Source organism: Hibiscus syriacus, unplaced genomic scaffold, assembly GCF_006381635.1.
Source record: "Hibiscus syriacus cultivar Baekdansim isolate YM2019G1 unplaced genomic scaffold, ASM638163v2 tig00110557_pilon, whole genome shotgun sequence".
NCBI classification, from domain to species: domain Eukaryota; kingdom Viridiplantae; phylum Streptophyta; class Magnoliopsida; order Malvales; family Malvaceae; genus Hibiscus; species Hibiscus syriacus.
The window spans coordinates 408,501-693,306 of NW_024062780.1; the positions used below are offsets into that span (position 1 = coordinate 408,501).

Sequence of the window (284,806 nt, forward strand, 5' to 3'; positions counted from 1 at the left end):
GCCCAGTCTAAATTGAAGGAGCCTCCATATCCAAAGGGATATGATTCCAATGCCATATGTGGTTATCATATTGGGAGACCGGGACATACAACAGAAGATTGTGATGCCTTGAAAAGTAAAGTTAGAGGCCTTATTCACGCAGGATTGTTGAGTTTCAAACGAGGCAAATTCATGTTCCCTAAAGGTCCAGACGCCACCAAAGTACATGGGAATATGAAAATAAAGGATAACATGAACCCAACTACAACGGTTCAACTTTATAAGCCAGTTGCGAAAACTAATGTTCGCTCAATAAAGACTCATTTCATTGATGACCGGAAGTTAAGAAGTAGTGATCCTGATTTTGATCTCGCTCCTATCACGTATGCAGATTTATACAATAAGTTGTTAGAAGCACGAGAAGTGACCCCGCAATACGTGAAGCCTTTGCAATCTCCATACGAATGGTATGATTTCAATGTCAACTATAAATATAAATATCACGCAGGAGCTGACATTATATCGATACATGTGCTTCCTTTAAGCGTCGAATTTATTGCCTGCTAGAGCATGAAGTATTAGAATTCAAGAAGGATAGTCAATCGGGTTCAGTTGTAGAACGTCTAATCGAGGTGAAGTCTAGAGACTCCAAGGACAAAAGCATCAGTTGAAATATGAAGCCCAAAGATGGTTTTCAAAGAATCAGTCAAATATTTCAAAGTGTTGGTTTAGACAATACTACATAAGAGTTGGTAAAAAAGTCTCTAAATTGAAGAGTGACGTCGAACAATGAAAAATGAATCGTAAAACGCACGAAATACGAGCTCATGATCTGCATATTGCAGAAAATGAATGTAAAGTAGTCTTACAAGAGTTGGGAATATGGCAAACAAAGAATGAAATGTTGAGAACAGTGAAAAGAAGAAATCCCACTAAAGGGACTGAAGTTTTTGCCATGTTTTAATTGTTCAAATCGATTCCTGCAGGTAAAAAAGACAAATTACAAGAAGAAAAATAAAAATTAAGTTTATGTTCGGTGAATTATACTCAAAGCTAAAAGAATCAAAAACAGAAATTTAAGATGCAACGTATTATATACTCAGCAAAGAAAATAGTACTAAAAGAAAAAGGGAAAATAAAGAGAAAATCAACCTGGGATAGTCTATAGATCGCTAAAAAAATTCTATAGGAGTCTGTTTAAGAATTTGGCAAATTTATAAGAGAAATGTTTTAAATGATTTGAGAATATTTCAACTAAAAAAAATTCGATAAATTGCAATAGATATTATTTTATATATTTGATTATCTAAATCTTTATTTAGAAGAGAAAAATACAAATTTTAGAAAATAATATTAGAATAGTTATTCTTATTTCAAAAGTACTTTCATGTCTTCTCTTCAACATAACTAGTGGAAATGCATACACAAAGAAGCTAAAGTTGAAGCAAGCAGCCAGTAGCATTGCCTCACTTTGTGCCCATTGTCCATTGCAAGAACTTCTCGACGCTGTCAAGCCCGCACCGCTCTTTCACAACCGGCATGATGGCCGGAACCTCCAACTGGAATGCTGTTGAATTCGAGTCGTCTACGCCATTCCAGCCATTCCAAAAACCAAGTTGCTTTCTGGCTTCAACTATGGCTGCCCTTGTAGCACAGTGAACCGAAACCGCCAGAAGTAACGGAGGCTCACCGGATGCTGCAGAACAAGAATCAACGAATGTTGTTGATTACCAAAGTTTTAAAAAGATGTAACTTTGACGGGAATTTTAAAAGCTTGCCTTTTGAAGAAAGCACATGTTTCTGGAGATGTCTGCTGTTGAGGATTTCGACATTGAATTGTTTGGGAATGGTGTCCAGTGTAGGGACTTTATAACTCCATGTTCCATTTGCGGTCACTAATCCATTCGAGTTTGTGGGATATTCTTCAAACATAAAGAATCCAATTCCTTGAACATAAGCTCCTTCGATCTGCAAAACACGTTTGTTTCCTATGTTAATCCAACTTGGCTGAGTACTAAGTACGTGTTCGATATGAATATGTTCAATTTTCCTTCTTCGTTAATTTTCATATATTTAGAGTCTGTATCATATTGTATGATGTCTAAATATGTTAAAGATTAAATACGGAAACCAAATAGAAAAGTTCAGACTGTAAACACAGGCTAACCTGCCCTAAATCCACCGCAGGATTCAAACTTTGGCCACAGTCATAAATGATATCTGAGCGCAAAATTGTGGTTTCCCCAGTTAAAAGGTTTACTTCAACCTGCAGTGCCACATCTTCAACATTAGTAAATATGAAGTCAATTAGTACACTCTGTTATGCAGAAGATGAATATGGTTCATGTCAAATTGCGAGTTTCGGATAAGAATACTCATATGATATGAGTTCAGAGAAGCAGACTCGGGTATAAAAGGTGTACTTGCCTCACTCACAGCTGCACCATAGTTTAGGTAATTCATAGAAGCAGGCTCGGGTATAAAAAGTGTACTTGCAGATAAGTTCACAGAAGTTTGATATGCCTGCATTGCATGTTAGAAGAAAATGGTGAAACAAAATGGTTACCATAGGTAGTATTCTAAAAATCGGACAGAGAATTGAAGCTGTAGGGGCTCCGGTTTCCCGCTCGATGATTGGTTCAACTGGAGAGAAGATTTCATCCAGAGAGTGGAAAAAGAAATGAATTCTCAGTTCATACCTGAAGAATCAATGTCTCCCATTCAAGAGTTCCCATTTGTTCCATCAACTTTTCCTTAAGGGAAGTAAGTCTCTCAACCAAGATGTTGCAGCAAAGTCTAACTGCTTCACAGCTCGATTCCGATGTGGTGCTGCCACCAGTGATACCCCCTTGAATCAAACTCAAAGTATCGGATTGAATGACTCTTACTTTCTCCAAAAGCTCTTCAGTGCCACCACGTTTGATCAAACCAAGACCATATGCAGCCACTTGTTTCACTTTTGTCCATAGACCCTGACCCATATCAATCCCTCCAACTTCAACAACAATGGATCCATCTCTTAAGATGCTTACTTTCCCAGGGGCTGTCTTCAAACTCACTTCTTGCAACACCGGCACACGTGAAATCCCTCGTTTCCTCCATTTACTAGATCTGTTGAAATCCTGTATCATTTCAGTCCTCTGGTAAAAGCTTGAAGATGTGGCCAACTTATCCCATATTGCTGGTAAAGTATACTCCATCGGTTCACCTGCAGCACTCTTGTAAAAGAATTGGAGGCTGTTATATGTATGGAGATTGATACTTCGGACGGTGTCAACTTCAACAGAAAGAGTGGATGCTACATGTTCGATTATGGTTTCGGCAATGAAAGCTGCCTGAAGCTCACCAGGGGCCCTCATTGTAGTTCTGTTAGGTAGATTTGTTTTGCATATTTTTATATCAAAATTCAAAGCGCCCCAGTCATATTTTTTGAGTGACCCAACTATGGTACCTGGAATAACTATACTCGCATCTGGAAATGCCCCCGCATCAACTAATACATCGAGTTTAAGGGCTGTAATCTTCCCACTATCTTTGAAACCTACAGTGTATGTTATTTTCATCGGATGCCTTCCTCCTGCCATTATCATATCAGCCTTGCGATTCACATATGTCCGAACCGGACGCTGTAATTTGTAAGCTGCAACTGCACAGGCTGTAGCAACCTATATGAAGGCATAAAATTTCAAAGATACATATAATAGACCAGAGATCAGATATGGTAACTATAAATTATATAAACCATAAAAAAGAGATGTTAATCAAAAGCTTAAAGAGTTTCATTAAAGAAAATATGAAAGGCTTTTTAGCCGGTAAAGGAGGACTAATGAATTTTAAAGATAGTAAATGATACTCACAGAGGCTGCTTTCAAGAACTTTCCACCGAAACTTCCTCCAAGCCTTCTTGTAATCACACGAATGTTATTCGCAGGAAGACCGAGACATTGAGCTATTGTTTCTTGTGTAATTTCAGGGATTTGAGTGGAACTGTACACCACCATGTTGCTATCTTCATCCGGCACAGCAAGAGCAGTGTTTGTCTCCATATAGAAATGGTATTGTGACCCAAGTTTGATCTACATGAAACAATTCAAAAAGAAATATTTAGTGACTCTGTAAAGTGATCAGTCTGTGTAATCGGTAGCATCATCATGTATAAGAAAAACGATGCAGAATCCAGATTATATTGAAAGAGGAAGCATAATTAGTAATGAAGTCCTAAAGTTACCTCGGCGGAGAGAATTTGGCAATCTGCTTCAGCCATTCCTTTCGAAAAATCACCAACCTGTTCAGGGTCAAAGAAAGGAGGGAACTGAAAAAAGCTGCCTCTCTCGACAGCCTCTTCAACAGATAATATTGGTGGATTTAGATTCTCCTTGTCATAATCAATCATTGCAAGGTTTGCTGCCAGGTCCGCATTTTTCTGTGTATCTGCAACCTGAAGGAATCGTTTCAATGATAAGTTCTTAAAAGTGAAAATGCCATTCTTGTAATGGGATTACGCATTAAAAGCCTATATGGCAAAAAATAATTAGCATTGCACTACACCAACAATAATGAAATCAATGGTTTACCACTAAGGCAATCCGATCTCCTGCAAATTGAGCAAACTCATCTGCATATAGAGGATCTTCACCAAATATGGATGTACAACCTAAATTCTTCCCTGGAATATCTTTGACAGAAATAAGTGCAGTGACTCCGACCGGTGGTGATCTGGGCTTAAATGATATGCTCTTTATCCGTGCTAGTGGCTCTGTGCTATAAATAAATGCTCCATACAGGCAATTTTGCGGAGCCGGAATGTCATCCACGAAAACAGCCTCACCTACATGGTTATCTGAGTGAGAATGCAGTTTGGTTGTATAGACAAAACTAAAATTAAAAATTTTTAGCACTTTAATAATGGCTATAAGGCTATGAGAAAGTGAGTAAGATATGACAAACCAGAAGCTTGGATGGTGGCTCCGACTTTGGTAACTGGCTTTCCAACTGGAGGGTAATCGTGACCGGACTGAATGTTCTGCTTTGAAGAAGACAACAATGTTTGAAATTTGGTTCCATTTAACCCGTCACTGTTCTCTTTTATTTTGGAATTATAGTCCTTTAACATAGAACTATTATCTCCATTGCACAAACCATCTGAAATTTGATCAGGGGTGTTAACTAATGGGCTCAGGAACTCAAAGAGAAACCCAACAGCCAAACTTGACTTGTAAGCAGCATGAGAGATGCCATCTTTTGGTATTACTGTGGTTTCAAGTAATTTAATAGCCTCATACAGGAGACCAACACTTAGAACCTTTCCAATCAGAAGTTCCTCAACGTTCCTCGCTCTAATGGGATGCTTGGACGCATAAGCACCGAAAGATAACCGACATGTATTTAAGGTAGCACCAGTAGAATTTCTAGAAAGTGAAACTTCAGCCAAGAAAGCAGCATTCAAATAGGGCAGTGCATTTCCAAGAGGACGTGGTGCAGCACGATAAGTTTCGAATAGGAACTTAGTATCAGTTTCAGATGAAATATCCTTTGTTAACTCCCTGCTCGGAATCTTAATGCTTAAGAGAATGGCTCGTGATTCCAAAGGAGGCCCTCCAAGGAACTCTTCAAGTGTAAGCTTTTCAAATTTCTGACCTATCATTATATTCACTATTGCATCCACAGGAAGTAGTATGGTAGCAATATCTGATGGAAACTGTTTCCTTTGAGCCATCATCAAGTTTCCTCCCACACTACCCGAATTCCTTACGAACCCTGATGCTATCTTCTCCATATGGTCAGCAATTTTCTTAAACACAGTTTTACTTTCTAGGGGAAAACCGCCGACGTTTTCTTGCTTGAGCACTTCGATGGCCTTCGAAATAGTCACAGCTGCTCCTATTTCAATCCCTGTCTGGTCTTTCACGATGATGGAGAGCTCAGGAATATGCTTTAAATCAACATAGTTATCATAGTGTTCTAGTTCCTTGTAATATCCCATTCCTGTGTTACCAACAACAATCTTCATTGGGGTTTCATTTTCAGTCTCATTCTTTTGCAATATGCTTTGAAGTTTCTCAATACTAGTAGGACTATACCAATGATATCCTTTAGCAGCCAGATCTGCACCTGCCTTGATTTCCATCTTGAGAAACTCCGGAAACTTGGGACTCGACGAATTACGATCGTAAGCGGGTAATCTACTCATCTTCTCTTCATCACTTTCTCCTTTTTTCCAGAAAGAATTATATCCCAAGTCTTCCATATCAACATCAGCAGCAAAACTTTTACAAGCATCAGCAATAGGGCGATAACCGGTACATCGACAAAGGTTGCCTGCAATGGCCTTTTCTGCTTCAGTAACTGTCAGCTTGGAAAATCCGGGACGGGGTTCGGATCTTTTACTCTTTTCAGCATTGACAAGAGCTGAAAAAACGGAAACACACATTCCGGGAGTACAAAAACCACATTGAGAAGCATGGAATCCGGCGAATCTTTCCTGAATAGGGTGGAAGCCATCCTTGCTATTCCCAATTCCCTCAGCTGTCGTAATTGAGCATCCATTTAGACCGCAAAGTAGTGTGAGGCATGAACTGACAGTCGAATCCTCGACCTGGTCGAGCACCGGATCATACTTGGACAGTAGGACAATGCAGGCGCCACATCCGCCTGTTACACAGGAGAGAAAAAAAGGGGCCAACAATTGAATATAATTTAACACTGATGGATACAAACAGATGGTGACATAAACAAACATATCCATTAATCTAAACTTCAGTACATTAAATAAACTTATTTAAATATATATATATATAACATTTTATATTTTAAAAAAATATTTTTTAAATTTTTAAATGATGAGATGATATAATATAAGAATGTTACATTAACCTCCAAATTAAACTCAAATTTTGATTAGTATTACTAAGATGAATTTGATAAAATCACCAAATGTATAAAATTAACTACTAAATGCTCAATTCATGGCATATAGTCAAATGGTCACGTGGGATAGACTCGATGAATTCATTAAATTTATAGGATGAGTTGTTAAGTGTTTTTAATGAGTTTATAAATCATTTTTTGGATGGGCATTCGATTAAATCGAGTCAAAAAAAAATTGAGTTAGTTGAGTTGATAAATTCTATTTTATAACTCACTTTACTTTAAAAATAATTGAGTTGAGTTTCTCGAGTTTCAATTTAAATTTAATTGTAAATATTTATATTGTTATGATATCAATTGATTTTAGGATAAACTAAGTATTTAGTACCCAAACTACCAGTTTTGGTCTATTTTAATACCTAAATTTTCTTTCAAAACTATGCCCAACGTTTAGTTTTCATTTCATTTTAGTACCACACCGTTAAAAAACTTAACATTTTTAGTAGCTAAACCATCAGTTTTGATCTAATTTTTGTACCTCAACTTTAAAAAAAAATCAAAACTTACGTTAATTTTGAATTGGTGTACTAAAATGAAACAAAAAATAAAGCTTTTAACAATGAAGTTCTAAAATGAAATAAAAACAAAACTTTAAGTATGGTTTAAAAAAATAAAAGTTTAGGTATTAAAACGAACTAAATTTATAGTTTAAGTATTAAACTTATAATTAATAAAAAATATTAAACGCATAATTTACCTTAGATTTTAATTTAAATAACTTTTTATAATCATATATATGATATAAATATATATTTCTTTATTTTTTTTATATATGATATGAATATATCAAGCATAATTAAGGTACCCATCTCAAACTTGCAAAATAATCCAATAATTATTTAAAAAAAACAATGCTAACAGAGTACTAATTCCCTTGTTCAAATAAACGAATTCAAAAGTAGTGTGTTAATATTAAGAGACAACATCTATTTTAAATTATACTAATTCAAATAAAATTTATAAAATAGTGGATCACTATAATATAATAATCGTATTATTCTAATATTTTTATTATTTTTTTATTTTACGATATCATTTTCACTTACATATATAACTTTTAAATTTAGAAAAAGAAAATTTACTCCCGTTATAGAATTATAACACCTTAGTAGTAATAAAAAATTCATATAAAAATCTTGAAATAAATTATCAAATTTTATAGAAAAGTTATTTTCTTAATTTAAAAAAATAATTAAATTTCTTTAAAACGTTAACGTTTACACGTGAAATAATATATTAACAAGTATGGATCATCGTATCAGTACTTTAACGATTAATAATAAACTTTATCGATTAAAGAATCATATTAATTAATTTTAAATTTTAAAGACTTAATTAAATGTATAAATAATCTAGCTGATCTAAGAACTAGGCCTGTAAACGAACTGAACGCACACGAACGGATGTATGTTTATGTTCGTTCATTTAATAAATAAACGAACATAAACGAACACGAACATAAATGAATAAAAAAATTTGTTAATGTCCGTTCATTAAGGAATATAGATTGTTCATGTTCGTTCATTTAAATGATAAACGAATATAAACGAACACAAACGAACGAACATATTAAATGAACATAAACGAACAACACAAACACAAAAAACAAACTTATTCGAACACAACAAACGAATGTAAAAAAAGTAAACAACAAGAATAACAACTTAAAATTCTTTAATATAACCTACAACTTTAGAGTTACTTTGTTCGAATATGAAAAAAAAAATACATAAATCATAAATAAGCTATATGAACATAATAAAGTCTTAAAGTTAATTTGTTCAACAAAACAATCTTCTTGAAATACAAACAACTTTAATAATCTTCGTAACATATTCAACTTGTCATCTGTTCGAACATAAATGAATGAACATAAATGAACGAACATAAACGAACATATAATCGAACGTTCACGAACGAACCCTTTGTTCGTGTTCGTTTATTTAATTAGACGAAGGCAAAATCTTGTTCATGTTCGTTCATTTAATAAATAAACGAACATAAACGAACTTCCCGCCGCACGGCTCATGAACAGTTCGCTGAACGTTCAGTTCATTTACAGGCCTACTAAGAACCATTACCATTAGATGGGTTTGGTCCTCTATCAAATGCGAGGGAGTACAGGTCTCTTTGCATAAACTTATATGGTTTCTCCTTCATGTGCCAAAGCATGCAATTGTTTGTTGGATGGCTATATTGGACATGTAACCTACAAAAGACAGACTCTTGTTTGAGGTTTGAGTTGGAGAGTCTCTGTGATATTTGTGGTTGTGAACAAGAGAACAAGGAGCACTTGTTTTTCGAATGCTTGTTTTCAGGGGACATCTGGAGTGTGATCCTTGACTGGTGTAATTTGTCTAGAGGAGTGATGTGCTTGGAGAGGGAGCTAGACTGAGCGGTTTACTATCTTAAGGGTAAATCTCTGATCACTTGTATCCATAAGATAGTTTGGGGACTCACATATACTATGTTTGGGAGGAAGGAACTATAGATTATCAGGGGTGTAAAAAGGGATAAAGGGGAGATCTTGGATATTATATCCGTGAATTAGTGAAAATTAAGCTTAGTAGAAGGTCCACCAATAGATTAGACTCTGTAAATAGGAGGCTCTGTGTTTGGTTCGTATAGTTAATAAGAACTTGACACTCTTTAAACTATGTACGGTAGATTCCAGAGATTTGAATCCTATAAAAACAGTAGCAATCAATGTAAAAGAGTTCAAGAAAATCAAATGAATTACCTTCACCGCAGCCGAGCTTGACGCTCTTGAAGGGAGTTTGAGAACGCAAGAACTCGAGCAAAGTAGTGGAAGGATCGATATCGGACTCGGAGAGCTCGAACTTTACTCCATTAACGGCGAAAACCAAGCTCTGCTTTCTTGTTTCTTCCGAAGCTACCTCCCCCATTTCTCTCAAGAAGACAGTGCTTCTGTGATTGGATTCTCCAACTACTAAGACAATGTAAGTAATCAATAAAGTATTTATAAAAATAAAATAGCAGCCTCCGCCGCTCGGGGATGATGTCAATTCTCCAATAATATGCGTAGCCTCTTACGCATTCTCTCTCTAAAGTAACGAGGGGGAACTGTACGAAGGAATCAAATTTCTTATAATATAAACAACTAATTTAGCGATCTCGGAGAAAATTTTATTCTTTCCTAAAGCAATATGTTCAAAATCTATGAACAGTACGTGCATTATTAATGGTTAATAAATATTTTAAGTAAATATTATTTTTTAAAATTATTCTAGACTATTTAAAAATATTATAATATGAAAATACATATCATTATAAGTTTTATTTAAACTTACTTTTATAATATTGTACTATTTTTAAATAAAATAACCTAAACCACTTCTTTAAAAATAACCTTTATTTCTTTTGTTTTTGCAAGAAAAATACATTTTCTATAAAATACCATTAGTTTTAAAATAACATAATTATGATAAAAAAATATTAGTAATTGATGACATTAATAATATATAATTATAATCAAATAATTGGACATAAGGTAGTATTCCTTGATGCTAGATGACGCAATGGCTTAACATAGAGGAAAAGTCAAGCTCAACTACTGAGGTTGTGGAAAATACCGAAAGTCATGTTTGGTGAGTAATAATTTGACAAGTAAAACTAAAAACAAATAAAAAAATCGTTTATAAAATAGTTTTAGGCTTAATTAGAAAAAAATATACTTACTTTACAAAAATAATATCTAATTTTTTCTCCTATTCATTTAGGTATCTAATATTATAAATATTACTATTTTAGTTTTAGATACTTTGATCTTAGAAGTTAAAAAATATCATTAAATGACATGTGCCCTTTTGATAATTTTAAACTTTTATTTTTTAAATAATTTTTTTATTATTTTATAGAAAATACCCCATAATTCATAAAAAAATCTAATTCTCAAATCTCAAAACCGTCCATACCAAAGCATCAACTCACCACCAGTCGGCCTCTGCTTTTGTTACTACAGTCGACCGCCTACCCACTTATTGTCGGACATTCCCATATCGTAGTCCAAATCCCGAAGTTCATAAATCAAAACCCTAAATTTCAATATCCAAATTCTTAAATACTAATTAGATTATAATATCATATCTCGTCGGTGGTGTTGCTATTTTCGTTGCGTGAATCCGTCGGGTGATGGAGGCTGCTAATCAGTTTGCAATATGCAATTGCAGATTGCATTTTGCAAATCCACGAAAAACGTTGGTGGGGGCCATTAGATGGGTGGGTGATGGTGGCCGACGGGTGAGCGAGTCGACAGTGATGACGGCAAACGGCTCGCCGATTCGTGGGGGCTGCGTGAGACTTTATAAGTTTTGATGTATTTTCTGAAAAAATAAGAAAAAAATAAGATTTTTTAAATTTATTTTAAAAAAAATTAAAGAAAATTAAAAATTAGGTCATGTATATGTAGACACCAATTTTCTTAAAAAATAGAATTAGCAAGAGTTCATCTCTTAAGATGACTCTTCCACCACCATATCTTTTAAAGCAACAACCACACCAACAAAGGTGTAACAACCGAGCAAGGAGTCTAGTTGCATTAGGATTCTATTGTTTATTAGTTTTTTTTCCACTATAAATACATGTAATCATTTCCATTTGTAAGATACGATTATCATACGGGATTACGCACACACAAAAAATACCCAAAGCAAATATGCAATAAGCCCTAAAGATTCGCTTGTAATTTTCAACAGAGAAATAAAAGATGTATTTTTACCTATATTGTTTCGATTCTCGCTTGCATGTGGCTTGTTTCACTTCTTCTCTTCCGTTTTTACTTTGAAAAGGCCGATGAACAAAAGGGAACCGAGATCTTTTCTCTTAGATCTAAGCTTCCCCGAGGCTTATTTTGAAAAACCAATTTGATTTTCGAATAAAGGAGGGGAATAGCTTTTTAAAAATCTATATTAGACCCTTTATTTATTATATAGATATTTTATTCATTTATTTTTATTATTCATGTTATTATTATACGTATATATATATATATATATATATATATTTTAAATTATTTTCATTTGATTTTTTTACTATATTTTATTATTATATATATATATATCTTTAATATTTTACTTATAAGTCTATTATTACTATATATATTGTAATTATCTTTATTTAGTTATATATTTTTTATACTTTTAATAGTTTATTTATATACCTATTATTAATATATATATATTCTTAATTATTTTTATTTGATTATTTCTTTATTTACGTAATATATCTTATAACTTTATATATATATATATATATATATATATATATATATATATTATTTTTTATTATTTTCATTTTTTATTCATTATTATATTATTTTTTTTAAAAATCTTGTGTCTTTATCATTATTATTATTAAACATTATATTATATACTACTAACTTAGATGACCTATTTTTTTGTTTTATTTCTAACTAAAGTCTCTCCCACTTTACTCATTTTGTCTTATTTCTGACTAAAGCCCCACACTTTCAGTGAAGTGAGAGGGTAACTTTTCTATTTTTAAATATTTGTTGTATATATATATAGCTTGTTTATTTTATTAATACTTTGATGTATATATATATATATATATTTTCCTTTTTCAAATATTACTATATATAATTATTACTTTACTATTTTTTTCCTTATCTTATTTATTTATTTTATTTTATTCCTTTTATTTTATTCTCTTTATCTTATTTGTTTTCTTTACCTTGTTTATCTAACACATTTATCGATTTTTTAAGGATATTTTCAAATCAATCTAAGGTAAGTAATCAGGATCAAATTTTACCTTTTTATTTAAAATTACAATTTTCTTAATTTAAGATAACTGAAAATTATGTGATATCGAAAAGGCGGTTCAAGGGTGTTAATCCTTCCTTGACCGTAACCGACTCTCGAACTCAACACGTTTCTGGTACAACGCAGATCAGGTAAAATGGTGTTCAACCCACCTAAATTCGTTTTAAAGTGGTCGGTGGCGACTCCCAATCCATTTTCCTAAGTCGAAGCCCAATTTCGGGGCCCAACCGAAAGACGATTGCGACAGCTTGGCGACTCCACTGGGGACACAGGTAAGTGAGTCAGGCTAAGGTAATTTCAGTTGTCTTTTTAACGAAAAGGGTAAGTTTAAATTTTAAGGTAACATTTCGATCCTTATTGCTTACTTTTGATTATATTTTTCTGAGTAAATAGTTGATTGATCGTTTTCTAATGATTTCAGCTTCCCGGACTTTTTTCATCTAAAGGCTTTATACCCGAGCTCCGAACCCGCTTTAAGTGGGGGTGAAAGCGACGCATTCGTGTGAATTTATTCACCGCATATGCCTAGTAAGTAGCCTTCGGGATTCATATACCTTATGTCTTCGTGTGAATTTATTCTCCGCATAGACATGAGGGAATGTGTTCTCTCGAGTTTAACTTAGTCCACACAAGCCTGTGATGGGTTTAAGACTAAGGGTCTGGTAAGCCCAAGGGGGCGCCAGCAAGGAGAACTCAGGTACCGTTTTTATAATCTAAACCGGGAGACTTTGAAGAAATAGAGCCTACCCCAAAACCACATTCCAAAACCTAGGACATTTCTTTCCTAACCATGTTTTTTCCTTATGTTTTTTTTCTTACCATTTTTTTATTTGTATTCATTTCTATTTATTTTTATTTTACCAACTGTTTCCCTTTGTATTTGTTTTTTAGCATTTGCATCATAACAAGAAGTTATTGATCCCTAAAAGGTGTTTATTACACATAATAATCTGAATTAATGGATAAATGTGTTGTAATAAAAGAGATTAAAAACCCCGAGGCACGACTATGGTCCGAGAAGACTCAGAAGGAAAAGGGAGACAGTCTTTCAAGGAAGCTATGTGTTATAACTGGTTAGCTACGCCTCTATCAGCCTAAAGCAGAACGACGTGCAAGAGCTTCGGGACATCTGGGGCAGTTGGAAGAATGATCAGAAACAGAAGTTCAGCCAACGGTACGGTGACATTGCATTGTTGCTTCAAATTAAGACTGATGAGCCCTTGATTAGAGCCTTGGTTCAGTTCTGGAACCCGGGATACAGTTGCTTCACTTTTAATCAGGAGGATATGATGCCCACTATTGAAGAGTACACTACACTATTGCACTGTGAAAATATCAGACTGGAGCGAGCTTATATTAAACACATCAAAAGTCAGCCTTTCAAGAGTGCAATAGCCAAGGTTGCTGGGGTTGACGAAATATGGGTAACAGACCGAGCTCAATGTAAAGGCAGTGGGGAAGGAATTGCCTGACTTCATATCAAGCAACTGATAAAGGACCATCCCGATGAGTGGAAGGCAATAGACCTGTTTGCACTGGGTCTGTATGGCCTGATTATATTCTCAAAGACTTTGGAGTACATTGACGCAGCCGTGGTGGAACTGTTTGAGCAACTTTCGAAACGAGTCAACCCAGCACCGACCATCATAGCCGAGACCTTTCGGTCTCTCAACCATTGCCGAAGAGCTGGCAGAGGTAGATTCATTGGGTGTGTTCAGCTCCTTCAAGTCTGGATTCACAGTCACTTCTGAAAGACTAATGGGGTTGCCTACCGCCGATTTAGCACTACGTATTCACCTTTGAGAGAGTTCATCACCATGAAATGGCATGAAGGCGCTTCAAAAGAGAAGTGGGTGAAAGTCTTCACTCATCTCCAAGATCAGGATATTACCTGAAGAGCCCCCTGGTTGTTCCTCAGTGACGTTCTCTTTCGATGTGGGGACTCCGATACTATGACCTTACTTGGACTTTGGGGTGCAGTTGGGTATGCTCCGTTGTTAGCACTTAGACAGTATGAGGCACGTCAGTTTGTCCCAGCAATATGCGGACTAGCCAGATCAGAGTTTGAGTATCACAGTGACAACTATAAGAAGATGATCAAGGAAGCAGTCGATTCATGGAAGAAAGTATTCCGGATGGATGTTGTAGCTGCCATAAACATGCTTACTCCGGACTATGTAAAGTGACGAAGATTGAGAAAAAATGACAATATATCGGTGCCAGACTGTGAGGACACTCGAACCTTGGAAGAACATCTCAGGCCCGTCTTTTCTGAACTTGAGATAGCCAAGACAGAGTTTGAAGCTGTGAATAACGAGCTGAAGCAGAGGGTAAAGGAGCTTGAAGCTGAGCGCTATCAGTGGAATCTAGATGTCTACTCTCAGAAAGATCGAGCAGACAAACTTGAAAAAGAACATAAAAAAGTATGTTTTGAGCTCGAAGACTTGAGAAATGTGTATCAAGATAAAGTCAAGGATAACTCCAAGTTGAAAGTGGCTTCTGAATACTGGAAAGACGAAGCTCATAGCCTGAAAAGAAAGTTCGAAGGGCATGAAGAGAGAGCTTGGAAGGAACAAATGAAGACTGCCCAGAGGCGCTTAGCAGACAGTCAGCATCAAAACCAATGCTTGAGAATCCAGATGGTTGATCTGGAGAAACAACATGAGAGAGATGACAAAACAATAGCTGAGTTAGAAGCTATTGTAGATGGGTTCAATAAGAAAGTGAGCGAGCTTTAGATAGTACTCTTCGATGGTGGTTTACAGTGGTGTTTCCGTTGGGAGTAAACACAACAAAGGGTGAAGGACAGAGACGCAGTCATCCGAGACTTCCTGGATCAAGTACAGAAGGCAGCTCGTCATCTACACGGCCTGGCAAGGGAAGCTGAAATGGTCCGACAAGGCATACAACTAGTGATAGATGAAGACAGAAGACTTGTTAACCTACTAGAAGTTGTTCGGGGTCTAGAGGATTTAGTCCGAATGTACCTTTGATCGTTTTTATGTCTCTTACAAGATAAAACATTTTTGTCTAAGTAAATATTATTTATAATAATGGACACTTTTCTGGATCAATGCCACGAACATTTCATGCATTCTTACATTTTGCATTTTTGCCTTTTTGCATCTTCATCTACATTTTTAAGCATTTTCACAAACATGAAATTAAGTCATGAAGGACTCGATGAAGTGGATTTAACCACATGAAAGCAAGATTGTAACATTAAAGAGCCTGATCAGCTGATGGTAGGACAAAGCCGGCCAGGATGATCTAAGAAAAAAATCCCCATATCCTAAGGACTACGATGTTGAAGATGTTAGTTGTTACCACATAAGAAGCCCCAAACATTCCTCTGAGAACTATAAGGCGCTGAAGCGCAAGATCCAAAACCTGATGGATTCAAGGGCATAAACGGTCGAAGAAGGAGCCATGACATATACCATTTGCACTTAGAGGATTGTTTTGTTTAAACACGTCTCTAATCTTTCATTGTTTGCTTAATCTTTTAAAGGATTGAATTTATGCTACTTTCTAAGGTGGAGCAATTGAACAAATTCTAATCTTTAGTTCTTCGAATATTAAATAAATTAAGGATTCTTTTAATTCTTCAAGAATTATAGATTTTTGACATATGGAAATGTTAGACCTTTCTTATCCTGTCTCAAACCCCAAAACAAAATACCTTGATTCTTTACCCAAAATAACTCATAGTCATTACCAAAAAGACCAAATTTTGACATTACCTCCCTTTGAAATTCTTGAACATTACCTTTATCTTTTTGATACACCCACACATTTCTTTGAGTCAATAAGATCACACCATTGTCTTTTTAGACTCAAAATTGACATTTTTACACCATTAAAGCCCACATCATCGAGTTGTTCATTTGAACATGAGCATTCTTCTAAGACATAACTTGGGACATCTCGCAGGGAGCTTGAACATTAAGACATCTGGGGGAAAAAAGAAGAAGAATTCATCCGAAATAATTCTATCATGCATTAATTACACTGTTTTCATGTAAATAGAATTAATCCTGAAAATCTATCCCCCTAGGGATACCTCTTCTGTGAGGACTTCCATGTATGAAATGATGAACGAATTTCTTGCTTTATCCCTTCACAACAAGAGAAAAAATATATCCCTTGTGTCCCCTTTTGAGCCTATAGTATTTTTCTTCTGATTCAACCCTAACCAAGGATCACCCTCCACACTGGGGGGCAAAGTGGAAGAAATATGCTCACATGAGTGAAGACATCAATCCAAAGGAAATACCAAAAGGTGGGCCAAATACCAAGTGCGAAGATTCAATCAAGAACAAAAAAGAAAAGAAGTAAAAATCAAAATGAAAATGGACAAAAAGCACATGCAAAGATTCCCTAAAGACAAATGGCACATCAAGCTTCAAACTAAGAGATTGATCAAGTACAATCATTCTTGAATCACTGAATCACTTCACTCGAAGATCATAGAGCATCAGGAGAAAGAGACATTTTGAGCAAGACAAGATCGAGGGCATCAGAATGAATTGATCATTGGTTCAATACCCTGAAACACTTATTTGGGCCTATTTATCCTTTTCTTTCATAACCATGAGCCCTGGCCTACATTACGTGCCTTAAAAGTCCCTTCTAATCATACAAGGATTTGTAAACAGAATAGACTATCTTCAGATTTCATCACACCCATCAGGATTAATTTGCAAAAAAACAATGTAATTAATGCATGGTAGAGAAAAATGATAAATGAGGGTTCGAGACGTAAATCTTGAATAACGTCTTGAAATCAAAGGAGGGTTCGAGTTAAAAACTTGAAAAGGCGACTCGAATATAAAAATTGTGCAACTGAGGCAATCACACAAATTCCTTGATAAGGCATCGCACAATCCGAGTGTGACAACGAAGGTTGGGAGTTAGAGAACACTTCTAGCAGAGAAACATGCAAGCTACCCCATCAATCCTTTGAGCATAAGATGCCAAACCTTTGACCAAACACGATAATCTGAGACTTTTTTATCCGTTCCTTACTTAACCATTTCCCAAAGATAGCTTTGATCTTGACACTTGTCAAATAGCTATAATTTATTGAAGGATTAACATTATAATTAATTCTTTGATATCCGATGAACTCTAGTTTTATGATTCGTCTCAATTGTAAAACTGTGAAAGTGACAATATTTTCAAAACTTTTGGTTAAACATTTTTCGAAACTCTTTTAATTAATATTTTCATAACTTTGAAAATAAAAGAGAAAGAAAAACATTTTTTTCAAACAATACAGTCTCTCTAGAGTGGATCTTGGTAAATGACATGTGACTCTTAGACACAAAGCTCGTGCTCAGAATCAATGCTGAAGCAAGAAATGAGGAACATTTGGGGTATCTTTGAAGATTCAACATCAAATATTGGGGTATTTTTGGATATTAGGGCATCTTTGGGGATTCAACATCCTAATGCGAATTATCAGACCTTCTGAAGGTATTTCCTCCACATGCAGGAACAAGCAGGCAAAAATGAGGCTCTATCCAAGAGATAAATGACATTAATTCATGTTGTATGCATCTTAGACATACTTGAGAGCATCACATTTATCATTTTTAGCATACATAATTTTTGCAGCTTTAGAGTCAAGTTTCAACTTCAATGCGAAAGATACCTGATTCAAAAGAGTTTGTAAAAATCGATAGTGGTTGCTTAACTCAGTAGCAAGGAGCTACACCTCAACTAATTTGATATATTGAAAGATCGACAGATCTTAGAATCAACTTCAGACGAGTTCGAGAGCTAATTCAAAACCGATCCAGTTCGTATTTTCAAGTTGGATTTCAACTTCACGACGAAGGATATCCAATTCCTGGCTCAACTTCACGGCGAATGGGCCACCCACGGTTTCAACTTCATGACGAAGGGAATCGTGCTCACCATTGTCTCTCTTGAGACAGGTTCCCTTGAAACAAACTTTGTCTCTCTTGAGACAATTTCACTTGGAAAAAAACCTTTGAAATTGTTTCTCTTGAAACACAAAAACCTTTGAAACATAAACATTGAAAACATTTTCCTTGAAATGAATTTTGTCTCTCTTGAGACAGTTTCCCTTGAAACAAAATCTTTGAATATGTTTTCATTGGAACTAATTTCATCTCCTCGTGAGATAATTTCTTTTGGAAGTAAGTTTTGTCTCTCTTGAGACAGTTTTTCTTAAAACAAAATTTTGTCTCCCTTGAGACCGTTTCTCATGAAACAACAGATATCTTTGAGATCATTTCCCTTGAAACGAATTATGTCTCTTTCGAGAGAATTTCTCTTGAAGCATCATTTGAACCGTTACACTCAGCTCATGCACATACTTGGGATGGTCGAAAGCATTTCTGAAATCAAAAAAATAGAATGTGCACATCAGATTTGAACATTTGAAGAATTCAAGATCAGGGATTAGAACTTGAAGATTTCAGAACTAAGATTTCAGAAAAGTAACCGGAGATCGAGATTTCTCTCATGAGCCCAAAAATAACATATGTTGCATATGCATTTTAGGCATACCTAAGAGCATTGCATCCATTTCATCACATATATGCATAACTTTTTCAGGTTTTAGCTAGAGTCAATTTCAACTTCGCAGCGAAGGATATTGAGCTCAAAGCTACACAATCAACTCGAGAGTAGATTTCAACTTCGCGACGGAGAATATCTAGCTCGAAGCCAAACTTCACAATACTTGGATTTCAACTTCACGACGAATGCTATTCAAGTCAAGGCTCAACTTCACGACGAAAGGGTCATCCACGATTTTAACTCCACAACGGAGGATATAGCGCCACCCGAGACAACACAAGTTTAACTTCACAACGAAGGGACGGATGGTTGTCAACAAACAACTTCCCAATTTCAGAGCCAATTTCAACTTCACAGCGAAGGATATTGGACTCAAGACAACACAAGTTCAACTTCACAACGAAGGGACGGCTGGTTGTCAACAAACCACTTTTTAGTTTCATTCAGAGCCAATTTCAACTTCACAGCGAAGGATATTAGACCCGGGATAACACAAGTTCAATTTCACAACGAAGGGACGGCTGGTTGTCAATAAATAATTTCCCAATTTTAGAGTCAATTTCAACTTCACAGCGAAGGATTTTGGACTCAAGACAACACAAGTTCAACTTCACAACGAAGGGACGGCTGGTTGTCAACAAAACAATTTCCCAGTTTCAGAGCCAATTTCAACTTCACAGCGAAGAATATTGAACTCAAGACAACACAAGTTCAACTTCACAACGAAGGAACGGTTGGTTGTCAACAAACCACTTTTCAATTTCAAAGCCAATTTCAACTTCACAACGAAGGATATTGGACTCAAGACAACACAAGTTCAACTTCACAACGAAGAGACGGCTGGTTGTCAACAAACAATTTTAACTTCACAGCGAAGGATATTGGACTCAAGACGACACAAGTTCAAATTCACAACGAAGGGACGGCTGGTTGTCAATAAATAATTTCTCAATTTCAGAGCCAATTTCAACTTCAAAGCGAAGGATATTGAACTCGAGATAACACAAGCTCAACTTCACAGGAAAGGGCCGACCGGCTGTCAACAAACAATTTCCCAGTTCCGGAGCCAATTTCAGCTTCACGACGGAGGATATTTGACTCGGAATAATACTACCCACTTCGATTTCAACTTCACGACGAAGGGGAATCGTGCACACAAGCAGCATCCATCTCTAGATTGGATTTCAACTTCACGACGAAAGATATCCAACTCAAAGAAGAGTCATCTATCATCAAAGACCTTTGAGTTCGATCACATTCAGCTCAGAGGTAAATCAAATTTACAGCATAGCTCAAGGCAAGAAGGGCTATCTGCCAGCGAAAATTATCGAGTTTGATTCCATTCAGCTCGATGACACCTCAATCACACTATTGTCCGACTACAATCGAGGTTTTCAAGCCGAGAAGAAGATCTGGGTTAGCTGTGCCTTAGTAGCAAGAAGCATTTTTTCCGTCAGCATAGCTTAAGTCGAGAAAAACTATCTGTCAACGAAGACTTTTCTAGTTCGGTTTTATTCAGCTCGAGAGCATATCAACCACATTGTGGAGTCAAAGGATTACTTTCCATTCGAATTTTTAGCCAAGGTCTTTAAACCGAGAAGAAGACCAAAGTGGACTACAACGAGAAGCCACATTCTGATTCAAATCATTTCAAGATGGACTCAACTTCGCGACGGAGGAGCCATCCGCAACTCAATTCGACAGGGAGTTATTCTTCAACTCCACTGAACGAAAATTTGTGTCTTTTTATCTTTGTCCTATTTTTCGTTCAATGAAAAAAGACAAAGAGGGGTAGCTGTAGACACCAATTTTCTTAAAATATAGAACTAGCAAGAGTTCATCTCCTAAGAGGACTCTTCCACCACCATATCTTTTAAAGCAACAAACACACCAACAAAGGTGCAACAACCGAGCAAGAAGTCTAGTTGCATTAGGATTCTATTGTTTGTTAGTTTTTTTCCACTATAAATACATGTAATCCTTCCCATTTGTAAGACACGATTATCATACGGGATTACGCACACACAAAAAATACCCAAAGCAAATATGCAATTACCCCAAAGATTCGCTTGTAATTTTTAATAGAGAAATAAAAGAGGTATTTTTACCTATATTGCTTCGATTCTCGCTTGCATGTGGCTTGTTTCACTTCTTCTCTTCCGTTTTTACTTTGAAAGGGCCGATGAACACAAGGGAACCGAGATCTTTTCTCTTAGATCTACGCTTCCCCAAGGCTTATTTTGAAAAACCGGTTTGATTTTCGGTTAAAGGAGGGGAAGAGCTTTTTAAAAATCTATATTAGTCCCTTTATTTATTATATGAATATTTTATTCATTTATTTTTATTATTCATGTTATTATTATACGTATATATATATATTTTAAATTATTTTTATTTGATTTTTTACTATATTTTATTATATATATATATATATTTCTTTAATATTTTACTTATAAGTCTATTATTACTATATATATTGTAATTATCTTTATCTAATTATATATATTTTTATACTTTTAATAGTTTATTTATATACCTATTATTAATATATATACATTCTTAATTATTTTTATTTGATTATTTCTTTATTTACGTAATATATCTTATAACTCTATATATATATATTATTTTTTATTATTTTCGTTTTTTATTCATTATTATATTATTTTTTTTAAAATCTTGTGTCTTTATCATTATTATTATTAAACATTATATTATATACTACTAACTTAGAGGGCCTATTTTTTTATTTTATTTCTAACTAAAGTCTCTCCCACTTTCCTCTTTTTGTCTTATTTATGACTAAAGCCTCTCACTTTCAGTGAAGTGAGAGGGTAGTTTTTCTATTTTTAAATATTTGTTATATATATATATATAGCTTATTTATTTTATTAATACTTTGATGTATATAATATATATATATATATATTTTTTCTTTTTTCAAATATTACTATATATAATTATTACTTTACTATTTTTTTCCTTATCTTATTTATTTATTTTATTTTTTCCTTTTATTTTATTCTCTTTATCTTATTTGTTTTCTTTACCTTGTTTATCTAACACATTTCTCAATTTTTTAAGGATATTTTCAAATCAATTTAAGGTAAGTAATCAGGATCAAATTTTACCTTTTTATTTAAAATTACAATTTTCTTAATTTAAGACAACTGAAAATTATGTGGTACCGAAAGGGCGGTTCAAGGGTGCTAATCCTTCCTTGACCGTAACCGACTCCCGAACTCGACACGTTTCTGGTACAACGCAGATCAGGTAAAATGGTATCCGACCCACCTAAATTCGTTTTAAAGTGGTCGGTGGCGACTCCCAATCCATTTTCCTAAGTCGAAGCCCAATTTCGGGGCCTAACCGAAAGACGGTTGCGACATTATCAAATATAGATTGGTTGATTGATTTTTAAAATAAAATAAAATATTCAAAATATTAACATGGGGTTTTCAACGGTAGTAACATCTAATGTATCTAAAGTGATAATATTTGTAACGTTAGACACCTGAATAAAAAAATAAAAATAGACACCACACTGAGAAAAACAGTATAATTTAAGCACTTATTTTCTAATTAAGCCATAAATTTATTATAAACGTTTTAATTTTTCATAAAAGTTAATTACATCACATATACTCAAAGTATGACAATTATTTTAAAATGGTCCCTAAATTCTAAATGTTCCAATTTCATCCATAAAATATGATTATTATTCTAAATTAGTCCTCAAACTTTTAAAAATTTCAATTTCATCCCAAGCTATATGTATATACTAATAATATCAATTGTTAAGAAAACAGATAGGTCAAGTTATATTATTATATGTTTGAAAAAAAATTAGGTTAAATTATGATTGAAATTAATTATATACATGGATAAACTATGGATGAAATTAGAATATTCAAAAGTTTAAGAACTAATTTAGAATGAGAATAATAATTTGAAGATGAAATTATAATATTAAAAATTTTAAGGACCAATTTAAAATGAAGGTTATAATTTGAGGATATATGCTACGAATTTGAACTCTAAATAAAATATCATTTTAATTGTTAGAACAAAAAGATTATCGATAACTTTTTTTGTAAAAAACATAAATGTTAAACTTTTATATTAAAAAATTTTGATTTTATTTTATGCTTTTATTATAATGTCATTAAGGCTTTTGTGTCATTCTACTAATTATATTAGGTCATTGATATGCATGTTTGATTTTTTTTCCAAGTAGAAATGTTTGCAATTGTTGCCGTTGTTATTACTCTTTGATTTATAGAAACGTTTGATATGCATGTTTGATTTTCGAGCACCAACAATTGCAGCAGAGTGATTGAATGTTCATTATCAAATGGTTGGGATTATTTAAAACATATATTATTTTATAACTACCTTACCTTAAAAAAAGAATGATGGAGTTGTCGTTCTTTAATCAATGAACTTATTGCGGACGGTGTGTAATAATCTTGGTTATGTCGTCTTTTATGATCATTTTTTTAGTTTTTTATATTTCTAAATTTTAATGACATTTTATTTGTTGTATTTATTAAAAAATAATTGATTTTTTTAAAGTTTTAACACATTTTAATATTAAATTTGATGATATCTCTTTAATTAATATTTATTTGATTGTTTTATTAATTTAGTTCTGATTTAAATCTAAGTTGATTCCTTAATCATCTAAATAGGTCACGTTTAGGTTATGATAAATTTAAGTTGTCAATGTACGGTTATCATTATATTTATTTTTATGTTAATATTGATGATGTTTATCATTCACAACTAGTTATTAAGTTTTTTCATATCTTAATTTTTTTAAATTATTTAATTACATTTTTAATATTTTAATATAACCCATTTTATATTACCTAGTAGTTGATCTATGTTTAAAATTAGATATCTTAGAAGGAAATATAATTGTTGTCCAAATGATTATACTTTTATACATAAAAAATATACATTTAAAACAATGAGTAAATTAAGCCCGATATTTCTGTCAAAATATAGCTTATATATAACAAATTTATTAATTGATTTGTTTAAATTAAATATTATAGAAAATCTTTAGCGTTACTTAAAAATCTTAATATTTCATCGTCAAATTAACTAATAGTTAATATATTTACATTATCTTTTGTATTAAATCATATTTAGATTCAATTTTGATTCTTCTTTTATTCTAGAAAAATAAGATTCGACCATGATTAGAGATTCAGCAATAAAACCACTTACAGCCGGATGGTTCCGACAAAGCAGGGTCCCGATTCAACAATAGTTTTAGGATAAAATATGTGAGAGATTATTAAAATATATTTGAATACTTTTTAATTATTAAATTTTAAAAATTATAAAATAATTATTTATTTTTTATTCAATTATCGAAAGAGTATATATATATAATAGAAAGATCAAAAGAGATATTAATAATTAAATTAACATGCTATATTATCCTTTAGCAACAGTTACAATTGCGATAATTACTTTAACCGATAGAAAATTGTAACAATTATTTTATAGTTTTTAAAAATTTAATAATTAAAAGATTATTTAAACATAATTTAACGAGATATAGGGTACTTACCATAGTTTTAATAAAGCGAGGTCCCAAGCCTAAGCCGGACCAAATTCTTTGTACAAAAGCTCCTCCAGTCTGCAAAAGATATTTTTGGAGTCTTGAAGTACACAAATCCCATTTAACCAATGAAATTTTTCACAGTATATTGTAAAAAAAATTAGTTAGAGATTTTCAGAGAATCATATTTCCATACACACACGTATAAATTTCTTAAAACACTAGTATTTTTAACATGGTTTCAAGCTAAGCTTAAAGAGAACTTTAAAGTAGTATAATATTCAAGCTAACCTGACTTCTAAATCGATATCAAGATTAAGGTTGTAAATGAAATGAGAGAGATCATAATTATTCGAGATTCACTCGATCAAAGCTCGATAAATAATCGATTCGAATTAATTATATAATTCGATTTAACTTTTCTCAGAAAATAGTTATAAAAAAAACAGAAGTTAGCGTACCTGTGTTCCTCCTCTGTCCACGGAGTTGCTTTCTTCTTCTCATTTTCTTTTGAAGTGGAAGATATCTGATTTTCGGAATTGCAACTAGACGATAAGGCAGATGAATCATCAGCATAATTAGGAACTTCAACTCGACCGGCATCGATTTATAAACATCGTGCAAAACATATCAAAATGCACTTTCACTTCGCCGGCTGACTTTCGAGGAATCCTCTCGGCAATCTTCTTCCACCGATCTGAGGTTTCTTCCCGGAAGATAACCAACGCATCCTCAAACAGCTCATCCTCCAAACGAGTCCACTGAGTTGTAGAATCCCGTCTCGACGAGCTAGTTAAGAAAGGATTAGAGTTATTTTGATTTTGCGGAACCATATTCTTTTGAGGGTCTAGATGAACTTTCTTGAAGTTTTTACTTTATAGGTACAAATGAACTTTCTTGAAGCTTTTATTTTGCAATGCAAATTAAAACAAGACGGTTATGACCTGAACTTGGGAGGGTTTAGGGATTTTGGATTTTCTTTAGTTTCTAACGAGAATTCTCAGTCAACACGACTTTGTTATAAGGGTAATTACGCTTAACAGACTTAATATACGATTAAAGAAATATTTTATTAAAAATATTAATATTTTTTTAATATTTTTGATAAAACGTTGGCTAAAATATTTTTTTATTCTTAATAATATATATATTTTTTAATTACGTATGTACATTCTGGTGTAAACAAAACTAACCTTGTTAAAATTGTTATAGTCTTTACTTTTAGTATCAGTTTGATCATTAAAATTGAAATTAAAAAAATATATAAATAAGAATCTATATATCAACCAAAGTAGTTAAATGAAATGTTATTTTTACGGAAAAATAAAAAATTAATATTTTAAAATATCTTAATTTTTTTTAAAATCTCAAAAATAATCTCAATTTCTTAAAATTTATTATTTTATTCTCCTTTGCTCTAACCGCCGATTATCTTCGGATACCCATACATCGACAAATGATCACCCATACATCCCCGATCACCTATTGACCGATCATAATTTTTGCTATCATCTCAAAACCCAAAATTTTCAAATTCCTACACTTCAATGCCAAAAATCCCAAATTACTTAAACTTTTTAGTCAATTGTGATAATCGACCGTTTAGCAGGCTATGACACCCAGTTGTTTGGTCATTTGGTCAACCGTTTAGCCATGCAAAAGTGAGAAGCAAGCATGTGAGGGAGAGGGGAGACGCATTTTGGGAAGTGTTTTTTTAATTATTTTTTTAAATAAAAATTTTAAAATTCTATAAATGTGACACATGTCACTTGAGTTTTAACAATTATTATAGTTGAGAAACCTAAAATGATAATGTTTGTAATGTTAGAAACATGATGTAGAAAACGCAGCATAGTGGGTACTTGTTTTCTAATTAAGCCTTTATTATATTCTAAATTTATTATTGAAATTTATTTTTAATCAATAAAAGTATTTTAAAAATTTCAGATATTAATATGGATAAATAAATTTAAGGATTAATGTTGGACAGAAGAATTCGGTGTTAAGAGAGATGATTAATTTGTATAAAAACAAATTCAGGCACCAATGTAGAAAAATAGTGAGATTTAGGGATTAAATAAAATTTTATCCCAATACAAAACACAAAAGGAGGAGAAAAAAATCAGACCTTTAACCATTCCGAAGCAGCAAAGAACCTGGACTTTGCCTTTTGCAGGAGGTGACCAACTATTTTATGCCAACCAAAGCATAGATGAAACCCTTAACCAGTTAACAAAATCAAGAGAACAAGGAAAAGGAATAACTATTTTCAAAGAAAACAAAAAAGAAATTAATCAGTTCTGCATCTGGAATGTTTCTGTTCCGTGTATATAAAACCAGCAAGTCTCGTAATTCATCACCAACGTATTGATCAAAAGATTGTAAACCAAAAGCCATGGATTCCAAGCTCCAGCCTATTTACGAAGATTTCGAGGTTCACGCTGAATGGCTTCATGAAGCTGCAGACGACACATTGATTGCTTATTTACCAGGTTCGTTCTTGATCCTATTTTTGATATTTTAGACTAAAGCAATGGATTCAGTTCCAGGCATTAATCAACCTAGTAATAATCTATTTTCATCTCTAAAAATTCTAAATTCTCATATATTTTAGATGTTCTTTTTATATTTTCGATTCTTAATCTGTTCCCGCTGTTAAAATTTTATGCATGTGATTCATGCAACAGGGTTCAGGAAGGAGCAGCTTACAGTTCAAGTAACAAGTAGGGGGGACCTGAGGCTGTCTGGAAAAAGACCAGTTGGTGACAACAAATTCAGCCGTTTTACCAAGGAAGTCCCCGTTCCATCAAATTGTGACCAGAACAAAATCAGAGCAAATTACAAGGATGGTATACTTTACATTAAGATCCCGAAACTGATCGCCCCGGTCGACGGGAAGCCGGAAAACTCAAAACCATCGGCCGAAAACCCGATTCCAGACTCCGATCTAAGGGCTGCAGAGGTTCCAGAGAAACAAAACAACAGTCTAGAACAAGGAGTTCAGAAAAGTCCTCCCAAGGCCAAGGAGGCCGACAAAGTTCCAGAGCAAACACCACGTAAACAGAAGGAAATCGAAGATAACAGCAAAAGCAAGGCATCTAATGAACCTGATCATCCCGGGCTGATGGAGAAGGACATAAATGGTTCGGATCAAGAGGAAAATAGTAGTTCAATAAGCGAAAAGCCTGCTGATTCAGGCCGATATGCTCTTAAGAAAACTGATATATATTGGCAGCTAGGGATCCATCATGAACGAGTTATTGGGGGGTTAGCCAAGGGGATGAAGAATCCAAGGAAAGTTATGAACATGGTTTTGGCTGTTCTATTGATCGCGGCGCTTGCTGTTTACGTTAGGAATGCGGTCATGTCTACGAGGAACTACTAGAACTAACCCTTGTGAGAAGTTAATATCGAATGCAGTTTCTAATTTATGATTGTATTGGAGATTCAATAAGACATGTTTCTTTATGAATTTATTTTTTCTACCTTAATTTTATATAAATTAGATTAATTTTTCAAAACATATCGTGATATGACGGTAAAATAATAAGGGTAAATTATACAAATGCTCCTTTGACTATAGGTTACTGTTTTACTAAGTCACTCGACTATTAAAAATTACAAAATAATATAATGACTATAAGACATTGTTTTGTTGAGTCCCCGATTATTAAAAGTTACAAAATGATTACCGACTATTCATTGTGTTCCAAGCTCGTCATTTTCTATAAAAAAATTTGATGCAATTTGAGCTAGACATTGATATGTTGATTGTGATATGATATAATATGATCTCAGAATATCAAATGAATATCATATCTCAATTGGTAGGATACCATCTAGATCAAATTGTTATCATTTTTTTAATAGAAAATGACAAGTTTAGAATACAACGAATAGTCGAATGTCCATTTTGTAACTTTTAATAGTCGAGAGACTCAACAAAGCAACATCCTATAATCAGGAGATCATTTAGTAACTTTTAATAGTCAGGGGACTCTATAAAACAACACAATATAATTAGAGAATTATTTGTGTATTTTACCCAAATAATAATTATAATAATAATATTCTTAAAAAATTTAAAAATATGATTGTAGTATTCAATTGCACATACAATCACTTTGATGGTTTGTAGTCTTTCATGTAATAATTATATCAGAATGTACTTTTAAAATAAAAATGTAATCTGATATTTATATCGTACAATCACTTTGATGATATATAGTCTCTCATGTAACAGTCATATGATAAGAACTCGTTACATCACTTTTATATCACATAAAGTATAAAGCCGCCGAGCCTGAACGTGTACGTTGACTAAAGATTTTTTTAGCAAATTATGTATTTAGTCACCCACTATTGTCAATATTTTGATATGGTCACTAACCTATTTTTTTAAATCATGTCTAAAATTACATTTTTATTTCATTTTGATCACTCATTGTTACAAATAAGTAGAATTATTGACATGACAATTTCTAGCTTTTAATAATTACATAGAATTACCTTATGAAAATACGTCAGCATCATCGTTAATTTTTTTAACCGTTTGTGACCAAAATAAAATTAAAATGCAACTTTAGGTATAATTTTAAAAAATTAGGTCACTAAAATGAAACTGCATGAATAGTTGGATGAGTAATTACTTAGCTTATCTAAGATTTTTATTGATATCAAATTTATAAAAAAATGTAAAGTTTTAAATTTTGAAAAATATCTATTTTATAATTATTAGTCATGTTACATTTTATTATTTTAGGTAGTTGAATAAAGTTTTAAACATTTTAATTTATAAAAATAAATATATTTCAAATATTTTTTTATATAAAAACAACATAATATCTTTAAGATCAAATAACAAATATTTTGTTCAGTTCTTAATTAAATAAAAAAATTAAGTTAACTATAAAACATATCCAAATATAGGATGCCTTTGTTTTGAAAGGAGATATATTGTTTAATGAATATAGTATTAATAGAATTCAAAAATGGAAAATAGAAGTATAAGCGAGAAAATGCGTGCGGATTAGAGTATCAGATGCCTTAATTTGTGTCGGTCCCTTTATATTTGCTCTTTCATCCCCCTTTTTTAATTTTCATCACTTAAAGATTTTATTCAACCTCGCAGCTCACACGCTCGAGAACGCCTTCTTTCATCGAAACAAACAACGCTGAAATAGAGAAGACCATGGCCGATCAGCTTACGGACGACCAGATCTCTGAGTTCAAGGAGGCCTTTAGCCTCTTTGACAAGGATGGCGATGGTCCTTTCTCTCTCTCTCTCTCTCTCTCTCTCTATTATCTTCTTGATTTTTTCGTTTTCCTTAAGTACGGTTTAATAACTTCGATTCAGCTCTTTCTCGCAGATCTAAGAATTGCTTTAGTTTGATACTTAGCTTCAGCTTTAGTTTTTTTTTCTTTATTTAATTTTGCCACCGTTTCCTTTTTGTGATTTGATTGATGTGACGGATCTAGGGTTCCGATTTATGAATTTTAAGATTTTTTATCGAATGTTTTGACACTTGATATTTTTTTATCGATTTCAATGTCACTTCCGTTCTTTTTTCTTTTATCTGTCGGCTCATTGATTTCGATTGTTTGATCTGTTAGAGTTAGATGTTTATATGTTCAAACATGACCTGCCTATATCGTCATTTTATACTGTGATTTGTTGTATAATTTATGTATAAGATTAAGATTGACATTCTGCTGATTTGATCTGATCTATTTATTTAATCTTGATTTAGTTTCTCATTTTCTGTGTGATATTTTATTATGAGTAGTGAAGCTTCCTTAGTTTTCAATTCACTTTCTTTGAACTTGCATTTTCTACCTATATTGAAACATGGGATCATTAGCGGTCTACAGAGATGCCTATCGGTCATAAAATCATTGACATAATTGTTTCATCAAGGAAATAAGCTTTTATGTTTGTACTAAGTTTGCATGACAGTTAAAAATCTAGAATCTAAATGTGTACGGCATTGCCATGTCCCAGAAGTTCGACACTCGTGGCTTGTTTGGTTGGTTAGTTTTGTGATCTTTATTGCTCAAGCTCAACATAATATTATGTTTGGTGCTTTTACTTGAAGGATACCGGATAGTTGATCACCAGAATACATAAATGGAATCTTATTTCTTACTTCTTTGTGTAATTACATTGTTTGATATTATTAAACGATCCATGGGTTGATTGCTGAAGCTTGTACATTTAAAAATTATCAGACACTAGATTGTTGTTGCTCAATAAATTTGACTGATTCACTGCTGCCTACATCCCAGTGAACTATCATAATCAATTGTTCTTATTTGAATGAAAATCATCAGCTATCTTTTAACTTAAAATATTATGGTGTCTTTTTTTGTCTTCTTAGATTCGGTTTAATGTTTGCCTTCTTTTTTTTCCCGGCCAGCTGTATTTACTAGTGTTGCTTGTTTCTCAACCAATGTTATACGCTTATTTGTTGCATATATTTGTATCCTTGATGCAGGTTGCATTACTACCAAAGAGCTGGGGACTGTGATGCGATCACTTGGCCAGAATCCTACCGAGGCGGAACTTCAAGATATGATTAATGAAGTTGATGCCGATGGAAATGGGACCATTGATTTTCCCGAATTCCTTAACCTGATGGCAAGGAAGATGAAGGATACTGATTCTGAGGAGGAGCTTAAAGAGGCTTTCAGGGTGTTTGACAAGGACCAGAATGGTTTCATATCTGCTGCTGAGCTTCGCCATGTTATGACAAATCTCGGTGAGAAGCTTACAGACGAGGAAGTTGATGAGATGATCCGTGAAGCTGATGTTGACGGTGATGGGCAGATCAACTACGAAGAGTTCGTCAAAGTTATGATGGCCAAGTAAGGACCTCTACAATCATAATCAAGATCCAATAATGGGTTAAAAGAAAGGGATCAGGGCAGATAAGTTTGCTAAGATTCCTTTTAATATCAATAGGACATCTATGTTTCCAGTTACTTAGCTTTTGTTGGTTTGCTGTCTGTTTCTTTGTTTGTATTATTTCGTGGACTGGACCTTAATATCCTACTTGTTTGCTCAGGGTTTTTCTTTTTTGTCCATTAATGTCTGGGTTGCGTCTTATTTATCTTTAATAATTTGGTGTTTTCTTTCTATTCTCGTTGCCATGAAACCTAAAACCATTTGGAAAGATTCGTTGTTATTGCTTATTGTTGGAATTTTGAAGAGCAAGAAGGTTAAGGTCCCGACTGCTAGGGTTGGCCAAATTTCAATTGAGTTATCTTCAACTTTTAAATAAATTTAAATTCTTCGATTTTATCCTTTACAAAATTGATTTATTCGGCCCAAGCCATTTTAATTTATATACTAATTTCTTTGATTTTATTCCGGTCTTTCCAATACAAGGTTACTAGTTTCGCCCTCCGAAGGAAAAGCCATGTTCTCTTCTCTAGGCTTTCATTTAATGCTTCAAATTTCAAAAATTTGTTAAACATTTAATCTTCACACTGGCATTTGATTTCATTCGCCATTGTAATTTTTTCACCCACAAAAGACGGACGAGGTAATCTAGCCTTTACTATGGCGGTATAGTTAAATTTTTATCATCTATTATACATCCATCACAACACATTCATATTTTTATACTAACACGTAAATTTCAAATATTTTAAACGAGTAAGAGGAAATGAACATAAAAATATTAGGGAATATGTAGCGAATTACTTTTCAACACCGTAATTTCACAAACATGTGTTAATTTAGATGAAATTATGGATAAAAAGGGGGGTGAAAATAATGATGAGAGGAAGTATCTGAAATTGACGGAAGTAAAGTGAAAATACAAAAATAAATTAAAACCAAAAGGTAAAATCTTGTACCGACAGCGATACGTACCAATCTATATCCACATCAAAATGGGTACTTTGTGGTTGATTGTATATTTTCAAAATTAAAATGTTTAGTTTGCATGCCATAAAAATAATTATCCGTACGATGTTTTCATATTTACAAATATTTTAGTAATTGTTTTATATTATTTTGGATTAACATAAACTTTTTAAGTTAATTGAGGTTTTCATAACTAAGAAAGAAGAAAATTATTATATTTAAATTCGTTAAAAGATCATATAGTATAACTTTTATTTACAAATAAAACAATTATGCGACTAAAAATGATGATTGATTGATTTTTTTTAATTTTTGACAGATGGAATGAATGGTACGAAGAGAATTCGCAACATTATCACCATCATCATCATCGTGATAAAAGTCGAAGAAAAAGGAAATTCAGACTGTTTAGAGCTATGAAGGGACATAAGAAGAAAGAAGACAAGGCTCGTGAATGCGTTTTGTTATAATTTTTTTTTATCTTTTCTTTCTTGGTCTAAATTTAAAATTCATTTTGGTTGATTTTAATTTTTGAAAAGAAAAAGAGAGTTCGATTCTTGTATTTTTATTTTCTTAATGCGAAGCTTGTTCCTATACTAATATCTATCATCAGAGGACAACAATGTATACTGGTTTAAGTTGATAGTTTACTATTATTTTATCGTTGTATTTCTATATATGAATTGAGAATATTTTTTTGATAAATATTGTTTACTATTCTTTCATATAGTCTAAATCCCATATAACTTCTTTATTTTCATAATCTTCAAACTTCTAAATATAATAAATAATATACATGTTTTTCTAATAAAAATATTTTTTTACATATGATATATGAAATAATAATCTACGTTTCTATTATGTGCTGATTGAAACATTGTTTACTTTTATTTTTATTTCAATGAGGTGAATAATTTAGATTTAACGCAACAAATTAATACATATGAGTTTTAAAATAAATTTATAGATTTAAATTTGGATATTACACAAATCAGACAGATGAAACAAAAATTCTAATTAGATAATACGCAAAGAATTCAGAATTCAAATAATGGACCACTAGAAATGTAGATCAACTTCATATGGGATGTTTGGTGCAATGACAAGCGTGATCTTCCTCGAATCGCCGGCTGGTGTCGGCTTTTCTTATTCACTCCGACTACAACAATGCTGGCGGTACCACCACCGCGGTCGACACCTACACTTTTCTCGCCAACCGGTTAGTGAGGTTTACTGGGTATAAAAGAGGGATACTTTCATCGCCAGGGAGAACTATGCCGGTCATTGCTTCCCTCAGTTGGCTTCCATAATTCTCTACAACAATGAACACACGAATCAAACTATCACAAACCTCAAAGGAACCGCTGTTTCCATCAATGCATCTTCAGTAATGTTTCGGGTCTGAGATGAGCAGATAAAACATTAACGAGAAGGGCGAAGAGAGGAAAGATATTGGTTGTTGGCATATAGGTCAAATTTGTGCAATGCACCCAAAAAATGGACTATTGTTGTTTCCAAATGTTGTAGCAAATCACTCATCATTCCAAATGTTGACAGTATCAACTTTGCTCATTTGTTTCTAGCATCAAATATGTGACCTACAAGAAACAACTATTCAGAGGTGTATCTAGATGCTTTTAAACTGGTGGCCTGATGAATCCATTCCTTTTCTAAGGTCATTGTCCGAAAAGATAAGTCACATGATAAACATAGCCAGGTATGGGTTTTTTTTTGGCATAATACCCCAATCAGGCAAATTATTTGGCTCAATAAGCCAATATGATTTTTATTTTGAGATCTACAGCATTTTCTACAGTGAAGGACAAACTCGTTATGTCGAGATGAAAGTTTGTTTGAAATTATATTTTACTGGTCCCATGTATGTGGATCCCATGTGAGTCAGCATTTTAATTTTCTAACCGGAAGAGGTAACGAATTCGCTTGAATTTTAAAAAACTATCCGTTAGATAACGGGCAGAGTTTGAAATTAAAAAAAATAACTAAAACTCGTCACTTCGGCATGTCCGTTTATTCAAATATAATTTTAAAAAAACATTTAAAAAAATAATATTAAAAAAAACTTAAATAAATGCGAAACAATTTTATTACAAAATAATATAATGCATAATAAAATTTATTTAGAATCGAATGATAATAACGCGAGACTCATCGAATACGTCGGGTTCATCCGCCTTGATCGTCTTCGTCTTCATCTTCAATTCGTTTCTTGAAGAAGAGGTGTAATGAACATCACTCCACTTTGAGATGCACCTTCGAAATACGGTAATGAGCTTATGGTATTTGACATCATCATTGTTATCATTGACTAAACTTGGGTATATTGTTGACTATATGTAAAATGATCCCATTAACCCTCATATGTTTCATCAGTCGAAGATGTTTGAGTGCTTTTCATTGCATCCCATGAACCTCCAACTCAATTCGACAAAGTCTCCATTAAAGGGTGATATAGAGGATAAAAAACCAAAATTGGTCTGAGATGCAAAAAAATCGACAAAAGCAGAAGACGAAGATGATGACTTCTTGGCCTTTCCTTTGTACCCATACTTCCCTCTCTTCCAAAGATAATAAATATTGTTTCTTGTTTGTTTCTTAATTCTGTAGGTAGAGAGAAATGTTTAGACCAAGGTCGACAGGTGTAATCTCGTAATGCATAGTGACCGATAAATGATGCTAATTCTATTGCTCAACGTAGACAACATGCTCCCTTAACCAATTTTGTTTATGCTTCTCAGCATATCAATTTTATAGAGCGTGTTCATATCAAATATTTATGTAGGAATCAATTTATGAGGCTCAAACCGTCGTAACACTCCATCTACGACGTGAATCCAACAATCGTAGAATGTAGCAGAGGCGTAATGACGGACCACGATTCCGATCCTTCAAAAAAGCATTGCGACAATATCCATCGTCATAATACGAGATACAAGAAAAATGTAAATATTAATAATAAAAGTTAATATAAATATTTTTAAAAAAATAATTAGTATAAATAATTTAAAATATTAATTAAATTTTAATAATCCCAAAATTTTAATATTTATTACGTGTCGACCTACGATATAAATTCTCATTCGTATAGGCTTTTTAGTTACACCCGACAATTTGGTCATGATAATTTTATATCACCATCTAAATAATATAAAAAAATTAAAAATAATAATAAAAAATTACCTTACAATGAGAGAAAGCTCAACCGGGACTGATGTAACTGACGTCGAAAATGAGAACCGATACCATGCCCGCGATTGTAGCAGGACTAGACAACTCACTACATCCGCTTTTGATCCCCTTCGACGATTAGGGTTTTTTCAATCGATCGGTTCGATTAACTGATTGAACCAAATTTCAAAATTTCATAAACCAAAATTTTTTCGCTTTAACCATTAACCGAACTATTTTTTTTTTGAAAATAACTAACTAAACTAATCAAAGTTCGATTAATTGATCGATTAACTGAATTAACCAAACTTTTAAATAATATATATTATATATTTAATATTTTCAACTAATTCGATTAATTCGATCAAATAATTTGATTAAAACCAAAATTTAAACTCTCCTAAAGCTATTAATATATAAATAATATATTAAAAATTTAAAAATTTAGTGTAATTCAATTAGTTAATCGGTTTTGAATCGAATTAACCGATAATCAAATTTTGAAAAAATCATTAACTATTAATCGACCAAATCTAAAATTAGTCGAACGATTAATCGATTTTTTTTGTTTTGATCGGTTTAATCGGTTAACAGAAATTTTGAACACCCCATCCGATGATTGTAGTCTTGCAAAATTCTCGGTATAAGAAAGCCATAATCATCGAACCCCAACTAGTGTTCATCACTCAGTAAAATTTCCCAAAATCGAAAGATACTTAATGTACGTCAAATTGTCAGATTTATTCGGTAATAATATCCCTCCAATTAATTAGAATAGATACATTCGGGCGACAAAAAATACTTCAACTTCGATGAAGTCTCCATCACTTAAAATTCGATCTCCAACCAAGTGATCCATACCCGGTATCCATTTAAGACCTCTGATGGTGACATCTTTTTTAAAACTTGGTAAACAATTCCAAATCGATCGCCTCACTACCGCTGCACCATTTATCGAAACATCGAGTTGGTAAGCGACATCTACCAACGTAATCGTCACTTTACCACTCAAAAAAATGAAAAGTTTACATCTCTGGCCTCCGCTTTCAATTAGATCCGTAACTATTATCAAGTTCGCCTTAAAATCAAGTAGAAATTTCGTTAGATACAGGTCGAATTGTTGCAAATATATAATAATCCGTTGAGCAAATCTCTCGAAATCATTCCTCGTTAACTAACGTTTTTTTATTCTTAACCGAGTTCGAGGAAAAGAATCTGGACATCATTAAAACGTAACATTTCTTCGCTGGTAGACATTTTTCGAAAATTTTCATGATATTTGAATTTCTCTCAATTTTTTGTTTGATAAAACACAGTAAAAAAGTTAAACCAACCCTCTATTTGTAACTTAAAAATCAGCAACTATAAAGACTAATTTTCAAAAATCCCACCAAGCTCATCGCCTCAAGGTGACAAATCCCGTTAAAATTAAACCCACATAAATTCCACATACTTTGGTCCCTTTTGTTATCAGTCTGACCAACTTTGATACCTTATGTTATCGGCTAGTCCGATTTAAATCCCTATACTATTACTTTTGTTTAACACCCTTTTATTTTAAGGTCCTTTTGTTGAAATCACTAACATGGTTAAAGCACTAAATTGAATGGACCGATAATATTAGGGATAGAAATCGGACTGATTGATAACGTTAGGGACTTAAATCGAACGGACCGATGGCGTTAGTGACCATTTTCCTTTAATTTTTTCGGTGACCAAAATCAGTCAGACCAAAAATATAGGGGACTATCAGCATAGTTTACCCAATCATAAAATATTATCGAAAACTGCTGTTTTAAATGGATCATCGCAAACATACTCATATTCTAATCAAAGCGCACGACAACAAATTAAGTTCCTTATTTTATTCTATTATAATAATAAACTAAATCCAAAATCTGGAGTTGTTACGGCTCAATTTCATAGGGAATGAAAGGATATGCAATGCCGGTATTAAGATGTCAGATAGGATATATAAAGGGATTATTTTATATATAAACCATTTTTAACTCTATCTATAAAATAAAAAATTTCATCATTAGTATATAAAATAATTACACAAATATACATATTTAATAACAAGTACTAAATGACTAATAAATAAGATAAATGTAAAGAAAATTCTCATATCATAAGATTTAAATTTGTATTTATACACCCTGCAAGTACTAAATGACTAATATTTTATTCATTTTCACTCTTTTTAATATTAAGTATAATAATAATTTTATATAATATTTTATCATAAATGGTTATGAACATTTATTATAATAAAAATATCAATTTAAAATTTTAAAATATTAATAAAATAATTTAATAACTATTAGTTATAATAACGGAAATTTTAAATAAAAAATATATATGTCAAATAAAAGAATTTATGAGGCTCGTATATGCAAAAATAAATATTAAAGGGATAGATAGAAAAAGAAGTGACGAAAAGAGGAGGAAAGATAAAAGATATCGAGCATTAGATTTTAGGTAGGAAAGATAAAAAATAATTTAATAAATGATTTTTTTTCTTTGGTTTTTTAAATAAAAACGCCACGGATCAGACCTGACAGACAACAAACCATGAAACATCATTAAGTTGTCAACCAATAATAGAATGAAATTGGCCGTACTAATAATGAAAACAAACATGGGAAAAGACTACTAAAATATGCTGCTTTCGGTTTCAGGGATTAAAAAACAAAACAGAAAACTCCATTCTTTTTAACTACATCAGAGGACTATTAAGCAGTCCATGCCAGGATGAATTGAACCCGTTCCAGTTTCCTCTTCCGGAATCGAAGTCGGCCATGGAAAGCTCTTGCTTCGTAGGTGTAACTGTGCTTGCAGTACTCATTTCATCATTATTGTACGGTACCATAAGTTCCCCGTTAAACTTAAACCCCATGTTGTCATTTCCAAACTCGTAGTAAAAGTTGTGGATGTTGTTCTGGTTTCCAAGGAAACTGCTTGTGAGTGCATCAACAATGGCGGGATTGGTGTTAATGCTAGGGTTTCCGAGATCATCACCGAACCCTAACGGGAAACTAGGCTGGTTTTGGAGCCTAGCAAAGGCAAGGCTTAGGTCATTGGTATCGTAATTCAAAGGAGGGAGATGGGTTGTAGTTGTTGTGATGAGTGGGTTGTTGGTAGGTGTTAACGGTTGATCTTGGCTCCTCTTCGATGATGATCTTTTGTTCTTCCTGCACCCACCTCCCACTGGAACATTTCTCAATGTGCCCCCTTTGGTCCAGTACCTCCTGCATGACTTGCAGAAATACCTTGGCTGAGAAAGGCTGTAGTTGTTGTAATAGCAGAATTTGGTGTTGGTGGATTCACATCTAGGGCACTTCACTGCTTCTTCATGTTGTGGTCTTGCCTTTCTCTCTTGGTGTCCGTCTGAGCTAACCGATATGTTTTCAACTGAAGAGTTAACCATCTCCTATAAAGCAAAAACATTAATGGAATATATTAGACCAAATTATTCAAAGAAATAAAATGTTGGTTTAAAATAAATCATAATACATAATACCTGGTGTTGTGTGGTTGAAGAATCCATTTATGCAACCCAGAAAAGAATGCAAATACCCAACCCAGGTAAGAAATTAAATTCCAACTATGGTGGTTGTTGTAACAAGAAGAGAACAAGTAGCAGTGCAGTCTGCAGAGGGGAAAAGAGGTAAAGTAAGCCGAGTATGAAAGAAAGGAGAAGAAGAGAGCTGAGTTTTGTGTTTGGTAACAACTCAAAGCAAAACAAAGGTGAATGTATATGTAAAGCGAAAGGTGGCCCCTCAACTACACCTCCCGATGAGAGTGAAAATGAGTTAAGAAATGATCAATTAAATTCGTCTTTTTATTAATCTATCACAGAACTGTCATGATGATTTTTTCCGTACGATATGATGATACGATTCTCCAACGTAGGGTATTTATTATTTTATTATTTTTTAATATTATTTTATATTCCATAATTGAGTCATCAAACAAAATTAACAGATTGATTCAAGTGATAGTAAATTTTAAATTTAAATTATTGTATATATAGAAAATCTATATTGATTTATTCATCCATTAAAATGATGGGTACCATATGTATTAACTAAAAAGAAACCTTAACCGTGAAGGAAAAAAAAAACTGGCTAAGATACTCCATGTCTCCAATACCCTTCAGGGCCTGTCCTTGTGGGACCCTTCTCGCGTGGATTCGACCATGCTTTGGGGCCCATCTGATTCAAGGCTACTCACACTCCACTACCGTCATTGGATAATCGCGTGTATGTGTATCACATTTTAATTAGAGAAAATAAGACCAAAAATGCCTTATAATATACGATTTTAATCAATTTTTTTTTGGATTTACGAAAGTAACCAACAAATTTGCAACGCGAACTCCAATTTCGTAACACAGGTTCTAAAATCGCAACGCGATTTTCCAAATTCGTAACGATAAAGTCAAATTCACAACACGAAAGTTAAAATCGCAACGCGAATAGTTAAATCGCAATGATAATATGTAAATAGCAACGCGAATTCTCCAAATTCGCGTTGCGATTTTGGAGAATCGCGTTGCGAAAATGAAATTCGCAACGCGAAAGTCAAATTCGCAACGCGAAAGTCAAATTCGCAACGCGAATAGTTAATTACCTATATAGGTAATTAGCGTTGCAATTTTTCAAATTCGCAACGCGAATAGTTAAATCGCAACGATAATATGTAATTCTCAATGCGAATAGGTAAATCGCAACGATAATATGTAAATCGCAACGCGAATTCTCCAAATTCGCAACGCTAATTACCGATATAGGTAATTAGCGTTGCGAAAATGAAATTCACATTGCGATTTAACTATTCGCATTGCGAATTTGGAAAATCACTACGCTAATTTCAGTTTCGCAACGCTAATTACCTATGTAAGTAATTAACTATTCGCATTGCGAATTTTACTTTCGCAATGCGAAATTCGAGTTGCGAAAACGAAATTCGCAACGCGATTCTCCAAAATCGCAACGCGAATTTCGTTTTCGCAATGCTAATTATCTATATCGGTAATTAGCGTTGCGAAATTCGAGTTGTGAATTTGGAGAATACGCGTTGCGATTTTGACTTTCACATTACGATTTTGGAACCTGTGTTGCGAAATTGGAGTTCGCGTTGCGAATTTGTTGGTCATTTTCGCAAATCCAAAAAAAGTTGGTTAAAATCATATATTATAAGGCATTTTCGGTCACTGAAATTATTTTCTCTTTTAATTATACCGTATCTCTTAATAATGAATTCTTATAATCATCAGAATTGGAATTGTGTCTCTTTATAATATAATTCTTAATATTCAAAATTAAATACTCTTAAAATTTAGTGCTTATTAATATTAAATCAATAGCATTTGGTTCCTATTAATATTTAATGTTCATTCTTCAATGTGAATCAATCATTTAGCGGAAAGAAAATTTCGAAGGCGCAATCTTATTTTGAGATTTGTTTAATAAGTAATAATTAAGTTTAATGGAATAATTTTTTAAACGTCATCCAATATAGATTTGATTATTCGGATGGGACAGGAAATTAACTGACCTTAAGTGAAGTCAACAAAATAGAAACATTATGTATACATAAATTTCTCGATAAGATATTCATTCATCAAAATCAAATATACGATTTGAGTCGATACAAATTAATCAAAACGAAGTCTTGAAACTAAAAGATAATAAAAAAAACAAAATAAAAACCTATTTTCACCGTACAAATTATTAATGAATTGTCTCATCAGTTCCGTCAATTCATTAACCACATTCATGAGCTAAGCTAAGACATCTCTGAAGTCAAACTCGATCGACAAATAAATTATAACGTCTTTGTTAATACTATAATTTAATGTAAAAATAGAATATCAAATTATAATATTCTAAGAGATAAATTTATAAAATTTAAGGATGAAAATAGATAATTAATAAAAAATATATAAAAGTATATATAAAACTTTTAGGAAAATGATTGTTCCGTCACTCCCTCAATCCATCATTAGATGTAATTACTGTATTTTTATGTCATTAGCATGTCAAATAATTATTAGTTTTAAAAAAAAAATGTTTTTAACATTTTCTACTATCTAAAATGAGTGTAAAAATACTTTTTTCTATATTTTAATAAGAAAATATCATTATATATTTAGTTATAAATAAAATTAGTTTCAAACAATTTGATAATGATTATACTATCTAGATCTTTCATCATCCATAAAAAAAAATATAACGTGTTTAAAAGTATTTAATTTTACATTTTTTGTATTATATGACTAAAAATAAACTATTTATTTAGTTTAATTAATATTTTTCATGAATGGTAAGTTTCTGATTCGAGTTTAATACTGTGCCATAAAAATGTATTTTACCGTATAATTCTTAATTTATTGTAAGTGCGGAATATTCTATTGTCGAATTTTCTTCTGTGATATCTCTTTATGTATATATATATATATATTCCTTGATTCAAGGAGATTTCAATACGCCTACTGTAACTAGGGATGGCATGTTGCCCGAACCAGACAGGTTTCGACCTGATCATGTCGTTTTTTTAAATCGGGGTTAGGTCGGTTTTTAAAATTTGATGTTCGGATGAGGTCGGATTTGAGTTTAGGGTGAAAAATATCCGATCCGGCTTAAAAAATATATAATTTTACCTTATACATTTAAGAATAATTACAATAATACCCATCTATATATATTTTTTTCAATTAAGATACTGTTTTTATTGAATAAAAATAATATTTTTTTAATTATTTCAGGTCAGTTTGAGTTTTTAAGTTATGTATCGGGTCGTGTTTGGGTCGGGTCAGATCTCGGGTGGTGGATTCCTTGTTCTCGAGTCGGGTTGGGTGGACCAAAGTTATGACCCAACCCGACCCATGTCCATCCCTAACTGTAACGCATGGTAATAGAAGTGGATCTTTTATTTTTCTTATATAAAACTACGAGCAAAGATAGAGCATGAACATGTTGAAATCAACTTTTGAACTTACCAACTTAGGGCATGTTTGGTTAACGTGATGTAAGATTATATTTGAGAATAAGATTACCAGAATGTAATATTACTCTGGAATATTATATTACTTTGTTTGGTTTGCTTTCTGAAATGTAAGATTACAATGTTTGTTTGGAGGAATATAAGATTACTTGAATGTATATTTTATCAAATTATTCTTGCGATGTATATTATTTAACAAATAAAATTTTAATATTAAATTATAAATATTTGATTGAAAATTTATAAAAAAATATTTTAATTATTACACTATATAAGTTTAAATAAAAATAATACGTTTAACATGTAATTAATATAATTAGTATACCAAACTTATAATTTTAAATAATTTTCATAAATATCATATTTATTTATATAAAATATAATATAACAAGAAAAATAATATTTTGATATTGAGTAGACAAATATATCATTTTTAATGTATAAGATCTATTTTTTAATAACTCAAAACAAAAAAATTATTTTAAATATTTACATTTTTATGATAATAATATTTTCATCTCATAAAATTATAAAATAATTAATATATATATTAAGTATTAACATATAAAATAATTTAAACTACTCAAATTTTATTAATATTTTATTAAATTAAAGCTTTTGTATATTATTATTATTATTATTAAGTTTATAATTTACAGTAAAACACAAAAAATAAGAATTTAGAAGGATCTACATGAAAAATTTTATTATTTCAATGGTATTTCTGTCCAAAATGATGGGAATTGTTCATTACCTAAGGAATTGGAGGTAATGGCATTCTCACTATTTTAACCCAAAAATACTACTATTGGTAATAAGTTATTACATTATAATAATTTTTGTGTGTGAACCAAACATGATAATACAATTCCGAAAAAAATCAAATCAAACTTCCCTTTAGACACAATAAAACACTACTTATTAAAAGGCTTAATACAAAAATAAGTGCCTGAACTTTACCTCGAAGAACGATTTGGCACATAAAGAATTTTTTGTTAAAAAATTAATGCCTAAAGTTTTATCAGTTACACTTTTAGGTGACAATCGTTATATATATATATATATATATATATATATATATATATATATTTATTTATTTATTTATTTATATATATATTTATATAATAAAAAACCTTAATTTATTTATAAAAGAATCCAAACTTTTAATGAAATTATAAAAAAAACTCAAAAAAATAAAATATCTCATTTCAATCCCGTTACCATGGTGAAACATTGGAGGAGCACCGACGGAGCGACGGCAAAAATGAGTTTTGAGCGAAATTGGACGATGGTTCGAATGGTGGTAACGACGTGACATATGAATGTCTCTTTAAACATTAAATCGTTTTTTTTAATTCATGCATTTATTTTTATATTAAGCAATTATTAAACTGCCACCTAGTTAGTTGCAGTGAAGAACGAGAAAAATGAATCATTTGAAAATACGAACAGTATTAAGACAGGAGATTGGTAGTGGGTCCACAATGACAGAATCCTAGATTGTAATTAGACCAGAGAAGTGGCAGGCTTAGGTAATTAATACGAAAGCCAAGGCAAAGAAACCTAGCTTATGGAAGCAACTTTTTACGACATCGTAAATGAAGCCTCCATGAATAAATTCACCGCCGACATTGGAGTTTCTTCAATACCAAGTACCAACGTTGGTCTATTCATGAATAATATGTTGTAGAAGACCACAAGCAATCTTTATTAATGGTCAAGACCAAGCATTCAATGAGCTCAGGGAAGGAGATAAGAATTTCTATTAGAGGGTACAAATATAAAAATACATTAAAATTTTAAAAGGTGTAAAATTATAAAACCTCATAAATGTGAAATTAAATAATTCAAAAATATTTCAATTTAAGAAATATCTAAATTATAAAAAAAAATTAAAATTTTAAGGATTCGACCGCATCCCAACACTCTCTTTGTTTATCCTGTTAATTGCACATTAGTGGTATGATGTGTTGTCGTTAATTAGTGGGAGCGTTGCTGGGGTTAGCAATGACATGCAGTTGTCAATTCAAATTGGGTGTGTGCGGCTGCCCTTAGGATCAACATACCCAACCCATCACCGCTGCTTTTGGGCAAAATAGCATAATAATTCAGGCGTTTTTACCGAAATATCATTCTCAAACCTATTAGTTACTTGTTATACTTAATCTCTTCTAATATTATCGATCAAACATCCTTTCTGACAAAGTACGAATCATCCATGCTTTCATGGGATTCTGTCCGAGTTAGCGCCACCTAAGGGAAGGCGCGGCGAAAACTCTGACATATACGGAAGACACAAATCATGAAATACACCTTCCATGGGAAATGTTAACATAGCACCACGTGGGCATACCTTCCAAGATTCACATTATCCTTCAAAGCATTTTAAAAAAATATATATATTAAAAATATTAAAAAAAAATAAAACTATATGGCATAACATCATAATTTAATACTTATTAGTTTTATGAGTTGAAGAACTTAATGGGTTAGCTTATATAGGCATATTGGAGTGTTTATGTTATGTTTATTGACAATGTGGGATAAAAGTTAAAATGTGTATTACTTAACTTTTTTTATCTCTATATCTAATGAATCTCACAAATTTGCCCAAAACGAAGAACAAGTATCGATATTATCCCAATAATATCGATACTCTACTTGTAGAAGTCATAAAACACGTACTAAAATGCTATATTTCAATCCCTAAAGACCTTAATGAGATCCCCAAACATTCTTAAAGTTTTATTTGATCAACAAGGGTCAAAATAGAGACTTTAAACACATTTATAACTCTAAAACAAGAAATTTACCATGAAAATGCTTATCATGCTCAACTCAACCATTTAAACTATTTTGAACTTCTAATGACTCACTAAGAGTATAGAAGAGTTGTAAAGGTGTTACCTTGCTTATTGGGTGGCTAGAACTCTCCTCAACTTAACTAATGCTCAACTTTTCTTTGCCTTTTGATTTGGAACTCTCTCCCACTTCCTTCACTAAACAAGGTAAGAAAATGGATTACCAATTCATCTAGAGGTTGGATACATTCTAAATAACTCCTTAATATTCAAAACATAGCTAGAATCCATAGATTCTCACAAACCTCTTAAAATCTTTTTTTCCCATGGATAAAAACTAGTGAAATGGAGCTTAAAATGAAGCTTGAAGGGTGAGGGTTAATAATCTTACCTTTGCTTGACCCAAACTAAACTTGAAGTCCTAAATCTTACAACTTGAAGATGGGAGAAGAAAAGAGAAAAGATGAAAGAAGAGGATGAGTGTTTGGTGAGAAATGGAGAGTTGTTCAAGCATATCTCATAAAAATAGGGAGTTTTCAGCTTTTTGAATTAAGAATTTGATAAATTGCACTTTTATTCCCTCTATTTTCTAATTCTGAAGACATTAAACTCTTAACCAACTAATTCTTAGGCTCAACTCAAGTCCAATAACACTAAACTAGGTCCAACTATTTTATAAGGTCCAAATTGGGCTCAACTTTAGACTTCGGGTTGATCTGAATTACTAACCCGGGATTCGGGGCGTTACTGTTCTCTTATGCCATATATTGAAGTTCTGTCTCCTTATCCATCATATTTGCATTCAGATCAACAGCAGCTTCCTTCAATACCTTGAGCTCATTTTTGAGTTCCGATTCTAGTTGACATGGCGGGCTTTTCTCAAGCTTCATGTTTAGAACTTCATTTTCGTCTGAAATATCCTGCAACTCAGTTTCCTTAGCCATCAAATTTGCCTTCACGGTAGTAATATAAAAGTTTGCTTTCTCAAGTTCAGCTAACAACTCAGCCTCTCTCGAGTTTGCTTCCGATTTTATCCGGTCCATCTGTTCATTGGCACTCTTTATCTGTATAATACTCTGGATTTGTTCTTCATGGCGTTTAATCTCAGAAGTTTCAAGAGCAGATCTTAAAGAAGAAATCTCTGCTTCAAGCTGATGAGATTCCTCATGTTCCTTATCTTCCCGAGTTCGATGCTCAATAACGATATGATCACCATATGAATCGAGGAAAATGTTGCATTAGCATCACTCAGGTCTGCCTTAAGTTTGTTAAAAAGACCTTGAACACGTTCCTTCGGTTCATGTAAGTCTGAAGCAATGTAATTGTAAGCTTCAAACGCCTTCTTGCCTTCCGATCTAAGCGCCTCGACAGTCTTTCTAGCAGCTTCTAGTTGTAACAGAGTATCACTAGCCAATACTTTAGCTGGAGCTTCCGATTCTCGGCCTTCCTTTAGCCGGTTTTTCATGTTCGATACAAGAGAAAGAATTTCAACCAGATTACCTTTAAAGTTCTCGAGATCCAAATGCACTAATTCCGCTTGAATGGTTTGTTTAGCCTTAGATTCAGCACCATTTCAAGATGACCCATAAGTTGCTGAATCTCATTCACAGCTATGCAAACAGACTGCTGCTTTCAGATAGCTTCAAGATCCGACAGCCAGGCTCGGTGCTCCCCTAGTGATACCGTGTCGAGTTCATTGACATGAGGTCCCTCAGAAGCAGGCTCAAGTAGCGGCTTTCGACAAATTTCAACCTTTGCAGACATGGCCAACATTTGCTTCCCGAACTCCTCCGCATCTTGCAGAGCTTCCTTCTTGCATGGTTCGGATGAATTTAACTGATCCTTCTTCACCTTCTTTAGTTCTTGAAGCTGTGGATTTTGTAACTCCAATTCCGATATTCTGCTGGGGCGTTTCTTCTGATGCAAGAAAAGCAGATAAGATTAGATGTTTGATTCTCATAGGCTCGAAAGAGCAATCATTGTAAGTGCTAAACTCGAATTTCTATTTCAAAAACAATGCATATGAGGCTAATGCATCTGCATCAGCAACAAATGTTTCCTTTTATATACCTCAGAGACTAGGCTTCTAGGTGAATAGCGCTCAACAGCTTTGGTTAGCTTGAGTTGATGAACAGCTCGAAGAGATACCCTTTGCGGCACTTCCGAATATCCGTTTCTGTTAAACATTGGTTAATCAATAGTTTGATACATAAGCTTTAAGTTATACCCGAGCACATTCCTTGCGAAACAAGAATATTATCGAGAATACACAAAACCGAATCAATAAATCCGACATTGGTCTCAGACAGATGAAAGTACCTCTGTTACAGCATCTGATGGTCCCAATCAGGGCCTTGGCTTATCCTATCTTAATGCAGGAAACTAACAAAATATCTACTCTCATGCACAATGAGACTGCAACTCGAAATGATAAATTATTTATCGGTTGAAATTAAAGTAGACAAAAGACGATAACCCCATTGCCGAAGCCAGAACTATCATAAACTCCGGGGACGGTATTCATTGTGCCCTCTCAAGCATTGTTTAAATTCAAGACAATCCAGATGCTGATCATATATGGCAACAAATAATAGGCATTGACAGCCTAAGGCTAGCTGGAAGCATTGCACCTATAGGGTACATGCATTGCACCTATAGGGTACATGCATTGCACCTAAGACAACCCAAATCATCATACATGAATGGATCCATAAGAAAAGCCTTAAGAAACCTGTGCAAATAAGGGAGAAGGAACAGTCATAACAGGCAATAGAAGTTACCTTGCTTTTGATGCCTGCATGATTATATCTCGAAGCTAAAATAACAAGTTTATTTATCCATCAGAACTGCGATGCATTCCTGACCCTACAAGGCCTGTAAAAGATCTCAAGCTCGGACAGAAGAATCCAATGTTAATGAGAAAAGGATTTGACTGTGCTAATTGCTCTGATTCTTCATCTTACTGTATTTGACATTTTCATAATGAAGCAAAAAGACAAAGGAAAGAAATCAACCCACTTGTAAAACAGCATATTCAATAGAAGGTCAAACTTGAAGGGCTATTCATTCAACCAGACATTAACAGCAACTCTCTTTTCTTCACCACATTCAATGCTACCGCAAATCCTACCTCGGTTCATTGTCCATACGACTTTGATAGGACATTATTGAGGTCACAAGTGGCTTACGGTTAACAGGTAAATTTCCATTAAAGTACGTTTCTTCTCATTAAATGCTACAAAGGGTTATTATTGTCATGTACCAACTGACTTTCTTCCTCCATTGATACCGTGAACCGAGGGAACTAGAAAAGAGAAAGAGAAATGATTTCAAACGCTGGTTAAACCTAATTTCAGATATCGTAATAACCGGCTTGTAGACAATATCTAATGCAGCATGAGAAACTGAAAGCGTCACTCATTTTTCTATTTGGAATAAAAGGAAAACCTCTTCGAGATTCAATTTCTTTTGTAAAGTCCGTCATTGCAAAGCTCCCGAATTACGACAGTCTAATTTAAGGTAAAAGAACGAGGTAAATGAATGAGACAAAAAACGTTATAAAAATCATAACATTTTAGGTTGGATTAACCTAAAATATTAAACTTTTTAACATTTTTGGTTGAACCGGAAATGTTACGAAGAATGTAACATTTTGGTTGATTTTTATACAAGAATGTTTTCAACCGAAAAATGTTATAAAAGAAGGTTTTCAACTGAAAAATATCAAGAAAAAGTTTAAGTTGCGTCTAACCTAAAATGTTATGATTTTTATAACATTTTCGATCGCGTCTTTCTTTAGTCTTAAATTATATTGCATCTCCTTAGACTGTCTCAAATTGAGCACGATGCTAAGTTACTACCAACTTAATAAAAAAGAACCCTTTCGATTGCTCGGTTTCAAACGATGCTAAGTTACTACCAACTTAAAAATAAAAAAAAACCCTTTCGATTGCTCAGTTTCAAAGGGGGGAAAAGGGATTCAAAGGTAACATCATTACTCAAACAAATAGCAGAGAAAAGACAACAGAAACAAAAATTTCGCTTGACACAGTTAACGGAAAATGATTCTTTGTCTTTACAGCGTTAAGTTTAAGGCTTCGTTGGAAAAATGTCCTCTTCTTGGTGAGCGTGATGTGAGAAGGAGAGAATAGGGAGTGAGTCGCATATAAAACCTTTAAGCATTATCTTCATGAGATGTAAGAAGAATAACCTCGTATGCATATTGAATTTAATGAGTGACCAAAGTAGAGATCAGTATTCAATTAATAATTGCTACAATTTTTCCCTATTTGGAAAATAAATTCAACTAATTATGTAACATCCCAAACTATGGGTTAGTGACTAAATTGTAAAATTTCAGAATTTAGTGATTTAAAATAGAATAATTGAATAGTTCAATGATTTACAGGAAATGTTTGATAAAGGTTTGATCATAATTATTAAGGGAATTAAAGGGTAAAATTACCATTTACAAGGAAAATAATTGATGTAGTGGATATATATGAATCCACGTGGGAAAGAGAGGGAGACCAAATGAGGTTTCTAGAGTTCTCTTCTCCTCTTCCTTCTCCAAACGTGAGGGCTTGAAGAAAAGGTGAGTCTCTTAATTTGTTGGTTATTTGTTGAATTAAAGGTTGAGTTATGATCCTTAGGTGATAACTAAGCTTAAGCTTAAGAAAAGCTTAAGTTGTCTTATAATCAAAAGATGAAGAAGTTATAAGAGATTAAAGAAAATGAGTTTTTAAATGAATTTATGGAAAAGAGTTGATAAGTTGAATTTGAAGTTAAATTTGACTTGTCATCAACCTAATTAAGGAGTACGAAGTGTTAGAATTGAATTTAGAACATGTTGAAAATTGGGTATGATTCTTGGATTTTAGGTAGAGAAGTGGATTTTGAAGTTAAAGATGTATTGAATGAGTATTAATGAGTTAAGTATGAGTAGATGAGTTAAGTTTATGTAAGGGGATGAAATAAGAAGTGTTTGAGCATAAATGAGGTGATTTTCGTGCTCAAAATGTAATTTATGGGCAGAGGGTATCGGTACCCTGTGAAGGTGTATCGATACCCCCTTCTTCACGAAAAATTACAGAATGTCAGTAGGGTATTGATACCCTATAGGGGGTATTGATACCCCCTTAACATGAAAATTTCAAAATGTCATTAGGGTATCTATACCCTAGACATGGTATATATACATCAGTTAGGGGTGTACCGATACCTATAGAGAGTACAGATACCTACTTTAAACAAGAAATGAAATTGGTCTTTCTTTAGTTTAAGAATTGGAAGATTAGAGTATACAAATGGATTACTAATATGTATAAATGTATAATGATGTATATAGTGAACGTAACTTTATTCTGGAACGATCGAGGGATTACAAACGATCAAGAAAGAGATAAGTTCTAGAATTGATTCAAATCAAGCAAGACAAAGGTGAGTGCATATTTTAGATAAAATTTTATGGGGACAAGACTTGTGATAAGTCTATCTCTTATCGTTGAATTCATGATTTCATATTCATGTATATGCATATATAAATATATATTGGTTATAGTGATTTTATGCATAATTCATCCATGTCTTAATATGACAATATGTATGATGAATGGTATCATCAAAGGACAATGATAAATGTTATATGAAAAGAAAAAGTGATCATATGTGTACATGTGAAGTGAATAATGTGTTTATGTGAGAAGTGATGAAGGAGATATGAAAATGTGATTCTTATGCGTGCATGAGTACATGAAAATGGGTATATGTGTTATATGTTATTATATGTTACATGATCTACATGATTATATGTATATGTGTTATGTGATACTGAACTACATGAATATATGAAATTATAATACAAACTAGGTGGTATTGACATAAGTGATTATAGGAATATATAATATAAGATACATGAACCCAATATAAGATAATACATGGAAATAGTATATGATTAATGTGATATATGTGATTATGAACAAGTAGAGATAAGTTTAAATGAAGATGTGATAATAATTTATAAATTACATGAGTTAGATATATATAGGATCTGGTATAACCAACTTACGAGATTAAATGAAAAAGTAAGATAAGCTAAATAGTATTGATCTATACGAACATGTAAGATAAGCTATGTGATGATAAGTTATAAGAATATATATATATATATAACAAGCTATGTGAAACTGAATTAAGTAAATATATGAAACTAAAATATAAATAATGTGAGATAAATTGTAAGCATTGATATACGAACTATATAAAAGTATGTATATGAATACATGTATAAGTTTATATGTTATTCTATGTATTATGTGATGTATATATGAACCCATGTGAACAAGCTATGACATACGTGTTTACATGAACATATGAGAAATGATATAAGCTATATGATACGATCTACGTAATTACATGTACTAAGTGATTGTATGCACTTGTGATATATGTTATATGACATGGACCTATGTGACTACGTGAGAAAGAATATAAGCTATGTGACTATGTGAATACGTGAATATATGTCTATGAAAAGACATAAGAACAAGATATAAGCCACGTGACATGTGAATGTGAATCATATGAAAGTGTTCTACACGTAAGTGAAACAAGTGCCTATATGAATATGTGAAATGACAGAAATGATAATGCCCATGTTATGTAATATGAGAGCTAGGGGTATAGTTGGCATGCTAAGAGTCGAGGGTTACAGTGGTCCTACGGGACATAGTGGTCATTCGGGACAATACAGTGGTCCTACGAGACATAGTGGTCCTTCGGGACAAATTTCAGTGCCCCTAGTGGGAATTTTACGAGCTGTGGTGACAACATTTGTGCACAACCTCAATGCACTCACATATCTTTAGTTCTCATCAGTGTACTATGGGCTAATTAAAGAAATAACATAAATACAATATATATGATGTATATGCTTTTGGGGATATGAAATGTGTTATAAGAATTATATGATGTTATGTGTGTTTATGTGTGATGATATATGTGTTATATGATATACAAGAATGTTAATACATGATAGTGATAGAGATCATGATAGTGATAGAGATGTTGATAATGATAGAGATCATGAAAAAGATGTTTGTGTTGATAATGAGGGTATATGTGTTGATAATGAGGGTATATGTGCATGTATGTATTTGGTTATATAAAATGTTTTATGGTTTCTATTATATGTTTTATATGCCTCACTAAGTCAACGACTTAGCGTGTGATTGTTTCACACGTAGGTACCAAGAAGAGGAAGAACGATAAAAGTTAAGCAAGACAGGTCAGTTCCTTATTTCCAAAGATCAGATCAGAAAAGCATTGAATAATATGTATTTTGTAATACTGATGGTAGTTGGCATGTAAATAAATATTTGAATCTGATATACTCTAATCAGTTTTGTAAATCATATGATTGTATTTTAGGTAAATTATTCAGTCGCACTTAGTAAAAGTTTAAAATTATTCACTATTTTGTACAAGTAAATGTTTTGAAAAGTCAATGTGACACCTCGAACTCGTATCCAGGTCGGGTACGGGTTGGGGTGATACAAATTAAAATTAGTATAAAAAATGAATTTAATCAGATTAGTACCCATTTATATATCAGTGGTTTCCAACTAATGTATGATAAAAATTGAACAGGGCAATGCGTTTTGACAGTTTTTGATAAATACAATTAAACTTAGTATCATTTATATGATAAAAAGAACATTGAATAAAACATATATTTCTGCAAAATCTAGTGTAAAACTTTGAGAAAATGTAAACAATGGAATTCAATGTTTATTTACAATGCAAGAACCCCAGTTTTAGGTATCTCTCTGACTCTATATGGTTGTTCTTTAATCCTTCATGTATCTGCCTCGAAAATAAAAAGAATACGGTATATCATGTCTTCACCACTTGCTGCAGATGAGTTTTGTTGTTATCGGGAAAGCTTGAATCGCAATCCTCGGCGTCTGTCAGCAAAATCGGCTTGCCAAATTTCTGTTTAATTGCAAAGGAAACCAGTCATGAATCCGAAAAGCTAACTTCTATCAATGGGCACTGGAAAATAGAGGAGTCTTACCTGATTTAGTAAGCAATCACCTTCTTCTTCAAGTTCACTTAATTGTTCCATTGTCGTCCCAAACCATTCATCAATCCAAGCAAAACAATTCCGGTGACTTTCCACGAAGAGAGCACTTTCACCCTACATAGGAGATAACACAATACAAAACCGCTACTGGCTTGGCATACAAAAGACTGAGAAGCGTAGGGACTACGGATGCATATGCATATTGTTAAAGATCAAAGTCTAAGAAATTTTACCGCTAGCAAAGCTTGCTCAAGTTTACTACCAAAACCCCAATAAGGTGCATTTATTGTAACCAATTTATATGCTGTCATTACCGGATCGCAGTTCTCCTGCAAATATTAATATCACATGTGATCATTCAGAAACTAAATTTGGGGTGATAAATAGTTAGATATCACCAGTAAGATTTGGTCAATTAGATCCGTGGTTGCCTCGAGGCCGACTATCTTGTCTAAGTACAACTACATCAAAAGATCATATGAATACCATTTAGAGTACCATGCAAGGTTAGTGACTGGGGCTTTAGGAGGAGGAGAAAGGAGAAATAGGGTGTGGGGGCGAACACAAATTCCATAAAACAATGATTGGAATTCGGGCAAAAGCTTTGATACATTGTGCTGAAGAGATGCCTTGAGTTACTTCATCTATCTGTGCATGTATTTATTAGATGATTGACTTACAGAGGATGAAATACCAACCTGCCATCCTTCCAAAAGTGGACCACGGCCAGTTTTTTCAGATTTGAATTTGGTAAAGTCAAAATCACTACTTCCAACCGCAAAACTCCAGTAATCCGTCGTTGGCAAAGTGATATCAATGAATTCTACCTGTCTAGCTTTCAGTTGTTCTTTATTTAAACCGTGCACCTGTTTGTAAACCATGCAAAATTTCTCTGAAATTAGCACTTCCAAAACATTCAAATGACTAATGCCAATATTAGATTCTGGTTTGGACAGGAACCTTGCGGAAGATCTAATTGAAATGACTTTCAAAGAAACTTACATTTATGGATTTGCCATTGTCTTCAAGATGAACAGTTTCAATTGTGACACAAAGCTTGGTAAAGTAAGGGCACTGCATGAATTCGAGACATATGAGCATGCTTAGACAGGAAACCATAACGTTTGCAGGAAATGTCCAGAAAAAATGTCTGAGGGAAGCCGTATAGTTACCTTGATCACTGACGAATATGATATTCATTTTGTAAACAACAGAAGGAAGATCAATGTTAATATAACTTATACAATGAAGTCAAGCAATGGAAAAAAAATCGAGTGCAATGACATTGCCAACCTGTTTTACATCTTGGGTATGCATTCCAAGATTCCTCTTGCATGACGAGAGCCTCTTTCGGTGCTATAGTTGTAAGCCAAGAAGGTGCTTTGCTGTATAAATTAGTGGGGAAAGAAAAATAAGAAATCAATTAGACAACAACACACTCCAGTATTCCATCTCAGTGAACGGTAAACTGATAAACCAAAGGTCATGAGTTATGCATGATGCATAGGAATTCATAATTTACCAGTACAGTGAAGCAATGTATAGGAAAACTAGGGGATTAATAAACCTATATAAATTTTACTAATGATAAAGAATCATTTCATTGACAATACGATATTTGGTCTTGGAAAAACAAAGGTGAAAGTTCATCATCCTCAAATCACCTCTGCAAACGGTATAGTTTGGATGTGTATTGACCTTTTCCATATACACCATCTTCGAAAGGTCTATTCTCCATGATTTCAACGCCTTCAGCCTCATTTGTACTCTGCTGCTGCATCTTCAATACCATATACGTTTGAGCTACTCGATACTGCAAAACAAGCAAGAAAAAGTGAAGGGGAAAAAACCCCCAGAATTCAATATCTTATTCCAATTGCAAATTTTGAAACTTCTCAGCTAAAATTTACCTCTTCTAAGGACATAGGCATCACAATTCGGCTTCAAGTCGTCCCCACAAAGAAAATAAAATTCATCAGTTCATTGAAAAAAGAAAAGAAAAGAAACCCATAAAACTAAAAGAAAAAGCATACTATTCCTTGACTTGAACCATTTTTCTTCGATTATCAACCTCCCCGGCAAGTTGCACGAGTATTCAAAGAACAAAAAGCAACTATAGGGGCTTTCCTTTTTTCCCCCTTTTTCCCCCCCGGGAAAACAAGCAGAAGAGGGAGGTAAATAATAAGACGAAGATAAATGGTTGGGTCAAGGAAGACAATTAAATTCTGATGGCGTCGAGAATTCATGCAAGGAATGGTCAGGGAAATATAGAGTTCTGTGGTGTGGAACTGTGGATTGTGGCGTGGACACCTGTTCATCACCAAATTGTTTTCTAATTTTAATTATATAAATTAAATATGACAAAAAAAAACTTTTGTCTTGTAATTATTTAATTTATCACTTTCGTTTTTATCATAATTTTTTCTATTAATTTAACCTTTAAAATTTTTCAATTGCATTATTTCATATTTATTTTTAACTTAAAATCTTAAATTATAATTTATAATTTTTAAATCATAAACTTTAAAGTTTGATTTAGAGTCTATAATTTAAGGTTTAAATTAGAGGTGCGATATAAAATGATATAATTAAACAATTTTTATTAACTTCTAATTAATTTATAAATAAAATTAAAAATAATTTAATCTTTAATTTAATAATTATATAAATTGAATATAGATGTTAGTAAAATATTAAACAATTTTTGGTTCAATTCCATGGCTAAAGAGTTGATTATTTATAGTTCTTAGTTTGAAACTCACTATTAACCAATATTATTTATTAGATGGCGTTAATATAATAGAACTTAATTTTTTTTGGGTGAGATCATCACAAATATCATGCCTAGTTAAATGGTTAAACTCTTGCCTCTCTAGGAAGAAGTCGTTCAATTCTTGTGTTTAGTGTTTTGAAGTTTTTGTCATTTTACATTTATAGGTGGGGACACAAATTAAAACATTTTAAAAACATGATATTATATCATATTAATATCATCACTAAAAAATTAATAAAAAAAAACAATGTAGATACAAAAATATAAATAGATGATCGAAATAAGTAGTTTAGTCTAAATTTAATGATTTAATTTTTTTTAAATACCATAGTAGAAAAATTATCTTTATTATATTAAAAATCTTCATTAATTGTTTTTTATTTGAAAAAAACCAAAACAGATTTGTTAGAAAAATAACCCCCAAAGTACACACGGAGGATTGACTCACGTCTTATTTAAAGCGTGAACATGTCTCGCGTTTCACAGGATACGAGATACCGAACACTTTTCAGATTACTTAATTTAATATGATTAATTAATACCTCGAGTTTTCCAGAACGCTAGGTCCACGAGATATTGAATCATCTCGAAAATTTTATCACGAAAAGTATTCAATATACCTCGAGTTTTCCAAAGAGTGAGGTATTTAGTTTTTCCAGCAAACAACATATGCTTAAAGGTATGTTCAGGTATTTAATATCATTTTTTTTGTAATTTATAAGATTATTCGCATAGTATTAAAATTTATCTTTCAATTGAAGATAATATAAAGACGTACAATATATTGTAGGCAGGTTGAAAATAGTACCAAAGCTTGTTTTGTGCAAAAATAAAAAGATAAAAAATCGTGATAAAATGGATCCAATACTAGTGCATTCAGAACAAGCAAAAATGGCACAATAGACATGGCTAGTATCGACACATAAAGACATTTTAAGCAGTGTAATAATCGTGTTGAAAATTGTTCCAAACAAAAAGTAGTAGAATGAAAAACAGAATAAGTTTGAGGTAACGAGTGGAGGTGTGTAATATGTTGGTTTGATGCCTTAAGTAGAAATGCTATCGGAAGAGGATGCCTTCTGAAAAACATCACACTGTCCCCCGAAACGAGGTAAAAAATACATCACGTTCTATGAAGCGTGAGGTACCAAGAATCTTTTCAAAATTTAAATTTCAAAACTGTTGCGAACGATAATTTCCCAAAATCTATTGAGAAACTCGAGATATTAAATAATTATATTAAATTAAATAATTTAAAAAGTACTTAGTACCTCGCTTCCAGTGAAACGCAAGATATGTTCACATGTTAGGTAGGATGTGAATTAATTCTATGTGCACTTTAAAGATAATTTTTCTAACATATTGAGATATGTTCACATGGTAGGTAAGACGTGAATTAGTTCTATGTGCACTTTAAAGATAATTTTTGTAATATATGTTAAGAGATTATTAAAAAAATAACGATAATTTTTGTAACATATATGTTAAGAGATTATTAAAAAAATAACGATAATTTTTAATATAATAACACCATAAAAATCACCAAAGAAGATTTGCAATATGGGGAAAAAGTCAACGACTGAAACGACCCTTTATTGCTCTCTTGAATTATTTTGTCAGAAACCAAACCCACGTATAATTGCACTCTAAATTTGCCCAAAAGAAAAAAAGAAAGGGTAAATTATAAGTTTAGTATCTAATTTATTAATTTTAATCTATTTTAATACTTAAAATTTTAATTTTTAAAATTATATATAAAATTTAGGTTTTATTTTTTAGTATCTCCTGTTAAAAATATTAATTATTGTTTTATTTTAATATTTTATTCAAAAATTAATGTTAAAATTTTAATGATATAATATTAAAATAAAATAAATATTAAATATAATTTTAAAAAATTAAAAATTTAAATACTAAAACGAATAGTTTAAACGTTAAATGCGTATTTTAGCAAAGAAGTGGGCGTGAGTTACATAATGAACGCAGCAACACGCAACTTCAATGTAACTAAACCCGGACGTGTTCCCAGTCAAAAAACTGGATTGGATAAACTGCGATAAGTCCGGTCACTTTTGTAAATTTATTTTCTTTGGAAAAAATTTCTTTGTTCTGGTTGGGACTCCATTGAGGAGAAGTCGGCGTCTACCACACTGGAACCTTATTTCTCTAATTTTCTCCTCAATTCATCGAATTTTTCTTTTTTTATACTTATCATCGGGAACTTCGTATGTTCATTTAATCTGATCATGTTGATTCTCTTTCTTAGTGGATTGATTGATTGTTCGATTTAATTTAATTAAACTTTGATTTTAGCTATGTTGTTTATTGTTAGACCGACTGGTAATTTTCGAGTGTCTAAGTTTTTTATTACTGGTTTTTGCTTGGCTGCAGACTGTAAACTGAACATGGATTTGGTTGCCAGTTGCAAGGTATTTAACTATATATTTTTATGTAAACATTTTCAGGCTTATTTTTATTTGTATTTTACTAATTTGATTAGTCATATATGTTTTTTTCCCTGGCTGCTTCAGAAATGGCTTGTAATTATATACTACTTATCTTTTATGTATACATTTTTGGGGATTTCTTTATCAAATTTAACAACCTAGGTGAACTGTTTTCTCTGTTCTTGCTTTAATTGTTGGGCTGCTGGTAATTACGAAAGGAAATTTCCTCTTGTGCAACATATGGTACGGCTTTGTGAATCTAATTTTGAGTTTGCAAGTACGTTAAGCTTACTATGGATGCTTTTGGTTGGTTTAGTTTTTTTTCTTGGTGGAATTAGTATTTAGTGTCACTCAGCTTTTCTAAGTTATTTTATGCAGCCACTTAAATCATGGGATTTATATATTTACCACTGTAATCTCTTAAGCTGTATTTTAGTAGATAGAGTCGTAGGATTTTAGTTGCCTATTGTTATGATTGATGTCAACCTGTTGATGCTCCCCTGTATTTATTTGTTGAGAACTTATTCAAAATGATATTACTATTGTAGGATAAGTTGGCATATTTCCGAATAAAAGAACTTAAGGATGTTCTCACTCAACTGGGTCTCTCAAAGCAGGGAAAGAAGCAGGTTATTTACTAGAGAAAATGCACTGTAGTTTGCTTTCAGTTATTTGCATTTTTATTATAACTTGCATCTTCATGGTGTAGGATTATTTTTTTTTAACTTTGTGTAATTTCGTTGTAGGACCTTGTTGAGAGGATATTAGGTGTTATAGGTGCCCTCTCTAATGAACAAGGTGAAAATTTCTTCCTTCTCTTGTTTAAATTGACAACATATAATTACCGTAGCCATTTCATGGGCTACGTTATCTTTCAAACATTTATTATTTCTGGTATTACTATGCTAGCTTGAGACAGTTTGTTAGACTGTTAAGATTTAGCAGCTGATATGCTTGTCTGCAGCATACTCAGAGTTATGTCATCAGACATTAAATATTGATATATATTGTTAGAATGCTTTACAATATTTAGTTTCAGCTGTTGGTAGAATTAATATTAATCTCTTTTTTATTTCACTTCTTTTACCAATGTAAGCAATTATGAAGCTGTTTCCCTGCCTGATTTTGATGTAGATTTGCTTGATTCTAGATATTTTAGCACTTAGCTTTTTTATCCATTAATTTCGTTATGATATAGTTTGTCTGACGCTTCCCATGGCACTATAAATTTTGAGCTTTTTCATTAGTGTTTTATTAGGGCAGTGTTTAGGTGAGGGAGGGACGGAAGGGGTTGCATACAAGTATGTTGTGAGTAGAATTATGCTATTTCCTGAATTTATTGTCATTAGATTCTAGATTGTTCAAAATTGGCCCTTATAAATCTGGTTAATTTGTTCAGAAAATAAGTATAATAATGTTGGACTTTTTTTCCCCAGTTGCAAAGATGTGGGCAAAGAGGGCTCCTGTGGGAAAGAAAGATGTGGCGAAACTTGTTGATGACATATACAGGTTTACTTTTACATCCATGATTTCTCTGCTGAAGGTTTTGATGGAAACAGTTCCAGAGGAATTAATTTTTCCTTTCCTTGTGAAAATGTTGTGGTTTACCATTGAGATAAGATGATGCTAGTGTATCTATTTTCCACTTAAATTATTCTATGCTTTTTACTACTTGTATTTCCTCTCTAAGATGTCTATCAGCATTTTAATTTCTGAAGTGTATTTCTTGTCCTCAGAAAGATGCAGGTTTCTGGAGCCACTGAATTGGCATCAAAGGGAGAGGGTGCATCAGACGGCAGTAATTTTAAAAGTCAAGGGGAAATAGATGATCCCTTTAAATCCGATATGAATGCTCGTTGTCTATGTGGAAGTTCATTGGAGACTGAGAACATTATCACGGTGATGATAATAAACTTAATGTTCTCCTCAGTACTTAATGTTAATGATGACTGATATCACAAGTGTGTGGTTGAAGTGTTGGGTGGCTCTATCTTTTTAAGTGTCTCATGTTGCTTTATTTATGGTTTTGCATCTGACTTGAGATGATATTGTGTGCTTATTATGCAGAGTATTCTAAATTTTTCTGGTATGATCTTATGGTTGTCATTTTTATTCCTCCTCGATTTGTACACTTTGATATGAAGTTTTCATATCTCTACATATCTTAATGAATCTTGTAAATGTTCTAGTAAAATTTATAGATAGATCCCAGGCAATAAAATGACGGGAATAGATAGATCAGTTGGTATTTACCATATCAAATTGACACATCGTTGCCAGTTGCTTTCTGCAACAATAGGTATTATATGAATCCTTGTTTGGGAAAATGATGAAGCGTTTGATTCAGTGGATTTGAATTTCCTTGTCTCTTTATCACCTGATCAATGCAGCCTTTTATGCTTGTGTATTTTTCATGAGTCTTGCACTGATGGAATTGTATGATCTATACTGCTTTTGAACTTTTTGTTCTAGTGCTGCATTTTTTGTGTGATAAGTGCTATAGTGAATTAGTGATGTTAAGGAATTATATATTTCTGGTCGAAACATACTATTTTTTTCTTAATTCTGGTTCACGTGATATGCACTTCTCCATCTTGAGAAGAGATGCATGGATTCTGAAAATGCCCTTTTTTTGTTATCCACTACAACGTTGCCCTTTCTTCTACCTTAAAATGAATTGCTGATTTTTTTCTTTTTTGCTTCTGCCTTGTTCCTGAAACAGTGTGAAGATCAAAGATGCCAAGTGTGGCAGCATATTGGCTGTGTTATAATCCCAGAGAAGCCTATGGAGGGAAATCCACCAGTTCCTGATTTATTTTACTGTGAGATTTGTCGACTAAGTCGAGCTGATCCGTAAGTCTCTTTCTCTGTTTTTGTGTGTTTGCATGTGTGCACATGATTACTTCAAAGTGACTGTGAAGCTATTTACTGATTTATGGTTTCGTTACAGTAGTGACATTCAATATCATAATATAGAAACACATGAATATATTTGTCTGATTTCATATCTAATTGAATGTGTTTTGTTTTTATATTTATCATGTTGCAATATTCACATAAAAGATACTTATGTGAAATTTGATTGGATAAAGACTGATTACTGGTAGAACCTCTGTCTCTGTGATAATCAGAATGCATCATCAAGATTCAGAACTTGTAAATATCAACTTTTTTTTTGATAGGAATAGGAGACCTCATTAAAAACCTCCCTCTTAGTTGGCTCTTGTGAAAGAGGCAACTAACGGAAGGAGGAAAAGAGTGCCTCATTTTATTAATAGACCATAATTACATAAGATACAGCTTACATAATAAACATCCCTAGATAAAATACATAACACTACAACAACAAAACACAACACCTCAACCAATCCCCTCTTTTGCTAGCTTGTCTGCTTCCCAATTACAACTCCTTGGAATCCAATTAATAATAATACCCCTAGCAGATACATAGACCCTAATTTCCTCAACCAAAGAACTAAAAAACGTTGGGGCAAAAAAAGGTATCAAGATCCAATCCACTGCTTTCCTGCAATCACTCTCAAGGATAAGTCTTCCCTTCATTGCCCAATCCGATGAAAGAAATAAATCAATTCCATGCTTAATAGCTCTTAACTCAGCAAACAAAGGAGGACCAGGTCCCACAGCCATAGACAAAGAGGTTAAAATAGAGCAATTGGAATCTTTCAAAACTCCTCCAATTCCGCCCTGCAGCCCATCCCCTCTCACCGCTCCATCAACATTGAATTTAAAGAAATCTTGAGGGGGCGGCGACCAACAAATAACCTTCTTCTTAGATAAAATAGTAGTGATTCTGTCTGCAAGCGATGGATCCCCTATTAGTAAATCAGCCTGAATATTAACAAGAGGGAATTTCGCTAAAAACCATTTAGCCAGCCTAAATCTGGTTATAAAGAACAGAGCTGAGCTATCAAAATTCCAGTTTTGAAACACCACCGAATTCCTCGCTTTCCATAGTGACCAGAAAACTACTCCAGGAATAAACTTCGAGATGGTAGAGCACTCCCTAATATAAGACCAAGAACAAAGTAGTGAAGCAGGATCTTGGGGCAAAACTGTAGAAATATCCCAAAACTTTATAAATCTATTCCACAGCTCCATTGCAACCGAAAAAGATATAAAAAGATGTTGAATTGATTCCTCAGAATTATGACATAATGGACACTGGACACTTTCCAGATTAACTCCTCTTTTCTTTAGTTCCACTCTAACAGCCACTTTCCTATGAGTAATCTGCCATAGAAAAGTTTCCACTCTAGGAGGTACCAAACCAGACCAAACCCACTTCTTCCACTGAAAAAGTAGGCTGGTTGAAAGGGAAAATAGATTAGTATGAGAAAAAGTAGGAAGTATTCTTTTTTGGTGTCCATAAAATGCTGTAAATTCTTTTAAACGATCAAATTAGTTTGAACAAGGAATCAACTCCCGTTTTGGGTGAAAATGAAATATTTTCTTATTTGTATAATTTATTACTAGTGTTATTACTCAACTCATGGAATTTCTATATAATATCTCAGTGGCATGATTTAGTAGTTGGTGGGTTTACACATTAAGTAAGGATTAGGAATTATTATTTTTTTGATGAGAAAGGATTAGGAATTTTGATGGGAGGTATACAAGAGTCTATGACCAATTCCTGTTCGGAATTATTTTAAAAACAAAATACTGTTACTTGTAGCTATAAGATGTTTAATGCTAAATAGCTCTTCTAATGAAGCATCATCATCTGATATTTTAATGCTAACTGGATTGTATATTTTTCAGTAGGAATTATCATGTAACTATACTTTATATTTGCAGTGTACTTCATATAATTATATGGATGCATCTTTAGAATCTTTTTCTGGACATAATGTTAATGTGTTTTCGAATTTTGTTCAATTTGTTAGACCTTGATATTAATCGGAAATTTTCTGTTACATTATTTTAATTCATGACGTATTTCCCAATTGCAGTTTTTTGCTTACTATTGCGAACCCTTTATATCCAGTGAAGTTGACTATTACGAGTATCCCAACTGATGGGTGAGTGAACTATATGGGAAATAGTAAATTCTTTTTTCCCCCATAAACTTCCAGTTTATTTAGGGGTGATAAACACTGTATGCTTTATGTATGATGCTTTGTGACTTTTTTCCTTATTAATTTGTTAGTTTAGTAATTCAGATCCACCATTTTACAGTACAAATCCAATGCAGAGTTTAGAGAAAACATTCCAAATTACCAGAGCAGACAAGGACTTACTGACAAAACAAGATTATGATGTCCAGGTTGGCTAGTGTAAAAAATATGTAAGATTTTGATGGTCGTATTTTTAGCTATCTTGATGTTTTTGTGTCTCATCTTGTCAAAATAGGCATGGTGCATTCTTCTGAATGACAAAGTTCCATTCAGGATGCAGTGGCCTCAATATGCAGATTTACAGGTCAATGGTATGGTTATTTATGTTTTGCTTTCACTACTTAGCGGTTAATCAAACTTCTTACAATTTAATTGCTAGCTACTGGTTATTTGACTTCTTGTCATTGAGAAGCTTGCTTGGATTTAACCAAAAGAAGAAGAAAGGGATAAGAGCATGCTTAGCTTGTTTGCCTTTTATTTTTCTAATTGAAATATTTTTGCTGACATCTTGTCCTTGAGTAATTTCTAGGAAATTCTCGATTTCAATATTTGAACAGTAAAATATTTTTGGTCTACAAGTGACAAGCTTTTTGAACAGGTGTACCTGTTCGTGCTATTAATAGACCTAGCTCACAGTTGCTTGGGGCTAATGGCCGTGATGATGGTCCAATTGTGAGTTTCTTCCTTCTATTAACAAGATGAATTTTGGTTTATGTTCTTGATGTATATGGAATCATATTTTCCATAGAATTAACTGTTACATGTTCAAGCATGTGATTGGTATGGGTGGGGAAGCTGGCAGGCCATATTATTGCACGTTCTTTATAATCCTGTTAATATTTTTATCTGTTAAGAAGCATCAACACCCTAAACACTCGTTTCATTGTCTGTGCTTTTGTCAGATAACTCCATGTACTAAAGATGGAATTAATAAGATAACTTTGACTGGATGTGATGCCCGTGTTTTCTGTTTTGGAGTTAGAATTGTTAAACGCCGAACTCTTCAACAGGTATGATAACAACTTCAAATTTATATGGTTGGAGATTTACTCTGGAATTTCCATACGTTAATATCAAATTTTAACTTGAGATAAAAGGTAAATTGAACTACTAACATTGGTATTGAGTGTTAATTCTATAATTTGAACAACAAATTCCTCCATTTCTATGTAACTGTAACTTACCTTTCTATATACATATATGTTCTTTATGTTCATTTTATATTTCTTGTGCCATGTCATAGATACTCAACATGATTCCGAAGGAGAACAATGGTGAATGTTTTGAAGATGCTCTTGCTCGGGTTTGCCGTTGTATTGGTGGTGGAACAGCAGCAGACAATGGTGATAGTGACAGTGATTTAGAAGTTGTTGCAGATTTTTTTGGAGTCAACCTACGTTGCCCTGTGAGTTGCAAGTAGTTTGCTAGCAATCTCTTTCCTATAAATTTATGTGGCTATGCACCATCTTTTTATGCTAAGGATATTTAGTGTTGAATTGATGGACTTCGTTCTTGAAATATTGATTAGCTCTTCTTGTAAAGAATGTCTTGAAGAGATGGTTATTGTTCCCTGTGATATTCATGGATCAAATTCTTCTAAGTCACTTTTGTACTAGCGTAGTTGCTATAAAATGTCGGTTATGTGTGTTTTGTAGCACATTCTAGCTGAGGCTATAATGTCAGAAAAATGCACTGCATCCTTTATTGAGGTGGTGGTGCTAGTTATCTTGCTTGTTTCTGTAAAGTTGAATGTGTTCCCTTTCAACCATTGGACCAAATACTATAATAGGCTTGTTTTGGTGAAGTTCACGGACCTATTTGACAGATTTATTGGTCTACATGGATAATATGTGCTGTCATATCCTTCTGGTTTCCTCCAATCAGAACTAAACTTCAACATAGGACCATTTGGGTTCCATATATTTGTGTGCTTATCCTATGACTGACTTTTTTAATATTCTATTGTTTACGCTTTCTATAGTGTGTTTCTATATACCTCTCTGTCAACTATGTATTTATACTAAGCTGAATCCTACTTCGTGGAAGAGGGGATAATTCTCCCAACTCCTTTTTTTTCTTCTACAATGTTGAGTGTTAATAGGATTGGAATACAATATTTCAGTACTGCACCCTTCTTGAAGTTGCTCTAATTTTATCCAACTTTCATTTTTTTTGTGTTTACTTGTGACAGATGAGTGGTTCAAGAATGAAGGTGGCCGGAAGGTTTAAACCCTGTGTTCACATGGGTTGTTTCGATCTTGAAGTTTTTGTGGAGCTGAACCAACGTTCTAGAAAGGCGAGCAACTATTATAACATTTTTATTTCCAGTTGGAACTATTTCAGTGTTTTGACTAGCATATGTTTGTGAATGTGATTGCAGTGGCAGTGCCCCATTTGTCTGAAGAACTATACGTTGGAGAATATTATAATTGATCCTTACTTTAATCGCATCACATCCAAGGTGTGTGCCTTGTGGTTATCCTCTATTTTTTGTAGATGGAATCTGTGTGATAATGATGATTAACTGTGATGCAGATGAGAAATTGTGGAGATGATATTACAGAGATTGAGGTCAAGCCTGATGGTTCTTGGCGTGCAAAGGCTAAAAGTGAAACCGAGCACAGAGAACTTGGTGATCTTGCACAATGGCACTTTCCTGATGGCACCTTATGTGGATCTGACAGTGCTGAGGTCAAGCCAAGAGCTGAAACATTTAAGCAGGTCAAACATGAAGGTGCTTCTGAAGGTCATACAGGTTTGAAACTTGGAATCAGGAAAAATTGCAATGGGTTGTTGGAGGTTAGCAAGCCTGAAGATTTGAACACCTCTTCTGGTAGATTACAAGAACGGATTGAACAATATGGGCAAAAAATTATCCCAATGAGCAGCAGTGCTACTGGAAGTGGTAAGGATGGTGAAGCTCCCAGTGTAAATCAGGATGGTGGTGGAACTTATGACTTCACAAGCAATGGGATTGAACTTGATTCCCTTCCTCTGAACATAGACTCAACATATGAGTTTACCGACCGGAATCCATCCATACCAACCGGAAATGAAGAAGTTATTGTTCTTAGTGATTCAGATGAAGAGAACGAAATATCAATATCTCCAGCTACTACCTATAAAGTTTGTCATAATGATGGACTTAATTTTCCAGTTGCTCCTGGAATTTCTCATCATTATTCAGAAGATCCGTCTTTTGGTGCTGCTGGTAGTTTGGGTCTTTTTAATCCTAACGATGAATTTGACATGCCTCTATGGCCATTACCTATAGGAACACAAGAAAGCTCTGGGTTTCAACTATTTAGTACAGATACAGATATCTCTGATGCCTTAGTTGGTCTGCAGCATGATTCTCTCGATTTCCCTTCATCAGTGAATGGCTATACAATGGCTCCTGAGACAACAATGGGATCTGCAACTCTTGTTCCTGGTTCTTCTATTGGTCATACTACTATGGATATGAATGATGGCTTTGTTGACAATACCTTGTTTGGTGGAGAAGACCCCTCTCTCCAGATATTTCTTCCAACACGTCCTTCAGCTGTATCACCACGGTCAAATTCAAGAGATCAAGCTGATGCATCAAATGGCCTCCGCACCGATGATTGGATTTCACTCAGGCTTGGAGGTGGCGTAAGTGGAGGTCACGGGGATTCAGCCACTGTGAATGGATTGAATTCAGGCCAGCAAATTCCTTCTAGAGATGATGCTATGGATTCTTTGGCCGACACTGGTTAGTTTCCCTGTTCTTTTGAAGAGCCCTAGTGCTGTAGCTTATGTTTGAAAATTTCTATATAACAGCCAGCGAATGGAAAAGGCTTCAATGCTTGTTACTAGCAAGAATGTGATTCGATATAATGGTATATATGGTGGTTGCATTATATATCTTTTGTGATGTGTCTTGTAAACTTCATTAGCATTTGCCTAGCTCAATGCCTCAATCTGTTTAACATCTGGCTTTACCCGTTCCTTCTGCAGCTTCTCTTCTACTTGACATGAACAACTGTAGATCTGAGAAATCAAGTAGGCAAAGATCAGAGAGCCCTTTCTTATTTTCTCGGCAAAAGCGTTCTGTAAGACCGAGATTATATCTTTCTATTGACTCAGATTCTGAGTAATTGAACTAGTTTGCTGGATATTGGCCCTCCTTTGTGAATCGTCTTATGAAGAACTGTGGTAATCACCCATGAAGAAAGTTTTGGCATTTCAGTTAAACATGAAATGTAAATTTTCAGTAGGAAAGCCCAGCTCAAAGCAACCAAAGATGGCTACAAGGAAGCTCTGCCACGGTCTTGAGCTCTGGGGATTTCCAAATTTCTTTTGTGGTGAGCATGAGGCTTTTTATACCATACCTGTTACCATTGTCTGTGCTGCATTCATCGAAGTTCGATTTTCTAATTCTGTGTTGTAACAGGGTTGTTTCAAGCTGTTTCACAGTAAACAGAGATCACCAGGTTCTACCTGTTAAATTGTACAGTTTGTGATTTAGTCTGAAAAATTGAATTTTGATCCGATGGTTTAAAACCCTTTGGATGCAGTTGGGGAGGGAAAAATCGAAGATCCAACGTTTTTCCTCGTTTTAAGATGTTGGGATCAAATAGTCTGTAGATTGAGGACATGTTACAGTTTATTTATAGAGAAATGATCAATATTGGCGTGTCCATTTATCATTTACCGACCTTTTCATGATATCACAAGAAATCTCATTATTAGTGAACATTGAATATAATGTCGAGCAACCCTGGTATTGTAAACCATTATCTAATTTCTTATCTCTTTCCAGGAGCTCCGGCCACTGGTTATCGCAAAGGTTAGAAGCACTATTATTCAATTTTCTCCATGGGCACTATGGGAAGCTTTAAGCAAAATTGTCAATGTCATCCCCGTTTTTTTTTAAAGAGGAAAGCTTATACTCCAATATTTTCGTCTAAAATCTTTAATCAGAAGACTACAGAAACTGCAAACTAAAAAGTCAATGGTCAACTTCTCGGGGGATGATATTTGTTGATACAGGCAAAAGTTTGAACAACCAAACTACTTGTTTCCAACTTGCAAATCCAAAAACTGACAAGTAAAATAGGCCGTGACAGGCTGCATCCCCTGAACATAAGTCAGGCTTCAGTTTGAGGATCAAGAACTGGGAGAATATTCAAGGCAGAAGAAGCAAGGTGCATTCCCCGAACTGTGCCTCCATATTCAACCTTTATTCTATAGCACAACAGCAATATTGAATCCCACAGTGCACTTCTCCCCTGAAAATACCAAAATAGTAACTCATACATGTTGATATATATTTTCAATCATCCGTAGACGTCAAATATAACTCCAAGTAAATCATTAATGCCTGGTTTTGATACAGGTAACTGAAATATATACACCGTACGGAGGAAAAGCTTTTTAACTGAAACTGTGGTCGCCCCTTCGGCTTCGAAACTTGATGTACAATTACAACCAGGGATGGAACAGAATGGGGGAATCGTTTATTTACCCCCACTCTACTCTTATATGAATGCTGAAAGCATCTATCTCGAAATATGTCATTTACATTCATGATATATGGCATACGCATATGTAAAGTTATTTATACTATGACGGTTTAAAAGGTTAAATGATATTTTTAAAAGACGAGGTTGAGTGTAGTGAAGAAAGCTTCTACCAAAACCACCTTAACTTCCCGCCTCCACGCTTTAAAAAAAAGAAGGAAAAAAAACCCTCCAATTGAAGTGAATCAGTGCAGGGGCTTTATCATCTTCAGAATTTACACACAAATGCCGACATTAATTTTCAAATTCACTTCAAACCATTTTAAGTAGTAATTTATTCACTCCTTTATTCTTTTCCTAAACCAGTTATTTTTGTCTTGCCACTTGTATTAACCTGTATTACTTGTAATGTGTTGGGTATGTATGTGTCTCACAGGGGTACATGCAAGTTCAAGTCTTTTTCTATCTCCACATCAAATATACTACTAAAAAAATAGTCGGTGCAACATATCATCTGGCTGTAGCAAAGAAGTTAAATACACCGTACCTGAAGAGAGAACTGTGACTTCTTGTCCCAGTATAAAACAAAAACGGGGGGATTTTGTTTTCCAACGGCCAATATGCAAGCTCCTGGATGGAGAATCGAAGGAACCCCCAAGATTACTGCTACATACTTTTCTGGTAACCTGTCTTTCAGTGGCAGCACTCCAAGGAATAAGGGATTCTTACTAGATTGAGCTCCAGCATAAGAAGTGGGATCAACACGTAACATCCATTTTGGGTGTTCCATGAAAGCACAAAACAGATACAAGAGTAAGTGAGAATCAGTTGGAAGTTCATGAGTCCAGTTCTTGTTCTTTTTGTCAAAAACTTCCCCACCTCCAAGATATTCATAGTTCTTCAGGCATGTTCCTTCAGCGAGTTCTGCAGAATTCACAATATGGTGACTTGATAGTTTATGTACACTAAATGTCTCTTAAGTTCTACAAGTAAACAGAAACAAAGCATAAAGAGGAAGGTTTTGAGTTTCTAAATACTTCGTATTCTTTGAACTGTATAATTAGCTCTCACACTGCTTTGTGGTAGTAAACCCTTCATCCACTCTCCTTTCATCAATGCATGAAGCCTCTGGTGTTCGGTAATGGCATTGATGCACTCCTGCATAACTGGGATCAGAGGATTTTGTTGTGCTTGTTGTTGATTGGTTAAAGGGTTGGCTGCATTCAATGAAAAAAGTACCATTATAAGTTCTTGGCTAAGATCAATAAACAAAACCAAACTAACGAACACAAAAATAAATTAATAACAGCAATGAAAGCTGCTTACACATGGAAGCTTCAAGAGCCTGCACAAGAGTTGCCGATAATTGGTGAAGGAGCCCTTCTTCCTCGAGAGTGAATGCCGGCTGCCATTCTTTCATCCTTTCGGGTTTAGGTGAGGTAGCAGGACTTCTATTGGTTGGTAGATCACTTCCCACTTGAGTAACTGCTACTGAGATACCGAGTTTAGCAGCTGCTTGCATTACCTACAGAGGATTTAAGAATAATCAGGTTGCCATATATGAACGAAAAAGTAGATAATGGTAATGACAAGGTTGTAAAGTCCAAAACGATGAAATAAAAGTATAACAGCAATAATATGGATAGTTCGTCGCCTGTATATCAGACAACTACCAGAAAAGTGTTATAAGAAACATGCTATTTAAAAACAAACTTCTTCGTTTCTCAAATTCTAAACAGAGCTCATATTACACGAACTTTCTAGTTTCGAAAACCTTCAACAACATGGTAAAGTTAGAAGTTTTAGCAACTCATTCTGCAAAATTAAAGCAGAACATAACATGAAATAATTCATAATAGCCAAATTCAGATTAAAAAAGAATTATCCTTTTTCCTTTTTTGGTAAAACACAAATCCTTCATGGACATTTGAGATCTAATCATTGAATACTTCCAAATCATGAGTGGACTAATTTACTCACATTTCTCTTAAAATTATTAATAGACACTACATAACATGAGCGGGGTGAGAGTTGGGGAAAAAAAGAAAAGGAAGTAATGGCAAAAATTAGGGAATTGAAGGACCTGAATATGACTGGTTTCAATCTTGTTAAGTAGAGGATTTAGCAAAACTGAAGAAAACCACTGTCTGAGACGATCACGCCACAGCTCAATTAGGGGATAGATGCCCAAATGCTCAAAAGCTTCAATAGACTCTTCTATGGACATTGGAGGTGGAAGGTCTCCCTCTCCTTTCTTTGGAGGAGTGGTAAATTTCTGGGAACCAGGAGACATCCTCACAGGCCTCAGTGGTGTACTCCTTGTAGTTCCAGATGTATTAGCCGAACTTGCGACAGTATTAGGACTTGCAATTCCAAATCCACTGATGGTTGAGGGTGGGGTGGCAAGTTTTCCAGCTGATTCAGTGATTTTCTCGTCTACTTCAGCAAGAAATCGCTCAAGTTGCTCTTTTGTTGTTATTTCTTTGGTATAGGAAGCTCGCTTGGTAGACCAAGGGGTTTTTACCACAGGCTCCTGTCCTGGTGAAGTTTGAAGAGGAGATAATGCAGAAGAGGATGCTGGAACATGATATGACAAAGGAGAGCCCCCCGATCTGGATGGGGAAGCAAATGAATTCATCTTATTCCCACCACTGGTGTTTGATTTATTAGAGTTGACCAGAGACTTCCGATCTGAGCCATTAATTTGTGGATGGAGTGGAACAAGAACATCTGAAGATGATTTCAGTGGGGGTTTGGACTTCGGAGGTTTCTTAGATGAGTCCGGTGCAACTTGCTCAACCTTAGGTTTTATTCCCAAAAGCCCCAGTTGGTGCTTCGTTGGCTGAGATTGATCCTTAGCTGCTTTAGAAGGAGATACAACAGGCACACAACCAATACTCCTAGTCCTATGCAGAGAGAGAGCTTTGAATAGGGCAAAAATGGTGCCAATGAAAACTACCCCTGACACAGTCTGTATTCCCTTGGCAAATGTATCTGAGCCATAGATAACAGTTAAATGAGAAGACATGAAATAGAACACTTATACTTCAACAATCAAAGGAATCCAATCTCCAAATGATAACTTACAAGATACTTCTTCAGAGAAATTTCCAATCTTCAATTTATCAGCCAAGCCAGTTCCCCTTCACAGGTGTGAGACAAAAATGTGTTAATGGATTTAAAGAAAATAATAATCAAAACAAAAGTAGAGAAAAAAATTATAATCTGAAGATTTTCTTTTTCTCCTAGGGTAGCATATTTAAAGTTGGTTCAGTGGTTCTTTCCCTATGAAAGCTAAGAAAGACAGAAACCTCAAAATTGTTAATCTCTATACTTGTACCAGTAAATCAACTCAATCATCTTTTCTCATTCTCTTTTGTAAACACGATATAAATATCCTGCAATCTGAACTTTCTTTGGGTAGTTAAGTAGGAGAATGAAGGATTTGGCCTATGCCTTGTAATCTACTAACAAAAACATCTTAAACTCCCGGAATTATTGATAAAAGTACATTACAAAAAAGGTATATTCATGCATTTCATCAGAACAACCCAAGATCGAGAGTTTAAATGTCTGAAAAAAGAGTACCCATTTGCTTAAACCCTGCTAAACCCCTAAAAAACCATATGTTCGACAATGTGTGTATATTCAGCTTAGAAATGCTCGGAACCGCTGCATTTTCTGGATGGAAGAGAAAACACACACGCACACACACAAAAAAAACCCGAAAGGACCGAAAATAAAAGAACCTGGAAGTTATGTAGAGGAGAGCCAAAGCAGAGGCGGAGGAGAGGAAGAAGATGCAAAGAATAGTTGATTTGGAGGGCTGTAGACTTGTGGCGGTTAAAGCGGCGGATAGGGTTGGGTTTTGGTACACTGAGAACTTTGAAGGCTTCGACGGAGGCGACGCCCTGTCTTGGTTGCCGGCGGCTTCCATGGTTTTTACTAGTTTCTGGGGAATAAGAATGGGAAATAAGAATGGGATTTAAATGACTAAAATCAAAGTAGATAAAAATTAACAATCAAATTTTGGAATATTGTCAAATTTAAATTTGAAAACCTCATATTTCACTCTTACGTTGTAATAATTAAATAATCTAATTATTATGTTACTGGAAATTTTAAATTTTATGTATTTTTTAATATTTTTATTAACTATTTATTTTACACATTTATAATTTCGTAAATTTTAAAGATAATTATAATAATATACTTCTCTATTTTATTTTGGTTTAATACCAAATTAAGTGCCGAAACTATACCCAAAATCTCAAATAGGTGTTTAAACTATTTTTTTATTCATCTCAATGTTTAGCGTTACAAACGTTACATTCAAGCTGTCAACGGCGTTAATTTTCCCGTTATGTGACACATGTCATAATCAGGTAATTTTAAAATTTTATTTAAAAAAACTATAAATAATTTATTTTCAAAAAGCCCCAATTTTTTCAAAAATATCAAAAAAAACCTCACACTCTTAAGATTTCTTATTTCTAGTCCCATTTATTCAAACCGTCGGTCATTTCCGGCCACCCATTCATCGGTGACCAGCCACCTATATGTTGCAGACCATCTAATGTCCGGTCACAACTCTTACTATCATCTCAAATCCCTAAATTTAAAATTATAATTCTTAATATAAAAACACTCAATCTTTTAAATTCGATCTTGATAATCGACCGTTTCGCCGACCATTTGATCGATCATTTAATAAGTCGTTTGACCTTTTACCATGGAAGAAGGGAAAAGGGAGGGAAAATGTGGGGGTACATGGGGGAAGAAAGGTCTTTGAGTAAAATTTTAAGATTGTGACATGTGTCACTTATACGTGATTTATAATTACCGTTACGATCGGGGCACTTAAATGGGTTTATAATCAGTCGTTGCAATCCCTACAATGAGACGATTAACCCAAAGTGGACATGGCTGTTCGTCACCCTGGTCTAAGCCCAATTCTAGAAGGACAAAATCAATTAGAATGTTCTTTCGGTGGTTAAAAACAAAATTTAACGGTCAATCTATATTATTACCAACATAAAGTAATATTAATCATATGAATGACGAAATTTTAATTAATTCATTTCCGGATACATCTTTCAATACAAGCCTTCACTAGTAACTCATCTCAGAATAATGTTAAACTAGAGATTTGTTTGATAAATTCAATCGGTTTACTCACTCGCAACTTGCAGATGTGAAGCACGCCTATAATTAGCTTAATAAACACAATTAAATTAGATATTAATTTAATCATCGCAAAACCATTCATACTTGTCATCAACCTATTATGACTGCAAGTTAAAGTAATAATTAAATTCCCATACGATTATATTATGATGTCTAAACATAACTCTTCCATGAACTAGGTATGAAAATGTGAAGATATTTTCTTTTCTTTTTTTTTAGAAATAAAACATTTTATCGAAAAAAAACAATTCATAAAATATTATATTGTTAGCAGGATATTTTCAGTTTTTAAAAATACATTTTAACGTATTAGAATGTTAAATTTTGAATATTTTAGATAGAGTTTTCAATGATTAACTATTAATGTGAAGGTCTTAAGTATTTTTGTTTTGTTTTAATTATTTTATTCATTTTAATCGACCTACGTACCTTGAGTCCACATGCACGTAGAAAACAATTTAATTATCTTGCTTCTATTTTGGGCGGCCTTTAAGTCTTGATACATAATTATAATAAGCTATAATTATTCAATAATTATTTTCCAATTTTCGGTTTTGGGAAAAAAGCGTGTCAAATAGTAGTTTCCCCCCTCTTTCAAATAATATAAAGAGAGTATTGTGAGAATGATATTTAATAGGTACAACTGTATAACTTTATGTTAAAAATTATAAATTTTTGAAAGAAAATGAATTTATGAAATTTTAAAAAATAACATATTTATAAAAAAAAAATCTATGGCATCAGTCATGTCACCAATCACGGTGGACTATCACTAGGGATGAATCGAGGAGAGGAGTGGGGCAGTTGCCCCCCTAAAAATTTAAAACTATCATATATTTTAAAAAAAATTATATGTATTTCCTATTGAAAATCTATTTCGCCCATAGAATTTTAATTCATCCCCAACATAAAATTCTGCGTCCATCCCTGACTATCACGTCAACATCGTAACGATCAATGACGGAAACCGTTGGCCAAAGATTTACATTTGATTCTTTTTCTAAATTCGAGGACCACGTTAATACAATAAAGTTTGAAGGTTACATTATTTTTTTAGAAAAGTATACGGGTTCCAGGTATCTTTTTACCTTATAAATTATAAAAAAAATATATAATATAAAAATACTTAAAAAAAAAATTAAGAGACCGATCGGTTCATCCTGAGTAGTAGTATAAAGTAATAAAACAATGTATTCAAAGTGGTCAAATAATTGCACGTATCAAGCGGTCTATATGATAAATGAATTATTATTATTCCTTAAGGATTTGAGTTCGAGCATCACAAATGATAAGGGTATGAGCGTTCAACGTCGAAATTTTAAGAGTTATTTATAAACATATACTATCTTATACTCACCGTATTAATAATAATAATAAAAAAAAGTGGTCAAAGAATTCTGTTGGTTTGAACTGGATCGGTTATTTGCTTTGGTTTCTTTCTATTCTGGTCCCTTTTCTTCTTCTGATTATTCACACACCGTGTTTATGCTGACGTGTCTGCAAGTCAAAGTCAACCAACTTGTCCCTTGTACCTATCTTTCTTCTGCAAACTTCGTTTGATTTCTTCTCCTCCTCCGTTTTTTTATTTGATTTCCTTTTCTAAATAACGAAAACAAATAAAACGTCAAACTCATTACAAACCCTTCGGTATCATGTTCAAAGCTTAAGCCATTTTATATAGTATTGACATTTGTATTATATTATAACTTTGCTATCTCTTTCCAGGACTAACTAACTATAAATATCTTTTACCAAAGAAACAATTTACTCAATCTAGGTAACATCCGAACAACTTTGGTTCCGATTTCCAGGGGAAAAAAAGGGTGGGGGTTTCGAAAGATTTGAAGTTGGTGGGAAAATAAAAGCAAAAAAAAAAAAAACATGTCGACAGAAGGCGAAACACCTTCAAGATCATTGGAAGAAACACCGACATGGGCCGTCGCGGTTGTTTGTTTTGTTTTGGTTGTCATTTCGATAATCATCGAACATATAATCCACATGATAGGAAAGGTATCATCTGTGTTTTGCTTTTTTAAAAGCTTATTCTCAGCTGGTGTTTTAATTTTAATCATTTGTCTTCGTTTGCAGTGGTTGAAGAAGAAACATAAACGAGCGCTTTATGATGCTCTGGAAAAGGTTAAGTCAGGTAAAAGAAAAGAAACTTCAAACAAACATTAAACCATCATTCGTTATTGCTTTGCTGATCATTTTTTTTTTGGTTTGGGTGACAGAGCTTATGTTGCTGGGATTTATATCGTTGCTCCTAACAGTAGGATCAGGAACGATAACAGGCATATGCATATCGGAGCGACTTGGATCCACTTGGAATCCATGCCCTAAGAATCAAGAAGAAAACTTGGATGAGCCGGCTGAAGATTCATCGGAGAACGAACATCGACGGAGACTTCTTATGATGTCTGATTCCGGTCGAGTTTTCCGGCGGTCATTGGCCGGAAGCTCAGAGGACAAATGCGCTGATCAGGTATGCAACACATATCCCTTACTTCTCCTTCAATTACATTTCCCTGAAGCCGAGAAGATCAGAAGAGTCTCTTTCTGCGCCAGCTTACGTAAATTGACCAATGTATTCAAAGATAAGCATGATTTGATCATTAATATTTATGGGGGTGAAAAGCACGCATATTTCTTGCTGAGATTCTCTTTATTCTTTTTATTTTCAACGTTAAATTTAATTCCATTTTACTTTTTTTTTTAATTTGTGTGGATTAATTATCAAAAGTTGGTAAACTACTTTTATGGGATTATAAATTTATGCATTAAAATTAGCACGTGAATATTCTAATTTTTTTTTATTATAAATGAACATGTTTTTCTTCAATTTTGAGTGTTATTTACATTGCAGGGTAAAGTGCCGTTTATTTCATACGATGCTATTGACCAACTCCATTACTTCATCTTCGTGCTAGCCGTCGTCCACGTGATTTACTGTGTTCTTACACTCGGATTGGGCAGAGCTAAGGTATTATTCTCATGTTATTTCCTTTTTCTTTTTTATCTTTCCGGATTCAAGGTTTCGTCTTAACTAATTCGGATCGACTTGCATCGTACACTTGGTTTTGATGGGTGAATCTACCATAAGAGATTTTTTATCTTGCTTCAAGTTGCTTACCACTTGAATCAGCCTGTTAGTTTTATCTTCCTAATTTCGATGGTAATGATTTATATGGTACATGTATATGTATATAATTTTTTTAATGTTTTTGTTTTTACTTGTAGATGAGTAGGTGGAAGAGATGGGAAAAGGAAACTCAAACTATCGAATACCAGTACACACATGGTTAATACAAATCATGTTCAAGTTAAACTTAAATACATTTACTTAACACGTCGTCCATGCATGCATTTTAGTACATAGAAACATTAATTAATGCGACATTTTAATGAAAATAACCGAGTTATTGAACAGATCCGGAACGATTCAGATTTGCAAGGGAAACATCATTTGGAAGGAGGCACATGAGCTCTTGGACCAAAATACCTATTCTAATGTGGATTGTAAGCACTTTTATTATTTCAATCTTTTACCCCTTTTGGTAAATAATGTGCGACTCTACGATTACGATTTTATGTTTTCTTATTAAAGTAAAATATTGAGTAAAATACATAAATGCTCCCCGGCCGTATGGTATTGTTTTATTACGTCATTCGACTATTAGTTACAAAATGATCCTCTGACTATAGAGTGATGCTTTGTTGAGTCTATCAACTATTAAAAGTTACCAAACGGTCACTCGATTATTCATTATGTTCTAAACTCGTCTTTTTTCGTTAAAAAATTGACAATATTCTGAATTGAACGTTAATTTGGTGACTGTGATTTAATAAAATCTAGTTCCATAATCTCAATTGATTATCATATCTCAGTCGTCACGCTAACGTCCAACTCAGGCAACCGTTAATTGTTTAACAGAAAATGATGAGTTTGAAACATAATGAATAGTCGAATGACCATTTTGTAACTTTTAATAGCTTATGGATTTAATAAAGTAACATTCTATAGTTAGAGAACCACATTGTAACTTTTAATAGTTGTGTTACTTAATAAAGTAGTACCTTATAATTGAGAAATCATTTGTGTAATTTACCCTAAAATATTTTTCTACCGGTTTTCATTTATTAAACTTGGGAAAATTAAGTCTTAAACGACCAAAATTATTGATAACGGCCGCCAGCCACAGTCGCCCAATTATGGTCAACAGAATTCCCCAGAAAAGAACCTCTTTGACTTTAACATTGCAAGTTGCAACATTGTCGCAGTCGCATATTGTGGATGGAAAATTATAATGTGGGGGTATTTTAGGAAATAACTAAGGCAGCCCATAAATTTTTGGTTAATCAAACTATAGTTTAGAAAACAATTATAAGAATATACTCACATTTTAATATATTTTTTGACAGGTTTGTTTCTTTAGACAATTCTTTCGGTCAGTTCTTAAAGTTGATTATTTAACCCTTCGACATGGATTCATCATGGTAATTTTTAAATATAAATTATTTCCACATGTTTTTTTAATCCCAGTATTTTCAGTTTTAATTTTTTTAGCCACATAATTAATTATAAGCAATCTTCAAATTTATTTATCAACAGGCACACCTGCCTCCCCAAAGCCAAAACAATTTTAATTTTCAGAAATACATAAAGAGATCATTGGAAGAAGATTTCAGTGTTGTTGTTGGCATCAGGTAATTGTTATTCCTTACCCTTTTTTTTAGTTTTTAAAACATAAAATTTCTGTAAAATCCCTAAATTTTAGTCTAACGCAATTTTCAACCTATTTTTCCAGTCCTCTGATATGGTTTTGTGCTGTACTCTTCCTACTCTTCAACCCCCACGGTAAGTGTGTATATATATTGGGATGAGAAATTAGAATATTAAGCAAGGTTAGAGGTTCGAATACTGACGTTTGCGAATGAAGTAAACTGGGTTAGGAGAGTTAGTCGCCTTCGCCTCTGCAGTATCCTATCTGAATTAATCGATCAATAGATCAGATATAAGTGATTAATTCAAAAAAAAATTGTAATTTAAAAATAGAGGAAGATAATTGAATTAATTTTACGGTGCAGGATGGTACTCTTATCTGTGGCTGCCATTCATCCCCTTGATTGTAAGCAAATACTATAACCTTTTCCCATTGAAGTTGTGTGATGTTTGAGATCAACGGTTGTGATTTGGTGAAAATGCTGCAGGTGATCCTGTTAGTGGGGACGAAGCTGCAGGTGATAATAACTAAAATGGCTCTACGGATTCAGGAGAGAGGAGAAGTGGTTCGAGGAGTGCCGGTCGTTGAACCGGGCGACGATCTTTTCTGGTTCAACCGGCCCAAACTCCTCCTCCTTCTCATCAACTTCGTTCTCTTTCAGGTATTATTCCCTTCTTCATTAAATAACGTTTCGACTCCCAAATTTAACCTCTGTTTACATTTTACTTTTTTTCTTCTTCCGCAGAATGCCTTTCAGCTCGCATTCTTTGCATATACTTGGGTACGTACGTAACAATTTTAATTTTCTCGCCTTTTTTTCTCCTGCTGATAATTTTAATTAATTAATTGGGGTTTGATTTTTATCGTAAATAATTATTATTTCCCTAATCAAATTTCTTGTTCTAATCGTCGTTTCTTTACAGTATGAATTCGGGATAAGTTCTTGCTTTCACGATGACGTGGCAGATCTAGTAATCTCCATTGCAATGGGGTAAAACAAGTTAAAAATTATTTTATTTACAGTCATGGATGACTGCGAAACTTATTGGAATTACTGCTCCAATGGGCTTCTAACTTTATTTCTTTTTCAAAACAGGGTTGTCGTTCAAATTCTTTGCAGTTACGTCACCCTTCCCCTTTACGCCCTCGTTACCCAGGTAATTTAAATATTTTTTTTACCTTTATAGAAATAAACCGTATTTTCAACGTTTTAGATACTGATGTCGTAATATAATTGATTTATTAATTTGCTAAAACCAGATGGGTTCACATATGAAACCAACCATATTTAACGAAAGAGTAGCCACGGCCCTAAAGAATTGGCACCAAACGGCTAGGAAACACGTCAAGAGCAACAAGGGTTCAGTCACGGCCACCCCTTTTTCTAGCATACCCAACACCCCATCTCACCACGCATCCCCGGCTCACCTCTTGAGGCAATATCGGAACGAAACGGACAGCATCAATGCTTCCCCAGGGAGATTGAGTTTTGATATCGAGCAATCGGAGACGGATTCTCCGTCCGTCTCGTACCACAATTATGCCGATGGTTCATCGTCCCATAATCCTAACATGGACCAAGTTCAAGGAGGTGACGACAGAGATGTAAAAGAGCCGAGTTTTAGTGAAGATCGCGATTCCGTACACCATACGATCAACATCGTGCCCAAAGAATTTTCGTTTGAAAGAAGAACGAGTATGTGAAAATATATATATATATATATATTTATATATGCATTTTGGATCACCGCGTGTAGCATGTTTTTGACAAAATATGGAGTTTCGAGGACTGAGATTTCTTTGTATAATTTGTGTTTATTGTATGGATAAGCTTACATATTTCATTTTATTTTCAACCAGGCTGATAGTTCTTTCCTAATAAACATTTGCAGCGTACGTGATTACCCATTTTTTTTAACTAAATATTACCGTTGAAAAAAAGAGTTATTTTTAAATCAATATCGATTATAAATTACATTTTAAAATGATATTTTATCATATAATTCAGAATAAATACATATCATGTCATCCACATCTTTTGGAAATCCTCTTGGCACTTGCGGCAGGCAGCAGTGCTAAAGCACGCTCCATTACACACAAGGTGCAATCTTGCTCCCTGTCCGTATGAAAATTTTTGCTGTCGCAGCGAAACCATTTCCTACCATAACTATTGTTAAAACTTTACAGGCTGGTGTTGGGTCGACTAGTTGCGGTATCGGTGTATCAACTAGCACGTTTGGCGACCCTTGCAAGGGAGTAAAGAAGAGCTTAACAGTAGAAGTTTCTTGCGCATGAAGAAATTTTAATAAGCATGCATTACGGGTGCAAGCGAAGCATTGTCACCCAGTATGTGCTCAATCAAATAAGCTTTTTGACAAAAGGATTCTTCTCGGAAAGGGAGAAAATATACAAGAAATATGTTCTTGCCAGCACTGGAAAAATAAACATTAGTGCAGCGTTAACTTCAATGGCATTTCTGCATATGCATCTTTTAACAGAGTATACGCCTTTTGGTCATAGAAACTATTTCCTGAAAAATATACCAATATATAGCAGTGGGTAAATAGGTCTGTCATTTGAGCAAATGTCACCTAAAAAGAGCAAAGGGTACTTGTCAAATAGGCTTTGCCTTTGAAATAGAAGATGAAACGTCCACAAACATGGAGACACTATAAGTGATGAGGAGAAAACAAAATGGGGGAAGGAAAGGAAAGGAAAAGGGAAAGAAATTGAAGAAGACCCGAAATAATCTCCTTGACACTGGGGATTATCAGAATATTGGAAGATCATACTTCGTTTGTGGGTCAGAACTTGAAGCTGCTTCACTGACTGCAACAATGTCATCTGAGGTTGCCCCTCTGAGGTCGCTTGCCATCTTTAGAAAGTAACTATGCCTGAACAAACAAACCATTTACCACTTTTACTTGGCAACCAAAAATGAGAAACAGTTAAAACCTCAGATGAGATCATAAGCAAAATTGAAGAACTTAATTAAAGGCTAACATATTCATACCATCTGATGTCTGCAGTCAACTCAGGGTGGAAAGCAGTTCCTAGCAATTTTCCTTGCTTCACGGCAACTATTACTTTCTTTTCAGGCACAGCAGACTCCTGAAATACCCAAAAAAAAATTATGACAAGAATCGAAGATGAAGTTAAAGACCCGGAAACAGAGAGATGAAAGCATGATTAACAAATCTGGACTCCTTTAGTTAAAGGTATGCATAAAATTTTATTGTTTCATGTTCGACTATAGCAATGAAGAATTCAATAGAAAGAGTGTCGATATACCTCTTGAATTTCAACATCTGAACTCGAGTATAGCACTTTATTTGATGGGATAGGATAATCAGCAAGCACTTCAACTTCTGGCCCCACCTCAAGGATGGCAGGAGCACGGATGAAAACACCGCGAAATGTCTCAGGGCCACCTTCTTTGGATGTAAGTTCTGGCACTAAAAGCTCTGCCTCAAAGCTTTGGAGCTAAATAAAATTTGGTTTGTTAAAAAAGAAACAATTTAGTTCAATGTTAGAAGCTTAAAACAAATCGGGAAACATGGGGGGGCATTGAAATCTTCTTTGTTACTGTAAAATTGATTTCAGTAAGTGAAAGAGGTTTCTACATCCTAGATATATGAAAACAAAAGTGTTAAGCTACATAAAACCGTATCAATTTATTCACAAAACAGAATTCTGATTTGTCACTGTTTTCTTAACGACTTAACGTCTACATTTCAGTTCTTTTAGTCGCCAAATCTGTTTAACCAAATTTATCAGTATAAATGGGAATGGTGAAAAAGTTGACATCTTCAAGTAATAACACCACCACCAACATGCAAAGCCTTTTGTCATAATATAGAATTCAACTACCGTATCCTAGTGAAGTTAGTGAAAGCAAGCTCTATCTTGGACTCCTCCAAACATCCCCTACCCATCTGACAGACATTTTCAGTATATCCATACAACATCATCATAGCAACATTATTGCATCATCATGCCAGTAATCATTTAACTAATCCAACAATCATTTTAGGTTTTGGACCCATGTTCTGTGAGTGGTATTTCTCTAAAGAACACATTTATATCTTAAAATACCGGTTACGAAACATGGAAAATTTGCATTTTTTCTGGATTTCCATTATACTAAATGGATGTCTCTTTATTAACTAATAACAATTCAGCTTCTGGCGAAAGCCTAGTTCAACTAAGCAGTGCAATACAGTTTATAAGCATCATAGAAGGCATATGTTAGTACCTGACTCCCAAAGTAGTTTCTATGGACGGTGCAATCCAGACCCCCGACTAAGAATTGCCCTCCTTCTTTCTGTCCTGAAAAGGTTGCACAATTTCAAATTCAAATGCTTTTGAATAATCTTTTTGGTAAATTGCTAGGTGCAAAATATTGTATACGGTTCCCAAACAGAACATACCAACAGCTTTGTTTGCCAAAAATATAAGACCTGCACAAGTCCCCCAAACCGGCTTCCCCATTTGCACAAACTCACGCAGTGCTGGAAACTGACCAGAAATGAGAATTATTAACCAAACATTTGCAAAGGAGAGACACAGGAAACAAGAAAAGCTGTTTGGTCAGCCAGTCTTTGCAAATAACTCATTTGCACACTATAAGAATTATGAACTCAAATCAGAGTTAGGTTTAGCAATTATTTTATTTATGAGCAAAGCCTTCGGCTATATATCCATCAAAGGATCTAACAATGTCGAACTCATTCAAACCTTTTGCATAGATCAAAAAAGTCAATCGCAGGTATCAAAGCATCTCAAAATACACATAATAAAAAAACGCCAGAGTTGCAATTATCTTCGTTTGAATTACTACTTCATTCTAATCATTTACTCATTCTTAACCAAAATGATCTCGAATCTTAGCATTTGTTTTTTGCCTCAACTACTAGCAAAAGCAAGCAACAACAAACCAAACCGAAACAGCTTTTCGGATCTTCCATGCTTTTTAGGACCTGAATTGTTTATGGGGAAAAACAAATACATATATAAAAAACTGAAGAGAGAGAATATACAAGATTGTAAAACTCAGCAAGTTTAGCCATGGTGGTGCTTTCTCCACCAGGAATTATAAGAGAGCTGATACTTTGAAGCTGCTCCGGCTTCCTTATCTCCACTCCTTTCACTCCTAACCTCCTCAGCGCTGCAAAAAGCAAATAATACAGCATAATATGAGGTTTTCAGCCAAACATGAAAACTCATCAACAAAGCATTCGGAATATATCATTGCCCGCTATGTGTTCGTTGAAAGATCCCTGTAAAGCCAACACTCCGACAACGTCCATGCTTGATTCATTCACTCGACGAGAGAAACAGAGACGTCGAGTACTTGAATTGTTTGCTTTCTTCTTTTGTTTTTCTTTCTACGCTTGTATTTTAATTCTTCAGTAGTGGAAATGTTAACCAATCAAAACATAATCGAAAAAAGAATAGGAACTGGCGGCTATCGCGCATCAAAATTATTATAAAATTTTTGGAAAAGAAAAAGTTATGTTTCATTTATTTAATATATATTTGTGAGTTACAAAGGCAATGATAACTGATAACTAATAGTGTAGTACTGATTCCTACGTTAATAAACATATTGTTATCACTATTTCAAACAATAATTACTGATCAAATATTTTATTCAAAAATAATATTTAAAATAAATATATATATTCTTTTAATAATGAACTCTAATATGATTAAATCTGATTTTTATTTGAAATTAGGTGATACGAGTTTTTAAACTCATGATTAAAATACATTCGACTCAGATCGATTGTTATGGGCATTCGACAATAATTATAGTTAAATTTTATTACAATATCATAAATTAATATCGTGAGTTTAAAAAATTATCAATATTCCTAATTAGATAATGATTGATTTGATCTAAGATGCGTTGAAGTTATATTATATATAAAGTTTAATATTAAAATAAGTGTTTAAATTATATCACATTTTCTAAATAAGTATTTAAACTATTTTTGACACATTCAAGTGCCTAACAAACATTATTTATTTAGGTATACAGGCTATTAACGACGTTAATTTTTTCCGTTAAACGACACATGTCACAATCTGATGTTTTTAAAATTTATTTTTTTAAATATTAGTATATTTAGAAAAAAACTAATTTCTATTAAATTATAAAAAAACCACAAAGTACCCAAAATCTCTAAATCCTAACCTTCACCCCGCTGTTGTCATCTCTAATCACAACCACCGACATCGACATAATCTCTACCATCTTCCTAGTCATATGCAGTAGTAATTGCTGTCGAGATCGCATGAGATTACAGTTTTTATCTTAGGGTTTGTGGGTATAAAACGTTAATTTATTGTTGATCGATAACGATTTCATGAGGATTTTAGTCGTCAGAGGAAGATGAGGTCGGTGAAACTTTGTTGACGACAAAAGACGATTATCGACGTAAGTTTAAGGGTTGAAATGAAAATTTTCATAGCATGAGGTTATTTTTAAAAATATTTATGTTTTTCTTTAAAAGATGTAGACACCCGTTTTTGTTCATTTCGTAATTGTTCTTTTTTATTTTCATGTTACAAAACAAGACCCAAATTACAAGTGACCCGGCAAGCCCAACAAGTGAAGCCCATTGTGTTACAACTTTGGTTAACCCTAATTTTAGGGTTAGCCACCTATTACGCCATCGTCGCCTAAAGCCTTAGCCACCTGCTGCGCCACCGCCTAAGCTGAAGCCCTCAGCTGCTGTCGTCACAGCCTAGGCCTAGCCTATCCCGACGTTGCCGCTTATGACACTCACCAACGCCATCATTTTAGCCGGCCCATCATCATCGTCTCAGCAAATAATGGAAAAAAGACAAATCAATAAAAAAACAATTAAAAATAACGAAAAGCGCATTACCAAACCCCAACAACATATTAAAAAGAGGACTTGAACAGAGAGAAGAGGGTGATTGGAGTAAGAAAAAAATAAGCCAAAAGAGGAGAGCAAATTCGAACAAAAAAAAGAGAGAGAAAAGAAAGATAGAAATCGAACCAAAAAATAGAGAACATTCGAAAAAAAAGAGAAAACCTTACCTTTTTGAAACGTTGTCACCGGAAAGAGGAAGAGTTGCCGGAAATTAAAAGAGTCGAGGGTTTATTTGTAGATCTATAGAGTTGGAGGTATTTTTATACCAAACGGGGCCTAGACCTTGATTGGGAGGTCAAAACACTTCGATCAATGCCCTTATCTCCCCTCTCCAATGCCGATGAGCGACGACACCACATATCAAAAGCGGCTTTCGCGATCGGAGAACTCACCGATTCTCCAAGTAGAAAGAGAAGAGAGAAATGTTTGTTTCTAAAAAAAGGGAAAGATGAAATGGAAAGTGAAGGGAAAATAGGGTGTTTATAGCTCCATCAAAACCATGTTGTTTTGAGGCTACGGTTTCTAGACTCCAGCGCATGAGTAAATCCACAATGAGCCATCCAATGTTTGTAACCACTTTATTTTAGTCACTAAATGCAACTTTTAATTTTTGATTCCAAGCTTCAGTTTTTGCTACGTTTACATTTTAGTCACCAATTACATGATGCTGTGTTTGGGGTAAATTTATAATTTTGATTGCTGATTTTTGATTTATTTCATATTAGTCCTCAAATCATTACACGTTAAAATATGCATGATTTACAATTTTGGTCACTGTAGTTTCACCGTGTATTTATTTTGGTCTCCGTTTTAGTTGAATCTTCATGAACTAATATGGATTATTACTTTGATGGCCTTCTGTAATTTTCTTATTGTTCTAACTTGGTCCCTATATTATTGCATGATTTTTTTTTATTATCCCATTCGTATATATTTATGTATGTTTTTTTTTAAATATTTCTATATGGACTTATATTTTATTTAAAGGGGATGTTTTTGAATACTTAATTATATACTTATGTTTAATAAAAAATGCTATTGTTAGTACTATAAAATTTTATGGGATTTTTTTTGTTAATTATTCGATTAACTTATGAAAGACCTCTAAAAATCTAGAGTGTCCTTTTGAGGGTTATTCAAATAAATTTGGATATTCTATATTTGTTTAATTGTTATTTATATTAAAAAATTATATATATATTTGTTCAATTTTAAAGATATATTCTTATATGCATTTTTCCTTTTTAATTATAGTAAATAAATATTTATTTTTATCATTAGGTTGTTTTATTTACTTATGTTATTTATTATTATATCATTGTTTCATTCTATTTAGTTATTTGTCATTATTTTATTTTGTTTTATTTACTTGTCATATGTTTGATATTTCATCCATCATGCGCATATAATTTATTAGTGTTGTTTTCATGAATTATGCGTTTGATTTCTCGTTTTCTAAAACAATTGAAGGTATTATTGTCTTGTATCTTGGGTTAACGAAATTACGTCTAACATGATTGAATTTCAATTTTCGTTAATTCGTGTAGAAAGAGAACATCCTTTTTAAATAAAATCAAGTGAATTATATTATTTTCATTGAGTCAAATACTTTTTAAAAAAAAGGATTCACTCATTTTTAAACTTGTAGAAATAGAAGGAACATAATTTAAGTTTTGAATTCAAATTCGTAAAATTCCACCATTTTATACCACATATAATTGAAGGTACCAATTCTGAGTGTTATGGAGTGCTAATCATTTCCCACGCATAATCGACTCCTGAATCCTTAAAACCGAATCTTTGGTATACACAAACCAATTTTCGTCTTTAAAATAAATTTTCTTAAAATTGTTTTAAACGACATTTATTATGTATTCAACATGCCTAACCCAAAGGTTGATGACAACTCTAACTTTTAAATTAAACAAAAATCTCAAATTTTCAAAATAAAGTCATTATTATTTTTAATTTTTAATTCGTAAAAAAAGTTATGATACATATAATTCTATTTTCTTTTTTTAATAAATTTTTTAAAAATATTATATTATGACACATGTCACTTAACAAAGAAATTAACGTCGTTGACAGTCCGTACACTTAAATAATTAACATTAGACACTTATTGGTATAATTTATACACTTGTTTTGGTAATTAAATATATATATATAAAGAGTATTGATTCCATTTGATAATATATGATGTGGTTATAACCTATAAATAGTTAACAATTCAGGCGATTCAACGATGATTATATTTAAATTTTCGTGTTCCAATTTGAAATATGGTTTTTAACATGTATCAAACAGATGGTGTTAGGATAATCAAACTAAACAAAAGTTTTTTTCCTTCATTTTTTATTTAATTAATATTTATAATGTAATGACCAAAAAATCCTTGAAAATATAAAAGAGCCACATTTTTCAAAAAGAGAAAAAAAAATTCGTTTCTGTTGTTGTTGTTTTTTTTTTGTCGATACACGTCGCCTTCCTCGCTTCTTGAATTGAACCCCAAAAGCAAAAGCAAGGCGAGGAAACCGTTGGGAATTCGAAGTTTCGATTTCTCTGATTCGTGTTTAGATTTGGAAAAGCAGAGACCGAAATCATACCTGGGATCCAAGATTCAAATTCCTCGGGTTAATCAAATTTTCTATTCGACTTTGAAATTTGTAATTTCTTTTCCCCCGTTTCGTCTATTTTTTACGGATTAAATCAAATTCGAAATTAAGCTTTTTATTCATGTTTTCTTAGATATTTGGGAAAAATATTGGGAGAAGAAGGTAAACGTAAAAAACTGGAGGTTTAGCGAATAGCGATGTTGGGTGTCGATCGTTGTGGCTTTGATGTTGAAAGTTGTTCATTTCATTTAGCTGAATGGCATCCTTTGGAGCAGTAAAGCTGATTAGGGCTTCAAGCCCTCCTTCATTGTTCTTTATTTTTTAAATCAGGTATTTTTTTCAATTCGATTTTCCCTCTTTATTACGTTTTATTTTATACCTTTTGTTCTTATTGTAGTGTGTATGTTTCTTTAAGTTAATTTTTATATTAGCCTGAAACTTCTATAGTCAATTTTTTGATAGGCGGTTATGTTCTCCTTGCAGGTTCAAGAATCGTTCTTCATTTGTAACTTACAACTTTCAAGGTTTCAGTTGTTCTAATGTTAAGTAACAGCTTTTCATTTGTTAGGGCAATGGGCTGTTTTGGTTGCTTTGGCTTCACAACTAAGCCCAAACAATCTGCTAGGCCCAATTGCAGGTCAAATTTTCAACTGTCCCAGGAAATTTTGTTAGATGAAGAAATAGAAGATGATGATTGCTCATATAATGGTGATGTTACCAGCACTGCTGTTGGAGACGAGGCTGAGCCTCTAGGCCGTGGCAAGCGTTCTGAAGAGATTTTGAGGTTCAAACTTAACAATGGATTAACTTGCAGGCAGTATCCTGTCAAGGAAACCAACATGATTATACGCTCTGAGGCAAGCATTGATATGAATTATTTCATCTCGTAGTCACAAAATGCTATTGTGTATGTTAATATTGTTTTCTTGTGGATGTGTTTCCAGCATGTTAAGTATCTTTCCTGTTTCTTTATTCTGTGATTATATCAGTAATCTTCATTTCATTGTTTGTCATTTTTTTCAGGATGAAAATGGGAATAAGATGATTAATGAGTATGTACGGGAATGTAAGATTGGTTCTGGCAGCTATGGGAAAGTGGTAACTATATTGTTGGAAAATCACTTTTTACGTAATTTTCATAAAAGATTCAAATGTTAACTATTTTGTTTGCTTTTGTGGCAGGTTCTTTATCAAAACGATGTAGACGGGAAACACTATGCTATTAAGGTTAGTAGCTTGTTTCAGTGGAACAATTGAGCACAAATGCTTTCAGGCAATTCAGTTTCATTTATTTGTTTGGCAGCATAGTTTTTAAAATTCAAGAAATATTTTTTTCCATATGTTCTTATAGGTTAAATTTGGTTGTGTTTTGTGGATCTAGTACAATTTATGCGAAATTAAGTTCTCCTTTCAGTAATGAATTCTTTTTACATTGAACTACAGGCCTTTCATAAGTCTCATTTATTAAAGTTGCGGGTTGGTCCGTCAGAGACTGCAATGACTGATGTTCTTCGTGAGGTATGGGATTGATAGTTTGTGGACAGCTACCTTTGTAATCTACTGTTGTCATGTGAAGTACCTTTTTTTATTTGACCATATTTCTCTCATCCATTTCCCTTCAGGTTCTAATCATGAAATTTTTGGAACATCCCAATATAGTTAATCTCATTGAGGTGATTGATGACCCAGCAATGGATCAATTCTACATGGGTATTTATGTTTCTTTTTTTTCTTATTTTTCTCTATCAAGTGATGTGGTTAAAGACTGATTGGATCGGCCTTTCTTTTTGTTTAGTTCTTGAATATGTTGAAGGCAAATGGGCTTGTGAGGATTCTGGTCCTCGAGGAGGCATTGGAGAAGAGACTGCTAGGAAATATGTGCGAGATATAGTATCTGGGCTTATGTACCTCCATGCTCATGTATGATTTAAAACCCAATTTTTGTGCAGTATTTAATTTTTTCCCAGTCCTCTATTAAGGTCGTGTGTTTTGTCATTTGTGTGTTATATGTTCCTGTTTTAGATAAATATGATGAAGTTTTTTTCTTAACATGACCATAGGTTTTTCCCCTTGTTTTCTGTTTTTCCTTGTTTGTTCATATTTGTGTAAACACAAACACAATACTTAAAGAGTTAAGGCTGTCAGCTTAAAGCAACTTCCTGAAGAAGAGAGTTAGCTAGTTGTGGATTGTGATATCTATGATGTATATTGCAGTATGTCCCTGCATGTTTGATGTTCTGCCTTTTGATATTTCATTGATTAAATTTATTCATCTTGAAATCTTCTATTTTTCTGTGTGCTGTCAGCCGTGCAATTTTCTTTCCTAGAATTTTGCTTCTTTATCCTTAATTCTACTAGAATGGAAAGTTTTCGCATGCTCCCATTTACTTTACTTTTTATATCCATATTCTTGTTTGCTGCACTATATAATAAAATAATCTGTTACTTGTGCTTACTTGGATCTTTTTTTTTAAACAGAATATTGTGCATGGGGATATAAAACCTGATAATTTGTTGATTACTGGAACGGGTACTGTGAAGATAGGAGATTTTAGTGTCAGCCAGGTGTTTGAGGTAATGATACTACACTCATAAACTTCCTCTTAACGGACTCTCTCTCTCTCTCTGGATAAGCCTCTTTTTATATTGTGCTTTTTTACTGTATCATTTTAGACCTGGCATTTAGTGTAACTGTGTCATTTTTCTGTACTTTTCATGTCATAATTGTGTTCAAGGTTTTTGTATGGGTTTTGGAACGTTGGTGTATTTATGCTATTTTTGTGTTGTGTTATCTTTATCCCTTGTTTTTGTCCTTTTCATGTCATAATCGTGTTTAAGGTTATGTTGTATGGATTTTAGCTTGTTCGCGTATTCCTGAAGTGTTTGTGCTGTTTTTTTGTGTCGTGTTCAGTTTTCGCAGTGTTTTAATTATTTTTCCTGTGTCGTGTTTGTGTTGTGTAATTGTGAGCTCAATATAATATAATCTAAATGACAAATTTTGTGAATATGCTCTTCTTCATATGCGAGCTAGGTTACATGCAATTGAATAGGGTCATGCACATGAACTTGATAGGTGGCTAGTGGCTACTTGCAATTAAAGTAATAAGCTTGGTGCATAAAAGGTTCATGTGGTTGATACCTATTTAAAATTGTTTTGGTCGGAAATTTTAACTGAATTTATCCTTGTTAGGTGTTATTTGGTTGGAAAGCAAGTTTTACAAAATTTTGTTTTCAGGATGATAATGATGAGCTTCGCCGTTCTCCCGGGACTCCTGTTTTCACTGCACCTGAGTGCTGTCTAGGTCAGGGTTCACTCTGTTAGCTGAGACTATGCTCTCTAGTTTTGGAGAAATAATTTGAGAACAGAATATGATTTTATTTTTACCGTGTTTGAAAATGATCAACAGGTTTAACATACAATGGAAAAGCTGCAGACACGTGGGCTCTAGGAGTTACTTTGTACTGTATGGTACTTGGACGATATCCGTTTCTTGGTGAAACGCTACAAGATACATATGACAAGGTATGGAATTTGCTCAATCTGTCTCCAGTTCCTCTTTTCTTTTCCTTCTCCCTCACACCCAATAACAACAACATGGCTCATATTTTCTTTCTGCAGATTGTTAATAACCCACTAATTCTGCCAAATGACATGAACCCGGAGTTGAGAAACTTACTCGAAGGCCTTCTCTGCAAAGGTTAGTGAAATCGTTCTCTCTGAGCTTGGGATCCATTATACCCAACACTAATGTTCATCACTTGCCCCCGCCATGTATTTCTAACATAGTTGTGTGATATTCTTTGTGGTTCTGGAAATGCAAACATTTTTTTTCAGACCCAAAACAGAGGATGACTTTGAATGATGTAGCAGAGCATTCTTGGGTTATGCGAGAAGACGCACCGACGCCCCAGTATTTATGTTGGTGTAAGCGAAATAGCTATTACCCGTCGGAAGAATATAACATTTGATGGGAACCGGTTAGATTATCTTCTTCTGCCGTCGACATTTCAGCTTAGGAAAAGATGCAGAAAGCCTTATGACTTGTGCAAAATGAAGAAACCACATCACATGTGACCAAAAAGTGTAACGTCAATGAGGACTAGAAGAGACCATAGGATCCTACTAACTACTATTATTGTTATTGTTTAATGGTTGCGAAATTTTGTTTGTCGCTTGACCTGGCTCTTTGTTTGTTCTTAATAACTTATTCATCCCATCTTAGATTAAATTAATACTTCTTTATGGTGATTTTAAAATCTATAATTTTGAGATGGATTTGATAATATCAGCTCTAAGTAACGTAAGATTTTTGAGAGGAAATAGTTTCAATCATTAGAATTTACATTTTTTTTATTTAATCGTATGTATATAATATTGGGTAACAAAACAAAAAAATTAAACCTTTTTCTTTAAGTTGTAGTGAATTATTAAGTGAATGATAATAACAAAGTTGATTTTCCTTTAAATAATTTGAAGTTAAAATTTCCTTATTAAAGAATATTTCATACGAATAATTAGTGAAACGTGATTTTATTTTTATTTTTTTGACTTACGAGTGTCTTTTAGGGATGACAAACGAGTACAATTTTGTGGATTTCGCACCGCATTCGCTCCAATCGGGCCGGGGATGGGTATAATTTTAGTGGGTAATGGGCGAGTTTAGATTTAGAAAGTGGTATCTGTCGCAGGTAGTGGGCGGGTAATGGGTTTGACACCTTACCCGCCCCGCATCCGCCCGCCCAGCTAAATATCTATTACATTTTGGACCATTATAAATTTAGGTGTAATTTTAGAGACTAATTTATAAATCCTAATATTGTATAAGATATAACTTGTTATTTAACCAAATATTAGGAATAAGTTAAGTTTATGCATAATTTTTTTTCCTTTCAAACCTCTCATTTGTCATTACTATGTCGATCTTCAAAGGCAGTCTGGGTATTACGTATTTCTCAGTTTCATCTGTTACTATCAAGTTTCTGTCGATCTTCAAATGATGTTGGATTTTGTGGTGTTTTTTGGTATAAAGGATTCATTGTCTTAGGATATTGGAAGGGATTGCATAATAAAATACTCGTTTTTTTAGTTAAAATGTAGAAATCTTATATCAATCTGCATTCATTGATACTGGTTGGAACATATCAATACTTATCGAAACTGTGGAAACGTACTAAATTGGGAATGAAATGGAGCTTAGACTACTTGATATCAGTTTCGGGCAAAATGAGTAAGTACTAGTTTTATTTATGTGTTTGTTGCTTATGTATAACTTAAGTTTGCTGTCAAGCGGGTCTAGCCGGGTACATCTCTAGTTGGGTAGTGGGTGTGGGGATGAATTTGAGAATATACCCGCGTGGACGGGTGTGGATTTAAAAATTTTTACCCATCATGAGTGGTGGGCGGGTGGTAGATTGAAAAATATTATGTGGATATGGGGATGGGGGAGGGGGTATCCGCACCCGACCCGCCCATTTGCCATGTAACACCCCCAACCTGTACCCAACTCGGATACGAGTCCGAGGTGTCACATTGACCAGTCAAAGTATATACTTTTATAAAAACCATAGAAAATTTAAAACTTTTATTCTATAAAGTAATTCTTTTACAAAAACATATTTAAAACCTTAACAGACTCCATCAGAGCGTACATATATATCATGACTTAGTTACATGCCAACATACTAATTTATATGACAAGACATACTTTACAAAATATTTCTGATCTGAACTTTGCGTAGAGGTATGCTGCTTTACGAATCTGAAGCTTGATCTTCTGACTTTTCACACATACGTGTAAAACACTTACACGCTAAGTCATAGACTTAGTGAGACATGTAAAGGCACAATGTAACCTAACAAATACATGCAGTTGTCATATAATACATATCATAATTACGTACTTATAGAACCAATCATATAATATAACTACAAAACACCACAATAAATGAATAATTACTATGATCATATCATACATAACCACATAGCATTTCATATAACCATTACACATATGCACTTGTTACCATTATTATCATATGATCCTAACTTATCACTTATACATGTCACATATCACATATACCATTTCCAGAGAAACACATATATCATTATATCAAATTATGTTTTCTTTTCAAAGCCCATGCATACTATTAAGAACTTAAGGTATGTGAGTACATAGAGGTTGTGCATAATGCTGTCACCACAACTCGTATAAATCCCATTAGGGGCGCGTAGAATTTGTCCCGAAGGACCACGTAGATGTCCCGAAGGACCACATATAACACATATGTCCCGAAGGACCACTATGTCCCGAAGGACCACTATGTCCCGAAGGACCGCGTAGACCCTCGACTCTTGGCATGCCAACTATACCTATAGCTCTCATAACACATGACATGAGCATTATCTTTTACCTCATTACACATTCACATATTCATATCACATTATCACGTAGTTTACTTTCACGTAGCATTTTCCATGAAATTCACATTATTCATCCTTTTCACATATGGTCACATCACATAGTTCTTTATCCCATTTCACATAGTTCACATATACATTTTTCTCATATGCATATAACATATTATTTCTTATCTTTTAACTTATATTACATATGCATGTAATCTTATGTCTTATTATCAATATCTCATAGATCACTATCATACAACACATATTCACATATACACGTTCTCATACAATCCCTTCATTCAATTATAACATCCAATCTATCTTAATATACTAACATGTATTCATGACATTCATTTCACATACATAACATATCATATAGCATTCTAATAGAAGCACATATGAGTCATATTATTTTCACATATATTTTATCATATATCTCATAATCACATGACCTATTATTATAAATACAGGCATTTACATCGTTCACACATAAAAATGCATTCAACAATTAAACATATACATTTACTCATATACCATACATCTAACACCATATCACTACATGTTTATGCTTTAGTACTTATATCATGTAATATCGGAATTTGACTCATCGCAAGTCTTAATTCCTTAACATAATGTACACTTACTATCATATACTCACCTGGTCTCAATGAACACTCTTAAGCTCTTGTTTTCTTTGCGTATCTTACTCTGTCGACCTATCCGAACTTTGCTTTCGATCGATGTCTACACAATCATATATATATACTATCAATATCCCATTGATATACTATAATCTATAATTTCTTAGACTGGAAGAAATATTTATTCCATTTCCCATTGAAGTGCATCGGTGCACTCTACAGTGCATCGATGCATTCTTTAACTTGTGCATCAATGCACTACCATGCATTGATACACAATTTACATTCCATGTTTCCATTTTAAGGGGATGCATCGATGCACCAACTGTACTCGATGTTTATTTATTTGAGAGTGCATCGATGCACACAACCCATAAATTACATTTTGAGCCCAAAAATGTATTGTTTTAACCCCAAATTCTACTTATTAATCCCTCCTTATACCTTAAAACTTATCCATACATATTTAAACCTTCTTATAATACTATAACACTTCACCATATCTTATAATTCACCATAATTCTTGAATCAAAGAATTTCATCAAAATTTCCATGTGTTTTAAATTCAATTATATCACCTCTAACTTCTTAATTAATCCTTTGACAAGTCAAATCCATCCTTAGAACTTCAAAAACCTCTTTAAATCAAGAATTCATTTCTCAACCCTTAATCAAATTTTCTCTGCTTAATGTTTTAAGCTTATATAAGCTTACCTTAAGCTTATATAATACCCAAATACTCCATCCCAACTTATAAATTCAAGAAATTAACCAACTGAAGCAAACTTACCTTATAGACTTGAGCTTGAACCCACGAGAAGAAGAAAACAAGAAGAAGAAAGAAAGCTTCCAGATATCTCTATTCCCACGTATTATCTGCTTAAATAAGGGAGATAAAATATCTTTCAAACTAAATTACCATAATACCCTTATAATCCTTTCATATTTACTATTTAATCCAATAATGAAATATCCTTATTAAATCCTTAAACTTTTCAATTTTCCTAAATTGATCCCTAAATTTCAAAAATTCTCATTTTAGTCACTAACCCAGATTTGGGATGTTACATGCCATCCCTAGTGTCTTTACTTATTTTAATAACAAAAGGACGACAAAATTATTTCGTCCAAAATTTAACACTTTAACCTTTTTTTTTAATTTGAAGTCAAACTTTTTTTTGATATAACCACCGGTCTCCGATCTATTGATCGACTAATCCAGATTGGATATTGCAGAGGCAAGGGAGACCCTTTCAACACAGTTTTCTCAATTCACAATCGTCATGATTCGAACCCTTAAACTAACAATCATACGCGATTATTTATTTGAATTTTAGGGTTCCCTCTAATAACCCCAAATCAAAGAAACCCTAAAATCTTATATGAGTTTATGGTTGTTTGTCCTCTTTGATCAACTAAGTTTCATGAGAAATGTGTGTAATTAATTAAAACACGATTAAGGGGCTGTTTGTTTGGCTCTGAATAGAACCATTCAGCGTTGAATGCTGAACCGTTCAGCATTCAGCGTGTCTGTTTCTCATCTCTGAATGATTCAATGCTGATTGATTCAGCAAAACAGTGTTGAATGATTCGGCACAGAAGTACATTCTGAATGATTCAGAGCCATTATCAAACAACATGTCACATTCAGAGCTAATTCATATAGAGCCTCTGAATCATTCAATATTTGAATCATTCAGCGCTTAATCATTCTGAAATAAAGAAACAACCCCTAAGTTAATTATCTGTTCAGATATTACCACATTTTGTGTATCATTGGAAAACACATTCCCACGTTAATCCCTTCCTCCATCCTTATCTCTTATTTAAAATGTTATGTTGTTGATCCACAAAGAATAATGATTTATTTAGTTTTTCAAATAATAACTTAATTAATAATAAAATGAATCACGGTAAAAGTATTTAATTTAACGATTCATGACATTTTTTCACAAATAAATTACACACATCTAAGCCTATAATTTCCTCCGATAATATCATATTTTTCTAATATTTTTTCGTCTTATAAAATCAAAACCGAAAAGATAGAGGTCCAATACGATTGTAAGATATCCAAATCGTAGTATAAACAAAGTCTTTAAATTATTAATAATGATTACAAAAGAAATAATAAACACGATTAATAATAAAAGTTTATTATCAAATTCGAATTTAATTCGGTTGATTTATGCGGTTACAATAAACGTAACACTTAAAATTAATTTTTTTTCGTATTAGCGTACTATTTTTATAACAAAAAAATCAATCAATTTTTATAAATTCTCAAATCCCCATCAAACTCAAAAAATTAAAATAAAGAATGAAAAAACCTCAAACCGTGTCCTAAATATTGTCACATCCTCTCCCAATTTTTCTCTTGATAGTGATCGAGAGATCACAAGAATTTGTGTTATATTTTATCTTCATTCTTCAGTCTCAATATCAACCTGCAACTCACGTCTCTTCTGCACTTCAGGATTTCCTTTTCTTATCATGGTCACAAACTCATCATAGTTGATCCTTCCATCCTGTAAAAATATGTCAAAATCTTGTAAATTCTATGTTTTGGGTTTCCTTTAAAAATAGAATATATATATTATTTACATTGTCAGCGTCAACTTCAGAAAGGATTTCCTTTAGGTTTGCGTCATGCATTCCATGTTCACGTAGAGCTTGCTCTAGTTCTTCGGTCGTGATGTAACTAAAACCATGGAAGAACGTAAGATTTTATGTCGAACAAACGAATTTATAAGATTTGGAAACTGGATTTTATGTTCATTACCCGCTATTGTCTTTATCAAAGTGTTGGAAGGCATGGTACAAATGATCTTCCCGGTCCATTCGATTCATGTGCACCGTTGCCGTGATAAACTCCTCGTAATCTATGGTTCCGTTCCCGTCTGCATCGGCCTATATACATGTTTTTCAAAGAAAAACCATGAGTTAATCTCATGTATTACTTCAAAGGAAAGATGAAATTGGTGTTTTGGAAATGACTTACGGCCTCCATTAGTTGTTGAACTTCATATTCAGTGAGTTTTGTTCCTTGTTTAGAAAGGCCCTGTTTCAATTCTTCTAGTGTTATGGTCCCGCTGTTGTCGGTATCCATGCCCTTGAACATCTCCTTCAACCCCATGATTTCTTCCTCCGATAAGCATCCCGCAATGACCTGCACCAGATTGTTTTTTTTCCCAGGAAAATTTGAAAAGAAGGATTCTCGGAAAGTCTAATCATTGAGGTGATTAGATCGGGATTCCATTAATAGTACCCGTAAAGCAACTTTCTTGAAGTTGTTCATTGCTTTAAACTGTTTGAGCCTAGAAATCACAGCATTGTCCAGAGGTGTATCAGGTGCTTCGCCGTCCTCTTTGATCCATGGATGACCTGTTAATGGCCATGGCCATATTAACCTTACAATTACATGTACTGAATTTAAAAGCACAACAGAATTGAGCCGTACTTACTTAGAACCTGCACTGCTGTTAACCTCTGTTTGGGATCCATGTTGAGCATCTTCTTCACAAGCTCCTTCGCTTGAGGTGAAATTGCAGGCCATGGATCGTTCGTGAAATCGATGTGGCCGCGTAGTATCGAATTGAATATCCCGTTTTCGGATTCTATATATCGACAGAATTATGCTTCAAATTTCTGGTGATCAATACCAGGAGATGAGAATGAATAGTATCTTACCAGCCCAGAAGGGAGGAACACCAGATAGAAAAATATACAACATAACTCCAATGCTCCATATATCTGCTTCTGGTCCATATTTCCTCTTCAAGACTTCAGGTGCAATATAATATGCACTACCAACAATTTCTTTGAATTCTTCACCTGTTCCAACAAGCCGGGATATCAAAATATAATGTAACTGAGGGAATCACCGAGGAATCAAAACAAAAGAAAGCAGATTAGGGTGGGTAAAAATAACTCAACCCGACTTGTAAAACACTGATAGACCAAAATCCGTGGCCTTGAGAGGGGAATCCTCTTCCTTGTTCAAGAGCAGGAAATTCTCAGGCTTGAGATCCCTATGGATGACCCCCATAGAATGGCAAGTGTGCACAATCTGAACGACGGTCCGAAGCAACGAAGCGGCGGCACGCTCGGTGTAATGGCCTTTAGCGATGATCCTATCGAACAGCTCTCCTCCGGCGCACAGTTCCATAACCAGATGAACCGAATGCTTATCCTCGTAAGCTCCCTTGAGCTCCACGATGTTAGATTGTCCCGTCAAATGATGCATGATCTGAACCTCCCTTCTAACATCCTCAATATCCTCCTTGCTAGCAAGCTTCCTCTTGGCGATCGTCTTGCAGGCGAATTGTTCGCTACTTACCTTATGTGTACACAGATGCGTTACCCCAAACTGTCCCCTACCCAATTCTTTGCCAATGTTGTAGGTCTGTTTAATATCCTCCATAGGCCGGCCCAGGACCGTGCCGATGGGGTTCTGTTTCGAGGAAGGCTTGGTGGAATCATTGGTGGATGAAGTTTTAGTTGGAGCATTGGCGGAACCATTCTCATCGGCAGAACTGTTAGGATCGTTGGTGCCATTATCAGGCGCGGACTCTCCGTGATCGGCGGTCTGCTCGGCGGAGTCGCCGCTACCGCATAAATTCCCCATCGTGGAAGAGAGAGATAGAGAGGAGAAGAAGTTGGGGCCTGGGGGGGGATGGGGAAAGAGACTTAAGCAGTGGGAGAATGGGGAGTTCTTGAGGTTAAATTTCTCAACGGAGGAAGAAGAAGAACAGGATTGACCAACTTGGATTTTGGTGTAGAAATTGGAGGGACCGATGGGGCGGGGTTTGAGGATTCAGCCCTGTCTAATAATTGTCCTCAAACAGCTGCCTTCCAAAACATGTTTTTTTAGACATTCTGTTGCCTTTTAAACCGTTTTCCCCTCTTTGTTGGGGACTTCCATATATGAACACCTCCAACGTCGTATGCATTATTATCAACTTTCATATTAAAAAAAAATATTAAAGTAAAGGTCAATGAAATTATGAAAATGAAAGTTCATCTTAATCGATGAAAATATTACATTTAGTATTACGTAATTTTTTATATAAATTTTAAAGTCTTTTTAGAACATTTAGTTTTGCTAATTTTAGTTGTTATTAAATTTTTAAATTTAAAGATTATATATGTGAGTTATATTTTTATTAGATTAATATTGGCACGGCAATGATATTTTTCTGAATTTGTCACTGATTCTGAATTAATATTATCTTAAAATTCCTCGTACTATACTACAATAATACATAAAACGTAATACTCGGTTTGATTTTAAATAATTCTATTAATGTATATATTCATTTAATATTTAAAAATATTAACTTATAGTCAAACAATTATTAAATGAAACACAACACTGACTTGTATCAGCAACCAAATCATTTTTGCCTGTTTTACAGATACATTCAAGGAAGAAAATACGTTACAATCAATGGATTCCAATCCTTATTTAACACAATTATACCCAGACACATGCTTAGAGCTAGTGCCTTTAATTAAGCATAAGCATCTGGATTCTGAAGAAGATAGCCTTCGACAACTTTATGCATAGCCAAGGCCTATTCTTTGCCAGCCTTAACTTCCCCTTCACTTATCTCCAACTCACCCTTGGTGTAGTAAGTGCTTGTCATCTTGTTTTTGCTCCCACCATCTGCTGTGCTCTCAAACTTAACCTCATATGTGATTTTTTCAAGCTTCTCCATTAGTCCATCACCTTCAATCAAGCTATACTTGAATGAAAAATTCTTCTCATCAAGCTCATCCACTCGGTTCTTGATGTACTTGACTTTGCTACCTGCATAATTATACTTGATCAGTGTATGTATAGACATTGATTAATCGAGCTCGAAAGTGTCGGATGAATACGGGGTAGAAAGTTTAGTAGTTTATTTCACCTTCAGCAAAGTTGATCTGCCTGATGCTGCCGGCTCCTCCGTCGCCGGTAATTTTGATGTTTTTAATATCCAATGGCATGAGTTTTGGGATGAGATTGTGTGAGTCCACAATCAAGGCTTTGAATAGCCTGGCTGGAGGGATTGTGGAACTGTACTCATCACTGTAACTGGTGACACCCATTGCGTGTATCAGAAAAATGGAGATGGTTAAGGCTCTGTTCGGCTCAGTTTTGTGAAATATGTAGAGGTGCAGGGGTTGTTTATATAGGTTGAAGTTCAATGATGCTTAGCCTTGAAATTGTTTTCTCTGTTTGTCTTTTTTAAGGTGGATTTTCCAAGGACATTACATTATGAATGAACCAAGGCATCTAGAAATTATGTTATAACAAATGCAAAGAACAAAATTATCTGTTTAATTATGCATCCAATTGATAATTTGCTACAAATGGCAATTGCTGAAATGCAAAATCAATGATCCAATTGAGTTATTCCATACATCATTGAATTTGGACCCATAAAAGAATTCAGTTCCCCCCCCCCCCATATTTTGGAATGCTACTTCACGTCTTCATCACTTGTTTTCCCTTCATTTTGAAGTCCTTAGCTTTGAAACCACTCCCACCATGGGCAACTGAGACTGTCTCCTTGGTGCCGGAAAGATCTTTTCTTTTTTCCCAGTTCCAGCTTGATCAAAAACATTCTTTGTCTTGGTTTTGGTTATTTTACCACAATCCTTGCCAAAATGTCTCTCAAAAAGCTGTCTTTCACTTCAAAAGTTGGTAACTTTGAGGAGGTTGAAGAAAGTGCCATGTCAGTTTTGGAGCTACCAGATTTGGTCTTGGAATGCATTCTTGAGAGGCTGCCACCCGCTGCTCTTTGTAGCATGGCTGGTGTTTGCAGCTCTTTAAGAAGTAGGTGTGTTGATGGCCATTTCTGGGAAAAGCACATGATAAAGAAGTGGGGTAGAATTATTGGTCCTGCTGCTTATAGAGAGTGGCAATGGCATATTGCTTTAAGAACAAGAAAGGATTCAAGTAACTTGAAACAGGGGAAACCAAAAGGTTTGATGGGGATTTTATCAATTGTTAGGCCATCTTGGTGGATTCAATCAAAGGTTAATGACAGTAGTAAGCAGTGTTCATTGCCAGATGATTTGATTATGTCCTGGTTTCTTGCTCTTGAAAACGGCAGATTCTGGTTCCCTGCTCAGGTCTATAACAGTGAGGTATTATTTATGATGCTCCAAATATGCCATACCAATTTAACCAGCCTATTCCATGCTGTTTTTTTTTCAATTTTGTTTCGATTCTAAATGCCATGCCTTTATGTAGAATGGCCATGTTGGGTTCATGTTGTCCGAATGGAGTTATGATCCCCGTACCGACACTTTCCAAGCCAGGTAATCATTGGAGATCAACATAATTATTTTTTACAGAGGATCAAATTAGGCCTGATACTTGGAAACTAATCTGAGATTGATATTTAGGTACCCTCCTCATGGGATGAGGAAGGTGACCACAGAAAACAATGTGCCGTGGGAAAGGCTCCGAGCATCGCCTTTCGTCACTTCATCACACGATCTTCATATTCCTGATTGTTTGAATGAGCTACGCCCTGGTGAAAACATTTAGATTCAATGGAGAAGAAACAAATAATTCCCTTATGGTTAGTTCTTCATTATAATAAGGATTCTTACCATACATACTTCCAATGCAGTTAGTATGCCACCAAATTCTTTTAAACAATACATATTAATCATTTTATAATGATTTTATAGCTGATACGGTTGCCGTATAAGTTGCAGGTTGGTGGTATGGTGTAGTTGGTCACTTAGAATCATGTGACGGGAACGAAAACTGTTGCCAATGCCATAATAGTGGTAAGGTTTTCTCATCTTTTATTCTTTCAAATGATACTCTATTATCATATTCTATAGGAGATGTTTTGGGATTTGCTTAATACTCTTGAAAGAAGGCATTAAGAAAATTGTGGATGAGATTAATATAAAGTTAGCTTTGATGGAGGACACCGAGTTAGGGCAGTTCGTGTTCATGAATCTCATTTTCTCTGCAGTACATGGTTCACGACTTGTGCTGTTGCGTTGGTCCCGAAAGGCGGATCGCTTTCGTTAGCTCGTAATTTCAACCAGCGTGTTGATAACCTCTATATCGGCAGAGTATTTATGGCCTACCACACTGAAAGAACCCAGTCTCCTATGGACCATGTGTGTTTTGCTTATTTTGAATCTTTCCGCTATGTGGGGCTGCATTGATCGTTCTACACTTCGTGTATTTTTCATTCATTTTCTGTCCTTTTGCAACTTACAATAGCACTAATTTCCCATCCTTTCTCCATCAAAATAAAGATAAAGGGAAAGGGGTCTGTTTTGGTGATCATATTCAACTTGGAAAAAGCTGAGAGCAATAAGAAGATAAATATACTTCAAGCAGACAAGAATTCCTCGGTGGATAATCAGTGCACCCGTCAGGTGTTCGGTTTCGGACTTAGCGAAACACACTTTCATCCATTTTTCAAGAGTGCATCGTAGTTATTGATGTTTGAGTCATTGTCTGGTTTCTAACATCTTAGTGATGATAGCAGACACAGTGGTGTTCGAGTTCAATCAGTACACCTCTGGCTCAAGGTGGAGGTGCACGACAGTCCATCGGAAAGAACAGAGGAAGGAAACGAGGCAGATGGATTTTATGGAGGAATCAGAAAAATCAGCAACGAGGAGACATGGCAACGCCTTTGGCCATCAGAAATCATGCCTTTTGCTTAGCTATGCATACTAAAAAAAAGTCACCATCGTTTCTTCTATACAAGAAATACCAGGGCTAAATTGATGAAGTTGTTGCTGTATAAATGAAATTCATGGAAATCGAAGATCCACTCAACATCAAAGTTGCATGAATGAGCTTATAGAGCTCTGAAATCGTAAATTTTATTGAACAAAAACCAAAATTAATAATTGATAGTAAACCTATTTTAGGGTTTTTGCATACAAAATTCAAGTCAGTGGGATAATAAAAGTCCATGGCCAAAATTGTAAAAGAAAAACAATTGGGTGGTCAAATTGTAGTTTAAAACCAAGGCCTGAGGTCGAGATATATATGAAAACCCAAGATCAGGGTTCAAATTGTATATGAAAACCAAACCAGGGGCCAAAAGGTATATTTCCCCAGGAAGAAAACCCCAAACCATGGACCGAATTTTTACGACGTTGGATAAGCATATAGAATAGCCCCTGGCGTGCTCAAAATTTTTCCTGGGTTGAAGCTGAAGCTGAAGCAAAAGCAGAATCAGAATGGCATTGAATTGAAAGAAATATATATATATATATATATTCCATGGAAATTCAGCTTCTTCCTCAGACCCACTGCATGAACTCACTAACTTCCAAGCTCAACGACAAGGAACAACCTCAAGCTCTCTGCTGCTCCTCTCGAGGCGGGTTGGTTGGACTCTTTGTCTTGCCCTCCCGCCGAAGACCCGAGCCGGACCAATGCGGATTCTACTTGGGTCATTGGTATTGATCCTGACCTCTCTGGTGCCTTGGCCCTCTTGAAAACTGATTCCTCTGGTTGCTCCGCTCAGGTACATCTTTTCTTCTCTTATTTAAGTTATTGCTAAAACAAAAATCTTGAAGTACCAGATATTATAATTGGGTCATTAGAATCCTGTAATGGGGTTTAAGTTGGACATGGGTTTTCTTATGTTTAGCTGTCTGATATTAGGTATTTGATTCGCCGTACTTGCCTGTTCAAGTTGGGAACAGAGTTCGAAAACGTTTAGATGCCAGGTCAATCGTCCGCTTGGTTAAAAGTTTAGAGGCTCCTATTGGTATTCCTCTCTCTGTGTCTTTCTCTTTGTGTTGAGATATTGCTTTCAGCTCCAGTTTATCTTATTTGTGCATTGGTTGACCACTTGACCTTGCCTTAGGCACTGCTGCAAATATAGAGCAATCTATCCCCTTTCCTAAAGACGAGAAACAGGTTAGCATTTGTTACCACACAACTGAATTTTGTTGAACCATTTCAATCATTGTTTATTATATTCCTTGCATCCTTTTCGTGTCATCATCATTACTTCCATTGTTTGTCTCTCTTTCTTGCTACTCTAATCTGCTATTCCATGTTTTTATATTGTTGCCATCTCTTTCCCATCTATAGCAAATTATGTTGCCTTAAATGTTTTTCTGAGTTATTTTTCATTCGGTACTTATACTAATCATGAACTGCAAAAGGGACAGGCTGCTCTTTCCCACCCCGAAAAATCCAGCCTTCCATTCCCGAAGTCTGAATCTGAGACCTTCAAGCGGAAATCTCTACTTCTAATAACTATTTGGGGTCCCTTTATGGACTTTCTTTAGCGTATTTCCTTCTGTGTTCTTATGCACTCATCTGTTTGAAAAGAAATGTTAGATGATCCAAGGTTTTAATAGTTCTTGCTGATATTATTGTTTTCTTATTTATCACTTTAGGGTTGGTGGAGTGGAGGATTTAGGTATGGATTATGGATCATGATACTAGTTGCCTCAGGGTTTTCTGTAGTTCCAGTATCATCGTTGTTGTGGAAGAAAGAGTTTGAACTCACTGGAGCTGGCTCTACAAAGGTTAGTATAGTAGTACTATTATCTAATCACTGATTCATGCCTGTTGACCAAATACTACTCGATATAATGAGGTGAATATAGTTAATTTATGCATGCATAAAATTGAAGAAACTTGTGGCTAAGAGAGCTATGGAAAGGAAAAGAAAGAGTTGTTATGTCTGTATATGCATCAATATTGGTAGATGAATGCAAAAGTAATCAGCTGGGCCATTCTTCTTAACTTGCAATATATTGCCTTTGAATTGAAATGCCAAGCGGATTGCATTTTTAGCCTTTTAGTCCCTTCTTGTTCTCTTTCTCTTTTTCTTCAGTGGGATGAGTGAAATGGTATGTGGAGCAGTTTCTCGGTTTCAGAATTTGCAACTGAAAATGTAGATTACTTACTGATGATAGCATATCATACTTGTAGGTTATAGCATCACTCTATACCCATAGCCATACATACATTTAGATTTAGTAACAAGTAATTTACATAGCAAAGTCAATTGGATTGATATTCTAAATGAATTTAATCTGAAACTTTTCACTAACTTAACTTAGTGAAAGATGGAAGAAACTCTATTATTGCAATTCAATTACGAATTTTTTTAGAAGTAAGAGTCCACAAACCAGGTAAGGTGTCAATTTGAGGCCCATCACATGACAGCCATACTCTTAAGTGATAACCTTTGGATTAATGAGGAAAGGGAATAGAAGAATCACATTATTTTACATAAATTTTTATATTTGTAACGACTCCAGTTTTTTCAAGAAGTTTCAAGAATTATGGTGTCCTCGCCTTTAATTGGTAAGATGGAGATTAATTGCATCTTGACTGTGAGACTGTCACAGGCGCTAATGGCACCAGAAGCTGTAGCTCGGGGTCTAAGTAAATAAGCAAAGCTTTTGAAGTTTTTCTTTCCGTAAGTATCAGTCTCAACCATTGCATGCAGGAATTGCCTTAAGTTTTAAAGCGATCCTTTAAGACATTGTGATGCCTCACAGCCTCAGTTATGATTTTTATAAGTATTTATTATCCATTCTGGTTTTTGACAGGATGATAGTCGGAGAGTTGCATCAACTGTATTTCTCTCAATGAGTGATATGTTGAAAAGGAAAAAGGATCATGGTAGGTGTTCTGGTTTCCAAAGATATAACATTCTAAATCTCTATTCGTTATTGTTATTTCTTAATACTTAATTGTAAAGGATCATGGTAGCTGCTTTATGATTGAAACAGTTACGGTCCATATTCTTAATTTTCTTTCCCCTTTTATTTCCAAATAGACATTGTAAACACTAATTTTTTCATTTCATTTCGTTTTATTATTATTATTATTATTATTATATTATTATTATTAATATATATTACAAAATACATCAGAGGCCCACGACCCTAAGCCCATTTACAAGGCCCATTTACAAGGCCCGTTTACAGTTAGCCCAATAGAAACCCTAAACCCATTTAAGGTTTCTACTAGGGTCTCATCACCCAGCCGCCTCTGATGCTTCCAGAAGGCCAGCCGCTGCCTCTGTCGACGACTCCCAAGCCATATGGTCCAACCAGCTACTGCCGACGGTCAGTCAACCCACGTTGACGCCGCTGCTACTGCCACGCCTAGTTGAAGCCTCCAGAAGACTCAAAAATGCCATCCACGTTGTTACCCTATGGTGAGTCACCACCATAGTTCGGTGACTCACCGAGGGTCATCCCTTGTGATCGGTTCAAGGCGAGACTCGGTGGTGGCTATAAAGCCACTGAACCTGCAAAATGAAAGGGAGGAGGACACAACGAGCAAAGACAGAGAGACAGAGGGCAAGAACAGAGGAAGAGACGACAACAACAAGCAAACAACAACAATAGCAACCAATAACCAACCAATAGAAAAGAGAGGAATTTACCAAACGTCGTCGGAGCCCAAACGTTACCAAAAATCTCTGTTAAATCGAAGGTTAAATCGACGGTTATTTTTTAGATTTAAGTCGATCTAGTGGTTTTTAGGGAGAAATAAGGTAGGATTCGGTTTTAGGGGAAAAGGATCTTCGATTTGGGTTAATTTTCTAAATTCCAGCCACCGTTTACGGTGACGGTGATCGGAGCCTGCGTACGGTGGCTGTTGGCTGCCAGAATTCCCTCCGACGAGGGAAGCTAGAGAGAGGGCAGAGAACTCTGGTTCTCTAGTTTAGTGAGAGAGAAGAAATGAGGAAATGAGACAGATGAAGGGATTTTGGGTTGGTTAAAGGGTTTAAATATTCTTCCCCAAACGACGTTGTTTTAGGGGAGGGGTGTATGTGTAATTTCCAACATTGAGAAATCCTTCCCGCAATCCTTTATGTTTTGCAAAATTTCATTTTAGTCACTACAGTATGTGTTCATGCATTTTAATTTTGTTTCATTTATATTTTAGTCACTATTTAGTATTAATAAATGTTTAGGGTAAAATAATTTATTCAATCCCTTATAGTTTTAGTAATTTTATTTTAATCCTGTATTAAGTTTTCATGGCTAAATTACAGTATAAATATTTATATTTTATGATATTATTATTGATGTTTGTATATTTGACTTTATTTTTTCCTTTAATTTTCTTTGCATTTATTTATAATTGGTATCTTAAATTTACTTTCTATTTCATCCATTTTAATTATAATAGACATTAATACTATTTGACTTTATTATATTACTATTTATTAAAATATAAATTTCTTTTAGTATTTATTCTACACATTTACAAAGATTGATATATGGTATTTTATTAACGTTAAAGTGTGTTTATATTATAATTATAATTTTATTCATTATTTATTTGTAATATTATTTTATTATTACTTTTAATATATTTTAATTATTACTTTAATTATTATTATTTTTATCTTAGTCTTATAAATAAATATATATATATATATATATTTGTTTAAATAATAATATTTATTTATTTTTAATATCAAAGAAAAAGGCAGTCTTAAAACAACTAGATATTCTGTTCTGGTATTTTAAATAAATAAATATCTTACTTATAAAAATAAAAAAAATACATATTGTTTTATTTAAATTATTTTCTTAGAAAAATAATCATATTTTAATATTTATATATTTTTTAATATTAAGAAATGGGCTGTCTTAAAGCACCTAGAAGTCCTTTTCTGATATTCTTAAATAAATAAATATCTTACTTTTATAAATTATATATATTTTTTAAATAAATGTTTTAATATTTTTTTATATTAAGAAAAGAGTTGTCTTAAAGCACCTAGAAGTTATTTTCTGATATTTCTAAATAAATAAATATCTTATTTATATATATAACAGGATTATATTAAAACACCTAGATTTTCTTATATTAATAAATTTGAAATAATAGGATTATAAATTAAATATATTTTTAAATTTTCAATAATAGTTGTGGGGTGCTAATCCTTCCCCAAACGTAATCGACCACGAATCCCTTTTTATTAATAAAAAGAACGAATCTTTGGTTAAAAAGCAGATCAATTTATCTTTTAACTGATGTTTTCTTAAAAACTCTTTTAAAAGATAATTTTTAGGTATTCTACCTTCCTGACCCAAAAGGCCGATGGCGACTCCCAAAACATTTTAAAAAACCATTTATTCAGATCACTTTTCTCGCCGAGTAAAAATTTTGTGCCCGGGCGAAAACCGGTTACGACAGCTTGGCGACTCCGCTGGGGATTGGTCAAACTTTAAAACCAATTATTAATTGTCTATCAATTAGAAAATTAAAAATTCATATATTTAATTTTTAATTTTTTCTTTTCAAAATTTTTATATATATACTTATTATTTTCATAATATTTATATGTTATAAATGCTTTATTTTCAAATATTAAATTTTATTATTTATTTGTTAGAGATTTGAACATTTATCCTCACACACATCACTTGCATCACATAACATAAGCTTTATAATCAAGCTTGTCCCTCTTAAGTGGGAGTGAAAGCGACGTCTTCGTGAGAATTTATTCTCCGTGTCAGACCTAGCAAGTATCTTTCGGGGTTCATATGCTCTATGTCTTCGTGAGAATTTATTCTCCGTGTCAGGCATAGAGAAGTGTATCCCCTCGAATTGAACTTAATTCACTTTAGTATGTGATTGATTAGGATTGAGGGTTGACAACCCAAGGGGGCACTAACAAGAACAATTTGGGTACCTTTACTCTTAGAACCAAAACCCTGCATATAATAAACCTTAGAAATTCTCCTGATCTAAGACTGTATTGAACCTCTGTCTGTAGGTGTACACAAAGGAGAAATAAGCTCTAGCTTTTAATTTGATTTATTTTCTTTTCCTTTTTTCTAAATAAATGCATGCGAACTAGTAATCATGCGGTTAGGTAATTTTTCCAAACAAAGCAGGGAACTAGAAAGCATGAGGTTAGGATTTATACTTTGATAGATAGGATTTTTTCTTTCCATTAATTGGTACTAACCAATTTATTTTTCCTTTCTCATTTTTATTTTTCATACATTTTATTTTTCTTTAATTTGTTTATATTGATTTCTTTTGTTTGCATTGCATAACCAAAAGGTGTTAACTTGAAAGACTGTTCATCAAATTGGAAAGAAATCATAAATGGACAAAAAGATTTATGATCAAACAAAATATGATGCGGTCAAGGAAAAGCATCCTGAGGAAACTCCGAGGATAGAAGCGAGCAATGCACATAGATATCCTGTTATATTAATACCAAAAGTACTCCACAAAGATCCTGTCAGATTGATACCAAAAGCAGTCTATGGTAAGAGCATCAGTCAGGGCATTCAGAATAAAGGAGATTTTTATGAAGCTCAAGAATGTTATTTGAAGAATCAAAACAAGAAATTGAGCACAAAAATGAAAACTATGCATGAAGATTTCCAGAAGATCAATCAAACCTTTCAAAATGTTGGCCTAGGAAGTACCCCAGAAGAGTGGATAACAGGGGTCACCAAACTAAAAAAGAACTGCAACATATATGAAGATCTAATCCAAGAACTTCTTGGATAGAAAGGTTCTCTTACAAGGGAAAATGAGCAACTCCAAGAACTGATACAAAATATGAAAGAGAATAACGTGGAAAAAGCTGCAATCCAGACAAGCAATATGGCCCATAAGCTGATAAACTAACTTGGCTTTCAAGAAGAAAATAGGAAAGTTATCTCTTATACGTAAAGTTTTTAGGATTGAAAGTTGTCCCCTATATGTAAAATTTTGTTTGATGCAAGGAAACTTTTGTGTTCAATGAAATCTGTTCTAAGATGATCACTCTTGAGTGACACCTTTTCATACATGCATTTGCATTTTACATCTTTACATTTTCATTTATACTTTTATGTTTGCTTTTGTATTGCACAATTTTCATTTTTATTGTTACATTCACATATTTACATTTGCATTTACATTTTGCATTTTTTTCATTTTTACGTTTATATTTATATTTTCATTTTTGCATTTGCATATTTGCATAATTATATTTTATTTCAAACTATTCTACATGCATTTAATCATGACAACGTGGAATAATTCGTGGAGAATTCCATGACAGAATCAAAGTGGAGTTAACTTTGTTGAAACATTTTAATATTTCGATATAACAAATTAAGTTAAATGGATTTTAAGATTTTCCTAATGATTTTCTAAGTATATTCGATATAACTATTCGAATATCAAAACATTACTCCAAATATTTCAAAAATCATTTTTGAGCCTTACTTAAGTGTAAAATTAAGTTTTAATCATAAAACAATTTCAAAATAATTTTACAAAGTATTTCGAACCAATTCAAAGCCAAAAATTCCAGATTGCTCAGAGGGAACCGATTCCCCCCCCATAGGAGGAACCGATTCCCCCCTGAATGGTTTGGCTCCGAGATTTCCAGAATGCTCGGAGGGAACCGATTCCCCCCAAGGGGGTACCGATTCCCCCCTGTTCAACGTCGAAATATTGAATTTTACACTTAGGGAACCGATTCCCTATGAGAGGGAACCGATTCCCCCCACGCTCCAAGCTGTTTTATTAAATGTTTTCACACTAAAACGGCTATAATATCTTCTCTAATTATCCCCAACGTTCAGAAGTGATCCAAGGTGTATTTAAGCAAGCTTAGAAGCCATTGATCAATAACAAGAAACATCAAGCAACTAGAATCAAGAGAGAATCAAAGAGAAAGCATCAAACCTCAAGTTTGGGCATTTCAAGCCCATTTTCATTCAATATTCATTTTGCTTTCAAGAACACTTTTTGTGCTCAATTGTATTCATCTTTGAGTGTTCTTTTCTTTGTTCTAGAATTGTGCAAACATCTTACCTTGTGAGGTTTTCTTGTAAGTTTGCAAATTTGTAATCTTCTCTTTGAGAAAAGAGTGTTCTCAAGAGTTGGGGTATACTCTTGAGGGAATTGTAAGGTTATCTCTTTGGCCTCAAAAGAAAGAACAAATTAGTGAATTTGTTGGAAAATCCTTAGTGTGGATAGCTAAGGTAGTGGACGTAGACTTTGTTTGAGAAAGTCGAACTACTGTAAATCGCTGTGCAATTACTTTCAATTTTCTGCAAAAGCTTCCACAAAATTTTTATTGCCAATTCACCCCCTCTTGGCCAATTTCGTCATTCGATTAACTCAACAATTGGTATCAGAGCCTAACTCATTTGAAGGTTTTATCGCCTCTTGAGTCGATTCGGGAAGAGTTATCGATTATTAAAGTCATCAATGGCCTCCGCTTCAAACTTCGACTCCGGTCTCGATTCTATGCCCGTCAACAAGCCTCCTTTCTTCAATGGAGCTAACTACGCCTATTGGAAGAATAGAATGATGTACTTCATTCAAGCAAGTGACATGGGAGCATGGAATGCCGTAGAAGAAGGATACATTAAGCCTATCACTCATCCAAGGTTGTGGAGTGAAGGAGATACAAAAATGTTCCAGCTCAACTCCAAAGCCATCCATATTATCTTTTGTGCTCTTGGACCAGATGAATACGGAAGAGTTTCATCGTGTACAACCGCCAAAGAAATATGGGACAAGCTTCAAGTCACACATGAAGGTACCGATGAGGTAAAGAAATAAAAAATTAGTATTCTAACGCATAGCTATGAAAATTTCAGGATGAAACCAAATGAAGACATCAAAGCTATGACGGATAGATTTTCAACGATTGTCAATGGTCTCAAATCATATGGAGAGATCATCTCAAATGAAAAGCTTGTGAGGAAGTTAGTCTACTCCCTCCCAAAATCATGGCAATCAAAGAAGATGGCAATCATCGAGTCTAAGGACCTATCGTCCTTAACTCTTGAAGAACTTATCGGTTCACTCCTCACTCATGAGATGATGCTTGAAGATGAGGTGGACCTTGATAAAGTTGAAGAGACACCAAAGGAGAAGAAGAAAAACATTGGAGTTGCTCTCAAATCCACAAAAGATGAGAGTGATTCTAATGATGATGATGATGACGAGGAAATGGCATTGTTTGCCAAACGGTTCAGAAAAATGATGAGACCTTACCAAAGAAGAAAATTCAAACGAAACGAAGGCCTCAAAAATGAACCAAAAGAGAAGGACCCAATCATTTGCTATGAATGCAAAAAGCTGGTATGATTGCCCACAATTGAAGAAAAAGGGTCAATCAAAGAATAAGCACAAGGCTCATGTGGCTACATGGAGCGATGAAGAAGGTTCCGATGAAGAGGAACAAGAAGTAGCAAACTTGTGCTTGATGGCATTCGGGGAAGATTCTAAGGTAACCTCTAACTCATCTGATTTTGATGATTTATCTTATGATGAGCTATTAGAGGAATATAATGGGTTGGCTTCGGATTATGAGAAATTATTTTTAAAATATAAAAATGATGTTTCAAAGTTGAAAAATGAAAATAAACTCATATCCAAAACCAACAATGATCTTGAAAGTAAAATTAAAGATTTGCAAATCAAACTAGAAGAGTTTGAAAAGAAAAATTTAGATTTGCAAAATTTACTTTCAAAGGTCAATGATGATCATCAAAAGAAAATTGATGATCTTAAAATCTCTTTTGATAAAGTTGGAACAAAACGTTTTGAAAAAGGAGAAAATTCAAAATCCAACTTTGTTAGAAAAGATTTTAGAAACTACAATCATAGAAATCCTCAACGAACCTTAAATGGTAAAATATTTAGAAGTATATGGGTTCCTAAAGGACTCATTACTACTAAAGATAAAGATATCCTAAAAAAATGGATACCTAAGGGAACTAGGATTTTGGAAACTAATGAATATGGACCCAAAAGAATTTGGGTACCAAAAATCAAAAATTAATCTATGTTTGTAGGGAAAGGAGCATTGCTACAAGGCACGGGAAACAAATTCAAATTCATGGTACCTTGATAGTGGATGCTCAAGACACATGACCGGAGACAAAAGCCGGTTCATTGAGCTTAACGCCAAAAATGGAGGAGAAGTGACTTTTGGAGACAATTCAAAAGGTTACATTGAAGGTATTGGTACAATAAGTAATACCTCTTCCATACAAATTAAGAATGTTTTATATGTGAATGGATTAAAGCATAATCTATTGAGTATTAGTCAATTATGCGATAAAGGATTCAATGTCTTATTTGAAATTAATGGTTGTAAAGTCATTGACATTGCATCTAATCGGATTATGCTTGTTGGTCATAGAATAGGAAACATTTACATGGTGCATTTAGATTCTATTGATATGACTAATTTATGCCTAGTTGCTAAGGATGAGCATGATAGTTGGTTATGGCATAGGAGACTGGGTCATGCTAGTATGAGTGTTTTGCAATGGTTAATTCAAGGAGACTTAGTAAGAGGGTTGCCTAAGCTTAAATTTGATAATGATAAAATCTGTGATGCTTGTGCTAAAGGAAAACAAAAACGAGTTTCTTTTAAATCTATTAATGATGTATCAACTAGTAGAGTATTACATTGATCCATTTAGATCTTTTTGGGCCAACTAGAACTACTAGCTTGGGAGGAAAACAATATGCATTTGTCTTGGTAGATGACTATTCTAGATACACTTGGGTTCTATTCTTAAGTACTAAAGATGAGCATTAGAAAATTTCATCACATTTTCAAAAATAATCCAAAATGAAAAAGGATACTCTATCACTAGTGTTAGAAGTGATCATGGAACTGAATTTGAAAATCTTGGATTTATTGAGTTTTGTAATTCTAATGGTATTAGCCACAATTTTTCAGCACCTAGAACCCCTCAACAAAATGGAGTTGTTGAGAGGAAAAATCGAACTTTAGAAGAAATGGCTAGAACCTGCTTTGTGAAAATAATTTGCCAAAATATTTTTGGGCGGAAGCCACAAATACTGCTTGTTATGTTATAAATCGAGTAATGATTAGGCCAATTTTAAAGAAAACTCCATATGAAATTCTCAAAAATAAAAAGCCTAACATTAGCTATTTTCATCCTTTTGGATGTAATTGTTTTGTTTTAAACAACGGTAAAGAAAATCTTGGTAAATTTGATGCTAAAAGTGATGAAGGAATTTTTCTGGGTTATTCCTTAAACTCTAAAGCTTATCGTGTATTTAATAAAAGAACTTTAGTTGTAGAAGAGTCTATACATGTTGTTTTCGATGATATCCCCTTCCGAGGAAGGATTCTTCTGTAATGATGATGTAGGTATTGTACAAGCAAATGACGTTAGATATGACGTTGGAGAATCATCATCAAAGGAAGAAACAAAAGATGAGGAAACTCATGATCCCCTCGAGAATCCAACCATTGAAGAAAGGGAAGTATCTTTTCCAAGAGAGTACAACTATTTTAAAGATGGTGAAATTATAGGTGATCCATCAAAAGGGGTAACTACTCGATCTTCTCTTAGAAATATCTGTAATTATGTTGCATTTATTTCATGCATAGAGCCTAAGAACATCAAAGAAGCATTAAAAGATGAACATTGGATTATGGCTATGCAAGAAGAATTAAATCAATTTGAGAGAAGTAAAGTATGGACATTAGTTGAAAGGCCTAGTAATAAATCTACTGTAGGTACTAGATGGGTTTTTAGAAATAAACTTGATGAAAGTGGTAATATAGTGAGGAACAAGGCTAGACTTGTTGCTCAAGGCTATACTCAAGAAGAAGGCATAGACTATGATGAAACATACGCTCCCGTAGCTAGGATGGAAGCAATTAGAATGTTATTAGCATTTGCATGTTTCAATGAATTTAATTATATCAAATGGATGTTAAAAGTGCATTTTAAATGGTTTTATAAAAGAAGAAGTGTACGTGGAACAACCTCCAGGTTTTGAAGATTCAAATTTTCTGGATCATGTTTTAAAATTGACAAAAGCTCTTTATGGTTTAAAACAAGCTCCTAGAGCTTGGTATGAAAGATTGTCAAATTTTTTAATTGAAAAAGATTTTTTAAAAGGAAAGGTTGACACTACATTGTTTTTAAAGAGAAAAGGTAAAGATTTATTAGTAGTTCAAATTTATGTTGATGATATAATATTTGGTTCTACTAATGATGTTCTTTGCCAAGAATTTTCTAAGCTAATGCAAAGTGAGTTTGAGATGAGCATGATGGGGGAGCTCTCATTTTTCTTGGGACTCCAAATCAAGCAAAGAAAAGATGGCATCTTCATTAATCAAGCTAAGTACGTCAAAGATATGCTCAAGAAGTTTGGACTGGAAAATGGGAAACCTCATAACACTCCAATGAGCTCTTCAACAAAGCTTGACTTAGATGAAGGAGGTAAATGTGTAGATGTTAAATTATATAGGTCAATGATTGGCTCTTTGCTTTATCTAACTGCAAGTAGACCGGACATTATGTTTAGTGTTTGCTTATGTGCTAGATTTCAATCATGTCCTAAGGAATCACATTTACTAGCTGTTAAGAGAATCTTTAGATACCTTAAGGACACTCCTAGTTTAGGACTTTGGTATCCTAGAGACTCTAGCTTTAGCTTGCATGCTTTTTCTGATGCGGATTATGGAGGATGCAAATTAGATAGGAAAAGCACCTCCGGTACTTGCCAATTCCTTGGAAATATGCTGATTTCTTGGTTTTCAAAGAAACAAAATTGTGTTGCATTATCTACCACTGAAGCCGAATACATTTCAGCTGGTAGTTGTTGTGCACAAGTTTTATGGATGAAACAACAACTTTTTGATTATGGAATTGAAGTAGGTACTATTCCGATCAAGTGTGACAATACTAGTGCTATTTGTCTCACTAAAAATCCCATCCAACACTCTAGAACTAAGCACATTGAAATAAGACATCACTTCATTAGAGACCATGTCACTAAGGAAGATGTAGTTCTAGAATTTGTTGATACTTTGCACCAATTAGCGGATATCTTTACAAAACCCTTAGACAAGGAAAGATTTTGGACACTTAGGAGAGAATTAGGTTTGACCAACCTATCTTCACTTAGTGTTTAAAATAATTTTAGCACTTTTAATAAATCTTGAAAAATGCTTATAATTTTTTATTGCATTCTTGCTATTAGTTAGGGGGGGTTTGTGATTCTTAGTGAAAATTAATTTTATGTTCAAAAATCGATTAAAGATTAATTTAATTGTTTGAACATAATTAATGTTTGATATATGAGTTGCCAATACCACTAGAAAAGATTAATTTAGCATTTTGTGCTTAAAAAAATCGGATTTTAGCATTTTTGTGCAGAGGGAATCGATCCCCCCCTGAGGGAACCGATTCCCCATTTGAAGGGGAACCGATTCCCCCCACAGGGGAATCGATACCCCCTGGGGTTCTGCTAAAATCGGGCAGAATAACCCCAAATCTCAAAAACCCTCATTTTATTATCTCTTCCGCCGTTCTCACCTCCTACACCCTCAAATCTCCATTTTTGTCTCAAATCGACGATATTAATCGGAATTTACTTCATATATCATCTTCTAAACCTGTTGAAATCATTAAAGCCGTGCAAACAACATCTAAATCCCCTCAATCTTCATCTTTCAAGGTAATTTTTCTAAACTCTTTATTTCATTATTTTTTGAACATATGATTAGTTTTAATTAGTTCTAGGTTGAAATAGTGATCGGGCATTGATTATTTAGTGATTAGAAACTAGATGTTACAACTAATTTCATCAAAAACACAAGAATTTTTCAAATTTTTTTTAAATTTTCGAAATAAAAAAAATGTTATTTTTCAAATTATTGTGTTTTGATTAAATTATATTGTTGTTATGAAAAACTATACATATATTGTTTCTCAAAACCATATTTTTCAAAAGTTTTTCAAAAACTTTGCCCATTAGGATTGATTTAGAGAATCTTGAAATATTGAGGACTCATTTGAGTTTTGGGATTAATTGAATTGCATACATTTGTTTTAAAATTGCAGGTTATTCTATCTATTCCGATTTCCTTCACCATGTCAAATCCTAAACGTCCTAGGTCTTCATCTAGTCGTTCTAGTCGTCAACCAAATCCACCTCCAAATCCTCCTTCTATTCCAATTTCTAATCCCAATCCCACTGATCCTAACTTGACTATCCAAAATTCGTGTTTCAATCATCCTGGGTCTAGAAATCACCGATATTGGTATTATCAATATTTCGATTCTTACAAAATCCGGGAAGAACGTATTCCTTCTCGTCAAGCTATGTTAGCTATCGATTTTAAATATCTTCCCATTTTACAAGAATGGAAATTTGATAAACTATTTGATCTTGAACCCATCATTTACCATCAACTTGTTCGTATATTCTACTCTAATGCCGTATGTGTTAAAAACCAAGCTGAAACCGAAACCATAGGAATTCGTTCCTACCTTCTAGGACAATTCTTATATATTGATCCGGCATATATAGCCAATACATTTGGATTAGATAATGATGGTATTTCGAATGAAAAACAAATTTTAGGTTCTCGTTACAAAAGAAGAGATAGTGCGAGTGTCTTAGACCTACATGAGCGTTTTCTTCATCTAATGATTCTTGGTGGTTTCGACCATCCGGAGGTCGTTATTCTACTCTTAGAGCTTTGGATCTTTGGTGGTTACATTGTTTCGAAAATCGTATTAAAATTAACCTACCTCAGATTATTTTTGCTGAAATTGTTGAAACCGTAAATCTTGTTCCTAACAAGAAACACTGTTCATCTCTAGTTTACGGTTGCTTTTTGAGTAATCTATTTTCCAAAGCTGGGCTTAGAGTCGGTCTAGATGCCGTTTTTCCTCTTAAGAAACAAATAAATCTTCTTTCCTTAACGAGAGCGGGATGGGTAAAGGACAAAGAAACCGGTGAATGGGTTCGATCTTCTACTCCGGGAGCTAGTTCTTCACAAGCTCCACCCGAAGCTGACGAAGATCCCGAGCTCGAGCAATTAATGCAAGATATCGATGAAGCCGAAGATGAGCCTGATCAGCCCGAAGAGCAGCCCGAGGAGCAAGCACAACAAACGCATCAAATGCCTCCATATTTTCAATCCTTTATGGAGACATTCGATTTCCGATACGCTACCATGGACTCGCGCTTTTCCTCTATAGAGTCCCATTTATCCACAATGGGAGCTCAACAATTAGAGATTCTTCGGGAGATGCGTGCAAACAATGAATCAACCAACGCTCGTATCAATGAACTAACTCATGAAATGGCTGTTATGCGAGCCCGTTTTCCTCCTACCGATCCGGATGCTTGATTTTATGTTTAGCTTTAAAACTTTGAACAAAATGAATATTGTTTCAACATTTTGAATTGTTTGATTTTGTGGATTGTTGGATTTTGGATTTATGAATGGTATGAACTTATATGTTTGGTGTATTTCATTCATTTTTGCATCATTTACATTATCATTAGCAATATGACCAATTTTGCCATATCACATTAATTATGAATATTGATTTATGAAACTAATGGCTAACCTCTCTTTTGATTGTGATCTTAGCAGCTTAAGCTTATAATTAATAAATCAATTGGCTAAATGATTTTCAAAACCTTGTTTTACAATGTCTTTTTGATTTAACAAAAAGGGGGAGAAGAATAAGTGTTAAATGTTTTTAAAATGATAAATGGGAGAAGTGTTAAAGTAAGGGGGAGTAATTTCAAAACTTGATTTCAAAAATCTTAAAATTACTAAAATGTTTTGTTATATCAAAAAGGGGGAGATTGTTGAAACATTTTAATATTTCGATATAACAAATTAAGTTAAATGGATTTTAAGATTTTCCTAATGATTTTCTAAGTATATTCGATATAACTATTCGAATATCAAAACATTACTCCAAATATTTCAAAAATCATTTTTGAGCCTTACTTAAGTGTAAAATTAAGTTTTAATCATAAAACAATTTCAAAATAATTTTACAAAGTATTTCGAACCAATTCAAAGCCAAAAATTTCAGATTGCTCAGAGGGAACCGATTCCCCCCCCATAGGAGGAACCGATTCCCCCCTGAATGGTTTGGCTCCGAGATTTCCAGAATGCTCGGAGGGAACCGATTCCCCCAAGGGGGTACCGATTCCCCCCTGTTCAACGGTCGAAATATTTGAATTTTACACTTAGGGAACCGATTCCCTATGAGAGGGAACCGATTCCCCCCACGCTCCAAGCTGTTTTATTAAATGTTTTCACACTAAAACGGCTATAATATCTTCTCTAATTATCCCCAACGTTCAGAAGTGATCCAAGGTGTATTTAAGCAAGCTTAGAAGCCATTGATCAATAACAAGAAACATCAAGCAACTAGAATCAAGAGAGAATCAAAGAGAAAGCATCAAACCTCAAGTTTGAGCATTTCAAGCCCATTTTCATTCAATATTCATTTTGCTTTCAAGAACACTTTTTGTCCTCAATTGTATTCATCTTTGAGTGTTCTTTTCTTTGTTCTAGAATTGTGCAAACATCTTACCTTGTGAGGTTTTCTTGTAAGTTTGCAAATTTGTAATCTTCTCTTTGAGAAAAGAGTGTTCTCAAGAGTTGGGGTATACTCTTGAGGGAATTGTAAGGTTATCTCTTTGGCCTCAAAAGAAAGAACAAATTAGTGAATTTGTTGGAAAATCCTTAGTGTGGATAGCTAAGGTAGTGGACGTAGACTTTGTTTGAGAAAGTCGAACCACTGTAAATCGCTGTGCAATTACTTTCAATTTTCTGCAAAAGCTTCCACAAAATTTTTATTGCCAATTCACCCCCCTCTTGGCCAATTTCGTCATTCGATTAACTCAACAAACTTGGTCTTCCTAAAGAAGGATAATAGCCATGAATGAGATTTTAGCAAGGGTTGGTAGAATCGAGAAACTACAAGAGCAATTTATCGAAACAACAAAAGATGACTGATCAAGTAAAAAAGTTCCAGGAGGATTCAAAGGAACAACTGACCAAATTGATGGACCTGGTGAATATTGTAATCTATGGAGAGAAACCCTTAGAGGATCCTGTTGTGAAAGATTTGAATGGGATTATGAATAATGTAGATGATACAATGGAAACAAATGACCAGAACTTTGCCAGGGAATGTGGAAATTCGATAAATCTCCAAAAATCGGGTATGACCCCAGAAGATGAGACAAAGATCAAGTTGAAGAGAAGCATAGAAGAAATTTTAGTACCATTGAAGAAAGCTAAACAAAGCAAACATCTAGATCGTCATTCACAAGGTCTTCAAGAAAGCAAAGAAAATAATTGTAATGTGACAGTGATGTCAGGGGAAATTCTACCCAAGTTTCCTTCAGTTTCATGCAGCAAGTTATATCCTGAGTTACTCAAAGCCCATCTTATTGGCCCATGTCAGGCTAAGCCTTTGTTGCCTCCTTACCCGAGATGGTATAATGAGAAAGTCTTTTGTGAATATCATGTTTGAATCCGAGGACACTCTATCGAGAATTACGGTAACTTCAAAAGACAAGTTCAAGACCTTTTGGTTCATAAAATCATAAGAGTGGATGTTAACAGTCATTCCATTTTGATCAAAAAATCAGGATTTAAACCCAAAATAAAGTTAACACGATCAAGGCAAATGAAGATCATACAGCAGAAGATATTAAAAAGAAAAAAGGCAAAATTGAGGAATATGAAGTATGTATGACAGATTCAACTCCTGATACTTCTCTGATACTAAAGAATGAGAAAGAAATGAAAAGAGACGTAATTCGAGATTGGCCCACCGGTTTAAGAATAAATGGGAAAAATGTAACTCTGAAGAAACCTCAAACATTTGTATCAGATGTTCTGAGGACAAGTGAAGCAATGGACAATATAAAGAGTCTGGTGAATACTACTCCAATCACAACTGCAAGATGCATTCAGAATCAGAATAAAATTGTCATCACCAAAGGAAACTGTTCTGAATATAAAATTGAGCCCAATTTCTACTCGGGGAAGAAGAAGATGATGATAGAGACTGATCAGGAAGAAGCAAAGATTTGTGCATTTGAGGGTTTATCCAAATAAGTTGACACCAAATATGATCAAGAAATGGGGGGCAAATGAGGACAAAAACCTTAGTCCTATTACACACCTAACATTATAATTAGGCATGATAGATAAACAAGTGGAAGTTGATATCTACCACTGTAGTACCTTTCTACTTTCAGCATCTTGTTTGAACTTGTTTTTTGTTCCTTTTCTCCGCCCTTTGTGCAATAAATAAATTTGTGTTGCTTTTATGGTTATGAGCAAGAAATTAAATTTTAATCTTGAAATTTTTTAGTATCAAGTATATTAAATATTCTTTTTTAAGAATTATAGATCTTTGGCAAGTGGTAAAATTATACCTTCCGTATCCCGAACAACGCCAATTACTTGATCCTTACAAAAACCAAATCCTCACATACATTTATCTGAGACTTTAAAGTCATATCTCTACCTGTTTTTGAGACATCAAGTCCAAATGTTTACCTTTTCCGATAGAGTTGATGGGTTCATTACCTTCCACTATATACACGACTTCCAAAGTCATACATTTGTCCTTCCATATACAAAACCATCATGAACCAAAAGACCTCAAAAGAACCAAACTTTCAAATTATCCGTGAATCTTCCTGCAAGAAGAGACGAGATGAGGCATTATGGATCAACTTATCGAATATAATTTCGAGTGAATGGGGTATACTCAAAGAAGAAGAAAAGATGGATTGATTCGAATAAATAAGTCATGCATTAATTACATTTTCATGTAAATAAAGATTAATCTTGAATATTCATCCCCCTGGGGATAATTCTTTTTACAAAGGCTTCTGTGTATGAGATGATGAACGGCATTGTTTCATTTATCCTTTCAAATATATGTATATATATCCCTTGTTGTCCCCTTTTGAGCCTATAATTTTTTTTCCTGATTCAACCTTAACCAAGGATCACACTCCACCTTGGAAGGCAAGAAAAAGGATATCTGCTCACATGAATAAAGATTGTCAATTACGAATGCAAATTTTCATGAAATAAAGAGAGTTTTGAGGTAGATCAAATGCAAAGTGCTTGAAGATCAATCCATTCAAGAATAACGAAAGAATTTTTGAAATACAAGAGGAAAAGGAGGTTATCAAAGCAATTGAAGTCATATACTCAAAAAAATGAAAAAAATGGAAAAATGGAAAAATGAAAAAATGAAAAAATTGAATCATGATTGGTGACTCATTGAGCCTCAAGCTACAAGGTTGATCAATTACAATAAGTTCAAAGATTCATATTCAACAAGAAGTACAAGAAATGAAGGAGATGAATAAATCTTATGGAAAAATCCCCAACAAAGCAGATCCAAGTCAAGCAAGGCAAGATTGAAGGCATCAAAATGAATTGATCCTTGGTTTAATTACCCTTAAAATACTTGTTTGGGCATTTTTATCCCTTTCTTTCGTAACCATAAGCCATGGCCTACGTTACGTACCTGAAAAGTCGATTCTAATAATATATGGATTTTTACGTGAAAGGGACTATCTTCATATTTCATTCCGCCTCTCTGGATTGATTTTTATTTACAAAATTGTTTTTTAAAATCTTTAATACATGATATGAAAATTGATAAAAGGGGGGGGGTTCAAGATGTAAATTTTTAAATAACTTCTTGGAACCAAAGAAGGATTCGAGTTGAAAACCTGAAAAGGCGGCTCGAATATTGAATGGTGCAACAACGACATAATAGACGATCTTAAGCTCTGGATAAAGCACCGGACATCCCAAAGATGTTCATGAGATTCGGGAACCAAGAAGTATCTCTATCAGATGAGCATAACAACCATTCCTTCAAGATAGTGGAATCTCAAAGAAGACATATATGCTTGACCAACCTGAAAGACCTTACTTTAAAAGAATCAATCTACACCTTAAATCAATCAGTAATTTTGACACTTGCCATAGGACTATGATTTTTGAATGATTTAAAAGAGTAGTTTGATTTATTTGATATTCATTAATTTCATGTCTTATGATTTGATTCTATTGTGAACCTGTGATAAGCAATACTTTACAAAATTCTTTCATTCTTCGATAAAGAAATGAGAAAAAACATTTTCAAACATGACAGTCTCAAATGAAGAAGGTCCTTGAAGCAAGTTGTTGCTTATTCTACCTCTATTAAAGAGAAAGAATAAGGCAGACCAAAATAATGAAGCACTTTTGAAATCAAGTGGTCTGAAAAGCCAGAAATTTTGGAGATTTGAACTTATGATGCTCTCTTGTGACATGATCAGCAACTTATCAAGAATGATTACCTTATTCTAAAATGACATACTGAAAACTCATTTCAACTAAACCTTTCCATGTTTCGGGAAGAGTGGGATATGACAGTGTATATCTTGAAGCAGCAGAAGAGGCAGTCACTGTAGCAGTCATTGCAAGAGAAATGCACCAACAAAAATCTTCTAGTTCATCCTGATGATGTTTATTTCTTCCAGTAAGGTTGTTACACTGGATGCCACCAACAACAAGGTCGAGTCCGTTAAATCTACTCATCAATTGCTCCAACTGATCACATTCAGTTCTTGAACATTTCAAGGATATGCCAAGATAGTAAAAGGCAACCTCTGCATCAATGATTCCAGAGAAAAGAGACAGAACATTGATACCACCGGGGAACATGTCTTTAGCAGATCCTCCTCCTCGTGTATGGTTTTTAGGGAAACCTAGAAGCATTTCCACGTCATCAGGTTCAAGTGGAATAACTCTATTCCTTCCAACCCATACCAGATTCCATTTTCGACAATCATCAAGAACATACTTCTGGACACTCAAAAGGGGATTCATCGTCATAAGCTTCAAGAGCTTTACAGATATTTTTCTGTCAATTTGGCACTTCCTGTACATATTTGTAAACAATTCAACTTTGTTCTTGGATCCCAGGAAGGTCACCATTTCTTTGTCAATGGACAAGCATCATGTATGGTGCGTGGAGGAAGCAGAATAAGAGAAATTCTTTTCTCAATTGGCAGATTATGAATATAGCCCTTTTCCGTGCAGCATCATAAAAATACTTTGAATCTACAAATTTTGGCTCTATATCATATAAGTACCGTGACATTTTGGTCCAAACACCAACTGCAGCAAGTACCACATTCTCATAGTAGAAATGAGAAGGCCCAATAGCATCTTCTGGAAGTTTTCTTTGAGTTATCTAATCGAATTTAGTAAGAACTCCAAAACCAATCATTAGATTTGGAAGATGAACTGCATGATCATATTCATTAAGAAGCTTCTTTTCAATCTTCCTCTACTTCTTCCTTTTCCAAAAATCATAGCCCGAGTTTTGTCTTTGATTGTAATTGGGGTCATTGCATAATGGTTTCCTATCTTCTACCGAAAGAAGTGTGTCAGCAGCCTTAACCATTTGAGCAGCACATATAAAATCTGTCAACTCTGCAATTGATAAATCCGGATCACATTTCTCCATGGCTATTGAAGCCTCAGCCTCTGAGTTCCCTATTTTTTGTCAAGTATAACAGTTTATTTTCCTCATCAGAATCAGAATTTGGGATTTCCTTGGTATCAGAAGAACTATCAATATCTGTGAAATCATTCTGAAGGATCGCTTCATAATCAGATGAGTAGTTATCAGAATCAACATGTTGCATGGAAAAGTATATTTCATAAATAGCCTTCACTGAAAACAAGGTTCATTGTGTCAGCCTGGAATGAATTACCAAGCGATTTATACCACTCTGTCTGACTAGACCCCTCTAGATTCGGAAAATGGTCACCTCATTCAGAAGAGGCACATATCTCAGACATTTCTGTCAGAATGATTGATTATTTTTTAAGTTCGTGAAAACATGAAGAGCATTCCTCAAGTTTCTTAAACAATGTTGTTTTGTAACACCAGAATGAGAGTATTCAAGATAAACAGATTTGAGGCACGGATAAAACCACAAGTACACACCACAGTGCATTGTCAAAACTGGACCTTGTGGGGATCATGATATTCAAGTCAAACAGATATTGAAAGTAAGCATTACAGTTTAGAATGTTAGGGACATTGTGAAGGCCCAATTCAGACATATCCATGCGGGACATCTCGAAAGCCCATTTCAACCAGGAATATAATGGTGGGGCATTTTGAAGGCTCATAGTAATATGAATATTTGGGCATTCTTGGAGGCTCATCTCAACAAGAAATAATGTGAATGCATTTTTAACACCTGTATCAACAAATGTTGGGGCATTTTAAAGGTTACTTCAAACAGATCCATGTGTGGCATTTTGAAGGCTCAGATTAACAAGAAGCAAATGCTGGGGCATACTGAAAGCCCCTCTAAATCAGAATCATGAATGTTGATGTATTTTGAACATTTATATCAGCAAATGCTGGGGCATGCTAAAAGCCCCTTTCAATCAGAATGAAGAATGTTGACGCATTTTGAATGCTTGTATTAGCCAATGTTGGGGCATGTTGAAGGCCTATATCATTTTGCAGAAAGATCATTGACTTGAGCAAATATTTCCAATGAGACAGAAATGTATGAAGAATGAAAATGGTGAAGCAGTGACAGTCAAACTGATTATATGTGATTGCTTCATTCATCAGGCAGTTGCATCAGGGTATTGTTGTTGAACAAATATCTACTCAGCAAGTATGGTTTCAAATGCCCAATCTTCTTAACCATGTGTCACATGACAGCGTGTTCTTTAAGCTACATCATGGTTGTATAGATAAAGATGGTCCCCATACAAACTATTCAATCTAGGGTTCAGTGCTTCAAAATCTCGACTTTGAATTTTGCTTTCTCTGTATCAGTGATGATTGAAAATATTTCTTTGAAATTCCTGGCAATTAGTTTCAATTATACTGTTGGGGTTATGAAGCTGTTTTTCACATTAGTTTTTTTTATAACATTGAATAAAGAGGCTCGGCTTACGTATATTGCTCTTTCCCATTGTTACTGGGGTTATCATTGTCATTTAGGCTGAACTGAGTCTTCATCCATTTGGTTTTATCATGTGCGTTTCATCCCCAGCGGCAAGAATTCCATGGATATCATTTTGTACATGGCTCCTATAGTTGATATGGTTTTACTTCATACAATGCTCATCATAGAAGAAATCGTGATCGGTATCACACTTTGCCCTTGTCCGAGATAATATCAAGATCATTCAGTGTCTCTTATTCAATTCGACACTAGCACATCTTGTGAATTTGACCAACTTTTTGGTCATGAAACACACCAGCATCTCATTTGTATCCCCACTGAGTTTTGTTCTCAAGTGGTCTGATGAGATCATACAAAAGTTTTGAACACTGTGCAAAGAGTTTCCCTTAACATCAATCCGAGCAGAAACCACAAGAAAGGACGAATGTGTTGTCAAATGTTTACGAACATCTAAGCAAAAGCCATAGCTGGATGAATGTGTTGTCAAGCGTTTTATGAACCAGTTATTCTGATGCTAAACCAATGTTGCGATCATATGTTTTCCATTTGTTGATCCAAGATTAAATTTGCCTTTTTCAACCCTAAGGTCAGAAATGAGATATGATGATGATTTCTTTCCATAGAAGGGTAACTGAAAATTTTAAACAAGAAACTAGTGAAGCCAACTAAGGTTGAAAGACAAGTTGTTATTAAGCATCTCGACGATATGGTCCAAGTTACCTTGTTCGAGATCCAATTATATGTGGAGACATGAAAGGAATTAGGATAAATCCTCCTTAAGATCTGTTTCAAGAGTCAAATCAGAACAGACGCTGATCTCCTAATTAATCCCTGCTGAGTCAGGCATATTTACATCTACACTCTTCAAAGATGATAGATTCTCTTTTCAAAGATGAAAGTTTTATTGAATTTCTATACAAGTCCAGATAAAGAAAGCTGATGTTATCAAATAAAAAATGGGGCATCAAGGTCATAGTTCTGACTACGGCAAGAGTTCCATAAATGAAGCATTTGTTCTGAGACTTAAATGAAACAAAGATACAAGTTGATCAGATGGTTTTTCATAGATACAAGCTTGATAGCATAAGTTGCTATACTGATATCCAAAGGTAACCCTGGCAATAAATGATGAAGTAAAAGAAGACCAAGTTCACCACTTTGAAGTCAAATAAAGATTGCATCAACATTCATGCATTCATAAGAACATCATTTACACAGTAGACAATACATTACATTGATACATCTGAATGCATTCAAACATGAAGTTTTACAGATCTTCATATGAACAAGAAGATTCATGATGAAAAATACCTTCCAAGATAAAGGTAGAATTTAAAACCTCAAATACAGGAATCACACAAACATCTGAAGAATAGATGGACGCAATCCACAGAAGAAGCATTATTTTAAAATGGGGCATGTTACCCAATCAACAAGTTATTTCAATGAGAAAACGATTTCCAAAGTTTCTCATTTAATCTTTTCTAAAAATGAAATTGTTGAATAGTAAGAAAACGATTTCCATAGTTTCTTACTTAGTAAACTATTTCCCTCATCTGTAAGTCCTTCAGTGCATGATGTTTTCAAAAACCTTCGGGTCATCTGTAAGTCCTTCAGTGCATGATGTTTTCAAAAACCTTCGGGTCATCTGTAAGTCCTTCAGTGCATGATGTTTTCAAAAACCTTCGGGTTATCTGTAAGTCCTTCAGTGCATGATGTTTTCAAAAACCTTCGGGTCATCTGTAAGTCCTTCAGTGCATGATGTTTTCAAAAAACCTTCAGGTTATCTGTAAGCCCTTCAGTGCATGATGTTTTCAAAAACCTTCAGGTCATCTGTAAGTCTTTCAGTGCATGATGTTTTCAAAAACCTTTGGGTCATCTGTAAGCCCTTCAGTGCATGATGTTTTCAAAAACCTTCAGGTCATCTGTAAGTCCTTCAGTGCATGATGTTTTCAAAAACCTTCGGGTCATCTGTAAGTCCTTCAGTGCATGATGTTTCAAAAACCTTCAGGTCATCTGTAAGTCCTTCAGTGCATGATGTTTTCAAAAACCTTCGGGTCATCTGTAAGTCCTTCAGTGCATGATGTTTTCAAAAACCTTCGGGTCATCTGTAAGTCCTTCAGTGCATGATGTTTTCAAAAACCTTCGGGTCATCTGTAAGTCCTTCAGTGCATGATGTTTTCAAAAACCTTTGGGTCATCTGTAAGTCCTTCAGTGCATGATATTTTCAAAAACCTTCGGGTCATCTGTAAGTCTTTTAGTGCATGATGCTTTCAAAAACCTTCGGGCCATCTGTAAGTCCTTCAGTGCATGATGTTTTCAAAAACCTTCGGGTCATCTGTAAGTCCTTCAGTGCATGATGTTTTCAAAAACCTTCGGGTCATCTGTAAGTCCTTCAGTGCATGATGTTTTCAAAAACCTTCGGGTTATCTGTAAGTCCTTCAGTGCATGATGTTTTCAAAAACCTTCGGGTCATCTGTAGGCCCTTCAGTGCATGATGTTTTCAAAAAACCTTCAGGTTATCTGTAAGCCCTTCAGTGCATGATGTTTTCAAAACCTTTGGGTAATCTGTAAGTCCTTCGGTGCATGATGTTTTCAACATTTCCATCCTACTCAAAAGAAGCCAAATGAAAAAATTATTGTTTTTTCGTCTTTGCTTTATTCTTGTTAACATAAAAATGAGCAAAGAAGGGCAGCTGTAAACACTAAATTTTTCATTTCGTTTTATTATTATTATTATTATTATATTATTATTATTATTAATATATATATATATATATATTACAAAATACATCAGAAGCCCACGACCCTAAGCCCATTTACAAGGCCCATTTACAATTGGCCTAATAGAAACCCTAAACCTATTTAGGGTTTCTACTAACATCTCATCACCCAGCCACCTCTGATGCTTCTAGAAGGCCAGCCGCCGCCTCTGCCGACGACTCCCAAGCCATTTGGTCCAACCAGCTACTGCCGACGGTCAGCCGCCCCACGTTGACGCCGCTGCTACTGCCACGCCTAGTTGAAGCCTCTAGAAGACTCAAAAATGCCATCCACGTTGTTACCCTATGGTGAGTCACCACCATAGTTCGGTGACTCACCGAGGGTCATCCCTTGTGATCGGTTCAAGGCGAGACTCGGTGGTGGCTATAAAGCCACTGAACCTACAAAATAAAAGGGAGGAGGACACAGCGAGCAAAGACAGAGAGACAGAGGGCAAGAACAGAGGAAGAGACGACAACAACAAGCAAACAACAACAATAGCAACCAATAACCAACCAATAGAAGAGAGAGGAATTTACCAAATGTCGTCGGAGCCCAAACGTTATCAAAAATCTCTGTTAAACCGAAGGTAAAATCTTCAGTTATTTTTTAGATTTAAGTCGGTCTAGTGGTTTTTAGGGAGAAATAAGGTATGATTCGGTTTTAAGGGAAAATGATCTTCGATTTGGGTTAATTTTCTAAATTCCAGCCACCGTACGGTGATCAGAGCCGGCGTACGGTGGTCGTTGGTTGCCGGAATTCCCTCCGGCGAGGGAAGCTAGAGAGAGGGCAGAGAACTCTGGTTCTTTCGTTTAGTGAGAGAAAAGAAATGAGGAAATGAGATAGATGAAGGGATTTTGGGTCGGTTAAAGGGTTTAAATACCCTCCCCCAAATGACGTCGTTTTGGGGAGGGGCGTATGTGTAATTTCCAACATTGAGAAATCCTTCCCGCAATCCTTTATGTTTTGCAAAATTTCATTTTAGTCATTACAGTATGTGTTCATGCATTATAATTTTGTTTCATTTATATTTTAGTCACTATTGAGTATTAATAAATGTTTAGGGTAAAATAATTTATGCAATCCCTTATAGTTTTAGTAATTTTATTTTAATCTTGTATTAAGTTTTCATGGCTAAATTACAATATTAATATTTATATTTTATGATATTATTAAATATGTTCATTAATTTTGAACTTTTATAAATTAATCACTAATTTTTATAATTCTTAACGTTGACTATGAATTTTATGTATTTATGAATATGATTTAATTGTTTTAATTATTTTTAATACTTTCCCAACTTTGTTGTCAATTAACTATTCATAAAGGATTAATTCACCTTTAATGTTTCATTTTCCTTAATTACTTATAACCTTGATGTTTGTATCTTTGACTTTATTTTTTCCTTACTTTAATTTTCTTTGCATTTATTTATAATTGGTATCTTAAATTTACTTTCTATTTCATCCATTTTAATTATAATAGACATTAATACTATTTGACTTTATTATATTACTATTTATTAAAATATAAATTTCTTTTAGTATTTATTCTATACATTTACAAAGATTGACATATGGTATTTTATTAACGTTAAAGTGTGTTTATATTATAATTATAATTATAATTTTATTCATTATTTATTTGTAATATTATTTTATTATTACTTTTAATATATTTTAATTATTACTTTTATTATTATTATTTTTATCTTAGTCTTATAAATATATATATATATATATATATATATATATATATATATATGTATGTATATATATATATTTGTTTAAATAATAATATTTATTTATTTTTAATATCAAAGAAAAGGGCAGTCTTAAAGCAACTAGATGTTTTGTTCTGGTATTTTAAATAAATAAATATCTTACTTATAAAAATAAAAAAAATACATATTGTTTTATTTAAATTATTTTCTTAGAAAAATAATCATATTTTAATATTTATATATTTTTTTAATATTAAGAAATTGGTTGTCTTAAAGCACTTAGAAGTATTTTTCTAATATTCTTAAATAAATAAATATCTTACTTTTATAAATTATATCTATTTTTTAAATAAATGATTTAATATTTATTTATTTATTTTATATTAAGAAAAGAGTTGTCTTAAAGCACCTAGAAGTTCTTTTATGATATTTCTAAATAAATAAATATCTTATTTATATATATAACAGGATTATGTTAAAACACCTAGATTTTCTTATATTAATAAATTTGAAATAACAGGATTATAAATTAAATCTATTTTTAAATTTTTAAATTTTTAATAATAAAGACAATTTATAATTAATAAGTACCAATTTTGGGCGTTGTGGGGGTACTAATCCTTCCCCAAACGTAATTGATCACGAATCCCTTTTTATTATTAAAAAAACGAATCTTTGGTTAAAAAACAGATCAATTTATCTTTTAACTAATGTTTTCTTAAAAACTCTTTTAAAAGATAATTTTTAGGTATTCGACCTTCCTGACCCAAAAGGCCGATGGCGACTCCCAAAACATTTTAAAAAATCATTTATTTACATCACTTTTCTCGCCGAGTAAAAATTTTGTGCCCAGACGAAAACCGATTACGGCAGACATTAATCTCACTTTTTTATCAGGAAATTGCTTATAAGCTCTTAGTGGTTGAAGCTATGTGACTCTTTGTTTTCCTCCTTGTTCGTGATCACGTGCTAGAATAAACCTGTCACTTATTGACTTGTTGGTTGATGCTACTAAGAAAACCCTTTTGACAAATAATCATGTTGAACTATGAACCAGTGTATTTTCTTTTACGACTGTGCTAATTGTGGAGATGAAAAAGTTAGTGCAACTACTTTCTCATCCTCATAGACCTTAGAATCTGGTGACTGACCATTCCCTGTGTTTTACAACTGAAAAAATACAGCCTGTAGAAGAAACAAAAACTGAACCATAAATATATACGTCGCCACCAAACATCTTTCTCGTACATTAATTGAGCATCTTGGATCACATGCTCCTCATTATTTGCTACTCTTAGCAAATGATCTTTCTGGTTGTAAATTGAGTTTTGTCCCGAGATTGGAAGATAAAGTTTGATTTAAGCATGGCATTGTATTGTGTTTATGTATCTTCTCTTACTGACATCTTCTAACTTGATTATTCTCATCGGCTTCTGCTTTCTTTTGAGCTTTTTAAGGAAGGGCTGAGGCTCTGCTTATTGTTGCATATGGAAAAGGCCTGAGAATGAAGGTAGACCCATCACTCGTTGTGGAAAGCTCAGTTCAATAATGCCAGCAGTTCGTACAGGTGTCGAACTATTTCCCCTAATAAGTCTCATCTTTTAACTGGTAACCATCGTCTTAAGGCTGATTTGAATGGCGAACGGTATGAAAATAGGAAATTATAGAAGCTGAGTGGATGTTGAATTTGGAAAGCATAGTGAGAGTAAGCTTGCTTGATTGATGCTGAACTGTTGATATCCATTATTTTTGTGCTATGTTGTAATCTTTAAATATATATATATATATCTTTAAAATATTCAGTGCTATATATATATATATATATTTTTTAATATAAAATTATATTTTTCATATAATGTTTATGGTATTTACATGCACTTTCATTGGTTGATTTTAACATTAATAGTATGAACATTAAGTATTATAATAATAAAAAAATATGTTGAACACTTTTATAAAGAACATATAATACGTTGAACATTTTAAAAGCACAAATATTTCATTAGACATTCTGTTTAATATAGATACCAACATTTTTTTATTAAAATATAAGTAAATATGACATCCAAAATGAATTTTGATAATAGATGCAGATGGCCACGTGGTTCCTAGTGATTGGCTATGCATAAAGATTTAAAAAAAACAACATATTTATTTGTCTACCTAAGATCAGAAAACAAAAAACTTGGTAAAGAGCTTCATCTTCAACTTTGGTCGGCCCCTAATAAGGTTAGAATAAAGTCCTTGTAGTCCCCAGAACAGTCTCTTCCAACCGCTTCATCAAGCGACACACTGTTTCTCTTCAGATAAATTTCCTTTATCTCCTTCAAGTCCTTCTCCGCGCGTGTGATGATCACCCGACTCAGACCGTCTTCATCCGTGCCGGCCGTGTTGATGGCCGCTCGCAACACCTGCATCACTGTACGCGTCAAACACCTGCATCTTACGTACGGTACATGTCCGTAATTACAATTAAATTCACTGCCCTACCTTTGCAAAGTACGTTTGAGGGCCTCGAATGCAACGGATCACAATGCGCAGCGTAGAGAAATAGTCACCGCCCGGGAAAGCCTTTAAAACATGCGAAAATGGAACCGAGCTGATCGATCAATGCATAATATAGCTTACAGTATGGGGGTTAAAACAACAGATTAAGCCTGTAATCTTTGCAAATGATGATTAGGGTATTGTACCTTTGTGATGGAACGACCAAAGATGTCTTTGTAGACGTTGAATGTTGCATTGACTTGTGCTTGACTCCTTGTGCTCACGATTCGGATCACTTCCTCTTGGTGGAATCCCGTTCCATGGATCTCATGATTGAGAATGGTGGCCTCAGAATGTGCCAGCGTCTCATCAAACTCATCCCCATCATATCTGTATGCACTTATTATCCCCACCAAAAGCTGCAATATGACACAAGAACCGAGTTCGGCATAGTATATGTCACATGATTACGAAAATATGAGGTCGAATATTGCAGTTAAAACGTACTTTTCGAAGATCACCGGCGGTGCAAGAAGCAAGGTCTTCTTCGAGGGACCGCTTGTATCGAAACTTATAAGCACGTTTCACTGCCAGGAGATCTTCAGGGGATCTGCTACATGCAATTTCAATAATTACTCTATAATCAACAACGCTTTTGTGCAAAGCTTCATTGGCTAAAACAGCATCTCGGTCTGCAGGATCCAGAGTCCATAGACTTATAGCTCTCTGTATCCAGAAAAAAAAAATGTCATTAAAAAACGCATCGATTCGAATCATAAAAGTTAGTTTTCCGAAACGAAACATGAACCTCCAAGTCTCCGGAGAGCTCGCATTTGAGCTGCTGGAGGAGATCTTGATGATAAATCTCTTGAAAAGCTAGTCTAACAAGCCTCCTCTGAAATAAATTCCGATGTCCGAGTATCGAAATTATGGCTTTCTCATCCGTTCCCCATCCTGAAAATTGAAGATATCCCACATCAATTGGAGACGTAGATTAATGTGTCCTATAAATTAGAAGTTAACGGATGAACGTGGAACCTTGACAAGCCTTCTTGATAATTTCTGCATCTTCAACAGGAGAGAATTGCTTTGGTGAAATAACCGTAGTCATTCTCGGGTCGTATTTACCTGCTGCAAGTGAACTTCATTGCTTCCCCTACATTTTTATAGCGAGCCAGCAAGCTAATTAATTGATTACTGTTTCAGGAATTAAATATGGTGAAACCAAGAATTATGCGTTTATGGACTTTCCTCGTCTCCTTTACTACTTTCGTTACTAATATTTATAGCAGCCAGCCTAAAAAAAGGGATTTTTTTATAATATTCTAAAATAATATATAAAACTATAGAAAAAATTTAATTATAAATAATTATTCTTTTAGAATTAATTATTCTAAATAATTGTAAATAATTATATAAATTATTAAAATATGATTTTACATTAAAATTGACGATTATTTAAACTGAACGTTAACTTATTGACTGAGATGTTATAAAATTATATGTTAATGATGCTTATTGGCACCATCGTTGCTTTTAAGTACCGACTCGTCTATATAATATTTCAAGCATGAACTCGACATAGAATTTAATGACGACCATTTGAACTGGACGTTAATTTGTTGACTGAGATGTTATAAAATCATATTTTAATGATGTTTATTGGCACCGTCATTGCTATTAAGTACCGACAGTCGATATAATATTTCAAGCACTAGCTCGACGTATAATTTAATGATGACCATTTGAATTGGACATTAACTTGTTGAGTGAGATGTTATAAAATCATATTTTAATGATGTTTATTGGTACCGGCGTTGCTTTCAAGTACTGACTCGTCGACAAAATATTTCAAGAAGTAGTTCGACGTATAATTTAATGATGTTTATTGTCACTGTCGTTGCTTTCAAGTACCTACTCGCTGACACTAGCTCGATGTATAATATAAACTAGGGATGTTCAAAAATACCCGATCCAGTTGACCTGACCTTGTTAACCCGACGACCCTAACTAAAAAAAATTTGGGTAATTATCTATAAAAAGTACCCAACCCGACATTTTTCGGATCGGACTCGAGTGATAAAATTACATTTTTCCAAGTACCTGATTATCCGCCTACCCGATAACATTTATTTCTTTATATATAATAATATTACATATTTAATTATTAATAATTTTATATATTAAATTAAACTAATAAATTAAAAAAAAACCCACTCACCCAATTTAATAATTAATATAATATTTTGTTTAATAATATAGGCGATATGATTTTTTTAATTAAAATTTTGAAAATTATAAAAAATCGGGTATTGAATACCCAAATTACGAGTACCTACAAAATTCGGGTACCCGTAACATCAGGGTCGGGACTCGGGTCGACCAATCAATTACTCGAAGACCCAGATATTCGAATTTGAACACCCTTATTGTAAACGTAGAGTTGATCCACAAAATACAATTCAAACGATTATAATATCATATTTTAGAACATGTGAACAGTCGGATGATCATTTTATCATTTTTAATAACTGTATAATTAAACAAAACAACGTCCTATAATAAAAAATTAATTTATAACTTTTAATAATTAAATGATTCAATAAAACAATACTCTATAATTAGTATCATTCATATACTTGTGGGCAAGTTATTTGCATTTTAACCCATGCTATTCAGCCATTCCTAGTAGCAATGTTCACAAGTCTGATATTATACGAGTCCAAAGTAGTCTCGATAATTGCTTAAAAAAACTAAGAAAAATGGAAAGCCAAAACCAGGGTTCAGATCACAACGACGCCACCGTTAGCGGCGGTTCAGACCAACCAATCCCTTCCGATTCCTCAACGAATCCAACCCCAAACCCTGATTCTTCATCCAACGATGATCCCAGCACCGATGCTTTAGCCAAAGCGCTATCCTTCATGCTTACTTCTCTCGTCAAAGATTTCGATTCTAAAGCCCACGACACTCTCGCCAGTCAAGACCTCCTTATTTCCTCAGTCGATCGTCTTACCCGAGGTTAATTTCCCCCTTTTGTTTTTTTTTTTCTGGTTAAATTGAATATCGACATAAGATAAAATTGTTTTCTGATCAACAGAGCTTGATCAATTACTAGAAGATGCTCCGTTACTATTCATAATTCAGCATGCTGTCAAGTTTTCTAATGTCAGAAAGAGAGTTTCCTCTTTGAATTTGCTTTTGAAATCCATTCAGCGGCGTATCGATAATATAGACCGAATGATATCCGTGGGATTGCAACACGGTAACTGACCTTTTCACCGCTCTCTTATTGGGTTTATTTAAACTCATTGACGTCGTACAATAGTTTGATCAGTGTCGTTTTTTGAAAATTTTGAGGAATGGTGACGATTAGCGGTTGGGCAAGCATGTTTATGGTCCTTGCTCTGGAATTCACTCTATTTTATCTCCTGAATATGTGTTAACCAACAGATTAAATTTGTTTAGTGTGTCATATGCCAACGGATGGGCTTTATATAAGCAAACCTTGTGTTAGCGGACTTGGAAATGAGTGTCGAATAGGGACATAACATGTATCGAACACAGGCATACCCAATTTTTTTCTAAATTTTTCTTATATCAATCATAGCCCCATACCTATGCTCAAACATGGGCCTAACAAAGGTGTTATATATTGGCACTAAAGGGGGGGGGGAATGAAGAATCTGGGTAAAATAGCTTAGAAATCACTCAAAGGAGATGGGTTTTGTGATTATTATTTTTAATATTAGTTGGCGATATTGCTGTTACTGGTTGTTTACTTGTCAAAACTACAGGTAGCTTGGGTAAGTTGTTATTTGTTTGAGTAGTATTTTGCCTAGATGAAGGATATATGTCTATTTTAGAAGTACTTTACGACTGGTCACATGTTTTATTTAGCTTCTTTCGGCTGCTCTATTGTGTTCACGAGTTATGACTGACAAATTGAGATGCAATCACAGAGAAGACTGCCACAGAAGGTTCCTGACAACATCAACATTGGCTGTGTATTATTGGTATGTTCTAATCCCTTTTATGGTTGAAACATTTTAAATGAAAAAGATTTATGTTCAGTTGAAGCAATTGGATGTTCTAATTCCTAGTATGTTTCTGTTTTATTTCTTACATATCAAATTCATTTCATAACTTCTAAACTGGCATCAATTTTACCTTGGCATTAAAAGGACTTTAAAGTGATATCTGGAAGACCCGACTGTTAACTATTTCAACCAATGACAAGAGAACTTTGAACCAAGATATCTGGTATTTATTCTTCAAGTTTGATTGTTCTTCTGAAGTAAAATGAATGAAATTATGAAATAAGCAAACTTTTATTGTATTGCTAAAAATCTTTCAGCCTCCAATTGGCAAATGAGTCAGTAGCTACTAGCTAGACTACGTGAACTATAAGTGAGGAGATAATTAGTGACCTTAATGATGAAGACTAACAATGTCAGAGTTGCGGAAAATGTTTGATTGGTTTATGTGTCAGTGAGTTTTCGAACTTTATCTAACTTGTTCTTATGTAGACAGTGACAAATTGGTTAAACTATACCATCTTTCTCAGTTTTTGAAAATGAGTACTCTACAGTAGGATGGCATTTTGGGTGCAAGGGTTTCAGTTATCAGATTCTTTGCAATTAAATTAACAATTTAAGAATATCCCATTTAACATTTATGTAATATATCATGAAATGCTTTGACCAATAAGCCAGAGTTTTGACTGAAGTCTTTTCCAGTATACTAGCTAAAACCAAACTGAGACATATATCCAAAAAAGAAACAAAAATGTAAACTATTGGAAAAATTTCAATGAGAAGTGTCCCGGTACGTTTCAAGATATTTGTAAATATATTCCAAACACATGGTCGATGTGGTTATACACTGGGTAAATTATTGTTGCTGTTAGTACTTAATTAAACCTCACCTGCTGGTCTAAATATGTTTGCATTTTCCTTTTTTTCATTGTGGTTGATGTTTTTAGTCACCTTGTTAAGGTAAGGTTGGTAGGGACTCGGTTTCAGAACATTGATGAAATGTTTTGAAGGCTTGACCTTAAGATTTGAGAAGACCTAAACTTTTTTCGAAACGGAAAATGTTGATCCTGTCATCATACCTTGAAAGTATGCAATGGCTAACCAGAGAAATTAAAATTTTCAGGTCTTGCCTGAAGGCGTAGATTTCTGGGGTTTCTTGCATTTTCTTTCTTGAATGTCAAAGCATATTGTGCTTTTTTAGCAGCAAGAAAGAAGGCCGAGATTTGGTGGATAGAGCATCAAACAGCTGACACATAGTAGATTCGTGGTTTTACGTTATGTTTGTCTTCCCATTCTCAATCAGTTAATGTTCAAGCATTGAGGGGTGAGGAGCTTAATAGTTCATGCTGACATGAAGACCTTGTAATGCATGTTTGTCATGGCTCAAGACCATGGTATCATCGCTTATGTTGTATTATGGGTGTGGCTACAGTTGCATATGCTTGTCTAGACTAGTTATGCGTTTTTTTTTCCTTTTGAAGATACCTCGAGAAATTTTGCCATAGAGCTGAATTCATCTTCTGAAAATCCTAGTTGCTTTACTGGTTTAAATTGTGTTTGATGGAGAAAAATGAGCCACCTCTTTAGGGACGTAAACTGAGCCCAGTAGAAGCTTGCAATTCAAAACTCAATTTTGATTGGATTTTAATCTTAAAACGTAAAGCTTGGTACGAGATAAAAATCGAAACTTTTAGGCCTGTAAACAATCGAACGAATACGAACGGGGAATGTTCATGTTCGTTTATTTAACTTTAACCGAACAAATGAACGAACACTAACATAAACGAACAAGAAATTTTTTGTTCGTGTTCGTTTATTAAGGAATGTAGCTTGTTCTTGTTCGTTCATGTTTGTTAATTTAAATAATAAACGAACACAAATGAACAAACAAACGTATGGATGTAAACGAACATAAACGAACATAATAAACGAACCTAAACAAACACAAACGAACTAACGTAAACGAACACAATAAATGAACATAACTGGAAATATTTTTTTCTTTCCTAACAATTTTAAAATTATATTTTATTTAATTGTTTTGAGATTTTTTATTTGTAATTAAAATTAATTGAATTTTGAAATATTTATGGGTATCAGATTAAAATTTATCGAGCTTTAATATTTTAAATGGGTCTAAAGAGATTGGGATAAACATAAATGAACGCACATAAACGAACGGACATAAACAAACATAAATGAACGAACATATTAGTGAACGTTCACGAAAATAAATGAACGAATGAACCCTCTGTTCATATTTGTTCAATTAATTAAATGAACACAAAATATTGTTCATGTTCGTTCATTTAATAAATAAATTAATATAAACAAATTTTCCGCTGAACGGTTCACAAACAATTCGCTGAACGTTCGGTTCGTTTACAAGGCTAGAAACTTTCATGATTCATATTGACCATCCAAAAAAATCACATTATCATGTTCAACTTCGAACTTAATTGAGTTTTAGCTTGAATTGAGTTATTCTATTAACATTATATATATATATTGTAACATCCTCAATATCGGGTTAGTGACCAAATTGTAAAGTTTCAGAAATTGGTGATTAAAGTAGGATAATTGAATAGTTCAATGATTTATTGAAAATATGATGAAGGTTATTTAGTAATTATTGATTGAATTAAAGGGTAAAATGGTCAATTGACAAGTAAGATTTTTATATTCCTTTTATAAGATAAGGAACCATGTGGGAAATGAGAGAATTATCCAGAGTTTTCTTTCTTCTTCTTCCTTCTCCTGTATCTCCAAGCTCAAAGGTGAGTTTCTTTGTTTATGGATTAACTGTTGATTTTAAGGTTGAGTTTTGATTATGAGATGATAACTAAGCTTAAGGAAAGCTTAAGTTATCTTAAAATCAAAGTATGATGGAGTTAGGAGGGATTAAAGACTTGAGGTTCTTGGGTGAAATCTTGAAATAGAGTTCATAACTAGAGTTGGAAATTAAATTTGACTTGTCAATGGTCTAATTAAGAAGTTAGAAGCCATAGAATTGGAATCAAAACATATTGCAAAGTTGGTTTAATTCTTGAGTTACATATGAGGAGTAGAATTTTGAAGTTAAAGATGGTTTATATGGATATAAATTGGTTTAAACATGTGTATATGAGTTGAGAACATGAAAGGGGATGAAAGATGAAGCATTTGAGTTGATTTGAGTAGATTTTTGGGCTTAAAAATGAATTATGGGCCATGTGCATCGGTGCACATTGATGCATCAAGGGTAAATTTCCAGAAATTGTTCAAAGTGTATCGATGCACAGGAAGTGCATCGATGCACCCATTAAAAATGGAAACATCGAATGCAGTTAGTGCATCGATGCACCCCTTAAAATGAAAACATCGAAGGTGATTGGTGTATCGATGCATGGGTAGTGCATCGATGCACATGTTAAAGAATCATCGATTCACTGTAGAATGCATCGATGCACTTTAAGGGGAAATTGAAATAAACATTTCTTTTGGTCTAAGAAATGATAGATTAAAGTATATCAATGGGATACTGATATGTATTAATGTATGATTATGTAGATATTGAATATGAACAAGTTCTGGAACGAGTATCAAGTTAAGATTCGATCGAAAGAGAGGAAATCATAAAAGGGGATCGAAACTTAGTGAGGCCAAGGTGAGTGCATAATAGTGACATGTATTGTTTAATGGAAATAGGACTTGCGATGAGTCTATTTCCTAGAATAATATGCATGAAGTCATGAATGAGATTATGTGGTTGTTATTATTATATGTGTTATATGTGATTATATATTTTACATTAATTGTATGTATGCATAACTAAAGATATTGATATGCTTTGTATATGCTATAGGATTTGTGTAAAACACTAAAATGTAATAATGGAATAACATGAAATAAATTATATGATAGAGACATAAGGAATGAAATGAACGAGTGAACATAAGATAATCGAGTATAAGTCATATTATATGGTATAGGTGATTACACGAGAAAGGTTAGAAGACTCTATGAGGATAGTATAAATTTGAGGGTATATGTATAAATAAGGATACATAAGTTATATAGGGAAGATTTATATAGTTAAAGGAAACTATGGGTTATGAATTATAAAGTGAAGAGCTGCAAAGCTTTATGAAAGAGTATATGTATGAAGTAATGGGAAATTGAACTAATTAAATAGATTAAATTAGTATATATAGATTAATTATGCAAGTGAAAGGGGAAATGAGATAAAATAAGTAGAAATTATTTATAGGATAGAATGAGACTATTTGAACATGTATTATAAACTTTATAAACGAGGACTTAGGTTAAATCATTATATGATATAAATATAGGGCATTACTATGTAAATTACATTAAAGAGACATGTTTACACGATTACAAGATATGATACAGGACATTAGATATATGAAAGAGAAAGTATATGTGATATGAGAAAGTGAAACAAGTTAAATGATATTAAATCGGGTGAATATAAGAGATTAAAGCATAAATTATATGAAAAGATATAAGTCATAGGATATGACATGTTTATAGGAACACAGGAGAAGTGTTATATGTCATATGATACATGAATACGAAATAATATGAGAATTTACATGAACTACGTGATTAAATGTGTATGTGAATGAAGCTACGAGTTTATATGAATATGTGATATGTTTACATGAATATGAAAAAGGATATAAAAGATAATGCCCATGATATGTGTCATGAGAGCTAGGGGTATAGTTGGCATGCCAAGAGTCGAGGGTCTACGCGGTCCTTCGAGACATATATGTATTCCTTGGAACACGTGTGATGTTTTTTGAGACACATACTTGATCCTTTTTATATGTATATGATTCTTAAGGAATTTTCTACGTGGTCCTTAGGGACATCTATATAGCACTTCGGTGCATTTCTACGCGGCACTTAGGTGCAATTCTACGTGGCACTTCGATGCATTTATACGAGTTGTAGTGATAGCATTAGTGCACAACCTCTATAGACTCACATATTTATAGTTATCACATGTGTACATGAGCTAATAAAGAATATGATATAAAAGAACATTGTATGATATTATGTGCTTTGTTTGTAATCTTTATGGTGAAATGACATATGTGATATGATGGTGATGTGTATATAGCTTGGTTAAGAAGAATATGTACAAGAACATATAACTAAAAGATAAAGAAGAAAATAAGACTATTAAAGAGATAATGAGAAATTTACTACATACGCTTTATATGTTTTGTGTTAGGAAATATGTTACCAGAATTATGTGATGATATGAGTATTTCTTTGTGAAACAATATGTATGTATATGATATATATATATATTTGTTTGGATGCATTTTATGGTTTATCATGATTACATGAAATGTGCATAATAGGAATTAGTTATGATATGCTATAATCAGTTTGTTTATGTCTCACTAAGTCATAGACTTAGCGTGTGATTGTTTCACACGTAGGTACATAATCGAGAAAAGAAGCGAAGAAAAGCAAGACAGGTCAGCATCTCCCTTACAAAATTTCAGATCAGAAAATAAATAATTTAAATGTGTTTGGTTATTTTGAATATAGTTGACATGTACTAATTAATTGAGTTGAATATGCTCTGATCGATTTTGGTTATTTTGGTTGCTTGATGTAAATAAACCGTTTTTATTTTAATGAAAGTTTTAAATTTTCTTTGAATTTTCTCAAGAGTCAAAGTTTAAAAAGTCAATGTGACACCTCAGACTCGTATTCGGGTCGGGTACGGGTTGGAGTGTTATATATATATATATATATATATTAAAAAAATAGATTAAACTCACGAATTACTCTCCGTATCATGATAAACTTTACTATTCAATAACATGAGCTGCTTGAGCTCAATTTTGATTTGACAATGGAAGAATTTAAAAAACAAAAAAACAAAGAAACATATGTGACAAGTTCCACCATAAATTATTATTATATTCAATCGATTGGTCCTTTTAAATATTTAATTATCTTTTTACTAAATTCATCCTATCAAAGTGATGAATTCTATTAAAATAAATTTTTTATTACATCAAACGAATCATCTGATTAAAAAATATTTTTAACGTGATAAATTCTATAAATATTATAATAAATATCGTAAATCTCAAAATAAACTTCTATCTGTCTTATTTCCTAAAATATTTTTTCAAAAAAACCCTTTAAAATTGGATATTGGGCTTCGATCCAGAGTCAATAAAAGTAGTAACCTCGATCGACCCTCGACACACCCACGAATTTTGAATCTGACGAGCCTACTAATTTATACATTTTCTAAAAGATACGCACGTGGAGATCACCTGATGGCGAGCGGTGATGTTGAGGCCCTGGATTTTGAACCGGAGGACGACGACCTCATGGACGAGGAAGCCTCCGGCGACGCCTCCCCTCAAGCCCCCCTGCCTAAGCTCAAGTCGGCCATCACTGGCGCCGCTTCCACCTCTCTTTCTGGCCCTAAGAAGACCAAGGGCCGTGGCTTACGCGATGACGACGCTGACCGCAACTCCCTTCTCGCCTCCCGCGACTTCGAGTCTCTCGGCACTGACGGGGGGCCCGGTCCCGAGAGATGTTTGTGCCTACACTAAACCCTATTTTTTATTTCCATCTTTACTTTTATTATTTCCTTTTGTTTTATTTTCTAGGATTTTACTATTATTTTTTGCAGCCCATAAAGCAAGATAATTATGACAAGAGACTCAGTTTTTGCTATATGAAAGTTCCTCAATTATTTCAGATCAAAATTTAGTGGAAATTAGTTCAGAACAAAACCCGTACCATCTTAGATCTATCCTGCAATTTTTAAGGTCGTGGGCATCCCTTCATTTCCTACATGATGTCAATTCAACTCAAGTTGTATAACATAGTAGATAAAAACAGTGTATGTCCGTGAACTCTTCTTCTCAATAGTAATATAGATTCTTTATTCTCATTAATAAATGTGCATCTATTGAAGGATGGATTATTTTGGTCAGTGGTGTAAATGAGGAAGCACAAGAGGATGATTTGCGCAATGCATTTGGTGAATTTGGAGAGATCAAGAATTTGCATTTAAATCTTAACCGTCGCACTGGATTTGTCAAGGTAGTTAACTTGGTCAATTGGTGTTATCATTTTGGCCATTGATTTTTTTTTTTTTTTGCAATGATATACTTCTTCTCTTTATGGTGATGGAACTCTTTCACATTGCTTATTTTTTATATATTCATGTGCATACTTGCATGCATGTGTGTGTGTGTTGTATATATTGACTATCTATCTGTATGTTAATAATGTCTTAATTTTCCCATTCTCCTTTGTATAAAAAATATATATTTATCATTTTGCGTTTTCAATTTGTATTAGAGAATTTGGGTTCAGTTATACTGTAGGATATCAAGCAATTCTTTGCTTCTAACCATTTTATATTGGTACTTAAAGCTAGCTTGAAGCATGTCAATGTCTTTTAATTCATAGCATTGGACTATTGTTTGAAGATAATGATACAAAGGACTATTCTTTGACAAACTCCTGCCTTTGTTTAGCGTTTTCCTGATAATGTGTATTTTTGTTCAAGTAAGATTTAATGTCAGTGCTTCCAATTAGGGATATGCGCTGATCGAGTATGAAGCGTTTGAAGAAGCAAAGAATGCCATATCCACAATGGTTGGGCTGAACTTCTTACACAGACTATCAATGTCAATTGGGCCTTTTGCAATGGACCCAGTACTGGAGCCTTAAAAAGAAAAAATATGAGGTTTGTCACTCTTAATAATAAGGGCGGATGTACATGGCTCCCTAGGGGAGCCATTGCACACCCATTATTTTGAGAAAAATGTTAAATTTAGTTTAATTTGTTAATAAGAATAGAAAAAAAATAAGAAAATTTGCATACCCAAATATTTTTAGAATAAGGTATTAAAATTTTGGACCCCCATTTTTTAATTTCTAGATCCGTCATATGCTTCTGAATTTGCATTGATTGGTAAAATATATAAATAGAACATGTTAAATTCATGGAACATGTTAATCCTTGGAATTGAATCAATCCAAATTTGAACTACTTGAGTCTAAGATGACTGAAGCTAGAAATGACCTACTTGAGCACAACTCGACCTAAATGCCAAGCGCCGAACTTAACCAAATCTTGAAACTTAGCTCAATTATCTGAAAAATGGAACTGTCTTGAGGTTCTTTCCTTGTGTAAATGCAAAATGGGGGCTGTACTATGGGACCTAACATTATTACACTGTAAATTTTTGCAGATCTGGACGAGGACACAGCTCAAGGAGCCCTCGGAGAAGATACTAAATTCTTGAGCTCCATTTAACAAGAGAAGATGGTATTAGAAATTTTGGATTTTTATTTGGTTTTGGCTGATGAGAGACGCCTCCTCATACTGTCCTCTTTCTCATACCGTCCTCGCACTGCCCTCTTTATTGTTTTTAAAAAATTGGTTTTGGCTTCTCTCTAATCGTGATTTTTATTTTATTTTATCGTTTCTAAGATATTAATGATTAGCTACATATATAGGTAGCCTTTTATGCTCTTACTGAGCCACTGGAAGTGATTGTTTGGCCATCGGGGAGATGACTGATTCTATGAACGGTGGTCGAATTATTAGAGCACTCATCTTGGAGCTATCCCAATCTATCAATGAACACTCCGACAGATAGGGTTGGCAATGCCACAACCTTTTCGTACGTATGTAGTAGTTTAGAGATGATGACAATATACAATAAAATGGGGGCTCAAAACAAGAACGGGAATCTCACTTTAAAAACATTCGTTCAGATACAAACAGACATACCTCTCAAGCTCCTTATACTATTGACAAGGCTAATGGTTTTTTGTTATACACCATCCCATACAAAAATTCAAACATCCTGAATACAACTCGAATCACCTTCACAATCCCCAAAAGATGAGAGTAAAATTAGTTTACATGCAACAATTTAAGATGTACAACAAGGCATTCATTGGTTAGTTCCATGGGGGCGGTGGTGGTGGATTGTATAAAAAATCCTGGGAGGATGTTCCATAGTTCAGATCAAGGTTGTGAAGCTGTTCTATTAGTTGGGAACGCCTTTCCTTGAAAAAATCAAGACGGCTTGTTAATTCTACCAGCGCTGATGAAGCTGCCGAAGGCTGTCTTGGATAATCAAGTACCTGCAAATCATAGCACCATCAGCGCCAACAGGGGCTGACCCCACCCCAAAACAATTTTTTTTTTGAAATTTATAATTTAATCCTTTATATTAAACAAATAATTTGACCCCTTCAAAATTTTAAAATTTCTTATTATGTTTTCAATCTCGAGTATTTTTTAAGTCCCCTACTAAAAGTTTTAAGTCTCAAAATTTTAGTTAAACCTTCACTTTTTTGAAAATTTTAAATTAAACCCTTCAAAAATTTAGACCTCCAAACGGTATTGCCAAGATCCACCACTGCCTGCCAACTAAAAAGGTTCATAATTAATAGTCAATGTTCATATAGATTCTGATATCAAAAGTCAAAATTTTGAAAGAACCAAGGTTCCCTGTAGAATAGAAACAGACAATTAATCAGTGTTACCTCTGCTGCTCTTGCAGTGGACGGGATAGAGGTAGAGTTGACCTCATCCATAGACGTATTAGCCGACAGCTCAGTGCCTTTTGAGTCACTCAAGCTTGATGACTCCACCAACTGCTTTCGAGTAGGCGGTCGGCTGCTGTTGCCAACTGCCAATTCCCGTCCTTTCACATTCCTCCAATCTGACCCTAACAAACTTTCCTGCAGAGATGGTTTTAAAATTGCCTATTACAGTTGATAAAACTAAGACTGAACATGAATATGTGAAATGAGATAACAGCAAAAAAGACAATTTTTTGGAGATAGAAAAAGTTCAAAGGTGATAGCATTAGAACAGGAACTGATGCAGAAAAATTGAAGGTATTAACTGATCTGTACTCATCATGAATTTACTTTTGTTGTCATTACCAATAAAACTCCTTAGTCCACGGCATGCAGAAGTCAGAACGAGCATCAGTCAATTTTATATGTAAAGGAAAACATATCAAATGGAACAAGAAATGTGAAATTGGAAATGCTTAACTTGAGCTCCAGCTCCAGCTCCAGACTGAAAATGGTACTCAGTCAAGCTAGAGCTAAAAGTTACGGATTGAGCTCAAGCTTTTCATTATAGGCAAAATTAGAGCCCCAAGTATATTTTGACGAAAACAAACAAAAATTATCATCATTTCCAAGGAAAACACAAAATGAGGACAAACAGCTTTCACTCTGATGAAGGCATACCTCTAAGATGAAATTCCATTTCAATCCACGGAGATGACGCATAGATTTTTTTTTTAAATGCAGTGAAGACGTACCTCAGTTCTATGTTTCCTCTCATGATTACAAAAGGCAAGGGTTGTATCAAAATCTTGCTGAAGAAACCTCCTTCAAAATTTATATAAATACATTTAGGTACAAGGAAAAGAAGTTGACAAAATTATAATAACTACCACTTCAAGTAATAAAAATTGTTCATAACCATCTGGCAAAAAAGTTTTCTTCTTCGCTGGGATTTAGTCATTGATTATTTTATAAATAGTAGTAACCACATCCGTTTCAAACATCAAACCCAAGCCTAATTTGTATAAGGCTTCTGGCTTCAACGATTCAGAAACTACTAAAAAGATGGCTCTCCTCCCACAATCCACTCAACAAGGTCCACCTATAAGAAAGGCATATTTTTCAAGACTATTTCAAGGCATAATATAAATCTATCCTCTTAAGTGTTTGAATTCACCTATATAGCGAAAGAACCTTCGCTAAATTTATATGAGGGTTTCAGAATCCTCAAGAAGGAACTTGAAATATAACTCCTAATGCAAGGAACCAACAGTCGAAACAAGTCGCATGATTTCATGCGCAAAAATAAACATTCATCTGATAAAGTACGTTCAAAATCTCAATCCAGTACTGACATGAGTAATTACTTCATTGATAACAATCATTATTCATCATGACCTCATGAATCTGCCATGCAACTGCCAACTAAGCTTAGACATACAGAGCTTTAGAAATAAATGAACAGAAAGATTCCATTAACTCATTGTTCAAAAAAAAAAAATCCATCAACTCACTGTTCAGAGTTACGATTTTGGACATGTTGATAATGGTCACATGCATCAGATAGTGAACCAAAATGATGTTGTCGCTGCTGATTCAGCTGATGATGGAGTTCTGCAACTTTCTGCTTCAATCTAGCCACATCAGCTTCAGCAAGAGCAATCTCTTCTAGCTCAGCCCTCGTCTTCACGTCATTTCAAGTTATAAGAATGAGGAATGCTAGATTTATAAAGAATAATGGTTCTCTTGGCATCAGTACCAACCTTGGAATCTATTCCACGAGAACTAGAAAATTGTCCAGATGACATGCTCAATCCAACTTCAAGGGCTGCTCTAAGATCCCTTTCAGCTTGCAACTGCTCTTGCAATCTAGAAACCTGAAAAATCATTTAAGGGTGAGTAGGAACACAACCAGAATCATAAATCTTCAACAAAAGGTTAGAGAAATTGTCGAAGAAAAATCATATTCGAATGAAAGAAGATAGACTTTTGTTGTGTTAGAGATTCTGCACAACACTTCATAAAGTACCCAATTACTACCCTTTTTCTCTACGTCTCCAAAAGTTACCGAAAACAATTTCAATATATAACTATTTCACAATAAATGCAAGCCATAAAATTGTCAAGTTAGCATGACCCTCCGCAGATTGAATTTCGAGTCATCTAAGCGCCATCATCAATCCAAAAACCCTCACTTCCCGAAGGCATTTTATATTGGGTGTATGTAAGCAACAGCAGTAGAAAGATATTTGCAACTGCAAGAGCCTGTTATATTGCTACTATCCAGAAAATTTTAAAACCATCTCTTTCAACAGGTAAAGAAGTTCACGGATCTAGCAATTTAAGACGCTCACTAAAGCAAACGAAGAAATATACAGAAACAGGCCTTAACAAAGTACATAGTACTAATCCAAAATGCTTACACTCAATTACTTGCCAAACATGTAGTACAAATATCAGCAGGCAAATTAAGAAGTAAAAATCTCTAGGTTAAAATAGGTGTTCAATAAGTAAGAAGGAAATACATCTTGTTCAAGTGCCAAGCGACGTTCATGCAAGGCTTGCTTTCTTCTTTCCAAGCTAGCTTGTAAAATAGCATTTCCTCTAGCCTATAGAAGGTTGCGAGCAATATGTCAGTGGAGAGAAAATATATTTTGATCGAGCATATTATGATTTCTAAGAAATAATGCTCACTGCTTACCTCTTTTGCAATACGATGTTGTAGATCATTCTTAGCAATCTCAAGCCTCTGTATAGCAAGTCTGAATGAAGGGGGGGAAACCAACAAATTGATTTTGCAAATATAATATAAATGTAAGCTATATTTAGACAGTTTTAAAATAAGAACTCAACTGCACGCTGTTTTAACATGTGGGATCTTACAACATGGATTTTTAAGATGGACTAAAATTCATGATTGTGCTAACTAAGATTTGCAAAAGCACAAAACCCGAGAAATAGTTTTCAAATGCAGACGACTAGCTTAAAGAAATCCAAATAATAAAGCAGAAAGCTATAAGATCTAATAAGTAACTTACTCTTCTTCACCAGAAGAATCAACAGATTCCATTGATGGTGTCTTTCTGGCCTGTATAATAAAGCAAATGAAGATTCAAGTGGGGATAGTTTTACTCTGTCAACAAAACTGTGAAAATAAATAAGACATCTCATTGTGTTTCCATGTGTGAAACCAAAGCATGTGTACCTCCGCCAACAAAATAAGGAACAACAATTAAGATGCACACATGCTCCTACTGAGTGCAGTAACAGTTTTTAGAAATATGTTTGTTCCCTTATGTAGTCTAAATACAGGGGAAGGTAATCAATGCAAATTATCAAGCCAGTCAGACATGTAAACAAGCAATTTCTAATAAAAGACAGGATCTCCATTAACATTTCTTAGCTAGTTAACGCAACAATCATATTTGCTATTGGAGTGCAAAAAAACGAGCAGCCTTCCAAGTAAGTCCAGGGCCAAAAGAATTTGACAAGAGTTGGAACACAATGGAGTAAGTAGATAAGAGTAAATTTATTAATGAAATAAAAACTGGAGCAGCCTTCCAAACTGGTTTGACATGAGCTGAAGCCATACTACCCACAAACACTGAACTGAACAATAAATGCAATGTCTGTATCACTTGGAGCTTTATCTATGGAATGATGGAATAGTTATAGCCTTGCAGTTGTAGGCACGAAGTTTGTTTGTTAAGCATTGCACGCAGGGTTTATCAAAAACTAGAGAGAGAGAGAGAGAAAGAAAATAAACTGTGACTCGTGTGACGGAAAATCCAAGAAAGCAGGAATGAAGCACAAAGCAATGATGCAAGAATTAAAGAGCCTTCAACTTTATTCTAAAACTCCTTCAAAGATAATTTTTCCGTGTCTCCATCATTGGAAAGTTTACCAAGACAAAGATCATGTCTAAGTTAACCAACCATATTTTCTTATCTAAAATCCATTCCAAATTGCTGAATAAAATTGTGTGTACTGATGGATCCACACAATTACGCAATACATCATAGAATGGTAACTTACATTGCTTCTTCCCCAAAATGTTGATTTCTTCGCAGGAATGCCGGAGCCTCTAGCTTTACCAACTGGCTTCTCAGTAGAAGATTCAAGTTCAGGTGCAGATATAAGATGGCCAGGATCCATTGAAGAAAGAATCTCACCCATTGATTGGTAAGATTCACCAGTAGGTAACACACTTGGGACATCTATCTCATCAGTTAGGTTTTCATTTCCTTTATTTTGTTTATCATGTTCCTCCAGCTGAGGATCAGGACATCGCATCTGCAAAGGGTCTACAGCTAAGGTTGAACTCTCAGCCTGAGTATTATTGCTTCTAGGGGAGGCAACATCTGAACCCTCAAACCCAAATGCCTGTACGCAGAAAATGAATGTATCAATTGGTTAAAGGATTATCACTCGAGTTCTCCAACTATCAGAACAGGAAGCAATGACCAATCAGCATTAAATTTAGCATCCACGTTTTGACAAAGTTCACAGGGATGATGTCAAGGGGGATACTGTTATTAAGATAACATTGGATGTGCGAACATCAAACAATCTTAAAAGCAAAAACAAGGTTTAGTTCTTTCAATCTCCAGTCTTTTATCAAGCTAATGTTTAGCATGTAACAGAAACCTTAAAACTAGATGGGGTAAGTCACATACATAAAAGCATGCTCTTCATTTGATACAGGTTGAAATCTTCTGATCTTCTCGAGGGGCATATCATTACTTAATATAGTTCACATATGAAACTATTGGTGCTGAAGTTCTGCTAATTAATCCTCACTGCTTTTCCATAACATGTAAATACTTCCTTTTTCAATTTATCCTCTTTGATACTACCATCAAATGACAAATCCATCTAAAAACTACACACTCCATCACTTGAATTAGCATGCACTTCCGTATCTCTATGGATAACCAAAAGTCGAGCTACTTGTTTGCATGGCATGATTGTTCAAGTTGTATAATCACAGAGAATCTCAAAGAATCAAAACAAATGATCCCAGCAACAGAGTATGCACAAAAGAGCAAGGAAATAAAATGTTAACAAGCATGAAACCCATCATCTTCTCAACACAAAAGTACTATGGCACAATCAAAGAATCTTTAACTACATCCCAAATCCAAGATATCCGGTCGTTGTTTCTGAACACTGATTATCACAACAGACATCATAACAGTTCTCATGTGAAGTCATTGCATGTGTTTTTGTGAAAAGGAGCCCATGGGATGGAACCGATTGACACAATGAAAATGTTAGCTAAACCAGAGTCAGGTCAGACCCGGCCTAGCAACCCAGCGATTCATATTTTAAATTAAATATCTTTATTTTTTACTATAACAATATAGCAATATCCTCAGGCCAAGAGGGTTACGCCATTGGCTGGTGGACAATTCAAGTATGCAATCATTGATGTATAATCTTTATGTTTTCATTTTAGAGAAAAGGGGAAAAAAGAACCTTGCAGTCATACAGATCACTGCCTGCATAACCGCTGCTTTCACTTAATTTCCCACTGAGAACACGTTCAGGGTCTTCATCTGAGTCCGGACTGGCTTCATTTTCTGCATCATGGTAGCCATTGTCTTTCACATCTGGATTTTCATTATCAGTTGAATCCTCACTACCACTATTTTCAACCCGAGAATCAGCTGAAACAGAACATCTTTGTAGATTTGCATCCTGAAATAACAGAAATAATCACCACAAATATCACCATATGAAAGGAGATCACAAACATAGGGCTCTGACATTGCGAAGCTTGACAATATTTGAAAATAGAATTATGAGAAGGAGAAGTTCGAATCATAAGAAACATTCAAAGCGAAGAAAAAGATTTGGAAGCTTTCCATAACTAATGAAAGCCTGGTCAACTCAAGTTTGCAATCAAATGATAATTCATGAAATGGCATTGCCATCACATTAATGTCAACTGTACAAACTTATTATTTAATTCATTCAAATAAAATTCTAAATAAGATTATGCTTCACTAATACTAAGAGAAAAATGGCTATAAATGTTATCATATAATTGAAAAAACCCAGAGTATATATTAGCTTAATTTTCATGAAATATTATTTGGAAAAAACTTGGGTACGAATTATTCTAAAACATTCTTTTTTTGACAAAAAATACTCTTAGCATAAGAGATCATAGAGAAAGCGTTTAGATTGATATGCCACATTAAACGACATTGAAGCTGGGAGCGTCTTACATCAAAAATGTTCTCATACTCCTCCAAAAGAGTTGCAATGATGGCTTGAGCGTTATTGGCAGCATTTGCAGCAGCAAGAAGCTGTGCAGAATTATCACCATTAGCATCAAAGTCATCCTCTAACTCACATTCACCAGCTAATAAAGGACGTAAAAGCAAGGGGGCCATGCAAGCAGCTACAGCTGATGGGGTCATTCTATTCTCATGAGAATGGGATGAGATTGTATGCATCATCTTCAGAATCCTACAAATCATGGTGCATATCAAGTTATATAAATTAATAAACATTTATAACTTGAGAAAGATTAATAACCTCTTCAAAATATTTATACATAAAAAAATGTTGGGAAAAGCACTATCATCAATTCAAAGCTCCCAAGAATAGATATTCCTGAGGGATCAAGTAGCTGTCTCTCTACTTTATGTAGCCTAAATGCTTAATATCGGTTAAATCATTCCCACAAATGACACGATTTATTATCAAATAAAGTAAGATAAACAAACAGATGGCTAATACACCTTCTCAAAGAATCACAAGTAAGCATCTGCTTACATGTAAAAGCATTGTGCTAATTAAACCATATAAACAGAAGCAAAATCATCCTTTCTGCATTCATGTTTCATGTCAACAAGAAGTCTACCACTATGCAATCAAAGACAAAGCCAGAACTTTGTGTAAGTGGGGCCGAGATAAAATTACAAAAAAATTAGAGGGGTCAAAGTTAAAAAAAATATTAAAAGGGCTTAAATGAAAGATTTTTAGGAGGGGACAAAAAAGAGAATTTTCCACTTAATCAAAGGGTTAAAATGAATTTTTAATACTTAGGAGGGACTAAAAATGCAATTACCCCACAGCTTCTTGCCTACATGTAATTTGAAAGTTATTAAATAAAACTAACAAAAAAATATACTTATTGTATAAAAAGCATAGTTTTTTAAAAACTAAAAATTCAATCATAAGAGTTTTAATTACAGGAGTACCATAAAGCGCAATAGGCAAACAAGGGGAAAAAGTAAAACATGTAATGTTAGAAATTGACAGGGACATTACCTTTGTAACAAGCGGCGGTTTGGTTCAGGAAATGTCTCAAATATTGCAGAGCACATTGCACTTATCCGAGCTTCCTTCCGATCAATTTCTTATCCAATGAAAACATAAAGCAACAGTATTAATTATTATAGACACATTAGCAATTGAACAACTAAAATATAATATAAAGAGTGTGAAACAATTGCAGATGATATATCATACAGTGTAGCAGTTCAACTTGTACAGCCCAAAAAAGTGTAATAGTTGCAGCAGACCAAAAAAGTGTAATAGTTGCAGCAGACTAACATGAAACAAAAGCCATAGGAAACTGCTTAAAGTTCAAAGGCACAAAAGCTTGTTCATTCAAGTCCAATCATTTTATACATACAAAAACAACTAGAGTGAGGCAGTGCCAACACGATAATAACAACATTAGCTGAGTCATGTCCCCTGACCCCTCATAAAGTGATTCAATTCCAGTGACTGCAAAAATGGACCACTTAGTCATGAAATTGAGAATGCTAACATATAAACAGAAAACCTGTTACAAAATACCCAAGATTTTTTAATTTCCCTATAATACTTTTCTATGTTTCCATACTCCAAAGTAAATTATTCGCTTTCCGAGTAATTTACAATGCTGATTGCTGACTGTTATTCACTCTAGACTTGCCAAGTCAGTATATCAACTCAGCATGCAAAAAATCATGAGTACAGCGGTACAGTGTAAAAAACTTGTGGGTACAGGGTAAAGCAAGTATGTAAAGAATCAGAACTTTACAAGTTGTGATTTCACTTTTTGCTTTAAAAATACAATATAAAGCACCAAAATTTGCCCCAAGAATACATACTGAAATTGTAACAACCAGAAAAAAAAATATTTAAATCGGTGTAATTTGGGGAAATTTGGTGACTAAATTAAAAGTTTTCAAAACTTATAGGTCATTTTAGAAGTTAAAGGAAATTCATGGACTAAGCTCTAAATTCCTCCAAGGAGTGTCGGCAGGTTTGATTATAAACCAAACGTGTTTTCTGATTTCAAAATCAGAAAACACAAGCAATTCCTCAAATTTCTTCCTCCCGCGCTTACTTTCAAGCCCGATTCCGACGCCGTCCGACTTCCAATCGCAAAAATTGAAACCACCATTGTGTTCATCATCGACCCGTAAACAAAACCCAGTAAACCAATTTTAGCGAAACGCTGTCAAACGCCGTGAATTTCGAGTCAAAGTATCGACGTTTTTTTTAGCACCACCGCCGGGAAAATCTTAAATTCATCTCTGATCGTTGATCGGTTTTCGACACGTCCCGCACCATCGTGTTCCTGGTGTCGTTCCGAGTCCGACGGTGTCGTCCTTGTCTCCGTAGGCGGCGGCGCGTGTGGGAAGTGGAGCGGTTAAAGATTCGGCTGAGTTGAAATCGAGCTCTCCACCGTTCAAAAATTTGAGCCGAGGTTGGTAAGTGACTCAAAATCGCTTAAAATAATTTTTGGAAATTTTTGCAGGAATTTTTGGAGACCGGAAGAGGTCTCACGCGCCCCCACGTGCCGCCCCTGCGCGTGGGGAAGGATGCGAACAGCTGGGTGATGTTGTGACCGGTTTGACCTGTCTGACCCGACCCGTTGACCGACCCGACCCAGTGACATTTTGGGAATTATTTTGAAAAATGTGACATTCTGGGAATTATTTTAAAAAATGTGACATTTTGGGAATTATTTTGAAAAAGGTGACATTCTGGGAATTATTTTGAAAAAGGTGACATTTTGGGATTTTTGAATGTGGACTATTGAACCCTTTGACCATAACTTTGACCGGCTTTAAACGGCCATTAAACGACCTTCGATTTTATTCGAGTATACCTATTCTGACATTTTTCGACGTGCCGAATCCGTTTCCGAAGTCCGTTTCGCCAAATTCGAACCCGAAAGTCTCCAAATCATCACTCAAACCCGTTGACTTTGATTTTGACCAAGAATTTGAATTTTCGAAAAGTCTTACTTTATGTTTCTCGACGTCTTGATTCCGATTCCGCAAACCGTTTGGTCAAATTCATACTCGAAATCCTCCAAATTGATAGTCAAACCCGGAAAATACTTATATACTTAAGAATTTTAGCTTTGATCAATTAAGTAAGACTTGGGGTTGATAAATTATTATTGTTTGAAAGTACAAGAGACTCTCCGGATCGTTCGACAGCTCGACCCAGCACTTCTAGATCAGTTAAACCACGTGTGCCAGTATTCACCCGTAAGACCCGTAAATTTTATTTTTTTTTTGATAGGAATAAAAGGCCTCAATAAACCCCCTTGGTGGTTAACGGAACTTAAAAATAGTTCCTTAATCCACACAAGGAGGAAAGGAGTGCCCTAGGATTCAATAAACTCAAATATAACAAAGTAATACAAACCATCTCCCTCAAGAGATATAAAACCAAAAAGAAACAGCCCTTAACAGAGCATAATTCAACCAATACCCGCCTTAGCTAGGACATCCGCCTCTATATTGGCTGTCCTACTAACCCAACTAATAAAACCTTCAAAAACACTAAGCTTTTGAATAATGTCTTTAACTATTTGAACATAAACAACATGACAAGAGACCACATCCTTAATCCAGCCAACTGCCACCTGACTATCACTCTCAATAATCAATCTATCTTTAACCCTATGACGAATAGATTCAAAAAAATCTAAACCCTTTAGGATAGCCTTCAATTCCATTAAAGTTGGGGGCCCCGGACCAGCCGGCTCTTTGAAGGAGCCAAGAATCGAACTAGACATGCCTTTCAAAATACCACCTAAGCCACTCCTCTTCCAATCACTCAAGGTAGCCGCATCCACATTAAGTTTAACAAAACCTTTTGGAGGAGGGGACCAAGGAAACACGGTAGAAACCCGATAAGAATGGGATGAGTAGGAATCCACTATGGACGGGTCAGCAATAATATCATCCTTGGAAATAGTAACTTGAGTTTCCTTAGCTAGAAACCATGAAGCAAGCCTGCACCTAGCTAGAAAGAAAATCTCTGCTCGGTCAAGCTTCCCTCCTTCAAACACAATAAAATTCCTGGTCTTCCAAATTGTCCATAGAACAGCTCCAGGAATAAATGGCCAGATAAGAGAGTTGGTCTTCAAGTCATTCCAAGCCAATAGGAATCTTTTAGCATCTGCATGAAAAACCGACTGAAAATTCCAATATCCCAAGAATTTCATCCAAATTGGCCAAACAAACGAACAGGAAAAAAATAACTGCGATGAAGACTCGTCTTCAAGATTACAGAAAGAACACAAAGTATCATTTATGCCCCGAACACCTCTCTTAACCAAAGCTGTCTTGACCGCCAACTTCTTTAATATAACTTGCCAAAGAAAAGTCTCAACTCTTGGAGGCAACCGACCCCTCCAAACATTATACTTCCAAAATTTAGCTTCCTCTGAATCGGGAGAACCCGAATAAGATAGGTTGACACATGATTTCACAGTGAAAACCCCTTCCCCATTCCCCTTCCAAAACAATCCATCAGTGGCATCAGCAGAAATAGAGAAATCAGAGATAACAACCATCAAATTTGCCCATTGCTCAAATTCCCAGTCATTCAACTCTCTCCTCAACTGAACGTTCCAAATCCAACCCCCTGAACTGAACTCCCCAAACTGAGATAATCTTCCTTCTTTATTTACTGCAATAGAAAATATTCTAGGGAACAAAACCATCAAAGGATGATCCATTGTCCAATTGTCTTGCCAAAACCGAATGTTCCTCCCATTGCCAATTTTAAAGCTATATTTACCTCTGATACTACAGCCCAACGAATCAGCATTATAATGATTTCTCACCATATCTCTCCACATCCAGGATAGTTTAGGAGAGACTTTACTGTCAAACTGCATCAAGGAAGGATCCAATTTATATTTGATGCAGAGCATTTCCCTCCAAACCGCCTCCCTCTCAATAGCAAACCTCCAAGCCCACTTTTCCAAAAGTGCCCTATTCACCACCTTTAAATTAGGAACCCCCAATCCTCCTTCAATTTTTGGTTTACAAACATCGGACCAGCTTACCCAATGTATCTTCTTTCTCCCATCACCACCACCCCACAAAAAATTTGACATGATAGAATTTAGAGTCTTGTAAACTGAAGCTGGAACCTTGAACATTGACAAAAAGTAAATCGAGAGTGAGCATAGAACTGATTTAATTAGAACTAGCCTGCCTGCCAGTGACAGAGAGGAGCCTTTCCAGCCCGCTAACCTCTTATTAAAGCTTTGAACCACTGGATCCCATAGAATGTTGGAGTTCCTATGTGGACCTAGAGGGAGACCCAAATATTCTGAGGGAAAAGAGCCCACTGAACATCCAATCATAGCTGCCCAACCCTTAATTTCCTCTTCCTTTAAGTTCACTCCAAATAATTTACACTTCTTTAAATTCAGCTGGAGACCAGAAATAATCTCAAACACCCGAAGAACCCTCTTTACATTCAAGATCTGTTTTTCCGACGCCCCACAGAACATAATAAGGTCGTCAGCAAATTGCAAATGGGTTAAATTAAAATTCCTCTCGTCTTTTCTAATGACCAGTCCCGAAAAAAGCCCTCGTGAAACAGCCTTCGCTATTAATAGATTCAATAGTTCCCCAACTAAATTGAACAACAATGGAGACAAGGAACAGCCCTGCCGAAGACCCCTCGCCATAGGAATTTCCTCAGTAGGAACTCCGTTCACCAAAACTGAAACAGTCGCTGAAGTGACACATTTCGAAATCCAACCTATCCATCTAGAACCAAAGCCCATTTCCTTCATTATTCTGAACAAAATAGGCCAGTCAAGAGTATCATATGCCTTCTTGAAATCAGCCTTAAAAACACACCCTTTTAAACCATTCTTCCTCCAAAAGTCAATCCCTTCATTTGCTATAAGAGAACAGTCCAGGATTTGCCGACCGGGGATAAAAGCGAATTGACTTGGACTGATCAAATCTGAAATGCAGCTCCTAAGTCTTCTTGACAAACATTTCGAGAGTATCTTATACAATCCACCAACAAGGCTTATAGGTCTAAAATCGTCCAGACCACCAATGTTAGAAATCTTAGGAATAAGAGTGATGAAAGTGTGATTTACACCATGTTCCCATTCCTTCCCCAAGTAAAAATTATGAAAGAATTTCATAATATCTAAAAACCTCTTAAAAAATCCCAAATTAAAGCCATCAGGACCCGGAGCTTTGTTGCTGCCACAAGATTTCACCACTTCCCACACTTCCTCCTCAGAAAACTCCTGTTCTAAGAACTGCTTCTGCTCCAAAAAATTCTGGGAAAATCCAGATTCAAATCATCAATCTCTAAAGTAGTTCGTTCATTATAGATCTTAAAAAAATACTCTTTAACTATGGCCTTAATTGCCGTTGGGTCTTCAACTGTTTCCCCTTTGAAGTTTAAAGCAAGTAGAGCATTCCTTTTATTCCTAATCGTAGCACAAGTGTGGAAGTATTTAGTATTGCGGTCCCCATCAACAATCCAATTAGTTCTCGAGTACTGAAACCAGATCTGCTCCTGAATCTTGTGAAGCTTCCACAATTCTGCTCTTAGATTTTTCAATTCAATTAATACCTCACTGTCAACAGTTCCTTGCTTCTGTTGAATATCATCCTCTATCAACGAAATCTTCTTCTCTAACTCAGAAATCAAAGCACCTGGATACTTCTCTCTGTTCCCAGACCACTTCTTAATTGCCTGTTTGGTGTTCCTCATCAGACTAAAAACGCCTGCCTCATTCTGACTATCCTTACCACTCTGAAAAGAAGAAACAACCAGATCCTCAAAACCCTCCTCATCCATCAAATAATTGAATAATCTAAAGGGTTTTCTACCCCAGTCCACCCCTTTATTCTCCAGAACTATAGCATTATGATCTGACAAAGATCTTGGTAGAAGCGACTGCACAACGCCCGGAAACAGCTCTAGGAAACGACAATCAACCAAAAAACGGTCCAATCTAACAAAAGTGGGATTATCTTGGTTATTACACCAAGTGAACCTACCCCCGTTCAAAGGAAGATCAATCAAGCCCGTATGAAGAATGAACTCATTAAAGATCTCCATTGAACTCCTACTTTGACCCCTTCCCAATTTCTCATCTTCTTGTAAATATACATTGAAATCCCCTCCCACACAAATGGGATAAGTCTGTCCACTAAGAAAACTGCTCAATTCTTCAAAAAAACCAGATTTCTCCTCCTCCACTGCTGGACCGTAGACATTGATGAAACCACACCCGGAATCAATACTCCGAAGTTTACCGAAAGTAGCTATGAATCTCCTGCTAACAAACTGATTCTCCAGCTCAAAAACATTGTCATCCCAACAACACAACAGGCCCCCCGCTGATCCAACTGAAGGAGATTCCAAAATTCCTTTTAGTTTATTAATTCCACTTCTCCTAAAAAAAGACTTCCTAAATTTCTCAGTCTTAGTTTCTTGCAGCCAAAGAAAAGTAGGATTAAAGTTGGAGACTAAATTCTGAACAGCCCTCTTTTTCTCGTTTTTCCCCAAACCCCTAACATTCCATGAACATATTACTAGCTTTGTCATCATCAAAAAGGAAATAGGTGCAGACACACTCCTCAATCAACCAATCCATTATTAACCCCATTTACGCCTTTCTCTAAAGCTATGATTTTATCCAAAAAGGCTTCTTTCCCTTCCTTAAAAGACACACCCAAAAGCTTGCTAACCTCCCAAGTTTCCACCGCTTCTTTCAACAGAATCGAAAAAGCTGAGGAGGATGCTGTATCAATGCTCACCTTGTCTAGGGCTTCACGATACAGGATCCTTTTAGTTCTTCTCTTCCTTCTAATCAGCAAACCAGATTTGGATTTTAAGCAATCACCTTCTGAAAAGTAACCTTCAATCTCCCTTCCTACACTCCCACCCCCATATCCATTGTCAAGATAAGGATCAAGACTCCCCTCAGCAATGTTCTCTGCTGATAAACAGAACTGAATATTAGTACTGGAATCAACATCTAGCTCCCTCTGCTTAACTACGGCACCCCCTGTTTCAGACGAGATGTTCAACAAATCCCCATACCAGTATCTTCTTTCCCTCGACCTGTTGTAAACGCTTTTGCAATTGCTCAGACTTCTAGTTTCCAGCACATTACTCTCTGTTGTAAACTCCCTTCTAGAGCGAAGTAACTGCCTCCCCCTTGAGTTGTTATTTGAAACCTGTTCCAATGGTCTTAAATTTTCTTCTTCGGGGTCTATCTCTACACTAAATGGCTTCTCTACAATTGGACTCGATTCCAATACCTTGGACACTCCCCTGCTTTTTCCTGATAAATGAATGTTTTCAACCAATTCCCCAAACTTATTAATTGTATATGCTGGCCCAGAAATAAAACCCGAAAAGTATTTTGACCCAGACTGCCCAGAATCTTCAGAATGGGCCTGAGATCCATCAGCCGAATAATTTTGACTTCTAATCCCCAAACCTGCATACTCACCAACTTTAAACTTTCCAACAGTCTGACTTTCTGACAGACCACATTTACTATCTTTCCTATCTAAGGAAAGTCTTGCTAGCTGTCTGTCCTCACTAGCTCCTCCAGAAACACGAAACACTCCCTGGTCAATCCAATTGTCCACTGACAAACGATTTTCCCCTTCTGCGCAAGTCTCACCTTCCCCATGAACTGACAACAATCTGTCTTCATCCTTCTCAGACATCCTCTCTTCAAAAAATATCTCACCGGAATCCTCCACCGGAAAATTATTGAAAAACGAACTAGAATATTCACTAACTGATCCAATCTTGATACTTACTTTGTATGATCTTCCATACGATCCAAGAGTAATAACCTCTGGAACATCAAAAGGACTTTCCACCTTCAATAAGATTCTTGCCATTGTGAGATCTTCTCTTTTCCTTGTATTATCATGGATATCTACCACACTGCCCCATCTACCAGCCAACTTCTCGAAGAAGGGTTCATTCCAGCATAACAAAGGAACACCTTTTAATTCCGCCATGCAGAAGGCCATTGGTACCCCGGCTTCATTCAGTAAAGGTTCCACTCGCTCGAACCACTGTTTTAAAACTTCTTCTTTCTTACTCCATAACTCCAGCATCTCCTCATGAGATTTAAGAACTATCACACAAGAATTCCAGACATAGCCCCATCTCGCAATTTGAACATCATGGCCTTCTTTTAATAATGCCGTCCGAATGAACTCCACTTGAAAGGAGTATTTGATAATCCCTGTTAACGACCTCTTCACCCAGTTGGCGCTGTCTGTTGGGATATGCATCTCAAATATATTTCCCTTGACATTCCTCCTCTGGATATCCTCAGACATTAGATCATTGTTCCCCCTTCTATTCCCATTAGACAACAGAGCATCCCTATAAGATCTATCATCCCTCCTACTTCTATTAATATTATCTCTATCTCTTGATTTTGAAGATTCTGCATTAATCTGACCAGCATCATTGTTTGAAGAAGAAAGCAACACCCTTGACCTTGAACGTTCATCCTTAAATCTGGCAGGACTAACTGAGATCTTCCTTCCATCAATCACAATCCCGTTTAACTCCTCAACAGCCCTCTTCAGATCCTCCTCCCTCTTAAAATGAACAAAGGCAAAAGTAGAGAACTTGTATTTTGGATTTCTAGTTTGGCTGGGAATAAAGACTCTCGTAACAGGACCATGAACTAAGAATAATTCCCTAAGCGTACGATGGGAGACCCTTTTACTTAGATTATCGATAAACGCCGACCAACACTCAACCGGAACTGACTTTCCTTTCAAATTCTCTCTCTCTACGTTTTTCTCTCTCTCCTCTTCCATTCTGTCTGTTTTAGAAACCACTTGATCAAATGAGTTTGACCCGTAAATTTTATGATTTTAGAGATTAATTATGCTACCCATTAGTAATATAGTGTTATTATAAATTAGGTTCGAAAACTGTAGCAGAGCGTGGTGAGACCAACAATCAGTAGATCTACTACTTGAACCTATTATCGAGGTGTGTTCCCTATTTATTACTGAACTGTTTTATTTGTTTTAATATGTGGTACACTGAATTCTTTGGTTACTGTTTTATTGATGCACTGATTTAATGTGATGATTTATGGATTATGACCGCTATCTGATTTTGTTTTGAAATGGTATATGATTACCATGTTTATGGATTTATGGAATTTATGTCACGGTGCAATTGAATTTTTAGAATACGAATTTATAAAGTACAACCCTGATCAAGCTGAAAAATTTTACGGACCTAATGTGACTCTTAGGTAGGCTCTGCGGCCCCTGAGATCATTCTCGGGTAGGCCCTGCGGCCCTAAGATGTGTTCTTAGGTAGGCCCCACGGCCCCGAAATCTATCTTGAGTAGGCTCTCAGGCCCTAAGATGTTCCCTTAGGATAACTCTTTTATGAGATTTATTGCAGTATAATTTTATGAGATTTACTGGACTATGATTTGTTTAGTGTACCTATCATGATTTTATAGTAATGTTGGGACACACTGAGCCTAGCTCATTTTTCGAAAATGTTTTCCCCTTTCAAATACTGTTGGTTAGATTCACCTGATTGAGCACTTGGAGGATCAACATATCTCTTGAAGTATATCGTATTGTAATGTTTTATCTTTTAAATTGACACTAGTTTGGTAACATGGGCCTTATTTTAAAGTATTGGATTTTATAATGATTACTCCTTTGCTATTTATATTTGGTTTATCGTAAATTTGGATTTTTAAGACATGTTTAAATTAATTTGTATTTTTATAGTATAAATTATTATATTTTCATAAACGTCATTTATAATGTGATTTTATCATGATTGAATAATGGTTTCGGAACAATATCTTTAAGAATCATGAATGTGATTCACTAGACTTAGTCGAAACGCATAGACCGGGTCTAGGGGGTTACAGAAATTTAAAATAAATAAATCTCTTTTAACATCTTAAAGCTATATTATCAAAATTCAACAAAAATTAAAATAAAATAAAAAGATAAAGAGAGAAAACAAAGCAAAGAGTTAAACGTACTGTAAGCCTCCAGCAATGCAGTACAGCAGGATGCAGGAATAGGGGATGAGGGTAGCTCCCTCAAAACGTGCTGTGGATCATCAAATTTAAATGATAAGGAACATGAACATCAATCTGATAAAACATGATATAATGTACTGGCAGAGCTACCTTAACACAGTCTCCCACAACATGAGCATCCTCATCAGAACCAAATTCAGTCTTGCCTATGTTATGAAAATATGATATGTAAGAGCATTAGGATGATTGTTAAGAATGCAACTTATCCACTAGAAAACCTTAAAATGAGATGAGAGATCCAGATATACAACTATGTAAATATGCTAAAATAGTCGTCCATTAGATATAAAAAGATACCCTGTTCATATTCTTGAACTCTGCGATCAACCTCCTCAACATCTGCAGACTGACGTAGAATTCCTTCAATTTTAGTTCCTATAGTAGAAACAATATTATGAGTGAAACGAAAATATTAACAAAGAAAAAAGAAACTATTTTCTTTCACTTTATCCCTTTCAGGCCTCTTCTAGTATTCACAGAAATCCCCCAGCTTATTCTTCCAAAATTGCATTGCAACTAATAAGTTTTACAAGGTCAACCAGCTCATGAAGTTTTAACTCATATCTGACTATTCTAATTTCTAAATTGATTTTTTTTGGGGGGGGGATGCAACTACTAGTGGGTTTGAGCAATCTAGCCAAGATGATAACCTAGAAAATAATAGATTATCAAAAGAGTGTATGTGCATAGAAATTTTTGCCCAAGTTAAATGTAGATGCTGCTACTACTGCTGACTGGATGAGAAGTGGGTTAGGTGGTGTTTTGAAAGACGACTCAGGGTCAATCATAGGGTCTTATATGGAGTCAGCAGGTCCTGGACCTCCTTTGATGGAATTGAAAGCTATCCTCAAGGGCTTATCTTTCTTTGACTCTATTCGTCACAGGATCAAGGATCGACTTATCATCGAGAGTGACTGCAGGGTGGTTGTTGACTGGGTTAAGGATCCTGTTTCATGTCCTGATGTTTATGCTCACATTGTTAAAGAGATTATTGAAAAACTTAGAGCTGGTGAAGATGTTATTAGATGGGTTAATAGGGCAGCTAATCTAGAGGCTGATACTCTAGCTAAAGCTGGAATTGGTTGATCGCTTTTGTTGTTTTTAAGGGCTGTTTTATTTTGCTTATTGATCTCCTTAAAGGAGTTCAGGGTATTGTATTCTTATGTTCTAATCCTATTATTAATGAAATTCAAGGCACTCTTTTCCTCCTTCCGTTGATTAAGGAACTTTTCCAAGTTCAATTAATCATGAAGGGGGTTTTTGTGTGAGGCCTACTATTCCTATCAAAAAAAGATTTCACATTACAACTGAAAATGTTAACTGCTAGTCTGGTGAAGGATCTTACTTTGCTACACTCGGGAAGGCATAGGACTCCATGCTACGCAAAATAAAAAAAATAGTAGCCAAGTGTGAGGAAGACAAAGGTGTAAAAAGTAATTTTATTGCCAGTTTCATTTTACTCCTTGATATTACTTAAAGAAGCACCAATCTTACAGCAATTGCAATCTGATCATTTAAGCATGTACAGGTGTCTGTAAGATCAACCAAAGCCCCACAACTTCTCTCAGACCATTGGCCATCTAATAGTAGTATATTAAAATAAAACTTAACTACCATAGATCCTTATAGAATCATACAGCTTTACCACATAAACCTATGAATTCCCATGCTCTAACAAAACAGATGATCTGACATCTTCCCCAATGATAAGATAGCACAGATAAAACCTTTGGGTGCTTAACAAAACCAAATCAAAAAGATTAAGAACTCAATTTTCTAGATAAGTGTGTGTGAGAAAAACTACACTTTCCATCAGACCTAACATAACTGCAGAAGGACTAGATTGAGTAATATAAGTAATAACAAATAAGTCACCACTTACCAAACTTCTCAAGAAATCGTAGAGCTTTCTCTAGGAATGATGGACTCCCATCAATATCTTCAAGCGCAAGCAAAATCGGTCTTCCAACAACCAATGACTTAGCAGTGTGTTTGTCTCTCCCTAAGAAAAATCCAAAAATCTAGTTAAGTAAAGGAATTGCAGAAGAATCAGTTGACAAGGAATGATGACATCAAATAAATTAAGAAGAAACTCTAGGGAACAAACATTGATGGAATGACCCGTCAATTGTATCGGTCGTGTCAGTTCTGAAAATCCCATTGTGTCCCATGACAAGTGCAGCACTTGGCGCTTGTGTGAGGGCATGTTCTAGAGCTGTCTTCCACTCGTACAAATCTTCTGATGTTTCTGCCTGAATTTGGCAAGTAACAAGTATTCAATTAAGTCCTAAAAGAGTACATAAAATAATAGCTGAAAGCCTGAAACAATAGTCAACCACACATGATGCACCTTAAGAGTGAATGCCCGTCCATCACGTCCATCAGGAAACAATACAGTCAACAACTTTTTATCTTCTCTAACAACAACACTGCAAAGAAGAGGAACTATAAGCAAGACTACAATCACAAACCATACTAGAAAATATGTAATTGTTATCCACACCTTCCAGAATTGTTCAAGTCAATACCCCCCAAAGTCAAGTTAACTTCGCCACCTCTCTGTGGTAGGGCACTCTGCAAGAAAATTAAAGAAATAAGCATTTGTTTTAATTAATTCCTGAAAATAAACTTTTAATGATCATTTAAAACTGTAAAAGGAAGACGATGATCATATTGTAATTCCTGCATAGGGAAAAGCATCAGGAAGTGGGAAAATCTAAAATATTCATAACATGATGGTCTGCAACCGTTCCCCAAAATTTCACGATGACTGTGTCCCTCGGTGTTACATAAAATCAATCATATCATGAGCTTCCTTCTATGTGCAACAATCCTGAATGATTTAAGATGTACTATTAAACCATTCCAAAGTTAAAACATTGAAAAGACAAGGTACAGACGTATGTATAAAAAGTGAGGGAAAAAGCTAAAAAAATTGAATATGATACAACACCAATAAACATCAGGCAACTATGAACTTAATTATCAGACAATAGATTCCTAATACGAGCATGTCTCAGGAAACAGTAGAACAGAAAAATTCCGGAAAGATATAAGTCATAATATAATTACTAAAATAATGGAAACAGTAGTAAGTACTAACAGGATCACTTTTAAAGAACACCAAGGATGTACGTGTGAGAATAAACCACCTCTTCTTCCAAGATTTCCAACCAATCCCTGCAGAATTTCAAAATTTATAAAATAATTTTAAGACAAACTATGTTGATAACTGAATCAAAGGAGTATTTGAAAAACATTCATATAACTAGGCCCTACACATTAGAGAGGTGATTACAGGTAAAAATGAATGCAAGAGACTTCAATCCAGATATCAATTTCAACAAATATGATGGAGCAAAACATGAATCTTCACTTCAAGAACACATTGCAAAATTAATACTAATACCACCAATAAAGAAGGGCAAACACTTGAACATGGTTTGCCAAGAAGATAAGCAAACATAAGTAGGTTGACATACACATACCTACATACACAAACACGGAGGGAGAATAAATTTACAGATATAATACTCATACAGATATGTGCATAAACAAACTACTGATGCAATTTAAATACAAAGCTACTCCTAATAAACAGTGTGCTTATCCTTATCTTTGTAAGTGAATAGATATAAGCATTAGTTATAGATGCAGAAGCGATGGGCATACAGTAAACTTCGATGCAAGTTATAACTATGAGAATAGTTTAAAGGAAGGAAACAGTAATCAAGAACTTTACAAACCTTTTGAGGATATGAAAAGTGGGCCACTCTTGAAAACCTGTGAAACTGTCACATGTCAAAAGCCAAAAACGAGCACCAAATGCATAGTATAAAACTAAATATACTCTTGCAGAAAGAGCTTTTAATCAATTCAAGTCAAGGGAGCAGATACAGCATATGCATCATTGGCGGTACAACCAAAACCCAAAATTTTATTGTTATGCTATCAGTTGATGCTATGCAAATCAATCGATCAATGATTGAAGCAATGCTTTTATACAATATACATGATAAACTAGGTTGATTTTCTCAAAAAATTACTTAACTACCAATTGATTTGATTATACAATGATTATTACTACAGGACAATGCTGTTGTTATTTTTCTTGAGAATTATGATCTACCTCGAAGTTGTGACAACACATGGATTTACCAGCTGATATTAAAATGTGACTGTAGAAAGCAAAACAATTCAATGTCATACATAGCAGCTGGGAAAATATGTTAGACTGTGGACCACAAGTCCATGTATTCAACATCCATCGCAAACAAAAATCTCTATGAAGCGGTTAAAGAAGATATTACACTTTGCAATTCTTAAAATTGTGTTTTTAAAAATGTAACAATGAGACTGGAGAAGTGTAAATTCATAGATTTCAAAAAAGATGTTGGAAGAATTTCCAATCCTCCTCCACATTTTTCGTTTCCCTGTTTTATGTATATGTCCATCTTGATTTCATTTTCTTTTACACAATGTGTTTTAACTCACCAAACGATATACTCAACAGTATGAGGACTCTCTCTTTGTAACATGATTAGAAGTTGATTTTGCAGAATTCAACCAAATCCAATTAAGGAGATGGGGAAGAAAGGATTTGGCTCGTGCATGCTGATAAAGTTTTGTGTAAGGATACAAAATTCTTAACCTAATGAAAAAACTATATATTGAAACAAGAAAAACACAAATTTATTTTAATATTTAGATATAGAAATCTCATAGTTAAAATGCATGGAAAATTTCCAATGGCTACATTGGTTCTTTAGACGTTTCTTTCTTTCAAATTGAATGATAACAGTAAATATTAATCAAACCAAGCTGAACTGAAGTTCAATTTAAGAATCTCAAAATAAAATTCAACTTCTACCAAAAAATAGTAATGAAAGGCCTTAATCAAAAGTTCATTATATGTAACACCACGTAATCAATTAATCCAAACAATGCACACAAAAGAACCTACAACTTCCTTTTCTATCCACATTCCATTTTCTCAGCAACCAAACAGAAAATAAACTAAAAAAAGGAAAAATAGTATAAAAAAAAAGGACGTTACCATGTTGGAGGTTCCCCCCTTTGGCCGCTCGAATGCCGCTAACGAAGCCGACATTTTCATAGATTAACATTGAAATACTCAATCAAGAAAGAAAGAAAAAAGTTTCCTCGTCATTTCAACTTCTCGGCGAATCAGTCGGTGTTCGACATTGAGTCAACACAACAGATCGACAAGCTAACTCCAACCGAGTCAAGATCTAGGAACTTGGAGCAAATAATAAGCGATCCTTTAACCTTAGGGTTTTTCCTCCTGAAAAAAAAATAGATAAAAAAGATTAATGGAGACAATAAAGAACAATCAATCACCAACCAGAAGAACTACCACACTCTATAAATATAAAATTATTATTCACCTAAATAATACCATACCTTTCGTCTTTCTTAATTTTCTTTTTTTAATATAAAAAGATTAATAGTTTTATGCGATATGGCAGAATATAATGTTATTTATTTTGGATTAGATAGAAAGCAATAGTGGTTGTCGTAGTAATATGGAAATCTGAGAGAAAGAGAGAGGGTTTGCTTTTCACATACTTCACTGGTTTTGGTTTGGAGAGAGAAAACAGTGGAGAAATAGCTACGGTTATCTACACTCGGTTTCACCCCAAACCCAAAGTATTCTGTATATCGTACCAGGAGATAATTGTTTTTTTTGTCGTAGTATAAATTATATTTTATGTTATTTTGATCTACCGTGTGTATCTTTATTTATTCTTATTATAAAAACCCTTTATTTCTTTTACATGGTATATAGGACGCTGTTTTTTTGTTTTTATAAAATAAAATTAAACATTTATATTTAAAGATTAAATTCTATTTTTTTAATACTCGTATAAAAATTAGCATTCTATGAATAATTAATGTTAAACATATTCTTAAAAATTAAATTTATATAAAATATATTTACTACATCATGGATATCATATAATTTATTATAAAAAGTATTATTTATATGATCATTCATTTGTTTATATATTTTTATGTTGATCATTCAATTATATTTTAAAGAATTTTTTTAATAATTATATTTTAAAGAATGGTAAAATTAACTCCCGTGTTTGCGTACATTGTCGGTTTAATTTTTTTTAAGCATATTAGTTTAATATTTTAATTTTATATCAAAAAATATATCTTTTTCTTTTAATTATTAATGTAACATGTGTTATATCATTTCAAATAACGATAATATGATACACATTACATCGTTTAAAATAATGGTTGTCCCTTGTTCTCATATGTAATGAGGTAAGGGAGAGGTAAGATAGTAGGTTGTCCCCAACACTAGGTTGAGAGCAGCTTCCGTATGAGACCTCCAAATTATGAAATGCACTCCATGAGACTCGATCCCACAATCTCAAAGTTAAGAACCTTGTGTTCTACCAACTAAGTTGGATGGTCATTTCACATTGTTTAAAATAATAATTACTTTAATTACCGTAGTTCGATTATTATTGTTATTATTTTGCACCGGTATGCATTAAAAAAGTTATATTTTCCCCAATTTTGAGGAAGCAACTCATTTGTTACAATTAACATGCTTGGGAAAATGTTCGCATTTATTAAAATTTGTTTTATTATTTATTAAAGTTATACGAAATAAGCAACCACATAGTTTAATGATACCACGTCGTGGATGAAGAAACAGATATTTAAAAATATAAAATCAACACAAGCATAAATAAATTCAACTTTTGCCAATGTGGTTGGTTAAAATAATAAGCAGTTTGATATCGCTTAAGCGAGATCTCTATTAGGAAACTCACTCATTAAATTTATGTATGTTACCTGAGTCGGTTTAGATTAATCAAGACGAAATCTTCGAATTAGGACCAACCAAGAAAAAAAAAAGAAATTTAACTTTTGGTCATATATATATATATATATATATATATTGGAAGATTCGAGCCTCATTTTTTATGGATAAATTATGCATTTAGTATCTAAACTATTAATTTTAATATGTTTTAGTACCTAATTTTAATATGTTTTAGTACCTTATTTTTTATTTTTTTTTAAAAAAAAACCTAAAGTTTAGTTTTTGTTCCATTTTAGGACTCGGTCGTTAAAAACTTAACACGTTTAGTATCTAAGCTATCAGTTTTAATCTGTTTTAATACTTAAACTTTCAAAATTTTCACAAATTAACGTTACATTTTTTACAGTGATAATAAAATGAAACAAAAACTAAGCTTTAGGTATAATTTTTAAAATATTAAAAATTTATGTACTAAAACGGAATAAAATTAATAGTTAAGGTACTAAACACAAATTTACCCTTTTTTATTTTATCGTGGTAGTTTAAAAGAGAGGCACATTCAGTGTTATTAGTCATTATGATTTTATTATAGCATAACATAGTTTGTCAATCGAGCAGAAAACAAACTGGCAATAGGCAGAGGTAATTAATTGATTCCACCCGTTGAGTTTAATATCTTTAGTTATGCAACTGGAAACTTACGTTTTAATTGGATTCAACTGTAAGTAGATGTAGGTCTATAATTTTGATATATTTAAAATTTGTTATATTTTTTTATTTAAAAAGTAGTATAATTGAAGACATATAATTATATTCTTAGATTTTTTAAAAAAGGAATGATAATTAGTGTAATTACATAAGTTATATATAAATAACAATAGTTTTATGGCTATATATTTTTTTAGGGTAAATTATAGTAATGGTCACTGAACTTTTCTAAAGCTTTCATTTAGGCCCCCAACTTTTAAAACTTGCAATACAGTCCCCCAACATTTAGTTCATTTGCAATATGGTCCCCCAATATTTAGTTTGTTTGCAATATGGTCCCCCAACAGTTACGTTGGGGACTGTACTGCAAGTTTTAAAAGTTGGGGGACCTAAATGAAAGCTTTAGAAAAGTTCAGTGACCATTACTATATTTTACCCTATTATTTATTTTATATTTTATTTTATAATATATCATATTCAAGTATTAATTAATCTTATATTTTATGTTATAAATATAATTAGAGTATTACATAATTTATTGTTAGATTATTCAAATTTTAATTAATAATTAAATTAAATTCTATTATAATTTGAATGATTAAAAATTTCTTAGTGATTAACTTTATTACGTAATAATTCAATAATTTTACCTAAACAAAATCCTTACCCTCGTTCTTAGAGGGCGACCTCAATAGCCCGGCGTGGTGGAGTGTCTACTCAAGAAGTTGTCAGTTAAGGCTGTAAAATCAGGTAATCTGTTAGGTTTCAGTCGGATCCTGGCAGGTCGGGTAAAATCGGGTACAAGTCAAGTCAGGTTAATTTGATGGTTTAACTCGGATCACGTCGGGTACAGGTCAAATAAGTTCGGGTTATTTTCAGGTTGATTAACACCAGATCCATATCGGGTTCAAGTCGGGTCATTTTAGTTCGGGTCGATGTCAGTTCAGGTCTGAAGCAAATAAAGATCAGTTTAATTCAGGTTCAGGTGGACTTCAGTAGGATCTCGTTCAGATTAGGTCACATCATTGATAGATAAAATTCATGTCGGATGTTTACCAGATACGAATTGAGTTCAGGTCGGGTCGTTTTTAATTTTGGATTAATTATTTTGTCATCTTTCGTGATTGTTGAATTCCAAGTTGTAATTGTATATGATTTCGAGTAAATTACAAAAAAAAATCATGGATCAATTTTGTAAAAAAAAATATAAATTTAAGGACAAGATTGAAGAATTGTAAAATTACAAATAAAATTTTAAATAAATTAAGAGTAAATTATAGTAATGATCACTAAACTTTTCTAAAGCTTTCATTTAGGTCCCCCAACTTTTAAAACTTGCAATATAGTCCCCCAACATTTAGTCCATTTTCAATATGATCCCCTAACATTTAGTCTGTTTGCAATATGATCCCCTAACATTTAGTCTGTTTGCAATATGGTCCCCAACGTAACTATTGGGAGACCATATTGCAAACGGACTAAATGTTGGGAGACTGTATTGCAATTTCTAAAAGTTTGGGTACCTAAATGAAAGGTTTAGAAAACTTTACCCTTTTTTATTATGACAATTGTATATAATTATTAAATTTTCATTTGCATACAAAGGAAGTTCTTACATATATTATTCTTTAAAACATCAACTTATAATTTACTTATTATTATCGCTATACATTAGAATTTTATGTTATTATATACATTTATAAACCATTTCTTCAACGCTAGTAATTTTATTTTTATTAATAATTTCATTATTGAATACTTAAATATTTTTAGACTATAAAATTAGTTTTTATATAAATATACACTCAAGCCCATCCCTGAGCACGAACAGAAGGGGCACTCGCCCAGGGCCCCTATTTGACAAAAATTATAAATTTATAGATAATTAAAAAGAATAAATTATTTTTTCAGTCATTCATTTATTATTATTTTTTTTCATTTTGGCCATCGAATTTATATTTTTATTTAAAATAATACTTAACGTTACTTTTTTTTGTTACTCATCATTATAAAATTAACAGTGATGCTCATTTTTAAATTATTTTTTCACATTTCACTTAATTATTTTTTAATTTATTTTTTGAATACTTGATATTAGAGGCCTAATTTATATATTCATCCTGGGCTACTAAAATCTCAGAAATGAGCATGTATACACTTACAATTTATATAACCAAACGTAATACAAAAAAATAAAATGTAACTATATTATGTTTGTCAAATATTTCTAAATAATTAAAATCCTAATAAATATACTATAATATAATTACTAAACCAATAATTATATTATAATATCAAAATACGCTTTATATTTTATATAATCATATAAGACTAAAATAATATAAAAAGTAACAAAATATTAAGTCAAAACTAATACTATTGAACAAAGATTAACATCTTAATCAATAAATTAAATGTGATTGTTTACTTTTATTAATAGTTCTCTATCAATCATCAACTCTTACAAAATCTATTACTGAATTTTTATTTAATATTAACTAACCTCTAAATATTTCTAATTAATAGTAATATTTATCTCACTTTCTTTTTCTTTTTATTGTTTAGCACTTTTTTATTGCTCACGTGAAAGAAAAGGAGGGAGATTTTGCACTCATATTTAACCGAATAAAACGGTGACCGGTGAAGTGATGCTTCGTATTTTTTGGACCTTCCGTTAATGGGAATAAGGTTGTGACTGCCGATCGTTTTTTTGCTTTTTTCATAAACTTAGAATGAATATAAATAAGTATTTGAATAATATGTTTCCTATAACAAGTTTGAATGAGTTTTTTTTGGTAGAGTACACAAATAATCTTGACTATAATAAATTACTTTTTTAAGTCCATTGATTATTAAAAATTATAAAATAATATTTCAACTATAGGGTTCTATTTTGTTGAGTTTCACTATAAAAAAAAGCTTTAAAATGGTAATCAGATTATTCATAGATTCAAAACTCATTATTTTTCATTAAAAATTTGACAATTGTTGGAGTTGAGTGTTAATTTGCTGAATAAGATATGATAAAATTATATAAAAAAAAGTTCAGTTGGTAGAGCACAAGACTCTTAACCTTGTGATCGCGGGATCGAGTCCCACGGAGGGCATTTCATAATTCGGAGGTCTTCACGGAAGCTGCTCTCAACCTGGCGTTGGGGGCAGCCTACTATCATATCTCCCCCTTACCCCATTACATATGGGAAAAAAGGGCAACTAATTTAATTTTTACTCTCATTACTTCCAAGCATTAACTTCACAACATAATGTTTCAAGTACCGACTTGAAGACATAATGTAAATGGAGAGTCGATCTATAAAATACAACTCAAACGGTTTTGAGATCACATTTTATCATATACCAGTCAACATGTTAATATCTAGCTCAAACGACATCAATATTTAACGAAAAATGATGAGTTTGAAATATATGAATTGTCAAATGACTATTTTATAACTTTTAATAGTTGTGAGACTCAACAAATTATCATCTTATATTCGGGGGGACTATTTGTGTACTTTTACCCTTTTATTTGTAGCCAATGTCTTTTACTCGACATTAGGTTAACTCTGTTGGTTTTGATATTGTAGGAACCGGTGTGTACGTGCATTGCTTTAATGTTTTTGATTTTCTCAGAGAAGTCGTCGGTAAGACGTCGAACCTAGGTGGTTTGGATGCCGCCGGCGATGAGTGTTATCGATTCATGCACCTGAACTCTCCGAGCCCCTCCAAATCACTGAAATGGTGGTCGATTTGATGAAAAATATTAAAAGGTATAAGATTAATTTTTACTGAAAAAATATTTTTTATGCACCAAATTTCTCTTTCATGAGATATAATTTTATGAATTTTCTTCATCTTGTCATTCACGATTTTAATCGTTAGAAATTACTCACTTCAGTATTTGTTAGAAAAAAAATTAAATTTGTCTTTCCATGATTTAGACACAATATAAAAATAATTAAAATTAATATAATCAATTTTTAAAATTTTAATATAGGCAATTGGTTTGCCCATGATCACATCGATATTAATTATTGGTTTAATATTAAAATAAATGTCAAAATTATATATCTTTATTTTTAAATAGGAGCCTAAATTATTTTTTGACTCATCTAGGTGTCTAGCGTTACAAATGTTACCATTTTAAGTGACCGCGCCATCAACAACGTTAATTTACTCCGTTAAGTGACATGTGTCATAATCTAGTAATTTTGAAAATTTATTTTTTAGAAAAAAATTAAAAATATTTTATTTTTGAAAAAGGCCCAAATTTTTTCTAAAATATAAAAAACCCAAAATCTTAAAATCTCTTATTCTAATCCCATTTACTCAAACTGCCGGTCATCTCCGTCCACCCAGTCACCGACGACCAACCACCCATACGTTATTGACCACTTAATGACCGATCACAACCCTTACCATCATCTTAAAACCCAAAATTCACAATTCCCTATATTTCAATTTCTAATCCCTAAAATCCTAAATAATCAACCCTTAAATTTGATTGTGATAATCTACCGTTTAACCAAGTGTGGTTTAATCGGTCGTTTGGCTTTTGGCTATGGAAGCAAGAAACAAAGGGGAGGGATAGGAACAAGAGGGGGAAAGTGGGGTGGGGAGTTTTTTTAATATTATTTTTATATTTTAAGAAAAATAAAAGTTTTAAAACTTTAAGATTGTGACATGTGTCACTTAACGGGTTTTTATAATGATGATTATGGTTGAAACTTCTAAAATAGTAATGTTTGTAAGGTTATATATCTGGATGAGTTAAAAAATAGTTTAAGCACCAATTTCGAAATAAGTATATAGTTTGAGCCCTTATTTTTATATTAAACCTTAATTATCACGTGGAAGATGTTAATAATTGGAGTCGTATTTTGGGGCTCTTGGGTCAGTACTCTCACGCAAAGTCAAATTTGGCAACCCTTTGATGGACTTAGCTATACAGTCCGTCTTGTTTTCTGACTTTTCTGACTTTTCAGTACCATCCCTCACTACAAAAATATTCCCATTGGAATGCTTATTCTCTTTCATGATGCTGTGGTACATGTTGTCTTGTCCACAAAGAAAGCGAGATGTTGCTACATCATAATCATATTCAAAGCAACATATATATATATATATATATATATATATTTTTTTTTTTTTGGACCACTGCAAGTGACTGTTCGATAGAAGTTTTTATTTATTTGCTTATTCATAATCTAAAATAGAACAAGATTGAAACTAGAAAATACAGCCAAAAGAAAAAGGCATGATACACCGAATATAATAGTATCTAATTAAAACTTTCATTGATTAGGATTTTAAAAATATTTATAAATCGGATTAAATTAAATTAAATTTAAAATATTTAAACAAATATATACCATTATTGTCGTTTCTTTAAATATATTAGAATTGCAAAACTTTCACCTAATCCCATTTATCTAAAAAGTTATATTGTTTGACTACAAAGATAGGTACAATGAGTAAAGTTGAAATATGAAATGGTTCATAGTAAATACTATGTTAAAATATTAAAATAAAATCGATCTTTTATTATTTTAATATTTTAGATAAGTTTACTTTTTAGACCTAATTTTTTTATAATCCTCCGTATATGATTTATTAATCAACTAATCAAAATCGAGAATTGCAGAGGCAATGACAACTCTTTTAACTCAATTTACTCCATTCGGAATCTCCAAGATTTGAACTTATAGGCTTGCTTAAATGATTAGTACATTATCCTACTATACCAACTGATCACCGATACATTTTTAAAACTAAATGGTTTTATGATTTGTATGTTAGCAGACTCGTGGAATGTTGATTATACGTGTTAAAGATTTATTTATAAATTAAACGTTTGAGAGTATAAAGAAAAACTCAAAATAATTTATTCAAGTAAAAAATACATTTAAAAAATAATAATATAATAAAGTTTTGGTATTTTTTAAACTATTAACACCACTAATCATTCATTTTTTATTAAGTTAAATTGATTATAAAATAATATTTATTTTAAATATTCTCAATAATTTGACAATGAACATTCAATCAAAAATGATTATAAAATAGTATATGTTCTAAGTATTCTTAATAATTTGATAATGAATGTTCTATTACCCTTGCCGTCGTTGATACTCGAACCTATAATATTTAAAAATAACTATAATTATTTTAACCGTGGAGAAAATTTGGTTTATGCCACTAATTTTTTTTGGAATAAGTTTAAATAATCCACCATTTATATTATTAATAAATTCCAAAGTTATTTGGGTGACTGAGGGGATAGGTTACTTTATTGATAGATTATAATTAATAAATCATCACTTCTTTCTCTCGTCTAATCATCTCTGTAGTTTATCCATCAACTCACCTACTAAATAATATACACACTCTTATCTGTATTCAAAGGTTGAATCACATAACTAACTAATAACATTATCATCAACAATTATCTTCAGTCAATGCAGATCAAGATGAACAATTCCAGACACAAAACCTATATACGAACTCATCCCTATCACCACCAACAAACAAACACACAAATACGCAGAAAAGGTTTAATCAGGGAGTGTTTATTATAAGCCTGCATGACTCCCCTCATGCCATGTAAGAAGTTGCCAACGGTGTTTGACGAGCTTCTCAGATGGCATTCAGGGAGCCAGGCAGGCAGATTCAGCAAATACAATCTAGCTATACTGAAATCAAAGTTAGCAAGACATACTTGGGCTGTGAAGAATAAGAGAGAGGGAAATAAAGTTCGCAGGCAGCTTTTCTGATCTTCTTCTTCTCCTGTGTTTCCATTGAAGCTGGGAGCAGAGATGATTTAGGAAGGAGAATATAAAGAAGGAAGCAAAGGCAAAGACGAAAACAAAGTTTGTGGAGTTTAATATGGGGGGTAAAGCTAAAGGCGGCAACAACCACCCTTTTTATTGTTCTTTTTTTGGTTTTGGTCAATAAAAAGACCCTATTTGTAACAAGCAGTTAATTCCATGCATAAAAGCCAAAAGGCACTTGGGTTTTACAGCCAGCCTGCTTTGGATTTTCTGCCCTTGCTCACAGTTTTCTCTAGTAAGCAGACCATGCTAATCTGTTTAAACAAAATTTAAATACTGATATTATTGTTTTAACAGTATGGAATAATAATATGAGGTCAATTGATATTACTTACATACATGATAAAACAAGCCAAGATGTTCTAGCAGTAGAGTAAAGAGTAGAGAGACAGGAAGGTTAGCGGGAGTTCCGAAGACCGCCAAAGTGAACAAATAAAACATAGGCAAAGGCAAAGGCGTTGTTGTATTCTTCTTTAATGAATGAATACAACTCTTCGGTTACTGTATCTATTTCTCTAGGAATTCGCATTTTCAATAACTCTTCGGCCCAAATGAATAAACATTCTATTTTCTTATTCATAATTATTTCTCATTCTAAATCGCTAAACACACACATATATATATATAACGCGGGTTTGACTCCAATTCTATATAGAATGAATGAATACAACTCTTCGGTTACTGTATCTATTTCTCTAGGAATTCGCATTTTCAATAACTCTTCAGCCCAAATGAATAAACATTCTATTTTCTTATTCATAATTATTTCTCATTCTAAATCGCTAAACACACATATATATATATAACGCGGGTTTGACTCCAATTCTATATAGAATGAATGAATACAACTCTTCGGTTACTGTATCTATTTCTCTAGGAATTCGCATTTTCAATAACTCTTCAGCCCAAATGAATAAACATTCTATTTTCTTATTCATAATTATTTCTCATTCTAAATCGCTAAACACACACATATATATATATATCACGCGGGTTTGACTCCAATTCTATATAGATTATCATGTTAAACACGCACGTCGTACAAATATAGCTATTTGAACTTATAACCGTCAAGAAAAATAACATTCTCTTTTACCGTTAAAACTACTTGATGAATTCGTTTTACATTTATTATTATGTAATATGAAGTTGATATTAGCGATATCAGCCCTTATCACTTCACGTCTCATACCTAAACTGGTTCCAAAAAAGGGCAAAAGAACATCAAGTCGATGTCTAAATTGCCTGACCAACACGGCTGGCAATGGCAATTGGCAAGCCCCCCCGAACAACAAGGCTGGACTTATCACTAATGAATTATGCACCAATGAATTGAAGAAAGGTGGATTCATTAATTGTTTTGTTCCATTCCACCGCATGACGGGGCTCTCTTGTCCTCACATCCTGTTTTCGAAAACATTCAGGATTTTTGTTTTGTTTTTCTGTCTGCACCAAGTGAAGGACACCGGCAGAACCATTAGGTGAGTTCTAATATTCCATGTTGTTTAATTTTCGGGTGTGAATATCAAACCATATAAGCATGTCAAATACCAATACCTGGTTTTTGTGGTTGCTAAACTAACCACCTTCTCATTACCATTTTCTTCTGCTTGCGGAATCGAGTTAATTGTAGCACACGTCCCTAAGTTATGATTTTTATTTTAAGTTGGTTACTAAATTTTGAATACTTTCATTTCATCATAAAATTACAACTCTCATCCTAAATCGATCTACAAACTTTTAAACATTTCATTTGCCATATGTCACATGAATTATTACATAATACACATAAGTGTTTACATTACAAATAATATGTTTTAATGATTTTATTGACAAGAAATATGATTATAATATATCTATAGTTTAAAGATAAAGTTGGAATGTTAAAAAGTTTCAAGACCAATTTAAAACAAAGTTCTTAGTTTGAAAACGAAACTGGAGTACTGAAAAACTTGGAGATCAATTCAAAATGAGTCATAGCTTAAATGAAATTGAAACATTTAAAAGTTTAAAGATCAATTTAGAATGAATGATATAGTTTGAGAAGGTAGGATCCAATTAATTATGCGGAATTCCATTTAATAAGGCCTTTGATTTCGTTTAGAATGAAGAAAACAACCATATACAAAGATACATGTGATCTTTGAACATGTCCTGACATGCAGTGACACCAACCAGCTGGCTCCGTACAATAGAAAAGGAAGTACATCCAGGCTTCGAAATGTCTTGGACCCCGGTCTAATTGCCAACATAGTAAAGTATACATGCATCAATGTAATAGATTGTTAAATGATATGGTGCAAGGAGAAAGGGTCTAGGAAATGAAGAGCGTAAAACCAAATTCGGGAAGAAGCAATTATATGCTTCAAAGAGTTTGGGGAACTCAAAATAGATTCCAACAGCCTTGGCCTCCTCAAAACCAAGCTCTCTCAGTTTAAAAAATTCACACACATTCCAATCTAGAGACTCTTATGTGTTCAATCTCACCCCCTTCAGCCGAGGCATAATCTCTTAAAGCTCATTTAGCATCATGATATTGATTCATAGCACATGCATCAAAAGTGATCAAATGTGTTGCCGTACTCGAACTACTGATTCCCTGCAATGCTTTTGAAAATTTCTGTAACTGTTATGACTTGTGACAAACTACAGCTCTTCAGGAATAGTCATTATCTAAGACCCATAGACTCATTTCTTGAAGCTGCTTCTGAATGGAATTCATGTCCAACTCTTTATCCCAGTAAACCACCTTTTTATTGGTCTCCGACGTTTGATTGAGATTTTGGTTACCGAGTTTCACGCCGAGGCTTTTCTCATCAATTCGCTTATATCTAATTCCCTTCTGTTCCAATTGTTTTGTCATTACAGATGCAAAATTTCTTCCATCTCTTGGTAGTGAAGCTTTAACCACCATAGCCGCAATATCATGCAGAAAAGCATCAGTCCAAATTTTGTGAGTAGAAGGTGAGTTCTTGACAAAGAAAAGGTCCAAGCTCTCCCCTGCATAGAAGTCTGTCGGATCAATAGACTCATGAAACAGGTCATTATTGACAAAAACCATGTCTCCATCCAAAACCCAAGTATTATAACCAAATTCTAAACTTTTTTTGACAAAACAAGCCTTCAATAGAGTCTTTTTCATAAACTTATCATTTGACTCTTGAATTCTCACTGATTCAGATGATCTTATACTGTTGATAAATTGGTCTGCATCAATCACGGGATGTGCCCTTCGAGCAAGATCAAACAGAAAGTCAGTTGCAGGGCCGATGAAAATGTAATCCCAAATATTTTGGCTCTCAAAGTGGCAAAGAAGGTTTCTAGTAACTGTCTCCGACACCCCAAATAGGCTGACAAGCAGAACAGTTCCCTTGGCCTGCACAGAGGGAAGAATAGAACCCAGATCATTCAAGTGCCTTACCATTCTTCCCGGAACTACTTCCCATGAAACAGAAGTCATACCACTTCATAGAAATCAAAGATTTCATTTCTCGAAAATGGGAATCAAAAGAATTTGCATCCAATAGTTGAGAATCTGGCCCTGCTGTTTTTCCATAGTTAACATCAACATCCCTGTGAGAGACACCAAGTGATTTCTCATCTGGAAACTTCGTGTAGATATTAAAATAGCCATGAGAATGAATAAATTTAATAAACCAAGGAGTCCATATTCTTTCTCCCATCTTTTTGTACCAACCCGCGGTAACCTGTATATAGTTTTTAGATTTTATTAAATTAAAAATAAACACCAGATACATGAACAAGGGAAGACGAATAAAAGAGCTAAAACAACATAAATTTACCATCCCATCAAGAAATGGCTTGATGTTTTTCACCTTGTGATCATCATACCACAACCTAAACTCTTTCCAAGGCTTTGGAAAGAGAAGCTGGCCCCAAGTGCCAACCAGTTGGTAGAAGAAAAGTCCTGTGGTGCTATCCAGTAGCATCTTGTTCCCATGTTTACCTGGAGCAGCAAGCAAATAATGAAGGAACTTAGAAATTTTTAAAAGAAAGGAAAGAAAAAAGGATCATGTTTAGTGGCAGTTGGATCAATAATCTTGCTATTTTGACGGTTAGAATAGGATATGAAAATAATGATGTTTTCTAAAGAATCTCTTCTTACAGAATAGCCGCATTTGCGACGACAAAGCAAAGGCAATTTACAAGCAGTGGATTGATTACCCTAGCAATTTACAAGCAGTACCATCTACTAAAAAACTAAATCTTCTAAAACCGAACAAATAACTAAATCCAATCATCACTAAACTAGTTTATATGATTAAAATTAAAGGCAACTTCAGAATTGTTCATCAAACAATAACAATCATTCATTTCTAACTAAGCAAAAGGAAGAGTTCGACCTAAACTATCAAAAAAGAAAAGGAACTCCAGAAGAAGATGAAAAATACCTGGAACAAACCTTGGTCGCTGAAGGGAAGCTCCATAAACAGAAGGACTAAAATTAGAATCATTGTAATAAAAATTCAAGATCAAAGCTTTCAAATACTTAAAATATAGTGGAGAAAGCTCCAAATCATCTTCCACAACAAATGCGAACTCATCATCAGAAGCAGGCCACCAGGCTTCTAACCATTGAGCCTGAAAACCCACATTGGCGGTTCTGTAATGAAAGATCTTTTGACCCCATTTCCACTCAGACCCGTCGACAAACCGCAGAACTCCAAGGGACTCATTAAGTTTGAGGTCGATGTCGGATTTGGATTGGTTAGGGAAATGGTCGATGAAGATGTGGAGGTGCACTGGGAGGTCGGGGTCGTAGTGGGCATTGGAAAGGGAGGTGTGGCAGCGGGTGAGGGATTCGAGCCGGTTAAAGGTGAGGACTTTGATAGAAAGGGAAAAGGATCGGGTGACGGAGGCGGCTCTGGTGGTGGCGATAGACTGGGGATTTAGAGGAAGTGTTTAGGTAGAGATGGAATTCGGATGAGGGGAGTAAAGGAGGAGGATGCAAAAGGCAAGGAGGCTGACGAAAGGGATGAAGCGTTTCTTCGGAGGGCCCATTTTCTTTTGGGGTTAGAATCATAGGAAATGATTTGGAGAATTCACAGATCTTTCTCTGTCTCTTTGTACAGTTATAGAAAAAGCTCCGTGTGTGGTGACAATGGCTGATTTTGGTTAGATACCAAGATCTAGGATCCAGGAATTGTGGTAAAATGAAGTTTTTTTAACAGTCGAAATAATAAAAGTTTTTTGAGATTCCAAGAGTGGAGCAGTTGAAGGTGATTGCCGCCGAGGAAGGCCGCTGAAATTGGCGGTGGAGTACCAGTAAAACATGCAAGTGCAAGTAAATTGTGTGAGACATTATGAACCTACTCTTGATCAAAAACCCAAACCACAAATGGTTTCATTTGGGCCGTTACCAAAAAATACTTGCAGTCCGGACCCAGAATCAAACCTATTTCGAAAAAAATATATATAACATTGAACTCGAACATGCAACCTTCTTTTCTGGAATCAGACGCGCTACAATATCGCCACGGATCCTGCTTATTTGGGGTGTAAAGTTTTTTGTTTACATTGTTTTTTTTTTCATTTAGTCCTATTAGACTTAAATGGAAAATATTCAATTGGGTACCTAATCATTGTTATTTTTTTGGCTTTGGATACTTGAATATTTCTTCCTTAAGATAAGCATATATATTTTTACTATTTTAATCTTTAAATTACTTTTTTTAACGTTGTTGTGTTTAATATTTAGGGTAAACAAAATAAAAATGTTTTAGATTGATGAAATGTATAAAATTAATGATATATATTTTTTTATTAGTTGAAAACCCATCGTAAATAATAGAATATATATAAAAAAATAGTTTCTCCATATTTCCTATATCTACTAGAAATCGCAATCCTAGATTAACACTGTCACAGCGAAGTCAGGTTTTCAAAGATAACACTTAATCAACAGTTACTTGCAAATCAAGCTTTCTTTAAATTTTATTAGTAAGGGAAATAATCCCTGAATCCTACACCGACTAGGGTTTATCGTGTTCTGCCACTATATATGTAGAGAGCGAGAGTGTATAACATATGTACACACAGTGTTCTTTTTCTTTTTAATCGTTTGTTTTGGTATTTCATACTATGTGTGATCGTGAAGAAAAGGAGCTTCACCCAACCGATCGGAGTGGGGAGATGTCTGACTCTGAGACTGAGAGTGATTCCGCCGCCGCTTCCTTTGTCGTCTCCGTTCGGAACTATTTGAAAACCACGCACAAAACGGGGTCTGGGGTTATGGAGGGAGGCGGTGAAGCCCCTCAAGATTCAAGATTCAGATTCTGTACATATTGCGGCAAAGGGTTTGAGTCGAACAAAGCCCTGTATGGCCATCTTCGGATCCACAGTGATCAGTATCGGGCTAGGTCAAAAACTGAAACCAGCCACGTCGAGAATCAAAGAAAACCCTCTCCGGCCGAAGATGAAGATGACGGTTTTGGTTGTTTTGTTTGCAACAAAAGTTTCTCATCGATGCAGTTGTTGTGCCAGCACATGAGAATCCATCGTGAAACGCTTTCCGACGGTGTCCGGCATCCTACAATGTCTCTAGAAAGCAAATTTAAGACCACCGTCAAAGAGAACGACCGCAGCTGGTCTCAAACTGGGGAAATGGGGTTGAAGAAAACTGCTAGCGACGACGATATAATGCACGATGCAGTGCCCTTGAGGGCATATTACGGACCCGCACCTCCTCGCACGGAAACAAGGAAGAAGAGAAAGACTGAAGAGACCTCAACGGAGGGAATTGCCGAAAGTACTGAGAGCCCAGTGGGAAATTCAACGGCAATAGATAGGTTTGGCAACAAGTCCAAACCCAGGTCCCGGATGAAGAAAGCGAAGGTGATGAATAGCCTGCATCCCTGTGAGATATGTGGCAAGACTTTCACAACTGGTCAGGCACTCGGTGGCCACAAAACGTACCATCGGGCGAAGGATCCGACCAAGGTGGCGTTAGTGCAGCCAAAACCCAAACAAGAATCCTGTGCTGAAGTTAAAGAGCGTGTCACCAAAATTATGTTCCCTGGATTATTGCCTGAAGATGATGAACAAGCTCGGCCGAAGAAGATGTTGGATTTTGATCTCAATATCCCTTCTCAAGAAGAATGACTTACTTCTTCAAGTTAAACTGAACCAAAACCTTAATTTTCTTGAGATTTGTTTAATATGTCTACATTACTTTGTCCTGGTCTTGGATTTCTTTTATCAGTAAAATTGTTGCAAGAACACTTTACATCTTTTATAATTTTATAGTTTCTTGCGTTTTTATTTCTTGTCTTTTATAAAATACTCTACATCTTGTGCGCATGATCGTATTTGACTTGTAAATTAGTTTTATAAAATCGATGAACCAACAAGAAAATTATGCAACGTTGACCAATGCAATGCGCCGTTTGTTTCAAATTTAAACAGCATTGATTAAAATCATCAAATACCAATTAAATGAACAAAATAATAATTTGAAAAAAATGGAAAATAGGGACATTGAATAATGAATCAGGGAATTGATCAGAGTGTCAACTTTTTATAAATTTATGATTAAAACATAAAAAGGATGAAAGTTAAATGATTAAAATTAGAATTTTCAAACATTATTCTTATAAGGTGAAAAATGTGTGCTAGAGAAATTAAAATTATGATATTCATTATGTTGAACTATGTTTTGATATAACAATTTATGACAAAATGTTTTTGGGCTTTAATTAAATTTATTCAAAGTTTTTCTAAAATAATTCAAAGTCAATTTAACTTGGAATTGAGCACAAAATGCTTTTATGGACAATAAGTACTGATACTGTTATTACAGTATCGATATCTCATGAACAGTACTGATATTGTTCATAGGGTACCGATACCAAATGTAAGGGAAGTATCGATACTCATTAGGTAGAATCGATACTACCAACATTGCTCAAATTTCATAATGCAAAAATGGTACTGATACCTAAAGGGTACCGATACTGCTTTACATCGTAGTATAAATACCATAGGTTTAGTATCGATATCGTCAGACCCAACGGCTAGTAACAATTAGTTTTATTTAAAAATAAAAAAGGTAGTGCCAATACTCCTATAGGGAGTATCGATACCCTCTGTACTGGACAATTTTATTTTACAGAGAAAAACATCCCCAACGGCTCCAAATCACTCCCAATGGCTAGAAATAACCACAACTTCATTCCAACTTATAAATACAAGTTCACGACACTTGAAGAAGGGTTAGAACACCTATCCAAGTAATCAAACACAAGAGAAGAGCTTTTCACTCTTTATTCCTATTCTCTTGTAAATATTTTGTTCTTGTAAGCTTTATTTTGTAAACACCTTCCTTTTTTTAGTGGTTTTCTTTGTTTACACATTTTTCCTTGTAAAGGGGTATTGATTCTAGTTTAGCCAATTGAAAAATTAGGGAGTTTGTAAAGGTTACTCTTGATCCTTGAAAAAGAAAGAACAAATTAGTGGATTTGTTAGAAAATCCTTAGTGAGGAGCTAAGGTAGTGGATGTAGACTTAGTTGAGAAGTAGAACCACTATAAATCGTTGTGCCAATTTCTCTATCTTTTCTTTCTTCTTACTCCCTAAACAATATTTTCCAATTCCCCCTCTTATACATTTTTCGATTGTCCAAATTGAGCTTCGAAAATCCTAACACATTAGTAATTTAAAATTTTAATTTAATTTTTTTATTTACAACATTATCAGACTAGATGATAACTACATATAATTTTATTTTAATTCCCATCCATTAACACACCATTCTTATTTCTCCAAAATTTTATTCTCAAAACATTATTTAATCATATAAGAACCAAATACCATTATAACTGTCAGGAAAAAAACATGGCTGATTTTTATTTTTAAATGCTTTCAATTGTTTTGTTGGTGCTAATGGATAGACTCAGAGGTAAGTAAACAGTTAGGAAGCTGAATATCAAATAAGCTTCATAAGTTATGTAGTATTAATTTCATGAAAATACTTAATCTAACAACTTAAGATAATACCTTTTGTGCTTAATATTTATAGGTTTATTGAAATATATTTAGAGATGGATTGAGGAGGTAAGTGGGGCAGTTACACTCTGAAAATTTAAAAATTAATATATATTTTAGTTTTTTATACATTTTTTATTAAAAATATATTTTTGTATTTTGAAATTTTATAAATCCGTCTTCCTCTAAAATTTTAGAAGTTTATCTTCTAGCATAAAAATCATACATCAACAGTCGTTCGTGCTCAAATTCGGAATCTCTAGAGATAACAACCATCACTATCACTACCAAGGTCAACTGATTTGTGTTAATATTATAATTTTTTCATGTTTAATATTTAAGGTAAAAAAATAAAGATGATTTAAATTGATGACATGTATAAAATTAATTATTGATATATATTATTTTTGTTTATTGGATTCATATATATATTTAAATTGATGACATGTATAATTTCTCCTTATTCTTATTTTTGTTGTTTAAAAACAATTTATCCTCGTTCCTATTTCTACTAGGAAAACACAATCTTATTATATAAACTGCCCTTTTCTACATGTGATTAAGATTCTTACGGCCACAACAAAGTCAGGTTTTCAAACAAAATACGTGATTAAAAGTTACTTGCTAATCAAGTTTTTTTTAGTTGCCGTATGTTTTAAGGTTTTGCTTTGATTAATCTAAACCGATCGTATCATACACCTAATTTTGATTGATGAACTGTAGGAATTTTCTGCATACAAGAATTCGAAATATATACTTAGAGAGAGCGAGAGTGTATATAGGTATACACACAGCTGTGAGTCTTTTTATTTTTTATTTTTGGTTGCGTTGGTTTGATATTTTATTATGTGTGATCGTGAAGAAGAGGAGGAGCTTCACGCAACCTATTCGAGTGAGATGACTGACTCTGACAGTGATTCCGCCGCCGCTTCCTTTGTTATCTCCGTTCGGAAAACCACCCTCAAAACTGAGGTTACGGAGGGAGGCGGTGAAGCCCCTGATGAGGAATCAAGATTTAGATTATATAGACATTGCGGCAAAGGGTTTGAGTCGAGCAAGGCATCGTATGGCCATATTCGGATCCATAGTCAGTATGGTGCTAGGTCAAAACTTGAAACCCGCCACATCGACAGTCGAAGAGAACGTAATTCTCCGGAAGAAGATGAAGACGATGGGTTCGGTTGTTTTGTTTGCAACGAAAGTTTTACGTCGGTGCAGTTGTTGTGCCGGCATACGAGAACCCATCGGCAATCAAAAATACCGCTACTGGTCTCAAACTGGAGAAAGATTGTTAAAGGGTTTGTGAGCAACTCCACCGTCAAAAAAGGGATTGAGAGCACAGTGAACGACGACAACTGGTCTCAAAGTACTGGAGAAAGAGGGTTGAAGAAAACTACTAGCGATGACGATGATGTAACTCAGGATGCAGTGCCCTTGAGGGTTTATCACGGTCACATGGAAACAAGGAAGAAGAGAAAGATTGAAGAGACCTCAACGGAGGGAATTGCCGATGGTACTGAGAGCCCAGTGGGAGATTTCATGGCAATAGATAGGTTTGGCAAAAAGTCGAAATCCAAGTGTGGAATGAAGAAAGCTAAGGTGATGAAAAGTGTGCATCAATGTGAGATATGTGGCAAGACTTACACAACTGGTCAGGCACTGGGTGGTCATAAAACCTACCATCGGGTGAAGGATTCATCCAAGGTGGAGTTAGTGCAGCCAAAACCCAAACAAGAATGATAGATGTTGCCTGGATTATTGCTTGAAGATGCTCATCCGTCTGAACAAGCTCCTGATGTTGGATCTTGATTTTAATATCCCTTACCAGGAATGAGTTATTTCTTCTGTCCCTGCAATTTCTGCATTTAAATTACTTTGTCCGATTATACTCTGTCTGATTTCTTTGTCAATAAAAGGATTATATTTGTCGATAATGTTGTTTTATGATATTTATTAAAGACCATGATTCGGTAAATATTACAAATTCTTTTTTTATATTGAGATTAAATTTAAAAATATATAAATGTTGAAAATTAAATTTACTATATTATTTTTTTGTTACATATTTTTAATCTAAATATTACTATTATTTTTTATTTATAGTCAGGTGACGTAACTAAAATTTAATTATATACACTGTTTATCCTTCGTATAGATATTATATCTAAAATTCCAGTGCATAGTTTTTCGTCTGGTAAAAAGGTATCAGAGGTATTTATATATTTTAAAAAAAGTTACAGTAAATATTATTTTATTATTTTTTCAATGTGACATTTTCATTCAGAAAATAAGTCTAATGTGATACTTTGACTAATATTTTTCATCGTTAAATATTACAGTGTTATCGTGACAATTTACAGTATTGATATGACAATTCACGATGTTAACTTGATAGTCCACAATAATTGATAACATGATAGATGTACTAAATTAATAATTTAAACATGATATATAAACTGTCACGTTAATACTGTGAACATCTACATCGGCACTATGAATTGCCATATCAACATCATCACGGTTAAAATACTAAAAATATTGATAAAAAATCATATTGAATTTGTTTTTTAGGTTAGAAAATAACGTTAAAAGAAAAGCAAACAATACGAGGAAAACATTAATTTTTTTTAAAAGTACAAGGACGTTTAATGCATTCTTGTCTTTCCGTTTTTATGCTCATCAGCTGAGCTCATTCGTGTATTTTCTGCTACACTAAAAAGAATTGATTCGTTACAATTGCACTTCACTGAAAATGTCTTTACATAACCTTTAACCGAATGAAGTTAGGTTTGGATAAAATTCAAAGTTGAGATCCAAAACAAACTGGAACTAAATCAAAACATGAAACATCCTCATCCATTAAGCAGTAGCAAGAACAGCCCAAAAACAAAAATATATAACATTATAGAGGGGAAAGCACGGGGAAAGGTTGATAACATTGCCAAAAATGGCAGTGTCTAACAGTTTTGGAACTAAACAGTGTGATTTTAAATTTTGTTGAATGCAACAATGTCACAGCTCTGAATGTATTCGTTGCGTGGCTCCACCGTGAGGTGCTCCTCTATAAGGGTATCAACCGAAACAAGATCATCCACTATAGTAAGCATGATCTGTAGCTTCTTAATGCCATACCCAACGGCAACCAGCTTTGCTGCAAGTATAATGCAAAACAAATATGATCATTAGGATAGGCACTGTATTCTGTATGTAAATATCATCTAGTTACTTCGATTCTTCAGTTCATCTAAAATACCCATGTCTAGCATGTTGCAACATTAATACGAAGACTTAAATATACTTGTACGAGTCCAAAGTAACTTAGGCGCAAAAGATTAACAGAAATTATATAACCAAACCATACATGCTCCCCACAAAAGCCCAGGCATCTCGACAGATCGAACAGCTTCTTCCAACTTCTTCATGTCAGTCTCATCATCCCATGGTTTAACATCCAAAAGAACAGAAGATTTTCCACCTGCAAGAATCAACCGATGTCAAAAGACACAAAGATGCATCCTTAAAATGAAAAGAAAACGAAGGCTCAAATTACTTTATAACCAACACAAATACTTACTCTCTTTCTTCTTAGCTGACTTTTTAGAGGATTCCCTCTCCTCTGCCGCCTTCTTTTCCTCCTCTGTCTCATCACCAAATAGGTCCAAGTCATCATCATCATCTGCAGCCTGAAGGCATAAAACAGGTAAAAACAATTAACTACACAATTTTGGAATCAATAAGCTTCGAAGCTACTATCACTACTTCAAAGGAAATTGTTTTTCCTCCCTTGGGGAATATTTGAGGAAGCCAAAGGAAAATGAGAATTCAAACTTTCAAAACCTGAACCATGGGTGAATCAAGACACGACCTAAAAGAGTAATCGGGATAACATACAAAAAATTCATAATATCAAAAAATCAAATCATAAAAGAATCTTATTTTTTTAATAGATTACATGCATTGACTAATTTCTTTAAAAAAGCAAACTTTGGTATTTTTATTCAAGATGTGATTTAACTGAATATTAGAGAGAATCCCAATGCTAATAAACTATTCAATCTTCCCATAAATACTCAATTCCATTAACCAATTGCATATTATCAAGATACTGAATTAACTCTATTGATCTGTATGCTGCAATTTTGAACAATAGTTTTCATTTTGTTGTCTACAACGGATGAACTTCACTCAACCAAAGTATAAGAAACAATCAAACTACAACTTAAAATATGACTATGAATTAGGTCCATACAAATCAACTTGAAACACACCTTGGCTTTGGCAGATTCAGCTGGAGCAGCGTTGCCACCAAATCCAACGCCTACAGCTTTCCCAGGGAAGCTAAAACCAAATTGAAAACAACGTGAATTTCCATAAGACTTAATCTTCAGATTCAATCAAATTTCCAAAAGGCAGATCTTACAAAGCAAAGAAAATTACTATTATCCTTCAAAGGGTATCACGAAAACAACAAATTAAATAAATAAGGAACATTACCTGGTGGCAAGTTGGGATGAAACAGAATTATACCACTTGCTAACATTGGGAAAAGAATCGCCAGGATTCTTCAAAACAGCAGCATAAACCTTTATGTCATCCTTGGTCAGCTTATTCCTGAAAAAAGAAAACAAAAAAACCCATAAAGATTTCATTATTAGTACTTCACAGATTCGAACATAATCATTGGGTTTAAGGGGAAAACTAAGAGGATAAATAGGGGGCTTACCCGGATATGTAAGATTTTCCAGAGAGGAAGTCGTTAAGGGATTTAAGACCAGACTCAGTGTGGAGGTTTGAGAAAGTGACCGCCATTTTTGGCAATTGAAGAAGAAGAAAAGAGCGAGATGAGTAGCAGGGATCTAAGCCAAAAAGAAGCGAAGACGGAGAGAGAAGAGAAAATGGTAACGAGTTATATATATATATGGCGGAGTCGCATTGTGAGGCAACTAAAACCCTAGAATCGCAAATTGGGATGGCATATTCGCATTTTAGTTAGGGTAAATACGAAATTCGGTATCTACACTTTGTATTATAGTTCAAAATAGTACTTATAGTTTTCTTAACACAATTTGGTACTTAAATTTGGCTACAGGTTCAAATTGGTACTTAATAATCTTTTATTCGAAATTAATAATTGAATTTAGTCTTCTGTTTCAAATTTTAACCACTTGAATCAAAATAACCTTCAAGTAATATTTTTAAATTAATCTAAAGTGATTACAAGATAATATTTGTTCGAAAGTTTTTTAGCCTCTCGATAATGAGACACATCGTAGATACAACTGTTCGAATCGAAAAGAAGAACAATATTTTATAAACCTCCGAATAATTAAAATGTGCACCTGTCTCGTAAAAGAAAACAAAAAACAGTACTTTTCAACGTGAATTTGCAGTTGGAACTCTTGCCTTGCGAGGGCCATTTGTATGCTTAATCCTATGGAAATCCAGCTTTTCTCGTGACTGTTGAGGTGGCGTTCTTGGTGTATCCATTGTTGCATGGAGTCGTTCCAATGAAACCTGAACATCGGCCATGGAAGGCCGGTTCTTCGGATCTGAGTGTAAGCATTGCAATGCAAGAGCAGCAGCTGCTTGTGCTCCTTTCTTAGAGTACTGTCCCCCCAGCCTTGTGTCCATTATCCTTAGCATTTTCCTGTTGTCACTTAGGAAGGGCTTTGCCCAGTCAACCAGTGTGTCTTCGGAAAAACCAGCTACCTCGTCATCCATTACCCGTCGTCCCGAAAGTAACTCTAAGAGTACGACACCGAAGCTGTACACATCACTCTTTGGGGTCAAACGACCTGCAAGGTTTAAACTTGTCCGTTAGTAGGATGGATAGGTAGCCCCTCACTGAAAACCACATACAAAGAAAACAAATGTCATATCGATGTACCAATAAGGTGTTTATTCCCAATTTTTTCTTTCATGAACATTATACCTTTCAACCCGAAGAATTCTGAGAATATTAGAAAACTAAATTTACGAAGCCTAGTTTGATCTTTCTCAACAAAAAGAGTCTTGTTTCGATTTTTCGACCGAAATTTTTTGTTCTACTATAGCGATTGTATTGCAGTCTGCAGATACAATTAGTTCCACCTCCCAAACTTTTTCTTTTAGTTTAGTTTCCTTAAGAGTGAAATAAATCGGTTGCTATTGCGATCATGTTCCCAGTGAATTATATGTATCATGTTCTATTGCTCCAAACCTCTGTTTGTAATGCTATATGATCCGTTTTCCGAACTTACTTGTTAAACACAATTCAGGAGGATGAGATGAACAATGCCAAGTAGCATGGTAACATGGTCAAAGAACAGATATTACTCATAAGAAAGGTGATGTGCACCTGTTGCAACGTATTCGGGAGCTGCATAACCTTGAGTCCCAATAACTCTGGTTGAGACATGGGTGTTATCACCAGTTGGACCATCTCTTGCCAAGCCAAAATCTGAAAGCTTTGCATTGTAGTCCTACATGAGTTTAAACAGAAACAGCATTGGTCATTAAATTAAAAGTTTTAGCAACAGGAAGATCTGAGTAATACAACTCAATGACAAGTCGGAATTTCTGAGGCATCAGCATACCGAATCGAGAAGAATGTTAGAGGCCTTCAAATCACGGTAGATTACATTAGCATTTAAACTATGTAAATAGGACAATCCCCGTGCAACGCCCCTAGCGATGTGCATTCGTGTAGCCCAGGAAATTGGTTGAACACCTTCTGAAAGAAGAAAACAATCACGGTTAGTCAAACTGTATCACTACAGCAGCCCTGAATAAGGCCTCTGTGAATAGAAGACAACCAGACTCATAAGAAGAAGATAAAGGGGAAAACGAATGAGCAAAATCTGCAGAAAGAGACATGCTTACTTCTAAACAAATGATTCTCCAAACTTCCCTTTGGCATAAACTCATAAACCAAAAGCCTATTCTCAGACTCAGCACAATAACCAATGAGTTTCACAAGATTTTCATGGTGAAGCTGACCCAAATAGTTAACTTCAGCCTACAAGTGTGTCAGAATGGAATCAGTTTCACATATTAACTGGAAAAAAATATCTAAAAGAAAGAAAACCTGGAAAATAGGAAATAAAACTTGTAAAGAAAAGAGTACACACAAGCCATTCCCTGTGGCCTTGAAAGCTTTCTTCTTTGAGTTTTTTTATAGCCACGACAATTCCAGTTCCCGGCTTGGTAGGAGCAAAAGTGTTCTCATCAATCCAACCTTTGAAAACCCATCCAAATCCACCCTCTCCGATTTCTGACCGGAAGTTTTTGGAGGCATTTTTAAGATCAGAAAAGCTGAAAGACTTGAGGTTGCTAGAAACAGATGTATCAACTTTGAGATTGCTGGAAACTCGTGCATAAGATTTATCTGCTACAAATTGCTTGTTCGAATTTTGGTGAGATGATTTCTTGGTGGAAGATATTGATTCCGGCTTTATCTTACTATGAATCTTTGAATCACCTAAAATAACAAACAGCAGAAGCCATAAATTTATTGCCCTCTAAACCATATCAAAACTGCACTGCTTATCGATAAAACTCTCAATTGTGCTCATAATTCATTGCTAGTTGCTTAAAACACAACTGCTGAACCCCTTTGCAAGATTCAGATCAATTACTACTGAGAATTGATGACTCCATCAAGAAATTAAATGGGATTAATCCATTATAAACCAAGTGAATTTAAGCTTAGAAGCAAATTTGCCTAATAACAATCCCCACTCTAATTAAGCGACCAGCAGAAAGCCAATTGTGTAAGTAGCCAATTAGCCATCTAATTCTAAACCCATTGCTCAGTGAACTTCCCTCTTTCAAACAAAAACTGCAAAATAGTTCCTGGGTCAACGCAAGAAGAACCCAAACCACTGAATCCATAATACAAATAACCAAAAAGAAAATAACAAAATGTTATTAAGAAATTCATCTGACCTGAAAGGTTAGTGGAAGAAACATGAGCGCACTTTGCAGGTTTCGGCCAACAAATCCCCATGGTAGTGGATCAGATCACATAAAGAAGATGGTCAAATCATATAATTATAGTGGTTCTCAACGAAGACGATAACCCATGAAAAGGGTGGAAGAAAAAAATATAGTAAGGACAAGAAAAATCCAAAAAGTCAAAATTTACCATTGAAAGAGAGGCTCCTGAAATGGAAATAGTCAATGGAAGATGTTGAAGGTTTCAAGCTTAGGTTGGATGCAAGCTTTTAGAAAGCCTTTACCCCCAAAAAAAGATTAAAAAAATTAAAAAAAAGGTATTTTGACTATTGACTTTACAGCACACAAATGCACGCACTGATCCTTTCTTTACTTTCAAATCTCGCCCATCCCAAATAATATTAAAATACAAATGTAAGAATGTAAGAGCATAAAAAGTACTTGTTTTTTAATTACATGGTTTTTAATTTTTCACATTAAAAACAAATCTATCAACTTTATGAAGTAATTGATATTAAATTTAAGGTCTTTTTTAGCAAACAAACAATGAGAGTATACTTTAATTTCATTGTTGAAACTTAAAGGAGACTTATGACAAGGTTTTAAATGAAAAGGGGGTTGAATGGAAAGGCAAATTTGCTAACATACTATCTACCAACTGCAAGAGACTTATGGCAATAGCTAAAAGTAAGAGACTTGTTCAAATAAAGCAGGGCTGCAGCCGTCGTAATGAGACACATGAACAACGCATTGCATGCTTGGCAAACTCGATCCATTGTTTAGACAAATTTCTTAATGCAGTTTTGTATGAATGCTTATTTCAATAGTCAATTGATTTCGGCGCCAATTTAATAAATAGTTTTATTTAGGTAAAAATATATTCTTGGTAGCTATTTTTCATAGTTGTTGAATTATTGATAATCCGGGTTAGTCAATTTAGTTAAAGAAAAAGTAGCAGGTGGCAAAAGTTTGTCTGGTTATATAGTCTCAAGGATCAACTTATTCTTATTAAGTATAACATTTTCTTACCCTTATATTAGTTTGTCTTACGCATCCCATTCTTCCTCCTATGATGTTTCTTCGAGTCTTTTATTTAAGCTCTTGAACCAACTCAAAGGCCATCTCTTTCCCCATAATTCTTTTTTTTTTGGTACACTTTCCCCATAATTCTTTCCTGCACTTTCTTCTTTCTTATCCAGACTTTCAAGTATATCCCCGTTTTCGCCCTCTTCCAATCATTTTCATTCTTTCAATCATAGTATGTTTACATATTATTTTATTATTTAGTTGCTCTTGGTAATGGTATATATTTTTTGAAATTCCAGGCTTTCTACTTTGTAGTGCCGTTATTGAGTTTGCTTTGAAGCTTGTACGTTTTCGTACGAAAGGGATTCAATTTTGACCGCTGGCTGATGTTTCTTGACCCTTATAGGCCTTAGTTCATACTCCGTGAAATCAGTTCCAGCTCCGAATTTAATTTACTTTTCTGGGTAATTCTTAAATTTCTTAAATCCGCTAAAAGCTTTAGACTTTGATCTATCTTCCTTGACAGTTCATGACAGTTGGGGATAGTTCATGCTTTTCTGGGTAATTCTTGAATTCCCACCGAATGTCCAAATTGAATATTCACTCTCTAACATTCTTTTTGCTTCATGTTTTGATGTTTTAACCCTTTCTTTTATGATTGATGCTATGTAAAGCTGTAAAATTGAGTGACGAAGATGCTGGTCTGGGATTTATGCGATGATATTTTTCTCAGGAACAAGATTTCGAAGCTTGCAAAAGGTGAATTCAAGCTGTTAGCGGGATGAATCGAACTAAAATTAAGCGTCGAGTGGGTAAATATGAGATGGGAAGGACTCTTGGGGAACTGGGAAGGAACATTTGCTAAAGTGAAGTTTTGATGCTTGCATGTTGTCATGCATATTTATTTTTTATGTTGGCCTTTAATGTTAGGAAATTATTTTCCTTCACAAATTTTTGTCTTGCTTTTCTGTATTCATTTCCGCTTGGTTTGATACTAATGCCTACATATCTCTTTCTTATGTTGCAGCGCATTACAATTCCTGAATTTTTGAAGGATGAATGGTTTAAAAAGGATTACAGGCCTCCTGTTTTTGAGGAGAAAGATGATACAAATTTAGATGACGTTGAAGCTGTTTTTAAGGATTATGAAGTAAGTTGATGCGATCTTTCTCCAAGTTATAGAATAATCTCGACATCAAATACTGTAGAAGGTGTTGTTTCTGGTGAATGTCCTTTCAGTGTACGCCCCACACGTTGGCCTAGGTGAGGGGGAGAAACGTTGCTTCTGGGATCAGTTAGATGATGTACTTAGGAGCATTTCGGATGACCAAAGAGTTTTCATAGGGGGAGACTTCAATGACCATATAGGTAGTGCAATCGACGGGTATGACAGTGTTCATGGGGGTTTCGGTTTTGATAGTAGGAATGAGGAGGGGCGAACGTTGCTTTAATTTGCTACTGCACACGATATGGTGATCACTAACTCCTTTAACAAGAGAGATGTGAACTTGATTACGTTCCATAGCGGGGGACATTGTACCCAAATCGATTACATCCTGGTTCGAAATCGGGATCGATGGGCTTGCATTGACTGTAAGGTATTCCCTGAAGAGGCATGTGCATCACAACACAAATTGTTGGTTTTGGTGTTCCGTGTACTCCACGGGCGAAACACTCATAGGAGGGCTAAACTTGGTAAACCTAGGATTCTTTGGAAGAACTTACATGGAGCGACAGCTGATGACTTTAGGAGTAAGGTTTTGTCTATTACAGGTTTTGGAACTACAAACTCAAATAATGCATATATGTTTATGGAAAAATATGACAAATTCAATCAGAGAGGTGGGCAAAAACACCCTTAGGTTGTCGACAGGGAAGGTCAAGGAACATAAAGAATCGTGGTGGTGGAACGACGAAGTTCAAACTAAGGTGAAGACAAAGCAAACCTGCTTCAAGAAGTTTCTACAATGCAATGACGACGAAGAAAGATCGAGAGCTAAACAAAGATACAAGGAGGCAAAGCAGGAAACCAAGAAAACAGTGGCTAAAGCAAAGGATAAGGCATACGAGGAAATGTGCAAGAGATTAGACACCAAGGAAGGAAAAAATGGCATCGTCATGCTTGCAAAATCCAGGGAAAATAGGAAAAAGGATCTAGGTAGAATTAGGTTTATTAAGGACAACAATGGTGTTCTTTTAGTGAAAGATCATGTTATTAATAGGGTTTTGGTAGTTACTTCTTTGATTTATTTAATGACGATGCCTCTCCCTGTAGAGATAGTATCGTTGATGGGTCAGCCGACCATCATACTACGACCAATGACTGCCCTACAAGTAAGATTGGGTTTGAGGAAGTCAAATGGCTCTTAGAAAGATGGGGAGGGACAAAGCTGTCGGTACATATCAAATTCCTATCACTGTGTGGTTGGCACTAGGAGATGAGAGAGTTAAGTAGTTGACTAACATCTTTAATATTATTTTAGAGACTGCCAAGATGTAAGAGGAGTAGAGAGAGTCTACGGTGATTCCAATCTATAAGAATAAAGGCGATCCCCAACGTTGTGGAAACTACAGAGGTATTAAACTACTCAACCATACCATGAAGCTATGAGAAAGGGTGATAGAGGCTAGGTTGAGACAGGTTACTAAGGTTGAGACAAGTTACTAGGGTTTCGGAAAACTAATTTGGCTTTATGCCAGGCAGGTCTACTACGGAGGCGATTCATCTACTTCGACAGCTTATGGATAAATATAGGGAAAAAAATAGAGATCTTCACATGGCGTTCATTGACCTTGAGAAGGCTTATGATAGCGTTCCCCGTGAAACGATCTGGAAGACCTTGGAAACAAGATGGATTCCAACTGCTTATATCCGGGCGATTCGTGATATGTACTGTAGATCTACTACATACGTCAGGACTACAGTTGGCGACACCGAGGCATTCCCGGTGGAAATCAGACTCCACCTGGGGTCGGCTCTTAGTCCTTACATCTTCGCCTTGATTATGGACGACATCTATTGTGCGACACCAGACGGTGTTCCATGGTGTATGCTTTTCGCTGACGACATTGTCCTAGTTGCTAAAACAAAAACTAAGCTGAATAGTAGACTGGCTACCTGGAAGACTATTTTAGAAGAAAAAAGTTTAAGGATCAATATTGAAAAGACAATATTTATTTTCAAACTTCAGTGGGAACCAAAACGATGAAGATGTAGAAGTATCCATCGAAGGACATGTTCTCCCCTCAAAGGATTGTTTCAAGTATCTAGAGTCTATGATACATAAAGATGGAGGTGTAGATGATGACGTTACACACCGTATAAAGGCGGGATGGCTAAAGTAGAGGGCTACTACTGGAGTTTTGTGTGACAAGAAGGTGCCTCTAAAACTTAAGGAAAAATTTTATAGAATGACAATAAGACCAGCGCTGCTGTATGGATCAGAATGTTGGGCAATCAAAAAGGATCACGTAAGGAGGATGGAGGCCGCAGAAATGAGAATGCTTCGATGGGCATATGGTAGGACTCTGTGGGATATGACACCAAACTCTGCTATTAGGATGTCCTTGGGGGTGGTGCATGTATCCGAAAAATTGAGGGAGGGAAGACTACGGTGGTTTGGGCATGTCCTTAGGCGAAAACCGTCGGATGCGGTCAGGAGAGTAGAGTCGATTACAGTCGACGGTGCCAGAAGGAGAGGACGACCAAGGCGGAAGTGGGAAGACTGCTTGAGACCTGATTTGAAGGATTTAGCTCTTACCGAGGACATGACCTCTAATAGGAAAGTATGGAGACTTAAGACCAGGGTAGCCGAGTAGTGCGGGTCACAACCATAGAGTGTAACATCTCTGTCTTCTTTCTAATGCCTTTGTAGTAATTTCCATGACTTCTATTTTTTATACATTTCTGTTATTAGAATTTATGAAGGCTTAGAACTAGGGTAGCGAAGTAGTGTTGCCTTAGTTTAGGTTTTAATCTATTTGACTTTATACCTTCTCGTAGCTTGCTATCGTTGACTTCTGTGTATCATTCTCTTCAGTTTTCCTCTTTTTAAATTTAGCCGGATCTTACGTTTCTGTCTATATGCAGAGATTTTTACGCAGGGATTTATTTGCAGGGATTACTTCCCATTATATACGTTCATATGAAGACTGCATATGAAGATTGTTCAACGATGTATTTATTTACTTATTTATATTTGCATTGCATTTTATCTTTATTTTTAATTTTTTGACTGTCGGAGGTCTTCCACATAAGCTGTTCTTAACCTGGCGTTGGGGGCAGCCTACTACCCTACCTCCCCTATCCCATTGCATATGGAAATAGGGTTTTATTGTTGTTGTTTTACGTTTTTATCTTAATAAGTTCGAAGTGTTGATCATGTAAGAGGAGCACCATGTGACAGAAAAGAGAGAAGAACAACCAACAGCCATGAACGCTTTCGAGTTAATTTCTATGTCAAAAGGGTTAAACCTCAGGAATGATGCAGAAGAGGTATGTATATTAAGAGGTTTTTCGTTTTCTCGACTTCATTTTCTTATATGACCTATCAAACCCCGGGGTTACCTTTCCTTTGCACGACTTTTATGTCATCATAACAGAAATCTGAAATCCACAGTATGATAGGCTATCAAAATCGATAACAATCTGGCCCTGAATTAACAGTTGGGTTATGGAAGTATCAAGTGTTTCTAATTTTGGATCAATAGGTCTTCAAGGTTTCGGATGATAAACTAAAACGAGATTGGTTGTCGAAAAATTGGTTGATTTCAGAGCAAACATATTCCTTTGCTCGAGGAAGATTGTAATAATTTAGAAAATCGAGTTTTGTACTTAAACTAACCGTTGGCGATTCTATTTTCTGCAGGGATTTAAGAAATAAACAAGGTTTACATCTAAATGTCCTGCTAATGAGATTATTCATAAAATAGAAGAAGCGGCAAAGCCTCTGGGGTTTGATGTCCTCAGGAAAAACACAAGGTGAACAAACCTTAAACACTATATAATGAAGGTAATTATCGAATTATATATATATATATAATATCTTTGTGTTGTATTGTTTTATATAGATGAGACTCGAGAATCTGAAAGCAGGAAGAAAAGGGAACCTTAACGTCGCCACTGAGGTAACCTAACTTAAAGTGATATCTTGGCTTATATTTTGTACTGATCAAACTGTTTAGTTTGTCAACCAGATATTTCAAGCGGCACCCTGTTTGCATATGGTTGAGGTTCGAAAAGCGAAGGGGGACACATTGGAGTTCAATACGGTACCCTGCAACTCCTCTATCCTTATAATTCCATTGCATTTTCTAGATATATCGTATTGTTTTTTTCCGATTTGGACAAGCTAGCGATTAGAGTTATGTTGATTTGATTGCTCGTTGCCGACCGAAGTGGAACTACAGTTTTGCTCTGGAAATGAAGTTGATCAAATGTGGACAGTATGTTCCAAGTTCTGGTTCTATATTAATCCTTGGATCATCTCTATGAATTTATTCGAGTTGAGTGTTCTTGAGCAACACAAAGCATATTAAATCTCGATAATGTCAAACAATCATTGTCGGGATCAATGAGATCGAAGTATAGGATGTTAAACACAGATGGTCTAATGTGCTTGCTCAAACTAAGTATCAGAATTTTAACAATAGCTCATAGAAACCTGTTTTCTGGTCTTTAAATATCCATAGCAACATACATGAGTTGCAGTTGATTCATCTGCTTATTGCTGAGATTATAATTTGCTGGCGATTAAAGGTTTTTTTTTGTCTGCAGTTCTACAAAAGCCTTTCGAGCTGTCTGGAAGATGATGTCTGGAAAAGTGAACATGACAGAAGTGAATTGAACATTCAAGTCCCCCATGTCTCCAAGTTTAAAAGTATTCGATCTGTTTTGTTCCATGTTGCTTTGAATGTTCTTGTTTTGCTCCAATATCTTCATTCTTTTGTAGGATTAAACAGCCATGATTGTTCCAATTGTTTTCCATGTTTGGAAAGCATTGATAATTCCCATGGTTCATTGTAAGAAAACATTAAAAGAAATTACAAATACATGAAAATGAAAATGATTTTACGAATACATGAAAACAATTATAATAATTAATAATTGATACCAAGGAGTAATGATTACTCATTCTTAGTTTTGCATAAAAATGAAAAAAAAAATCAAAAATGATAATTTTGGGATAAATTCAGGTAATATATATTTAAATATTTATTTAAAGATTCTCAATCAATTAAATACAGACGAGGCCGTCTTGTTCGTACATGTGATGGTAATGAGTTTTATCTATTGACTATACAATTGTGATATAAATAATTGTATTATATAATTGTAAGTTATGAATTATATTTTAAATTATTTATGATAATATGAGCATATAATATAGATATAATTATTTAAACTTGAATATTTAAAAAATATTTTTTTATTATTGAAACTATTTAATAAAATAGATGTAATAATATCCCATTTAAATATTTGACGGATAATAAGTAGTTTCAATTTGTATAAAAATATAGAAGTTTGAGGAGTTGTAGATAATTTTAAAAGTTATTAGGGACTTATAAGAAAATAATATATTAAAAAATTAATATGATACTAATTATTTTTATTAAATTACTGTTTTTGTTATTTTACAAGAACTAAATATACCAAATCCTAAGCACTCGTACACTCGCAGATCACTACTAAAATCGTATGAAGGAAAGAATATAAAGAAAGAAAATCAAAGCATCGACATTATGCAAACAATTTGTAACGACACTAGGAAGCCATTGAATCTGGGGTCAAAAGAAATGGATCCAGAACCAGACGCTTCATCCTTATCGCTATCCTCTCCAATGGGGTGATCGAAGTTCGCCGGCACGATGGTCTCCGGGACGGAATCATCGCTCTCGAAATCAGGACTGTTGGGCGCCGGCGCATCATCAGGTGGATCTTGTAAGCTCTTGGGCAACCCTCGGCCGTGCGTCACGTTTACCTTGAACCGCTGACCGTTGTTGCATTGCTCGCCGTCGTAATCACCGGAGAAGAAATAGGTCACCCTTTCTTTCAGTAGAGGGACCGCTACCGAGATTGGATGAGGAGCCGTGGACGACGGATCCGCCGCCGACCATTGGATCGTGTCGTTTGGGAGAGCGTCATCGTAATCGCAGAGATTGTACGTGGTGATATTGTACGTTTGGATTATCGAATGGTTGTTATCCGTACTGAAGACTGTTAAATGAAATAAAAAACATTTCCATGTCTGGGTTGAAATCATTTTCTTCCATTAATAGATATATACCAAAAATCCATAGATTTTTCATCACATGACATAAAAAGGACTTACTGAGGAAATCTCCCAAGCTAAACTTGTTGGAATCAGCCCATTTCCGGTAATCAACGTCAGGCTTTTCGAGGGTATCAAACCAGCCAAGGGAATCACCAACTGTGTAGTTCTTGTAAGCATCGACGGACCCTGGAAACGACAGAACCAGAAGACATGAGACAATGGTGAAGAATTGCACAACTGAAGCCTTGTGATAAACAGAGCTATGTCCCATATTTCTTGGGTTTCAGTAAATGCTTTTCTGTGAAGACTTTGAAAGCTATGGAATAAGCCAGAGTTGAGGTCAGTAAATGCTTTTCTGTGAAGACTTTGAAAGCTATGGAATAAGCCAGAGTTGAGATAGCCTTGCCTTTTGCATGGAATTACTGTAATGGTTTCCCTTTATTTATTTGTTTAGGGTTCCAATAACCCATTAAATTGAGAGATTCAACTTATGTTTTCGTGAACAGCTGAGTAAGTGATAAGAAAGGAATAATTACCAACCGATTACCCAAAACTTGAATAATCAACTCCCATAAAAGCATGAGAAGATGAGTGTGATGAAGAAGATAAAAAAAAACATTTTGGTCATCGTATTTTTAAGGGTAAATTATACATTAAGTATTTAAATTATCAATTTTGGTCCGTTTTAGTATTTAAAATTTTATTTTTTTTAAAATCATACATAAAGTTTAGTGTTTGTTTCACTTTAGTATCTCAATTCAAAATTAAATGTTAATTTTTAAATTTTTTTAAAGTTTAGGTACTAAAACAAACTAAAATTGATAATTTAAGTACTAAACGCGTTATTAAATGTGGGTACTAAAATAAAAAAATAAACTTTAGGTATGATGTTGAAAAAGTTGAAAGTTTAGGTAGTAAAACGAATCAAAACTATAGTTTAGATATTAAATGCGTAGTTTACCCTATTTTTAATACCATGTTATAAAAATTTATTAACAATTTTGATATATATATATATATATATTAAAAATTAATTTCAAATAACATTTATATCTATAATTACATATTAAATTTGGGATTTGATTTATATTCACTTAATACTTGAAAGACCGTGACAATGGATTATGATCCCTTCAATTCATTATATGGTAAATATTTAATTTTAAAAACTTTATTTAATAATTATAATAAATAAATAGGGCAGTTAATTAGGGTTATACTTGGGAAAACCTGCAATAAGTTGCTTGTTGAATTTTGTAGGATAAATTAAAATTAAAATTAAAATTAAAATTAAAATTAAATGAAAGTAATATTCTGAAAGCTATGTATTAATAATTTATTTGTCTTATATAGTCGTTGAGAAGTCATCTTGAATGGATCCATAAAAGGAGCAACCAAATTGATCGGGTTGGCATTTGGAACAATAATTAAACCACCGCACAAACATTGAATTATTCACCCTAATATCATTGATTTCACCAAATATTTTTTTTTTCCTATCAAAGTTTGTTGATGTTCCTACCCGGCTTCCTCGGTTGTGGGAAAAATTATTTTCCCATATAAAAATTAGCTGACCCTATTCCCATATGTAATATGGTAAGGGAAGGTATGGTAGTAGGTTGCCCCCAACGCTAGGTTGAGAGCAACTTCCGTGGAAGATCTCCGGCAATTATGAATTGCCCACCGTGGGACTCGATCCCACGACCACAAGGTTAAGAGCATTGCGCTCTACCAACTGAGCTGGACGGGCTTCTTATTAGTCTAAAGACGCCGTGTATTCTGAGGGTCTTTTTAATTTACCTGAAGACGTCATGTAATCGTGGAGTTTTCTTCATTTTCATAAAGACGCCATGCAGTCGTGGAGTCTTCATATTTAGCTTGAAGATGCTTGGAACACTTGATATCTTTAGGTTAGTATTGTTCAATTCACCCTATATGAGAAAATAATCCTTAAGTTGGACTATATTAAAATTTAAAAAATCTCACTTACATTATCTCAATCATTTTGCCGTCCCTACCCACAATAATCTTAAAAATAAGAATAAATTAAATCATTAATCATTGAATATTTCATTTTTTTCCTTCTACCGATCACTTGACCTAGTTCTCTGAAACCTTCTCAAATGCTTAAAATACCTTTTCAAGTTTTCGACTCTTCTAAGCTTTGATATACTTTTCATGTCGTTGGATCGTCTCAACTATCATCACGTTGTATTGAATGTAACGGTACAGTTATCTAATTAAAACACAAAATAAAATTTAATGATAAAATTAAATATTTTGAAGTTCAGTTATAAAATTGATGTATGAGCTAAAATTTAATGACTAAGGATGCAGTTTATCCTAAAAATAAAACAATATTAAGTTTGTTGAGATGTTCTTGACATCGATAATTAAAATATATTATTGATGGATATATCATCCAACCGTTGAAGCTTTTGATGTTGAAGTTAAAAGATAGTTGTATGTTTTATGTTTTTAAAATGGCTTTAAGGGTCAAGGTGGCATGTAGGAGATTAAATTTATCAATTTCGTCTTTATCGTATTTTTGCATCAATTTTACTCTCGGAGTTGTTTAATTTCATCAATGTCTATCTTTGACAGTCTTGACTAATAGAACTGTTAGTTTCTGCTGATGTGGACGCCATATATTTCCAACTTAGATAATTTTTCTGACATATCAGCCTGATGATGTGGCAATAAAAAATATTATTATTTTTAAATAACAATTTTTCCCTAATCCCAGGAAAAAAAACTCTCGAGTCATTCCTCTATCGCGCCATCGTCATTCACCCCTGCTTTGACCGGTCGTGGCTTGCACTGCCACCACCGTTAGCTTCGGCTTCATCTCTGACCAAACCCTGATCGTTAGATCATCACTGTCGTCCATCGTGAAAATATAAAAGATCGCTTGTCTCATTAGCTTCGATCTTAGTCACCGCCCCCTCCATCGGAAGTGTTACCTCGTCCCAACCATAATCTCGGTGGTCATTTGTCAAAACTCGTCGTCGTTCGTCGTGAATCATCGATCAAAGTTTCATCGAAAAACCTTATCACCGAAACTGATTTTTGCAATTTCCGGCCACCACGACTGTCTGTTTGCCTCACCACATGCTCAACTGAGATCCTTGTAAAATTATGAGAAAAACCCAACCAACGTCGTTGCTTCGTCGTTGCTCATTCACTGATCGTCGAAGGTTCAAAGGAAAAAGGAGGTGCTTTAGGTTTAATTTGGGGTCTCGGTTTGTCCGGCCACCGCTGGGCTGTTTAGAGAGTTCTAGGTCAACGTTTGGGCTTCTTCGGAGTTCCTTGCGACGGTCAGAGGGAGTAATGGCCACCGTCGCGCTATGTCCGGTGACCTTTGGTTTGATTCGGTGAGGGAGAGCATGAGAGAGTTGATTAGGGATTAGGATATTTTTTTTATTTAAAAGATAATAATATTTTTTGTTATTGTCACATAATCAGGGTAGCAAAATTATCTGAGATAAAGCGTCCATATCAGAAGAAACTAACGGTTCTGTTAGACAAGACAGTCAAAAGTAGATATTGATGAAATTAAACAATTTCGAGGACAAAATTGATATGAAAATACGATATGAAAAAAATTGATAAATTTTATCTACTACAGAAGTAACCGTGACCCTTAATCCTTTTCAAATCGTTTACAATCAAGAGTTAAATTAAAATATTCATATTAGAAGTTTGCACCGACTTTGGTTCGAATAAATATGTATATAGGGTGACCGCTGACAAGGAGCTTTGAAACAAATATTTTTTAAGCTTGAGTTTAGTATTTGATACTCTACTCTCTTTCTAAAACAAAACTAGAATTTTTGTCCCCGTTCGTCGGTTTTAAAACAAAAGGTTTAGGACTATGATACTTTAACTAATGTATAAAAATAAGAGTAAACTAATTCATTTGTCATTTATACATTAATTTGGTCATTGAATTTTAGAGCGTTTTAATTTTAATATTAAATTTGACATTAGTTTTTCTATTAAATCGTTATCAATTATCATCCAAATGATGTTTGATGCTAATATATTGACGTACAAGTTAAAAATAGGCTTATATCACAAATACTATATATTTTTTTTATTAGAGTACCTAAAATATTTTTTAGTAAAAATAAATACTTAAGGTTATCTTTTTAGTTAAAATAAGTACCTAAAGTATTTTATGTCAAAATAGGTACTTAAATTATTCAAATTTTTTCGTTTAAGTTCTAAAAAAGTTGTAATTTGTCATTAATTAAAGAATACTTTAGGCATTCGGGTAAAAAAATTGAATACTTTAGTTACATATTTTGACAAAAAAATATAACTTTAAATACTTATATTGACAAAAAAATACTTTAAATACTTAAATGAAAAAAATGATATACTTCAAGTAGTTATTTGTTATATAAGCCTTAAAATCATAATTTTTTATTCAACATCATCATCATGACAAGGAAAATTAAAGTATTTTCACCCGTCGATAAAAATCATCATTTTTATGATGTCTTTCAATAGATATCAATAAACTCATCTCATAATCTTTTATAATTTGATCAATTTAGATTTTTCTAGAACCTCATTAAAACTTACGAAACTACACAAGAAATTTATCATTTTTGGCTTTGCAGATTTTCTCAAATTTGATGCATTCGGAGTATTTGTTCAAGATTTGAATAGTGAGAAGTATTATTTTTAAAAGATAAACAACAAATCTCGAGACTATTCTCACTGGACGACTATTGAAGGAGATCATAACTTAACAATATTGAACATTTAGATAGATTTTTTGTCGATTTTGGAAGAATTTTATGAAAAATTAGTACGAGAAGAAGAATGAGGAGTGAAATGTAGTTATTTTGGTATCAATCTTGTCGTAAATAACAACTGATGACAAGCGATGATTGATTAACAATGATTATCAGAAGAGTTGATGATTTTTATAGAAAATTGAGAAAGAATCGGTCAAATCATTATGTTGTTGACGATTTAACGGTCTAGTAACTAGAAAAAATCAATGTTTAAAGTTTAATGTTAAAATTCAATTTTTTTAAAATTCAGTGATTAAATTGATAAATAAATTAAAGTTTAATGAATAGGAAGACAATTTATCCAAAATAATTATATATTTTTATGATTTATATAAAAATATATTTTATTATTTGATTTAATTTGAATCGGATCAAACTGAACCAAATAATAAATATCTTATTTATGTCTAACCGTGATATGATCTTAACTCTTAAGTATAGCCGTGTAGATCTATGATCTAACGACAAAATAAGCAATTAATATTAAAATAAAATTTAAAATTTCTACCTGAAAAATATTGTAATGATATATGTAAATAGAATTTAATAAATATTAAAAAAAATTACATCCCTCTAACCCCTGTATGATGATCAACTATCAAATGACTATCTTTGATTTTTATGATGTATAAATTACTAAATTAAAATGAACTAATTATTTAGACAATCAATTTTTTAAAACAAAGAAAACACATAAATTGGTTTTAGTCAAAATATAATTTAATAATATGATGTTATAATATTAATGTGTCACCATAAAATAATTTTTTATCATCGTTATAAAATAAAAAAAATTAATACGTCAATAATTTTATTACATCAGGTAAAAATTTGAATAAAAAATATTCTTTATTGTAACTTATTACTTCGACGTGATGAGTGCCAAGTTACTATAATAAATGTAGTAAATCTGTAAATAAATTTTTTTGTGTCGTATTACGTCAAATAATTAACCCCTTATGGTATTCGGCTAAAATTGTCAGAATTTTGTTTACTCAACCTATCCCTTTTTGGGTGGGATTCAATCTTAATGCTCAAATCAAACAAGTCTTGAAGTAAATAATTTTTTTTAATAAAGCCAATGTGATTATAAAATAGTATCTATTTTAAATACTCTTAATCATTTGACAATGAACACTCAATCATTCTGATGTAGTCACTGATGCTCGAACTCGTGACCTCTAAACAACAATGATTCCTTTAACCACTGAGATAAATTGGTTCATGCAATAAATAATTAAATTAATTCAAGAATAATACAAAAATCTATTTATGGTGTACAAGAATGTCTGGCATTACATTTGCACGTGCCTGCGACGACATACGTCTTTATAACCTTAAGCAATACAAATGAAATAATAGGACAAGAAATCACAAACATATTATATGGTAGTTATTGTTTATAATGTCAATATTTCCCTCATCAGCGCCTTTCATCCAACAAATAAGTTGAAAGATTCTTATGTTTTTGATAACTAACTCACCATATCTGCTCCCTGCCCCTTGTTTCGGGCATGGCTTCGGAGTCTGTGGTATCATCTTTGTACTTGTACCATGATGCACAAAGCAGATAGACAATGAAGTTGAGTGTGCTAAGAGCAGCTAGGAACCAATAGAAGAGGTTCAAGTTATTGTCATCCAATTTATCACCCTCTACCCACCCTTTCTTGCTCGGGGCAATCTTCTTGGTGACTGCATTTATAACGTCGACGAAGGCGCCGCTCAAGAAGTACCCAAACGAAAGCGATAGCCATGCGAACGACGTAGACAGAGATTTCATCCTCAACGGAGCCTCCTTGTAGAAGAACTCCATTAGTCCTACCATGGAGAACATGTCTGCTAGTCCAAATATTCCATATTGGAAGGATAGCCAGAATAGACTAATAGGTTTAGATGGATCTTTTATCGCCTGATCCCTCCTCTTAACTTCGATTATGCCGGCGATGCCCATTGATATGATCGAGAGGACAAGACCGACACCGACTCGTTGAAGCTGCGTGATACCGGATGGATGTCCGGTGATTTTTCGAGCGAAAGGGACGACAAGAAACTCATAAATTGGTATTAGGAATGCCATGAAAACTAGAGGAATCACCGGTATCGATGCCGAAGGGAATTTTTTCCCGAAAATTTCGGGATCCATTAAGGACCCTTGGTGCACCGAGAATGTTTGCAATTGTGCCAAGCATGTGTTCATTATAATGGTACTGGCTAAGATGGGCAACATCCTTGTTAGAATCTTGACTTCCTCAATTTGTGTCACTGTGCAAACTTTCCAAGGCTCTGGAGAAATCTCTTGAGGGTCAATGGCAGCCTTGTCTAGTAATCTGGTTTAGTCATTAATTAGCATAAAGTGTATTAGATTACTCACAAGAAGAGTATTTGATTTTTTATTTATTCAGTTTCCATGAAACAATAGCAAGTTCATGGTGTTTCACCTGAACTGATTTGTATGAGGGAGTTTTTCATCATAATGATGTTCGTCGTTATCATTGCTCTCGAAAAGTTCGTCGGAGTTTTCCGGTAATTGCAATCGTCTGTTCTTGACTGCGACAACGATAACCTGAACGATCAAACAATTGATTCTTGTATCAGGAGTCACATAAAAGAACATGTAATGGATTTAAGCATAGCACAGAGACGGGAAACCTGTGCTATTCTCAATAGAGGGCTGTTCCCAAGAGGTGGATAGTGATAAAATGGCTTCCCGAGGCCAATTGCAATGAATCCAACAATTGCAGCCATAGTTCCCATGAAGAAACCCCAGTACCAAGCTTCGTTTATACTAACCCAAACGACGAACGAGACGCCGACCATAGCACCAAAAGTGGTGCTCAACATGTACCAATTGAAATAGCTTCCAAGCTGCTTTGCTTCTTTCGGATCCTTGTGATCAAACTGGTCAGCACCAAGTGCTGGAAGTGCTCCCTTAACTCCGCCTGTACCGATGGATAATATCAAAAGCGAGCCGTAGAACATCACCGCTACTTTACCTTTGACACAACCTTTCTGGCAAGTAATATCTGGTTGCAGGTCTTTCGAATAAGCCTGGATGGTGACCATTGACAGACCCTGCAACCAAATTAAAAGCATTGATTCGCTGAATCAGTTTGAGGAAATAAACTAATCACATCAAGTGCTTGAATTGCCAGTGAAAACTTACTATTACTTCCAACGATCCGAATATCAAAATCGTATAGAGTCGGTTCAAGTAAGTGTCTGAAATGAAGCCTCCTAATAGTGAAAGCAAGCAGGCTGATCCCAAGAAGTTTGTGAGAGTATTTGAAGAAGTTGGAATATCAAGTCTCAACAAGTAATGGAAATAAAGAACTATGCTAACCATGTTAGCAACAAACCCAATATTCTCAAGTGCCCCAAGAACTACAAAATCGAAAGGGGAAAAAAAAGAACACATGAATGAGTTCTTCATTTAATTACTTGCTTATCAAGTTAAGTTTGTAAACCTGATCTGGGATATGTATTCTAAGACCTTTTCTTACCGAAAACAAAGGAACAAGCTCTGAATCCACCTTTCTTTCCACCCTGAATTTGAAAACATAAAAAAGAGAGGCAATGCTTAGTATAGAGGGAATGTTGATGCTGGAACTTAAAGGAAGAAAAAATGAGTTAGAATTACCATCTTTTAGGCTCGAGAGAGAAGTGAATGGATGTTGTTTTGGTGAGGTCAAGGCATGGGGGCCGGTGCTTATAAAGGAATGGCAAGAGATTCTAGCCCTCAGCTTTATTCTTGAAGCCTAAGACTGCATGGACTGTCATATTCCCCATTTTGGAAACAAAGCCGAATTGTTCTTATGTATATGTGTTTGCTTCTATTATTATTCCATAATTTAATTTTTGTTTTTTATGTCCATTTAAGCACTCTTATTCCATACATATAGTTGAGGATAAAAGGGTTGGATATATGTGATACTTTAACCGAATCCGAACAAAATGGACAGTGAAAGAAATGTACAATCATGAGAATATCTGTCTCCCATCAAGCTCATATTATTTATAGGTTAGGTTCTTCTCATCATTTTAAATGCTGAAAAGGACAAGATATTAGAGTTATGCAATTATTATTGTCTTGGTTTGAAGAATGACCCCGCTAAAGCTTTAATTATAATAGCAAAACCACTTTAAAATCCAATGAAAAACTAGAAAACTTTAATATGATACGAGGAATATATAAAACTTGCCTTTTTCTAATTATTAGGAACATTCTGATTTTTGTCATTTTGAATACAAAAGAAGCTGCTACTACACTATTTCAAAATGTGGCAGATTTACGTAAGATCAGTGCAGGACTTATTTGGAGATCAGAACTAAGGGGGGTAAAATGTCATGGAAACAGAAAAAATTACTCCTGATAAGGGATATTAAGATCAAAATCCAGCTTCTTAGGATGAGTTTCTTCAGACAACAGCATTCTGGTGATACACTCTTTTAACTTTACATGTTTTCTTGTTTGGTTTTTGCCTGTACTAACTCCGCCTTCCCCGGATCATTCACGGTTTCACCCGATGGTGTGTTTTGTGGCCACCGAGTGCCTGGCCCGTTGCGAAAGTCTTGCCGCATATCTCACATTGGTGCACTCTTTTCACCACCATAGCCTCCTTCATTGATCTTCTTCCATGCCCGGTCCTGGATTTGTTGGACTTGTTACTATTTTGAGTTTCGAGCTTCTTCATCGTCACGCAATTGCCTAATAGCTCCACTGTGCTCTCACTATCAGCACCTCCCTCCATTGAGGTATCTTGATAGCCCATGTCTTTCAGCAAATCTATGTTGTGTTCATTACTTGGAGAGACTCTGCTCTCAATACCTAGTTTGAGAGTGATCCTAGCTTCACTCAAAGAATTGTTATTGTTTTCTTGAGATGCTGCAGGTCGTCTCCGAACACGCTTGGAAACGGTACCACGATGGATTCTCATATGCCGGCACAGCAACTGCATCGTCGCAAACGAAACAAGCAAAACCATCAACTTCATCTTCGAGAGAGAGCATTTTCTTTCACGTTTCGGATTGTTGATGTGGAGAATTTCAGTTACCGACCTATCCTGACGGTGGATCCGAATACGGCCATACAAGGTATCTCTCTACGTTAATATTTAGTGGTAGAAGAAGATAAATCCATAGTTGTGTAGCACTAGGAGATTACATATTAAGTGAAATTTAAAGAAACTTGATTAGCAAGAAACTTTAATTAAGTATTTTTTTTTTGCTAATTTTTTTTTACCAATCACTTATATACACACTCATAGAGTAGATCTACAAGGCCAATCCCTCGTAATTTATACAAATAAAGGTTTAGTTTAACCCAAAGTTTAAAATTACAAGAAATAAAATAAGGTTTGAATTATATCTTCTACATGATGGGGTTTAGCCACATGGTAGCTTCCAGAGACTCGCCACCAAATATCCACAGCTCTTGCTTGATAGGGCATCATGGCTTGGTACAGCAGTTAATGCAGGTCGAGAACCAGTTTTTCTTCTGCATTAATATTACAGTAGGATTAAAACAAGGACTTCATGTGTGAAATGAAAATGACGTCGTTAGAAAACAATAATAATATTTACATGATATTTTTATTTTTTAATAAAATGTTCACATTAATTCTCTCTCCTAATTAATAACTCACATAATGCTTTTCAAATAATATTATTAGAATAAAAAATTAGTCGAAAATAATGAATGACCAAAATAAAAATATAAAAACAAATGCCGTACTAAATAAATAATTTATCCTTAATACTAACAGGAGTGTTGTAATTACAAAGACTCATGTGCTTAAAATGTAAATGTAATAAAAGGAAATAAATTGAGAGAAATAAAAGGGTGATTTTCCCCAAAAATCACCGGTTATCGGTATATATATCGATCTAACACCGATCATATTATATTTTTTGATCTAACACCCATAGCAGTAAAGCGCATCCCTTGAACCGCGCTATATGTTGATTTGGCGCCACGTGGAGTATAGCGCGCCCCCTGTACCGCGCTATAAGCTGACTAAGTTACACGTGGGGTATAGCGCGCCTCCTGCTCCGCGCTATACGCCATGTAGGGGTATAGCGAGGATCAGGGGTTGCGCTATACGCCGTACCAAAATTATATTTAACGCGGTGCAGGTACCGCGCTATATCTTTTATCTGAATAATTACATATAGCGCGGTGCAGGTACCGCGCCTTATATAGTTATAAATACCCTCCTCTGCCGGTTAAGTTTCTCACATCTCCTCGCATCTCTCCTCTCAACTTATAAATTAATACAACAATTCCGTCGTGCGATTTTTCGTTATAAGGTAATTTTGTTATAAATTTTTAATTATACTTATTGTTTATTATCATTATTTGAAAAAATATTATACTAATTATTTTCAATTAATTTTTATGTTTGTAAAATTGAAAAGCGGGAGCATACGTCGAAATAGTTTTGTGGTGCAGGTAATAATATAAAATTATATTATTTAAATTATTTACGTTAATGTGTAAAAAAAAATTTGTGTTATATTTTCGTTCATATATAATTTATTTAATAAGGTTTGTTTAAGTTATTTTTTTTGCAGATATAATATTGTTGCATTTTTAAACTCAAAGAATTGCGCGACTTTCAGCTATTGTTTATTATGATGGTGAAATTCGAGAAGATGAAACCGGCGTTGTTTTCGTATCAAATGAGCGTGTTAAAATATCATTCAAGAGAAACATAACTCTTGAGGAGCTGATAACGAAGATTTCGAGGAAGATTCATGTTGAAAATAACAGAAGAATGTCGTCGTTGCAGTACAAATTTCCAACATCATTATTGTCATTAACTTATACAGCGTTCGAACTTTCGAACAATGATGATGTTCAAATGATGGTTGAAGCTCAAAGTAATTATTCAGACGCCGCTATTGAGATGTATGCACATTTTGTTCAAGTGCGTGCTGTTCGGGGTCAATCTTTAAGCTCACACTATGAGTTGGCTGAACAAGTTGATCAGGTAGCTCCTGATGATTTTTCCTATCAGTAGACCACCTATTCAAGGAAAAAAAATTGTTATACGCTGTATAAAATTATTAATATATAAAATCAGATTTATAATTACCTCAGAAGTAGTGGAAATACGAATGGGTTCTTCACAACGGGACATAAAAAGGGCAATCGATACCATGCCCAAGATTGCAGCAGCAGGAGACATCCGCCGATAGCATTACACCTGTAGTCAGTGGCTCCACACATCTCCCTGTACAGCAAAGCCAAAACTACCGAGCTCTAACTGAATGATCCGGCGAGACGAAAGTCGCTAAGATGTCGCAACCACATGCAGTGAACTAGGTTGCGCGATTTGTCCGGCATCAACAACCCTCCTATCAGTTGCAGTATGCATGCCCGTGCATACATCTTAACCTCATCCTCAGAGGCGTCTGCGCTCAACTCCCGAAAATTGACATCTAACCAATTTAACAGTATCATACATCCGATAAAATTTTCCGGGACACGTCCTAGACTATCCCGACACAAAGTAGTCCAAGAACCGGAAGCTATCCCCGATATCACTTCTCCATCCACCGGAAGCCCCAGGTGCATAGAAACATCCTCAAGCGTGATCGTGCACTCTCCACACGGAAGATGGAATGTGTGGGTCTCCGGCCTCCACCGCTCTACTAAGGCAGAAATCAGGTCTGACTATCTTACAGTGACCATGATATCTACCTATGTAACTAAATCCAGCCTCTACTAAATACAGCAAGACACGGCTGGGTATCACTAACTTAAGATTCCTAATAAAATGATCTAATACACGGTCCTTCTCCTAAAAATAAATAATTACAAAAATTAATTCTTAATCTAATAATCATGCATTAAATAAATCAACTAATTATTACAAATAATTTAAATTAAATTAAAACATTAAAATGTTACAGTATCAACAAAGTGTCGAGATATTTAATTCTTAATCTAATAATCATGCATTAAATAAATCAACTAAATATTACTAATAATTTAAATTAAATTAAAACATTAAAATGTTACCGTATCATAAAAGTGTAGAGATATATGATTTTCATCCGAGAGAAGTAGACTGTCTTCCATTATATATCTGCAAAAGAATTATATTAGTAAAATATTAAATAAAGTAAATACATAATAGTAAAAATATTATAAAATATACCTTAAAAAGAGAGTATTTAAGAGAAATTTAGAGAATTTGAGAGAATTTGGTGTGATAAAAGTGATTGAGGATGGGGGTATTTATAGGGAGGATGGGGACGTGAAGGGTTGGGAATTTAGGGGTATAGCGCGCCCCCTGCACCGCGCTATACCCCACGTGTCAGATACCCAGGTATAGCGCGGATCAGGGGGCGCGCTATACCCACGTGGCGTCAGATCACCGTATATCGCGGGACAGGGGACGCTCTATACCCACATGGCTCCAAATCAGCGTATAGCGCGATTCAGAGGGCGCGCTTTACTGCTATGGGTGTTAGATCAAAAAATAAAATCTGACCGGTATTAGATCGATAAATATACCTATCACCGGTGATTTATTGGGAAAATTACCAAATAAAAGAAGGAAAAAGATGAGGCGGAGGGGTTAGGTATAAATGGGGTTCCATTACAAACGAGTGAATTTTGGTTATTATGAAATCTCTAATTTCCTCTTCTTCTTTTTTGTTTCTGTTGTAAATGAATGAAATTTCTCGAAACAAAACCCTAATTCCATCGATTCAGTTTGGGCCTCGAAATACATCTCTCCCTCCCTTTTATCTCTTCGCATCCAACTCTCTTATCCTTTGATCCTTCGACCTCCATCGTTCGATCCATCTTCCCCTTCCATTCAATCCAGGTATCTCCATTCTTCTCATTCCCCTTTTATTTCTGCCTTTTCGTTCTGTCTGTTTCAAAACTTTTTTTTATTTCAGTAATTCCTTTTAGGATTTTTTTGTGTGATTGATCATGTCGGTGGATCCTTCTCTGTGTATGTTTAAAATTTCTATCGACATCTGCATTGTTCCGTCGAACGAATCGTGTTTTTCTTCCGCTCTTAGGGCTGTTTTGGTGATTCCTCGATTGAATTGGCTTCTTCGAATGCTTGTTCTTGGATTAAGGGAATTAGATTCGGTTGAAATGTGCTGTCTGGATGTATGTGTTATTATTGAGGGAAATAGAATACATTTTTTTATCTTCTCTTTTAACCTGAAACTCGGGCTTTTCAGAAATATTTTTCAAAAGCTAGAGGCGTCGGTTATAGTCTCTTTTCTGGTAAATTTAGCTGCGGAAAAGAATTGGTTTTTCTGTGATTGAAATCTAGAAAACCCGGGGTGTTAGTCTGCTCTTTATCTATGAATTCTTTCTAGTTTGAGTGGATTTTAACTTATCCCTTGTGAAATAAATTTTTTTTTTTGCTTTTCTCCCCTTTCTGGATTTAAGAATTAATCTTTTATAGGAAGATTGCTATGTCATGTGATTCATATGGCTGCAATTCTGCTATTTGCCACTAAGAATTGCCGATGCAAGAAGTTTTGTAATTCACACGGGTTATAATTTACTTAGGTTTATAAAAAATATTGTTGATACCATTGACCATGAACGAGGATCAAATTTATGCGCTTTCCTTTTGTAAAATATATAAAAATGTGAAAGAAAAAGAGTCTTCAGAAGCTAAATTTGCCTTCCAAAGTTTTGTTCTCCTGTTTCTTGTCTATCAAATATTAGTGTTTTACTTTGATTATGGCTTAAAATTTCTGTAAGTGACCAAGTGTCCGTGAATGGAGAGTCCCAATGCTAAAGCACAATATCTGGAATTTTTTCATTCTATGCCAATCCAAGAATGTAATATCTGAATTTAATGAGTTGGGTTCTAATGGGAGCTTTCAAGCACGGTAAGGAAGCTTTATAAAGATGTTATTTTCAGTGTTAGAGTAAGCGTATACGGGACAAAGAAGGAAACTGTCAACTTTATATATTAGACCAATTGAAGGTCTCATTTATTTCAGTTTTCTGTATCATGTGTTGGGCTGATAAGTAAGAGTTAGGAACTAGCTGTAAGAGTTAGGTTGGTGGAGTAATCTTGAAAATCATTTCATAATTTTTTTTTATCTAAATGGAGATCTATTATGCCAAACAATGAAGATCAAAGATAAAAAATTCGCGACATAGCAAACAAACACACACACGCACAAAAATATGCATATTGCTGAGACTGTGTTATGATGAGAGTAACCTATTGCACAAATTGGAGCAATTGCCAGGATGCATTCGTTAGAAGAAACCATGGCCGTACTATGAAACCATGTTCACTCATTGTGTAGTTCTCAAGTTTTATTTTTAACATGCCTCCTTTAACTTCGTACCAGTTATACACTTGTGGTCTACGCACAAGATTATAAATTTCAGTCATATCAGGCTAGGGTCCTTGAATCAATTTACTTGTTGGAGCTTTTGGATTTCACCACTTTTTTATTCGTGAAAACTAAAAATTGTGAGAATCAAAATCAAAATGAGATAACCACTGCTCTTGCTGTGTATTGTCTGCTTAAATCTTCCACACATCTTTGATTTTGTAACTATTGTCTTAAACCTTGCAGGACTTTGTTTGGCTCCAACAATGTCTCCTGCATCCAAGTCCAACTCGAAAGATAAAAAACCCAGCAAGGAATCTCAGAAGGCTTCTTCAAAGCCTTCTGAACCTGCTAATGCTGTTAGTGGTGTTCCAGCCAGTGCATATAATCCATTTTTGGGAACATTCCATACCATTGAAACAGTGCCATCATCGTTTGCTTCCCCTCTTCAAAGCAATGGTCGTTTACGGAACATAGATGAAACAAATGAGCATTTGGGGGGCTCACTTGGAGCTGCGGTTGAGTATGATTCCGTATCTAATAATGGTAGCTGGTCAGGTGAGTCAGAAGAGCACAAAGAGAAAACATCAAATATTCCTGTCCAACAGGAAATAGTACCGGGAGCTGATAATGATAAGCGAGAAAAAATTCGTCAAAAGAATGAAAGGAAACATCTACGTCAGAAGGAGAGGCGAGCACATGAGTTGCATGAGCGGTGCAGTGGCTATCTCATGTCGAGAAAGCTTGAAGCTCTTGCTCAGCAGCTTGTAGCAATGGGATTTTCACATGATCGGGCTACAATGGCTCTTATTTTCAATGAAGGCAAAGTGGAGGAATCTGTGGCATGGCTTCTTGAAGGAAGTGAAGAAGCAGTTAAGCATAAGGAGTCAACTATTGGTGGTGGGAACCTGAAAATTGACATGTCAGAAGAGCTTGCACGAATTGCTGACATGGAAATCAGATACCCGTGCACAAAGCAGGAGGTTGAAAGAGCAGTTGTTGCTGCTGAAGGTGATCTTGAGAAAGCTGCAGAATACTTGAGATCTTTAAAGCAGGACCCACCTGCTCTACCAAAGCCAGAAGAAACTTGTGGTCCCCCGATTGCTAGTACCAATAAGGTGTCAGTTGCAGGTAGTCAGAACTTATCCATAAGGCCACAACCAAAACCAAATCTATCTACTGCAACACATCAAAGAAGGGACGAGAAAGATTTTAACTATGCAAAAGCACCGGTTATAGTGGGAAGTTCTTCAGATTTAGTGAGTAAAAGTGTTCAGCCTTTGAAGAGAATACAACCGAAGTTGGAATGGGTAAAACCCCAACAAAGTGCAGTGTCAGCTGAGAAAAGTTGGTCAAGTTCTGGATCAGACCCTTCGGTTTCCTATTCCTTGGCATCACCTTTGCAGGCCTCACCACCAGCAAAGACAGAGTCATAATGTGGCTGTTGGAAGTGAATTTAAGAAATTTCAGCCCTCAATTAGGGAATCTGTAATAATGATGCAGCGACCTCAATCTGTAAATACAAAGCAGGTTCCAGCTACTAGTATAAGGTTATCTCCTCCCGGTTCAACCCCGTTTATGTATCCAGCCAGTAGTGTGGAAATCTCAAAGTCCAATGGGTTTATGCCCTATATTGGAACTGCTAAAAGCCTTGGTTCCAAAAACCTGAGCTCAAATCAGATGCATCATCAGCTTTACTATCCACAACAGCAGCACTTCACGGGCAGAAGTAGTCCAGGAGATTCTCCAGGTACTAGTCGTGGAAATGGCTTATGGAGTAGAACAGGTGCATCACTAACATTAGCGGCTGCATCTTCACTTGGACTTTTCGCTGGATCGGGTTCTACAACTTCATCAGGAGCCTCTTCTCCGGTTGACTGGAGCAGTGGTAGCTCCATGGCACAGTTGGATTATACCAATATTGATTGGAGCTTGGATCGGGGGTCGTCTTCTTCTCCAAGACCTGGTGGAATTTGGCTAGGGCCGACATCTCCGTTGAAGAGCACACACATATATTACCCTAATACAAATGGACTAAGTGCGAAACCGGCAATGAGATTGACATCCAGTGGTAGTGGTTTACAGATTGCGGGTTTGCAAGATGTAGTAGCTCCTACAGAAGCTTCTCCAGCTGCAGGCTCTCATGAGTGGACTTCACCATTTGAAGGGAAAGATCTATTTAGCTTACCCAGGCAGTATGTTTCTTCTCCCACTCTCTAGAGTGGGGAAAATATTTTATGAAATAAAAATGAAAAAAAGGGAAAAGACAACATGCTTGGATTTGGTGTTCTTGTGATATGCTAATATGTTGCTTGCTGTTGAATATCAATCATTTTAGTTTTAAAGAATTGAGAATCTAACTTTATCTGGCATTATCCAATCGGTTTTAGAAAGGGATTTGAGTAGCAATGTTTTCACTTGGCAGACATCAACGGTAATCAAATCTCTAGATTAATCCTCAAATGAAATTTAGCACCCAAATCATATACATTACATCAAATCAGCAAATATCAGGTGTCAATGAATCTAGGCATTGAAATTTAATGAGGTGGTGTACAATATTATACCTCCGAGACAGCTGCAGTAACATGGTTTATTAGACGGCAGAGGTGGTTTTTGCGAATAATAAAATGGAGATTCGTGCAAGGCAAATCATCTTTCATTGGTCTGTAAACTTCCACTGAGAATACAGCATATTTGTAAACTCAATCATCTATACATTACCTGTAAACTTCAGCTATGGAACAAGCCTTGCCCATGGCCTCCATAAGCTTTTATACAAACCACCGCAAGATCCAGTGGAGGAAGTCATCCTGGGCATATGTGTTAAAATCGATATGACACCAAATAATAATGAGCCAAGTTTTATATAAAATAAATAATATCTTAAACATGATTATGACACCACATTCACAAAAATGGGAGCGAGATGCATATCCCACAAATGAAAATACTTCAACATAAATAGAAATGAAATACTTACATAATCAAATTAGTCAGGAGCATTATACATTATAGCATAAATGCACAATATTCACAAAAGCGTAGATACCCATGAATGCACCAATAGTTTACAAGTAAAAGTTAACAAATGACATTTTACAAATAAGCCTATAATTTACTAGGCTGGTTTATTAGAATCACTTGAGTTTCAGATAATAGGAATTACCTTTCAAATCGGCAGCTAAATCCCTGACTTGCATGTTCAGCTTCCATAATGATGATTCTCCTATTCAAAATATTGCCAATATTCTGAGAAGAGGAAGCAGGGACAGCCGGACAGGGTGTATTCCTCGGTCGAACATTCCACATGGCATCCCTAACTATTGGGGTAAAAGTTGCTAAGCATGTCGGATACATTCATCCCTTGTGCATTGAAGTAGCTCAACAGCCACAAAATGGCAGATTGGTTGATCTCAATCTCAGTTGAATTCAAGAAAGTGGAACATGTGCTTTTGCTTTTAAGTTTCTCTGCAAACTTGGTTAAGCTGTCGAACAGCATCGAGGCGTTAGATGCGGCCCATGTAGCCAAAGCAGCTGCAGCAAAGTCCTTGAAGGAATTATTAGGCAATGACATGATCGTACCGACAAGGTCTGCTGTGGGTGCACAGCAACTGCAGAGAGTCAGAAAGCCTCCGACTGCTATTGCACTAAGGTTTCCATATATTTCACCAGTGCTAAAAAATTCTAAAATGATCTTCTCAACCTGGACCTTAGAAACTGACAGCTCGGATCGGAGCAAGCCCCAGAGTTTATGCTGCTCCACAGGGTTCCAATTGAGAGAGTTCTTAATTAAATGGAAAACAAGTTTAGGATTGCCTCCAAACAAAGAGAACTGCTTCAGGCCAACTTCGAACTGCATTTCTGTAAGATCGGCATAATCCAATTTTTCTACTAGCAATCTAATAATGTCTTCCTCGCAGACGGATAAATCTGAAAGATGACAAAAGATGTTGCGGAATAAGTTTTTCGTTCTTATTCTTTTCCAATCAGAACAATCATTTAAGTCGAAAAACAGGAGTTTTGAAGGAGAGGTATCTGCTCCTTTGTGTAAGATGGCTCTAGAGGACACGAGGAAATGCCTGTAAGCAATGAAGGCACCATTGACCAAGTTAATCACTTTCTCATCCATTTCTGAAACAGAATCAAAGGCTTCAGAGGAATCTCCCTTTCTTTTGTTGTGATAAGTAAAATATCCATCCAAATGATATGCTAACAATGGCAGCCTTGAGTTACTTAATTTAGCCTCAGCAATGGAATTTCCAAAACAACCTGCTTCATAAGCCTCATACGCTACCCTTGATGCATATGATAGTAAACGTGCTCCTACTGGAAAACCATTCCTTGACCAAAGCAAAAGCATTTCTTGTATTCTTTCATTCTGAGAAAAAATGAAGGCGCGGGTAATTATTGCAGTGGCAGAACCAATTTCATCATCACACTCAACAATATCTGCAAGGCTCCCAAGCGAAGTAAAGAGTTGGTATCCATTTGCCTCAAATTCCTTTGCAATAGTAGATAATAGGTCCTGTGAGCAAATCGAGTTACTAGTTTGTCCATGATTACATTGATTCACTATTGACAAAACAATGGCCTCCAAAGTTTGTAGGCCCCTCACATATGACTCCTTGATGATCTGTCCGATATTTTCAACTAATCTCTCAATAGCATCTACTTCATTCCCAACGGAAACAACCTGCAAAGTAGATGTATTAGCTGAATTATCTAAAACTGGAATAGAAGCAACCACAGTTCTGGTGCTTAAACCAGCTTCCCCTTCACAAGTGAGTTGCTCATTCGTGGATGGGGTAGGTTTTCCTGTACATGAGACATCAGGCAAATTCGAGGATGGGGTAGAGTGGCAAGGTAGACCAACTGGAAGCAAATCTCTAGGAACTTTACATTGATCATTTAACAATAAATTCTGAAGTCTTTCTTTTAAAGGAGGAGAAAGTGCATCACAATGGGTCAGAACATCCAATGAATGTACCACTCCTTTCTGGACAAGTGTATTAAAAGCCAATGAAACACCCCCGATTATAATATGTTTACGGTCCAAATCATAATTGTCCACAAGAAGTAGTAAAAACTCAAGAAGGGAGAGAGTAAAGTTAACATATTTAGGCAAGGAGCAGACCATCAATAGAATTGCAGGCTCAATATTCATAATATTGTCCACTTTTTCATTGAAAAAAAGCCAGTCAAAAAACAATGCCAACCTCCCATTAGCTTCAATATATTTCTTCTTGCAACATGTTAGTAACCAACCAATAACAGCCCATCTAGGAATAACATTCGACTGAAGAATTTCATTCGACGGGTGGTGCACACAACATATGAACCGCACAATATCAACGATAAGACTCTCTTTCTCTGGCCCTAAAAGAAATTTCTTTTCAAACCATATCTGATATCGTTTCTGGCTACCAAGCATCACATGTGTGAGTAAGAACCGCAATTGTGTTTCCATTTCGGGAGTGATCCGCAGTAAAAAGTAACGACTTGAAGTCCTTGTGCAGTACAACTGAGAAATATCCAAATACTCGGGAGTTCTAAACTCACTTGGATTCAGAACCAGATCTTTCCATATAGATTTAAATTCAGGTACATGAAATAGATCTTGTAATAATCGAACAAGATCCCTCCCTATCTTCAAACAAAGATGAAATTGATCCCTCAACATTTTGACACAAAACTCAGTCTCCAACTGCCTCAACATCTCTAGTTTTGGATTACTCATTACCCTACAATGATCAGCTAATATACGAAGAAATGTATATAATGCACTAGTCAAAACTACTGGCTTTTCTTGTAACAAACAATCCCATTTACTTGAACAAAGGCTCACTAGCTCGAAACATAACCAAAGGTTCCCATCACTGAAATCACCACCAACAATTTGCCTCAGTAAACACACAAGCAAACTATCAATTCCTACAGCGGAGACATCAATCATTACTTTAGTAACCCAAATCAACTGTTCCTTAACCGAGTCAAAAAGTTTTCCATACAATTCATTAACAATTCCAACAAGTAAACTTAAAAACACACTATACCCATCAATGACGATAGCATGTAAGTGCTTAATATGAATTTTTGAGAAATGGGGTTCGATTAGAACACCATAAAGAATAGCTTGATTAAGTTGAGTGTATTCTTGAGGGTTTGGGATTGCTAACGAAAATGGGGGTCTTAGTTTCGATTGGAGAAGGTCAAAGGCTTGCCTTAGAGAGAGTTGTAGCTGGTTTTGAGCTTCAAAGGGTGCGATCCTAATCATTTTCGAAGCCATGGAGAATAGTTTTCATCACCTCATGGCCCTGTCACCGGGATACTCTGTTAAATACCGAAATGGGCGTTTGCCGCTGCTTAAAGCTACACCAGGAAAAAGAAGATTTCGATAGATTTAACTATACTAGTAAAGATATCTGCTTTCCTTACATGAGAGACTGAGAGAAAGAGAGAGACACACTTGACTGCTATGAAGCACGGACACGCCGAAGAGTCCGACACTGGAACGTCGGAATACGTGCAGGATATGTCGGCAGACGGGAAAACAACAAAACAAGATTTGGATACGGTCAAAATGAGTTTTGATCGTGAAAAAAGAAGACGTTTGTGAATATTTGTGGCTGCCAAGATGAAAAAAAATCGAAGCGGCGGCTGAAGAAAAACAAAATAGTGGCCGGCACAAAAAAGAAAGAAAGAAGAGCAACGAAATCAAGTATTTGGGCTTTGAACACAATCTAATTAAAAGGGCTTGATCCCGAAACTAACTAGTGTTTTGTTCTGTAAATGATGGTATAAATAAATAAACAGAGGCTTGGTATTTCGTATTTACGAGTAATTTTCTACCCTTTGTGTATTTTATTTTATTTTATTTTATGTTTTCATGCATTCTCTTCTTATTCTTTAATAGAAAAGAAAGTATTAAATCTCTGATAAATAAACTATTACATTATACAAGAATCAAAAAGTTTTTTTTTCAAAAATATTTTAAATAATAGCAAAAACAATTTTACAAATTATCATGTAAGTGGTAACAAATTATCTCTCATTATATTTGAATCAAGTTGTATGAACTTGAAGTCAAAATCTTTTTTTTTCCCATGTAAACTTTGCATTTAGTATCTAAAGTATCAATTTTGATATATTTTAGTACCTAAACTTTCAAAATCATTCCAATCCACCGATAAAAACTTAAAGCATTTAGTACTCAAACTATAAGTTTTGATCGATTTTAGTACCTAAACTCTCAATTTTTTTCAAAACTTGTCGTTAAATTTTGAACGGGATACTAAAATAAAATAAAAACTAAAGTTTTTAAATGTGGGATAATAAATGAAATAAAAATTAAACTTTAAGTATGATTTTAAATAAATTACAAGTTTAGGTAATTAAATGGATCAAAGTTGATAGTTTAAGTAATAAATGTAACTTACCACTTTTATAGAGAGTAGAAATCGGAGATTAAGGAGACGAGATTCAAACTAATCAAGTCACTAAAAATTAGTTAGACAACATCGATATTATCCAGTTATATCTCAACACGTTCCAAATTAAGAGGACACCAATTGATCATCGACTTGAAGCTGAGTCCGAATAGCTCAACAATAAGAATTGTATAAATACTACTTGTTTTGTGAAGTCGAGTCCTTGAGAATACCAATTGATCACAGACTTAAAGTGTTGATTAATTTATTTTTATTAAGCTAAGGTGATTATAAAGTAGTATACGTTCTAAATATTCTCCATCATTTGACAATGGACTTTCAATCATCCCACTGCAGCTGTTGGTGGTTAAATCCGTAACCTCTAAAAACAACAATAGTTCATTTAACCATCGAGGTAAATTGGTTCGGGATTGAATTAGAATTCGCTCTTTAGTTATTAAAAACGTATAGCTTCGATTACATGGCAACTTTCTTATGAGTACGTATTCAATGAATGCTCTTCAGACAAATTTTTGAACGAGACTGAAATTTCAACCTTTCAAACAGCAGAACACGCACAGCGTCCTTGAGCTGCATAACAAATAGATCCATCACCTTCTGAGGAATAAACAGGGACCTAATCTTTTTAATTGCTATGAAATACATTGCGATTGGTGAACATCTAAGAAAATTGGAATTAACCCTCATTATCTCTTGCTTAATTCCAAAATCTGTCACAAAGGTTTAGAACAAAGTTAGCCAAGATTGACCTTAAAACTCAACACTATATCCTTCCCAGGCTAAATTCAATGGTTTCGGTGTCTGTCTCTGCTTATCTTCTAACTCATTCAACCTTCTTGCTAGATTCGTCACCGCTGCTACCATCTTGAGACGAAGTCGCAGTCTTTGACTCGTCAAATTCCAATAACTGCAAATCATGTTAAACATACCGTGATCCGAATATAGAAGGTAATCATCAAATTCAAACCTGAAAACTCCTATATACCAATGACACAACTAAAGAACATTCCATGCATGAGGAACGTTGACACGATCATTGGAATAATGTTTCTAACTCTTTAACGAATCTATAAGTACTATTTCGAATGTCAATTAATATACCATTCTTCAGGTTTTTGTTTGTATCTAAAACAGTTAAAAACCCCTTTTAAAGCTAATTTAATCTACCACTATAGAGCATAAGGTCCTCCTGTACCTCCATGAACATGATTGTTTATCATGAACATTAAGCTGATTCTCTAATCCAAATCCTACGAGTTTTATGACAACAAGCAGCCAACAATTGTACTTGTCGCTACTCCTTGGAAAACAGAACAATAGCAAACATTTTCTTTTACTATTGAAAAAATAAATAAAAAAGTCATGCCAAGAACACAACGCCAGAGGGAATCAAACAAGGGTGGAAGACAAACCGGTTTGACTTCTCCATTCCAGATACAGTGAGCAGCCAAGAGTCCAATAACAGCCGGTACAATATACAAAAGTGCAGGCTGAAAGCACAATATTCAAATCAGATTTATCATGTTCTCGTGATAAGTGAGTGAGTGTATACCCACAGGATTGAAATTTCATTCGATACATCTATACGCGCAATAGCAGGAAGAGATGATAAAACAAGGCTTGATGAATAGTTTACCTGTGCAGCTTGAAACCAGTTCATTACAATAATTGTAAGGACCACTCCTACTGCGTATCCCAAAAATGCACTCTTAAAATACTGGCTCTCTTTCCCTCTGGATACATCAAACCTCAACGCTAGTGCTACAAAAATGCCTGCAAGGGAGAAATAAACCAATATAAAAACTGAAAATTATTGATTATACAATAGCTGTTTCTCATAGAAATGTGCATAATGCTAAGAGAAAATTTTAATGTTAAAAGGAATAATAGTCAATAAAAAAAATTTAGCCAAGTAAATTTATATTTGTCCATAATTGTGAACTCTATTAAAACTCATAAATAAACAGTCAAGAGGCCTTCGGAGAACACCAACAGCTGATAATATCACTGCACATACAAGATTGCATTTTGTCCTGAGAGCAATGATGATGAAGCCATTGGCTAAAAAAACTTCATAATCAAACAACAAAAATCAAATGAGCTTACAGCAGTAAATGAGATCATACTCTACAAATAGAATGCTGTATTAAATAGAACTAAAGCATATAATTTATGAATTTCTTAACGCTAATGTAACAGCCACTGTCTGAAGTTAAATGATTGGTAGGCCTTAAAATTTCAGTGCAAATGAAATGAAATAAAGAGTTGCCAAGACAAATACATCAGACCTCTAGGTATAGAACAAGATACAGTAAGGCAAGGTAACAGTCATTTAGACAACTCAAGATCTTAGAATACTTTTTCTTTAATATGAAAACAAGGTGTACTAAACAAAATCTCAGATCACAAAAACAGCATGCATTACACCTACCAACAAAAACCAGATATCAAACATACCAGGAATTACAATGTCACCAAGTCCAAGCATGGAAAATGGTCGAGCAGAGTTTCCTGTTGGGAATAAAAGCTGCAGAAAAGTATTTAAAAGAAATCATATCACCATGGGTACAAAATTTAATAATACACTGAAAATATAAATCGGAAAAAAGCAAACCTAGCTAAGTATATCAAATGAAAAAAATAACAGACCTTTATAGGAGCATCAAAAGACTTCGCAACACTGACCATCACAGGAGTGAAAAAAACCCAGAAAATGTCGTATACAAAAAGCCCAGCCTGCACCGCATAAATATGGGGAGTGTCAGCAAAAGAAACGTTACTTTAATATTTGGTTAATCAGAGCAAACTAAAAACAACCTAAAAAATTCAAAGAAGTGAATCCCAGCATTAAATGTAAAATAGAAGCTGCAAGGATCAATTCAAGTCTCCATCAAAACAGATTGCTAAAAATGAAATGATGTCTATGGATAAAACCTTAAGAAACAACTATAAAAATGTTACTTTATTCAAAGGTCAAAATCAGCTAAAAAATGAAAAGTCACTACACTTCAAAAAATAAATAAATAATTAAATAAAATATGAAGCTAACTAGTCTCACAAAAAATGGAAAGAACACTTCCCATGAATAACCAACTAAAAGCACAAATCCGCTTCTTACCAAGAGAATGGCACCAGTCTTAAAAGACCCAAGAGAAAGCATTTCAATTCCCTGCAAAAACCAACATTGACCTTCAAACAGAGCCTAGCTAATATGTGTATAACATTTGACAAAGAACGGCCATAAACTTTGAATTCTGGTAGGAAAAAGGCAACAAGGTGATGAAATATAGATAAATCATATTTTCTATCACAAAATTATTAAAACATAAAGAAAATGAATACTTCTGTGTATAATTTAAAATGCATGGGCAAATGAACAATTTTCCTTTTTAAAAAATGCTCAGCCGGAAGTACTTTTCAGCTAAAGGAAATATGAACTTCCAATTTCAGTGTTTGATTTGTGACAACAAATATACCAAAAAAATATTGTTTTGTCTGGGTCTCATGGCAAAATTGTAGAAAAGGGATTAGATATCAAGCACCAAATTAACTTGTTAGCGAATAGAAAAGTCAACAAAATAGGTATTCAGCCAAACCTGAATGCAGAAAGCAAGACCCAGAATGTTATTAGCCAGCCAATGCTTCTGCGAAGCATACCATGCACAGAAAAAGGCTCCAGGGATTGCAGCTATGATCTGAGATCTTGTGAACTCGATCTCAAAAGCTGTTTAAGAATGTTTCAGAAAGGCATAAGGAAAAACATCATTCTGAATAATACAAGCAAGGCAATACCAACTAGATCAAATAAGAATTCTAAGGAGTCAATCATGGACATAGAGTGCTCATAAGCTGCCAACTTTATGTAGAATAAAAAAAGAATCCCAAAGAAAAGGTGGCACTGCAATCAAAGAATTAATTCCATTTTGGACCTATGCAAAATCCAGAGGGAAATCCTGGAACAAAATTGAACTGGAACTTTTAAAGAAAGGCAGAAAGCTTAAAGCACATGGTATCCTTTATTAAAAAGAGGGTTCTTCCTGTCAGCATATAACTTCCTTCTCCACGACAGAAACCAAACCAAAGTAATTTACAGAGAAATGGAGAATAACATAAAAGCACTCAGGAAAGAACATTCAAGAATACCGGTATATCCAGACTCTTCAGATCAAATATGAGATGCAATAAAGCAAAAATAATGCAGAATATGTCATAAGGAGATTAAGTTGAAGCAACATAAGAACAAATCACTGTAAAAAGGGTTACATTCAGCTCAAAAACTAAAAATAATCCTCTTACAATAAACCTGGATATCAAAACTTCAAAAGAATAATAAAAGAAGGTGCATACAGCGGAAGTATGGAAGATGCCAAATAATAAGGTTCTCGTTCCAATGCTTTGGCAAGAAGTGTTTTATGGCGGGCACTATCGTTGCCCTTAGAATGATGGCAGAAAGAATAAATAAGATGATTACACAATTATATATGGCATCAAGGAAATTAGTTGAATAAAGGTAAAATGTAGCAGCAAATCCATAAGAACATACGAAAGGGCGACGACCCCAAGCACAAAGAAATAGCATGTCAAGACAGCATTAACCAAATCTTTTGATAAGAACTTGAACAGAAAGAAAAGTGATAACAACATTGCACTCCCAACAAATGGAAAACGCATAGCATGCTCGTTAGACATTGTCTCCTGTTTGAAACATATGACATTGTCAGCAAATTTTGGTCTATAAACATTAATAAAGAAAAGAAGATGCCAAAATTTAATTTAAATGTAATACTCACTGATGGTGGAGTTGGCTTCACAGAACGATAGCAACCCACACATACAGTGAGGCATGCAGTTAAAATAACATTCAAATTAGGGTCTACTTTCACAACAAGAGGTGCCAATGTCAACCCTGCATTTAGCAAATCAAGGATGCTATTAGAAAGAGTCCAGCTTCTTAAGCATACATGTGGCTCCTTGTATTGGTTCAATCTAACAGTGACTCATAATAAGATGGTTCTAAATATTCTCTAAAAGAATCAGCCACATTAAATCTAGCATATTCGATATCTGATAATGCATTTGGACTAAGAGAGGTCGGGATATGCAATTCGAGCACATTTACCTATTGCTGCTTTTGTTTATTACTTTTTGGTTCATAATTACTTTATAAATAAGTCAGAGATAACAAAGCTACCTCGTTCTAACCAAACTACACATTCCCAAATTTCACCCTCTAATAATTTCTCTCCAATCAGTTCTCTTATTTCCTTTGCAACTCAAACCAAGATGCATTAACTAAATAAACACTCTCTTCTCCTACTCAACTAAATTGAACAACTGAATAAAGAAATGAACGTAGACTATCTAAATAAGAAAGGAATTCTCTCAAATGCAATAATAAACTAAAATTAATCAAGAATATATCAATAAAAGGAAAACCTGCTAAAGCCAAATTGACGAGTCTTTCAGAGTTCTTCATCGTCGTAGCTCCTTATGAATATAACAGCAAAGACGATTAGAGTCTCTTCGTACCTACAGCAAGAAAAATAAATACAACAAATCGAAACAATTCAATCAATCAATGGAGAAAAAAATCAAGATTCAAATGAATTTCCAAGTAGAATGAGGGATTAGAACCTTTGATCTTGGTCTCCTTTCTTTCTCTCTCTAACGGTCTATGGAGTTTTACAGATCGGAGAACGATTATCTGCCTGTCTTGTTTTTTTTTCTATATAGGAGGAAATCTTTATAGATTTCTTTTTTTTATTTTTCTTTTATTGATATTGGGTTTTTTTTTAATTTTTAACTAAATGCTCGAGTTAATTCTGGTGCTATGCTCCAGGATGCTGTCATTTTATGTATTGTGACAGCCAATAGAACAAGAATAAATGATCAGAGATTTTTGAAATAAAGGGATTTTACGGGGATTGTTTGACACGTGGAGCAGTATGGTTGGGTTTTGTAATGTCCTTGGTGCATTACCGTTACGGTAAAGGTTTAATTAATGTATGAGGATGGTAAAAACGGAAAAATGCACCGCATCCGCATGGAGTCATAAAGTAGTCTAGCCGACAAGCCAATGAGGTGCCATCTCCAATCAGTTTCTGCCACGTAATTATACGAAACAACTGTCTTCCCGCGTTTCAAGTTTCATTTTTCTTTTGGATAACAAAACTATACTGGTCATCAAACTCTTAAAGACGCTACACTTGAGTTATCTAAATTGAAAAACTTTCATTGGAGTCACTGCATTTGATGTCAATAATATGAAATGTTATTTTGCATTTGTTTTGGGCCAAAAAAACCGTAGCCTAAAGCCCAATAATATGAAATGAGTTGGGAATGCTTTGAACACGTTGAGTTTTGGGTTTTGACTGTTGAAATAAAAGCAATCATTCTTCTGAAAAAGGTCGGTCCTTCCCCATTCATATTGCCGGAGTTAGTGATCTCACCTTTTCGCTGAATGCGGAAATTTCGTCTTTACAATTATACGTCCCCCAACTTATTATTTGTCGTTTCCAATAAATTATTTACATCTTTTACAACTTAAATTTTAATCCAAACATAAAAGATGAAGGACTCGTTTTTTATTTTTAAAATATTTATATTTTTTTATTAATTTAAAATATTTATAAATTCATAACTGTTCTAGATAATCTCAATCATTTGACAATAAACATTTAGTTATTCTGTTACAACTGTCGATGTTCAAAACTGTTACCTCTAAAAATAACAATGATTTTTTTAATATTAAATTAAATTATTTCATACAATATATTCTTAATATAAACCTACCAATTTAAGAATTAAAAATATAATTAATTTTGAATGGAAGAGAAAGGGACCAAGTGGGGGCCGCCATTTGCAAAATGGAGCAATTTTAGTCATACCAAGTGGAAGCTGTATTGTCGAGCAAAGCAACCCCCTCTGGCCCTCTCCATAAATCACTATCCTCCACCCAACCCCCTAATGTATTTATTTCTATATGTATTTGCATTGAATTACATTTATTTTGTTAATAATATTTTAATTAAATTGAATATGAATTGGTTCATTAAATTAAAATTATACTATATTTTTTATTCAAAAAAATTATACTAATATTTTTACATTTTAATAATTAATTATTAGATTGGATTTTTTTTAAATGCTGAAACTAATTGAAAATGAGTGGAGGCTGTACCCTGCATGATAAAAGAGGCACAAGTAACGTCATCGTCTTCATCTACATCAACAACAATTTTGATTTTCTCTTCTTCCCTGTTGATTTCCACCTACCACCACTTTCATCAACATCATCAAAAGCTCCATGCTTCTCCTGGAATTCATGGATCCTTTTGCAGAATTCCCTCGCCTACCCTTCAATCTAACATGATATACAACCGCTAACTGTAGCTTCCATTGCCTTCCTCACCTCTCAACTCACTCTGATTTCATATTTTTCCAGTCATGGATTCTTTCAGTACATCAACTGGTTTCCGTTTTAACCCGAATTCAAACACCATTGATGAAGCGGACCGAGATTCCGAGTTCTCGGGCATTCTGGAAATCTACGTTCACCATGCTAGGAATATTCACAACATATGTATCTACGACAACCAAGATGTTTATGCCAAGTTCTCGCTCACCTATAACCCCGATGATGCTCACTCGACCAGGATCATCAATGGAGGTGGGAAGAATCCCGAATTCAACGACAAGCTGATGATGAAAGTAACCCAGGTCGATGCTGTCCTCAAATGCGAGATTTGGATGCTTAGTAGAGCCAGGAACTACTTGGAAGATCAGCTTTTAGGCTTTGCTTTGGTCCCCATTTCACAAGTTATCGGCAAAGGAAAAATCACTCAAGATTATAGCCTCTCTTCCACTGATCTTTTCCATTCTCCTGCCGGAACTGTCAAATTGAGTCTTTCTTTGAACACGTCAATGGCTGTCCTTTCTCAGACAAAAACAACCAATTCTTCCATCTCAGCGGAAGTGGTATTGCTTGACCGGAAGATATCTGAATCCCAAACTATTTTAGACCCTGTTGAGTATTCCAGGATCGAGTTCCCTGACATCAATGTTGTTCGGGAGAATCAGCAAATGGTTTCACAGTACTTCAATGGTTTAAATCCAAGGCCAGGAATTGCCTCATTCCTTCAACTCGGTCATGTCCAAGACTACGAGATGACGGTAAATTCGCCCCATGAAATCCCTGGAGGTTCCTTTTCTCCCAATGGAAGTCTCCAAAATTCTGGGTTTTTGAGTTCCACAACGAGCCTAAGCGATGATCTCAACTCAGCTGACTCGAATGAGAAGAAGAGCCGTCTCGGAGGAGAGCCATCGAATACCGAGACTAATCCGAGCTCAGACGGTTGTCCCGATACACTGACTTCGAACAAAGGATGCGAAGTTCGATACGAGAACGAGTCGGGTTATTCGAGCAAACAAGTGTTTTCAGCTCCATTGGGGAACATCAATCTTGAGGCAGAGCAATCTGCAATGCAGCAGCAGATAGTGGACATGTACATGAGGAGCATGCAACAATTTACACAGTCTTTGGCTAAAATGAAGCTTCCCATGGATCTTGACAGACCCGAACACGAACATCGTGGCGATTTCATCCAAAACAACGGCAAGGAAATAGAACACGAGAAAAAGAAAGATGGGTCCAGGGTTTTCTATGGTAGCCGAGCATTCTTTTGAATCAGATATTACTGCAAATTTTATCCATGAGCCGAGAACTAGTACTCTTGGCGTTGATTTTAATTCCTTTCCCCCCCCCCCTCTTATTCCTTGTTGAAGAGCCTAGTTTTCTCTGTAATTCTGTTGTTAATCCCTGTATTGACTTAAATGTTGAGATTTGTAATTTATAAACTGTAACATAGCCATGTGAATAACTGATGAAATTCTCTGCAGTTTATTAGTTTATACCTATGAAAACAATATTAAAAAGAATGAATGTATGCCAAACAAACCCATTGCATAGAGATGGAAGCAATCTTATCTGAAGAAGGGATGATTTGTTTTGCTTTATTTTGTTGAAACAATGATTACATTTGATTAAGCGGCATAATTTTCAAATAGTTTTATCCCTTTCGCTTTATTTTGCTGAAACAATGGTTTATTCTTTTTTTTTTCTCTCTTGTTCTGAGTAACTCGGATTAATTTGGGTCGTACACTAAAACCTAAACATTAAGTTTTAGTGAGTAATTTTTCAGTGAAAATTCTCTATATACACAAAAATTCAAACTCAATACTTATTTAAATAATGTCAAGTTGTTTATCATTTAATCTCGTAACAGTAGTTTACTTTTTTGTTCTCCAATTAACGAGAAAACAAAGGGGTAAAATTGTTTGAAAATTATGGGAGTAAAAGAAAATGAAACTGAAAAGATTTGATTAAAATATCTATGATATTTAGGGGCAATGAATAATGTTCCCCCAAGTCATGATCAAAATGTTGAAAAATAATGCAGCATATATTTGTTTGAACCCCATTAAATTCTTATGCTGCACTTATCATTCTGGTGGTGGTGGGACACTTGACGTCACCCAGTTTCCATGCAACCGTCCTTCAAACGTATAACATTAATGATACAATATCGTATTTAATGAATATGAAAACAATGTATCAGGCTATCAAATATAAAATAATGCATGCTTAGATGTATCCTACTCTTGTTATAATATATATGGACTTGAATCATTTTAAAACACAATACCACACACACACATATATATATATATATATATATATATATATATTAAACGACTTCAGTAATAAGAGAGTTGTTATTTTTTAAGGTCACAGATTCGAACATCAAGAATACAAAAAGTATGAACATTTAATATCAAATAATTAAGAGTTTTTTTTACTCAGTCAATAAACTGTAATTTTTAAAGTATCATATGATCGAATGTCACATCATTTAAATTTATTTACAAGTATCAATGTGGTTCTTTTAATTAATTAACTATTTATTGTTTGAAGTGTAATGCCAATGGTGTTTTAACACATCCTTCATTCATACCAACCATGGTGGGGACTCGGCTTACGCTCTCAATTTTGTAGTCGCTTCTTTTACCCAACCCTCTATGCTTCATTTTGTTCATTGATTTTTGACACGACCCACCCATTTACTATGCCTACCTAACTTCATGATTTTCTCTTTTCATACAATTTCACCCGGTAAACGGTGCCGGAGCCGCATAGTGAGATTAATAGTGTTAACCTTAAAAATCAATTTTTTTTATTAGTTACTTATTTGTCTTGTTGGGATTCGAATAAGCTCAAATTGAATATTTTATCAAGAGGGGGTGAATTGACTTTTTGAGTTTAGGGAGTAAGGAGTATAAACATGAAACAATTTGCATAAAGATTTATAGTGATTCGGCTTATCAACCAAGTCTACATCCACTACTTAAGCTTCTCACTTATGATTTTCTAATAATTTCACTAATTTGTTCTTTCTTTTTTAGGACAAAGAGATAACATTTACAACTCCCTAACTTTCCAAAGGCTAAGCTAGAACCAATCCCCTTTACAAAAGGAATAAGAGATGTAAAAATAAAACCTCACTAAAGTAGGTGTTTACAAGAATTAAGCTCACAAGAAAACAAATAAAAGATTTTCAAGAAGCTCACACACACTTACGTACAAGAGAAAGAAAAATAAGAGTGAAAAAGTTTTTCTCTTGATCTCTATTGCTTGGATAGGTGTAGTCCAACCTTCTTAATGTGTCCTCAACTTGTTTTTATATGATTGAATGAGTTTGTGACCGTTTATAGCCGTTGTGGATGTTTTGGAGCCGTTTGGGGATTTTTTTTTTGCAAAATAAAGCTGCCCACGACAAGGAGTATCGGTACTCCTTTATTGAGTATTGGTACTACCTTTGTAATAATTAAATAAAATAGTCGTTAAAGACCATTAGACTTGACCATTATCGATAATATGCTTCATGGTATCGATACCACTGTGTAAAGTAGTATCGGTACCTATTTTGCATTCTGGAATTTGAGCAATTTGGAAATCAACTAGTAGTATTGATACTACCTAGAGAGTATCGATACTTCTCTAACCTTTGGTATCAGTACCACATGAATAGTATCGATATTGTTCAAGTAGTATCGATACTGAAAGAACAGTATCGGTACTACGTGCCCAGAAAAATGTTTTGTGCTCAAATTCTAGTTTAATAGACTTTGAATTATTTTTGAAAACTTTGAACAAATTCAATCAAGTCCAAAAACATTTTGCCTAAATTTGTTATATCAAAATATTAGAAAACATTTATCAACAATCTCCCCCTTTTTGATATAACAAAACATTTGAAAAAATTGTTTTTGGCAAAACTCCCCCTTAATAAAATATTTAATGCAAAATAAAAATATTTGGAAAATATTAAAGATCCACTTTTTCATTCTTTAAATTGAATTTTTCAAACTCATACTTCTCCCCTTTTTGTTATATCAAAAATAATTCAAATTTAAAGTTCAAAATAACAATGGAGAGTAAGTGGTAATTTTAACATTAAAAGCATTTGAAAAATAAAAAACTCCCCCTCAACAAATGCATTCCAAACAAAAAATTTGACTTTTAAAAAATGACACTTAAAATACATTACATTTCAACAAAGAATAACAAACAAGTTAGTAGCACATGAAATTCAATATATTCAAGTCTAATATACTTTATGCAATACAAATTGTTGAAACTAAGTGCATGTGCATAAAGTTATCCAAAAATGTTATGCATAAAAAATTGATATCAATTGTTAAAGAGATGTCATTTGTAATAAATCACATGCATAAACATTTAAATTTAAGGTCAAAAAATAAGAAAGATTTGTTTAAAACAACATGTGAAACAAATTTGACAAAAAAGCATTATGATGAACCAAAAACTTATGAAAAATCATTGAAACTTTAAAATGTTCATTATAACATATTATCAACATACATGAGACAATAAACAATGTGTAATCATTCATGTTAAAAACTCATGCATGTATAAAAATCAATAGGCAACCAATTTACAAAATCAAAAAGCTTTAAGGTTAGAGGTTACTCATTCTTCTTTTGTCTAACAAGAGCAGTTGAAATCATTTACCTTTATCATCATTACTTCAACACATCTATAAGAGACATTTATTTGGATTTTAGTATCCAAATTGCTTTGGATCCCTGATTGTTAGTGCTAATGTCTCTTATTCCCTTTGGAACCCATACTTGTTTAATTTTAAAACGTTTTACTTTCTTTAAAAGACAAGTTTGTTCCAAATGACTATGAAAATGACAATGTGAGTATTTTACCATTTTTAAATATGATAAATTGGTTTGAGAAATTAATTCTTTTTTTCTTTGTTAAACCTTCAAGCTTAACTTTAAAATCAAATTTTTCTTTTTACAAATCATTGATTTTGATTTTTGAAAGCTCAAAACCATTTTTCAAAATTTCATTTTATTTTTCGAAATCAATTTTTGCTTTCAAAATCAAATCATTTTCAACTTTAAATTTTGAAATTAATTTCTTATATTTGGAATTCATGGACTCAAATTCCAAATACAATTCATCATAAGCATCTTGTAACTCATCAAAAGAATATGAATTTAATTATTTTGAGTAAGAAGATACATTGGGCTCTTTAAGAGCCATTAAGCACACTGCCTTTATTTGTTCTTCTTTCTTGTCTCCATGAATCTCTTCGAGCTTATTCCAAAACTCCTTCGCATTTGAACAAGAAGAAATTCCTTCATAGACATCGGGACCAAATGCACAAAACAACATGTGGATGGCCTTAGCATTTTGTTGAGCTTTCTTCCGTTCTTGGGCACTCCACTCCTTCGTCTTCTTCTTTGGAGAATAGTAGTCGTTCTTGATCATCTCCCATGCATCAAGATCATTGGATTGAATAAATAGTTTCATTCATTTCTTCCAATGACGGTAGTTGACTCCATTGAAGTTTGGAGGCTTGTCGATCGGTTGGGAATCTTCTATGTGGAGCGAGCCAGAAGTGGAAGCTATCTTCTCGGTTGCTTTAAAAATTAAATAGAGCTTCTTCAAGGATCGTCTCAAGATTGTTAGACCTTCTAATGAGTCAAACTCTGATAACAATTATTGGGATTTGAATGAAGCTCAAATTGATCAACCGAAAATTTTGCCAAGAGGGGTGAATTGGCTTTTTGAGTTTAAGGAGTAAGGAGTATAAAGATGAAACAATTTGCACAAGGATTTATAGTTGTTCGACTTCTCAACCAAGTCTACATCCACAACCTAAGCTTCTCACTTAGGATTTTCTAACAAATTTACTAATTTGTTCTTTATTTTTCCAGGACAAAGAGATAACATTTACAACTCCATTGCTTTTCAAAGGCTAAACTAAAATCAATCTCCTTTACAAAAGGAATAAGAGATGTAAACAAGAAAAGCTCACTAAGGTGTGTGTTTACAATAATTAAGCTCACAAGAAAACAAATAAAAGATTTTCAATAAGCTCACACACACTTATATACAAGAGAGAAAAAAAAGAGTGAAAAAAGTTTTCACTTGATCTCTATTGCTTGGATAGGTGTTGTCCAATCTTCTTTAAGTGTTCTCAATTTATTTTTATATGTTGAAATGAGTTTGTGATCATTTCTAGTCGTTGGAATGTTTTGGAGCCGTTTGGAGATTAATTTTCTACAAAATAAAACTGCCCAAGACAGGGAGTATTGGTACTCCTTTACTGAGTATCGGTACTACATTTGTAATATTTAAATAAACTAGTCGTTGAAAATCGTTTGGCTTGACTAGTATCGATGCTATGCTTCATTGTATTGATACCACTGCGTAAAGTAATATCGGTACCTATTTTGCATTCTGGAATTTGAACAATTTGGAAATCAACTGATAGTATCAATACTACCTAGAAAGTATCGATACTACCTAGAAAGTATCGATACTTCTCTTACCTTTGGTATATGTACCACATGAACAGTATCAGTATTGCTAATGTAGTATCGATATTGTAAGAACAATATCAGTACTACGTATCCAGAAAAACGTTTTGTGCTCAAATTCTAGTTTAATAGACTTTGAGTTATTTTTGAAAACTCTAAACAAATTCAATCAAGTCCAAAAATATTTTGCCTAAATTTGTTATATCAAAATATTATAAAACATGATTCAACATTACTGAATGTGTTCGTCTTGAAATTTTTCGTACTCACCCTAAAATATGGATTTTCTTTGATTAATTATTTATTTTACGGACGACGTCTACCCTGAAATTTATTTATACACGTCCCATTTAAAAATTTTGTATTGTTAATATATGTGTGTCCATCTTAAAAAATATTTTTGGAATTGTCACTACCCGTAAATACATTATATATTTATTAATAGATATAAAAAATAAACTAACCACGTAAAATTAGTACTAATCATAACTAGTGTATTCAGTAAGATGCACATACTTCATTAGATTGTTCTGTAAAAATGGAAGACCAATAGATAAATTATGCGTCGGGTGCGTAAACTCTACACTTACTGGAGTGACCGTCACCATAATTATTGTGGTATTCATTTTTATTATTTTCACGAGTCATAAAGACATTCACCAAATTTTATACATATTATTTATTATTATTGCTTTTGAAATTCGTTGCCCGACTAAGTTTATAAAACCGAAGGATGGCTGAAAAACAAGGTGCATTACGTAATAATGTATAAAAGAAGATGAATATATGTAGGTATTCTGAAATAAGTATCCAAACTTTATCGTTTTTCCTTAATATGTATCTAAATTATTTTTTGACTCGTCCAGATGTTTAATATTATAAATGTTATCATTTTAAGTGTTCGGACCGTTAACGGTGTTAATTTCTTCCTTAAGTGACACGTCTAATGATTTTGAATTTTTTTAAATATTAAAAATATTATTATATTTATAATAAAAACTCAATTTCTCTTAAATTATAAAATAACCCCAAAATCTCAAAATCCTAACTTTAACCCGCCGCCACCGTCCTTTCCAGTCACGACCACCACCGCCGTCGACGTAGTCCCTGCCATTCTTCTACTCATACGTCGTCGTAATTGGCATCGATTGGCCATCGAATCATGTGGGATTGTGATTTTCATTCTATGATTCACGGGGTATAAAACGTCGATTCGTCGTCGATTAGTCACGATTTCATAGGAGTTTTGATCGTCAGGGGGAGAGGAGATCGGGTGGAGCTTCGTCGACGTCAAAGGGCGGCAACCAATGTGGGTTTAGAGGTTGAAATGAAGGTTTTCAAAGTTTTTAGTTTATTTCAAAATTTGTGTTTTCTTTTTAAAAATATATAATTTTAATTTTTTAAATTTAAATAAAATTTTTAAAATTATAAGATTGTGACACGTGTCACTTAACGAGAGAAGTTAACACCGTTGACGGTCCGGACACCTAAAATGGTAACGTTTGTAACATTAGACACCGAGATGAGTAAAAAAATAATCAGGCACCTATTCAAGAAAAAAAATATAGTTTAAATACTTGTATTAAGTCTTATATATGCTATGAGTGTCATTGTAACATTATAAGCACCAAAATGAGGGACAGAGAGGTTGAAAAAAATGGAAATTGAAAACCATCGCGAGCTGATAAAAAACCATCGTGAAATCTCCGACTTATTAAGGTATTGTTACATACAGGGAATGGAATGGATAAGGTTGTGTCATATTTTCCATTCATTTGATATGATCTAAAAATTATACATCATTCATCTCATCTGAATTTGACCCGAAAAATATATACCTTTCAATTGTCTCGAATTCAACTCGTCTTTTTGAGATAAAAACATAACTCGCTCTGAAATTTTATTTATTAAAAAATATTTTATTTTATACAATAAAAATAAGGATTTAATTAAAAACAATAATATATAGATGACTATTATTGCAATTATCCCTAATTATATAAAATAAAATTATAATTTTTTCCGGGTTGGACTAGTATTTTTCACCCTTAAGCCAAATCCAATCCGATCAGAATATAACATTTAAAAAAAACCCTACCCGAACTCAATTTTTTTTTTAAAAAAAATTCCTATCCGACAGGTCGAAACTCGTCAAGTTCGAGTCTCATGCCCAAAAAAATACGGATTTAGATAGGGTTGAATCGGAACGCGTCATGTTCGAATCTCATGCCCGAGCCTAGTTGTAGACAACATAAATAAAAGTCGAAAGTTTTAAAAGGAAAAAAAAATTATTAAAATCGACAATAAAATTCAAGAGGATTATACTCTTAAATAAAATATTTAAATTATTAGATTTTAAATATTTATTATATATATATATATATATATTATAAGATAAAATATATATCACAATTTGAATATTGTATTTTATAAAAAAAATATTTGAATATATATTAATCAGAAGGGTAAGATATACATTTAGTACTTAAATTATTATTTTTATTTTGTTTCTATAACTAAACTTTATTTTTTTCAAAAACATACATAACATTTATTTATTGTCGTTAAAAAATAACAAAACTACTAACATATAACATTTTTTGTGTTTTTTCATGACATGACATTATCTTATAGTAACACATCAAAATTAACGTTAAGTTTTTAATGACAGCATACTTAATTGAAACATAAACTAAAAGTTTAATACAAAAATAAGTGTTTGAACTTTGCCTAAAAAAAGGTTTTAGTGTCTAAAGAATTTTTCGCTAAAAGTAAGTTCATAATGTTTCTAAAGTTATACATTTAGGTGCATTCTATTAAAAATCATCATTAACTGACCGTTAAATGACATGTGCCACGTTCTAGTAATTTTGAGAATTTATTTAAAAATAAAAAATAATATATATATATATATAATTTTTAAAAAAGAACAGTGCCCCCGCGTGCTCTGTCTTCCCCTTTCCCCTGCCCCCTGTAATAGGTCGCCAGGCAATCGGCGATGACCATCACCGTCACTATCATCAGCACCACCGTTGACCTCTAATCAAACCCCTGGTGACCTTTCGCCGTAAGTTGTCACCGTTTGTCGTGGAAAAGCGTTCAATGTTTTGTAAGATTTTAAGTCACCATCACTATTTTTCATCTATTCCGGCCGATCCCGACGTTTATATGCGACGCCATTACCACCATTTGAACCATCGTCCAATTCCTCTCAAAACTCATCTTCGCCGTCGCTCCGTCAATACTTCTCCGATGTTTCAGCATGATAAGAATGTTAAAATGATATATTTTAAATTTTTTAATTTTTTTATAATTTCATTAAAAATTTCAAGGTTCTTTTGTAAATAAATTAAGTCTTTTTTTATTTTCATTAAAAATAATATTTTTATTATTAAAAAACAAAAAATATCACAATAAACACATAAAAGTGTAACTGAAAAAAAATTTAGACATCAATTTTTTGCGAAATTTTTTTTAAGCACCAAATCGTTTTTCGAGATGAAATTCGAACACTTATTTTTGTATTAAACCTAAATTAAATATTAAATATGATTTTGAAACAATAAATTTTAGATATCAAAACAGAACAAAAGTAATAATTTAGATACTAATAATATAATTTACCCTAATTAGAATTACAAGCAACCAAGCGTTTTTTATTTATTCATTTCATAAAAGAAGTTTTGAGCGATCCCCAAACTTGTACAAACGACAAGTACTGGTCACTAGAACATAATAAAATAAAGCATATAAACAAAAACAAGTCTTAGATCCTCCATATATAAAGGGTAAACATAACTCAAAACCACCCCCACAAATTCCGAGTTTTACCAATCCCTCCCATCGTCCGCCCATCGATCAAACCTCAAAGCTATCTGCGGAGAACAGCTCCGTCTGCTGTCTGCTGCCTGCTGACTTTTAACGGCACAAGACATTCCCAAAGTTAATTAGGATACTAAACCAAGTTTTATTTGACCCCGACTCCTCAAGTTATTAGCCCCACAAACCACTAAACAGGCTACATCTCAAGTAACCATTTACAAATTTAGCATCTTATAAGATTGGTTTCCCCGATCTTCCTTCATAAATCTGGTTAACTCTGCAAAATTAACAGTAAGCTTCACTATGTTGAGATGATCTCTGATAATAGCCGAGTGCACACTCACCTGTTTAGCAGCAGGTGCCCACTGGAAGCCAATGTATGCCACGTTCCATCAAAGAATTCAACACTGACAACACTTCAAAGTCGGAGTCGAACTTGGCGGCAAATGGAAGCAGTGCATTCACGATTATCATTTTCAAGAACCTCAAGAACAAAAACAAATACATGAACAGGTTATGTGAAATGAACCTTCGCAACCATTAAAATCAAATTGAGTCGGAAAATGAGCGAAGTTCCCACTTAGCAGCAACACTTGCATATTCTCACACAAAATAATGACCCGTCCATGCTGATTGTCCTTGATACTGCTCAGGCAGTGCGGTGATGTGTTGGTTCCCATTCATGGGTTGCTTTTGATGCAATTTCTGTTCATGCTGAATTTTCAGATGCTCAAGGGTATTGTAGTCCTGCCAGCCTTTCTCCTTTTCGATTTGAACCTGCAGCGCTGGAACCTGCTTTCCAGGGAAAGGAAAGCTTACTGTTCCAGTCACGCCATTGCTTTTGTTATTGGCATACTGGGGATCAGCATGAGATGAATTATAGAGGGGACTCTCGAGCCCAGAGCCTTTAAATAACGATATCGACTGGTGTCCATCCAACCAGCTATAACATTCAATTGGAGTTTTTTCCAAACCTATGGAAGAAACAGATTCATTCAGTTGCTTCGGAGGAACAGAGTTAAAACCCGGTGGCGGACCAAGATGGCTGACCGGGCGGCTAACTGGATTCTTCTGCATCCCAACTAATGAAGCTGAGATAGTTCTAGCAGCTAAGGCATCACCAGTACCTCCACTTGACACAATAGCATTAATTCTGGATGGCATCACAGTTCCTGACATTTTTGTCGGACTGTAGTACATACCACTAGCAAGCGAATGAGTAGCAGGATGAGAAAAGCCTGAATTATCTTGCATCTCACTCGTTGTTAAATGTCCATTACCCAATGTTGTCAAACCTTTAAAGCTATTAGCCAGAAAAGTAGCATCTTCCATTGACCACCCAGACCCATGCATCTGAACAGGTTGCAGATGCTGAGGGAGAATACTACCAACAGATACAGGCAGTGGATGACTAGCATCAAACCTCTCATAAGGAGCAGACACTGTACTGCCATAGAATTTGAGATCACTAGAACTACTTTGATTGAGCTTCAAAATCTCAGAAGGGGAATGATTTGGATCAACCACCTCAGTTTTCTTCTCACTCACAGCTGGCTGGAAAACAATCACTTCATCATTGTCATCCTCTTCCCCAGATATTCTAGGTTGTGGGATTGACTGAACGTTTCCAATGTTAACTATGTTCTCAGAGGGGGTTTCATGCACCAAGCTATTTGTTACCACTGAGGTAGCAGGGCTCAATGTGCCATCTGGAGATGGCTCCATACCAATAAGAAATTTCTTAGCTTTCGAATCAAAACAAACAATTTTCTGATCAACCCTAATGACATTTGCTAGAGCCTTCCCAGCTGCTAAAATTCTTTTGACACGGGCTTTCCTTCCTTTATCACCATCACTTACAAAGGAATGTTTCCTCGAGAAGTTCAAAATGGCATGCGCTGGAACAAGAGGCAAGAACCCTCGCAACTCAAAGTCCTCCCACAATGCAGGATGGTTCTCAGTTTCTCCTTCTTCATACCTACTCATATTGAAAAAGGTCTCGTCTTCATCGTTATCCATGCACATAGGCCTAATTGACAGAATCTTGTTCAGCAATGATATGCAATGTTTCCAGAAAAAGGATCTAGTATTTGACTGCTTCTCATCAACATCACTACTAGAGGCTGCAACATCAGGACAACAGGCCAACCATTCTACAAAAACCAGAATAGCAGGTAAAGTGTAGCTTGAAGAAACGTCCCGGAGTTGTAAACATCTTTCTACTACATGTCCCATCAACTCAAAAATGGCGATGAAGGCATTCTGAAGGACGGCAGCACGCTGTACAATTTCAGCATATGTTTGACCTTCACTCTCCCTCTTCAGATTGTGCACTGTAAATATGAGAATGGAAACCTTCCTAACAAAGAAAAGGGCATTCTCAGCAGCACCAGTTCCAAAATTCAGTTCCTCTTCTGGCCCAGAAGAGAGAAGTTCACATAAATCACTGTTAACATGAGTAAGAACGTCTGCAAAAGTCTCCAGGCTGCACAAAGTAAGAGTTGATAAGAACACAGCCCAAGAAAACCTAGGCCAATAACATAGGTGAATGAACTTACGAAAAATATACCTTGTGCGTGTAAAAAGAATGCCATTTAGGCGCACAAATCTAATACAAAAGGACTTAAAAGTATCCCGGACACCAGATACTTTCTCCTTAGCAGGGGATTTTTCCATGTTGCCATCTTTAGATGCAAGTTTCGCTTCCACCTTCCCTCTACCTTTACCTGATTGACGCACAGCAGGCTCCTTGAAGGGAGCTTTAACATCCCCAGGAAGTTGCGAGTAATTATGGCGATTCTGCAAATAAAAGGCATATATTTAAAACAGTTTCCATAATTATATCCATTTTGAAATACTAGAATATAAATAATAAACCCACTCAAAATCAGTGAATCATTAACATTTAACATAAAATAATTACACTGTTGACAGAGAATTCTCAAAGTTGAACTAGCTGCATTCTCAAAGAATGCTAGATAAAAATGACATTGAAAACAATTAAAAATCCTTCCAGAACTCCATGATGGAAGGATTATGGTTACTGTTTAACATCATGCCAAACTGTAGCTTCTGCTAGTATATGCAATAACTATCTGTAACACAATATCTTAGACTAGAAAATAGGCAAAATTTTGTATCAGCAATCCATAAAATCCAATTTCTAATATTGATAAGAAAATAACTACTAAACCTGGAAAGGATGGATTAATAATTTCTTCCCATTAGAATGGAAAGTAGTAGGCATCTGTCCTACTAAGAATCAGCACCTTTGCAGAATGTCTCCCAAGAAAGTTTGCAATTATATGCAATTTTCAAAGAACTGTAACTAAATATGAAGATGGTGCACACAACTAATTGTTCAGCCATGCAAAGCAACTTAACGTCCTGGTTGTAACAAGTGCACACATCATAACCCATAATACATCCAAAAGGCCATTTTGTGGTTAATGTCCAAAACCCAAAATAAAAACTATAATTCGCACTTATACCTTCTCAAACGCCACAATCAAGTTATCCCTCGCAGTTGAAAAGGGGTTATCAACAGCTAAACTGCGGAAATATCGATAAACAGCCCCCAGCTCATCTCCTGAATATGTAGCTATTATAGCTAGCTGAAATAAGGAGATATTGACCATGTAAAAAAAATTCAGAATTGGTTAAACAAAAGAAATTCAAGAGAAGTGCAAAAAGAATATAAGGGCATCAAAGTTGAGAGTACTCTATTAAATAGGAAAATGGAAAATAAAGAAAAACCTGATGATGTGGATTCCCACTTGATGGCCAAATTGACGCAGCTTGCAAGTAGTAACTTGAAGCAGCTGCATACTCACGTGATTTAGAATTTCCATCTCCATATAATCCTTTGTACCGCGCTAGGTCTCCCAAGTATATCAAGCAACGGTGACAAGACACCAAACCCTTTTTTATATCAGCAGATTTATTTCCATCTTTGTCCATAACAATTTGGTTTTCTGAATCATCAGAAAAATATCCAAATGGTAGTCTATACTTTCCTCTGATTTTCAAAATTAGATCGTGATAAAACCCTGTTGCCTCTGAAAGGAAAGTCTTAAACTGCAGTCTTATTTTTGTAAGCCTGTCAGGATGTGGAGGAACTTTCACACCATTAGATGTGTTTGATCCTGCAGAAGCTAGAGCAGCACTGTAATGAGCCCTTAATTCCTCGATCCGCTTGTAATGTAACTGCCACAAAGCATATTCAATATTGTGCTGCTCAGAAAAAGTATGGTCCTCAAGAATTATTGCTTCATAGTTCTCACGGATCTGCTGCCAGGCATTTGGATCGGAAGGTACCCGTGCCTTAGCTGCTCTCCTACGATTGTTTTCCAAATCTATGTTCTGCAGAGAATACCAATTATTAATTTCCATGGTCAAAAACTCCAAGGGAACCTCATTTCCTAAAGATGAAAAAGAATACCTTTTCATAAAGACGCTGCACATGCTCCATGGACGAAGGAGCAGACATTTTATCAATCGGCACTGTCATCATCCATCAACAGTACTTCATCAAAATGAATTAAACCTACAGACATTTCACACCATCGGCAGAAAAATAGAGGTGATGTTTCATTTGACAAAGTGAAATTTTACAATCACAGCTAAGCTGTTATAAAAAATGGAGGTTAAGGCACTGATCATCCAAATAGTGAGCCACTATGTTAAGTCAAAATGCAACATAAATCCATTTAAATAGTACAACCGCTATAGCCAGATTACAAGATGCTAACAGTTAAAATTTTTAACACTCAAGATATTAAAAAAAATATCAGAAGACCTATTACCAAGATATACAAAATAATCAAAGATTCCGGCATCAAATCTCACAAAATGCAACAAGAACACGTAAGGATTAATGGACAACTCGCCAGAATAAAACTCTAATTCAGATTTCAGAATGACTTTCTCCCCATTTTCAGCTTTCAAATGGAAGCCTAATTCATCCCCCAAAACATCCGCAAATTTAAACCCTTACTAGACCATATATTGCTTATTTTGAACTCATTAATTGAACAATAATCATACCTTATCGAAAAATATCTGGAAAAGACGATTCCTAAGACTCATATACCATACCTACCGAACCCGGACATTATTTCTGTTGTAGCAAATAATTAACAGTCCACTCTTTAAAAAAAATCGATAATAATATTTATTTACAGATTTTTAACAAGATCAATTTTTAAAAAAGAGAGAAAAATAAAAAAAAACCCAATGAAAACGAACCCTCTCTTGTAGTCTCAAATAAGAGACGGACGTACAATTGCCTTCTTCTCGCTAAAATTGTTGTTCAGAAAATCAAACGAGAGAAATAAAAAATGCTCTTAATTGTGTTACATTTACACGGTCACGTCTTCTTCTTTTTTCCTAAATCAATTCTTTCTAAGAAATAATAAGAAAAATAAATTATTTACACGAAAAGAAACAACGACCCCCAAAAGCCACCACACAAATATATCAAATCGGGGAAAAAATCAAAATCGAAATTAAAAGGCAAAGGAAGAAAAAAAAAAGAACTCACCTGTTGTGGATCGGATCTGAATAGAAACCTGGAATCAAAGCATGGGGAAGCGAATTTTGAGATAAATAAATAAATATGTATTGATTAGGGTTTGGAAGTTTAAGAGAGAGAGGGGTCATTTGGTTTTGGTCGGATTGGGGATGAGATGAGCTTCAAATTTCAATATTTCAACGTGCTATCTTTTCTTTTCGTTTATTTTATTTATTTATTTATTTTGAAAATCTTTTATTTATTTCTTCTATTTAGGTGTCTAAAATGGGCAGACTAAAGGCGGCTTTTTACAACGACGGCGTTTTAATAGCGGCTGTTTGCTGCTTGCTTGTCAAAACCATTGGGGATTATGGGCTAATTGATTAAGCCCGAGTTTTAACATTTTTTATATTTATAATTACTACTAAAATTATTATTTTATTAAATAATATGAAATTAAAGTTATTATAATTATTTTATTTGTATATTATACAAAAAAAAATATTTAATAATTTAAATTAAAACTGATTCTTTAAAATAATTAAATATATTGACTATTTTAATAATTAACATATTAAATTATACGTAAAATCCGAATAAAAATAATATGAAAGTTGAATTCTTTTGTACTACTTGAATGAGAATTCCTAAACATGGGATCCTAATGCATCTGTTGTAGTGATTTGGTGTTATTGGTACATGATAAAATAAAATGATCCGATAAAATAAAATTTTATTCTTCTTAGAATTTTTTAACTTAAGAAGTCGTATTTGTCTGTATTAAAGTTCAGAACATATATTATATTATAATTATCACATATTATTTAAAAAATAAATAAATAAAGTGAGAATAACATTTAACACACATATAATATTTGAAAGCCGTCAGAACAAATATTATCACTTATAATCGTTATAGATTAATAAAAATAATTTATTTTAAATTTTATCTCATAATATCTAAAATACACTTTTTTTTTTCAAAAATACTTTTCACTATAATTTTATTTAAAAGTACATTTTAACATCACTTTTCTAGAGTATTTCAAAAGCTTTGTCAGACATGTTAAAGATAAAAGATTGAGAGAAAAATAACTTCCATTAGTGTGAGTAAGTTAATAATTTTTTTTCAAGTATTTGATAGGCCAAACAAAAAAATGAGGGAAAATATTATTTTTAAATTAATAAATTATATTTTTTTCAAAATAAATGCTATTTTTATTATATTTAATATTTATAATAAATAATTTATAAAAATTATCAAATGACAAAAATAATCACAAAATATGATTTAAACATCAAAACAGATAATTCAGAAAACTTATTTTAAAAAAACATATTTTATTTTATAAAAAATTATTTTTCAAAGTTTATTTTCGGCTTATATCACAAATAAATATTTGAAGTATACCCACTTTCATTCAAGTGCCTAAAGTATTTTTGATCAAAATAAGTACTCAAAGTTATCTTTTTGGTTAAATTAGGTACCTACATTATTTTATGTCAAAATAGGTACATAAACTATTCAAACTTTTTCATCTAAGTTCTAATAAAATTGACACGTGACATTAATTAAAGAATACTTAAGGTACTTAGATAAAAATTGAATATTATAAGGACATATTTTGACCAAAAAGATAAATTTAGGTACTTATTTTGATAAAAAAGAATACTTTAGATACTTAAATAAAAAAGATAGTATACTCTAGGTACTTATTTGTTATATAAGTCTTTAATTTAAATGAAACAACCAAATTATGAAGTTCATGAAAGGAGAAGAGGTTTTTTGGCCCAATAGGGCAACCCAAAAAAAATTTGACAAAGTAAAGCACAAACACTTTTATTTGAGATCTACAATATTTTCAATAGTATTCAGGGTAAAAAATATTTTTTATTTAAACTCGTCGCGTTGATGTAATGAGTTTTAATAACGTATAATTTTTTATTAAATCTTATTATATCGGGATAAAAAGTTTGAATAAAAATATTTTTATTAGAAATTATCATCTGCAGTAGATCTTAAAATAAACTTTTGCATGTCTTATTGGGCTAATTTTTATTTGGTTTTTCCCTATTGGGCCAAAAAAACCCCAAGAGAGGATGGAACTTGTATCAATGTAGAATGGCAGGCCCAACAAGAAAGCAAAACGAGCAGGCCTTTCAACCCTTGTTTTTTGTTTCGGTTAGGAGTGTAAACGTGCAGAGTCGAGCTCGAGTGTTGCTGAGCTCGACCGACTTGAAAACTCTGAAATGGAGTTCGACTTGACTCAAAAACTCGAGAGCTTAAAATTTTCAAGCTCGACTCAACTCGAAATCCTGAACTGAAGCTCGTGAGCAGCTCGAAAAGGCTCGAAATGAAAAAAAATTCTTAAACTTAATTAGAATAAAACCTCGAACTCGAACATGAACCTTAAATACATGAAATCTTACTATATATTTTTTTTGAAAAATCAATACATAAATATTAATATTATTAATATTTTTTTAAAAAAAAAATCTTAATATATTATATTTTCAAGCTGCTCACAAGCTTTTCGAGTCGAATATCGAGTAGCTCATTTCGGCTCGTTAAGAACTCGAGTCGAGCTCGAGTTCGAGTTGAGTCCATTTGACCCGAATATTTATCGAGCCTTAATCGAATCGATCTCGAATAAGTCGTGATCTGTCTTGTCTCATTTATAACCCTAATTTTAGTTTTAAGTATATTGCACGAGAATGGCAGGGGGAAAAGGCATCATAAATTCAATTGGAAATAGAAACTCACCATCTGCAGAAGGAACAGTAAAAATATCACTTTTATATTGTTTTGGTATTTGTGTTGTGTGGCTAGAAAGTTTCAAGTCAAAACAACGATACATAAAAGAGATACGAGTGAAGTATCTCTTCTCTGAAAATTTAAAATTATCATATATTTTAAATTTTTAATGTATTTTTTATTAAAAATTTATTTTCACCAGAATTTAAGTTCGCCTTTAAAATTTAAATTCATTCCTTAAAGTAAAATCATGCGTCCATCCTTCGGATAAAACATTAAGCATGCATGTGACAAGTTCGATAGACAGCCTCAGAAAATCAGGGGATAAAAGAACAAATCCAACTCTTTTTTATCCCTAGACATGAACCAAATCGAACAAGTGAAATCTGTAGCATTGGTTGCGACAGATAAGGCTGTGGTTGACACCACTTTATCACTTTATCTCTTTGCATTGCCTTCTCAACCTCATAATCTCCTTTCACGTATTCGGTCCTTAAATTTTGTGCATCATGCTCACACGAACACCCTCCTTTTACAATTTTCTCACTTAGGCCCTCGATTTCATTCGAGTCATTCGTCCCGTTCGTGTCCTTATAAACGATGATATTCGGATTTAAGATGAGTATCGGATACATATCGATATGACTGGGTATTCATTTCTCACCTTACATGATAAAGATTGAGGTCTATGGAGTTGGAAGGAAGTTCACCAAAAGGAGAGGACCTTAGATGAAAGAAAAAAAAAGCTATAAAAAAACAAAACAAAGAATAGATGAATTCGCTCTTATCTGCCAAATTTGATCCACTTAGGACCCGCGTTTATGTTGAGTGATTCTCCCGCTCTCTTATAAAAAACACCACAACCATATATATATTTCCAAGGCACAATTAACAGCCTGCAACAATCCTTCTTCATCCAATTTCGTCTGTGAGCTTCTCTTCCAAAGGTATGCCACTTTACACTTTTGTTTAAGTTTCAGAATTTATGATTGATCAGAAAAGTATATATTTAGATTTATGATAAGAAACAAAAGAAAGGGTTTATTTTGATTTTCTATACTGAGAGAGAGTTGAAATTCAAGTTGTCTGTGATTATCTCTAGGAGGGAGAAAAGATGGACTATGTGTATGGACCAGGAAAGAACCATCTCTTTGTTCCAGGGCCGGTTAACATTCCGGAACCGGTTATTCGGGCCATGAACCGGAACAATGAGGATTACCGTTCCCCTGCCATTCCTGCAATGACAAAAACTCTTCTTGAAGATGTCAAGAAGATTTTCAAGACTACCACTGGAACTCCGTTTTTGTTCCCAACCACGGGTATATTCATTGCTTTAATTGTGCTAAGTTTTCAGTCATCCATACTTAAGATTACTCACATACGTGCTACGTTGTTAATAGTGGTATCTTACTTGTTTCGGATTAGCTTCCGATGATAATATCGGTGTTTGAATTCAGGAACCGGTGCATGGGAGAGTGCACTTACTAATACCCTGTCCCCTGGGGATCGAATTGTGTCTTTCCTTATCGGCCAGTTCAGTCTGCTGTGGATCGATCAACAGCAACGCCTCAAGTTCAACGTCGACGTGGTTGAAAGCGAGTGGGGTCAAGGTGCCAACCTTGACATTCTGGCTGAAAAACTTGCAGCTGATCATTCCCACACAATCAAGGCCATTTGCATTGTTCACAATGAGACTGCAACTGGTGTCACCAACAACCTGGCTACAGTGAGGAAGCTGCTTGGTAAGTGTATATTAAGTTCAAATTTAACTTTCAAACATGGTTCTCATACTTTCTGTTTCTTCTCAGATCACTATAGGCACCCAGCACTACTTCTTGTTGATGGTGTTTCCTCGATTTGTGCCCTTGATTTCCGTATGGACGAATGGGGAGTCGACGTCGCACTAACAGGCTCTCAGAAGGCACTTTCTCTTCCCACAGGAATCGGTATTGTTTGTGCAAGCCCCAAAGCTCTAGAGGCATCCAAAAGTGCGAAATCGGTTCGAGTTTTCTTTGACTGGGCCGACTATCTGAAGTTCTACAAACTGGGAACATATTGGCCATACACCCCTTCCATCCAACTACTGTATGGGCTAAGAGCCGCTCTGGATCTTATCTTCGAGGAAGGACTCGACAATGTGATTGCAAGGCATAGCCGTTTGGGCACAGCAACAAGGTGAGCCATGGACACATCTATTTACTCATTTGGGAACACCATAGTCATTGATTTCGTTGGTTGCACAATCTTGAAACAGGCTTGCTGTGGAGGCTTGGGGCTTGAAGAACTGCACACAAAAGGAGGAATGGCACAGTGACACCGTGACGGCCGTCCTCGTTCCACCATATATCGATAGTACAGAAATCGTTAAAAGGGCATGGAAGAGATACAATTTGAGCTTAGGTCTCGGCCTCAACAAAGTGGCCGGAAAAGTATTCAGAATAGGACATCTTGGAAATCTAAATGAGGTAAATCCTCAATGATATTCAAGTAGTGCTCCTTTTCCTGTTTGGTTACTTAAAACAAGCTTTGTTACCAAAATCACCATTTGCTTGATATATTTTCAGTTGCAACTGTTGGGTTGCCTAGCTGGTGTGGAGATGATACTCAAAGATGTCGGATATCCGGTTAAGCTCGGTAGCGGTGTTGCCGCCGCCTGCGCATACCTGCAGAACAACATCCCTATGATACCTTCCCGGATTTAATGAATCCGTTATGCATGTAATCACGTTTCCTCTACCTTTTCCTTCAAGGTACTCTGCAAAAAGATATTTCCCCTCTGTTGAAGCTTTTCAAATCCAGTACTTCTCGACATGTTCACTTATCGTAGTATTTCTGTTTCATAAATGTTCATTTTCTGCTCATATTTTCAGAATCCAATTAGCTTTAGCTCTACAAAATGTTCCATTTTCTTCGTTAAACGAACACAAGTTCCATCTTCTGCTCACATATTATCATTTGATTCATTCAACTGTTATATTTTATTTATTTTCATGCATGCCAAGCAAAAAGTTAATTTGTAAAATTTATTTGAATTTCGATATTCAATGATAACTCGTTTAAAAGAAGAAAATGAAATTTAAAACATATATATATATATATATATATATATATATATATATATATATATAATGGTGACTTTTCAATTAAAGTCGAGTCAAGTCAACAACCTAGAAGAGCCAGACAATGGCATCCCTTCCTCAATTTGTAATGTATCGCTTTGATCCCACAAAGTTAGAGGATTATTGCATGAAACAAATTAAATTACACTTTCTTCAATCATATACATTACTGTGAGATCAAATGCTAAAGCAAGGTTTAAAGTACCAATCTACAAACAATAAGACAGGAGAAAATCAGTAGGTTTTCCTATCTGGATACTGGAGTTGAGTTTTTCTTTTGCTTTCCTTTCTGGTCCTTTACTTTCTCCATCTTTCCACTTTTTGATTTCTGGTTGCTAATGGAACCCCCCTGAGCACTGCACATGTGAGACTTCAATTTGAATCCGAATTTCTTCGAGACGTTTCCCCTAGAGAAGCTCTTTACCCAACTTATCTTTTCGATTTCTTGCTTCACGTTCGAGCATTCTTTCTCAAGCTCAGAAACCCGTGTTCTCATGTGATCCATGCCTACCTTCAGAACCTGATTTTCCCTTGCAGCTTCAGTCCAGCCTCCTTCGGTAGGCCCTGCAAACCCGCTTCTCAGCTGTCGTGATCCATCCAGATTATCAGAAACCAAAAAGCAACTGGCAATTGAAGTCCTTAGCTGAAGCTGCTCAAAGAACAGGATTTGTACAACTATTCTTAGCGGCAGTCTCTCATTCTGTGCAGCATGGGTGCATGCTTCCAAGGAGAGCTTCTGGCAGTCCATAACCGGCATAGTTGTTCTCTCTCGGATTCTGACAACCACCGGTGCGACTGCAAGTTTGGTTAGCATAGGAAAGTTAACATGTTTGAACCAAAATTACAGCGATTGAACGATAAATGTCTATTGCATGTAATCCATCATGCATATAAGTTTGAAACTAAGGACAGTACCTTGAGATATATGTCTACTGCACGGTACAGACCGTCATGCAACGGCCTTGCACAGTCTGGAAGAGAAGCAGCTAGAGCTTGAAACTTGGGGAGCTTCAAATTAACATCAGGGGCAACCTCGGCAAGGTACCCATCGATTAGCTTGGCTACCATTGTAACAGGTGTTAATTAAGGCGAGCCAGTAAGCTGACCATCATCAGCTGAATACGGAGAGGCTCCACCAGTAATCTGGTCCATGGAAAGAAAAAGTTCAAGAATTCGATGCACACAGTCAACGTCATATAGAGTTTCTGTATAATTAGAGAAGTTAGGCATCAGGAGATCTTCCAGAGTTGCTTGATCAAGCTGCATTCCAATCCTTTTCTCAATGTTAGATATACAGGAGGAGCTAGCTCGAAGAATCATGGCTGTTCGAAGCAGTCCAAAGAGAAACTTTGTTGGGACAAGGCCCTTCTGAATAGGAAGTGTCGTAACCGATTTTCGTCCAGACACGAAATTTTTACTTGGCGGGAAAAGTGATGTGTGAATAAATGATTTTTTTTAAAAATGTTTTGGGAGTCGCCATCGGCCTTTTGGATAGGTAGTTCGAATAACTAAAAATTATCTTTTAAAAGAGTTTTTAAGAAATCATAAGTTAAAAGATAAACTGGTCTGCATTTTAACCAAATATTCGTTCTTTTTAATAATAAAAAGGGATTCGTGGTCGATTACATTTGGGGAAGGATTAGCACCCTCACAACGCCCAAAATTAGTACTTATTAATTATAAATTGTCTCTATTATTAGAAATTTAAATATTCAAATATATATTTAATTTATAATCATGTTATTTCAAAATAATTTTATTTTTATAAATAAGATATTTATTTATTTATTTATAAATACCAGAAAAATACTTCTAAGTGCTTTAAGACAGCTCTTTTCTTAGTATTAAAAAATAAATAAATATTAATAAAACATATATCTAAAAATAAAAAAATAGATTAATATATATAATTTATAAAAGTAAAATATTTATTTATTTAAAAATACCAGAAAATAGACATCTAGTTATTTTAAGACTGTCCTTTCTTAATATTGAAAAATAAATATATATTAAAATATTGTTTTTTAAAAGTAAATTATAAAATTAAATTTATAAATAGGATTTTAATAAAAAAACAAATAAAATAAATAAATGAATATGACTAAATAATAATAATAACAGTAATGATTAAAGTAATAATTTAAACATATTGAAATTGAAATGATAATAATATAAATTAAATTACAATTAAACATATAAATAAATAAAACAATGACAAAATAAAGAAAACTAAAACTATAGGATTAAAATATAAGATATATAAATTAATAGACAAAATGAAAATTATATAAAAAAACAGTGACAAATATATAAAATATAAAACCTAAAGATCCTAATTTGAATTATTAAAAAAGATATGTACTAACAGTGTAATTTAGCCTCAATATTAATTATTCGGGTTAAAATAAATTTTAAAAAAATACCAGGGACTAAATAAAGTATTTACCATAAATATGTAAGTATAATAATAGTGACTAAATTATAAATTAAATAAAACTATAAAGCCGAATTGAAATAATTAGAAGTTGATTTTAGTGACTGAAATAGAAAGTTACAAAACTAGGATGGTTACACGCGTGATTATTCCCAGATGGAAATTACACAGAAGTCCCTCCCCAAAACGACGTAGTTTTAAGGAGAGTATAAATAGACCTTAAATAGCCTAAAATTACCAAAATTCCTCATTTCCTCATTTTGCTTCTCTCTCTAAAGAGAGAGAATCTCTCACTTCTCTCTAAACTTAGCCACCGGTCGGCCACCGTCGGTCACTATTCTGGTCGTCGGTCACTATTCACAATGGTCGAAAAATATGAAAATATCCCCAAATCGTAGATCATACCACCCTAAAGCCGAATCTGACCTCTGTTTTTCCTAGAAACTCATAGAATTTTCTAGATCTAAATTTATACCTTCGATATTTTGGTTTTCCGATGACCGTGGTAAGCTCTCTCATTCTTTTTCCTTTCGGTTTTTTACTGCTGGTGGTAAATTGGTTCACTTGCTTGTTTTTTTATTTGCATGTTAAATGGCCTTTTATAGGCCTTCAAAACACTGTTTGTTCGGTGAGTCACCGGATCTACGATGATGACTCACCTTAGTTTCAATGAAGTGTGCGGTCGTCCTCATCTCTTCTGGAATCTACATTGTGGCTGTGGTGATGTGGCAGCAGTTAATTGGGGAACATAACGGCGGAGCAGTTAGAGTAGAGGCGATAGAGCAGTTGGAGTAGAGGCGACGGAGCAGTTGGAATAGAGGAATGGTTGGACGGTTGTCGTTGTTGGAGCTGTTGGCAGCTGTTGAAGCTGAAACGTGGAGCTACTGGAATAGGGAGGTAAAAATGGTGATTACAGCTGCCCCTCTTTGTTCGTTGCTATGGAACATGAATGGAGCAAAGACATAAAGCACCATTTTTAACTTGAAATGTTCAAACTTCTGAGTTATAAGTTCTTATTATGAACTCCTTCTGGAAATTGATGCATCGAGTAATGGATTTGAATCTTTGATGATCTCTGGAATTCAAATCAAGAAACCCCTGAAGGCTTAGTTTCTAAAATCTCATTTGAAAACATCCTGTACTGAAGGTCTTATGGATGACTTGAAGGACTTTAAAAGCATCCTGCACTGAAGGTCTTACAGATGACCCGAAGGCTTTGAAAACATCATGCACTGAAGGTCTTACAGATGACCCGAAGGTTTTGAAAACATCATGCACTGAAGGTCTTACAGATGGCCCGAAGGATTTGAAAACATCATGCACTGAAGGGCTTACAGATGACCCGAAGGTTTTGAAAACATCATGCACTGAAGGGCTTACAGATGACCCGAAGGTTTTGAAAACATCATGCACTGAAAGGCTTACAGATGACCCGAAGGTTTTGAAAACATCATGCACTGAAGGGCTTACAAATGACCCGAAGGTTTTGAAAACATCATGCGCTGAAGGGCTTATAGATGACCCGAAGGCTTTGAAAACATCATGCACTGAAAGGCTTACAGATAACCCGAAGGTTTTGAAAATATCATGCACTGAAGGGCTTACAGATGACCCGAAGGTTTTGAAAACATCATGCACTGAAGGACTTACAAATGACCAAAAGGCTTTGAAAACATCATGCACTGAAGGGCTTACAGATGTGGGAAATAGTTTACTAAGTAAGAAACTTTGAAAAACGTTTTCTTACTATTCAACAATTTCATTTTCAAAAAAGATTAAATGAGAGACTTTGGAAAGCGTTTTCTCATTATTTTTCAAAATAACATGTTGATTGGGTATCATGCCCCAATCTCAAGATAATGCTCATTCTTGTGGATTGCGTCCATCTCTTCTTCATATGTTTGCGTGATTTTTATATTTGAGGTTTTGAATTCTACCTTCTTATTGTAAGGTATTTTTCATCATAAATATTCTTTTTTTTCATACGAAGATCTGTAAAACTTTATATTTGAATGCAATCAAATGTATCAATGTAATGCATTGTCTATTGTGCAAATGATGTTCTTATGAATGCATAAATGTTGATGCAATCTTTATGTGACTTCAAAGTGGCGAACTCGGTCTTCTTTCACTTAATCATTCCTTTACAAGGTTTTCTGCATATATCAATGTAGCAACTTATGCTATCAAGATTGCATCTCTGAAGAATCATATGATCAACTTGCATCTTTGTGTCTTCTTCATTTGAATTAAAGTCTCATAAAAAATGTTTTATTTATAGAACTCTTGCCGTAATAAGAATTATGACCTTGATGCCCCCATTTTTGTCTTTGATAACATCGACTTTCCTCGTCTGAACTTGTGTAGAAATCCAATAAAGCTTTCATCTTTGAAAAGAGAATCTATCATCTTTGAAAAGAATCTACCATATTTGAAGAATGTAGATGTAGATATGCCAAATTCAACAAATTAATTAGGAGAGTAGAGTCTGTTCTGATTTGACTATTGAAACACATCACAAGGAGGATTTATCCTAATTCCTTTCATGTCTCCATATCTAATTGGATCTCGAACAAAGGCAACTTGGACCATATCATGTCGAGATGCTTAACAACAACCTGTCGTTTAACCTTAGTTGGCTCCACTAGTTTCTTGTTGTTAAAATTTCTGCTTCCTTTCTGTGGAAAGAAATCTTCATCATATCTCACTTTTGACTTTGGGGTTGAAGAAGACAAACCTTATCTTGGATCAATAAATGGAAACACCATATGATCGCAGTATTGGTTCAGCATCAGAATAACTGGTTTGTAAAATATTTGGCAATTCATTCATCATCTTATGTGGTTTCTGCTCAGATGCTAGTATAACATTTGACAATACATTCATCATCTCATGTGGCTTCTGCACAGATTTCTCATCAGTGAAGCTCTTTCATAGTGTTCAAAGCTTTTGTATGATGTCACCAGACCAATTGAGAACAAAACTTAATGGAAATACAAATGGGATGCTGGAATGTTTCATGACCCAAAAAGTTGGTCAAATTCACAAAATATGTTAATGTTGAATTGAATAAGAGATACCAGTTGATCTTGATATCATCTTAGGCAAGGGCAAAGTGTGATACCGATCACGTTTTCTTCCATAATGAGCGTTGTAAGAAGTAGAAACACATCAGCTATAGGATCCATGTACAGAAGGAGGTTCATGGAATTCTTACTGTTGAAGATGAAAGAACATGATAAACCAAATAGATGAAAACTTAGTTCATCCTGTCTGGCAATGATAACCCCAATAACAACGAGAATAAGGGTAATATACATAAGCTGAGCCTCTTTATTCAATGTCATCAAGTAAGCAAAAACTGTTGTGAAAACATCTTCGTAACCTCAATCGTATTATTAAAACTAACTGCCAGGAATCTCAAAGAAATATTTTCAATCATCACTGACACACATAATACAAAATTCAAAGTCGAGATTTTGAGGAACTGAATCCTGGATCTAATGGTCTGCTTGGGGATCATCTTTATCCATGCAATTGTGATGTAGCTTAACAAAGAACACGTTGTCATGTGACACATGGTTGAGAAGATTGGGTATTTGAAACCATTCTTGCTGAGTAAATATTTATTCAACACCAGGACCCTAATGCAACAGTTTGATGAACAAAGCAATTATGTATAGTCAGCTCGACTACCACTGCTTCTCCATTTTCATTCTTCATACCTTTTAATCTCATTGGAAATGTTTGCTCAAGTTAATAATCTTTAACACATGATGATGTGGGCCTTCAGCATGCCCCAGTATTTGCTGATACAAACGTTCAAAATGTTATTCCAATTTCTGATTGAAATGGCCTTTCAGCATGCCCTAGCATTTGCTAATACAAACGTTCAAAATGAGCCAATATTCCAATTTCTGATTGAAATGGGCTTTCAGTATGTCCCAGCATTTGTTGACGTGAACATTCAAAACGCGTCGATATTTCTGATTATGATTGAAATGGGCTTTCAGCATACCCCAGCATTTGCTTCTTGTTGATGTGAGCTTTCAAAATGCCCAAATATTCATACTGACGTGGGCCCTCAAAATGCCCAACATGAATCATTTCTGTCTGAAATGGGCTTTCGAGATGCCCCAACATTTTGTTTCTGATGCACTCTCAATATCTATTTGACTGGAATATCATGATCCCCACGAGGTCCAATTTTGACAATGCATTGTTGTGGGTACTTGCGGCTTTATCGTGCCTCAAATCTGTTTATCTTGAATACTCTCATTCTGATGTTACTAAACAGCAGTTGTTAAGTAACTTGAGGAATTCTCTTCATGTTGTCACAAACTTAAGAAGTAATCAATCATTTTGCCGGAAATGTCTGAATTGTATCTTTTCTGAATAAGGTGCCCATTTTTTGGATATGGAGGGATCTAGTCGGACAGAGTGGTATAAATCACTTGGTAATTCATTCTAGGCTGACACAGTGAACCTTGTTTTCAGTGAATGTTATTTATATAGAATATACTTTTCTCTGATTATGAAGCGATCTTTCAGGATGATTTCACAGATATTGATAGTTCTTCTGATACCGAGGAAATCCTGAATTCTGATTCTGATGAGGGGAATAAACTGTTATTCTTGACGAAAATGGGATACTCAGAGGTTGAGGCTTCAATAGCCATGGAGAGATGTTGTCCGGATTCATCAATTGCAAAGTTGTCAGATTTTATATGTGCTGCTCAAATGGCTAAGGCTGCTGACGCACTTCTTTCGGTAGAAGATAGGAAGCCATTATGCAATGACCCCAATTACAGAAAAAGGCGAAACTCGGGCAATGATTTTTTTTTTTGCAAAAGGAATGAGCATATGAAGCTTGAAAAGAAGCTTGAAAAGAAGCTTTTAATGAAGACGATCATGTAGTTCATCTTTTAAATCCAATGATTGGTTTTGGGGTTTCTACCGAACCAGATCAGATAACTCAAAGAACACTTCCAGAAGATATTATTAGGCCTCCTTATTCATACTACGAGAATGTGGCACTTGCTACAGTTGGTGTTTGGATCAAAATGTCATGGTTCTTATACGATGTAGAGCCAGAATTTGTAGATTCGAAGTATTTTTGTACTGCTGCACGAAAAATGGGCTATATTCATAATCTGCCAATTGAGAACATATTTCCTCTAATTTCGCTTCCTCCATGCACCATACATGATGATTTTCTATTGACAACAACAAATGGTGGCCTTCTTGGGATCCAAGAACAAAGTTGAACTGTTTACAAATATGTACAGGAAGTGACAAATTGACAGAAACGATCTGTAAGGCTTTTAAAGCTTATGGCGATGAGCCACCTTCGAGTGTCCAGATGTATGTTCTTGATGAATGATGAAAAGGGAGTCTAGTATGGGTTGGAAGGAATAAAGTTGTTCCACTTAAACCTGATGAGGTGAAAATGCTTCTAGGTTTCCCTTAAAAACCATACACGAGGAAGAGGATCTGCTAGAGACATGTTCATCGGTGGTATCAATGTTCTGTCTCTTTTCTCTGTAATCAGTGATGCAGAGGTTGTCTTTTACTATCCTGGCATATCCTTGAAATGTGAAAGAACTGAATGGTTATCGGTTGGAACAATTAATGAATAGATTTGACGGATTCAAATTTGTTGTCAGTGGCCTCCAATGTAACAATCTTACTGGAAGAAATAAACATCATCGGGATGAACTAGAAGATTTTTGTTGGTGCATTTTCTTGCAATGACTGCTACAGTGACTGACACTTCTTCTACTTCAAGATAGACACCTCCATATCCCATCCTTCCCGAACCATGGAAAGGTTTAGTTAAAATGGGCATAACAAGAAAGGGCATAACAAATTCAATTCTTCAGACTTTTTGGTTTTTTGGACCACTTTCTTTCAAGAATGTGAAATGATTCATCTTTTTGGCATCACTTTCTTTTTCTACAATAAAGGTAGAACAAGCAACTTGCTTCAAGGACCTTCTTCATTTGAGAATGTCCTATTTGAAAATGTTTTTCCCCTTTCTTTATCGAAGAATGAAAGAATTTTGTAAAATATTGCCTATTATATGTTCACAATATAATCAAATCATAAGACATGAAATTAATGAATATCAAATAAATCAACTACTCTTTTAAATCATTCAAAAATCATAGTCCTATGGCAAGTGTCAAAATTATTGACTGATTTAAGGTGCAGGTTGATTATGGTAAAGTAGGGTTTCTTAGGTTAGTACAACATATATGTCTCTTTGGGCTTTCATTAACTTGAAGAAATGGTTGTTATGTTTATCTGGTAGAGATACTTCTTGTTGTTATGCTCATCTCGTAGAGATACTTCTTGTTTATAGACTCTCATGAACATCTTTGGTATGTGTGGTGCTTCATTAAGAGCTTAAGATCATCTCTTATGTCGTTGTTGCACCATTTAATATTCGAGCCGCCTTTTCAGGTTTTTAACTCGAATCCTCCTTTGGTTTTAAGATGTTATTCAAAATTTACATCTTGAACCCCCTTTTATCATTTTTCATATCATGCATTAAAGATTTTAAAAACCAAATTTTGCAAATAAAAATCAATCTTGAGAGGCGGAATGAATTCTGAAGATATTCTCTTTAGATGCCTTCAATCTTGCTTTGCTTGACATGGATCTACTTTGCTGGGGATTTTTCCTTCAATCTCTAGTATTTATTGCGCTTCTTGTTGAATATGAATCTTTGAACTAATTGTACTTGATCAATCTTGTAATTTGAGGCTCCATGATTCACCCATTTTGATTCATTTTTTCCCTTTTTCTTTTTTTCTTTTTTTTCCTTTTTTTCCTCTTCAAGTATAATATTTCTTGAAAGCATCTGAGTTTATTTGGTTTCTCAGAACGTTGCCATCCATTTCTGCCAAAATCAATGTTCCTCCGGAAAAAGCCCCTTTTTTACAACTTATGACCCTTCCTAATTAGGCATCCATTTCCCACGGAAATCTTTATGTATAGGCAAGATCTTTTTAAACCATATATCACCCTTTTGGAACTTTCTCGGATGTACTTTCTTGTTGTGCTCTTTCATCATCCGTTTCTGATACATCTTCCCATAGCAAATAACTTTCAATTTATTCTCATCAATAAGGTTTAATTGATCAAATCGAGCTTGGATCCCTTCAGCCTCCTCCAATTTTACCTCCTTCAAGATACAAAGTAATGGGATCTCAAATTGGTAAGACTGAACAATAAGGTGTTGTCCCAGTGATGTTCGAACAGTATTTCGATATGCATATAAGGCAAAAGGTAGCTTCTCGTGCCAATCCTTGTAAGTTTCAGTGATCTTTGTAATGATCCTCTTAATGTTTTTATTTGATCCTTCAACTGCCCCATTCATCTTTTAGCGATATGTCACTGAGTTTGTATGCTTGATCGCAAAGTCCAGTCATCTCATACATAGAAATCTTTGTAAAAAGAGGTACCTCCAGGGGGATGAATATTCAAGATTAACTTTCATTTACATGAAAACAATGTAATTAATGCATGATATATTTATTTAAATCAATCCCTTTTTTCTTCTTTGAGTATGCCATAGTAACTCGAAATTATCTTCAATAAATTGATCCATGATGCCTCATCTCGTCTCTTTTTGCAGGAAAATTCACGTATAATTTGAAAGTTTGGTTCTTTTGAAGTTTTTTTTTGTTTATGATGGTTTTGTATTTGGAAGGACAAAAGTGTGACTTATGAAGTCATGTATATGGTGGAAAGTAATATCATAAACCAGTAAACATCTGGAGTTGGTCTCTCAAAAGTAGGTAGAGACATTTCTTTAGAGTCTCAGATAATTGTAGTGTTAGGATTTGGTTTTGGTAAGGGTTATGTAATTGGCGTTGGATGGGATATGGAAGATATAATTTTACCACTTGCCAAAGATCTATAATTCTTGAAAAATTAAAAGAATATTTAATCTACTTGATACTCAAGAATTTCAAGATTAAAACTTAATTCCTTGTTCATAACCATAAAAGCAACAAAAAAATTATTTATTGTACAAAAGGCGGAGAAAAGGAACAAAAACCAAGTTCAAACAAGATGCTGAAAATGAAAGGTACTACAGTGGTAGATATCAACTTCCACTTGTTTATTTATCATGCCTCATTATAATGTTGGGTGTGTAATAGGACTAAGGTTTTTGTCCTCATTTGTCCCCCATTTCTTGATCATCTTTTGTGTCAACTTCTTTGGATAAACCCTCAAATGCACAAATCTTTGCTTCTTCCTGATCAGTCTCTATCATCATCTTTTTCTTCCCTGAGTGGAAATTGGGCTCAATTTTATATTCAGAACAGCTTCATTTGGTGATGACAGTTTTGTTCTGATTCTGAATACATATTGCAGTTGTGATTGGAGTAGTATTCACCAGACTCTTTATATTGCCCACTGCTTCACTTGTCCTAAAAAAATCTGATACAAATGTTTGGAGTTTTTTCAGAGTTACATTTTCCCTATTCATTCTTAAACCTGTGGGCCAGTCTCGAATTACCTCTCTTTTCATTTCTTTCTCATTTTTTAGCATCAGAGAAGTATCAGGAGTTGAATCTGTCATATATACTTCATATACTTCACTTGACCTTGTTAACTTCATTTTGGGGTTTGAATCCTAATTGTTTGATCAAAATGGACTGACTGTTAACATCCACTCTTATGATTTTATGAACTAAAAGGTCTTGAACTTGTCGTTTGAAGTTATCGCAATTCTCGATAGAGTGTCCTCGGATTCCAGCATGATATTCACAAAAGACTTTCTCATTATACCATATCGGGTAAGAAGGCAACAAAGGCTTAGCCTGACATGGTCCAATAAGATGGGCTTTGAGTAACTCAGGATATAACTTGTTGCATGAAACTGAAGGAAACTTGGGTAGAATTTCCCCTGACATCACTGTTACATTACAATTGTTTACTTTGCTTTCTTGAAGACTTTTTGACTGACGATCTAGATGTTTGCTTTGTTTAGCTTTCTTCAATGGCACTAAAATTTCTTCCATTCTTCTCTTCAACTTGATCTTTGTCGCAATTTCTGGGGTCATACCCGATTTTTGGAGATTTATTGAATTTCCACATTCCCTGACAAAGTTATGGTCATTTGTTTCTATTGTATCAGCTACATCATTCATAATCCCATTCAAATCTTTCACAACAGGATCCTCTAAGGGTTTCTCTCCATGGATTACAATATTCACCAGGTCCATCAATTTGGTCAGTTGTTCTTTTGAATCTTCCATTGCTCTTACAGTTTCTCGATTCTACCAACCCTTTCTAAAATCTCATTCATGGCTATTATCCTTCTTTAGGAAGACCAAGTTAACTCCATTTTGATTTCAAAAATTATGTCATGGAATTCTCCATGAATTATTCCAGTTGTCATGATTAAATGCATGTAAAATAGTTTGAAATAAAATGTAATTATGCAAATATGCAGATGCAAAAATGAAAATATAAATATAAACATAAAAATGAAAAAAATGCAAATGCAAATGTAAATATGTGAATGTAACAATAAGAATGCAAATTGTGCAATACAAAAGAAAACATAAAAGTATAAATGAAAATGCAAAGATGCAAAATGCAAATGCATGTATGAAAAGGTGTTACTCAAGAGTGATCATCTTAGAACAGATTTCATTGAACACAAAAGTTTCCGTGCATCAAACAAAACTTTTACATGTAGGGGACAGCTTTCAGTCATAACTTTAACAAAACTTTACATATAGGGGATAACTTTCCCTCTTAACTTCTCTAAAACTAAGATAATTTCCATTCATGCTCAAAAGTTGAGTTATCAGTCTGCTTCAATTCCTTGTAAAGTCAGCTTGGTCTATCAGCTTATGGGGCCATATTGCTTGTCTGGACTGCAGCTTCTTCCATGACATTCTCTTTTTCCTTCATCTTCTGTGTCAATTCTCGGAGTTGCTCATTTTCCCTTGTAAGAAAACCTTTGTGTCCAAGAAGTTCTTGGATAAGATCTTCATATATGTTGTAGTTCTTTTTCAATTTGGTGACCCCTGTTATCCACTCTTCTGGGGTGTTTCCTATGACAGCATCTTGAAAGGCTTGACTGATCTTTTGGAAATATTTATGCATTGTTTCCATTTTCGTGCTCAATTTCTTATTTTGATCCTTCAAATAACATGCTTGAGCTTCATAAAAACCTCCTCTACTCTGAATGTCCTGACTGATGCTCTTACCATAAACTACTTTTGGTATCAATCTGGCAGGATCTTTGTGGAGTACTTTTGGTATTAATATAACAGGATCTATGTGTGCATTGCTCGCTTCTATCCTCGGGGTTTCATTAGGATGTCTTTCCTTGGCTGCGTCATATTTTGTTCGATCATAAAACTTTTTGTCCATTTATGAAGTCTTTCTAATTTGATGAACAGTCTTTCAAGTTAACACCTTTTGGTTATGCCATGATCATGCAATGTAAACAAGTTAGAGAAAAATAACATGCATGGGAAAAAGTAAGAAATAAAATAAAATGATTAATACCAACTAATGAAAAGAAAAGATTCTATCTATCATGGTATATATCCTAACCTCATGCTTTCTAGTTCCATGCTTTGTTTGAAAAAGTTAACCTAACTGCATGATTTCTTGTTCGCATGCATTTATTCAAATAAATTAAAAGCTAGAGCTTATTTCTCCTTTGTGTACACCTATTTTGGACAAAATTTCGGTATGGTTTCAGATCAGGAGAGTTTCTAGGGTTAATTATATACAGGGTTTTCATTTCTAAGAGTAAGAGTACTCGAATTGTCCTTGTCGGTGTCCCTTAGGCTACCAAACCCTCAATCCTAGTCCATCACAGACTAAAGTGGATCGAGTTCAATTCGATGGGGCACATTTCTCTATGCCTGACACAGAGAATAAATTCTCACGAAGACATAGAGCATATAAACCCCGAAAGCTACTTGCTAGATCTGACACGAAGAATAAATTATCACGAAGACGTCGCTTTCACTCCCACTTAAAAGGGACAAGCTTGATTATAAAGCTTATGTTATGCAATGAAAGTGTTATGTGTGAGGAGAAATATTCAAACCTCTGACAAACAAATAAATAATGAAATTTAATACTTGAAAATAAAATAAAATAAAATAAAAATATTAATAAAAAATAATATACATATAAATATTATGAAAATAATAAGTATATATAAAAATTTTGAAAAGAAAGAATTATAAATTAAATATATGAATTTTTAATTTCTAATTAATAGAGACGATTTATAATTGATTTTAAAGCTTGACCAGGTCCCCAGCAGAGTCGCAAAGCTGTCGTAACCAGTTTTCGCCCGGGCACGAAATTTTTACTTGGCGAGAAAAGTGATGTGTGAATAAATGGTTTTTTTAAATGTTTTGAGAGTCGCCATCGACCTTTTGGATTAAGTAGGTCGAATACCTAAAAATTATCTTTTAAAAGAATTTTTAAGAAAACATCAGTTAAAAGATAAACTGGTCTGCGTTTTAACCAAAAATTCGTTCTTTTTAATAATAAAAAAGGATTCGTGGTCGATTACGTTTGGGGAAGGATTAGTACCCCCACAACGCCCAAAATTGGTACTTATTAATTATAAATTGTCTTTATTATTAGAAATTTAAATATTCAAAGATGTATTTAATTTATAATCCTGTTATTTCAAAATAATTTTATTTTTATAAATAAGATATTTATTTATTTAGAAATAGCAGAAAAAGACTTCTAGGTGCTTTAAGGCAACTATTTTCTTAGTATTAAAAAATAAATAAATATTAATAAAATATTTATCTAAAAATAAAAAATAGATTAATATATATAATTTATAAAAGTAAAATATTTATTTATTTAAAAATACCAGATAATGGACATCCAGTTGCTTTAAGACTGTCATTTCTTAATATTGAAAAATAAATATATATTAAAATATTATTTTTTAAAAGTAAATTATAAAATTAAATTTATAAATAGGATTTTAATAAAAAAACAAATAAAATAAATAAATGAATATGACTAAATAATAATAATAACAGTAATGATTAAAGTAATAATTTAACATATTGAAATTGAAATGATAATAATAAAAATTAAATTACAATTAAATATATAAATAAATAAAACAATGACAAAATAAAGAAAACTAAAATTATAGGATTAAAATATAAGATATATAAATTAATAGACAAAATGAAAATTATATAAAAAAACAATGACAAATATATAAAATATAAAACCTAAAGATCCTAATTTGAATTATTAAAAAAGATATGTACTAACAGTGTAATTTAGCCTCTATATTAATTATCCGGGTTAAAATAAATTTTATAAAATTACCAGAAACTAAATAAAGTATTTATCATAAATATGTAAGTATAATAATAGTGACTAAATTATAAATTAAATAAAACTATAAAGTCGAATTGAAATAATTAGAAGTTGATTTTAGTGATTGAAATAGAAAGTTACATAACTAGGATGACTACACGCGTGATTCTTCCTAGATGGAAATTACACAGTAGTCCCTCCCCAAAACGACGTAGTTTTGAGGAGGGTATAAATAGACCTTAAATAACATAAAATTACCAAAATTTCTCATTTCTTCATTTTGCTTCTCTCTCTAAAGAGAGAAGTTCTCACTTCTCTCTAAACTTAGCCACCGGTCGGTCACCGGTCAGTTATCGCCGGTTACTATTTCGACCACCACTGGTCACTATTCCGACCGTCAGTCACTATTCATAGTGGCCGAAAAATATGAAAATACCCCCAAATTTTAGATCGGAACACCCTAAAGTCGAATCCGGCCTCCGTTTTTCCTAAAAACTCCTAGAATTTTCTAGATATAAAATTATACCTTCGATATTTTGGTTTTTCGATGACCATGATAAGCTCTCTCCTTCTTTTTCCTTTCGGTTTTTTACTGCTGGTGGTAGATTGGTTCTCTTGCTTACTTTTTTTTATTTGCAGGTTAAATGACCTTTTATAGGCCTTCAAATTACTGTTTGTTCGATGAGTCACTGGATCTACGATGGTGATTCACCTTAGCTTCAATGAAGTGTGCGGTCGTCCTCATCTCTTCTGGAATCTTCATTGCGGCTGTGGTGACTTAGTAGCAGCTAATTGAGGAACATAACGACGGAGCATTTGGAGTAGAGGCGACGGAGCAGTTGGAGTAAAGGAACGGCTGGACGGTTGTCGTTGTTGGAGCTGTTGGCAGCTATTGAAGCTGAAACATGGAGCTACTGGAATGAGGAGGTAAAAATGGTGATTACAGGAAGCAACCTATCAATCTCCTCCAGCAAAAGCCTCTGATCTTCTTCGGATGGATGAGCCTTTAAAGCCACAGGTGTGAGACGAGCACTCCAGTTGCCCTGGCGCTTGTTCAAACCAGGTAGATACTTTTTTGCATAAAAAGCAAGGTACCCGGCAATTACTTCCCGTCCGATACCACGAGACTCCAGGGCAGCAATCAATCTCTTATAGAGAGGAAAACTTAAAGTTGATGCATCCTCATACCACCAATCTGAACTCAAATTTTTCTGTCTAGCCCCTGTACTAATCCCATTCCACAGCGCACTTCCACCAGGACTCTGCATAGGACCATCATGTTCCATTATAGGCCACCCAAAAAGGTTGGGGTCAGTAGTTACCTTCATGGTCAATGATTCAATACACCTTTTCGTAATGTTCAGTTCGTCGGCATAATCGATGATATCATGACAAGTTTGAAGGGCTCTCAAAGCGTCTTTCCAATTTCGGAGGACTACTTGATTAAGAAAGGTTTCAGTCTTGGAAAAAAGATTGCCTTACCCGTATTCCTCGGTCATTTCCAAACGCTCGGCAGCACATCGGAGGTAGACGACATTCGAGGATGTGAGCTCAAGTTTCACACCATAGCAGAACTTGACCACAAGTTCAAAAGTTTTGACCCCTCCAGGAATGTCGGGAAGGCAAATGGAACACTTTTGTTCACCTTCTTCAGATGCTTCTGCAATTAATCTTTCCATAACACCACTTCTAGAGAGTAAAGGGAACTGCACCAAATGAATGTTTCAAGAAATAAGAACATAAACCATCAACAGTTTATTACAAGTATATATATGATTTGATTAGGGAAAATTACCTTGTGAAGATGAAAGTACATTTCGCCAACTTCAACAACAATATCACTAGGAAGTTCAGTTGTGCAGAACCTAAAAATATAGAGGTTAATGTGTCTCTAACAAGAAAAACTAACTTGGTCAGTCAAATCAACAACCAAAACATACAGGGATAGACCGAGGGGTTGGCCAAGCGATCCTCCTCTTGAAAATTTCGAACTATTGTATAATTTAGATATTTCCTTTATATAAAATCTTGAGTTCGATCCCGAAACATGCACGTATGAGTGTTTCTCTCGATCCAAATGCATGATGCAAATTCAAACACAAATGTATCTCTAACAAATTTAACTTGAAAAAGAAAAAGAGCACATTTGACAAATCAATGTGAAGATTAAAACCCAGTGAAGCAAAAGAAGAAAATGTTTTCTTTAAAAAAAAATCTTACAACAGTGAATGACAGAAGATATGCAGACAGAGAGAGATGGAGATGTAGTTGAATTGCAGAGATCAGGCACATACCAAGCCTGCCCTTGCCTTTTAAATGCATCAGTTTTGGATCCAATTTTCATGCTAGCCATTTCCTCACTATAAACAAAAACCAGCAGCAGAACTCCGAGCACAAATGCCTTAAACCCTTTTACCAAAACTGAAACTCCACCCAGTTCTGCTTTAACAACCGACCAGCCTAAATTGCTGCAAAAATCGAACCTTGAAAAGCAACCAGATAAATCTCCTAATAAGAGACCAATTTGAGGTGAACTCCTCTTCTTAGCCTCCCAAAACAAGCACCCACCAGCTCAAAAACGAACAAAGCTTTATACTTGCTTATTTTGTCTATCAGCCCCTAACAACCTTCAGCAAGAATATTCCACAGCTTGAAAACACAGGACTACAACTATTCAATACCCTTTACAACTACTCCTCAGTGAGTTCCTTTTTCTCAGCGCGTTTTCGTTTCTTTTTCTGGTTATTACCCATGGAGATGTTAACATTCAGTGCTTTTGCAATGGTCATGATGATGTTCACTTAGAAAATCCGAAAACATGATCAGAGCTTGTTTGGGTATTACTTATTAGTGGCTTGCGGCTCCCACACCAAACCATTTGCATGTATATTCAGATCCATGTGGGACCCTTCGGCCTAAACACACACCCTGGTTTTCTGAATCTTTCGAGACACTTCCTGTATCCATATTGGAGTATCAATTTTCATTATGCCCAAACAATTTTTTTCTTCTTAAATTATTAAATTTCCAGTACTAAAGTACATTATTAAAACAAGGATAAATTATGTATTTAGTACATAGATAATTAATTTTGATATGTTTTAGTACTTAAATTTTTAATATTTTTTAAAATCATGCTTAACGTTTAGTTTTCATTTCATTTTAGTACTTTGCTGTTAAAAAATTAACGAGTTTAGTACTTAAACTATCAGTTTTAATTCATTTTAGCACTTAAACTTTCATTTCCCACCCAAAATTTAACGTTAAATTTTGAATGTGATGCTAAAATAAAACAAAAACTAAATTTTTTTAACGACGATACTAAAATATAATAAAAACTAAACTTTAGGTATAATTTTGAAAAAAAATAAAAGTTTAGATATTAAAATAGATCAAATCTGATAATTTAGGTACTAAATGTATAATTTACCCTAAAAATAAAATTTAAACTTAAAATAATGTTAACAAGGGTGATAATCACAATCCTTAAATATAATCAAACAAATTATCTTTTATCATCATTTTCGATTTAATCCTTCTTTTGTTACTTTTTATCTAATAAGTTTAGTGAACATAGAGAAAGAAGTATATAAAAAGTTTAATTAATTGGAATTTTTAAAGAAACATTTGACTTCACTAATTGCACCCAAATATTAAATAAATTTTACTTTCATGGATCAAATGACGTGACTCACTTGACTTTCATATCATTTCTTTTTCTTTTTTAATTAAGTTAAATGAAGTCTTGATCTTGAGAGGTGGTTTTGAGCTCTTAAAAGGGGGAAGAAGTTTTCTGAGAAGGACCTAAAGAAGTGGCTAGATTCTCTGAACTCAGCTCAAGTCTCGGACGATATCCTGGGTGAAATCATCGAGACAAAATTGACCCTGAACATTGAAGCCGACCGTGAGGAACTTTACTGGGAGCAGTGAGCGAGGGCGAATTGGTTGAGACATGGTGATAGAAACACTGGTTTCTTTCATAGTTTTGCTTCCCATCGTCATCGGCGCAATAGGATTAAAGGCATACATGACCAGCAAGGCTTGTTTCAAACAGAGGAGGAAGACTTGTGCGATATAGCAAATGATTATTTTGCTAATATGTTTTCTTCCCAAGGTCCATCTCCTTCAAGTACTATTATGGATAGTGTTCGAGTGCGGATAACCTCCGAAATGAATGAAGACCTTATAAAGGATATTTCTTATGAGGAAGTTACCACAAAAGTTAAATCCACGAACCCTTTGAAGGCTTCTGGACCGGACGGTATTTTTTACCAGAAGTTCTGGCATGTTGTTGGTGAAGAAGTGACAAGTTTGTGTTCGATGGTGCTGAAAGGTGAGATACAGCTTCATGAGATTAACAAGACTCACAGTTCTGATCCCGAAGGTTCCTGACTCGAAAGATATGTCCTCGATCCGCCCCATAAGCCTTTGTAATGTTATTTACAAAATATTATCAAAGGTCCTAGCCAATAGATTTCAATCGGTGCTGCGTTGTTGTATTGACAAGTCTCAAAGCGCATTTGTTCCAGGCTGTTTAATTTCGGATAATATCATTCTTGCTTATGAGTTATGAGGTTTTGCACACTCTTAAAAATCGCAGGTATGGTAGTCGAGGCTATTTCGCTTTGAAACTCGACATGAGCAAAGCCTACGATAGAGTCGAATGTGCTTCATCAGAGAAATGTTATCTCGAATGGGTTTCTCTCAAATCTGGATCCAATGGTTGATGAACTGATTTGAATCGGTTTCCTACTCGGTGAGAATCAATGGGAAAATGGGTGAGACCTTTTACCCCTCCCGTGGTCTAAGACAGGGGGACCCTATCAGCCCTTATTTATTTCTCATTTGCTCTAAGGGCTTCTCCACTCTTATTAACAGCGCTGTTTCTATGGGAAGTATTATAGGTATCCGAGTCTCTCGTGGAGCCCCTTTGCTCACACATTTATTGTTCGCAGATGACTGCTTAATTTTTGACGAAGCAACTGCCACTGGGCTTAGAATATCAAGAACCTTTTGCAGGTTTACGCCCAGAACTCGGGTCAACTTGTAAATTTCGACAAATCTGGTGTCTTCTTTGGGACAAATGTGATCGATGCTAACAAGGAAGATGTTAAGAGAATTCTATGAGTTAAAAGTTCTGATAATCCGGAAAAATATTTAGGACTGCCGACGTTAGTAGGGCGTAACAAGAAGAAAGCTTTCTCTGCTCTAATTGATAAATTCGATGTGAAGATTAACTGTTGGAGCTCTCGTCAACTATAAATGGGAGGAAAAGAGATTTTATCAAGTCCGTCTTACAGTATTTTCCCTTATTCGCAATGTCCTACTTTTTACTCCCTAGGGCTCTGCAATAAATTTGAGGCTATAATGGCTCGTTTTTTGTGGTCACATCATCAATCTAAACGACGGATCCATCGATGCAAGTGGGCAAACTTAAGCGTTGTAAAGGACGAGGGAGGTTTGGGATTTAGGGATATGGACAAATTCAATATAGCTTTGTTAGCTAGGCTTATTCAAAACCCCGAATCTCTTGTAGCTCATATTTTCATGGCAAAATATTACCCCACTACAGCCTTCTCTCATGCCCATCTGGGGTCCAACCCATCCCTGATCTAGCGATCTGTTTGGAGCGTGAGGGGCCTCCTTGACCTTGGTCTATGTTGGCGAATTGGTACGGGGTAATCAGTGTCCATCTGGAATGACTACTGGCTCTTGGGGAAAGACTTGAGAAAATTACGACGCCGCGAGTGGAGGGATTGGAAATGGTAGCTGATCTGATTGACTATACTAATCGAACTTGGAATGTGAGCCTTTTGGAAACAAAATTCTTGAGAGAGGATGTTGAAAGAATTATGATGATCTGAATCCCCTCCTCGGCTATTAGGGATGCTCAAGCTTGGAGTGGCGAAAAGACGTTCGAAGTGGGTATAGATTGCTCTCTGAGACTACATTAATCGATTCTGACCTGAAATCTACTCTAACACATCTTTGGTAAATTGACTGTCCAAGTAAGGTGCCTATTCTGTTATGGAAGTTCTTGTTTAATTACGTACCTATCGTTCAGAATCTTTTCATTAAAAGAATTGTCAATAAACCATTCTGCCCTAGATGTCCCCAGATTGAAGACTCAGTTCTCCATGTTAGTCGAGATTGTCATTATGCTTAAGGGTTGTGGAACAATTTAGGTTTTCAATGAACTACTGATGTGTTACACTTAAATTTTCAAGAGTGGTTTAGTTAGATGTTAAATAGTATTTGCGGTCACGTTTTCGGTCATATCACGTTTATCACGGTTACGGACACAACGGATGTCATTGTGATCATTGTGGATATCGCAGTCGTGAATTTTTTAAAATGTTACACAACTTACACTAAAATAACTAAATTAAATATAATTAAAATAAAATTATAAAATTTAAATTACAGAAATTTAAATTAAGATTAAATTAAATTAAAATTAAAATTTACATTTTAAACTAGAGATTAAATTATAAATTCTAAAAGTGAGATTGATGTCAAATTAATATATCCTTTAAAATTATATTTTAAAAATTATTTAAAAAATTAAAAGAAATAAACCCTCTCCCCTTTCCCGACCTTTCATTGTCTTAAACAAAAAGAAAATTTTGCTTTTACTCTCAACTCTCCCCTCCCCGATTTCATTGTTTGAAAAAAAAATTATGCTTTCACTCTCAACTCAACATCCCCGACCTTTCATTTTTTGAAACAAAGAAAAAATTGTTGTTGGAATCACGGTTGGAATAACACTTATAGCGTCTCGTGATCGACGTAATCCACCGTTACCCGTTAAATTACGAGCGCGATATATTGTTATCAGTGTGAATCTGTTACCCACCGTAAAAATCATGAAAATCAATTTCGGACGGCAGATCTAACACAATATCAAGGCCGCTATCGCGTTTTCGGTCCGCAATTTGAATATCTGGTTGGATGTTTAAGAATCTGGATAAATGCAAGATGAAAGTTGTTACTATATCTATCTGAGCCCTAAGGTTTTCTCGAAACAAGTATGTGCATGAAGGTATAGATCAGAGTCAAAATGAGATTTTTACCTTCGTGCGGGGCTATATAAACGAGCTCAACTCTTTGACATGTGTTCTCCATCATCAGAACCCTCTTTCGAAGACTTTGTGGCAACCCCCTAGTGACCCCGTGGTGTGGATGCGGGTTACTTATTAGCAAGCTCAGGTTGCGTGATTAGGGACTCAAATGGGTAAATTTTGGGTTCAAGATGTAGAGTTTCTTACCAGGTGGTCTCACCTTTGGCGGCTGAGGCGATCGCCTTCTTGCATGGGCTCAATTTTGCGAAGGACTGGGTTTTACTCGAGTGGAAATCGAAGGAGATGCAAGAACAAGTATAGAAAAAGTTAGATCTGTTGAACCAGACTTATCAGAAATCAGATCCCATATTTCTGATTTGAAAATCAAACGAATCCAGTTTAGAGATGTCATTTCAAATTCAATTTTAGAGAATGCATTTCAAAGTAACTTTCAAATAATTGTTCACTCATTATTTATAGATAGGAACAACTAATAATATTTATGTATCTTAATATAATTTTCAAATAACTACACACTCTTTATTTATTAGTAGAAAAGTTAACCTTAGAAAAAATTATGGATAGATCTCATTGAATGAGATCACAAATTAAAGACACAGTGAGTCGAATTCATCTAATATTTTTTTATAAAAGGGTGAAACAACTCCAACGGGGATAGATACGAGATTTTAGGATAGGGGCGAATTTGAACTTATAAAATTTTAAGGGACGAAAATATATTTTTAATAAAAAATATATATAAAAAAATTGGAAAATATATGGTGATTTTAGATTTTTTGGAGCCGACCACCCTCATCCGCTCCGCTGTAGATCTATCCCTGAACTCCAAGCACTTAGTTTAAGTCATCTTTTTAGAAAGAAAATGTTTAAAAAACTTAACAAAAAAGATCGAACAAAATATAGATACAAACAAATCTGATTGCATCGATAAACAAACTATAAAAGAAGATAAAACTATTAAAAGACCACTGACAACTACACGTCATTTTTATTAGTCGTGTCGATTTCAAATTCAATCATTAGATAAAAGATAAACGAAAATAACGACCCACAACTGAAAATTACCAAAAATCAGAGAAAAACGTACTACAAATACAAAGATAAACATGTCAAAAAAAACATAATTATTTTTATTAAAAAAATTAAAAAGAAACAAAGAAAAAAATCAACCCACAATTGATAAGAAATATAAAAATCGGTGTTGTCTACTAAACAAGAAGAAAGTTAATTTGATTTATCGAAAATCGCATAAACCGTACATAAAAAAAGGGGAGAGGATGAAGAAAGAGAACAATTAGAGTTTTTTTAATAAAATGTAAGATTATAAAAATGGTAATCATTTTTTTAATTCAAAAATATTGTTGAATAATTTATGTTTGTATCGTTTATTTGCTCTCAACCCGTTGAGGGTAATCTATTACCTTACCTCCTCTCACCCCATTATATATGAGAATATGGTCAGTTAATTGAACAAGAAGATGTAATTAATAATATTATAATTGAGTCCCTCAATTTTTAGTAAAATTATGAGTAGTTTATCTAATTTTAAAAAAGTTATTAATAAATCACTCAATTAATTAAAAAATAAAATCAATTTTAAATTTTAGGCTTCTGGAAGATCTAGAACTCCATTTTGCGAATTGAACAGTGATAAGTCTACCATTGGTGAGATGAATGACATATCTAAAGACAGAGATCGTACAATTTTAGACAATATAATATTTTATTTATCCATTATTACATTTATCTACTATAATAATCATGTCACTTTATTTATTAATTATAATGATTAGTACATCAAATATAACAAACAAATTAATATTAATTATAAAATTAACGATAATAATTTACAATTAAAAAATACAATGATGCAATTGTAGCTTTTGAAATAAAATAATTTAACTATAAATTTATCCATAATACAATAACTCATGTAATTTAATATATAAGATGATGTGGCAGTTAAAAATTTTGATATAATTATACATTTAATCTTTGTTAGTAATAAATTTTATTAATTTAATCATAATTTTAGTTTAAGTAAATAAGATCGATTTTCTCATCAAATTATGATATATATAAACATCTTATTGAAGGATTAAAAAAAATTTCGGGTCAAAATTGAAAGATCGATGGTCAAAATAAATTTTTTCTATAATTAAGTGATTATAAATATAATTTATCAAATTAAAAATAATTATGTTGAAAAATAAAATTTTCAGTTATAAATTTTTTTGTTCCCTCCATTTCTAAGGCTTCGCATTGACTAATCTGGACTTACCCGGGTTGCACACCTGATATTGGTGGTGAGTATTTTCTGCATACACAATAACTCGAACCTGAGACATTGCTTAAAAAATATCAAGCTGCTTACCATTTGAATCGACTTTGTTGATAAAATTTTCAATTATAAAGTTAACACTAATTATCTAGAAAATATCCACCATAATATAATGTGATTCACACTTTACTTTTTTATAATGTCTGATTGCCTTGACGACCTTTATTAACTTCCTTGATTTGCAGAACTGAGTTCATAACGTACTTTCAATTTCCATAGCAGTCGAGAGATAGCAAATATGCAATGATCATAACACACGTATCTTAATAGTAATTACTTCCCATTCACAATTGCCTGAAAATAATGGTAAATTCTCACTTTCACAATCTCTATACATAGAAAGAGAATCAATATGTTGTATATGTATATTCCAAGTGTTATTGTGAGCTCCATAGGAAAAATACTTGACCTCCATGGATTTCCAAAGTGTCAACAGAACTAGCATGGTCGCAACATGTTTAATCCTGGGAATTTTTATTGCCAGCTTTACGATAACAGGTTCGACTTCTCTCCATCCTCATCTGTTTTTTTTTTGTTTACATTTGTTGCAGCGAGCTTTAAGAAGTAAATTGTTTATATTTGTATGTGATTTAGGAGCAACAAAACCGATTGGCGTATGCAATGGAAGAATTGCCGATAATCTGCCCTCTGCTATCGACGTTGTGAATTTCTACACGTCGAATGGCATCGGGAAAATGAGACTGTACGATCCAGATCAAGCAACTCTCCAGGCTCTTGTAGGAGCAAACGTTGAACTAATCCTCGGTGTTCCCAATGGAGACCTTCAGTCACTCGCCACTCCCTCGAATGCAAACGCTTGGGTCCAAAACAACGTATTAGCCTTCTTTCCAGCAGTCAAAATTCTGTACATAGCAGTCGGGAACGAAATACGACCAAACGACCTCGAAGCTCAATATGTTCTGCCCGCAATGCAAAACATTTACAGTGCTTTGGTATCAGCAGGATTAGGCGATGAAATCAAGGTTTCCACATCGGTGGAAGCTAGTCTGTTGGGCCCGTCTTACCCTCCGTCAGCAGGCTCCTTCAGTCCAGTTGCAAGCCCTTACATGACACCCGTTGTCATGTTCTTAGCAACCACCGGTGCGCCTCTTCTTGCCAATGTCTACCCTTATTATGGCTATATTGGCGATCCCCAGAACGTACGTCTCGACTATGCCTTGTTTACTGCTCCGGGAACTGTGATTCAAGACGGCGCTTTGAACTACCAAAACATGTTCGATGCCATTTTGGATTCCTTTTATTCTGCTTTGGAAAATGCTGGGGGTGCCAATGTGGGGATTGTTGTGTCGGAGACTGGTTGGCCGTCTGCCGGAGTAGAATCGGGGACGGTGGAGAATGCAGGGATTTATTACCAGAATGTGATCGATCATGTCGGTAATGGAACTCCCAAGAAGCCTGGGCAAGCCATCGAAACTTATCTTTTCGCGATGTTTGATGAAGACCTCAAGGGTCCGGCTGAAACTGAGCTCCATTTCGGCCTCTTCTCTCCTGATAAGCAGCCCAAGTATAATCTTATTTTCAGCTAATTTCTTATCAGCCAAGGCAATCTTTTCACCACGACCGGGCTTAGGTATTTTATTTTTCTGGGTTAATAAATTATTAGCCTATACGAAATGTCAAAGTAAATTTGTTCATATTTATTATCAGCATTATTTAAAATAAAAAATATCATAAATTACAATAAAGATTTACGATCATAATCGTAAATTAAACACATAATTAGGAAAATTTCATATAATCATTAAAACAAAACTAACAACTTAAGATCACATAAAGATCATACAAGGAAAAATTAAATCTAATCAAGAAACTCGAACAAATATAGATACAAAAAGTACCGGCACTAGAAGTACGCAAAAAGGGCAAAAAGGGTCACTATTTTAGTGAAATAAATAATTTCACGAGCATGGCAACAGCACAAATCATGGCCACCCTCGTCGAAAAGTACCGGCACTAGAAGTACGCAAAAAGGGCAAAAGCTAGGATTCAAGAAATATCTAAAATTGTAAGTAATCAAAATTATTACTTATTTATTTGATGTCTAAAAGTCTAAAATACAAAACAGTGCCTGAAAGAAAGTTGATGTGATTTCAGGAAGGAATTGAGGTAGAAGCAATCAGTGGAAGTCAAGCAACATGGTTGAGGCAACTTACAACATTGACAAAACGATCATTTCTCAACATGTGTAGAGATGCAGGGTATTACTGGGCAAGGATTGGGATATATATACTTGTATCCATCTGTGTCGGAACCATCTTCTACGATGTCGGATACGGAAATACCGCAATTCTTGCCCGTGTAGCCTGTTGCGCATTCATCACAGGTTTTATGACCTTCATGTCGAGCGGAGGCTTTCCTTCCGTCATCGAAGAAATGAAGGTAAAATGAAAGTCTTTTTGATTCAGTCAAGTTAAAGAAGGTTGCTGTTGTCATGTAATACTTTGTTTGTTGTAACAGGTTTTTAATAAAGAAAGGGTGAATAGATATTATGGAGTTGCAGCTTATACACTCTCCAATTTCTTCTCCTCATTCCCATTTCTGGTTGCTATTGCACTCATCACTTGAACAATAACATTTTACCTGGTGAAGTTTCGATCCGGATTTTCGCATTACGTGTTCTTTTGCCTCAATATCTTCTTCAGCATCACTGTGATTGAGAGCCTCATGGTGGTGGTAGCTTCATTGGTTCCCAATTACCTAATGGGAATCAACTCCGGGGCCGGAATTATCGTAAGTAAACGAAACCGGGTTACTTAATCATCTTTTCAGGTTTTCCAACAGTGATTTTAACTCCCAAGGTCTTCACTTTTCAGGAGATTCTAATGATGACATCGGGCTTCTTCAGATTGCTGCCTGATCTTCTTAAGATATTCTGGCGTTACCACATTGAATACATCAGTTTCAGTTCATCGGCGCTTCAGGTATGATCCATCTATTAAAGCTAAACTAAAATATTTGCTCATCACAATCACTAACTATGCGATGATATAGGGTGCCTACAAGAATGATTTCATCGGCCTCGAATTTGATCCGCTACTACCGGGTGATCAGAAACTAACCGGAGATCAAATCGTCACGCATTACTTTGGGGTGACGATAGATCGGTCCAAGTGATGGGATTTAACTGCAGTGGTGGTCATACTCGTATGCGACCGCCTTGTCTTCTTCATGATTCTGAAGACAAAAGAAAAGGCTTCGCCATTTTTTCAAGAAATTTATGCCAAGAGAACAATTGAGCATCTTGATAAAAGGCCCTCCTTCAGGAAGATACCATCCTTGTCTTCTTCCAAACGCCACCAGCCTCTCGATTCTCTTTCTTCTGAGGGGGGTCTTAACTCTCCATTACACTAAATTCTTTCTTTCTT

The 284,806-nt window shown here is 34.3% G+C and overlaps 33 protein-coding genes and 5 pseudogenes across 38 annotated transcripts; 17 read left to right on the forward strand and 21 right to left on the reverse strand.

Annotated features, from left to right (window-relative positions):
* Positions 1 to 1,421: 1,421 nt before the first annotated feature.
* LOC120131957 (indole-3-acetaldehyde oxidase-like) lies at positions 1,422 to 9,842 on the reverse strand. Its single transcript, XM_039148816.1, has 10 exons — positions 9,647 to 9,842; positions 4,927 to 6,630; positions 4,554 to 4,807; positions 4,208 to 4,417; positions 3,837 to 4,055; positions 2,679 to 3,644; positions 2,407 to 2,502; positions 2,147 to 2,245; positions 1,758 to 1,947; positions 1,422 to 1,675 (listed from the first exon to the last, which is right to left on the reverse strand). The coding sequence occupies exons 1-10, from the start codon at positions 9,810 to 9,812 to the stop codon at positions 1,446 to 1,448; spliced, it is 4,134 nt and encodes a 1,377-aa protein (XP_039004747.1). The 5' UTR covers positions 9,813 to 9,842; the 3' UTR covers positions 1,422 to 1,445.
* Positions 9,843 to 27,232: 17,390 nt separating this feature from the next.
* Positions 27,233 to 28,222, forward strand: LOC120132061 (inactive protein RESTRICTED TEV MOVEMENT 2-like). Its single transcript, XM_039148908.1, has 2 exons — positions 27,233 to 27,329; positions 27,525 to 28,222. The coding sequence occupies exons 1-2, from the start codon at positions 27,233 to 27,235 to the stop codon at positions 28,220 to 28,222; spliced, it is 795 nt and encodes a 264-aa protein (XP_039004839.1).
* A 1,733-nt stretch (positions 28,223 to 29,955) lies between these two features.
* Positions 29,956 to 31,920, forward strand: LOC120132128 (calmodulin-7). Its single transcript, XM_039148952.1, has 2 exons — positions 29,956 to 30,104; positions 31,332 to 31,920. The coding sequence occupies exons 1-2, from the start codon at positions 30,029 to 30,031 to the stop codon at positions 31,703 to 31,705; spliced, it is 450 nt and encodes a 149-aa protein (XP_039004883.1). The 5' UTR covers positions 29,956 to 30,028; the 3' UTR covers positions 31,706 to 31,920.
* Positions 31,921 to 38,564: 6,644 nt separating this feature from the next.
* LOC120132127 (dof zinc finger protein DOF2.1-like) lies at positions 38,565 to 39,613 on the reverse strand. The gene is made up of 2 exons (XM_039148951.1): positions 39,417 to 39,613; positions 38,565 to 39,326 (listed from the first exon to the last, which is right to left on the reverse strand). Exons 1-2 carry the CDS (start codon positions 39,441 to 39,443, stop codon positions 38,613 to 38,615), a joined length of 741 nt encoding a protein of 246 aa, XP_039004882.1. The 5' UTR covers positions 39,444 to 39,613; the 3' UTR covers positions 38,565 to 38,612.
* Positions 39,614 to 46,373: 6,760 nt separating this feature from the next.
* On the reverse strand, positions 46,374 to 48,505 carry LOC120132062 (annotated as a pseudogene).
* A 4,839-nt stretch (positions 48,506 to 53,344) lies between these two features.
* LOC120132126 (phosphatidylinositol transfer protein 1-like) lies at positions 53,345 to 56,048 on the reverse strand. 2 transcript variants are annotated; one of them, XM_039148948.1, is made up of 10 exons: positions 55,822 to 56,048; positions 55,699 to 55,729; positions 55,453 to 55,601; positions 55,082 to 55,173; positions 54,961 to 54,968; positions 54,791 to 54,862; positions 54,487 to 54,654; positions 54,022 to 54,117; positions 53,780 to 53,902; positions 53,345 to 53,697 (listed from the first exon to the last, which is right to left on the reverse strand). In XM_039148948.1, exons 1-10 carry the CDS (start codon positions 55,839 to 55,841, stop codon positions 53,599 to 53,601), a joined length of 858 nt encoding a protein of 285 aa, XP_039004879.1. In that variant the 5' UTR covers positions 55,842 to 56,048; the 3' UTR covers positions 53,345 to 53,598. The 2 variants fall into 2 exon arrangements, with proteins under 2 accessions (XP_039004879.1, XP_039004880.1); XM_039148949.1 differs by having other exon boundaries at positions 53,345 to 53,704; positions 53,793 to 53,902; positions 55,822 to 56,047.
* Positions 56,049 to 58,659: 2,611 nt separating this feature from the next.
* Positions 58,660 to 68,732, forward strand: LOC120132123 (E3 SUMO-protein ligase SIZ1-like). Its single transcript, XM_039148946.1, has 17 exons — positions 58,660 to 58,786; positions 58,953 to 58,990; positions 59,557 to 59,637; positions 59,755 to 59,806; positions 60,445 to 60,517; positions 60,745 to 60,907; positions 61,731 to 61,861; positions 63,982 to 64,050; positions 64,208 to 64,295; positions 64,382 to 64,457; positions 64,745 to 64,818; positions 65,049 to 65,156; positions 65,390 to 65,551; positions 66,338 to 66,442; positions 66,527 to 66,607; positions 66,682 to 67,882; positions 68,128 to 68,732. Exons 2-17 carry the CDS (start codon positions 58,967 to 58,969, stop codon positions 68,265 to 68,267), a joined length of 2,628 nt encoding a protein of 875 aa, XP_039004877.1. The 5' UTR covers positions 58,660 to 58,786; positions 58,953 to 58,966; the 3' UTR covers positions 68,268 to 68,732.
* Positions 68,733 to 69,140: 408 nt separating this feature from the next.
* Positions 69,141 to 73,569, reverse strand: LOC120132125 (transmembrane protein 209-like). The gene is made up of 7 exons (XM_039148947.1): positions 73,382 to 73,569; positions 72,720 to 72,775; positions 71,716 to 72,626; positions 70,959 to 71,157; positions 70,670 to 70,849; positions 70,180 to 70,556; positions 69,141 to 69,401 (listed from the first exon to the last, which is right to left on the reverse strand). The coding sequence occupies exons 1-7, from the start codon at positions 73,567 to 73,569 to the stop codon at positions 69,261 to 69,263; spliced, it is 2,052 nt and encodes a 683-aa protein (XP_039004878.1). The 3' UTR covers positions 69,141 to 69,260.
* Positions 73,570 to 76,624: 3,055 nt separating this feature from the next.
* Positions 76,625 to 81,244, forward strand: LOC120132129 (MLO-like protein 6). The gene is made up of 15 exons (XM_039148953.1): positions 76,625 to 76,829; positions 76,908 to 76,965; positions 77,051 to 77,301; positions 77,683 to 77,799; positions 78,057 to 78,117; positions 78,247 to 78,335; positions 79,239 to 79,313; positions 79,429 to 79,523; positions 79,625 to 79,674; positions 79,905 to 79,945; positions 80,028 to 80,201; positions 80,286 to 80,321; positions 80,464 to 80,531; positions 80,637 to 80,697; positions 80,801 to 81,244. Exons 1-15 carry the CDS (start codon positions 76,701 to 76,703, stop codon positions 81,242 to 81,244), a joined length of 1,749 nt encoding a protein of 582 aa, XP_039004884.1. The 5' UTR covers positions 76,625 to 76,700.
* Positions 81,245 to 82,148: 904 nt separating this feature from the next.
* Positions 82,149 to 84,988, reverse strand: LOC120132046 (probable pyridoxal 5'-phosphate synthase subunit PDX2). Its single transcript, XM_039148896.1, has 7 exons — positions 84,795 to 84,988; positions 84,580 to 84,707; positions 83,971 to 84,058; positions 83,796 to 83,869; positions 82,832 to 83,023; positions 82,554 to 82,651; positions 82,149 to 82,434 (listed from the first exon to the last, which is right to left on the reverse strand). The coding sequence occupies exons 1-7, from the start codon at positions 84,847 to 84,849 to the stop codon at positions 82,311 to 82,313; spliced, it is 759 nt and encodes a 252-aa protein (XP_039004827.1). The 5' UTR covers positions 84,850 to 84,988; the 3' UTR covers positions 82,149 to 82,310.
* A 3,894-nt stretch (positions 84,989 to 88,882) lies between these two features.
* On the forward strand, positions 88,883 to 93,244 carry LOC120131976 (serine/threonine-protein kinase GRIK1-like). Of its 2 annotated transcripts, none has more exons than XM_039148833.1 (13): positions 88,883 to 89,111; positions 89,194 to 89,390; positions 89,544 to 89,917; positions 90,084 to 90,158; positions 90,243 to 90,287; positions 90,504 to 90,578; positions 90,683 to 90,770; positions 90,856 to 90,980; positions 91,539 to 91,634; positions 92,296 to 92,362; positions 92,468 to 92,583; positions 92,680 to 92,758; positions 92,896 to 93,244. In XM_039148833.1, the coding sequence occupies exons 3-13, from the start codon at positions 89,600 to 89,602 to the stop codon at positions 93,027 to 93,029; spliced, it is 1,218 nt and encodes a 405-aa protein (XP_039004764.1). In that variant the 5' UTR covers positions 88,883 to 89,111; positions 89,194 to 89,390; positions 89,544 to 89,599; the 3' UTR covers positions 93,030 to 93,244. The 2 variants fall into 2 exon arrangements, with proteins under 2 accessions (XP_039004764.1, XP_039004765.1); XM_039148834.1 differs by having other exon boundaries at positions 89,629 to 89,917.
* Positions 93,245 to 98,439: 5,195 nt separating this feature from the next.
* Positions 98,440 to 100,824, reverse strand: LOC120132045 (calcium-dependent protein kinase 17-like). The gene is made up of 8 exons (XM_039148894.1): positions 100,041 to 100,824; positions 99,795 to 99,938; positions 99,569 to 99,721; positions 99,373 to 99,488; positions 99,106 to 99,273; positions 98,887 to 99,014; positions 98,709 to 98,805; positions 98,440 to 98,632 (listed from the first exon to the last, which is right to left on the reverse strand). Exons 1-8 carry the CDS (start codon positions 100,729 to 100,731, stop codon positions 98,528 to 98,530), a joined length of 1,602 nt encoding a protein of 533 aa, XP_039004825.1. The 5' UTR covers positions 100,732 to 100,824; the 3' UTR covers positions 98,440 to 98,527.
* Positions 100,825 to 101,613: 789 nt separating this feature from the next.
* LOC120132044 (major strawberry allergen Fra a 1-2-like) lies at positions 101,614 to 102,211 on the reverse strand. Its single transcript, XM_039148893.1, has 2 exons — positions 102,017 to 102,211; positions 101,614 to 101,916 (listed from the first exon to the last, which is right to left on the reverse strand). Exons 1-2 carry the CDS (start codon positions 102,195 to 102,197, stop codon positions 101,681 to 101,683), a joined length of 417 nt encoding a protein of 138 aa, XP_039004824.1. The 5' UTR covers positions 102,198 to 102,211; the 3' UTR covers positions 101,614 to 101,680.
* A 301-nt stretch (positions 102,212 to 102,512) lies between these two features.
* On the forward strand, positions 102,513 to 104,798 carry LOC120132063 (annotated as a pseudogene).
* Positions 104,799 to 105,161: 363 nt separating this feature from the next.
* LOC120132064 (Holliday junction resolvase MOC1, chloroplastic-like) lies at positions 105,162 to 134,038 on the forward strand. Its single transcript, XM_039148909.1, has 7 exons — positions 105,162 to 105,187; positions 105,421 to 105,613; positions 105,754 to 105,859; positions 105,959 to 106,011; positions 106,500 to 106,631; positions 107,667 to 107,739; positions 133,858 to 134,038. The coding sequence occupies exons 1-7, from the start codon at positions 105,162 to 105,164 to the stop codon at positions 133,947 to 133,949; spliced, it is 675 nt and encodes a 224-aa protein (XP_039004840.1). The 3' UTR covers positions 133,950 to 134,038.
* A 465-nt stretch (positions 134,039 to 134,503) lies between these two features.
* Positions 134,504 to 136,004, reverse strand: LOC120132036 (annexin D8-like). Its single transcript, XM_039148888.1, has 6 exons — positions 135,926 to 136,004; positions 135,696 to 135,841; positions 135,395 to 135,613; positions 135,094 to 135,306; positions 134,891 to 134,971; positions 134,504 to 134,811 (listed from the first exon to the last, which is right to left on the reverse strand). Exons 1-6 carry the CDS (start codon positions 135,996 to 135,998, stop codon positions 134,605 to 134,607), a joined length of 939 nt encoding a protein of 312 aa, XP_039004819.1. The 5' UTR covers positions 135,999 to 136,004; the 3' UTR covers positions 134,504 to 134,604.
* Positions 136,005 to 137,575: 1,571 nt separating this feature from the next.
* LOC120132016 lies at positions 137,576 to 140,396 on the forward strand. Of its 3 annotated transcripts, none has more exons than XM_039148869.1 (4): positions 137,576 to 137,908; positions 137,988 to 138,152; positions 138,850 to 138,907; positions 140,049 to 140,396. In XM_039148869.1, exons 1-3 carry the CDS (start codon positions 137,650 to 137,652, stop codon positions 138,873 to 138,875), a joined length of 450 nt encoding a protein of 149 aa, XP_039004800.1. In that variant the 5' UTR covers positions 137,576 to 137,649; the 3' UTR covers positions 138,876 to 138,907; positions 140,049 to 140,396. The 3 variants fall into 3 exon arrangements, with proteins under 3 accessions (XP_039004800.1, XP_039004799.1, XP_039004798.1); XM_039148868.1 differs by having other exon boundaries at positions 138,850 to 138,903; positions 140,048 to 140,396; XM_039148867.1 differs by lacking the exon at positions 140,049 to 140,396 and having other exon boundaries at positions 138,850 to 139,666.
* A 4,784-nt stretch (positions 140,397 to 145,180) lies between these two features.
* LOC120132166 lies at positions 145,181 to 147,332 on the forward strand (annotated as a pseudogene).
* Positions 147,333 to 147,708: 376 nt separating this feature from the next.
* LOC120132164 (rho GTPase-activating protein 7-like) lies at positions 147,709 to 171,573 on the reverse strand. The gene is made up of 22 exons (XM_039148981.1): positions 170,958 to 171,573; positions 169,648 to 169,684; positions 169,005 to 169,081; positions 168,405 to 168,475; positions 168,252 to 168,330; positions 168,009 to 168,153; positions 167,784 to 167,903; positions 166,199 to 166,276; positions 165,992 to 166,047; positions 165,842 to 165,911; positions 155,809 to 155,896; positions 154,758 to 155,001; positions 154,003 to 154,224; positions 152,560 to 152,907; positions 151,563 to 151,612; positions 151,226 to 151,286; positions 151,050 to 151,133; positions 150,288 to 150,401; positions 150,039 to 150,208; positions 149,280 to 149,349; positions 148,486 to 148,683; positions 147,709 to 148,080 (listed from the first exon to the last, which is right to left on the reverse strand). Exons 1-22 carry the CDS (start codon positions 171,015 to 171,017, stop codon positions 147,895 to 147,897), a joined length of 2,628 nt encoding a protein of 875 aa, XP_039004912.1. The 5' UTR covers positions 171,018 to 171,573; the 3' UTR covers positions 147,709 to 147,894.
* A 10,892-nt stretch (positions 171,574 to 182,465) lies between these two features.
* LOC120132065 lies at positions 182,466 to 185,272 on the reverse strand. The gene is made up of 5 exons (XM_039148910.1): positions 185,240 to 185,272; positions 184,663 to 185,152; positions 184,054 to 184,217; positions 183,713 to 183,957; positions 182,466 to 183,626 (listed from the first exon to the last, which is right to left on the reverse strand). The coding sequence occupies exons 1-5, from the start codon at positions 185,270 to 185,272 to the stop codon at positions 183,467 to 183,469; spliced, it is 1,092 nt and encodes a 363-aa protein (XP_039004841.1). The 3' UTR covers positions 182,466 to 183,466.
* A 1,080-nt stretch (positions 185,273 to 186,352) lies between these two features.
* On the forward strand, positions 186,353 to 187,372 carry LOC120132067 (zinc finger protein ZAT1-like). The gene has a single exon (XM_039148911.1). The coding sequence runs from the start codon at positions 186,353 to 186,355 to the stop codon at positions 187,370 to 187,372; it is 1,020 nt and encodes a 339-aa protein (XP_039004842.1).
* Positions 187,373 to 190,098: 2,726 nt separating this feature from the next.
* On the forward strand, positions 190,099 to 190,992 carry LOC120132068 (zinc finger protein ZAT1-like). Its single transcript, XM_039148912.1, has one exon. It carries the CDS (start codon positions 190,099 to 190,101, stop codon positions 190,990 to 190,992), a length of 894 nt encoding a protein of 297 aa, XP_039004843.1.
* Positions 190,993 to 192,163: 1,171 nt separating this feature from the next.
* LOC120132024 (elongation factor 1-beta 2-like) lies at positions 192,164 to 194,142 on the reverse strand. The gene is made up of 6 exons (XM_039148878.1): positions 193,976 to 194,142; positions 193,747 to 193,863; positions 193,521 to 193,590; positions 192,827 to 192,935; positions 192,614 to 192,727; positions 192,164 to 192,403 (listed from the first exon to the last, which is right to left on the reverse strand). Exons 1-6 carry the CDS (start codon positions 194,059 to 194,061, stop codon positions 192,240 to 192,242), a joined length of 660 nt encoding a protein of 219 aa, XP_039004809.1. The 5' UTR covers positions 194,062 to 194,142; the 3' UTR covers positions 192,164 to 192,239.
* A 435-nt stretch (positions 194,143 to 194,577) lies between these two features.
* On the reverse strand, positions 194,578 to 197,281 carry LOC120132023 (probable serine/threonine-protein kinase PBL18). Its single transcript, XM_039148877.1, has 6 exons — positions 197,179 to 197,281; positions 196,362 to 196,711; positions 196,114 to 196,249; positions 195,828 to 195,964; positions 195,590 to 195,713; positions 194,578 to 195,047 (listed from the first exon to the last, which is right to left on the reverse strand). The coding sequence occupies exons 1-6, from the start codon at positions 197,237 to 197,239 to the stop codon at positions 194,626 to 194,628; spliced, it is 1,230 nt and encodes a 409-aa protein (XP_039004808.1). The 5' UTR covers positions 197,240 to 197,281; the 3' UTR covers positions 194,578 to 194,625.
* A 1,877-nt stretch (positions 197,282 to 199,158) lies between these two features.
* On the forward strand, positions 199,159 to 202,774 carry LOC120132025 (CBL-interacting serine/threonine-protein kinase 26-like). Its single transcript, XM_039148879.1, has 2 exons — positions 199,159 to 199,363; positions 202,604 to 202,774. Exons 1-2 carry the CDS (start codon positions 199,211 to 199,213, stop codon positions 202,757 to 202,759), a joined length of 309 nt encoding a protein of 102 aa, XP_039004810.1. The 5' UTR covers positions 199,159 to 199,210; the 3' UTR covers positions 202,760 to 202,774.
* A 2,008-nt stretch (positions 202,775 to 204,782) lies between these two features.
* LOC120132069 (lamin-like protein) lies at positions 204,783 to 205,761 on the reverse strand. The gene is made up of 2 exons (XM_039148913.1): positions 205,548 to 205,761; positions 204,783 to 205,432 (listed from the first exon to the last, which is right to left on the reverse strand). The coding sequence occupies exons 1-2, from the start codon at positions 205,759 to 205,761 to the stop codon at positions 204,942 to 204,944; spliced, it is 705 nt and encodes a 234-aa protein (XP_039004844.1). The 3' UTR covers positions 204,783 to 204,941.
* Positions 205,762 to 211,737: 5,976 nt separating this feature from the next.
* On the reverse strand, positions 211,738 to 213,352 carry LOC120132070 (protein NRT1/ PTR FAMILY 4.5-like; the record flags this gene model as incomplete). The annotated part of the gene is made up of 3 exons (XM_039148915.1): positions 211,738 to 212,625; positions 212,737 to 212,861; positions 212,948 to 213,352. Coding segments are annotated over 3 exons (1,377 nt in total), but the record flags the coding sequence as incomplete, so codon positions are not given.
* A 1,454-nt stretch (positions 213,353 to 214,806) lies between these two features.
* On the reverse strand, positions 214,807 to 215,289 carry LOC120132071 (zinc finger protein ZAT9-like). Its single transcript, XM_039148916.1, has one exon. It carries the CDS (start codon positions 215,287 to 215,289, stop codon positions 214,807 to 214,809), a length of 483 nt encoding a protein of 160 aa, XP_039004847.1.
* A 3,640-nt stretch (positions 215,290 to 218,929) lies between these two features.
* On the forward strand, positions 218,930 to 222,908 carry LOC120131919 (annotated as a pseudogene).
* A 261-nt stretch (positions 222,909 to 223,169) lies between these two features.
* LOC120131942 (integrator complex subunit 3 homolog) lies at positions 223,170 to 227,278 on the reverse strand. Its single transcript, XM_039148801.1, has 2 exons — positions 223,800 to 227,278; positions 223,170 to 223,443 (listed from the first exon to the last, which is right to left on the reverse strand). The coding sequence occupies exon 1, from the start codon at positions 226,917 to 226,919 to the stop codon at positions 223,950 to 223,952; it is 2,970 nt and encodes a 989-aa protein (XP_039004732.1). The 5' UTR covers positions 226,920 to 227,278; the 3' UTR covers positions 223,170 to 223,443; positions 223,800 to 223,949.
* Positions 227,279 to 228,736: 1,458 nt separating this feature from the next.
* On the reverse strand, positions 228,737 to 233,792 carry LOC120132040 (signal peptide peptidase-like). The gene is made up of 12 exons (XM_039148892.1): positions 233,716 to 233,792; positions 233,518 to 233,610; positions 232,872 to 232,987; positions 232,625 to 232,776; positions 232,429 to 232,514; positions 231,678 to 231,805; positions 231,200 to 231,250; positions 230,731 to 230,817; positions 230,539 to 230,608; positions 229,718 to 229,854; positions 229,494 to 229,571; positions 228,737 to 228,988 (listed from the first exon to the last, which is right to left on the reverse strand). Exons 2-12 carry the CDS (start codon positions 233,555 to 233,557, stop codon positions 228,905 to 228,907), a joined length of 1,029 nt encoding a protein of 342 aa, XP_039004823.1. The 5' UTR covers positions 233,558 to 233,610; positions 233,716 to 233,792; the 3' UTR covers positions 228,737 to 228,904.
* Positions 233,793 to 235,296: 1,504 nt separating this feature from the next.
* LOC120132039 lies at positions 235,297 to 236,968 on the forward strand. Its single transcript, XM_039148891.1, has one exon. It carries the CDS (start codon positions 235,528 to 235,530, stop codon positions 236,764 to 236,766), a length of 1,239 nt encoding a protein of 412 aa, XP_039004822.1. The 5' UTR covers positions 235,297 to 235,527; the 3' UTR covers positions 236,767 to 236,968.
* Positions 236,969 to 245,725: 8,757 nt separating this feature from the next.
* Positions 245,726 to 251,523, reverse strand: LOC120132038 (protein SMG7-like). Of its 2 annotated transcripts, XR_005516971.1 has the most exons (7): positions 251,366 to 251,523; positions 250,265 to 250,369; positions 249,580 to 250,185; positions 249,315 to 249,437; positions 248,393 to 248,622; positions 246,168 to 248,308; positions 245,726 to 246,100 (listed from the first exon to the last, which is right to left on the reverse strand). XR_005516971.1 is itself a non-coding variant. In XM_039148890.1 (6 exons), the coding sequence occupies exons 2-6, from the start codon at positions 250,334 to 250,336 to the stop codon at positions 246,427 to 246,429; spliced, it is 2,913 nt and encodes a 970-aa protein (XP_039004821.1). In that variant the 5' UTR covers positions 250,337 to 250,369; positions 251,366 to 251,523; the 3' UTR covers positions 245,726 to 246,426. The 2 variants fall into 2 exon arrangements, 1 of the variants encoding a protein (XP_039004821.1); XM_039148890.1 differs by having other exon boundaries at positions 245,726 to 248,308.
* A 3,377-nt stretch (positions 251,524 to 254,900) lies between these two features.
* LOC120131969 (serine--glyoxylate aminotransferase) lies at positions 254,901 to 256,911 on the forward strand. Its single transcript, XM_039148827.1, has 6 exons — positions 254,901 to 255,037; positions 255,193 to 255,409; positions 255,548 to 255,832; positions 255,899 to 256,265; positions 256,345 to 256,555; positions 256,655 to 256,911. The coding sequence occupies exons 2-6, from the start codon at positions 255,205 to 255,207 to the stop codon at positions 256,790 to 256,792; spliced, it is 1,206 nt and encodes a 401-aa protein (XP_039004758.1). The 5' UTR covers positions 254,901 to 255,037; positions 255,193 to 255,204; the 3' UTR covers positions 256,793 to 256,911.
* Positions 256,912 to 257,332: 421 nt separating this feature from the next.
* On the reverse strand, positions 257,333 to 258,056 carry LOC120131972 (BTB/POZ domain-containing protein At1g30440-like). Its single transcript, XM_039148830.1, has one exon. The coding sequence runs from the start codon at positions 258,021 to 258,023 to the stop codon at positions 257,457 to 257,459; it is 567 nt and encodes a 188-aa protein (XP_039004761.1). The 5' UTR covers positions 258,024 to 258,056; the 3' UTR covers positions 257,333 to 257,456.
* A 14,890-nt stretch (positions 258,057 to 272,946) lies between these two features.
* On the reverse strand, positions 272,947 to 274,399 carry LOC120131973 (BTB/POZ domain-containing protein At1g30440-like). The gene is made up of 3 exons (XM_039148831.1): positions 274,292 to 274,399; positions 273,793 to 273,862; positions 272,947 to 273,703 (listed from the first exon to the last, which is right to left on the reverse strand). The coding sequence occupies exons 1-3, from the start codon at positions 274,348 to 274,350 to the stop codon at positions 273,476 to 273,478; spliced, it is 357 nt and encodes a 118-aa protein (XP_039004762.1). The 5' UTR covers positions 274,351 to 274,399; the 3' UTR covers positions 272,947 to 273,475.
* A 7,434-nt stretch (positions 274,400 to 281,833) lies between these two features.
* On the forward strand, positions 281,834 to 282,967 carry LOC120131970 (glucan endo-1,3-beta-glucosidase-like). Its single transcript, XM_039148828.1, has 2 exons — positions 281,834 to 281,918; positions 282,018 to 282,967. The coding sequence occupies exons 1-2, from the start codon at positions 281,834 to 281,836 to the stop codon at positions 282,965 to 282,967; spliced, it is 1,035 nt and encodes a 344-aa protein (XP_039004759.1).
* Positions 282,968 to 283,054: 87 nt separating this feature from the next.
* On the forward strand, positions 283,055 to 284,792 carry LOC120132072 (annotated as a pseudogene).
* Positions 284,793 to 284,806: the final 14 nt, after the last annotated feature.

Coding starts and splice junctions, on each gene's coding strand:
- LOC120132039 (XM_039148891.1), top strand. CDS start 235,528: ATGGATTCTTTCAGTACATCAACTGGTTTCCGTTTTAACCCGAATTCA.
- LOC120132069 (XM_039148913.1), bottom strand. CDS start 205,761: ATGGGACATAGCTCTGTTTATCACAAGGCTTCAGTTGTGCAATTCTTC. Junction 205,433..205,547: donor TAGCTTGGGAGATTTCCTCA/GTAAGTCCTTTT, acceptor TTCATTTAACAG/TCTTCAGTACGGATAACAAC.
- LOC120132036 (XM_039148888.1), bottom strand. CDS start 135,998: ATGACTACGGTTATTTCACCAAAGCAATTCTCTCCTGTTGAAGATGCA. Junction 135,614..135,695: donor AGCTCTCCGGAGACTTGGAG/GTTCATGTTTCG, acceptor TTCTGGATACAG/AGAGCTATAAGTCTATGGAC. Junction 134,812..134,890: donor CTCAAACGTACTTTGCAAAG/GTAGGGCAGTGA, acceptor ACAGTGATGCAG/GTGTTGCGAGCGGCCATCAA.
- LOC120131969 (XM_039148827.1), top strand. CDS start 255,205: ATGGACTATGTGTATGGACCAGGAAAGAACCATCTCTTTGTTCCAGGG. Junction 256,266..256,344: donor CGTTTGGGCACAGCAACAAG/GTGAGCCATGGA, acceptor ATCTTGAAACAG/GCTTGCTGTGGAGGCTTGGG. Junction 256,556..256,654: donor ATCTTGGAAATCTAAATGAG/GTAAATCCTCAA, acceptor ATATATTTTCAG/TTGCAACTGTTGGGTTGCCT.
- LOC120132068 (XM_039148912.1), top strand. CDS start 190,099: ATGTGTGATCGTGAAGAAGAGGAGGAGCTTCACGCAACCTATTCGAGT.
- LOC120132126 (XM_039148948.1), bottom strand. CDS start 55,841: ATGGTTCAAGTCAAGGAATA. Junction 53,903..54,021: donor TTGAGCAAGCTTTGCTAGCG/GTAAAATTTCTT, acceptor TCTCCTATGTAG/GGTGAAAGTGCTCTCTTCGT. Junction 53,698..53,779: donor GTGATTGCTTACTAAATCAG/GTAAGACTCCTC, acceptor GCAATTAAACAG/AAATTTGGCAAGCCGATTTT.
- LOC120132046 (XM_039148896.1), bottom strand. CDS start 84,849: ATGGACGTTGTCGGAGTGTTGGCTTTACAGGGATCTTTCAACGAACAC. Junction 83,870..83,970: donor TTTGGCAAACAAAGCTGTTG/GTATGTTCTGTT, acceptor CAACCTTTTCAG/GACAGAAAGAAGGAGGGCAA. Junction 83,024..83,795: donor GAAACTACTTTGGGAGTCAG/GTACTAACATAT, acceptor AATTTTATTTAG/CTCCAAAGCTTTGAGGCAGA.
- LOC120132023 (XM_039148877.1), bottom strand. CDS start 197,239: ATGGGGATTTGTTGGCCGAAACCTGCAAAGTGCGCTCATGTTTCTTCC. Junction 196,712..197,178: donor TTCTTCCACTAACCTTTCAG/GTCAGATGAATT, acceptor TTGTTATTTTAG/GTGATTCAAAGATTCATAGT. Junction 196,250..196,361: donor AAGGCCACAGGGAATGGCTT/GTGTGTACTCTT, acceptor ACACACTTGTAG/GCTGAAGTTAACTATTTGGG.
- LOC120132061 (XM_039148908.1), top strand. CDS start 27,233: ATGGATTCCAAGCTCCAGCCTATTTACGAAGATTTCGAGGTTCACGCT. Junction 27,330..27,524: donor ATTGATTGCTTATTTACCAG/GTTCGTTCTTGA, acceptor TTCATGCAACAG/GGTTCAGGAAGGAGCAGCTT.
- LOC120132024 (XM_039148878.1), bottom strand. CDS start 194,061: ATGGCGGTCACTTTCTCAAACCTCCACACTGAGTCTGGTCTTAAATCC. Junction 193,864..193,975: donor GGAAAATCTTACATATCCGG/GTAAGCCCCCTA, acceptor TTCTTTTTTCAG/GAATAAGCTGACCAAGGATG. Junction 192,404..192,613: donor TGGGCTTTTGTGGGGAGCAT/GTATGGTTTGGT, acceptor TTATACTTGCAG/CAAAGCTGGTTGCCGTTGGG.
- LOC120132064 (XM_039148909.1), top strand. CDS start 105,162: ATGAAAACCAAACCAGGGGCCAAAAG. Junction 106,632..107,666: donor CTGGAGCTGGCTCTACAAAG/GTTAGTATAGTA, acceptor GGTTTTTGACAG/GATGATAGTCGGAGAGTTGC. Junction 107,740..133,857: donor GAAAAGGAAAAAGGATCATG/GTAGGTGTTCTG, acceptor GAGCTTTTTAAG/GAAGGGCTGAGGCTCTGCTT.
- LOC120131970 (XM_039148828.1), top strand. CDS start 281,834: ATGGATTTCCAAAGTGTCAACAGAACTAGCATGGTCGCAACATGTTTA. Junction 281,919..282,017: donor TGCCAGCTTTACGATAACAG/GTTCGACTTCTC, acceptor GTGATTTAGGAG/CAACAAAACCGATTGGCGTA.
- LOC120132127 (XM_039148951.1), bottom strand. CDS start 39,443: ATGGATTCTTCAACCACACAACACCAG. Junction 39,327..39,416: donor CTTCAACCACACAACACCAG/GTATTATGTATT, acceptor TTTGCTTTATAG/GAGATGGTTAACTCTTCAGT.
- LOC120132123 (XM_039148946.1), top strand. CDS start 58,967: ATGGATTTGGTTGCCAGTTGCAAG. Junction 64,051..64,207: donor ACGAGTATCCCAACTGATGG/GTGAGTGAACTA, acceptor ACCATTTTACAG/TACAAATCCAATGCAGAGTT. Junction 64,458..64,744: donor TGCAGATTTACAGGTCAATG/GTATGGTTATTT, acceptor CTTTTTGAACAG/GTGTACCTGTTCGTGCTATT.
- LOC120132016 (XM_039148869.1), top strand. CDS start 137,650: ATGGAAAGCCAAAACCAGGGTTCAGATCACAACGACGCCACCGTTAGC. Junction 137,909..137,987: donor AGTCGATCGTCTTACCCGAG/GTTAATTTCCCC, acceptor TCTGATCAACAG/AGCTTGATCAATTACTAGAA. Junction 138,153..138,849: donor ATCCGTGGGATTGCAACACG/GTAACTGACCTT, acceptor ATGCAATCACAG/AGAAGACTGCCACAGAAGGT.
- LOC120132040 (XM_039148892.1), bottom strand. CDS start 233,557: ATGAAGAACTCTGAAAGACTCGTCAATTTGGCTTTAGCAG. Junction 230,818..231,199: donor AGACTGGTGCCATTCTCTTG/GTAAGAAGCGGA, acceptor TATGCGGTGCAG/GCTGGGCTTTTTGTATACGA. Junction 229,855..230,538: donor TGGTGACATTGTAATTCCTG/GTATGTTTGATA, acceptor TCTCCCTTGCAG/GCATTTTTGTAGCACTAGCG.
- LOC120132125 (XM_039148947.1), bottom strand. CDS start 73,569: ATGGAAGCCGCCGGCAACCAAGACAGGGCGTCGCCTCCGTCGAAGCCT. Junction 72,627..72,719: donor TTTCTCTGAAGAAGTATCTT/GTAAGTTATCAT, acceptor TCTATGGCTCAG/ATACATTTGCCAAGGGAATA. Junction 70,557..70,669: donor TACAGTTCAAAGAATACGAA/GTATTTAGAAAC, acceptor TGAATTCTGCAG/AACTCGCTGAAGGAACATGC.
- LOC120132067 (XM_039148911.1), top strand. CDS start 186,353: ATGTGTGATCGTGAAGAAAAGGAGCTTCACCCAACCGATCGGAGTGGG.
- LOC120131972 (XM_039148830.1), bottom strand. CDS start 258,023: ATGCTAACCAAACTTGCAGTCGCACCGGTGGTTGTCAGAATCCGAGAG.
- LOC120131973 (XM_039148831.1), bottom strand. CDS start 274,350: ATGGCTAGCATGAAAATTGGATCCAAAACTGATGCATTTAAAAGGCAA. Junction 273,863..274,291: donor AAAAGGCAAGGGCAGGCTTG/GTATGTGCCTGA, acceptor CTATATTTTTAG/GTTCTGCACAACTGAACTTC. Junction 273,704..273,792: donor TGTACTTTCATCTTCACAAG/GTAATTTTCCCT, acceptor CATTTGGTGCAG/TTCCCTTTACTCTCTAGAAG.
- LOC120132128 (XM_039148952.1), top strand. CDS start 30,029: ATGGCCGATCAGCTTACGGACGACCAGATCTCTGAGTTCAAGGAGGCC. Junction 30,105..31,331: donor CTTTGACAAGGATGGCGATG/GTCCTTTCTCTC, acceptor TCCTTGATGCAG/GTTGCATTACTACCAAAGAG.
- LOC120131942 (XM_039148801.1), bottom strand. CDS start 226,919: ATGGCTTCGAAAATGATTAGGATCGCACCCTTTGAAGCTCAAAACCAG.
- LOC120131957 (XM_039148816.1), bottom strand. CDS start 9,812: ATGGGGGAGGTAGCTTCGGAAGAAACAAGAAAGCAGAGCTTGGTTTTC. Junction 4,056..4,207: donor GCCAAATTCTCTCCGCCGAG/GTAACTTTAGGA, acceptor TGTTTCATGTAG/ATCAAACTTGGGTCACAATA. Junction 3,645..3,836: donor AGTTCTTGAAAGCAGCCTCT/GTGAGTATCATT, acceptor GCCTTCATATAG/GTTGCTACAGCCTGTGCAGT.
- LOC120132038 (XM_039148890.1), bottom strand. CDS start 250,336: ATGATGACAGTGCCGATTGATAAAATGTCTGCTCCTTCGTCCATGGAG. Junction 249,438..249,579: donor GTGGGAATCCACATCATCAG/GTTTTTCTTTAT, acceptor TCCTTATTTCAG/CTAGCTATAATAGCTACATA. Junction 248,623..249,314: donor TGATTGTGGCGTTTGAGAAG/GTATAAGTGCGA, acceptor TTTTATTTGCAG/AATCGCCATAATTACTCGCA.
- LOC120132164 (XM_039148981.1), bottom strand. CDS start 171,017: ATGAAAATGTCGGCTTCGTTAGCGGCATTCGAGCGGCCAAAGGGGGGA. Junction 165,912..165,991: donor TTGTGGGAGACTGTGTTAAG/GTAGCTCTGCCA, acceptor GATGATCCACAG/CACGTTTTGAGGGAGCTACC. Junction 150,209..150,287: donor CTCGTGGAATAGATTCCAAG/GTTGGTACTGAT, acceptor AATGACGTGAAG/ACGAGGGCTGAGCTAGAAGA.
- LOC120131976 (XM_039148833.1), top strand. CDS start 89,600: ATGTTAAGTAACAGCTTTTCATTTGTTAGGGCAATGGGCTGTTTTGGT. Junction 91,635..92,295: donor GTGTCAGCCAGGTGTTTGAG/GTAATGATACTA, acceptor TTTTGTTTTCAG/GATGATAATGATGAGCTTCG. Junction 92,363..92,467: donor TGCACCTGAGTGCTGTCTAG/GTCAGGGTTCAC, acceptor AATGATCAACAG/GTTTAACATACAATGGAAAA.
- LOC120132044 (XM_039148893.1), bottom strand. CDS start 102,197: ATGGGTGTCACCAGTTACAGTGATGAGTACAGTTCCACAATCCCTCCA. Junction 101,917..102,016: donor GCAGATCAACTTTGCTGAAG/GTGAAATAAACT, acceptor ATAATTATGCAG/GTAGCAAAGTCAAGTACATC.
- LOC120132025 (XM_039148879.1), top strand. CDS start 199,211: ATGCCTACATATCTCTTTCTTATGTTGCAGCGCATTACAATTCCTGAA. Junction 199,364..202,603: donor CTGTTTTTAAGGATTATGAA/GTAAGTTGATGC, acceptor ATCATGTAAGAG/GAGCACCATGTGACAGAAAA.
- LOC120132129 (XM_039148953.1), top strand. CDS start 76,701: ATGTCGACAGAAGGCGAAACACCTTCAAGATCATTGGAAGAAACACCG. Junction 76,966..77,050: donor TCTGGAAAAGGTTAAGTCAG/GTAAAAGAAAAG, acceptor TTTGGGTGACAG/AGCTTATGTTGCTGGGATTT. Junction 79,314..79,428: donor TTCGACATGGATTCATCATG/GTAATTTTTAAA, acceptor ATTTATCAACAG/GCACACCTGCCTCCCCAAAG.
- LOC120132045 (XM_039148894.1), bottom strand. CDS start 100,731: ATGGGGAATTTATGCGGTAGCGGCGACTCCGCCGAGCAGACCGCCGAT. Junction 99,489..99,568: donor AACAGCAGTGCAGGTTCTAA/GTAAGTACGGCT, acceptor GGCCATTAACAG/GTCATCCATGGATCAAAGAG. Junction 98,633..98,708: donor CTGAAGTTGACGCTGACAAT/GTAAATAATATA, acceptor ATATTTTTACAG/GATGGAAGGATCAACTATGA.
- LOC120132071 (XM_039148916.1), bottom strand. CDS start 215,289: ATGAAGTTGATGGTTTTGCTTGTTTCGTTTGCGACGATGCAGTTGCTG.
- LOC120132065 (XM_039148910.1), bottom strand. CDS start 185,272: ATGGGCCCTCCGAAGAAACGCTTCATCCCTTTC. Junction 185,153..185,239: donor AGAAACGCTTCATCCCTTTC/GTCAGCCTCCTT, acceptor CTAAATCCCCAG/TCTATCGCCACCACCAGAGC. Junction 184,218..184,662: donor GCGACCAAGGTTTGTTCCAG/GTATTTTTCATC, acceptor TTGCTGCTCCAG/GTAAACATGGGAACAAGATG.